Here is a 288,358-nt window from a genome sequence, read left to right on the forward strand (position 1 = left end):
TGTTTTCACTGCAGCTGAGCCTGGGCCCCCAAGCACTGTGAGGAAAAGATAAATGACCATCTGATTAGCTCCTTATAAACTTAGGCTTTCCAGCTCCATACCAGGCCTTCAGTGTTCTGTGACAGTCCTTGTGGCATTTCTAGTCTGTTTCTATGCCTCCTTTGGAGGGTTTGGGCCACAGAAGTCCTCCTGGTGACTGCCTTATCCCTCTCCTTGCCACTGCAGCCCACCTCTCAAAAGGCATGTCTATTCTCTCTAGGCCTTTTAGGGCATGGAAAGTGCAAAGTGAGAGGTGATTCTAGTCTAGGAACAGAATTGGGACTTATATAATTGCCTGAAGCCCATGTAGGAGTGAAACAAAAAAGGAAAAAAAGTCTTTAATCATGCACTGCTTCCTTGGGAAGATGGAGTTTTCATAACTTACTGAAATGACACATCCTACTTTTTCCTCATGATATAATACTACGGCCTGCTCATTGTTGAAAATTTGGAAAATGAGGAAAAGCATCAAGAGCGTATATTTCAGTAGAGATTCAGCTATTAACATATTTGTTTATTCCCTGCTTTTTTCATGCATGTGTAAAGATGTATGTTTTTAATCAAAATTGGTATTATATGAAATTCCAAGTGAAGAAAAAAATGTTCTTTAATAGAAAGGGGATAGTAGTTGGTTAGCCGGCTGCACAACTCAAGGGGGCACTGTTCACCTAAGCAGCCCTAGCTAGGATAAGACCCTCCAGGCACAGCTTGGGAAACTGAAGCACAGCATGTGCTTGTTCTTTCATTTTAAACACCATCCCTCATTATGTCATATTGCAAGCAATACTGTTCACCTTTCAGGCTATAAAACTGGATTCTCCAGTGCTTTTGGTTTAGAAACTAAGTCTACCGTAAGTTAAACTAACAGATACTTTTAATAACATGACCACTTTCCAAATTCAAAACAAAAACAGCGTTAAACCTGGAAGTTGCTTCCAGCTTTTATAAACCTTCAAACTCCTCTGTAATTTTAACATATGAAGAGAGCAACTTAGTTAGTGATGGCTAAAAAACCATCTGGCAGAGCCACCCTGATGAGAAGGTGTCTGTTCTGTGCTCAGCTAAGGGTCATGTCCTCGGACACCACGGTGATAAATGGAAAGCTTGTCAGTAGATGGTTGCCTGTGCCTTAAATTTTTAAGCAGTTTAGTAATTAGCTCCAAATTAGGAAATTAACTGGCAATGAAAGCATTAGAGCAGGAAAACCCATTATAGCTCTCCCAGATCTTTGAAAGAAAAGGCTATTGAGCTTCAGAATAACTGTTTTCCTAAGGAGAGGATTAGAAGAATTGACTCCTGGTGGAAACAGGCTGGGGGCTGTTGTCTTGTTTGTGGGCACAGGGGTCTCAAAGGCACCTCCCCAACTTTGAACCTTTGTTTTACCAGAAGCTTTAACCTGAACTCAACCCCACTGCTCCCTAAACACTAGTGGAATAGCTGAGTGGTGACATACGGTAGGTCCAGGAATAGAAACCAAACAGTTCAGTAAACTAACAAAGAACAAAATATCACTCAGGGCTTGCTCAGATGCTAAGGAAGATTCACCCTCTCTTCAGCTTTCTTTTATTTCTTCAGAACACCTGTTCTGTTAAACTCTCCACATACCTCATGCAGTCATCGTACTGCGTGTGGTCTCCCTGAGCAGCTACAGATGCCGTGAGGCACAAGCCATGCTTTTATCTGTACTTTCCCACAGTGCCTAGCAGCATGTTTTGTAGCAGGTGGCCCATAAATACTAATTGGATACATTTCAGGAAGCAGGCTGAGGGACTGGCCAACTTTATAACTCAAGCCACAGCTAAGAGTGTCCCATCCCCAGAATGAAGGATCCCAGCTTTGGGGCATTCATTCTGACGTAAGTGATTATTCCCGTGACTATCATTGACTTTGATTGACATTCTCAGTGAAGATATGTTTATCTCTGGAATTTTCTATTCAAAGAGTATTCGGGTTTCCTCATGGAAAAAGTTGTTTAAAAATCTTGTGTTCTTCAAACATCAGGTCACAATGCATGATGTATGTAAAATGGTGAAAAGGCTGCCAGGAAAAGAAAAACTGTTGATAAAAAGGAGAATGGGGAGAGGGGGCGCCTGGGTGGCTCAGTGAGTTAAGGCCTCTGTCTTCAGCTCAGGTCATGGGGTCCTGGTCCTGAGGTCCTGGGATCCAGCCCCACATCACTTTGGGCTCCCTGCTCAGTGGGGTGCCTGCTTCCTCCCCTCTCTATCTGCCTGTCTCTCTGCCTACTTGTGATCTCGCTGTCAAAGAAATTTTTTAAAAAAATCTTTAAAAAACAAAAGGAGAATGAGTCTGAGAATCTACTTGTTACAGAGCAAGGAAAAGAACAGGAAGTGGAGTAAAATGGGCTAACAGCTGGTGATGGAGGGCTGTGGTGGCTTAGCTAGTGAGGCCAGAATGAGCTGTTTACCACCAGATTTGGATACAAAGGGGTAATGCCAGAAAGGAGTCTTTGGAAACAAGTGGTGGAGTTATAAGAAAGAAATATGCATGTGTGAATGTGGCCCCTTGTGGGGCAACCGCTGAGTCACACAGAAAGGGGAGGGATAGTCCCTTGTGAAAAGATAAGCAGTTTCAACAAACTATATTTGGTCTTTAGAAAATCATGGGCTTGTAACACGTCAAAATTTCCAAAGAGATTTCTTTCGCCAGGTGGGCAACCTACTAATCAAAGCCATACTACACTTACTCACAGGTGGTTGAATTAAAAAGGTGCACTCAGAACTCTAAATGCAGTGACGATTGCCATTTGTCTAGTGTATTGTTTCCTGTATGAGTCCTTTCTCAAGCTGTTACCTGGGCATTTCCTGAGATGGGCTGGCCTCTGCAGAGGGCCTCTTGGCTTGCTCACAGGACAGGAGGTTCAATGTGGAGACTCAGCCAGAATGCTTAGGGTCAAGGCACCTTTTTCTTCCCTTCCTCTGCTTCCCTCTCCCTTTGTTCTTGCTCTGCACCTCTCTCAGCTCCTTACCAGAAGGCTGACTTGGGGTCATTACCTGTCTGGTTCCACAGAAGACTCTGAAAAGCTGTCTATCAGTTGACCTCCTGTTCTCTCTCTTGCCCTTCTTCAACCCTTGACCATCACTGAGACAGTAGCTGGAGGAACTAGGGAAAAGAGGAGGACCCAGTCCCTTTTTCTGTTCGTTTTAAGCCTAAACACAACTAGAAATTTTACCTGAGGATAAAAGTATCCTAAATAGAACCCAGTGGTGTGACTTTAGGCACCCTTGTGCCCTGTCTGAATGTGGCTTCAGGCTGGTGGTTGAATAGGACACTGAATATTTTTTCGGTCTGACCAAGGAACTCCACCCAAGGTCAAAAACAAGCCTAAATGAGCACTTACAAGAGAATCCCATTGCTATGCAAAGGAAAGCAGTTGTCATTGGGGTTCCCTCACTCTGTCCCTACCACCCAGGTGTGGCACTTCAGGTTCACAAGTTCACCGGGACCTTCTAACTCCTTCCCTCTGGTTCTTTCTTCCCAGATACTTCAGTCACTATGCTTCAGTTGCCATTTTGAGTTCACAGGATTTACTGCTACCCACTCTATTCTAGGCTCTGGGAAGAAAAAAGTGAATAGGATACCACCTGAATCAAAATATTCCTTTGCTTTAAAATGTTCACAGGTTTCCTATATTCTGCTCGTTCCACCTTCCCATCCGAACAGTTTCCACCTCCTCTAAGCTTTCCAGTCTTGCCAGTCTCTTAAGCACTAGGCCCAGGGCCTGGAATGGCCTCTTTTCTCTCCACCGAGTCTGTTCAAACCCAGTCCAAGCCTCCCATTCTGGGCTTGGACATCCCTCCAGGATAAAAGGCACAGGAAGATCTCCTGTCATTCTGACTGGCTCCCAGTGAGTCAACCCCACTTAATGCAAGAGGCTGAGATGCCAAAGGACTTGCTTTGGAGTCAACTAGCAGGTGATGGAGTAGGGACTAAAAGCTACCCTCCAACCACTCCTGGGAGGACAGCTCCCCTTCTCTTCTGTACTCTGCAGGCAGCACACAGGAAGCATCTGTCAGTAGTTACCTCATGCCACATCCACACAGCCTGGCCCTTCAAAGGCCATCCAGTGGCCTCCTCCTAGGTACTGACTCACCCAGGAAGCTGAGGTTCTGTCTGTACCTTTCATCTTACCTTGACCAGGGCTGGTCCCACCTGAAGGGAAAAGAGGAGGCACTCAGTAGAGGCTTCAAAAGTGATTCTTTGGTTCTCCTAATTACAAGAGAAAAACCAAACAAAATAAAAAGCCTCTCAATGAAGCAATGAAGAAAGCATGACCACAGAGATTCCCCTATCGCCGACCCCCCCACCCCCATCATCCCACCATACCACCACCCAGAGATAATGACAAAGGTCCAGAAGGTGCAGGTTGGCTTTAGGGTCCCTACTTAAAGTGGGGTGTCCTATACTCATATACTGTATGTAGCTCAAATAAATTCCTCCCCACCAACTTCTGCGGTAGGGAGCATGCTCTCCCTGTCCTGTGGGCCGGAGACTCAAGGGAAGGAAGAAGCGCCAGAGAGAAGAGAATGTTGAATCAGACACCAGAAGGACTTGGGGGGTAATCCAGGGCAGGAAAGAGGGAGTGAGGAGAGAAGGGGGACCGGCAGGGAACGAGGCGGGGGTGGGGCTGCGATCGGAGTATTTGCGGAGTGGCCGCCCCCTCCCCGCTCGGCCACTCCTGCTGGCTCCGGGGCCCTCCACTCCCCCTTCTCCCTGCTTCTCTGCTACCCCCTCCTCCTCCCCCTCCTCCTCCTCCCCCTCCTCCCCCTCCTCCTCCTCCCCCCTTCCTCCTCCCCCTCCTCCTCCTCCCTCTCCTCCTCTGGTGCGGATGGCGGCGGCCAGAGTCGGAGCCCCAGCTGCGCTGCCCGTGAGTGACCAGCCCCAGGGGACAGTCGGGGTGGCATGGGGATCCCCCTTTCTAGGGTCGGGCCACCCCCACTTGGCTGGGAAAGTTTGCGGGCGGGAAGCTCCGGGGCCCCGGGTCGCGGGCATCTCCCGGGCTCGCTGGGTGCCCTCAGCTGGGGCCCCATCTCCCTCCCTCCGCCCCTGTCGCCCCCAGAGGTGTCCACGCGGGCCCGGGCCAGGCTTCCTCTCCGCACCGCTGCCCTGCGGCCGCTGGGACCAGGGTCCAGGTCTAAAAAGAGATAGAAAACTCAAACAGCAAAGAAAAGAACCCAGACAGGCTTCCGAGGGCGGGGGCCGGGGGCTCGCACAAACCCGCGCGCGGTCCGGGCCTCCCCGACCTGAGTCAACCTCCCTCGGGGGCTCTGGATTCCCCCCACCTCCGGACTCTCACCTGCCTCGTTCCTGGCTTGGTTCTTCGCGCTGCTGCCCCTCCCCCGCCCCTTCCCTGCGAGGCTCTGGTCCCCCAGCCTCCGGCCACAGCTGGTGTCTCCATCGCGGCTGTTCCCTGTAGCTCTAGTAGGCGATGACCCCAGAAGAGGGGCCGCAGCCGCGGGAGCCCCCCACACTTGCCCCAACATTTCCTGCAGGAATTAAGTTCACTGGAATTTGGTGTTGGGTCCCCGGGACTTAGAAACTCTACCTTGTGAGTCCAAGAGGAAATTAAAATATATCCCTCCTTAGGATTTTACGATTTCTGTCGGTTGGACAGTTTCAGGTTTTTTGTTTGTTTGTTTGTTTGCTTTTTAGCCTTTCCAACTCTCCTTTCTTCCAATAATAATGTCACTTTATGTACTTAGCCTTTCTAATTCCGAAAAAAAATTAAAACCCAGGAAAAAATTAAAAGAGATTTTTAGAAAAGGAGTGCTGGCTTAAAATAGTGAGCAGAACCTGATCTTTGGAAAATAAGGACTTCATTCCACACTTAAGTGTTGTGGGAGATGGGAGTTCAGCTGGGCTTGTTTTCAGACTGCCCCAAACAGACTGTGGGCCTCCCCCAGGCCAGAAGTTATAATTTGCCTGACAGAAACCTCCGTGTTTGTTGGCATTCCCCAGCCTGGCGTGGGCGCCCTGCCTGTCTCTCCCGCTCTCCAGCGGGCTCTCCATTTCTCTCTCACCTCCCCCACTCCCACTTTCTCGTAAACAGTTGCAAAGTCAAGGCAGTGGAAGAGGCTAAAATGAGCAGGACCACAAAGAAAAAAAACAACCTCCCTTATTTCATTCCTGAGGCTGTTGCTTTAGCTTGCTTATGATTGGGTGGAAGAATGTTTGGTTCATTTGTGTGGTTTTAGGTCGGTTCTCATTATGGTTGAATCAGTGTTTCCATGACAGGCTTAGTTCTCTGGGTGTTTAGAAGGAGCTTGTTAATTCTCAGATGGGTCTGGACAGATCAAGTCTGGAATCTGGAGGGTTTTGGTTTGGTTCTGTTTTAGGAATAGAACTGAGTTGATATGGCAAGCCTCCGCCCACTCCCTCAGAACTGGAGGGGCATGGGAGGGAGCCCAGTTGAGGTTTGTGTCCATATGACTAAGAAGTAAGAGTTTTCCTGAGAAGTGAGATGTGTGAGCAGGATCACAAGGGGTATTGAACTTTTATTGTTTTTAGGGAGAAAGCTCTCCTCAACAACTTTAGCCATTCCTGTTTCCTGGATGAGCACTAAATGTGCTTGTAACAAATGTGTTAGATCAGGTGCTGAGCAACCTGTCAAAACAGGGCAAGGTATTAAACTATTTGAAAATAAAGATTTCTTTCTTTCTTTCTTTCTCTCTCTCTCTTTCTTTCTTTCTTTTTTAGATTTTTATTTATTTACTTGAAAGAGAGAACTCCGGCATGGGTGGCAGGGGAGTGGGGAGCAGAAGGAGAGTGAAAGGGACAAGCAGACTCCCCACTGAGCATGGAACCTGACTGTGGGGTGGTCCATCCCAGGACCTGAGATCCTGACCTGAACTGAAGTCAGCTGCTTGCTGAGTCACCCTGAACCCTAGAAATAAAGTTTTCTTTAAAATTTTTTTTAAAATTTTAATTGGAAATAAAGGAGTTTAGTTTAAAAAGGATGTAATTCATTTTTCTCCATTGATTGAGTTTGACAGTTCTCCATTAGGATTTGTTAGTAAGGTTTTGTGATGGTCTCAAAACGTCATTGATAAGGAACTGTTGTTGACTTTCATTCCAGTAGAAAGCCTGTATGTTTTGAACTGGTTTGGCCCTATTGCTTAGAAAAACAATGCACTCAGATAAACATCTTTTGTCCCTTCCTCTTCCTGAGATTTTTAAAATACTCTATTTAAAAAATAGAGCATCAGTATTTAATGCTCTAGAAGTCAGTCTTATGCTGTGGGGAAAGAAATTGCCTTTCAGCCTTGTTTAGCTTTTGTGTCGCTTCAGAGAATCTTGTGGAACTGGGCGGTTTGCCGTGTAGCTCAGTAGGCTAATCTGCGTGAGGCCTATGATGCAGGCCAGTAAGGGGAAGGCCTAGGAGCAGGTCATCTGCGTGCTAAGAGGAAGCTGCATCCCCAGTTAGCCAATAGGAAACAGCCATTTGTCATCTGGAGAGGTAGAGGGGTTGCAAATACATGAAGTGTGAGGTCTGCAGAGTAGAAGGAGGGCAGGGGTTGTTAAGAAGTAAAATAACCCAAACGATGTGGCCTTTCAGAATCATATTGTACAAGAATACTGAATTACATAGAACATGCTTTGGGTATGGTGTTAAGTTTTGAAAGCAGGTTATGATATAGAAAGCACTATAATCTCACTCTTTGCAAATACATCCAGAAAATACTGGAATTAGACACATCCAAGTGGATGGTAGGATTAGAGGTGCTTTTGAGGTTTTTTTTTGTGCTTGCCAGTATTTGTCAGATTTTTTGCAGTAGGAATAGCTAACATTTATTGAGTATAAAGCACTTGCCTATGGTGTTTCATTTTAAAACTCTGTGAGGTGATGCTGTTCTTACTCTCATTAAACAATTATTCTTATGCAACTAAAATCAGAGATGTAACTCGCCAGGGTCATATAGCCACTACATGCTAGAATCCGATCTTGAATTCAGATCGGTGCCCAAAGTCTATACATCTCAATCACTACTGTCTACCGTCTCCCAGCCATGTACTCTTCATAGGATTTTAATTATAAGGAAAAAAAAAACATATAGAAAAGGGAAGGCAAAGTATTTGTGCTTTAGTAAAAACTGATATTTTGGTTAACTGTAAAATGTCTCTGTCTTCCCTTTTTTCTGTCCTTCATTATCACTTCTCTTTGGAAGTCCTTGGGAATTGCTCCGGACTTAGCCAGCAGAAACTCACCTGCCCTTGGGAGCCAACTGTACCCACAAAAGCTATCCCAAATTCACTGGAAGCTTCCCAGGCAGCCTGGAGTTCTAGGAACCCCATGGGATTCAGGGCATTCCTGGTAGGAGGCAGAATTTTTAAAGTAGATCAGGCAAATTATGTCTTCAGAGCTCTGCCAGTATGGGCTTTCATTGTTCTTGGCATTGTCAGGGGAGTGTGATGGGTAAGAAGATCCGGGGGAAGTTCTCAGGCTCCCGTTTGCCTATGTATTACATGAATGTCAGGGTGGATAGGTCGAGGATTTACCGTGGAACAGGAAAGAAAGAGCACAACTATTACCTCTTGGTGCTTATTTTTATAAAGCACAATAAGCTTTTTTTTTTTTTTAAGATTTCATATATTTATTTGACAGAGAGAGAGAGAGAGAGAGAGAGTGAGCGAGCACACAAGCCTGGGGAGCAGCACAGGGAGAGGGAGAAGCAGGCTCTCCATTGAGCAGGGAGCCTGACTGAGCTTGGGATCAAGACCTGAGCCAAAGGCAGGTGGGTCATGAGCCCCACAATAAAGTACTTTGTGGAAGCTTGGCTATGTGGGTGATCTCATGCATTGGCAAAATGAATTGGTTTAGTGGAGGTGGAAATATTCAGTGTAAATGATTCTAGGGATAGTTTGGGGAAAAATGCCCACATCCTATAACAGCATGTACCCTCACAGCAGCCATGCCCCCAGAGGTCATCTTATCCATCCTCCTCCTGGAAAATACCTAAAGATCTCCAGAAGCTTGGACCTTTTTTTTTTTTTTTTTAAAAAAACACATGGTCATTCAAAGAACACACCTTAAGTAGGAGGCTTTATCTCTTCTCTTCTTCATGGAAGAGATTGTAGAAGGCTGATGCTTCTAAATAATTGTTGGGAAAAAAAATGGAAGAGTCAAGGACTTCTTTCTCAGATTATCATACTTGGACCGGTGTCCCAGATCTTGGATCCGCTTCACTACATGGGGAAGGTCTTTCTGGTCTCAGGATCAGGAATGGCTCTTGCAAGCAACTTGGCTGTTTCGTCTTGTGGATGCTGTGAGTCCTTTAATAGACCGCTTCTCCTTTCTTTTTGGCCCATAGGAAGCACAGAGCCAACTTAGTGGCCTGCTTTTAGCATGTCTATAGGGTATCATTAGACACCTTGTATTTTCTGCCTGTACTCTTTCTGCAGTTCCACTTTTCTCATCTACTTTATAGGCACCCCTCAGAGATACTGCAGATTTGGTCCCGGACCACTGCAGCAAAGTGAATATTGCAGGGGCTCCTGGGTGGCCCAGCTGGTTAAGCATCCGACTTTCGGTTTCAGCTCAGGTCATGATCCCAGCTCAGATCCTGGGATCGAGCCCTGCATTGGGCTCTGCACTCCGAGTGGAGTCTGCTTAAGATTCTCTTCTCTCTCTGCCTCTCCCTCCATGCTCTCTCTTTCTCTCTCAAAATCCTAAATATAATCTTTAAAAAAAAAATGTGGATATGGGAGTACAGGGAGTCAGATGAATTTTTGGCTTTCCAGTGCATAAAAATGTTATGTTTACACTATACTGTACTTTATGAAGATACAATACCATTACTTCTAAAAAAAACAATGTACAAACCTTAATTAAGAAAATTCTTTATTGCTAAAAAATGCTAACCATCATCTGAGCTTTCAATGTGTAGTAATCATTAATCACAGATCTCCATAACAAATGTAATTTTAACAAAAAAGTTTGAGGGGCACCTGCATGACTCAGTTGGTTGAGCATCCAACTCGGTTTTAGGTCAGGTCATGATCTCATGGGTTGTGGGACTGAGTCCCACATCTAGACCCCTGCTTAGCGGGGAGTCTGCTTGTAAATTCTCTCCCTCTGCTCCTCCTCTCACTCTCACTGTCTGTCAAATAAATGAATAAATCTTAAAAAAATAATAATGAAAAAGTTTGAAATATTGTGAGAATTACCAAAATGTCACACAAGGACATGTGAGCAAATGCTGTTGCAAAAATGGTGCCGCCAGACTTGTTTTATGCTGGATTGCTGCCAACCTTCAATCTGTAAAAATGCAGTATTTGCAAGGTGCAATAAAATGAGGAACGCCGGTGCATTGTTGTGTTTTATTTATTCAGTGCAGTTGAGAGATTTCTATTTTGGACATCCCACTTCCTTCTGAGTTCGTTTTTCTTCATTTTGAAGTTCCTTCTTGAAAGGGCTTTGGTAAACTTGAAAGTATTGATATTCCTGAAGATGTCTTTATTTTGCTCTTACAAAGGAGAGTTTGAGTGTAGAATTTTTTAGACTCCCGATGATTTCCCCTGAGTACTTGGAAGATATTACACCACTGTCTTCTTGCATCTCTTGCTACTCCTACAAGTACCAAATAACCTTGGGCAAGTTACCTAATTTCTCTTGGTCTCCTTGTCTATTAAATAGATAACAGTATCCACTTCAAGGATAATTGGGAAGAGATAATGTATGAAAATGTTAGAATAGTGCCTGGCATACAAGGAATCACACAGTAATTGCTAGTGCTGACAATTACTTTTATATTTTTTTCAAAAATTTCTTGGCTTCCTTGGAAGCCAAGTTCATATAAACATTAATTTGTCTAGTTGGACACAAAGACAAAATCATGTTGGGATTTTTTTAATTGAAATTGCATTCACATTATATTCCAGGGAACTGATACCTTTACAGTATTAGGTCTTCCCATTTTCTCCTTTTATTCAGGTGGATGGTGACTTGTGATTTTCCCCTATAAATGTCTTGAACAACTTCTGCACTTGTTTCCTGTAGGTTTTGTTGATATATATATTTTTAAAGATTTTATTTATTTATTTGACAGACAGAGATCACAAGTAGGCAGAGAGGCAGGCAGAGAGAGAGAGGGGGAAGCAGGCTTCCCGCTGAGCAGAGAGCCCGACACAGGACTCGATCCCAGGACCCTGGCAGAGGCAGAGGCTCAACCCACTGAGCCACCCAGGCGCCCAGGTTTTGTTGATATTTTAGATGGTATCTTTTTTCTTACTATATTTTCAAATTGGCTATTTGCTGGCTCACAGAAACCTTTCTGATTTGGGGATTCTGGTCTTATATCTAGCATCCCATCTGACTTCTCTCATTAGTTCTAAGAGTCTATTTCTAAATATTACGGAGTTTTCTCGGTAGACAGTCACAAAATCATACTAATTTGTCTTTTCCTTTTCATTCCTTATGATACCTTATGATCTTCTTCTTGTCTTACTGTATTGGGTAGACTCTCCAGTACAATGTTCAATAGTAACATTGATAGCTGACAAGCCAGCATTCTAATTCATTTCTGTGTTGAAAGAAAGACTTTGTGGAGAGGTTTCTGTTCCCTTTGATCATGGAGATGGTGTTCTTCCTCTGTTGGGCATGTGTGTTTACTTGTGTCTCTAACAGTGCAGACAGATTTATACTGAATGATTCTTTCTATGTGGCTGGCAGCATCTCCTGGAATGTTGTTTGATATCAGTGGAGCCTATTTATAGGAAATGTTTAAGGAAATCTATATAAGCATATCTTTCCCATATGCTCCCAACAAAACCTGTTCATTTAAAGAAGCTAAATCAGGGGCGCCCAGGTCGCTCAGTGGGTTAAAGAAACTAAATCAACAAACATCCTTGGCCTTGCCCCCTGGTCCATCAGCCCTTTGTGATAATGGAAAAGAAGTGGACTCTGGAGTCAGGCAGATCTGGGTTTGAGTTTAAGCTTTGCCACTAACTAGATGTGTAGCTATCTTAGTGTGTTTGGGCTGCTATAACAAAAGTTGATTTCTCTGTTCTGGAGATTAGCAGTCCAAGGTGAGGAGGCCAATGTGGTTCTGGTGAAGACCCTTTTCTGGGTGGCAGAAAACCTTCTTCTTACTATGTGCTCACATGGTAGGAGGGCTGAGAGAGCCCTCTGAGGGCACTGATACCATTCAAGAGAACTCTATCCTCTTGAACCATTACCTCCCAAAGGTCTCATCTTTTGATCCTATTACCTTGGGATCAGGATTTCAACATTTGAATTTTGGGAGGGAACACAAACTTTCAGACCATAGCAGTGGCCTTAGGCACGTTCCTTAACATCTCTGAGGCTGTTTACTTCTCTATAGAACAGTGATAACAGGAACCGCCTTAAAAAGTTGTTCTGAAAAATAAATGAGATAACAGGAAACAGTAGGGACCAAGTGGCTGCCATAAGTTGAAGCTCACAGGTGGTGGGCTCCTGTCATCTCCCATCGGCTGCTCTATTTCTTTCAAATCAGGATTGTCCTTCAGACTAATCGGAAAATCTTCTGGGAAGAGGCCATCCGTATACCTCCTAATAACTTGTGTTTTCTTGGTAATCAGTGTAGATTTCTCTTGGGTAAATTCCTTAATACCTTGAATCATCAATTTGATTTTGCTTCTGTACCCAGTTGCCCTCCCAGCCTGCTGATGGACCTTAGTATTATTGACTATCCGTGTTGTTCCTTTTGAGCCATGCCCTCCTAACCACAAGTATCTCTCTTTGCTTTATTACTGGTGTTCCTGTCCTTCTGAAGATAAAAACTCTTTATTTTCTTATTGAAGATAACATTTTTTTTATTAAAGATTTTTACTTATTTATTTGACACAGAGAGATTACAATTAGGCAGAGAGGCAGGCACAGAGAGAGAGGGAGGGAAGCAGGCTCCTTGCTGAGCAGAGAGCCTGATGCAGGGCTCCATCCCCAAACCCTGGGATCATGACCTGAGGTGAAGGCAGAGGCTTCACCCACTGAGCCACCCAGGTGTCCCGAAGATAACATTTTAAACGCAGAAACCCCAGAGAGAGTATATAAGAAGTGAATAACAAAATGCCTTCTGGGACTCTGTTTTCCCCGGAGGGATCATGAAGTTCCTGAGCAATTAAAGTGTCATTGAGGGTGGGGGAATTGATAAGGAAGAGGCATCCACAGTGGGCCGAAGAACAGAAATACCCTTCAGAGTTTCACAAGACCTAAAATCTGCCTGTTTTACAGCGGCATTTATCTGGGCCCTGTGGAGTCTGTACTTGGCCCAGAGCTCTTCTGCAAGTGCCTTATCAGGAATAATAATGATAGCAATGACTGTTCTTAAGTACAGGAAAAGAGCATCATGAAAACAAAACATAACTGGAATTATGGGGATGTGCTTCCATAGAACTATTTGGAGCACAAAAATAACTTTTCCATTGTGGACCTAAGCCAAGAGTTTCATGGAAGCAACATTGAGCATCTAATTTAAAACAGCATGTCCCAGAAACTCAGACAGGACTGTCACACTGGCCTCTGTGCATCCCTTGGAGAGTGTTTTTCCCTAGCTCAGGGTGACTCATATTCAGGGCCAATTTGGAGGCGCTAGAAGATGGTAATTGATGCTACAAACCTTGCTTTTCTTGACCTCCGTTTCCCGTTAATACCAACATAGAGAAATGTTTCAGTCTCACATCTTTCCAGCTGAAAACCCCTTGTGCAGCTCCAGGCCTGTTGCTTGTTTGTGGCCTGGAGCAAAGCCTCGTAAATTTTGTGAACATACCCCTGGTGGCTGTGGGTTCCTTCAGTGGAAGGTGCCTGGTCATGGTCATTGTAAGTAGCACAGGGGCTACTTCCCAGGTGCTCCTGATTTTCAGAAAATTATCTTCGGGAACAACAACAACAACAAAACAGGGGTTCAGGCGTTCCTGGGAACTGGGCAATAATGTCAGAATCCTCCAGTTCCAAGAAGGCTCAGACTTGCCTAGATGAGCGTTTTTCCTCCCATAAGGAAAGAACTTGTTATTTTAGGCTTCCAATATCATCCTCTTTATCATTCTTTTGACTCTAAACTCCCAGCGGCAATGGCTCTGTAGCGCATGTGATGGGGTTTACCCGGGTTTAAACAACCCCAGCTTGTCAGGATCTGCCTGCTTCCACCCACACAGCCCCTTCTCCTGCCAGATGTTCTCCGTAACTGCTCACACGTGCCCATCGGCAGGCACACGTGGGCTTCAGCCAGCCGTGGGCCAGTCGCCCTGCGGTACACAGCACCGGTGGGGCCTGCGTGTTGCCCGTCTGGCCAGCAGGGGCGCCTTCCTGGAGTCCCAGGAGAGAGCACGGCTGGGGCTACCCCAAGGGCTCTCAGCCTCCTGGAGAATCTCACTGCCTGAGACAGGTGCCGGCTCCTTTACGGGCTTCCTAGCTGATCTGAGCGCTTTGCCTTCCATTCTTGTGAAGACCTGTTTGGGTTTTTTTGTTGTGTGTTTTTTTCTTTTTTTTTAAAGATTTTCTTTATTTGACAGAGAGAGAGCGCGCAAGAGAACGAGCGCGCATGAGCACAGGGAGCTGCAGAGGGAGAGGGAGAAGCAGGCTCCCTCCCCCCGCCCCAGCAGGGAGCCCGTTGCAGGGCTCAATCTCAGGACCCTGGGATCATGACCGGAGCTGAAGTCAGACCCTTAACTGACTGAGCCAGGAGATGCCCCTGTATTGTTGTTGTTGTTTTTAATACCATCCCTCTTAGAGCTTTTCTGCTTGTCTGTTTCTGACCTGTTGCTTGCTTGAACTTGACTCATGTGTGCTTCTGAGCCCCCGCCCCCTGCTGATGGACGCCGGGCCTGCCGGACAGGCTGGCAGCCACCACTTACTGGTTGAGGCTCCTGCACATCAAGACTGGTCACAGAGCTACAGCTCACATCGCTTTTCCGCAAGGCCGCATGGAGAATGGTGATGATGATGTCATCCTGCAGAGCTTTGGGCAACTGGCCCTCGTGCCTTGGGAGACGGACATGAAAGGCAATCTCTTCTCTCCTCTCCTATTTCAGACTTTAGAACGCAGTGTGTGCAGGCAGGATCCATCACGTTCAACCCTGGTCTCTTTCCTGCCTTCTGACTATCACCTCCTGTCTGGTTCCCTGCCTTGGATCTCCTTCTCTTCCAGACTGTCCTCCATGGTCAGAGCTTTCTTTCTAAAATTCTGATCTAAACGTTTTTCCTTTCTCTAAAGTCTTTCACGGAATCCTATGGCCTGTAGGATAAAATCAACCCCCTTAGCATATACAGCAGGCCTGTGGCTTCCTCACCTGTCTGCCTCTCTCACGGCGGCTCCCATGATAAGTCCTGCATCCAGCCGGGCCCGGCCACCTGCAGGATCTGGCTCTCTCTGCTCCCCTGTTTTTGAGCACACACTCACTCACCTCTCTCCGGTCAGCTCCGCCTGATTAATTCATATCAGCCTTCAGGATTCAACTGTGAAGCCCGCTCTTCCTGAAGCCTTTTCAAGCTACCAGGGCTGGTGGTTCATTCCCTCGCCACATGGACGTACGCCTGCCATTACTCGCACTTACTACCATCACTCTCCCCTGTCTTAAGTAAGCATCAGGCTGTGGGTCCCCATAGTACCCTGCGTTAGCAAGATGTAGGAATTGTCTGTGCTGGACAGGGGGTGTGCTGGGGTAAGGGACTGTGGCTGTTTTCACTTGTACCAATGTGGTGCACGGTGTTAGGGATGCTCACTGTGGAGGAGCATGAAAGGATTAATTAATCCATACACACACTGAGTGTTCACACACATCGAGAGGTGGGTCCCTAAGAGAAGCTTAATCCAAATCTCACTGAGAGCATTTTCAAGGCATATAGTAGGTGCTTAGTGAATGTCTGTTGAGTCAAAGAAAGAATGAATGCACATACACGCATTCATTCAATTTACCCCAAAATGTACTGAGAAAAGAGCCACAAGAGAACTTCACTTCCTCTTGACTGCAGTGGAAGGAATGTGGGACTGAACAATCAAAGATTAGAGCTTCTCTTCCTGGCTGTGTTACCTGAGTGAATCCTTTTACCCCTTTGGCCCTCTGTTTCCTCACCTATCAACTGAGGTTTTAGAATGTTTATTTATTTATTTATTTATTTAAAGATTTTATTTATTTATTTGACAGAGAACAACAGCAAGAGAGGGAATACAAGCAGGGGGAGAAGGTGAGGGAAAAGCTGCCTTCCTGCTAAGCAGGAAGCCTGATGCAGGGCTCCATCCCAGGACCCTGGGACCACGACCTGAACTGAAGGCGAATGCTTAATGACTGCACCACCAGGCACCCCTAGAACGAATATTTAATGCCTATGAACATTCTAGATCCAGTCTTTTTTAGAAGGCCTAAAGTCAAATGACCAGCTACTCTCTATGAAGTAGAGAGTCTAATTTGGGACTCATTTTTTGGTCTCATTGTGGGGAATGCTCATGACAAGCCCTTAGCAGCGGGCAGAGGGGCAGAGCCAAGACCCTCTTGGACCAGAGTTTCCCCAAATTAGGTTGGAGGAGGCCAAGACCTAGTTGGAAAGCAACCATAGCTAGGGAGTCATGGCCAGGACGAGATGCTCTGAGCAAGGCAGGGGCAGCAGTCATATCCCATGGTAGTCGGAGGTCAAACCTGGCCAGAGATCACCAGGAATGAAGCCTTGAAGGGGCTTGAGCATATGCTTTCAGGGGTGTATTGAAATGCATTCCCTTCTTAGAGAAGCCTGTGGGAAGAGCTTGGGCAGGTCATTAAGACCAGCTGTCTCCAGTTGTCTGAGGATGGGTCCGCGAAAAAGTCTTTAGATTTAGCTGTGTCCTTGCAGAGCATAAGATGGAAGCTAGGAGGGGGTTAATTTGAGGTTAATAGGAGGGAGAAGAGTTTAATATTGTCCAAATGATAACAAGATGAACTCACTTAGAAAGTGATGTGGTCTCCGTTACTGAAAGAGGTCAGGCGGCAGCTGGGTAATTCCTCTGCAGAGATGTTGTGTTAGAGATTCTTTACTTGTGAAGGTTGGAACAGACGATATTCAGAGTATTTTTTCATTCTGAGAGAGCCTTTGCTTCTCATGTCCTTCCCAAATCTTGTTTGGGGTCACACTTTCAGATTTCAAAGCCCATCCTGCTGTGACATGGTCTCAGCACACCCCGCTGTCCCGGTGACCAGCCTCTGGGAACTCTGCAATCTTTGAATGTCCCCCTCAAAGTGGAGCACTCTGGATTGGTCGTGATGGGCCAGGATGTGGCCTGACCAGAGCCTCTGGGGCATTCCACAGTTTTTGAGGGTAGTGGGCGTATGAGTTGCTCATCTCTCTCCTCACTCGGAGCTGAGCTGTGGAAGCAAACTGCAGTGAGCCTCGGCTTCTGGTAGGTCTCATGCTACTGCAGGTGGTAGACAGACCTCACTTCTTTCTGCCCACTCTTCTCTGCTGGAGTGGACTTCAGTGATGGATCTTCTCATCCGGACACAGACTCTCAGGCTTGGGGGTTACTTTCTGTACTGGGAATTCCTGTTGCCTTCCATCCGGGCCTTCTTAAGTGCCTCCCATCTCACCCCAGATGTCTTCTTGCTCTGTTTTTTGTTCCTGGTCCCCCTTCCTGTTCCTTTCCCATCTCTCCCCTCTCAGCTCTCCATGCCCTCTGAATACTACAACATTTCAACTTGCGCAGTGTTTTTCTTTTTAGATTCTTTGCCTTCTTGGCATCCTGGTGAAAAGGAATGCAGATGGCTTGTCAGTTCCATTGTGCATATGAAGACAAATGCCCAGTGAGGTTAAGTGATGCGCTTAATTTCCTGGCAGGGCCAGAGGGGCAGGAACATGGTCCACCCCCCACCCCCACACCCCTTGTCCTGGAGCTCCTGCTGCATTTGCTCATGGCATTAGAGTCCCAAAGAGCATCATGCCATGCTCTGTGTGTGGTCATTGTACCAAAGGAGTTTACACGGGGTACAATCCCAGGCCTCTAGAGAGTCATAATCGGAGACCACACCGGTCAACAAACAAGAGTAAAAAGAATAAAAGAATTTACAGAGTGCTTCATAGTTTTCAAATACACTTCTGAGTCCTTCCCCTTATGTGATGCTCCCCAAAGCCCTTTGAGGTGGAAGACCTCCGATGAGCCTCCTTGTGCAGGGGAGGGTCTTGGGTGGAGTCCAGGCCTAAGGCAGGGGGAGGAGGCCCTGGGGAGGCACTGGTTCCTGGTGCACAAATTTTCCCTGTTGTCTTGCTCCACGAAAACGAGGAAAAGGGGATGAGTTGTTTCCCTCTGGTGTCAAAGGCAGTGGAGACCTAGGCTGCAGGGCTAGGGTTCTGGGCTTGGAGGCTGGCCCAAGAAGTAGCCTCAGGCCATGACTGGAGGTGGGAGCTGGGCCATGTGGCTGGGGTAGGGGCAGTGGGGCAGACTCTGACCCTGGCAATCAGGCTGACTCTGGAAATCCCGCAGACTGGAATATAAGGCCGGGTGGGAAGGGAGCATGCAGGCTGGGAGGGTTGTTTGGTAAGAAAGGGGTGAGGCGGGCTGCGGAGAGAGATGGCCTTCTCAGATCTGGTAGATACATCAGTGGGGATTCTGCCATGCGGACAGGCACTGCTCTCACCAAATGTGAGTCTTGTTATAATCTTGGGGATATTTGGCCATTTCTTCAGCCCGTACCAGCAAGCACCTACTGAACGTGAGAAAATTCCAAACATATTTAGAGTTTAGTTCTTCTTACGAGGACTTCCTTTGTATAAGTGTGTATTTATATATCTGCGTATCGATAGCTCTATCATCACACATAAGTTATTGTGAAGCGCATAACCAAACCATGGGAGTACCAAGTATTTCCCTTCATCATTATGAAACTGAGACCCGAAGAGGTTAATTAGTTTGCTTAAAGCCCCACAATTACTTAGAAGCTGAGCCAAGTTTAAAATCCATGTTTCTTGAACTCTTTTATGGGTGCTTATAACTGCTTTCCCCATGGTAAGCAGTTTCTGACCTTCAAGGTATAAGCTTTGAAGAGAAATAGAGAACAACACCTTTGTAATTAATGCTCAAGGTTTTGCTTTATCTTTAAAGGCTGGTAAACCTAAATGCAGAGTCGAACCATAATGTGAGCCCATTTTGTTTCAATCCCGGGGGGCATGGGTATGGTTGTTATTTACTCTTTAACTCAATCAGAAACAAGTCATCTTCCTAGATTTGGAATTAACTCCCGTGCTCTGGTGCATCCTGACCTGTGGCCCAGTGGAGCAGTCCAGCAGGAAGGGAGCATTGGGCTTCCTTGGCAGAGTGTCTGTGGATGAGAGGGAAAGGGTCCTGGTCAAGCCAGCCTGGCTTCTCCTGTAGTGAAGGAAGGTCGCTATTCTAAAGCTTCCAGGGCTCCTGTCTGTGACTCAGCTCCCTTCCCAGTCCCCTGCAGCCTGTTAGGGTATAGATCTGAGTCCCTCCAACCCATCCTGCTCCTACAATGGGCACAGGAGGCTCTACTGCCCTGGGCCCTGGGAACGGAGCTTGAGGAGCTGAGCAGGGCGGATCCCTGAGATACCTCGTCCTATTGGCTCAGCCCGATACCCAACACGCCCTTCCCAAAGGCCCGCCCTCCCTCAGGTGGAAGTCCAGGGCTGCCTGGGTCAGGGTGGGGCTTCGACGACGGAGATCCTGTACTTCCTGGGAAGCCCGGCCCTGGCTGTGGAATTTTCCCTGTCAGATCATCCTGCTGCTGCTACCACCCCCTTCCCGTTCCAGCCAGAAGCAGCCTTTCTGTATTTTCTCTGGCCCAGTTCTTGGCCTGCAGAGAGCCCATCAGAAACTCTGATAAGGCCCAGAACCTGGCTTCAGTGTCAGGAACATTTTTCACTTATCCACCAAATGTTTATTGGCCTATCAGCCTGTGCCGGGGCATGGGTGGGGGTGTGTGTGCATGCCCAGCCTAGAATGGAGACCCCAGGAGACACCCAGCCTGCTGTGGTGAGTGCTACTGGGAATTGCAGCCTGGATTCCTGGCTGGTCACCTACTCTGGAGGTTAGTGCCCTGTGCCGTGTGTTTGTTTCCAACTTTCCAGCTCCTGACGTCTGCCTTCGGAGGCTTGCTCTGCTGGGCCGTGGCTGCTTGCCCACGGCCCCACGTATGTACTGCTGTAGAAGCACCACTTCAGATCCATGCGTTGATGGATACATGGATACACAGCCTGGGGTATACAGTTTTGGAGGAAGGAAATTCTGGCATATATTTCAACATGGATGAACCTTGAAGACATTGTATAAAGTAAAATAAACCAGTCACAAACAGGACAAGTAGTGTACAATGCCCCTTCCATGAGGTCCTTAGAGTAGTCAGATCCACAGAGACAGAAGGTCAAAAGGTGGCTGCCAGGGCCTGGGGTGGGGCATGCACAGGTCATGTTTAATGGGGACAGACTCTCAATCTGGGAAGATGGAATGTTCTGGAGATGGATGGTCATGATGGTTGCACAATCACGAGGTTGACTATACTTGATACCACAGAACTGTGCTCTTTAAAGTGGTTAGAAGGGTAGCTTTTATGTGAATGTACGTTTTACCACACAAAAAAGTGTAGAGGCTTAGAATTGCAATTTCATGTTTTCTCTCCTGGTTCTGTGGGTTGACTGGGCTCCGCTGGGTGGTTCTTGCTTAGAGCTTCTCATGTAGTTGTAGTCAGATGGCGACCGAGGCTGCAGTCACTGAAAACTCAAGCGGCTGGTTGTCCAACATGGCATCTCAGTGTGGCTCCCCTACCTAGTCCGGGCTTTATTTGTGGGGGCTCAGGGCTCCCACACAGGAGGAAGGGCAGTTTCTAGGTCATTTCAGGCCATGGCCAGAATTGTCACAGCGTCACTTTTACCACACTGCAGTGACAGGCCCACTCAGGTCCAAGGGAAGGGGAAATAGAGCTTCCCTGGCTCCATGGCATTCCAGAAAAGCATTAGATGGGGGATATTGTTGTGGCCATCTTTGGAAAGCTTCTATCCTGAAGCATGGTTGCAGGAGTCCTAAAGAGTTTGGATAGGAAGGGGTCTTCAGGGAGGCCCATACTTCTCTGCCGATCTCTTTTGTTGGAGAATTCATCTGGTTAGATTGTTAGAGTTTGAATCTTCATAAATGGTTAGGACTTTTAGAAACTTGCCAGCAATGACTTGTTTTAACTTACCGAGACGGAATGAAGCGGAACGGGCACAAAACCTCCCAAGCACCAGCCTCCTGACTTCCAGGCTGGGCAAACGGCTGTAGGGACCTCAGCCAGAGGGACGTCTCTTGCTGTGAGTAGTAGTAGGAGGGGCTGGTGGAGAGATGGTATGGCGAGAGAGGCCCAGGGGGTATCCAGTGGAGGCCTGCCTGCATCTTGGAACTGGGTGAGCCCCCTGTGCTGGGCTGGACCTGTCAGGAGCTTGTGGACCTTGCTGGGCAGCAATATACAGAGGCACCTGGGGGGCTCTGTGAGGACACCGGGTGGTGGTCATTTGAATGGAGACCCAGAGTCGAGATGAAGGAGGCCATTCTGCTACATGCTCAAGCACCCAGGCTGATAGGTAGACGTAGTTAAGTTTTTTTGTTTTTGTTTTTGTTTTGTTTTTTTAAGTTTATTTATTAAGTAATCTCTACACCCAACATAGGGCTTGAACTCAGGACCCTGAGATCAAGAGTCTCACGCTCTTCTCACTGAGCCAGCCAGGTGCCCCATGATCTGTATGTTTGAATATAATCTACCGCCCCTCGTTGAGAATGTCAGTGGACAGATCTGTTCATTCCCATCTACTTACTTGTTTCTAATTAGACTTTGCTGTAAGTGCAGAATTCTTTGTGAAAGCATCTAGTGGCCTCTGAAATGCAATAAAGTTCACAAATATTTTGCATGCACTCCCCGCAGACTGAGAGACACAAATATTATTTTTGAGAGAGATGTCTGCATTTGAGACTAAGAGCCCAAGTAAATGTTGACCTTCTGTACTTGTTACATAAGTAAGACTCTCATAAGTGATGTTTAAAATCTTAGAATTGCTCCAGGGCGCCGTGGCTCTGTCAGTTAAGTCTCTGCCTTTGGCTCAAGTCATGATCCCAGGGACCTAGGATGAGTCTGGTGTCCAGCTTTCTGCTCAGCAGGGAGCCTGTGTCTCCCTCTGCCCCTCCCCCTTGGTCATGTTCTCTCTTTCTCAAATAAATAAAAACTTGAAGGAAAAAAAAAAAAGAATTGCTTGGGCTTTTACATATGTATACACATGTACATTTGTGGAATTCCTGGGAGTATGAGGGCTGAGCAGACGTGCTTTGGTTCCGTGTAAGTCAATGGTTCCTGCCTGTGTATTTGCAGTGATGTGGATGTTTCCAGGTGAGCTTGCTGGTCAGCAACAGTCCAGGGCAGACCATTGATAAACCAAAATGTGTTTGATCTGAGGCTTGCACACAGCCCGGATCACCACTGACATCACCTCTGGCTTATGACGTCTCTGCTGACATCACCCCTGGCTTATGATCCAGTTTGGGGATACCTGTGCCTAACTGGGTTTCTGTCTGCTTAGTGGGGTGGATGAGGCCGGGCGGGAGGCTGTCCCTTAGCTGGTGTTAACTGGCACATGACCAGAGTGCATAGAAACATGGGCAGCGGGTTTGATCCCCTGTGCCTCATCTGCTGCCTGGTGGCTCTGTCCTAGCAGATGTCCCCTCCCCAGGGAGTCTCCCTGCCCCTGAGCCAGGGCTATCCTCTCCCAAAGCCCCAGGGCTCTTTAGCTTAGGAGGGTGAGCACTTTTGTCTTTCATTTGTTGTTTCCTCTGGTCTTGACTACCCCATTACAAGCACCTTAGGAGCAGGAATCTAGTGATAACGGCCTCTGTTTAGGCACCTGCCATCCTACAGACGTGACTTTATTTAGTGTCACTAGAGGCCTGGCTCAGTTTGCTCCAGCTGCCATGACAGGAAACCCCAGCCTCTCGGGCTTAAGCTACAGAAATGTATTTGTCGCAGGTCTGGAGGCTGGAAATCCAAGAACAAGGTGTTGGCAGGTTTGCTTGCTTCCGAGTCCCCTCCTTTCCTGTGTCCTTACGTGGCCTTTTCTCTGTGTCTGCTTCTCTGGTGTCTGTCTGTGTCCTGACTTCTTTCGAGGACAGTGGTCAGGCTGTCTCAGGGCCTCCCCTGGTGGCCTCATTTCCACAGAGTCAACTCTTCAGAGGCCCTCCCTCTAACTACAGTCACATTCTGACGTATGGGGGATTAGGGCTGAATTGGGGGGAGGGCACGTGTCAGCCCAAAGCCAACACTAGAAGTTAACTCCTATTATTTCTTTATTCACACCTGAAGAAACGGAAGCTCAGGGAATTCACACCACCTGCCCCCTGTCGCACACTGGTCAGTGGTGGGGCTAGGAGTCACACCATCTCTCTAACTTCCAGAGCCTTCTTTCCCCACCACACAAGTCAGGTCTTCCTGGTTTCTGCTGTCTGCCTGGTGTTTCACCCAGGACCCAGGCCTTAGAAGACAAGGTAACTATTTGCTGAGTGAATGTGCAGGGGGCAGGGGCCCACACATTTGGCAGAAGGGCCCCAGAGCCCAGCAGCCAAGGATCAAGGTCCTGGGTTTCTCCCAGCAGGTGATGGTCCTTAACTTGTCAGACTATTCCAGTCGGGGGTGGGGGGGGAGAGACTCACGTTCTAAAGCATTAAATATCCTTTCTGGGCCATTTAGCTACAGCTTCTTCTGAAAACACTCAAAGTAATTACATGGTAATTAAGAGAAATTACTTGACCAATTTTCATAGCAGAGTGGTTGCTATTGGTCCCTCCTCCCCCTTTAAATATTTAAGTCTGAGAGAGATTCTCTTTAGAGTCCTTTAAACTTCCAGGGCTTTCTGCTTATCTTCAGGAGGGCCCCTGGGCCTGCAGAGTAGAGGGGAAGAAGGAGATTTGCATGTTTAAGATGTGTGATCTGAGCCGGGGATGGGGGGGGCCCTCTGCTGACTTTATCCCACTCTTTTTCATGGTTCCCTTTGAGAATGCAGAATCAAAATCTGGGAGCCACCCCCTGCAGTCACCACAGTGCCCTGCACCCCCGCCCAGCCCTGGGGGCCCCTCTGGAGATAATGCCCTTTCTCATCTCCTACTCTTGAGTGCCTTGCTCTTCCCACTGGAGAGCCCACAGGAATATAAATACCAGAAGGCAGCCCTGAAAGCAGGCCTTGTTTGCCGGCCCTCTACTGCACGAAGGCTGGCTTGTCTGCCTTCTTTCCCTGGCCCGCGGCGGGCTGAATATTTTGGAGAGTGGGATGTCCTAGGGCCCTTTAGTGGAGATAGGGTTCAAAGAGGGGGGCTGTTACTAGGGCTGACAGGAACCAGTCCACCTGGGAGACAACACTATCCCACAGCTGCAGAAACCCAGGAACTGGGGGCTGGGGGGCTGGGGGGCTGGGTGGCCAAGACAGGGACCTCTGAGCCCAGCCTCTCCCTGTGGGCCCCAGCATCCATGTTCCCTTTGCTTCCATACGGTCAGCCTGGCCTCATCCCCACCCACTGCTGAAATTGCATCCACCCCATCAATGGTGACCTGGTCACTAAACCCGGAGGCCTCTCATCTCGGCTGTCCCTGCCTTCTGTTGCTCTTCAAGGCCCCAGGAGCACATTTTTTCCTGCCTTGGGGGTTTCGGTACCTCCTAGTTTTGCCTTGGCCTCTTGGATGTGTCTCACTTTCTCCCCCCCTTTTTTTTTACGCCTCCTAGAAAGTGACCAGTCCTCAGTTTTGGACGCCTTGTGGCCTCCCCTGTTCCCTCCTGCCTTCGGCTCTCACCTAGCCTTGGAAGACCCCCAACTCTTCATGGGTAGCCCCTGGTTTTCTCTCCAAGTGCTGTCTTGTGTTTCTAGTTCCTTGCTAGATATTTCCACTTGGATGCCCCTCAGACTGGACTGATGTGTGTGGCCTTGCCTTCTTCCTGCTTCTCCGGTGGTCCCTTGTTTCTCAGTGCCAGACTCCCCCCTTTTTCTGTGTTTTCTAGATCATGTCCAAGTCCTGTCAAGAAGACTTCTTTCCTGTTGTGATTCCTGCCCTGGTATCAGTGTGATGCAGTGGAAAGAGCATGAGATTTGGGGCCCAAACAGGGTTCGATTCTGATAGCTCCTTTTTCTGGTGCCACCTCAGGCATGTTTCCCAACTTAAACGTCCAATTCATTGTCTACAAAGTAGACACACACGGAAGGGTGGGAAGCCTTGTGTGGCATACTCCCTCTCTGACCTTCTCAACAAGGAGCGGAGTTTCTCAACCCTGGTGCAACTGATCTTTGGGGCCGGATCACTCTTCATTGTGAGGGCTCTGTACATGGAGGGGTGTTGAGCAGCACCCCCGCCCCTCCCCCACTAGGTGCCAGGAGTACCCCCTATCGCCCCGTGTGACAACTGAGTGTGTCTGGGGACACTGCCAAGTGTTCCCCTGGGGAGTAAAGTCATTCCCTGTGGGGCTCCAGCCAGACAGAGCCAGGCCAAGTCTTGGGTGTGGGTGATGCATGTGGTCCCAGGTTTCCACCATACAGTGGTCAGCCCCACGTAAAGAAGGACCACATCATTTTTGAGCAGTCTTTTCTCTGATTACTTTCAGCATCTCCAGGTGCTGTGCCGACTTGCTTAAGCAGTGCGTTTCGTTTCACATCTCAGTTTGGCACCTTGGTTTTCTCTTGCCGGACAAGGGGAGATTGTCCGGGTTAGACAGGAAGCCTGGGGCCCTCACCGGTGTCCCCTGCAGGCCTGACACGGCCTGCTTTTTGGCAGGGGACTGCTAGCAACGGTCAGTGCTGAGTCCAGAACCCCTCACTTGTAAGCACTGTGGTACCATCTTTTTGAGTGCCTATGAAGTAGCATTTTACTTACTAACTTAGCATTAACTTATTTGGACCTTAGGAGGTAGGTGTCATTCATTTTCACCTTATAGATGAGGACGTTGAGGATGTTAAGTAACACGCCTCGGGGCCAATAAGCAGAGGAAGCGAGCTAAGAAGCCAGGTCACTTGTACCTGAGAGGCTATGAGCTAGACCTCTGTGCTCTCCTGCCTTTGTGGGTTGGGCCTTTGCTGTGACTAAAGGACAGGAGCCCATGAAGGAGGAGTGTCTTTTAACTGTGGCTCAGGAGGTCCCTGTCGCACCATCTGCAGGTCATCAGGATGGAGAGCAGCTGTTTAGGCCAGGCAGACGGCTGGTTGAGACCAAGTCCCAGTCCTGTGTCCGGCACCTGGAAGACTCTCATTCTGGTGGTTTCCTTCCTTCACACCTTGGACAAGACTCAGCTATGGAATGTGCTGGGTGCTCACTCTTCCCTGAGAGAACAGCCCAAGAATTCAGCGCCATTCGCGAAGGTGGCAGATGAGAGGCTGAGCCCCGCCCTGTAGCCCCATACAGTGTCCTCCCTGCCCCTCTGTAGTGGGAGAGCAGGGTAGGTGGAGGCATGGCCATGTGCCAGGCAGAATGGACACCCAGTTCTAGAAAAGGGTTTGTAGCAGGTCTACCTATGCTAAAGCAGACTGCAGAGTCTGAGCATTTTCCTTTCTTCCTGACCAGAGAGAGGAAGGTTGGAATGGGGAGACAAAGGAAAGCAAAGGAAGGAGAGAAAGAGAGTAGATACACCGAGTACTCATTATGTGGCAATTTATATATGAGGCAAATATTACCATTTTACAGATGAAGAAACTGAGGCTCAGAGACCTCGCCTTAGCAGATTTCCATAGCAATTGTAACATGGACATGAACACGGTGTGCTGACTCCATAACCATGTTATGGTGAGAGGCATAACATTCGGAAATGAGCATGGCCCACCCAGACCCAAATCTTTGGGTTCATTCCTGGGACGAGTTCATTTGGGTTGGTGTCCGTTTATACAACTCTCTACATTTAGAAAATGGAGCAGATTATTAAAAGAAGGTTAACAAAAGAGCCGGGACCCAAATTTGTCCTGGAGAAGTGGAGGTTAAATCCATAGGGGAGCCGTGGCGCAAGGGGGCTGAGCTAGAACCAGCACAGATAGCATTTGAAGGCACGGATAGGTTGGGCTGCAGTTCAGTATTTTACAAATGGTATTTCCTGTCACAGAGCTGAACTAAACAGCACACATGGTTGTGATTAAGTAGGACGGGCTGCGGACCGTCTGTGGTAACCAACTCCACGTAGCGGGGGCTTCTGTGACCTAAGGTGAGGGTGCATGCTGCAAGGGTTTTCACCACACCGAAGGCTTTCTGTTGCCTTCGGATCCTTTGGTTTCAAAAGTTTAGATGCCTCTTTAAAGGGAAAAATTCTATAGGAAAGATATTTTAAACCCTCGCGTAGCAAACCTTCACTGATGCATTCTGCACGCAGGGCCATCCCTGACTTTGGCTTTGTTTCCCAGACGTATGTCCCAGAATGGCAAGGAGGGTAACTAGATCGCAGACCTCCAACCAAACAAGAACCACAGGGAGGCTTTGCAAACACGGCCCCCGTCTGGCTCCAGTGGTGTGGTGGAGGAGTCCAGCCCTGGGACAGTCAGAGAATTCCTTCTTTGGGGGACAGCCAATGGAACCACACAGATACTGGCATGAAGACATTCTTTCTCTAGATTATGCGGCATTGTTGTGTGGCGCAGAAAAGGCACAGGCATAAAAGGACTAAGTCCAGCCCTTTGCAAAGGCAGGAGCGTTGCTGAGGGTCCAGATGTGATCGTGAGGCTCGAGCAGGAGTCAGCCTGATGGGGAGAGTTGGGTGGAACTAACAGCAGGAGGTGACTGCTAGGTACCTATGATGCTTCCCTGAGCAGGACACCCCTTCCACGCCCGTCCTCCCCCAGCATCTGGCAGCTACAGAGAAGCCAGAGCCGACTCTGGGACCATCTGAGACCATCTGAGAGGGTGTTGTTCTCCACAAGTGGGGATGGTCTTCAGCTGCAGATGAGCAGGAGTGCTGATTCGACCACCAGATGCATCTAATTTGATTTGGATCATCTGCAGGAAAAGGTAGAGCTTCACATCTACGCTCTGACTGGTTTCTGAAGAGAAGCGAAGGAGATCTGCAAAGAACAGCAGGAATAGACCCTGGAGAGTAGAGCGGGTAGGGTGGCATAGGAGCACGATGTGGGGCGTTGCATGAAGTTTGGGGAATTCAGCAGAATACACCAAGACAGCCCTAGTACTGGAAGAGAGGGTGGCAGCTGAGGGTGTGTGTTGGGCTGCAAGGCTGGAAACCCTTCATCGCTCAAGGTGATGCAGTCGAGAAGGGACAGGAGCTAGGACAGGCTGAGTTATGAAAGCCACTCTCAGAATTGACCCAAATTGCTGCCGAGCTGTTGTCCTTGAGCAGTCATGGGGAAAACTGTCTCCGAGTTTGTCTTTCCCTCAGCCTCCTGTCCCGGCGGCTGATCTGTGTGGCGGGCTTTATGAAGAACTCGCCTCTTTCAGGTGAGAACAGCACGTTTGCATCTTGGAGAGTTCCTGGCTCCAGGAGCCCTCCGTAGTGAAAGGGAGGATGGTGGGAAGTGTTCGGAAATGAGAATTAGGACACCAACACCAGCAGGTCGCTGGATCTCTTTGGACCTCTTGGGTGGTGGGTGGAATGGAGCATGGGCTCTGGGATCAGACAGATCTGCCTCTGTTAGGCTGGGTGACTTTAGGCAAGTAGCTTAACTTCTCTGAACCTTATTTTCCTCTTTTTACAAAATGATATTATTACCTAACGGGGTTGTGAGGATGAAATGCACACACAGCCCTTAGCATACTGACAGCACATAGCAAGTATTTGATGTTTGTTAGTGTGGTTAATTGAGCAGAATGCCTCCAATTTCTGCCTAACTCTGAAATGCAGTGGTTCTTTGTATTGAGGAGGGCAGTACAGAGATTTCCTTTTTGGGAAACTGAAAAGACTATTTAAAATTACTCAATCAAACATGCATTGAACTGCCTGGTGATGTCAGACATTGGTGCACAATGTGGAAAATGCCCTAACAAATGAGACATAGTCCCTCTCTGAAAAAGCTTCACTTTGACTCTCAAAAAATATATGAATTTTTCCTACAACAACTTGATGATTTTCATCCCCAGTTCTTTTTGGTGAGATAATTATTCCATCTAGTGCTACCTTTTCATAAGGCTTATTGCAAGCAATCTGCAATATTTCTAATAATATTTAAGGTGTTGCTATTTTTGAAAGATTTACTTTTTAAAACAATTTAGAAAAGTTCGTAATCTCCATGATATTCTTATAGAAGAGTTCCAGGATGAGCTCTTCAGTGAAAGAAAGAGGGGGAATTCCATGATTGTGTGTAAATGCAGACTTTCTTGTGTTTGCTGTGGCCCACGGCCTGCCTTTGCTGATCCATCGTTTTGAAAAGTGGGGTTAATTATTTCAGGGCTTCTCTCAATATTGTGGGGGCTGTTAAACTCTGGGTACATCCAAGACAATTTGCCAGGCCTTGAATGCCACCTGTCACATGTGTTGAGGTAAAAGGTTGAAAACAACTGTTGACCTCTATCACCCTAATTCGCAGTATGAGTAGGTATGTGGGCTTCCTTTTAATTTGTTCTTGAGTTCAGTGTACTCTGATGCTACTTTGAAAATGGGCAGCTCAAAAGATGTCTAATAGTTTAAGAGATTGATTTCTAGCAGCATAATACATTTTTCTTTTTTGTCTGTGCCTCATTGGGTCTCCGTGTCTTGCCCTGTCTCTGAATTTTGTCTGGCATTGTCTTCCAGGAGTTAGCAGGATAATGCAGACTGACTGAAACAGACCTCTGGAAGGATTAGGGCATGTGGGGTGTGATGCAATACACAGCAGAGGAAAGAACCACAAAATCCAACCAGAAGCACCTCTACTTTGGGGGAAGGCCCCTGGGGATGTCATGTCAGGGACCTTGGATTCTCAGCTCTGCGCTAAGTGGAACCTGGACTTTGGACAGGGGGCCTGGGTACTGTGTCTACTCTGGATTGTGGTGAATTTAAATGAGATGTTTCGGGGCGCCTGGGTGGCTCAGTGGGTTGGGCCGCTGCCTTCAGCTCAGGTCATGATCTCAGGGCCCTGGGATCGAGTCCTGTGTTGGGCTCTCTGCTCGGCAGGGAACCTGCTTCCTCCTCTCTCTCTCTCTCTGCCTGCCTCTCTGCCTACTTGTGATCTCTCTCTGTCAAATAAGTTAAAAAAAAATAAAAAATAAAAAATAAATGAGATGTTCCCTGTGACAGGGCTCTGTAAATGGTAGGACTTCAGGACCTCGGGAGGCACAGACACATATTGAGATCCCGCCCCATTTGCATTGCCGAAAAAATCCCGAGGCTAAGTAGGTGATGCTGCTTGAAGACTTGGGGTTCGAGTGTCTTGAAGGAGGTGGGGTGAAGTTGTAGATGACCAACGCAGGACACGTTCTTGACCTCACTCTGGGCTTTCGTAACCCTCCCTGAGACCCAAGGGGCCTCAGACGGACTGAGAGGCTCTAGAAAGGATGTGGCCTTCTTTCCCTGCTGAAGGAGGGGGTGAATTAGGAGGGAAGGGAGCGGAAGGAAAGCCTTAGATGGAATCGATTCTAGTTGTTGACTTTGGGAAAGATGGTGGGGCTTTGAGATTAGAATAGAAAGATGAGGTCATATAGAAGAAAGAGGCAGCAGAGGTCAGAGAGAAATGAAATGAGTGTGAAAAGGATTGATAAGGAAGGGCAGCAAGAAGGATACAGGGAAACACACTGGCCCTTGACCTTGGGGAGCCAGACTCTCAGCCTCTCATTCCAGGAGCTGCCTTCTAGACACGGACAAAGATTTGGGCTCCTCTTGGGCATGATACAGAATCCTGTTTGGTTGTATTAAACTCACATTACATGTGCTGAGTGCCTCCAGTGGAAGAGCGGTGCAGAAGGGGGCAGAGTACACTCTGCATAGATTTTGTGTTTAACATAGGGGATTTTTTGCAAGGTGTGCTTTTTAAAGTTCAAGGGTCACTTAACAAGTCATGAAATTGATTTATCTGGTTTATGGAAATTACTTTTGTTTTTTCATAAGAAGCAAAAACTCTGAAGAAGCCAGTATCTGTGCTCGAAATTCTGAAGCTACCAGTGAAAAAGAGATGAAGGAAAATGTTTGGTATATGTCAGAATAGGATTCCATCTAAAGCGGGCTGATTCTTTCTCTTGGTTTCTTTTAAATAAAGCTGCCTAATATGTAAATATTTACATGCATCTCTCACCCCATATGAAGAGTGATTTTGGCTGGATTCCTTCGGAAGAGGGTAGGATAGGACGGTTAAGAAATCCTGCGGCTGATTTCCTGCCTCAGAGCCTGCAGGCCGTGTCCCCTGGAAACATGGCTCTGCCTGCTTTGAAGGGAAAGTGCTCTGTGGCAGATCTGACCCAAGGGCAGAGACAGTAAAATGCCCTCCCGAGAGAGCCAGCTGGCCTGGACTGCCGCTCCCTGTGTTTGGTGCCCTCAGGAATGTGCGGATTTAGCAAATGACAACACTGAGCGTGCCCTGTCCCCAGTGGAGCCCCAGGCTTGCTCTCTCTATAGAGGCTGGCTCTTTTCCAAGCTTGAAGGATAGCACTGGTTGAGCCCTCATTATTCACGAGGGGAAACGAGCAGGCCTGCTGGAGGGAGACAGATATGCCTTTCTCATGGGCTTTATTCCAGCAGGGTTTGAGTTTTCATATCATGGAGTTTTACTCTATTAGTTTGAGAGTTTGGTCAAAAATCCCAGTGGTAACATAATTACTGCTTTTGAAAAAAATGTCAGTTGGATGTCAGCCACCACAGAAGTATTTCTGAGTGGGAAACGACCCCTAGATGGTTCTCCTCTCATCACTGCAGGTCTGGAGGGGCTTTGCGCACAGCTAGTGGGTGACAGACCAGCACCCGCTGGGTGCCCAATTCCCAGCTCTGTGCTGTGGCCTGTACAGCTCATTGCCTCCCCTGTCATTAGAATCATCTCAAGAATTCAGGTGGTAGTATTACAGGATGAAGTGACCTGTGCTCAAATTCTGGTTCTTTCCAAACTCAGGTCTATATCTGAGAAAAATGATCACGCAGAAACTTATATAAAAGCTTATTATTCATAATAACAAAAAATTAGAAATAAACCAGATGTCCATCGCCTGATGAATGATGGATAAACTGTGGGCTGTCTTCACAATGAAATATTATTCAGCCACCCAAGGGAATGAAGTACTGATACATGCTATAGAGTGAATGAATGTCCAGACCAGGCCAATTAAAAAAAAAAGTAGATCAGTAGCTGTCAGGGGCTTAGGTGTGGTGGTGAGGAGCATGAGGAATGACTGCTAGTAGCTTTGGACAATGACTCTAAACCCAAGTAATCTCAGTTATAGGGGCACCTGGGTGGCTCAGTCAGTTAAGCCACTGCCTTCAGCTCAGGTCATGATCCCAGGGTCCTGGGACCGAGTCCTGCATCCGGCTCCTTGCTCAGCGGGGAGCCTGCTTCTCTCTCTGCCTCTGCCTGCCACTTTGCCTGCTTGTGCTCTCTCTCTTTCTCTGACAAATAAATAAATAAAATCTTTAAAAAAACAGCAACAAATTTTTAACAATTTTTTTACACTCAACCAATTTTTAAAGTGTACAGTACAGTATTGTCAACTATATGCATTCCATTTTACAACAGCTTTCTAGAACTCTCATCTTGCACAGCTAAAACTCTTTACCCACCAACAGTCACACCCTTTTCCCCTCCTCTCCCTCCTGCCCCCTCTCCCCAGCTCCATCATTCTCCTTTCTGCTTCTGTGCATTTGACTACTGTAGATACCTCATGTCAATGGAATTATATAATACTTGTTTTGGTGACTGGCTTATTTCACTTAGCATAATGCTTTTAAGATTCACTTATGTTGTAGCCTGTGCCAGAATGTCCTTCCTTTATAAAGGCTGAATAAGATTCTCCATATGCCCATATATCACATTTTCTTCACCCGTTCATCAGACGATGCACATTTGGATTGTTTCCATCTTTGGTCTACTGCGAATAATGCTGAAAGGAAGATGAGAGTGCAGATATATGTCTTTGAGATCCTGTTTCAGTTTTGAGGGGTCCAGTTCCTTAAGTGGGATTGCTAGATATCTACATGGTAGTTCTATGTAATTTGAGGGAACTCTATACTGTTTTCATTTTACATTCCCACTTCATTTTACATTACATTGCACAAGGGTTCTGATTTCTCCATATCCTTGTTGACACTTGTTATTTTGTGTTTTTTGCTTTTCTTTCGTTTGGGTGTTTTTTTTTTTTGTTTTTGTTTTTGTTTTTTGTTATGACTGTCCTAGGTATAAGGTGATACTATGGTTTTGATTTGCACTTTCCCTGCTGATTAGTGATGTTGAACATTGTTTCATATACCTGTTGTCCATGTATATGTCTTCTTTGGAGAAATGTCTATTCAAATCTGTTGCCCATTTAAAAAATTTTTGGGGGGGGTTCTGTTTTTTTGCTATTGAGCAGGCATTCCTTATGTATTTTGAATATTAAACCCTTATCTGATATATGGTTTGCAAATATTTTCTCCCACTCGGTAGGTTGCCCCATCACTGTTATTTCCTTTGCTGTATAGATTTTGAGTCTGATGTAGTCTGATTTGTCTGTTTTTGCTTTTGCTGCTTGTGCTTTGGTATCCTATCCAGGAATTTATTGCCAAGACCAATGTCATTGAGCTTTCCCCCTATGTTTTCTTACAGGAGTTTTATAGTTTCAGGTTTTATGTTTAACTCTTTAATCCATTTATAGTTGATTTTTGTGTGTGGTCTAAGATAAGGTTCCATTGTCTTTTTTTTTTTTTTGCATATGGATATCCAGCTTTCCCAACACAGCTTGTTGAAGACACTGTACTTTTCCCATTGTATAGTCTCGGCATCCTTGTTGAGGATCATTTGACCGTGTGTGTGGGTTTATTTCTAGGCTTAATACTCTGTTCCTCTGGCCTCTATGTCTGCCTTTATGCCAATACCATACTGTTTTGAGTATCATAGCTTTGTTTCTCAAGATTATTTTGACTGTTCAAAGACCTTTGAGATTTCATGTGACTTTTTGGATTGCTTTTTCCATTTCTGCAAAAAATGTCATTGGGACTTTAGTAGGGATTGCATTGAATCTGTAGATTGCTTTGGATAGTACGGACATTTAAACGATATTATTTCTTCAAATCTGTGAATGTGGGATATCTTTTTATTTGTGTCTTAAATTTCTTTAAATTTACAGATTCAAATTTAAATTCACATTCTTTAATTGTGTCTTTAAATTTCGTCCAGCAATTACTTTGCAGTGTAAAAGTCTTTGCCCCTTTTGTTAAATTTATTTCTAAGTATTTTATTCTTTTTGATGCTATTGTACATGAGATTGTTTTTTTAATTTTCTTTTTGGATTGCTAATTGTTTATGTATAGAAATGTAATTGATTTTTGTTGATTTTGTATCCTGCGACTTTGCTGAATTTGTGTATTACTTCTAACTCGTGTGTGTGTGTGTGTGTGTGTGTGTAATTTTTAGGGTTTTCTATAGATAAGATCATATCACTTGTAAATAGACAAAATATAACTTCTTCCTTTCTGATTTGATGCCTTTTATTTCTTTTTCTTGCCTAATTGCTCATGTTAGGACTTGTAGGACCGTGTTGAGTAGAAGTGGTAAGAATGAGCATCCTTACCTTGTTTCTGATATTAAAGGATAAGCTTTTAGTTTTTCACCATTGTGTATGATGTTAATTATGGGCTTTTCATAGATGGCCTTTGTTATTATTTTGAGGTAATTTTCTTCTTCCTAGTTGGTTGGCTCGCTTCTTATTATGAAAAGGTGTTGAGTTTTGTCAGGTGCTATATCTGGGCCTATTGAGATGATCATGTGATATTTATCCTTTGTTCTGTGGATGTGGTATATCACTTTGCTTGATTTTCATCTGTTGAATTGTCCTTGCATCCCAGGGATAAATGCCACTTGATAATAGTGTATGATCCTTTTAATCTGCTGTTGAAGTTGATGTACTAGTATTTTCTTGAGTATTTTTGCATTTGTATTCATCAGGGGTATAGTATTTTTCTTTGCTTGTACTATATTTGGCTTAGGTATCAGAGTAAAGTTGGGCTCATAAAATGAGTTTGGAAGTGTTCCCTCCTCTTTAGTTTTTTGGACGAGCTTGCGAAGGATTGGTGTTAATTTTTCTTAAAGTGTTCTTAAAGAACACTTTTACTGGTATTCTCCAGTGAAACCATCTGGGCCTGAGCTTTTATTTTTTTGGAAGGTTTTGACTACCAATTCAATTTCCTTACTAATTATAGGTCTGTTCAGATTTCCTACTTCTTTATGATTCAATCATGGTAGGTTGTATGTTTCTAGGAATTTATCTATTTCTTCTAGGTTATCCAACTTGCTGGCACGTAATTGTTCATAGTGATCCCTTATAGTCACTATTTTATTTCTGTGATATAAGTTTAATGTCACATCTTGCATTTCAGGTTTTCAGTATTTTCTCTTTTTTTCTCAGTCTAGCTAAAGGCTTGTCCGTTTTGCCAATCTTTTACAACAAACCAACTCTTAGTTTCCCTTTTTTTCTACTTTATGTTCTCTTTCATTTATTTCTGCCCTAATGTTATTCTTACTTTTCTTCTCCTAACTTTGGGCTTAATTTGTTTTTCTTTTTCTAGTTTGTTAAGCTGTAAGCTTAGTTTGTTTATTTGAGACCTTTCTTCTTTTTTAAAGTAGGTGTTGACCACTATAAACTCTACTGTGTCTGCTGCTTTTGCTACATCCATCAGTTTGGGTATGTTGTGTTTTCACTTTGCTTACCTTGAAATATTTTCTCATTTCCCTTTTGATTTCTCTTTGGCCTATTGGTTGTTCAAGAGTATGGTGTTCAATTTCCATATTTGTGAATTTTCCAGTTTTCTTCATTCTTTCTCCTGTTGATTTCTGTTTCATTTGGTTGTGTTCAGAAAAGACATTTGCTATAATTTCCATCTTCTTAAATTTGTTAAGACTTATTTTGTGACCTAACATGTGATCTATCCTAGAGGATATTCTGTGTGTGCTTTGAAGAACAGGTATTCTGCTGCTGTTGTGTGTTGTGTGTTGTCTGTTTGGTCTATTGTGTTGTTCAAGTGCTCTGTTTCCTTATTGATCTTCAATCTGGATGTTCTATCCATTATTGAAGGTCGGGTATTGAAACTCTGGTATTATTGTGTTGCTATTACTTCCTTCGGTTTTTTAATGTTTGCTTTATGTATTTGATTGTTCTGATGTTGGCTTATTTATATATACTTGTAATTACTTTATCTTCCTGGTAAGCTGACCCTTTTATCATTATATAATGTTCTGCTTTGTCTCTTGTGACAGCTTTTGACGTAAAATCTATTTTGCCTGATACAGTATGGCCACCCTGCCTGCTCTTGTTTCCGTTTGCATAGAATATCATTTTACATCCTTTCACTTTCAGCTCAAGTGTGTCCTTAAATCTCAAATGAGTCTCTGGTACACTGCATATGGTTAGATCTTGTTCTGTTGTTGTTGTTGTTAATCCATTTAATCATCAGAAGTGTTACAATTCTTAAGCATTTCTTTGAACTCAGTTAATCTGTAAATCGGGTTGCTTTTATTTTTATTATTTTTTTTTTTATTTAGAACTTCTGTTTGTGACAACAGTTTCTTTTATTTTTATTTTTTCAAGTAAGCTCTATGCCCAACCTGGGGCTTGAACTCACGACTCCAAGATCAAGGGTTGCATGCTGTACCAGCTGAGCCAACCAGGCACCTCCCCACCCCCAATTTCTCTTAAATCTAAGTATTTCTTGGAACTAAAGTAACTTGGATTTCCTCCCCATTCTCATTTAATATTCTTCTTGTCTCTTTCTCCTTTAACAGATACAGCATATCTGATTCATAGACAAGACCACAGTCTGGTTCCAAAGATGTGTTCCGCAAACCCAGGCAACTGGGTCACATTTGATGATGATTCTGCCTTTCAGTCTTCTCAAAAGTCAAAGAATTTACCTCTGGAGAATCAAAGCATCTGTAGGCCCAATGGACTTAAGCTGAACCTTTCTGGTGCTAAGGAATTTCCCAGCGGACCTTCCTCTGCCAACAGTACCCCCCTCTCCTCTCCCATCATAGACTTTTACTTTAGTCCAGGACCTCCAAGTAATTCCCCTCTTTCTACACCTACCAAGGACTTCCCCGGTTTTCCTGGCATCCCCAAAGGAGGGACTCATATGCTTTATCCTATCCCAGAATCATCCTCAAACTGTCCTTTTACAGCACCAGGAGCAGGCTCCTCCATATTGTTGTCTAAACCGACCTGTTTACCCCATGCTTCCTTAGCCAGTGACCACTCATGTACACATCCAGCTCCCAAAGTGGGTCTTCCAGATGAAGTTGGTCCTCCCCAGGCTGAAAGCCTAGGGTTCCAAAATGATGCCCCCCAGTTTCAATATTTTCGGGAGGACTGTGCTTTTTCAAGTCCATTTTGGAAAGATGAAGGCAGTGCTTCCCAGTTCGCCTTTGACCCTTCAGGAAGCAGAAAGATGTACCCATCAAGAGACAAAGAGATGCATCTCGATCAAAAAAGCTTAAATCAGGGTTCATTTAACTACATCTGTGAGAAACTTGAACATCTCCAATCAGCTGAGGACCAAGACTCATATGGAAATTTGTCTATGCAGTGTCTATACGCTGAAGACAACGCCTCTTCCTTTGTCCCCCACACACTTTTCAGGAGTCAGCCAAAACCTGGATGGTCTTTCATGTTGAGAATTCCTGAGAAGAAGAACATGATGTCCTCTCGTCAGTGGGGACCAATTTTTCTAAAAGTCTTACCTGGGGGAATTTTGCAAATGTATTATGAGAAGGGGTTAGAAAAACCATTTAAGGAGTTACAGCTCGATCCACATTGCCGGCTTTCTGAACCCAAAGTTGAGAACTTTAGTGTAGCAGGAAAAATCCATACTGTGAAGATTGAACACGTGTCTTACACAGAAAAAAGGAAATATCACTCTAAGACAGAAGTAGTTCATGAACCAGACATTGACCAGATGCTGAAGTTAGGGTCCACAGAGTACCACGATTTCCTCGACTTCCTGACTACCGTGGAGGAGGAGCTAACAAAGCTGCCACCTGTTTCAAAACCAAGAAAGAACTACGAGGAACAAGAAATTTCCCTGGAAATTGTGGACAACTTTTGGGGGAAAATTACTAAAGAAGAAGGAAAATTGGTTGAAAGTGCTGTCATAACTCAAATCTGTTGCCTCTGCTTTGTGAATGGGAACACAGAATGCTTTTTGACCTTGAATGACCTTGAGCTGCAAAAGCGAAATGAACGCTATTTTGAAAAAGACCCAGAAAAGAAGGGAATTGATATTCTTGACCATCATTTTCATAAGTGTGTGAAAGCACAAGAATTCGAGCAATCAAGAATCATTAAGTTTGTACCGCTGGATGCCTGCCGGTTTGAGCTGATGCGTTTTAAGACTTTGTATAATGGAGAAGATCTTCCCTTTTCCCTCAAGTCCATGGTGGTTGTCCAGGGGGCCTATGTGGAGCTTCAGGCCTTTGTCAACATGGCCTCATTGGCTCAGAGACCATCCTGTGCCAGTGCCTTGAGGTCCTGTGACAATATCATGATACATTTTCCTATTCCCTCACAGTGGATCAAGGCCCTCTGGACCATGAACCTTCAGAGGCAGAAGTCCCTGAAGGCCAAAATGAATCGCCGGGCATGTCTGGGGAATTTACATGAACCTGAATCTGAACCTGTTATACAGGTCACCGTGGGGTCAGCAAAATATGAGAGTGCCTACCGGGCCATCATATGGAAGATAGACCGGCTTCCTGATAAAAATTCAAGTAAATATTCAACACCCTGAGTTGACTTTCTCATGAAGTAGCTTCAGTGTTTTCAACCTCCTCCTTGGATTGAAACCAGGCTGAGAGAAATGATAACTTCAGTCCCCTGGGGCCATGCTCACGGTCCCTGCTGGGAGGTGCAACATTTAGTGGGCAGTGGATTTAGTGTGTCCTCTGTGCCTATTTCTAGCAGATAAGTTTAACTTAAGAAAAATTTTTTTTTAATGCCATAAAAAAATACTCTGAGCTCAGATTTTCTTGTGGATGGTGGCACTGAGGGAGGATTTCTTGCTGGACTTTTTTACATTAGCCACCAATCTCAAATGTTAAAACTATTGCTCACAGAGCTTTGATTCCCTAATTAACCTTTAAAGATCTCTCATGCATGAATATACCTGAATGTTTTTGTATTCTCAGCCGGTACCACGTTCTCCTTCGGTTTTGCTCCCTGCTCTTTGAAATAAGATTGCCTTTCGTTTTTACCCAAATTGATTTCTTTAGCTGGTTTAATTTGGCCATCATGACTAGCTGTTTCAGAATTAAGTAGACACAACCCAAGCATTAAAAATTCAGTTCATTTGCAAAATGTTTGCAAAGAAAGCAATGAATCTAGGAGTTCAGAACTTTATTTTTATTAATTTTTTAGAGGACTTTATTTATTGATTTGACAGAGAGAGAGAGAGAGCACAAGTAAGGGGAGTGGCAGGCAGAGGGAGAGGGAGAAGCAGCATCCCCACTGAGCAGGGAGCCCGATGCGGGGCATCGATCCCAGGACTCTGGGATCATCATCTGAGCTGAAGGCTGACGCTTAACCGACTGAGCCCTAGAAGTCCAAAACTTTAAAAAGACAGTCCTGGCACCACATTTATTTTAGGATAGTAACTTAGTCGTGGGTGTCTATAATAAAGCAAAAAAGGAAATTTTGAAATTAAGGCTGCTCCCTGTTTTAGTTCAGTTATTTCTAGTAGAACACTGGGTTATAGAGGGCAGATTTGGGGATCTGAGTTGATGCAGTCACTCATTCAGTCAAACATTTACTGAGCATTTACTATAACCAAGTACCACATCAGGTGCTGGGGCTAAAGATGAATAAGGTTCCATTCCTCCTAAATAGTTCACAGCTGGTCCACAAACAGCACTGAATTTCGTGTAGGTACAGGCTCTGGCCTTGGTGCATGGGAGACGCAGATGCAAACCTGCTTCCCGCCCTTCAGGAACCTAGCATCCCAGCAGGGGAGGCAGATCTGACAGCAGGCACGTGAATGTGCTGTGGTAGTGTGCTGTGTTATAGGCAGGAACAAACACACAGAGCGGGGATTCCAGAGAAAGGGGGGATAAACCGCGGGGGGCACTTGGAAGTCTTTGTGGAAGAGGGGATGGTTCAGCTTGATGTGGAAGAATTGGTAGGATTCTACCAGGAGTAGGAACAGCAGAAATAGGCCTGTGGGTTGGGGGATCCTAGTTAAGTGTTGGGACCGAGGGAGTGGAAGGGAAATAAACCAGCTCATGAAGGACCATATGAGCCATGCTTTGGGGTATGGAGTTCACCAGGCTTCTGGAGTGTTTTCAGGCACCACTGTGACAGAATTATCCCTTGTTTTCAGAAGTTAGGCATACATTGTGGAAAGATTCAGGAGTGCAGACACGGGGAAGCTTGACAGAGAAGGCCAGTGGCAGTGGGAGCACTAAGAAGGGAGTGAGGGATGGTGAGGAAACTCAGAGGAGGCGCCCTCCAGACAAGAACAGATTATCTGTGGGCACAGGGGACAGGAGGGATGCAAGGAGGTCAGGGGCGCTCTGGCTTTGCTGACTTGGTGGGCCATAGTGTCATAAGCTAAGATAGCTTGGGATCCTCTCACTACTGGTTTTGAAATGTTTCCCTGCTTAGGCAGCACATTGGAATCCTTAGAATCCTTAGAGCTTTAAAAACATCCCAGTGTTTAGGGCCCATCCTGACCATTCAGACTCTGTGGGGTGAGGCCTGTGTATTGGTGCTTGTAAGAGGCCCTCCCACGCAGCCTGGGTTGAGAACTGCTGGCCTGGGAGCTGTGCTGTGAAACCTGTTATTGTCCCCTAGGCACAGGTCATTCCTCCCCGCTCTGTGTATCCTGTGTCTCCTAGAGCTCTTACTGCATCCCCCTGTATTTACTAGCAGCTGAGCTCACCAAGAACAATTAAAAGAGTGGATATTCTCAGAGAGGCTGGCCTTCAGGAATTCTTCTGGAAGACAGTCATAGGACCAGGCCTGCACAGAACAATGTTTTACAAGCAGTCCAGTCAATTATACGGAGATACTGCATGGAATAATGCCTTTGGGATCCAAGATGCTTTGTTTGGAGCAGATCTGTGGGCCAAAAGGTGGAGGCAGAAGGCAGAGTACTATGTCTGGTGGAATCTGGGGGCCAGGGAGGGGCTGGGCTAGGGCACCTGGGTTCCTGTGGCCTGTCCTCTGGTTTCCCCATTGTGGGTGGGGAGAGTAATGCAAAGAGGGAGAGGGTGCCTAGCAGTTTGCCCCTGGGGGAGAATGTAGAAAGAGTAAGGTTAGGGCAGAGAGGACATCTTTATCCTAAGACAGTGCTTCTGAAACTTGGGAATGCACTTGAACCACCTTTAAAAATGTAGACTGATTCAGCAGGTGAGGCCCCCCACACGGCTTCCCACGCTGCTCAGGTGTTACCAGTGCTGCCAGCCCACAGACCATGCATGGTGGAGCAGTTTCTTTGAATGCATCTCTGTTTTTCTGTGCAGTTCTTCAATTGATTGGGTATGTAAAGAACAGGATTTTTTTTTTTTTAAGTCTTGAAGACATTACCCTTTTTTGGGGCTCCAGGTTGTGTCAGTCAGCTCAGTGTGCAACTCTTGGTTTTGGCTCAGGTCATGATCTCAGGGTCTTGATATTGAGCGCTGAGTGGGGCTTTGCCTTCAGTGCGGAATCTGCAGGAGATTCTCTTTTTCCCTCTCCTTCTGCACCCCACCCTCTAAATAAATAAATAAACAAATAAATAAATGAATAAAATCTTTACCTTAAAAAAATTACCCTTTTCATGCAAGTTTCTGAAAAACCAGTACCATTAGAAAAAAATATTAAAAAAATAGAAACTGAAAGATAATATATGAAATACTCTACTATGCACATCATTTTTTAAAAAATGTTACGCCTTTCCTCCTGTGGATTTTTTTTTTAACTCATGACCTGACAACAACACCTGAGCTCCAGAGTTGGTTGCTTTGCTGACTGAGCCACCCACGCATGCCCCCCCTTCCTGTGGATTTTTGAGATCAGGATTGACTTTTTTTTTTCACTTCCATGTGATTGTGAAGGAAGTAGGAAGGGCTGTTTCCCCCTTATATGTCTCTTTTACCATCATGCCAATGCTTAATATTCCTTTAACAGCGTGGGCAAGTTTTTTATTTTACAGCAAAGGTTGGCCTTGGTCGGGTAGCTCAGAGAGCAAATTCGCACTAAAGTGTGAATGACAAGAGAGAAACAGGAAACTTTCTCCAGGCCGGAGTAGGGAGGAGGACAGATGAGAACACTGGTTAGCCACAGGAGGTGCAGACACAGCCTAGAAGTAGAAAGGGGAGTGGGAGTTGTGTAGGGCTAATTAATAAATATCTCTCTCTCTACCTATCCATGTTAACAATTTTTAGATAAAGCTTGCTTTTTTTCCATTGCTGTCATCAGTGCATTGGTGCCTCTCTCCCCACTTGTGTCATCCTCCTTCCATTCATTCCCTCCAACTCTCAACAATTCACTTTGAGATGTGAAATATTTTGGTTCAAGAAGGACCAGATGTCAACTCCACCAAAGAATTTGTGACTTGCTTTCCCAGACCCAAGAAAGTTATGAGAGTGGCAGTTACCAAAGCCCAAGAGTGCCCCCTGCTGGAAGCCACTGAGATTAAATAACATGATTGACTAATATCCATTGAGCCTTAAACGTGCTCAGGACAGACTTAAGACCTCTTTGCAAGGGGTCAAAATCTAAAGGGAAGTATGTGTTTGGACATTGTAGAGTACTTTGGGTTTCTAAAAGCCAGGAAAAATAGGCCAGAAAACTTGAAGGTTTTTACCAATTTTTTAGAAAAGCAGATATAAAAAGTTTTGTTTCTAACGTTTCTGGAATATTAGTCCATCTTTACCTTGAGTAAATTAGGTTGCAAAAGTTCCAAAAGAATTCTTTCCTTTAAAATGGGAATATCAACTTAGAGCGTCTCTGATACCATTTTCAGCTCTGAAAGTGTAGATTTCACAGTTCATTATCAAAATTATAGTAATTAAATAATAATAGTTGATTTATAATCGAATAGCACTTTGCCCAGTAGTCCTATATAGTCTAGCATACCGTGGTCTAGTGCTCTCTGTGGGCCAGCTGGTTTGTTCGGGCCTCACGATGATCCTGTAAGGTTCATGTTAGCATCACCAATATCATCACTCCCATTTTCAGAAGAGGAAACAGAGGCTCAGAGACATCAAGGAGCTTGCCTAGGATCACACAGCCATTACGGAGCAGAGTTGGGATTGGTCTCTGGGCCATATGGGTCCTGTGTCTATGTTCTTAGCCACTGTGCCATAAAGGATGTAAGAGTGCCTGAGTTTAGTTTAAATAAATTTATTGCCTCCTTGCTGCAGACAGAAGACTAAGAAAGGGTAATAGATTTTGGAATCCCTCCCCCACCCTGCCCCGTGTGTGTGTGTGTGTGTGTGTGTGTGTGAGAATAAAGTTACCACTTGCCTGCAGTGATCTGGGTAGCTCAGAGCACCTCAGAGGCCATGGCCGTCCTGCCCTCCCTGTAAGTGGTGGAGATGTCTAATGAGCATCTGTTGGTTAATTGATTGATGACTTCTCAAGGCCTTTTACAGCCTTAGAATTCTATTAGTCTCTCTACAAGGAACAGGTTGTAAGGAGTGAAAGGTAATTTATCTTTTAAGAATTAAGTGAAATCCTTTAAACTCTTGCTTTTTGTGCCTCAAGCTATATTCTGATGGAAATATTCTTTCTCAAGGTGTGGCAGTGGTAAAGTAATTTAATCTGGCTTTTCAAATAGTTGTCATCTCATACATTTATTTAAATAAAGATAGCTGCATTAGATAGATATGTAGATGCTGTGGACAACACAAGAGAATCAGGGAACTTTGTAGACTTACTACAGTGATTGCATTGGAAACATTTTTTACTCCGCTGTAACATATGCACGTGTGCACACACAGGTTACAAGACCCTACTTAAAATCTTTGGGTATATCCAATATCCCTGGGTCTGGCACCGAGCCCGGCCTAGCATAGAGTAGATGCTCAAAGCCTGGCAAATTGAATTAAGTGGAAGCAAATATTAGAATAGAACACTGGAAGCAATACTCACATCTCTCAGTGTGCATTTGTTTTAGGCAAAGCTTTTGGGGGGTGGTGAGCAAGAATTACAGCAGTAAAAAATCATCTGTTCTACTGAAGAAAGAGTTCTTGGCCTAGAGTAGTTTCTAAAATGTAATAAAACTTGAATTAGTTTCACTTAAAAAACTAGAATTTTTAATAATGTGACCCAGTTTGGGCTGAAGTTTACCTTTGCATTACCCATTAAGAAACAGAGTGGTAAGGAAATTAATAAGGTAAGACTTATTGTAAGAGCTTTTTAATTTACTTAAGGGAAAAGGGTTTTTTTTGCCAACATATCCTGTGTATATTATAGCTAATTAATGATGCTTAATACCAGTATTAGTCATTTAATTAAAGAAAATTAACATACTCTTAATTAAAAACACTTTAGGAGTTAATGTATATATGGTAATGAACTTGTACTTATTTTAAAGCTGGTATTTTAAAAATGCAGATAGATTTCCACTAGTTGGTGCAAAAATTCACTAGTTGGTGAATTTTGGTAGTATGTTATCTAAACAGAACTTACACTGCCATAGTGCTAATGGAATTGTATATTAAAGAGAGGGATGAGTGCTGCTTATGTTTAAGAGAAATGTTCAATGGCCATTGACGTACTTTGACCATTTGATTTTTTTCTTCAAGGTCCTGATCATCCCCATTGCTTGTCATACAAACTAGAACTTGGATCAGACCAAGAAATTCCCTCTGATTGGTATCCATTTGCTACTGTTCAATTTGGAATGCTGGACACCTGTGCCTCAAGGACAGAGGTCAGGTCTCTGGGGGTGGAGAGTGATGTCCAGCCACAGAAGCATGTTCTTCAGAGAGCTTGCTACAACATTCAGGTATATCCTTGTACTTTGGTTCAAATTGAGGCTTCTGGAGCTATGACCTGATTGGCTTGAGATGTCTGTTTTGCCCTTGTCAGTGACTATGTATGTGTATATATGTATGTGTGTTTATTTGACCTAGAAAAGAGCCCAGTCATGGAAACTTGATGGTAACCAGTGAGCCAAATTTCTCTCAGTTCTAGAAGTCAGGAGCCTCAGTACATGGTGCTACTTAATTATGTTCTCAGTGAAAAATAGGGCATTAAAAGCAAAGCAAATTCACATTTCACAAGCATCTGTGTAATAGAATTATGTTAGAATAGCATTTCTCAAGATGTGTTCTTTGGAATACATATAATGATCCAAGAAAAAAATAAGTTGGGGAATGCCATGCACTAAGTTAATGCTAAATAAAGACTGAAAAGTTCTGCAATAAAAAAACTTGTTAGGGCGCCTGGGTGGCTCAGTGGGTTAAGCCGCTGCCTTTGGCTCAGGTCATGATCTCAGGGTCCTGGGATCGAGTCCCACATCGGGCTCTCTGCTCAGCAGGAAGCCTGCTTCCCTCTCTCTCTCTCTGCCTGCCTCTCTGCCTACTTGTGATCTCTGTCTGTCAAATAAATAAATAAAATCTTAAAAAAAAAAAAAAAAAGAAACTTGTTAGACTTAATTTCTCCCAACTCATTAATCATAGAATCTTGTCTTTATGGGCATGTATATGTGAACACCCATCAGTGTCTTCCAGAATAGTCCTCTGTGGTGCACCATTTGGGAAATGCTGAGTTACTCTATTACAACAATTTTAAATGTTCACCATTGGCTCTTCTACATTTTTATGCCAGATGAGTTAAAGAGTGACATACACTTGCACCTGTTTCTAAACTTGCTTTTCCTTCTCATCTCTGAAGTTAGTAGATACAGAGATAACCTCTGCCACAGATTTCCCACAGTATCTTGAAGTGGTGTGATTATGTATGACATCATTAACACCAACTGGTGGTTTTATAATACCGTAGCGTAAGTCAGGGTTTTTTCTTTCTTTTTTTTTTTTTTATTTTGGACCATCTGTTTATATGCCTATGTGTTTGGGTCTGGTGATTTTTTTTTTTTAACTATTGATAAAATTATTGATGGGTGAGTGCCCTTGTATGGAGCCCCTTTGGGACCTAGGACTTAACTCTTCCCGCAGCTGGAAATTGCCCTGCTGAAGAAAACTGCTTTGCCTCAGATCATACCCTCTTTCTGTGGACACAGGTGTATCAAGACCCTCTTGCCTCAGCTTGGGGTAACTCCACACCTCTCTTAGCTCCAGCTCACCCTGGGGGATTGGCTGAAGCCTTTATGGTGATTGCATTGCAGCCCAACTTCTCTCTGCTTCCTTCCGTTCCCTTCCTTCCCCCACAGGTGCCAACCCTGACAGCACTCCCCAGTATGCTTTCTACACACCAGTCCCCATCCCAGAGTCTGCTTCTTGGAGACCCTGACTGATCACACTAGATACATAAGTATTATGTGTGACTGAAATATGGGTCAAGTACAATGGAGAATTCATTCATACCTCTTTTCCTATGCATGGGCTGTTCCAGTTTCCTATTGTTTTAGAGGAAAGCCCAAAACTACAGAACAAAGTCTCTGCTGCTTTAACAGCATTTATTAATGCTTGTCACTTGGTGACAGTTTCAAAATGTTACCTTCTATTTTATAAAGATTTATTGAGCAATTTCAAAGTGCCAGGTACCACTCTGGATGCTAGAGACACAAACGTGAGCAAGAGACAAATCCCTGTCCTCGCAACACACACCTTCTACCAGGGAAACAAAACATTATTTGTAAACAGATAAAGAGTTTCCAAGAGGGACAGATTGTAAGAAGAGAATAAAATAGGGGACTAAGAGAGAGAATGATGGAGAGCATCCTTATTTCATGTGGTCCAGGAGGGCCTCTGTGATGAGGTAACATTTGAGATGAGATGAAGAAGATGAAGGGCAGGTAGATGGTTCTGTCCAGCTGGTTTACTAGCTTGTAAAGTAGTTCATATTAATGAGAGGATTTGGGGTGGGTTATAAATCTCAACTGGGCCAAAGGCTACAGATGTGATACTTGGGGGTATAATTGATTGCATGTCTGGCCAGGATGCTAAAGGTCTTATCAATATGTGTATTCTGTGTCTATTTTATAAACCCTCGGTCTGACTTTGAAGGGGAGGAGAGTTTCAGTCCTCTCCAAGACTTAACCCTGGAGGGAAGGGTTTGGGGGGCTTTGTTGCCCAAGAAGAGAGAAGGCTGGCTCACTAGGAGCTAGCATGAGACAGTGGGGGCGCCGTCTGTGTCCAGAGGAGGAGGTGGTTTCAGTCCCCATGTCAGGCGTGAAGTAGCAGCCAGCAGGGTTAGTATTGTGTTGGTTACTGCCGCCATGTTTTGCTTTTGCATACAGGTTGAAATAGAAAAGAAGAGGATTAAAATCGATGGAGAAGACCCAGACAGAGCTGGTGACTGCGTAACTCAGTAGGAGTAGCAAGAGGAAATGATGACCTACTTTTCAAATATGTCATTCACAGAAACCACACGCAGATCTGCTTCTGTGTACTGGGAGTGATTTCAGAATAGTGGGCCTGGGACAGGTCCAGTGGCCGTGTTTCGAGAAGTGAAGACCTGAAACCGAACAATGTTTTATGCTTTTGATAATGTTTGTGTTCCAGGGGTTTCATCTAAAATGTCTGTCGTTTGCATGATGTTTTTACTTCCCATTTAAACTCTAAGTTTAATGTGTTACCAGACAACCATCTTGGCGAAAGGGTTTTGGATTTTTAATTACTCAGTGTCTAAGTGTTTTGCACTTTGGGTCACTTGGGGGCCATATTTATCATCTTCTAGTCCCCATCTCTTCTTGCTCTGTTAGCCCCTCTACTGGAGGGTGAGGCTGTCAAAGAAGACATAGTAGAAATACTCCATCTTTCCTCTTGCTTATCTCTGGAATGTGGCTAGAGGTGGGGTGATGCCAAAACCACAGGTTAAAGTGGTGATGTGGAAGTAGCTGTGATTTTGAGTAATTTATCTTCCTGTGCCCATACTACATTGGTGAATAATCATCGACTGTATTTGGTACCTGTCTTTCCCCCATAGTGTTAGCATTTTCAAAATATATTTGTATTCTGGTGTGTTGTTGCAAAGAAGCTATTTCTGGGGATATACATATTTTAGTACAAGTCAGTAAGACATATTGCCTTTTGCTTGGAGAGATTCCTTTCAGAATGGAATGGTATTGGACACTAGTTAAAATATTTATGTATATTAGAGATGAATTTTTAAAGTTCATGAATATTGTCTCCCAAAAGTACAGACTCTAAGAATGTATTTTTGATAAAAGTATTATTTGTAATTAACACAAGCCTCTCTTGAGTAGAATTCTAAATCACATTATGATTATTTTATGCTGGTTCTGCTATTCTGCTACGTATGCTAATTCTGCTTACTTTAGAGTATTTCTCTTTAAAAGGTAAAGAAAATGAGACACTAGATTATTTTACCTGGATTTTTAAGAGGTGACGTTTCTATTCTTCAAAGTCAGGTAAATGCTTGGGGTTTCTTTTTCTTTTTTTTTGCTTCAGGTTTCTAATAAAAAGCCAATGGCATTAGCAGTTATAATTCTGTTTATAATTTTCTTTCAGTATTTACAGTGAAAGGTAAGGCTTAGATTTATGAATTCTATATCTACATATTTTTTAGTCTGGAAAAACAAAGTAATCCTTGGGGTATTACTACACCTTCAATTTGTATTAAATCTTAAATATGATTAGGAGGCATGTTTCTTTATTTACCAGATTTGTTTTGAGTCAAAGCTGATGATATAATAATGTTCTTCCAAACAGCATTTATTTGTTGGTGCACAGACTCGATGTCACATGTTTTATTTAATGTTGTATTTACATTCATTTTAATCTGTTCAGGAACAGATTAAAACAAACACTTACGATGGTCTATATCAATCAGTGGATTTTATTGCTCTTCATTATTATACCTTAAAGACAAAAGATGCAAAGGTTGGCTGTTAAAATGTCCTTGTTCTTCTTAACTTCACTTGATGCTTGTAAACTTGATGGTTGTAATGTCACATGTTTCAGACTCACTGTGGATGCATAGGATCCTGAATCTGTGCGTGTGTCATTAAAAAAAAAAAAAAAAAATTCCACTGTCTTTCCCCATCAGCTGGTGTGGCACATTCTGGAGTGACTTCAGTCATGCTCAGAATAAATATGGAGGCAGGCTAGACCGGATGCTGCTCCATGATCCTAAGGAAGTCAGCTGGGTTAACTACTGCCTTTCTTTTTAAATCTGTTCTATGGCATCCTGCCCATAAAGAACTCGGGGTCTGATTCATATGCACTTAATGAATATTTACACCTCCAAATAATTTCAGCAAAGGGTGCAGTGAATCACCCCTCATGTTCCACAGGTTGCCCAGTATTGATGGGTACCCCACTGCTGGGGTCATTTACCCAGCAGCCATCCAGCCTTCAGGAGCATCTCAAGATTCCGTGTTGAAAATATTAGTAACAAAAGGCTGACTGAAGCCCAAATTGAGTTTCTGCAGCAATGCAAAGGTTGATAGCATGAACAGCGGGGTGCTACAGCATAATTGTTAATTTGCACATCTATTAGGATCCTTAAATATTCATTACTTAGCATTAAATTAACATTCTATGAAGGGAGGAGAGGCTTTTTAATACAATTCTTCTGACCTCAGAAATGGCAGAAGGTCAAATGTGACCATGGTGCTCTAAGTGAAAAATCTGGTAAAATTCATTTAGACTTACAAATTAAGAAGTGAAATTGCCTTCGTCAGAAAATAAATGAAAATCTTCAAAACAATCACAAAACCCCTGCTTTTAAGATTGGGAAGGGAGGAAGGATGTGAGTGAAGGAGGAGCTACTCCTTTTTAACATTTTAATTTAAGTACTTTAGATCCACTCTTTATGAGTTGGACTGTTTGGGGATCAGTTGTTTGATGGACACACTGGTGGAGTTCCAAGGAGGTGACCAGTCTGAGACGAGTTTTTCTGCCCTCATTGTTCTGATCTGGTTGGCTTCCTAGTCAAAGGATCATATTAACCATGTAAATGAATTCATGGCTTGATGGTTACCTGATCAATTGTACAGGTCTGAATTTAAGTACATTTCCTTTTTCTATGGGAAGAAAAATAGTTGATCCATTAAAAATGTATAAAAATAATTTCTTCCCAGCACATAAATAAGGGTTGGAATTTTTGACCTGATTTATACATTAGACAGTTTTAGGGTTTTAGTTTCCTTCATTCTGGAGCTGTACTTATGTTACAGCCCTTTTTCTTACAAATTCAGTTAGAAGGCCTTCCTTAATAATAACTCAGCATTATTATGTCTTACTCAAAATATGATTTTTATGTAATAGCAATACAAATAGAGAAGAGACTGAGCCATAATAATCATGTAACAAAGTATTTTGTAGATTGCATATTGATTTTTAAAAATTAAAGATGTATTTCAAATGCTTCTTGCTGTGTGGTGGACTTACATCTTTTTTGTAAGGTCTGGGGCTATTTTTTTTTTTTAATTTTTCTTTTTAAGGCATGAATTCCATTTCAAGGATCTTAAATAATTGAGTCTCTGTCAGGCAAATGTATACTGCTTCATTATGAAGGAGTTCAGTGAACGTGACATCTTGGCACATCCTGGAAAAACAGCACCATCAACCACAATCTGTGATGTTAAAGGATGATTTTTAAAAGAGGGTCTAGTTGTTACCTCGTAAAGAAATAATATGAGTATGTATCCAAGGTTTTAGTTAACTCATTAGCTAATGAGGGAACTGGTAAGATGTTATAGCTGGTTTCGAGGACGATTCAAAGAGCAGAGACGCTTAGAAGCAGTAAGGATTCTGAAATCAAGTTACAAATAGATGCAGAATGGATCTATCCATAGGGCAATAATCAATAATCAATTTGCCCTACCCCCACACAATTTATTTGCATTTGTATGGACAAAGATCATGTGAATTAATATCCGTTCTCTAAAATTTACAGAGTTGGAAAATAACTCAAAGAAAGCAAAAGGTGTTGATAACCTGAATAAATGAGCTAATAGGGTGCCTGCTGTCAAAAGTCTTTGCCAGTTTTTCCTGACAACCGTATGCACTTTGTCCACAGGAGAATCCTAAGGAATTTTCAAACGTTGGCAACTAGTATTATAGAAATCATGTTTATTTAATGCAATTTTTTTCAGTTTAGAAAGTGATTTTTATGCGATTGTACAGAATATGTTTCAGCTAAGTTACGTGGTTCTGCAGGAACAACTAAAGAATCAGATGGCGTAAACTGATTATATTTGTTACCAAATTCCTCAAATTCCCATCAATCAATTCTCCATCCCTTTGTCTCAACTCCACCTAGACTACCTTGCCTGTTGTGTGTGTAGACACACCCTGAGTCTACTAGGTTGTGCCGTGTCTCTCTCAGACCCTCTTAGTACTCTTTCTTACCCAGGCTTCCAAAGCACAGGGGCTGGGTATATTTGATGAAACCATTAGAAGTGGCCAATATTTAACCATTGTTGATGGCAATTTCATGGGGATCATTCCCTGCGTATTTTCCCAGTTTACAAGAAACAAAAGATTTTTCTGGTTATAATCGTATTAATACATTCCGGCTTAGAACTGGCATCTAAATATGAATTTGGCTGTATATTATTAATTTTTAAAGCAAGACAGGATTGCTAATCAGAAAGCAAGTAGTTGAGTTACAAAGAGTACCTTACATAAAAGCCACAGGTAGTATTCTGCCTTTAAGATCATGTCTGTAAGGAAAAAGAAAACAGATTAGACTAGTTAGTTGCTCCATCTTTTGAAAGATTAAAGTTCATTTCTCAGAGACTTTGCTGGGGATGAAAAGCAAATCACCATTAACATCTGGGGTTGCAGCTTTCCCTTCGTCCTCCCCTCCTCCCTGCTCCAGAACAGCCTGACAAACCTCAGTGGGGGGATGACAGTATATTTAAATAATACAGTTGTGTGTGTTGACATTTTCCTGAAAAGCCCATGTTACACAGAATTGTTGTGGATTCCGAGATGAAACTTGCGGTATACTTTTGAGACAGAAGAGGGCACTCACAGGCAAGCTGCTGCTACCCAGAGTTAGAAAAAAACAGCATTTGAGTTTGATGGTGCTTGTATTATGATTAATAAAAGATCTTGGGGGCATTTTGTAAAGCATTTCAAAGCATTGTGAGTCCAGTGGAGTATAATTAAAATTAATGCAGTAGACAAACACTTTAAGTATTCTTAATGCCCTGTCTAAAAATGCTGTTGAATACAATTTTACACATCCCAGAGATTTAAATATCATGCTTCTCTCTAAACATTTCTAAGTACTAAAAAGACAGGAAAATGGTGCCTTCCTTCTCAACAGATTTCAAACAACTTTTGTTTAATGAGAGTTAATAAACTCTAAATCTGATTACTTTAAAATATTTATAAAATATTACAATTAATATATCCTGTTTGACTTCTGAGTTTTTAGTTGCTGTGTATCAACTGGCACGTGGTCTGTAAAAAGCTCTAGCCCAGGACTGTACTTTTAGTCTGAGCTAAGCAAATAGGTGCTTTCGAGAGAATATCCCATACTGCCTTGCCTCAGGGGCAAGCCTTCACCCTGTGTAGTCCTCAGAAACCAGTAATGAGCATTGTCCTTTCAAGATGGGCTCTTTCATTAATCTTTCTGGATGGATGTTGTCAGTGTCTTATAAAGCCTGTTAGAACAATGTATTTCCAAAAATCCTACAGGATGAGTGGGTGTATGAATAGGGCTAAGCACTTCACGCTTCCCCAAAGGTACCTTCCACACTCTGAGGTACAGAAAAGCTTGTTTGGCATTGGCTGCCTTAAGTGGTCGCATTGAATCACCTCAAAATGCTGTGTGACCATTGTTCCAACTCACTGTCTTGTTGACTTTAATGTTTATTGTGTGCCTACTATGTGCTTGCCTTTTTCTAGATACTGGGGTTAAGCAATCGCAAAACAGTGAATTCCTGTTCCTGTAGAGGATATTTAATAGTAGGGGAATTTGGACAATAAACAGGTATTGTGCTATGATCATTGCTGTGCAGGGAGTGGGGTAAGGGAAGGAACAGAGTGGTGAAAAATTGAAACCCATTTTGGTTTTCAGAAGTCCTCTGAGGAGATGACATTCTAGCAGAGACCTGAAAGAAGTGAGGAAGCTAGTCACCAAGATCTCCCAGAGGAGGGTGTGTCCAGCAGAGGGAAATGCTAGGGCAGAGGCACTGAAATCCGAGGAGGGCAGACGGCTGCTGGGTGGCGGTAGCATATGAACAGAGGGCTGGTTGGGGGAGAGATCAGAGAGGTTGTGGGTGGGTGAGGGAAGCAGATCACACAGGGCTCTGTGGTCTTGGGGAAGGATCTGGATTTTGTTCTGAGGGAGACAGGAGCCACTAGAAGGTTTGTGCTGGTGAGTGACAGGAACTGAATTACACATTAAAGATGATTGCATGGACATAGAAGGGGCTAGTGACAGAAGCCGCGTGTGGTTGGAAGGCTGTTGAAGTAGCTCCAGTGAGAGGTGATGGTGGCTAGGAGTGGTCAAGGGGGATGACATGGCTGGACACGTCTGAAATTAGAGCCAGGAGTGTGTGCTGACCGATTGGATTGGGCTCTCAGGGCGTAGGGGAAAGGGAAACAAAACGGACTCCCAGACTTTTGGCCTGAGCAACTTAAAAAAGGGAGCTGTCTTTTATGGAGAAGGGGAAGAATGTTAAGGGAGAAAGTTTGGGGAGAAAGATCAGAAATAAATGCCGGTTTGGTTGTGTTGACTTTGAGATGACTATCAGACAGACAGCCAAGTGGATACACCTGGCAGGAAAGAGGGTCGGGCCAGAGATGGGATGTTTAGAGGCACTAGTATTTAAAGCTGTGAGACTGGGTGAGACCAGTTAGGCGTGAGCCATGGAGAGCAGCAGCGATCTGAGCAGTGGGCTTTCAGACTCCAACATTTAGAGGTCAGGAAAGCAAGGATGATCCAGGAAAAGAGATGGAGGAAGAGGAGCTAGCTAGATTATGTGTAATCAGCTGCCTCAGATGCTACTGATCTTATAAGCTGAGGAGTAAGAACGTTCCATTGAATTTAGTAACGTGGAAATCATCGGTGACGTTGACAGACAACTCAAGTAGGAGTGGAGACGGTGAGTAGATGACTTTTTTGAGGACATTTGCTGTAAATAGGAACCACAGGACAGTAGCTGGTGAAGATGAGATCTTTTCAACACCCCTTCCCGCTTAAGACCAAAGTCTTGGTCTTGTTCTTAGTAGGGTCTATAGTCTCCATCTTTTTTGTCACTGTTTTCTTAAATCTGATTGATGTTGACTTTTGCTAAAATTTCCCTTCTCTTCCTCATTGCCAGTACTTCTCGAGAATAATTCCTTGTCAGCTCTCGGTCCCGTGTCATCTGAATCAGGCTGTTGTTTCAACCAGGCGTTCTGGATGCACTTGCATTCTTCAGTTTCCATGAACTGTGCATGTGGTGTTGAAGGCATTACAGATTTAAAAATAAATTCAGCCATTGCTTTAATCATCTCTTGTTTTGCCTTAGGACTTTTCTTGCTTAGTTTCCACCAGCCAATGTTATTTCACATTGGTATGGAGATCTCAACTTCAGATTTTTTTATGGAATTTAGAATAATTATGAACGAGTTGCTGGTTTCACAATCTTGTGAACACCCACCAAATTCCTCCAAGTCTCTGCAGGATGAAAACAACACAACTATTTATTCGGTAGTTTTTATATTTACCCAACAGTTCGTACTTGGGCTCTGTGTTGTAGTCTGTTGTAATAAAATTATATGTAAATTGTTGTCCAGTAACTAATACATGAATTTTAATAATACAGAAATATCTGCAGTAGGTACAATCTAGGCAACTGCTAATTTAATGTTTTATTTGCTTAATTCTTCAATTTTAAAATAATTAATGATTAAGATAGAAGAATAAACTTCAATTTTAAAGATCCTATTACTCAAATACAATAAATATTTCATGTGTGAAGTAACCAAACAAAAATTTCCTCAGCAAAAATATCACATCTTGCTGTACTCACTCTGTTTCACTCCTGAATTTTTACTTACTCATTTTGTAAATTTATTTCTTTATTTTTAAGTAATCTTCACACTCCACGTGGGGATCAAACTGACAACCCTGAGATCAAGAGTCACATTCTCTTCTGATGGTGGGCTGGGGGCGTAGTGCAGCGTCTCACTGTTTTATTCTTTTAAATTTATAGACACAAATAGCAATTCCGAATGGTCACACAGGGTGACAAAAAATGAAGTCACTCAAGTTTTATTTCTTCTTCTTTATGATCATTTTGACTGTGAATTGATGGTTTACACCCAGGAATCTGTAATACCAAAGGGAATGAAGATAGGAACTGCACACGAAGCAAGTTTGAATGACTCTGCACTGTTATGAATTCACAAAATGAACATGGGCATCTGAGACCATGAGTGTCTTGGGTCCAACTGTGTAACTGGAGGGTTTTCAAACTAACTTCTATGTAGACTACAATGTTACATTAAATGCTAAAAAGCTAATATGAGCTGATTTGATGTTTACATATATATTATTAAAACAACAGTAATTGCAGGAATTGTTTAGAACGCTATACCAATACGGAGTTGGGGGGTGGGGGATGAGTTGTGGGAGTTGTCTTATTTTAGAATTTTAGACATGGCTTAGCATTGCCAGCGTGTGGTGATAAGAGCAAGCCGACTGCCTTTTAGTCGTTTTCGTTTTTGTTTGTAAATTTTCTATGGACAATGCACATGCTATTACCCACATCCAGGACTGACTGCCCCCTTTCCTACCTTTGGTCTGCTCCTGGGTGGTGGATGTCTGCATGTTGGAAGTGATCCAGAAGCAAAAGGAAAATGGATGATGCCGAAGACAGAGAGAGAGAAAAATTGCTAAGATCATATCCCTGAGTAGACAGTAGGGATGAGCTCTTAGGTGCTAATGAGGGAGGGGCTGGTTTGGATAAGGGCATGTGCAGTTCACCCATTGCAATAGGAGGGAAGGCCGAGTTTATGAGTACAGAGATGCAAGCAGGCCTCTTATTTTTTAGTTTCTTTTCCAAAAATGGAATTGCATTCAGAAGCTTTTCACCCTTCCATGGAGAGTGGGTGTCTGTGACTCCCTTTAAGGGCCCTTTAGGAATGATTTTAATTTCATTTTCTTGAAGAACTGGGTTGGATATTTTAATTTATGTGTTCTTTACTGGTCATAATGTTTGGATAGCAACTATACTGTCCCAGATGGGGAAATTCATGTGATTTTGGGATTGAAGATTATTAATCCCCTTAATGGAACAGAAGTTCTGACTGGAGAAACCCAGTTGTGAATACTGTAGGATGTATTCTTTTTCTGCTCCCTGCCTCTGAGAGAGATGCCAGAGGTCTGTGAGTGGCTGCCTGGGGGGGTGGGAGGGGTGGGGTGGGGTGGGAGCAGCCATGCTTGGCCTTTTGTGGGGCTTTATTTTGATATTTTCACACTGTTCAGAGAGAATTCCACCCGAAGGTCCTCAAGTGCCATGAAAAGGACAAGGAAAGAGCATCTTTGAACAGTGGCATTGTTAAATGCCAAGAGCCTGCCTCTCCAGTGGATAATTTTGAGACCTTCTGAAACACTTTTCAAAGGCTTTGCTAAGTACTCATTGTGGAAAAGGACAAATTCTATATTAAACTCACCCTGGGACCAGAAGTAGCCTTGGGTAAAATTGTGAACGAGATGATGTTTGTCGCCCTCTTTTTACTGCCCTTTTCCTGCCAGTGGATCTCCACCCCCTTCCAGTAAAGTTTCTCAAGTCACTTGGGGTCTTCCTCCTCTCTTCCCCTTTGCCTTCTGTGATTAAGCACCAGGAAAGGATACACATCAATAACTTTGGTCTCTTTCTTTCCGTGGACATGGCCTCTGCTGTAGGCTTTCCTTCCTTCCTTTCTTTCTTTCCTTTTTTGTTTTTAAAAGATTTTATTTATTTATTTGACAGAGAGTGGGGGAGAGAGTAAGAGTGAGCACAAGCAGGGGGAGCTGCAGAGGGAAAGGAAGAAGCAGGTCCCCGCTGAGCAGGGAGCCTGAAGCAGGGCTCAATCCCAGGCTCCAGGGTCCTGTCCTGAACCAAAGGCAGATGCTTAACTGACTGAGCCACTCAGGCGCCCCAATTCTTCCTTCCTCCAGATTTGTAACTAGTCCTCCGATTTTTGTGGCTGTCCTCCAGTCCAGACTCCACGCTGCAGTCAGTGGGGAGCACCTGACTTGACACCGACCAGCCAGCCTTAGCCTTCCCTAAACTTGTCTTGTTCTCTGTCGTCTTGCCAAACCGACTTGCTCGCATTTCCTCAAATCTAACCATGTCCTCCCTTGCAGCCCAAGCTTTGGCTTGTATGGCACCCTCTCCTCTTCCTTTATCCCTTCCTTTATCCCTGACTCATTCCACAGTCTAAGTTGAGGGGTCCTACTCCAGGAAGTCTTCTTGATTCTCCCTGTTGAAATTAGGTGCTCCTCATACATAATTTTAAGTACTAAAATTACTAAAGTACTAAAGTACTAAACAGTAATTTCCTGTTCTCTAAGAAGAAGCCTTAGGAATGGTGGGTAGGTTATTTCTTGTATCAGTGTCAATGCTATGGTGTTGATCCCTTAGCTAGAGTTTATCACCTATATGTCGAATAAAAAATATTGAATGAATGAATGGAGATATCTTTACTTCTCCTATGGATAGTTTCATTTTTGGTCCCTATTCTCCCCCACCCTCTCAGTAGGATAGAAATTCTGTTTTATAGCAGCTTAATGATAACATCAAATCAATAACATTTAATGAATGCTTTCTGCAGAGGAGGTATTATGCTAGGAGCTCAGGGGGCATATAAGGATAATAACGCAGCCTCAGTCCTCAAGAAATTTAAAATCTATCACACTTAGAAATGTATTTTTTCATAATAAACACACATATATCTTCAAGGGATTGAAAAAAGTAAAGCGTTTGTTTTAAAATTTGATTTAATCTTATTTTTGAAAGCTGCTGGAAATGAAGAGGAAGCACCTTTAGGCTTTTAGCACCTCTTCTGTGCCAGGGGTCATGTTTTCTCATTTAGTACCCAACATCCAATAAAGTGGTATTTTGGGTTGTGAAATGAGTGTATCTGTCTTTTGTTAAACATATTTTGGAACCATTTGGTAGCTTCAGAAGGTTTTTGTCTTGGATTTGAAATAACACCAGACACTTAATTTCCTAGGCCTGCCCCATAAGGATAAAATGCAATTCTAAGTTAAAATGAAGAGTTAACTGTGTAGTGGGTACAGAGTTTCAGTTTTGCAGGATGAGAAGACTCACAGGCATGGATGGAGGGAATAGTTGCACAACAGTGGGGAGGGGCTTACTGCTACTGAGCTGTGTACTTAAGAATGGTGGGGGGGGTTGTGCCTGTTTGGCCCAGTGTCCCACTCTTGGTTTCGACTGAGGTCATGATCTCAGGGTTGTGTGCTAGAGCCCCACACCTGGGCTCTGTGCTCAGTGAGGAGTCTGCTGCTTGAGATTCTCTCCTTCTGCACCACCGCAACTCATTCACCCACACTCTCTCCTTCTCTAAAGTAAATGAAGTCTGAAAAAATGGTGAAGATGGCACATTTTATGGTGTGTTTTACCGTAATTAAAAAATAAATTAGGTCTACCCTAGAGAAGAGAGCCTCCCTGATTCCTTGGTCCTTCTTAACAGCTTTCTTGATGACTAGGTCTCGTAATATTCACCTGTTTTAACTGTACAATTCAAAGATTTTTAGTGCATTCACAGCATTGTGTAACTATTACCCACAATCAATTTTACAACACTTCCAAATCCATCCCAAACTTCCTTGAGTCCATTTTCAGTCACTTCTTTTTATTCTTTTAAAAATATTGTATTTATTTATTTATTTGAAAGAGAGAGAGTGCGTGAGTGCACAAGTGGGGGGTGCAGTGAGAGGGAGAAGCAGACTCCCAGCTGAGCTCAGAGTCCAACTCGGGGCACCATCGCAGGACCACGAGATCATGACCCGAACTGAAGGCGGACCCTTAACCAACTGAGCCACATAAGTGTCCCTTCAGTCACTTCCTATTTTCATCCCAGTCCCAGGCAGCCATTAGTCTAATTTCTGTCTCTATATATTTGCCTTTTCTGAACCTTTCACATAAATAGATTTAAACAGTATAAGTTTTTTGTCTCTGGCTTTTTAAACTTAGTATCGCATTTCGGAGGCTCATCAATATTGTGTATCTGTGTTCATCTAGATTCATGTATGTATCAGCGCTTCATTCCTTTTTATTGTCAAATAGTATTTCATTGTATGGCTATACTACATTTTTTTTTTTAAAGATTTTATTTATTTATTTGACAGACAGAGATCACAAGTAGGCAGAGAGGCAGGCAGAGAGAGGAGGAAGCAGGCTCCTGCAGAGCAGAGAGCCCGATGCGGGGCTTGATCCCAGAGACCATGACCTGAGCCTAAGGCAAAGGCTTAACCCACTGAGCCACCCAGGTGCCCCTATATTACATTTTATTTACTCGTTTCTCATTTGATGGTCATTTGGGTTTTCCCCAGGTTTTTTTTTTTTTTTTTTTTTTTTTTTTTTTTTTTTTTTTTTTTTTGCTATTATCAACAGTGCTGCAATAAACATTCATGTACCAGTGTTTGTGTGGACATGTTTTCATTTCTCTCAGGTATGAGTGAGATGGCTGGGTCATATGGTAAATTTATTTTTTTCCCCAGAAACTGCTGAACTATTTTCCAAAGTAGCTGCACCATTTACATGTGTAGTTCTTGCCAACGCTGGTCTGTGCCTGTCTTTTTCTGTTTCTTCCCTCTGTTCTTTATTTCTCTTCTATTTTCCTGTTAGTTACTTGTGCACTTTTTTTTTTTAGAATTCCATTTTCATTTATCTATAGTATTTTCGAGTGTATTTCTTTGTGTAGCTTTTGCTAGTGGTTGCTCTGGGTATTACATTATACATATATGACTTATCCATCCATGTTTTTCCAGTTCTAGTGGTATTTTGAATTAAAGAAACCTTATCTTCCTCTATCTTTCTCCATTGATAATAGAATTTGAGAACTATATAAGGCAATGTTACAATTTTAGCCTCAACTGTGAAACATACTCAGAAAGGCAAGAAAAGGAAGTCTATTACATTTAATCATTTTTTCTTTTTTCTCTTCTTTCACTCCTTCCTTGTATTGTTCCTTTTGTTCTTTTCTTTTTTTAAAAAAAAATATGTTATTTATGTATTTGACAGAGAAAGAGAACAGCGAGAGAGGCAACACAAGCAGGGGAAGTGGGAGAGGGAAAAACAGGCTCCCTGATGACCTGAGCAGAAGGCAGATGCTTAAGGACTGAGACACCCAGGCGCCCTATATTCTTCCTTTTATCATTTCCTTTCTATTTCAAGAACTTCCTTTAGCCAGTCTTTTAGGTTAGTTTTGCTGGTGATAAATAATCTTAGGGTTTTTTTTTTTCATTTGAGAATATTTTTATTTTCCCTTTTTTCCCTGAATGGTATTACCACTGCCTTTCGGATAGTGAGCTGAACGCTCTTTCACCCCAATTTCTTCTGGCCTTTATGTTTCCTGACTAGAAAGACACTTGTATTTCAATTGTCTATTTTTGTCTTCGTTGCTCAAATTGGGCTGTTGTTCTATTTTCAAGTTCATGGATTCTTTTTTCTCTCCATTCTGCTGCTGAGTCTTGTATTAGTTTCCTAGGACTGCCGTAATAGACTACTATGACCTGAGAAAAGTATTTCATTCCTGAAATAACAGGAATGAATTCTCTCAATTTGACATTTTGTTAGAAGTTTGAAATCAGGGTGTTGACATAGCCAAACTCCCTCTGAAACCTGTGGGGGAGAATTTCTTCCTTGCTTTTTCCAGCTTCCCAGAGTTTGCCCACAGTCTTTGGTGTTCCTAGTTTGTAGGTACATCTCTCCACTATCTGCCTCTGGTGTCACATGACTGCTTTCTTTCTGTGTGTCTTTGTCCTTCTCTTAAAAGGATCTTAACTAATTCCATCTGCAATGATTCTATTTCCAAATAAGGTCACATGCTGAGGTACTGGGGCTTGGACTTCCACATACTTTTTTGAGAGATACAATTAACCCATAACAAACCCATCCATAGAATTTTTTATTTTGGTTATTCTATTTTTTGGTCATAAAATTTCCATTTGATTCTTTTTGTATCTTCGATTTCTTTGTGGAGAACTTCTATGCTTTCATTTTGTGAAACTCATTTCATTTCAAAGTGGTCATTAAATTGCTTGCCTAATTGCTCATCAAAGCAGTTTTAGGAAGACTGCTTTAAAATCCTTGTCAGAAAATTCCAACACCTTAGTCATCTTTATATTGGTGTCTACTGATTGTCTTTTCTCATTCAAGTTGAGATTTCCCCATTCTTGTTTTGACAGATGATTTTCAGTTGTTTGCTGGTCATTTTGGTTACTATGAAACTGGATCTTCTTTAAATCTGTTTTGGCAGGTCTTCTGTGACACCAGGTCAGTGGGGGAAGGTAAGAGTTCCATTTTGCTATTGCCAGGTAGAGGTGAAGGGCCTGTTCTCGGCTCAGCCTCTGCTGACACTCCAGGAGGGAGGAGCTCTCATTACTGTTGGGTCAGGTAGAAGTTCAGGCTCCCCACCAGTCTTCCACTGACATCACCCTGCCTGAGACAGGGAATGGTGCCTTGTCTCTCCTTCTCACATGGCCTCCATTGGCACTGCGTGGGACAGGTCCCACTCTTGCCAGCAGGGTCTTCTCTTACACAGCCCCAGTGGGTGGTAGGGATGACTCATTATAGCTGGGTGGAGTGCAAGTCCCCGCATCCATGCGTCTCCAGTGACATTGTGGGAATGGCTGTACCTTGTTACATGTGGGCAAGAGTGGAAGTTTAAACTCCCTACTTTGCCTTCGCTGACAGGTGTGGGATGGAGCCAATCTTCTCTATGTGTTTGACTGCAGTGGAGCAGTGTTGTTTAAGAATTTTCTGTCTTACTGCCCCTTTCCTTGTCCTTTGGCTAGAAAGAGAAGGCTTTTATGTTTTTTTTGGTCTGTGACAGTTGGTTTTTCCGGGTTGCCCACTTCACCAGCACCCAGTTTGAGATATATGAGGCAAAAAGAAAACCAAGGAATTCACTGCTGTGCTATTTTCTGGGTTATAAAGTCCCTAACTGGTCTGTGCTCTTCTCTCTACCATTCAGGGTCTTCTTATGTTTGTTTTAAATATAATATCCAGAGGTGGGGTTTTTTTGTTATTGTTGTTTTTGTTTATTTATTTATTTATTTTTTAGCTCTATTTAGCAGGAGGAATAGGAAGAAGTGTGTCTACTCCACGTCTTCCCTGCCTCTCCTGATATTTGAAGCACCTAAGGAAACAATATAGAGTATTAAGGTGCTGCCATTTTCTTCTTACAAAATGAGACAAATTAGATAAGAAGAAAAGCACAGTTATTGTGGGAACAAAGCTAGTTTGTTCTCTCCAAATCGTAGCCTTAAGTTCAGTTTTATTTGTCTTTACTTCTATCATCTCTAAGTAGAAATTTATGTTGGAAAATTAACTGGACAATGGACATTTTCCTTGCTAACATTTCACGTTCATGTATGATTATACACGTTGTGATTTAAAGAATGAAAATGGAATCATTTGTTAGCTAGGAAATTACTGAATCCTTATCAGACCCTGATGAGACTATAGGAAAAAGTAGCCATGGGGAAAATTGGGTTTGAAGTCATCCTCCACACTCACTGTGAGTTAATTATAATCACTAATTTTCATATGTACACAATGTATACATCTCTTTAATATTAAAATATTTTGAAAGAGGCAACAATGTGATCATTAAGAGTTCCACTGTGTGTTAAGGTTACCAGTTGGCCATAGCCTAATGGCACAGTCATTTTAACTGAAATCACGTTGGGATGGGGAGGGGAATTCATCATGGTGAAGCAATATCTGATGTTCACATAATATAAGGTGATTTTGGACTACAAAATGGAAAATGTTACAAAAGTACAGAATGTAAATAAATCAGAACTACCAACATTGTTACCATTTCAAAGTTACAAGGTGAGATAGAGATTATCTGCATTTTCATTTCCTGGAAGATGTGAAGGATGAGACAGTCAGAGGAAAACAATACTGCTGGTTTAGTGCAGTGGTTGCAAAATGTTCAGAAACTAGTTATAAATATTTGCTGTCTTAAGCCATATGCTCATAGACTAACTTGTATTTTTCATTACAGATTAAAAATATTATTTAGAATCTTTATAGTTACTGAAGTGCCCTATATTTGGCTGTAGAATTTAATATGTAAAAGATAATGGTCTTTTTCTAAAATACCTTTTGTAAAAAAATATTCTCATTCAGAGAAAGGACTTCACAGATCTGGTTTTTTCTCACAATAAGCATAGTGAAATTGTTTCTTTACTCTTGAAGTAATATCACTGAGACCTCCAGGCAAAAATAATGAGAATATACAGAATACAATGAAATTAATCTGATTATTAGATTTCTTTAAATGTTGCAAAACTGATGTGTGTTATAGATGAAATATTATATATTATAGTCTGTAAAGAAAGCAGGGGAAAATGAAAATCTGTTGCTCTGAATTGTGATGAGCTGCTAGGGAAAATCTTTGTGCTTTGCCGTAGGTGTAATTTCAAAGAACTGAGCACTCAAAGAAGGACCAAAGCTCAGCATTCTTTTTTTATCTTCTATTTACTAACATAAAAAATCGTCACTGAAGATTGGCTTCGCTGAAGCTTGAAGATCTAGAATTTCAATTTTAGCATCAAAAGTGTTTTGTGTGTGCAACATACTTCCCTGATGGGTTTGAAAAATTGACAAAAGAAATACGACCATCACATAACTATAAGAGTTTGCTTGTTTGATGATAACCTGGGGTCAATGCCACCAAATATCAGTCTATAAAGTGTCCTTTACATACATTTCAAATGCTTTTATGATTGACAAGAGTATTCAAAAAACTTTAAATGTTGAGATTACAGTGAGGGAAAACTAAACCTTTGGTAGTCACAATCCAATCAGACAATGGGTTCTGTATTAGTTATCTCATGCTGTGTAACAAATTTATCCCCAAATTTAACTGCTTAAAATGGCATGTATTTATTATCTCACACAGTCTCTCAGGATCGGGAATCATGAAATGCCTGGAGGGTGGTTCTAGTTCAAGGACTCTTGAAGGAATGCAGCCAAGCTGTCAGTCGGGGCTACAGTAAATAATCTGACCACCAAAATGGGGAAGGATTGATATCCAAGCTTACTCATGTGGTTGTCTACAGGCTTCTGTTCTTTGCTGGCTATGGGCTGGTGTCTTAGTTCCTTGTCACCCAGGCTTCTCCATAGGCTACCTGAGTGCCTGAATATCCTCACAACATGACCGCTGTTGTCTCCCAAAATGAGAAATCTGAAGGAATTTCAAGGAGGGAAGCCACAATCATTTTTTAAAAAAGATTTTATTTATTTATTTGTCAAAGAGAGAAAACAAGCAGGCAGAGAGGCAAGCAGAGAGAGGAAGCAGGCTCCCTGCTGAGAGCTCCATGTGGGGCTCGATCCCAGGACCTTGAGATCATGACCTGAGCCGAAGGCAGAGGCTTAACCCGCTGAGCCACCCAGGTGCCGCACCACAGTCATCTTTAACCTCATTTCAGAAGTGATACAACAGCACCTCTGCTTTATTCTTTTGGCCATCCAGACAAACCATAGTACAGTGTGGGAGGGGACAACACAAAGCTGTGAATGCCAGGAGGTGAGAATCATTGTGGGCCATCGTGGATGGTGGCGACCACAGGTCCAGAGCAAACTTATGACTTGGATTCTCCTAGAATTCACCTAGAGGTTAAAATATACCTCCTCTAAAAGCCATTGTTTATTATCAGGGAAAAATTACATCTGAGTCTATTAGTGACTATCCAGACAGACCACAAGGGGCAAATGGAAAGCTGCTGACATTTCTCTGCCAAAGTTACACGACCTTTCTGTCACCCGAGTCTACTAAGTACACTAAGCATTAACAATTCAACTCTTAGCCACACTTTTTATGGGGATTAACGGCCAGATTTAATTTAAAAAATGAGTATGATCTATAGTATAGCCTTGAGAAGGGTAAAATAAATAAGGGAGTAATATGAAAATATGCTGTAAAATGATTACCAATCATATGCTTGTAAGAATAAGCTCTTAAAACTTGATGATGAAAAGTTAGAAAACAAGAGACCTTTCAGGTTGCTTCTCAGTTTGAATAATTTAATTGGATTTTATAATATCAGTATGAATCAGTGACTGCTTTTAGCTTTTCTATTTTGGGTGGTAGATAAGTCACTCTGAATACTTCTGGTAGTAAATTGCCAGGTAGAGATACAATCATTAAAAATTACTATATAAAATTCTCAGCTTTTTTGTAAAAGAGATTTCAGATACTTTTTAATTTCAGAAAGTCTTCTAAGAAGCTTCATATAAATCAGCTGCTTGAAACTCACAAATCATAAGGTACCTGACCCAGGAAAAGCAAATACAGAGCAGTAGGGCATAAATAGCTCTACTGAATTTATACATACAAATAAACAGCCAATTTTAAACCTACTATGATTTTTTAAATCATTAAATAACCTAGCCATCTGGTTAAGTCAGGACCTATCTGCAAATTAGAAAGGCTATTTAAAAGACAGAGCAGTGGCAATAGATGACTTTTTCTTAAGACTTCACGTTATCTATGCTTGGATTTACTCTCAGTCCTAGTCAAGATATGCTACTAGATGCTCTACCTTTCAGGGGAGGGAGGGGATTATTGCAGGTCAAGAGATGGTGATTGCTACCTGAGGAGGAAAAGGAGACTGGGTAGTGCCTGGTGCTGACTTTTTTAGCAGTCGTTCTCCACCTAAGCTGCTTAATAGAATCAAGAGTCTCTGCCGTGAGACTCAGGTGCCAAATATTTATTAAACTCTCCAAGTGATTTCACTGGGCAGCCAAAGCTGAGAATTTTTGTCTTGGGACAGTAGATCTCATTTCAGTGACCATGAGAATTATCTGGAGAGCATGCTGAAATTACAGAATGCTGGACCCCATCCCTAGAGTTTCTGGTAGGTAGGTCTGGGGTGGGCTCAATAATTTGTGCTTTTAACAGGTTCCCAGATGATGCTGATTTGCAGTCCTACGCTTTGAGAATCAATCTTAGAAGAGTTTGGCTTTTGTTGTATTTTTACTAGAGTTCGGTTGTGCGCGGGTTGTAGGGGGAGGGGTGAAAATTGGTAGAAGGAGAGGGACAGAAGCCGCTAGTCTCCCCAATTTCCTGGTCCAATCCCCTTCCAAGCTGAAGGGGAACTGGAATCTACCACTTCATCGCATCTCCCCTATTGTCTCAGTCTTTAGTTCACAGACTGAGTAAATAAAGGTGCTTCAGGGGTCAGTTGAACGGTCCACAGCTGTTTAGATCGCGGTTAACCAGCCCATTTTAGCGGGCTTCTTCGCTCACGCACACCCTCCCGCCAAGGAACCCTGCTCAAAGCGGCCCACTAGCCTTTTTCTCCTCCCTGCCCCACCCCCAGAGTCTCTGCGTAGTTGCGCACACGACGTGCCCGGCGTTCAAAGCGAGCAGCGAGAGTTCAGTAGGGCACCGCGTGCCGCGCAGGCGTGAGGGGAGAGGTGCCGGAGCCGCCATCATGGCCTGTGTCAACCCCGTGGTAAGGAGGACCGGCCTGGCCTGTAGGCCCATGGTCTGTGTGGAGGGAGGGCTGGTCCAGGGATCACGGCAGCCCAGGCCTGTACACACGCTTTCCCCTCCTGACCCTTCACAGTCTTTCCGAAACCGTCGCTCTAAGTGGCCCCGGCTGTTTGCCTCCGCTTTGGAGGAAGCCGGTGAGGGCCAGTAGTAGCTCAGCCGGAAGTTGGAATCCGCCCGCTGAAGGAACCGCTGCCTCCTCCTCCCCTCCGTTCTCACTGGCGCTGAGGCTGTCTGGAAGAGGTGGTTAGAGCTGGAGCTCGCCGTAACCCTCCAGTTTCCTGTGTCTTGAGAAAATTCCCGAGTTCAGTTGTACTCTAATTCTTACTTCCAGTGTGGCCATTGTCGATTCTGAGCTCTATTATTCACCTGAAGTAATAAGCGATGTGGTACTTCTTGTTGCCCCAGGCGTATTTTTTGAGTTCTCTCCTACCCCGCATTTCCCCATCCTGAATGCTTGAGTACGCCACTGAAATTAAACACAAACCTTGATCTGACAGGCTAAATGGCACTTGCGAAATGCTCTATCAATTTTTAAAAAGCTGAGTTAAAGAGAAAAACAAGGATTCACCTTTATTTTCATTTCACCTGAACAAACTTGGTATTTGGTGAAAGGCAGTGTGCTTGTCCCGGTCTGTTATTTTATGGGTTCCATGTACATATATGCAGCATAAAAGGGTCCATTTTTAGAGACACATTATTTCATTGTGTATCCATTTTTTGATGTTAATGTATTTGAAGATCCGTAAAATACTCAAGCTTGAATATAAGTTTACCACGTGTACCCTTTTATCTGATGGTGAACTCTGCGGAGGGTGTGTGAGTTTTCTTTTAAATAGAGAAGAGGTTAAGATGGATTTTCTGGACTATACATTGCTCTGATTAAGGTATTAGGGAAAGAATATAAAGGCTAGCCTTAGTTCCAGAAGAAAAAGGTATGTTCAATACTTATTTTCCTTTTTAAAAATTGTGTTCTAATGGTTTGTTTTTGACAGCTGCTCTTATACTCTGAGGGTGGATCTTTTTTTTTTTTTTTTTTTTTTAAAGATTTTATTTATCTGATAGAGGAAGCATGAGAGAGGAGAAGGTGGAAGGAGAAGCAGACTCCCCCATGGAGCTGGGGAACCGATGTGGGACTCAATCCCAGGACTCTGGGATCATGACCTGAGCCAAAGGCAGTTGCTTAACCAACTGAGCCACCCAGGCACCCTCTGAGGGTAGATCGTAAGGAAGTTTTTAACCCTAGAAGTGTTTTCTTCTTGCGGTAAAAGTGATCAAACTAGCTGGGATGAACACCGAAGTATCACTTTAGTATGCTTTTTTCAGGGTAAACTGAGAAGAAGCAACTAATCTAGGGCACTTAATGGATATGCCTGTGACTAATGTGGTACTGATTGGTCTATTTATAAGCTTACCTGGGATATTTAATGGGGATTAATTTTAAACCTAACTATTCTTGATGTGAGCAGGAGTATTTAGAGAGTATTTACTGGGTAGTGTGAAAAAGCAGTCCTAGAATGCCACAATTTTTATTGCCAAATCTTGTGGAAAGGCATAGTTCATTCATGTCTTGGTTAGGTTCTGTCAGGAATCCATGTTGGTGCACTTAAACTTTTCACTTGACAGTGGTTCAGAATATTTTTTGGACTACAGGTATTTGGTTACTCTATTGTAAGTGCTTGTCTCAGTCTTACAGCTTGCAATTTATTCATATATGTGAAAGTAATATAGTGAACTCTAAAAACTCCTTTGTCCGCTTTGAGAAAATAAGTTGAAGATAGTAGGTTCGTTTTTACCTGCCTTAAATGAATTTATGCTAAGTGAAATAAATCAGTCAGAGAATTATCATATGATCTCATTCATGTGGAATTTAAGAAACAAAACAGGATATAGCAGAAGAGAGGAAAAAAATAAAACAAGATGAAGTCAGAAAGGTGACAAACCGAAGGAGACTCAATCACAGGAAACAAAATGACGGTTGCTGGAAGGGAGGGGTGGGGGAATGGGGTAACTTGACGATGGACACTAAGGAGGGCACGTGATGTAATGAGCGCTGGGTATTATATAAGACTGATGAATCACTGACCTCTCCCTCTAAAACTAATAATACATTATATGTTAATTAATTGAATTTAAAAAAATAAAAGGGAGAAGGTTAAATTCTGACAAAAACCAATTGATGTAATTGTAACCTACTATCTTGATGAATTATTATCTCATATTTGATTGTGGTTCTTTAAGTCAGCCTTGTAGATAGCCTGAGACTATGGGTCAGAAGCTAACACAATTTATGGACAGCTAAGACTATACTGGAAGTAGATTGCATTTAGTAAGAATCTTTATGGTGGTTTTTCTTTAAACCATAAGAAAGAATACACTGCATGTATTCTTTCTTACTATTAAACGTTTAAGAGTTTAAACTATTAAACATTTAATAGTTTAAATGTTTAAACTATTTAAACATAGTTTAAAATGTTAACAATTGCTTTTTTGTAGCCTAAACTCTACAGATCTATAATTGAAGATGTAATTGAAGGAGTGCGCAATCTATTCGCTGAAGAAGGTATAGAGGAACAAGTTCTAAAAGACTTGAAGCAGGTTTGTAGACAATGCAAGTTACCCTTTTTGTTCTTCTTAAAAAACTTATAAATTTTAGTTTTAACCCCTCAATTATAGTTTAATGCTTACCATTCATTGTGTCATCAGATGACATTAAAAAGTGAAATACCTAAATATCCTAACTTTAAAAAAATTTTTTTTCTCTGCAGCTCTGGGAAACAAAGATTTTGCAGTCTAAAGCAATGGAAGACTTCTTCAGAAATAGTGCCCATTCACCTGTGTTCACCCTTCCATTGCCAGACAGCTTGCACCAAACATTGCAGTCATCAACAGGTTGGATACAGTTAGTAGATTAGTACTATTTTGGTCTTCAGAACACATTCTTATTGGTGGTGGTTTTATATTAGGGTAATGTTCTTAAGGTAAGGGGGCTTGGACCTCAAAACCATTACTATTAAATGAACACAGTAAACCATCATCTTGTAATTATGGGTAACAAAATTAGGTTATTCAAGCCAGCTTTTGAAAATACTGAAGTCCACAAAGATGACCAACTGTTACTTCAGAGGAACAAGTTACATCATTTGTGGGCTATTGGGAATACCCACTAGTTATTTCAGAGAATTTGATTGGGTTGTGTCAAGGAGTAACTGAGCCACCATTGCTGGAAAAAGCAGTGGGAGAGATGGGTGGTTGCTTGCTTGTGCATTCTTTATCTTTTACTTGCTTGTTGTATATATTATAAATCTGCTGTTGTACTGGAAGCAAAATAGAGAGTTAACATGAATATGGAGATTATTCAGCCTACTTCGTTGTTTTGGGTATTATATATTATGGCTAGAAATTAACCCTGTGTACTTTTCTTCATTTCTTGGACTTGAAACCTTTGCTTTTGAGGAAGTAATTTTCCATATTATGTGTATCAATTTAAACTGGAAAAAAGTGGCTAAGATAAATGATACTGTTTTATCTTTCTAGCCTTTATTCCTTCTTTTCTGATTCTTAAAATTTTTATACTATCCTAATGTATGTGTGTGTGTTGTCTGTATGTCTGCATGCAACACACACAGACACACACACACACACACACAGAGAGGTTTTATTTTGTTTATTGAATTAGATTGATGTCTGCCAGAAGTGAGGGTAGATTTTGGATTAGATTTTGGATTGGATTGTCAGTAATAACTATGTTGTTCATTGCACACTTGGGAAAATTCAAAGGAAAATCATGTGGGACAAGGTGAAGAGAAAATAGTAAGGAGGCTAGTATCTTGTTTATTATAAAACAAGAGAACTTAAGTGTGGCAGCAATTATAACTTAAAAATGAAATAACTTAACAATGAATATTGAATTCCCAGATGTAACTTTTATCTAATGTTATGCTTCTAAAGTATAACTTTACTCTGTTAGCCACAGCTGTTTTAATTACTAAGTAAGTTGACACTTTGAAACATTTTACCTCAGTTCCTATAGTTTTGATTATGCTTTTGTTTTTAACTTTTTTATTAGGTCATCCCTTTTCTCTATTTAAATAACATTATTTTCTTTATTGAAGAACTTTAAAGATTTCCTTCCTTCCTTCCTTCCTTCCTTTCTTTCTTTCTTTCTTTCTTCTTTTCTTTCTAACCTAGAAGTGACTTGGAGGGTGGCCAGTGTGGAGGAATGAAAGATTAGACTGTTTTTTATCAAAAGCAGTTAACACTTTTCAGGTTGTCATTCAAAATTGCAATACTTGTTCTTGCCGCAAGATGGTAATATTACCAGTGATTTAAATCACAAAATAGTCTTGCAACTAATATGTCTAGCTGGCTTTCATTCTGCACTGTATTCCTATTCTCTTTCTTGGAAGTTAGAATAATAGAAATAATTACATTTAAACAAGACAGTTTTTGTTCTTTTCTACATGATTTATAATGAAAAGACTTAGGAGGAAGTACATGTCCTTTAAAAATGCATTACAAGCCTTGTTTTTATCCCTCTTCATTTCCAGGTTCCCTAGAATAAGATTCTTGAAGTAAATAGCCTCATAAAATTGAAGTACTTCTTAATTATATCTTCTCATTGTAGGCTTTTAAAAGCCTGATTAAAATAATCTAAACTAACTTCTACAACCTTTTAATCTCTTGATAACAAGTTCAAATTATATCTACAATGGAGAAAGTCATTTGCCTTTGTTCCATCTTTAAAGCTTTTTGCTCTATCATATTTTCTTTGACTCTATTATCCATTTGCTTAATAATTTCCTGTATTTTCAGTTGTCAACTTTTTTTTGGTCTCAGGACCCCTTTACACTCCTAAAAATGGAGGACCTTGAAGAGCTTTCTTTATGTGGGTTGTTAAGTATCTATTTACCATATAAGCTTAAAACTGAGAAACTTAAGAAAAGTTTTATAAATTCCAAAAATTGATAATATGCTAACATAATTACATATATTTGTTAAAAGTAACTTTTCCAGAACAAAAAGTATTTAATGAGAGGAGTGGGGTTGTTTTACTTTTCTGAAAATTTCTTCAAATGTCTGGCTTAATATAAGGTAGCTGGATTCTCATATCTATTTCTAAATTCAGTCTGTTGTGATACGTAGTTTTGGCTAAAGTACATGAAGAAAATCTAGCCTTCCACAGATGTATAATTGGAAAAAGGTGTTTTTATAGCAACTTTAGGTAGCTTGATACTACACTAAAACTCAACAAGTGTTAGTTTCTGAGAGTTTAGCTACAAGGTGGAATCTGAAACTTTATCAGTGGACTTTGTAATGTTAAAAGATCACTGGTGTGTCTTGCACTTTGAATGACTCCTTAACCTGTGTGTGATTTTGTAACACAAGTTAGTAACTTGGAAAATACTGTTTGACTGAGTTATGCACTTGACAAATTGTTCATTATACAAGATTAAAAAATACTATTAATATCACCACACATTTCTTCAGAAAAATTAGAAAGCTATCAAACTCACTGTGGTGGATATAAAGTTTACAAAATTACGATTTTGGGTTGAAAGCTTGAATTTTACCATTGCCAAACAAATACTGTCAGTTTGTTTTCCTTGAAGTGACGGACGGGCACATTTGGTTCATTTTCAAAAAAAATGACTGCCAGATATGTGTCTGAATAACCATAGTTTGTGTCACTTATTCTTTCAACTAAAAATGTTTCTTGAAAAGGAGAGGCTAGATCAGCTCTGAACTTAAATAATAGCACCAGTCCTTTTCCATGTACTTCCTTGTGTATCTGTATGCTGCAGAAATGCTTTGTGTTCTTCTCATTTCATCCATAGAATATTAAAAGAAAGTATCCTCAGGGTTGAAATTTTATAAAAATAGTTCTTTATGGTTACATTTAGGAACTTCTTTAGTGAAACTGTTTTATTGTTGCTGTTGTTTATCTTTTTTACTGTGAGTGGGTGGTGATGGAGAACAAATAAAGGGGCCACTAGCAGGTTTGGTAATACTGCTTTAATTCGTGCTAAGATGTCCTCTTTCTCTGTTTATCTCTTTCCCTTTCCTTCTCTCTCTCTCTTTCCCTTTCCTTCCCTCACTCCCTCACTCCCCCCTTCCTTCTTTTTTTTTTTTTTTTTTTTTTAAATAAAGTAGGCTCTACACCCACCCAGCATGCAGCAGGGCTTGAACTAATGACTTTGAGATCTGGACCTGAGCTGAGATTAGGAGTCAGATGCTAAGGGCCCCTGGGTGGATCAGTTGGTTGAGCTTCTGACTCTTGCTTTGGCTCAGGTAACGATCTTGGGGTCCTGGGATGGAGCCCTGTGTCGGGCTGTGTGCTCAGTGGCCAGTCTGCTTGAGATTGTCTCTCTCCCTCTTCCTCAGCTCGTGCACATGCAGTTTCTCTCTAAAAATAAAATCTTTGGGACGCCTGGGTGGCGCAGTTGGTTGGACGACTGCCTTCGGCTCAGGGCGTGATCCTGGAGTCCCGGGATCGAGTCCCACATCAGGCTCCCAGCTCCATGGGGAGTCTGCTTCGCTCTCTGACCTTCTCCTCGCTCATGCTCTCTCTCACACTCTCTCTATCTCAAATAAATAAATAAAATCTTTAAAAAAAAAAAAATCTTTAAAAAAAGAAGTTGGAGACTTAACCAAATGAGCCACCAAGGCACCCCAAAGGGTTACATTTGTTAACAGTTGATCAACCTACATTGACCCATCATAAATACCCAAAGTCCATAGGTCACGTTACTGCTCTTGGTGTTGCATGTACCATGTGTTTATGCAAATTTATAATGACATGTATCCATCATTACAGTGTCTTATGGAGTATTTTTATTGTCCTAAAAATCCTCTGTACTCCTCCTATTCATCCTTTCCTACCATACCAACTCAAGGCAACCATTGATATTTTTATCATCTCCATTGTTTTACCTTTTTCAGAATGTCCTATAGTTGGAATCAATCATGTAGTATCTAGTCTTTTCAGATTGGCTTATTTTACTTAGTAATATGGTATTAGGATTCCCTTCTATCTTTTTGTGACTTGCTAACTCATTTCTTTTCAACACTGAATGATATTCCATTGTCTGGATGTGCCAGTTTATTTAATTGTTCACCTATAAAGCATATCTTGGATGTTGCCAAGTTTTGGCAATTAGAAATAAAGCTGCTGTGTGGAGGTTTATGTGGGATGTAAGTTTTTAACTTCTTTGGGTAAATACCAAGGAGAGTGACTACTGGGTTGTATGCTTAGTTTTGTAAGGAACCACCAAATTTTCTTTCAAAGTGACTGTGCCATTTTACATTCCCACCAGCAGTGAGTGAGAGTTCCTGTTGTTCCACATCCTTGCCAACATTGGGTGTTATCAGTGTCATGGATTTTGTCCATTTTAATGGGGATGTAGTGGTATCTCATTGTTTTAATTTGCATTTTCTTGATGACTTATGATATGGAGCATCTTAAATGCTTATTTGCCATCTATAACTTCTTTGGCAAAGTGTCTCTTAAGGTCTTTGGCCCATTATTGGGTTGTTATGGTTGAGTTTTAAGAGTTCTTTGGTTATTTTGGATAATAGCCCATTATCATATATGTCTTTCACGACATTTTTTTCCATCCTATGTCTTTTCATATCATCTTGATTTTTTTTAAAAGGAGGTTTAAGTTTTTATAAAACCTGGCTTATCAATTATTTCTTTCATGGGTTGTGCCTTTGCTGTTGAATCTAAAAAGTCACTGCCATACTCCTGGTCATCTAGATTTTCTTCTATCTTCTAGGAATTTTGTAGTTTTGCATTTTACATTTAGTTCTGATCTATTTTTAGTCATTTTTTTTGAAGGTTATAAAGTATGTGTCTAGTTTCATGTTTTTTTGCATTGGATAGCCAGTTCAGACATTTGTTGAAGAGACTATCTTTGTGCCATTGTATTGCCTTGGCTTTTGTGTTAAAGATCAAGTGACTGTGTTATGTGGGTCAGTTTCTTGGCTCTCTGTTCTGTTCCATTGATGTGTTTGTCTATTCTTTCACCAGGTAACACTACCTTGATTACTGCAGCTTTCTAGTAAGTCCTGAAGTGGGGCAGTGTCAGTTCTCCAACTTTTTCTCCATGAATATCACATTGGCTCTTCTGGGTCTTTTGCCTATAATTCACTTGTGAGAGAGAAATGGGATTGCATTAATAATAATCTCAGAATAATAGGTGTAAACTAGGACTGTCCTGGGATAACTGAGTCGTGGGATTCACTTTGTCCATGATTGCCCTATTTCTAGAGCAATTCAAATCTGTGCTATTTGGTCTTCATGTCACATAGTCTTTTTGATGAAACTATCATTGTATGAGCAAGAAAGGGAAGAATAGGCATTTTGAGAAGTTTGTGATGGCTTTCATCTTTGAGTGTTCAGACTCCTTCAGGTACAGACTACATGTCCAAATTGTTGAATTTAGATCTGGTGAAAATTTCAACAGTGCTGTTGGTTCTTGATGTAATTTGAGGTCGAATATTCAGTTTGGTTATCAGAGATGTGTATATGCTAATGAGTAGTCAAAAAGAATAGAGACCAGTCTTTGCACCTCTTGAGTCACGTGACTTGGATATTAAGATTTGGAATGGTTTATTTTTTTTTTTAAAGATTTTATTTATTTATTTGACAGAGAGAGATTACAGGTAGGCAGAGAGGCAGGCAGAGAGAGAGAGGAGGAAGCAGGCTCCCTGCCGAGCAGAGAGCCCGATGCGGGACTCGATCCCAGGACCCTGAGATCATGACCTGAGCCGAAGGCAGCGGCTTAACCCACTGAGCCACCCAGGCGCCCCTGGAATGGTTTAAAGCAGGATCAAGAATTGTGAAGTTAGGGGTGCCTGGGTGGCTCAGTGGGTTAAAGCCTCTGCCTTTGGCTCGGGTCATGATCCCACGGTCCTGGGATCGAGCCCCACATCAGGCTCTCTGCTCCTTGGGGAGCCTGCTTCCTCCTCTCTCTGCCTACTTGTGACCTCTGCCTGCCTCTCTGCCTACTTGTGACCTCTCTCTGCCAAATGAATAAAATCTTTAAAAAAAAAAAAAAAGAATTGTGGTGTTATTAACTGCCTTAATGTATCGAAGACTTCTTGGTATATAAGAAAGAAATACTCTTGTAGATGTCACAATGTAGCATCTTTTCTTAATTTATACTTCTTAAATTACATTTGTGGAATTGAATTCTTTCTATATTGTAAAGCCTATTGTTTTTGAAATTTAATATTTCTTGAATATATACATGAAGTCCAAAATTCTAACACTTTTAGTTTAAGTAAAGACATATACTCAGTTAAAACTTAATTGGGTATTGAAACCATCTTGGATATTTTAAAAAGCATGTTTCAGGCACATGTAATGGTATATATAATTTGTGGAAGTATGTAAATGGTGCATTTAGTATCAAAATTAACTAGGAACTGCATGAAACTTCACTATAAAACTGTTCAATGCTTTTATTCTGATGACTATAAAGGAACTCTTAAACTCTCTTATAGCTCTGTTTGATTTATATTAGATTAGAGAATTATCCTTTAGGATTTATTGCAAAGTATTTAAAAGAGGGGGAATTGTTGCTATTTTTCCTCAAGAAATTCATTTAATTGCTTTAGACAGCGTGTTAACAGATTTTTGTTTCCTCTCAGGCAATGGCTTCAGCTGTACCAGCTTAAGCTTCGCTCACTTCAGCTAATTAAGACTAATACCCTTGTGTTCCTGCCACACCAATTCTTTCTAATTTAGCCTTTCTAAAAGAATGCCTGTTAATAAGCAAAGCCATAGATGAACGGAGGATAAAAATAATTTTCTGCTTCATTAATCATCAATCTCTGTAGCTTCACTTCTGTTATTCTAATGTGGGAAGAATGGTTAGTTAAAAAAAATATTTGCTCTTCTGAGTGACTTGCTGTTTATAATGGAGTCATTCTAGTGTCAGAAGCAAATCTTAGGGACACTTTAATGTGGTCTGTGAAAAAACACCATAATAAACATTACATTGAATATATATGTGCTCCATAAACATGCTGAAACATTCTCTTTTTTATTAAAAGGTGAAATGATAGTGTGACAGTCGTGTTCAGCTAGGTAAAATGAACCTTGAGGTAAAGTTTAAGGTTATGTTATCTCCCGAGGTCTTTCTACTATAGTTACTATTTGTTTTTTACACTTATTTTTTAATGCTTCCATTTCCAACCATTAGGCAAATGTTTTAGCTATATTAAAAACAAAGAGATAGCATAGAAAATTGGTAGATAATAAAGAAAAGATATGTGAGATTGCAACTTTAATGCAGGTTGGGGTGGTCTTTCCCTAGGAATTTGTTCTCTTTTATTTTTCTTAGTAGTTACACTTGTTTCATGTAAAGACTTGTGGAGACATGTTATTCATTTATTTCTAAAACTATGTAGTTGTGCTGGCTAAAGTATTATAAATAACTTCTCCTGAAATGAATGAATGGGAAATTCCTTTTAGCCTATACAATTTAGAATGGTTTATGTTGGGTTACATTTTTTTTTTTCTCAATAATATAGTCTTTTGGAAATGTGCTACTTGAATAAATACTACCTTTTCTCCTCTGTGAGAAGTTGTAATGGAGATTTAGGGCTACATTGACTTAATAAAAATAACCTAGGTATTTTCTTGTGGGTTTCTATACTATGGTATACTTGATAACAAATATTTTCTTTTGGTACTTAAAACAGGTTAGTTATAAAGTCTTTATCTGAAGTTTTTTGGGAAAAAAATATAGTTAATTTGTTTACCTCACTTGCAATTAGGAAGTTTAGAACTCCCCATGGTCAGACATGCTAGTGATGGAAAACTTTTTTTTTTAAAACAAGCTATACTTAGCAGTTTTATTAAACTGGTAAATTGTAACAAATGTATGTTTATTTTGTTTTCTATATAGCGTCATTAGTTATTCCTGCTGGTAGACCTCTTCCCAGTTTTACTACAGCAGAACTGGTATGTAGCCTGTTTAGGATATTTTTTTTTTTAAGATTTTATTTATTTATTTGACAGAGATTACAGGTAGGCAGAGAGGCAGGCAGAGAGAGGGAAGCATACTCCCCACTGAGCAGAGAGCCCGATGTGGGCTTGATCCCAGGACCCTGAGATCATGATCGGAACCGAAGGCAGAGGTTAACCCACTGAGCCACCCAGGTGCCCCTAGGATATATTTTTAAAGATATGCCTCACTTTTAGTGAATGGTAGCAGGAGGCTAGGCATAGGATCATAATCCCCCATTTGAATGAAAAAAGAAGTAGTAAGGGATGGGGAGATAGGAATAACTTCTAAAATGTACATGTTGCAAAAACTGGGGCGTTTCAGAATTGACATATTTACCAACTTTTCCTGTCTTCCAGAGCAGTTATTAGCATCTGCCAGTAGTATATATAAACACTGTTGTTAGTATCTATAAGGTCAGGAAATTTCTGAAGTTCGAGTTTTAATACACAGCATAATGTTATATACTAGGTAGATCCTAAATAAATGATGTTGATACTTTATTATTATTATTAATATTTTGGCAAGTTGAGCTACATAATAGTTCTTCTTTTTATTTAAGTGAAGTATTTTGGTCATTTTTTGTCTTTGTGCTGTAGAGATTTAGAGGATAGGTTCCCCCCACCCCCCCGAAGATTTGGAGCAGAAAATAAATTACAACTTGTATTTAGAAAACTGAGTAGTTTTCAGGTGGGGAAATGATAGCACTTTTTCTCTTTTACCTTTCTTCAGTGGTTTATAATCCACTGTTTTTCACCTTTCAGCCCACTTTTTGGGCCAAAAGGGTTGGTAGGCTGTTAATTTCCATTTTTTTATTAAATACAAGATCATACCCCTTACCAGGAGTTTTGGGAAGAATGGTGCTGTTTTTGATAGGAAACCAATGAAAAATAGATCTGCCTTTGAAATTCTTGAGACTACTTTTTCTCCTGGTTAAAGAAATGATACACTAATAGTAAAAACAAGTTTATAAAATAAAAAGCGAAAGATCCCTGCAGTATTGTACCCCAAAGATAACTGTTTTAATTGTTTGATGTATATCCATCTAGCATTCTTTCATGAAAGTTACCTTAATTTTCAAGGTAAAAGTAGGCACATCTCTGTGCTGGTTCTGTGTTTTTACTTAGTAATATAGATGGATCCTTTTCCCTGCCAGTTAAATATTGACTAACCTTAGTTGATGTATCATTTTCATTAACTGATATTTTATTAATGGACATTTATTTTTAGTTTTTTTATAATATAATCCATAATACTTGTAGCTAAGTTTTTGTGTATTGGTATGATAGCAGGTAGTAAGGATAAATTCCTAGAGGTGGAATTTCTGGGTCAAAGATTATGCATGTTTTCAATTTGGTTATATATTGTGAAGTTGCTCTCCAAAAAGTTGGTACATGCCTACTCATACAAGCAGTGGTCTGAGAAAACTTTTTTTTTTTTATCACATCCTTACCAATATTGGATGTTTTTAATCAATCTTATAAATTTTTGTAGGTCTGGTAGGCAAAAACTTTTTTTTTTAAAGATTTTATTTATTTATTTGATAGAGAGAGATCACAAGTAGGCAGAGAGGCAGGCAGAGAGAGAGAGGAGGAAGCAGGCTCCCCGCTGAGCAGAGAGCCCAATGCAGGACTCGATCCCAGGACCCTGAGACCATGACCTGAGCCGAAGGCAGTGGCTTAACCCACTGAGCCACCCAGGCGCCCCGGCAAAAACTTTTTTGTCTTTTGACTTAGCATTTAAAAAAATGGAAAACCCTGAGGTTTATTTATTCTAAAATAAAAATTGTACACTATTGTATTAACTAATTCAAAGTACCATTAGTGATCAACCTATGGACTAGAGGGCTCTTATTAACAGCTGTGTTTCTTGTATCTGACAATTTGAGGATCAGAGACTCATGCAAAGCTATGTAGTGGGGAATTTTTAGGAATTAGTGTTCATACCATTTACTAAGACTTTACTGGCTTCATTGCGAATAGCCATAGAACAGAATTCTTTTTATCTTTAAATGATCTAAATCAAATATTGAAAAGCTGTTTTGTTCAAAGAACTTAGCCTCAGTGTTAAATGTCCAACCATTGTCCTGTTGTCTGAATTAGACTTTTTTTAATCCCTGTGAGATCAGGAAAAAAGATAAAAGGAAAGCCTTTTTCTAACTTTCTAATTAAATTTCTCATATCTAGGGCACCTCAAACTGTAGTGCAAGTTTCAATTTTCCTGGTTATCCTATTCATGTACCAGCAGGTGTGACACTACAGACTGCATCTGGTAAGGGTATAGTTCCCATTAAATTTTGTTTGTTTTGTTTCGTTTTTTTGTTTTAACACTGGTACTGACTGCTGGATGTTAATTTTTGTGATTTTTAATAAACTGTATACTAGAAGTTACTAAAGTTACAGGAACTTTTTAAAATATAACTTATTTTAAGAACAATAATAAGTGGTGGTTATTCCTGTTGTGGAGGCAACCTACCATAAAAGACACTGTACGAGATTTGTCCTGTAACTTATTCCCGTTTCTTTTTCCCAGCATTGTAGAAGTTGCTTTATGTATGTTTCTTTAATTCAAATCAATGACCTAAATTCTGACAAATGCAAAGGAACACATCTGTGTCCCTGCTAGCTCTAATCAAGAAAAACTCAAGATGACATTGATCAACCTTTGCCGCCTTTGGTACTAGAGATTGTGGAGTAGAATATCCAAAAAAGTTTGGAGAGTAACCAAACCTTGCTTTTTCAGAGTACTATGTCTTGATTTGAAAGAGAATCCTATCTATTCTTTAGGTTTTTGCAAAGTTTAAAAACCCTAACTCTGTGCTCAAAAGAATAAATTTCTTCCTCTTCCTTTTTAGTGTTATTTTAAAGGAAAAAAGGGAGGAGGGGATTTGATAGCTTTTGGAATTACTTAACTCTTTGGATAGCATTACCTTATAGTAGTTACATGGTATCTTAGAGATTTTAAATACATGAAATATATTCTCCATTATTATGTTTGTTAAAATCCCAGTTTGGGTTGGTAACATAGTAATTTATCAAACAATGGGATAGGTCCATGGAATAAATATCAGTGGTCTATATGTGTCTCAAAGTGTGCCATATAAGCAAGCAGTAAAAAAGGCTAGAGTACAAGTGAGATGGCTTTGTTAAAAGTAGAGTAATACATACTTATTGTAGAAAACACAATCTGAAGAATAAAATAAAAACTCATAGAGAAAACTATTAACATACTGATGTGTTTTTGGACAGCCTGTTGTGCCTGAGGATTTCTTTCTTTCTTTTTTTTTTTTTTAGAGGAAATTAGGTTTCTATCATACTTACCGTACTATTTTCTCCTTTTTGAGGTCACCTTTATAAAGTCAATGTACCAGTTATGGTGACACAGACTTCTGGAAGAGCAAGTATTCTACATCCAATTCAGCAAGTATTTCAGCAGCTTGGGCAGCCTTCAATAATCCAGACCAGCGTTCCACGCCTGAACCCATGTTCTCTCCACGTGACTGCTGAAAAATCACAGAGAATAGAAACTGTGCTCCAGCAACCCACAGTTCTTCATTCTGGGATGGTGGATAGGAAACATTTACAAAATGCCGCCAGTGATACACTTGCACTTCCTGGAAATGAGCGTGAAATCATGTCTGAAGCTTTGTTGAGTCAGCCGGAAAGCCCTCAGTATATCCGTCTTCCAGGTGTTGTGTTTCCTCCACAGGTCTCTCAGATAGATGAACACCGGGAGCTGGTGCTTGGTGTTTCAGGCGGCGTGACTCAAAATCTGAATGGTGTGCCGCTCTCCACTGGCCGACAGGGGGCCCAGCACCAACACATGTCTGATATTCAGCTTCATGTTCTTAAAAATAGGATGTTTGGATGTGATTTTGTAAAGCAGCCAAGAAATACAGAGGAGCCCAGCAGCCTACCTGTCTCAGAGAAGGTAGTTCTCTGTTGAAGTGAATGGTATTAGGGGACAGACAGTGGCCTGTGATTTGACATCCTGAGGGTTTTTTAAAAGCTGTAAGGTTCTCAGAAGTATAAGTGTTCTGTTTTTTCCTTTAGAAGATTATTTATTACTGCTTTTAATATAGCAATCAGTTCTTATAAATGGCCAGCATTTCAAACTTTTAATTTCAGTTAATAAATTAGAATAGTCTTCGAAGAAAATGGATTTGTTTTAAAGTAATCAATATTACCTCTACCTTACATTGTGAGAATGTTCATTTGTGTATAAATTTAAAAGACCCAGAAATCAATCCTAATAATTAACTGAAAATAAATGAATATTTTGAGGTAATTCTTAATATACAAAAGAGGTCCAAAGTTGTTTTTTTTTTTTTAAGAAGCTCTACCAAATTTTCCTGAACTCCATAAGAAATTTTTCCCTTATCTTGCTACTACTTTATTTCTCCCTGTTTGCTGAAATATAAGTTAATGTCTTTTGGAATTCAAAGTACTAAAAAAATAGCTCCTAATTAACTTTGCACATTGAGAAAGGTTCAAATTATTAATTTCCAAGGAATTCATGGTGAAGGCAGACAGATTCACAGAGAATTTTGGATGGTAAAATTAAAAAAGAATCTTGCATTCTTTTTACAAATGTGAAATATGTTTTATGGCTGACTCTATAAGGTTTAGTCACATAAGACAATTAAAGGTCTATGTGTCTAGCTAATGGGTTAGTGGTCCCCTAGAACTGCTGTACAAACCTGTAGCAGTGGATAGTAAAGTGTTACTTTAACATTTTCCTAGATGGAAGGGAAATTTACAGTGTACAGTGAAGGATAATGAACGAAGAAAATGATTGTAAAACTGTTGGACCTGTTTTAGAAAGTTTCTGTTGTTTGATGAAGCCTGTTCAGAATCTTGTAGCAAGTTGAGGTTTGGTATAGAGTATAAAGATTAAAATGTTTTTTGAGTATTATTTCATTATATTTTCCACATAATATATAAAATTTAAGAAATGTAGGCTAAACTCATAATTAGGAAACATTTGTTTTTGAGGTAAAAAAAACCTGTGAATTTAAAATAAGTGTTTTCATTACTTAAGACTTTTGGAGGCATTTTTATCCCAGACTCACTACGAACTTTGCAGAGTTTTGGTGTGAGGATTCAAGGACTTACTCTACTGTTACTTATGAGATATCACCTTGTACTTTGTTCTGAAATGGGAAAATAGATTAGTTAAGGGAGATTAATCAAGAATTGTTTAGGGGATAGTGGTCAAGAACTTAGGTTGAAGCCACAATAGGTTCAAATTCCAGATTCACCGTTTACAAACAAGCTATGTAATGTTACTCTCTGAAATTCAGTTATAGTCCGTAGACTGGGCATGAGACCAACCTCATAATTTTAAAAATTATCAGAGATGATTTGTATACAGTTTGTAATAGCTTTTGGGACCACAGTAAGCTTTAGGTTAGTATGGGCATGTGATAAATTGGGTAACTGTTTATATAACTCTTTGGTTCGTTTTAAAATAGAGCTATATTTAAAACACAAAAATCCAAGTAGCCAAAAGTATTTACTTCATAAGGTATTTTTTTAAATTAATATACAGTAGGGTCTTTTCAAATAGTAGAGTAATCTGGTAAAATTGATGCTGATAAAATTTTTGCAAGAATTATAAATAGGTTTTCTTTCTTTTTTTTTTTTAAAGTAGCTTTTTAGTGAATCTTATTGCTTAAAGCAAGTTACAATTAAGTATATATGTTTACTTTTCCTGTGTAGACTACCAGAGATCTAGTTTCTATGTAGGTTTAACATTCTTGCTGTTACATAAAATGTATTCCTGACAATTTTAGATGTGCTCCTATTTTAAAATGCATATTAGTATGTTGGATTATTCTTAAGTGTGAGGATTTTGTTTTATAGTTTTAGGAGGCTACAGAGACCTAGAAACTTGGGTTTTCATTGAACTCCAAAAAATAGGAGTAGAAGGAGAGAAAGGGGTATGGTAATGTATCTTCTGTAACTGTTTTAATCTATTGACTGCACTCCCTATCATTGTCATTGCTCCACCTCCAAATACTGTCATTTCTGCTGCCTCATGTTTTAATTCTTTACCTGTCTGACTGCAACCTGTTACCTTCTTTCTGAGCTCCTTTTATGACTCTTTCCTATTTCCAAAGGTTCTGTCCTCAGACATTCTCTTTTTACTTGAAGTTTTCTTTGGACAATCTCCTGGATTATTACAGTTTTAACTACCGCCTATTTGTTGATGACTGTGTTTCTAACCATATTACTCCCTTTCATTCTTCTATTTGATTGCCTTCTAGACAGTGCTACCTGAATGTCACAGCAATTCATTGATCCTCATCAGAGGCATGCATGGTACCACTGTCTAGTTGGTCTCCCATGCTAAGGATTTAACAATTAACTTTTGGCTCTTTTCCCCTGTATTCTCCTTATATCATGTGCTTTTAAAAAATTATCTTTAAGATTGCTGTAGAGCGTATACAACATACAGTTTATTATTTTAACCATTTTTAGCTATACAGTTTAGTGGCATTAAGTATGTTGATGGTTGCACAACCATCACTACTATCCATCTCTAGACCTTTTTCATTGTCCCAAACCAAATCTCTGTACCCATTATATAATAATTTCCCATTACCCCCTCCATTTAGCTCCTGCTAACTTGTACTTTCTGTCTTTATGAATTTGATGCCTCATAACTGGAATCATAAAATATTTATCCCTCTGTGACTGGCTTATTTCACTTAGCAGAAGATTTTCAAGGTTCATCCATGTCATAGTATGTGTCAGAATTTCATTTCTTTTTAAGACTGCATCATGTCATTTGATAACTTTATAACTACAGTACTAAATATTTCAGGACTCTCTTCCCTCTTTTCCCTCTCTTCTGCTGTTGTCCTCATTGTCTCTCATTTAAGATAATATAATAGTTTCCTAAATAATTTATTAACCTGTAGTCTGCTTTTTTCACTCTACTCCTCCCAGTCCGAAGAGTTTCTTACTTTTTTTAAATTTCATGCCTACTACTTGGGTGGGAGCACCAAACTGATTGATTTTCTGTTAACCCTGGTGTATCCATCTTTCTGTTGCTTTTGTTATTCCCTCTGCTTGGTGCCGGAATCTTCTCCTCCCATCCTCCCATCTTCCTCTCTGTCTAATTGCTTCTTATGAAGCAGTTAATACTTAATATCACTTAATACTTCCTCCAGAAATTTTATTTCAGTGCCTCTCTACTCTCCCCTCATTTTTGGATTGGCTATATATCTCTTCTGTGTTATCATTGCACCTTAAGCATGTGTGTATCATAATGTAGTTAAAAGCTGCATTAAAGTGTCCTGTTCACCTTGAGAGGTACATTTTATTAATCTTTGTATACATAGCCCCTAAGAATATATACATTCATGTATGCTGGAATATACTGTGCTCCAGGTGGGGCTTGAACTCTTGACTCTGAGATCAAGAGTCACATGCTCTACCACCTGAGCCAGCCAGGCACCTCTAGAATGTAAGCTTTTTAAAAAATTTTTTAAATTTATTTTTATTTTTATTATTATTTTTTTTTAGAATGTAAGCTTTTAAAGAACAAGATCTAGGGGCACCTGGGTGGCTCAGTGGGTTAAGCCGCTGCCTTCGGCTCAGGTCATGATCCCAGGGTCCTGGGATCGAGTTCCGCATCGGGCTCTCTGCTCAGCAGGGAGCCTGCTTCCTCCTCTCTCTCTCTCTGCCTGCCTCTCTGCCAACTTGTGATCTCTCTCTGTCAAATAAAGAAATAAAATCTTTAAAACAAACAAACAAACAAACAAAAAAACCCCACCAAGATCTATGATTAGTTATTTGATTTAGTAGTTCTTAATCCTGGGACATTAGGGAAGCTTGGGTGGCTCAGTGGACTGGGTTTCTTTCTTCTGCTCAGGTTGTGATCCTGCAGTCCTGTAATTAACTGAGCCCCTCATAGGGCTCTGTGCTCAGCAGGGAGTCTGCTTCTCCTACTTCCTCTGCCCCTCCCCCCACTTGTGCTCTCTTTCTCTCTCTCTCTCTCAAATAAAATTTTAACAACAACAACAAAAAATCACTGGGGCGTTAAAAAAATGATCAGGTCTACCCCAGGGGATTTAGATTTAATTAGTCTGGAATGGGTTCTGCTCATTAGTATTAAAGAACTTTCTGAGATGCTTGTAATAATGTAGTTGAGATTAGGAACTATTGACTTAGATCAATATATGAATGAAATATGGATGGAGTAAGGGGGTAAGAGAATATATAACTTTAAGAGCTTTAATTTTTCTTTCAAATCCATTCTGATACTCCTCCAAAAATCATATTAATAGTTAGTTGAATTCAGAATTTAGTTAACGGAGCACGTATTTTTTGAGTCACTGTGTGTCACTCCTAAAGATTTCTAAATCAAAGATTTTTAAACTAGATATGATATTTTTCTTTGTAGGAAAAAAGCCAATTTAACAAAATACTTTTTTGTGTTTGTCAAAATAAGGTATATTTCATGCCAGATAAGAGTGGAGTGGTAAGGGATGCAATTGTACATGGTCAGGTAATATATAATCATTATTGCCACTCATTATGTTATGGTAAATACCTGGATTAAGTTTCTGTTAGGAATTAAGATATATGATGCCGTTATGATTATAGGCAATTCAATTTTACATAATGAAGTTTGAAAATGTAAAAAGAATGGGTATTTATTATAGCTTAGGTTTCTCTTCTATTTATCCCCACATATAGGTGTGAAGTTCTGTTAGTACTTATAAGAATTAGAAAAACACTGTTCTTTAATTAAAAGAAAGCTTAAATTGAAAGGATTGGAAACTGGATTTGGCCAACAAAGCTTTATCTTGAAGCCTCCCATGCATTTATTTATTGTATGACCCAGACACAGAAGCCATATACAATTGAAGAGACCTTGGTGAAGATGAGAATCTTGGAAATTAGGAGCTGCCTTATTTGAGAACAGAGGTAGAAAATTGAAGCAGTGCCTCTGTCAGATGATGTCATCTGCACTAGAATTGTTGACATTTCTTCACATTCAGCTGGAATTCACAGAACAATCAGTAGTAACTTTAACATTCAACAGGGTAAAAATATGAATGCTTCTTAGGGCAGCTAGCATTTGATTTTAATCATCATTTGTATGTTGGCACCATTAAAAAAGTTGCTGCTGTGAAACTTTTTATTATTATTTTTTCTTAGCAAATCTTCGTACTGTCCATCCTCATGGAGCTTCTGAGGTGGTTGGCAACAAATGGTTTTGCCACTTCAGGAAAGAGAGCATTGCTCTCTGTTTCAGCACATGGCATACATTAATACTAATGTATTAATAACTCTAAAAGAAGTTTCATCTGCTGCCATGAAACTCAGATACATTAGAGCAAAAGTATTGAACTATTGCCCTTTCCGAGACATTTGTCCAAAAATGTGGGCAAAATGTTAAGTTCTTCTTCATTCAGAATTTTTCTTGCTTTTCAAAGGTTGATGGTTGAAGTTCTTAATTGATCCTGGGGGAGACATTGATTATTTTTGAGAGAGAATGAAAACCCCCTTGTAAGAATTTGACAGAACCCCATTGTTGATGTATGTAGTGGATGTTTGGCTATATGAAAGACTTAAATCTTTGTATTCATGATCCTGTGGTATCAGTTTTGGATTTTGCTGCAAACCTGCTGCCTATTCTGGTCAAATTACAGCCTTAGAAGAGGAGATTAGAGTCAGATAAGCATAAGAACTTTTCAGTGCTTGGTGGCAGTGCTTCTGAAGTTGAGAACTACAAAACTCTTGTAGTTACTGGTATTAAATTTGTATTTGTAATTTTACTCCTCTCCCAAAGTAAACAGGACCTTACTGATTTAAGTAAGATAAGATGATGCTACATGAATTTAATCAGAAGAGTCCTGTAATCTTCAATATTCCTGAATAAGCTTAAACTATTTTTGCAAAGTACTGTGAGTACTGTGAGAGTTCTGATTAATTTTGCAACAAAACATCTTGTGGGTTGAGGTTTTCAGTACTTGTCACTATTAATTTATTTTTTAAAGATTTTATTTATTTATGAGAGAACATGTGCGTAAGCATAAGCAGAGAGAGAGGCAGGTGGAGGGAGAAGGAGGCCTCCTGCTGAGCAAGCAGCTCAATGCAGAACTGGATTCCAGAGCCTAGGGATCATGACCTGAGCTGAAGGCTCAGGGTGCTTAACTGACTGAGCCACCTAGGTGTCCCCCCTTGTCACTATTAAAACGAAGAGCAAATTCCAACATGTGATTTAGGCCTAGGACCAACCTAATCATAATTTACTTAAACCAGATTTATTGAGGTAGAATTTATATATGATAAAGTTAATACTTCCGTAGCTACACAGTTTTTTTGTTGTTGTTGTTGTTGCTTTTTGGGTACACAGTTTTTATGTGTACAGTGTGAATTTTTACAAACACAGTTATATAACTGGTACCAAGCTGAGCCACAGAACATTTCTGTTACCCCAAAGGAGTTCCTCATGCCCCTTTGTAGTCCGTATCCTCCCTTTGCCTCCATTCTCTGTCCGTCACTCACTGATCTGTTTTCTTCTTCTTTTTTTTTTTTTTAGAATTTATTTATTTGACAGAGAAAGATCACAAGTAGGCAGAGAGGCAGGCAGAGAGATAGAGGAGGAAGCAGGCTCCCTGCCACGCAGAGAGCCTGATGTGGAACTTGATCCCAGGACCCTGAGATCATGACCTGAGCCGAAGGCAGTGGCTTAACCCACTGAGCCACCCAGGCACCCTGATCTGTTTTCTTTTGGTTTAGGCTTGCCTTTTCCAGAATGTCAAACAACTGGAACCCTACAACATGTAACTCTAGCATAATATATTTGTGATTCATCCATGTTGTTGCATATATTGGTATTCCGTTGTACCATAGTTTGTGTATTCATTCACACTGTGGACATGTGGATTCTTTCTAGTTGTTGGCATTTGTGAATAAAGCTCCTAAAAACATTCACGTATAGTTGTTGTTTTTTGGTGTGAACGCAGATTTTCTTTTCTTTTGAGTAAATACGTAGGAATGGGCTTTCTAGGCCATATGATACATATATGCTTATGAGAAACCAACACACATTACCAAAGTGATCATATTTCCACCAGCAATGTATGGTAGAATTTTTCGTTTTTCCTAGCAGTGTATAAGATTTGTAGCTACTTGACATCCTTGCTACTATAATAGTGTTTTCTGGAGAAGAGAATGTTGTGGTTTTGATGAAGTGTACTTATTTTTTCCTTTTGACTTCTGTTTATATATCTTAGCTTCCCAAAATTTGCAAAGATCTCATGCATCTAAAAAAATGGTAGGTTTTACATTTGAGGCTGTGATCCATGTTGGGTTAATTTTTGTATATAGTGCAAGGTTAGGTTCTTTGTTGTTTGCATGTGAATGTTCATTTGTTTTAGCATCACTTATGGAAAAGACTAGCCTATCTCCATTGAGTTGTCTAAGGTTCATTGAGTGTCTAAAACACTTCACCTTCAATGAAAATCAGTTCCATATGTGTGTTGGTTTATTTCTGGACTTCCATGGTTTCATGAATTCATGTGTCTATCTTTTCAGTCATACCACACTGTGTTAATTGTGGTAGCTTTATTGGGTGTCTGGATATCAGAGAGTATAAATCTCTCAACTTTGTTTCAAAGTTGTTTTGGTTATTCTAATTCTTTTGCATTTCCATATAAATGTGAGATTGAGTTTTTAGATTAAAAAAAACTGCTAGGACATTGATTTGTGTTATATCTATAGATCAAGGGGAGAACTGACATCACAAGAGTTTTCCAATTCATAGATAGGACACATTTTCTGTTTAGATCTTTGACTTTTCTGGTTAAGTCTTGTAGTTCTCAACATACGCAGAATGCATGTGTTATTTTTTATCTAAGTATTTTGGTTTTGGGTGCAATTATAAATAGTACTAAGAGGCCTATAAAGAACATCTTAATTCATATTTTATGTTTCATTTGCATTATTTGTAAAATATGTATTTTTTAAATATATTTTCAAAGGTAGGGTTATCAAGAAAAAAAATTTCCATGGTCCTTTACATACATTGCCAAAATTATTTCAAAAGGTTGTGTCAGTTTTCCTGCTACAAGTGCTCTTAATCACTGTATTTTATTACATACTTGATGGTTCATTATCACCATTGGTTTTGTTCTATTTTTTGTATTGTGGTAAAAATTTATCATTTTAACTATTTTTAACTGCACAGTTAGGTGGCAGTAAGTGCATTCACATTGCTGTGCACCTATCACCTCCATCCATCTTCAGAACATTTTAGCTTTCCCAAATTGAAACTCTATGCCTGTTAAATAACTCTCCATCCTTCCTTCACCCCATCCTGGGCATCTACCTTTCTGTTTTCTATCCCTATGAATTTGACTGTTTCAGATACCTCATAGAAGTAGAATCAGATGGTGTTTGTTCTTTTGTATCCCTTGTCACTTAGTATAATGTCTTTAGTATTTATTCATGTTGAGGCATGTCTCAGAACTTCCTTCTTTTTTAAGGTTAAAAACTGCTCTGTGTTAGGTACATACTGCATTTTATTTATTCAGTCATCTGTCCATGGACATTTGGGTTGCTTATACCCTTTGGCAATTTTGATGAATGCTATTTTAATTTGGGTGTACAAATATGTCAGGTCTCTGCTTTCAATTATTTGGGGGATATAGAGCCAAATGTGGAATTGCTGGAGATATATATATATATATATATATATATATATATATATATATATATATGGCTTGCAAACATTTTTTTCCATTTTGTGGGTTGTGTTTTCACTCTGTTGATAATGTCCTTGGATACATAAAGATTTTTAAATTTTGGTGAAGGCCATTTTATCTATCCCTCCTGCCTCTTTTTTTTTTTTTTTGCCTGTGCTTTTGGTATCCTCTTTGAGGAATAATTCCAAATCCAACATCATGAAGATTTTCCCCTATGATTTTTTCTAAGAGTTTTATAGTTTTAATTCTTTGGTTTAAATCTTTGATCCATTTTGAGTTAATTTTTGTATATAGGATAAGGTAAGGGTCCAACTACTTTCTTTTGCATGTGGATACCCAGTGTTCCCAGTGCCATTTGTTGAAAGGACTGCCCTTTTCCTCATTGAATGGGGAATCACGTAAAAATCTTTTGACCATGTAATGTGAGGATTTGTTTCTGGGCTCTTTATGCTTTTCCATTGGTTTATTATCTGTCTGTATGCCAACACCACACTGTTTTAACTACTCTCTTTTAAGGTTTAATATCAGGATGTTTTAGACTTCCAACTTACATCTTCTTTTTCAAGACTGTTTTGGTAATTCAGGGTCCCTTAAGATTTCATATGAATTTAAAGATGGGTATTCTATTTCTACAAAAGAAATATGGAGGGCACCTGGTTGGCTCAGTTGGTTTAAGCGTCTGCCTTCAGCTCAGGTCATGGGCCTGGGATTGAGTCCCACATTGGCTTCCTTGCTCATCAGGGAGCCTGCTTCTTCCTCTGCCTCTGCCCCTGCCCCTGCCCCTGCTTGTGTTCTGTCTCCTCTTTCTCTCTCTCTCTCTCAAATAAATAAATAAAATCTTAAAAAAGAAAGAAATCAGGATTTGGGTTTTGATAGGGATTGTAGTGAATACATAGATGGCTTTGGGTGGTATTAGCAATATTGACTCTTTAAAATTCATGTACACAGAATGTCTTCCCATTTATTTCTTGCTTCTTTAACTTCTTTCAGGAAAGTTTAACAGTTTTCAGTGAGCAAGTCTTTGGACTCCTTGGTTATGTTTACTCCTAAGTATTTTATTCTACTTGATGATTTGTTAAATGAAGTTGTTTTCTGCATTTTTTTTCAGGCTGTTAATTATTCATGTATAGAAATGCAGCTGATGGTTGGTATGTTCATTCTTGCCTTGTGCAATTTTGCTGAATTCATTCATTGGTTCTAACATTTTTATGTGTGTGGAATCTTCTGGGTTTTGTATAAGTATGAGATAGTATTATATGCAAATAGATAATGTTACTTCCTCCTTTCCAATTTGGGTGCCATTTATTTATTTATCTAGCTTAGTTGCCCTGGGTAGGACTTATAGTACATTGTCGAATAGGAGTGACAAGAGTGGTCACTTTGCCTTGTTCATGATCTTAAAGGAAAAGCATTTGAGTTTTTTAGCACTGAGTATGCTCTTAGCTGAGGGCTTCTCATAGATGGCCTTTATTATAGTGAAGCAGTTTCCTTCTAGTCCTAGTTAGAGTATTTTAAAAAAATTATGAAATGGCATTGAATTTTGTCAAATGCTTTTCTGTATCAATTCAGGTGATTATGTGTACCCCCCTTCATTATGTTAATATGTTGTATTACATTGATTGAATTTTCATATGAATTTTCATTTCATATGAATCATCCCAGCTTCCCAGGAATAAATCCCACTTGGTCATGATGTGTGATCTTTTTAGTGTGCTGTTGAAGTCTGTTTGTGTTAGTATTTTGTTTAGGATATTTGAGGATTGGTGTTAATTCTTCTTTAAATGTTTGTTAGAATTCTCCAGTGGGGCCATCTGGTTCTGGGCATTTCTTTGTTGAGAGATTTTTGATGACTAATTCTATCTTCTTACAGATCTATTCAGATTTTCTATTCATGATTCATTTTTGGTAAGTTGTGTGTTTTTAGAAATTTGTTTCATTTAGGTCATCCAATTTGTTGATATACAGTTCATAGTATTCTCTCATAATTATTTTTATGTAAAATCAGTAATAAAGTTTCATTTCAATTTTAGTTATTTGAGTCTTAATTTTTTCTTAATCAGCGTAGCCAAAAGCTTATCAATTTTGCTAATTTTTTTTGAAGAATGAACTCTTCATTTTGTTGATTTTCTCTGTTTTTTTTTCTTCCTATTCTTTACTTTATCTCTGCTCTAATTGTTATTATTTCCTTCCTTATACTAGCTTCGGGCTTTGTTCTTATTTTCTGGTTCCTTACAGTACAAATTTAAGTTATTAATTTGAAGTCTTTTCTAATGTGAACATTTATAGCTATAAATCTCATTCTTAGCACTGGTTTTGCTGCATCCCATAAGTTTTGTTATGTTGTATTTTCATTTTTATTTGTCTTAAGTTACTACCTTTTCATAAAAGATTTTTTTGTTTTTGTTTTCAAGTTTTTATTTAAATTCCAGTTAACATAAAATATAATACTAATTTCAGATGTAGAATTTAAGTAATTCATCACTTACATACAACACACAGTACTCATCACAGCAAGTGTCCTCCTTAATACCCATCACCCATTTAACTACACCTCCCTGCCCACCTCCCCTCCAGCAATCTTTAGTGTGTTTCCTATAGTTAAGAGTCTGTTTTCTGGTTTGCCTCTCTTTTTTCCTACCCCACAACCAACGTTCATCTGTTTGTTTCTTAAATTTCACATATGAGTGAAATCATATAGTATTTGTTTTTCTCCAACTTATTTTGCTTAGCATAATACTCTCTAGTTCCATTAATGTCATTGAACATGGCAAGATGTCATTCTTTTGGATGGCTGTGTAATACCCCATTGTATGTATGCACACACACACACACACACACACACACAGATAGATAAGAAACACCCATTCATCATGTGGTGGACATTTAGGCTTGCTCCATAATTTGGCTATTGTTGATAATTCTGTTATAAACATCAAGATGCATAAATCAGTATTTTTGTATTCTTTGGGTAAATACCTAGTAGTGTAATTGCTGCATTATAGAGTAGTTCTATTTTTACCTTTTCAAGGGGTCTCCATGCTGTTTTCCAGTGGCTGCACCAGTTTCCATTCCCATCAACAGTGTAAGAGGTTCCCTGTTTCTCTACATCCTCACCAACACCTGTTGTTTCCTGTGTTGTTGATTTTAGCCAGTCTAACAGTTGTGAGGTGATATATCATTGTAGTTTTGATTTGTATTTCCCTGATGAATGATATTTAGTGTCTTTTCCTATGTCAGCCTTTTAGTGTCTTTTCCTATGTATGTCTTCTTTGGAAAAATGTCCATGTCTTCTACCCATTTTTTAACTGGATTATTTGGGTTTGGGGTATTGAATTTATAAGTTCTTTAAAGATTTTGGGATATTGACCTGTTATCAGATACATCATTTGCAAGTATCTTCTCCGATTCCATGGGTTACCTTTTAGTTTTGTTGATTTTTTCCTTCACTGGACAGAAGGTTTTTATTTTTATGAAGTCCCAATATTTATTTTTACTTTTGTTTCCCTTGCCTCAGGAGATGTACCTAATAAGAAATTGATATGGCTGATGCCAAGAGGGTTACTGCCTGTGTTCTCCTCTAGGATGTTGATGGTTTCCTGTCTCACATTTATGTCTTTCATCCATTTTTGATTTATTTTTGTGTATGTAAGTGGTCCAGTTTCATTCTTTTGCATGTTGCTGTGCAGTTTTCCCAATGCTGTTTGTTGAAAAGACTTTTTTCCCATTGAATATTCTTTCCTGCTTTGTTGAAAATTAGTTGACCACCGCATTAATAAAAGAAAGGATAAGAACCATATGATCCTCTCAATATATGCCCAAAAAGCATCTGACAAAGAACAATTTTCATTCAGGATAAAAACCCTCAACGAAGAAGGGATAGAGGGAATATTCCTCAACATAATAAAGGGCATATATGAAAAACCCATAATTAATATCATCCTCACTGGGGAAAAACTGAGAACTTTTCCTCTGTTGTCAGGAATAGGACAGGGATATCTACTCTCACCACTGTTACTTAGCATAGTATTAGAAGTTTTGGCCTCAGCAATCAGACAAAAAGAAAAGGAATCCAAATCAACAAGGAAGAAGTCAGTTTTACTGTTCGTGGATGACATGATACTCTATAAAAAACTGAAAAGACTCCATCAAAAAATTGCTAGTACTGCTATATGAATTCAACAAAGTTGTAGGATACAAAATCAACATGCAGAAATATGTTGAATTTCTTTTTTTTTTAAATTAACATATAATGTATTATTTGCTTCAGGGGTATAGGTCTGTGAATCATCAGTCTTAAACCATTTGCAGCATTCATCATAGCACATACCCTCCCCAATGTCCATAACCCAGCCAGCCTATCCCTCCCCTTTCACCCCCTCACCCTCAATTAGTTTCTTGAGATTAAGAGTCTCTCGTGATTTGTCTCCTTCCTGATCCCATCTTGTTTCATTTTTTTCCTTCTGTGCCCCCTTCTGATTCCCTCATATCAGAGAAATCATGTGATAATTGTCTTTCTCTGATTGACTTATTTCACTTAGCATCATACCCTTTAGTTCTATCCATATCATTGCAAATGGCAAGATGTCATGTCTTTTCGATGGCTGCGTAGTATTAAATTTTGTATATATATACCACATCTTTATCCATTCATCTGTTGATGGACATCTAGGTTCTTTCCATAGTTTGGCTATTGTGGACATTGCTGCTATAAACATTCAGGTGCACGTGCTCCTTCAGATCACTACATTTGTATCTTTAGGATAAATACCCAGTAGTGCAATTGCTGGTCATAGGGTAGCTATGTTTTCAACTTTTTGAGGAACCTCCATACTGTTTTCCAAAATGGTTGCACCAGCTTGTATTCCCACCAACAGTGTAGGAAGGTTCCCCTTTTCTCCACATCCTCACCAACATCTGTCGTTTTCTGACTTGTTAATTTTAGCTGTTCTGACTGGTGTGAGGTGGTGTCTCACTGTCGTTTTGATTTGTATTTCCCTGATGCTGAGAGATGTTGAGCAATTTTTCATGTGTCTGTTGGCCATTTGGATGTATTCTTTGAAGAAATGTCTGTTCATGCCTTCTGCCCATTTCTTGATTGGATTATTTGTTCTTTGGGTTTTGGGTTTGATAAGTTCTTTATAGATTTTGGATACTAGCCCTTTATCTGATATGTCATTTGTGAATATCTCCTCCCATTCTGTCAGTTGTCTTTTGGTTTTGTTGACTGTTTCCTGTGCTGTGCAAAAGCTCTTGATCTTGGTGAAGTCCCAAGCATTCATTTTTGCCCTTGCTTACCTTGCCTTTGGTGATGTTTCTAGGAAGAAGTTGCTGTGGCTGAGGTCGAAGAGGTTGCTACCTCTGTTCTCCTCAAGGGTTTTGATGGATTCCTGTCTCACATTGAGGTCTGTTATCCATTTTGGGTCTATTTTTGTGTGTGGTGTAGGAAATGGTCCAGTTTCATTCTTCTACATGTGGCTGCCCAATTTTCCCAACACCATTTGTTGAAGAGACTGTCTTTTTTCCATTGGACATTCTTTAGTGCTTTGTTGAAGATTAGTTGACCATAGAGTTGAGGGTCCTTTGAAAAAAATGGATGATATTTTGATAGGGGTTGCATTAAAGGTATAGATTGCTTTAGATAGCACAGACATTTTCACAATATTTGTTCTTCTAATCCATGAGCACGGAACATTTTTCCATTTCTTTGTGTCTTCCTCAATTCCTCTTTCTCAATTTCTTTAATGAGTACTTTATAGTTTTCTGAGTACAGATTCTTTGCCTCTTTGGTTAGGTTTATTCCTAGGTATCTTATGTTTTTCAGTGCAATTGTAAATGGGATCGACTCCTTAATTTCTCTTTCTTCTGTCTTACTGTTGGTGTATAGAAATGCAACTGAGTTCTGTGCATTGATTTTATATCCTTTACTGAATTCCTATATGAGTTCTAGCAGTTTTGGAGAGGAGTCTTTTGGGTTTTCCACATAAAGTATCATATCATATCTGCAAAGAGTAAGAGTTTGACTTCTTTGCCAATTCAGAAAACTTTTTTCTTTTTGTTGTCTGATTGCTGAGGCTAGGACTTCTAGTACTTTTTTTAATAGCAGTGGTGATAGTGGACATCCCTGCTGTGTTCTTAACCTTAGGGGAAAAGCTCTCAGTTTTTTCCCATTGAGAATGATATTCCCTGTGGGTTTTTCATACATGGCTTTGATGATCTTGAGATATGTACCCTCTATGCCTATACTTTGAAGAGTTTTGGTCAAGAAAGGACGCTATACTTTGTCAAATGCTTTTTCAGCATCTATTGAGAGTATCCTATGGTTCTTGTTCTTTCTTTTATTAATGTATTACATTGATTGATTTACACTTGTTGAACCGAACTTGCAGTCTAGGAATAAATCCCACTTGGTCATGGTGAATAATCCTTTTAATGTACTGTTGGATCCTATTAGTAGTTAGTATTTTGGTGAGAATTTTTGCATCTGTGTTCATCAAGGATATTGATCTGTAATTCTCCTTTTTGATGAGGTCTTTGTCTGGTTTTGGGATCAAAGTAATGCTGGCTTCATGCATTGAGTTTGGAAGTTTTCCTTCCATTTCTATTTTTTGGAACACTTTCAGGAGAAAGGTATTAATTCTTCTTTAGATGTTTAGTAGAATTCTCTTGGGAAGCCATCTGGCCCTGGGCTCTTGTTTGTTGGGAGATTTTTGGTGACTGCTTCAATCTCCTTACTGGTTATGGGTCTGTTAAGGTTTTTTATTTCTTCCTGGTTCAGTTTTGGTAGTTTATGTTTCTAGGAATGTATCCATTTCTTCCAGATTGTCAAATTTGCTAGTGTATAGTTGCTCATTATATGTTTTTATAATTGTGTTTCTTTGGTGTTGGTTGTGATCTCTCCTATTTCATTCATGATTTTATTAATTTCGATCCTTTCTCTTTTCTTTTTGATAAGTCTGGCCAGGGGTTTATCAATCTTATTAATTCTTTCAAAGAACCATCTCCTAGTTTTGTTGATGTGTTCTACTGTTCTTTTGATTTTATTTCATTGATTTCTGCTCTAATCTTTATTATTTCTCTGCAGGATTTAGGCTTTCTTTGCTGTTCTTTCTCCAGCTCCTTTATGTGTAGGGTTTGGTTGTGTACTGGAGACCTGTCTTGTTTCTTGAGAAAGGCTTGTATTGCTATATGTTTTTCTCTCAGGACTGCCTTTGCTGAGTCCCAAAGATTCTGAACAGTTGTGCTTTCATTTTCATTTGTTTCCATAAATTTTTTTGTTCTTCTTTAATTGCCTGTTTGACCCATTCATTCTTTAGTAGGATGCTCTTTAGCTTCCATGTATTTGAGTTCTTTCCAACTTTCCTCTTGTGGCTCAGTACTAGTTTTGAAGCATTGTGGTCTGAAAATATGTATGGAATGATCCCAATCTTTTGGTACCAGTTGAGATTTGATTGGTGACCCAGGGTATGATCTAATCTGGAGAATGTTCCATATGCACTAGAGAAGAATGTGTATTCTGTTGCTTTGGGATAGAATGGTCTAAATATATCTGTGATGTCCATCTGGTCCAGTGTGTCATTTAAAGTCTTTGTTTCCTTATTGATCTTTTGCTTAGATGATCTGTCCATTTCAGTGAGGGGGGTATTAAAGTCCCGTGCTTTTATTATATTATTGTTGATGTGTCTCTTTCACTGTATTATTAATTGGTTTATATAATTGGCTGCTCCCATGTTAGGGGATTAAATTAGGGGATTAAATTAAATAACTAATAAATTAGATATTTAAAATTGTTAGATTTTGTTGGACAGACCCTTTAAGTATGATAGAGGGTCCTTCCTCATATCTTATTATAGTCTTTGGCTTAAAGTCTAATTTATCTGATACAAGGATTGCCATTCTAGCTTTCTTTTGATGTCCATTAGCATGGGAAATTGTTTTCTACCCCTCACTTTAAATCCTAAGTTGTCTTTGGGTCTAAAATGAGTCTCTTACAGACAGCATTTCTATGGGTCTTGCTTTTTGTTCTTGTTTTGTTGTTGTTGTTGTTTGCTTTTTAATCCATTCTGATACCACGTGTCTTCTGATTGGGGCATTTTAGCCCATTTACATTCAGGGTAACTATTCAAAGATATGAATTTGCTGCCATTTTATTGCCTGTAAGGTGACTGTTACTGTATATTGTCTCTGTTCCTTTCAGGTCTGTTACTTTGGGGCTCTCTCTTTGCTTAGAGGACCCCTTTCGATATTTCCTATAGGACTGGTGTGGTGTTTGCAAATTCTTTTAATTTTTGTTTGTCCCGGAAGCTTTTTATCTCTCCTTCTATTTTCAATGACAGCCTAGCTGGATATAGTATTCTTTTTTTTTTTTTTTAAAGATTTTATTTATTTATTTGACAGAGAGAGGGAGAGAGATCACAAGTAGACAGAGAGGCAGGCAGAGAGAGGAGGAAGCAGGCTTACTGCTGAGCAGAGAGCCCGATGTGGGGCTCGATCCCAGGACCCTGGGATCACGACCTGAGCTGAAGGCAGAGGCTTTAACCCACTGAGCCACCCAGGCGCCCCTGGATATAGTATTCTTGGCTGCATATTTTTCTCATTTGGTGCTTTGAATATATCATGCCAGTACTTTCTGGTCTGCCAAGTCTCTGTAGATAGAAGTATGTTACAGACCTCTTGTACATTACAAACCTCTTGTTCCAAGCTGCTTTCAGGATTGTCTCTTTGTCACTGAGAATTGTAAGTTTTTCTATTAGATGACAGGGTGTGGACCTATTTTTATTGATTTTGAGGGGGATTCTCTGTGCCTCCTGGATTTTGATGCTTGTTCCCTTTGCCAAATTAGGGAAATTCTCTGCTATAATTTGCTCCAATATACCTTCTGCCCCCCTCTTTATTTTTCTTCTGGGATCCCAATTATTCTAATATTGCTTCATCTTATGGTATCACTTATCTCTTGAATTCTCCCTTTGTGGTCCAGCAGTTGTTTGTTTCTCTTTTTCTGTTTTTCTCAGCTTCTTTATTCTCCATCATTTGGTCTTCTATATCAGTAATCCTCTCTTCTGCCTCATTTATCCCAGCAGTAAGAGCCTCCATTTTTTATTGCATCTCGTTAATAGCTTTTTAAAATTTCAACCTGGTTGGATTTTAGTTCTTTTAGTTCTCCAGAAAGGGATTTTATTTCTCCAGAAAGAGATTCTCTAGTATCTTTTTTCGAGCCCAGCTAGATCCTTGATAATTGTCATTCTGAACTTTAGTTCTGACATATTACTAATGTCCATATTGATTAGGCTCATAGCCATTGGTACTGTCTTTTGTTCTTTTTTGGTGGTGAATTTTTCCACCCTGTCATTTTATCCAGATAAGAATAGATGAATGAGAGAACAAAATGCTAAAAGGGTAGCAACAACCCCAGAAAAATATACACTAACCAAATCATAAGAGACCCAAAACTGGGGGATGAAGAAAGGAGGAAAAAAGAAAAAAAATATATATATATTAGATTGGTGAATAGAACAGAGCCACACACTTGATTTTGGGTGTATTTTGGTCTGTTAGAAGAAACTAACTGCCAAAATTTTTAAGAAAGAAAACTTAGATTTATACAAAAATAAGGGTAAATATGATGAAAGGATGGACTATGACTGTAAAGATGAAAACTTAAAAAGATTCTAAAAAAGGAATTGATTAAGAAGTTGGTTGAAAATAGAATAAAAAGGGGGAAGGAATGTGATCACGCTGGAGACTAGAACAAAGCCATGTGCTAGATTTAGGGTATATTTTAATCTATTAGAAGAAACTTTATCCCAAAATTTTAAAGAAAGAAAAAACTATATGTACACAAAAAATAAGTTAAATACAATGGGGGGATAAAATATGACTATAACAATGAAAATTTTAAAAGATTTTTAAGAAAGCATTGATAAATAGTTAAAAAAATTAAAAGGAAAGAGGAAAAATAAAAAAAAATAAATAAGAAGTAAATAAAATTTATAAAATTTAAATTTGAAAGACTAAAGGATTGTGGGAAAAAAGCCATGAATTCTATGTGTTGCTTTCCCCTACCTCTGGAATTCTGTAGTTCTCATTGATTGGTGAACTTCGTCTTGGCAGGATGTTCTTGCTGATCTTCTGGGGGAGGGGTCTATTGCAGTGATTCTCAAATGTCTTTGCCCAAGGTGGAATTGCACTGCCCTTGCCAGGGGTCGGGCTAAGTAATCTGCTCGGGTTTGCTCTCAGGAGCTTTTGTTCCCTGAATGCTTCCTGTACAGCTTTGGAGGCTGGGAATGAAAATGGCAGCCTCCCAGCTTCAGGCCAAGAGGAGCTGAGAGGTTGGGCCCCACTCCTCAGTGCACCCTCAGAGAAAAGCAGTCAATCACTCCCATCTCCCTGGAACCCCGGCTGCACTCCGTTCTCTCCCAGCCTGTGACTGAGCATTTCTATCTCTAGTGCATGACCCCGTTTGGAGTCTTTAAACCCAGCAGATTCCTGCTGTGCACTCCTGCACCACTCCTCCCAGAGGAGGAAGGTGAGTCTACCCAGATCCGTTGCTTGTTGGGTCCCTGCTCGAAGAGCTGTGATCTGTCCCTCGGATCATGGTTTTAGGTAACCCCGAGCTGAGAGCCACTCCTCGGCTCTGTCTCTGTAGCTGGCCTCCCCATTCTGATACCTGGGAGCTCTCACACTCAGACACCCCTGGTCTTTTTGTGACCCTGTGGGTCTTGAGACCACACTGTCCCCACGAGGGATCCACACTCTGCTTAGCCTCTGGAGTGATGTCCCTCAGTGGAGCAGACCTCTGAAAATTCTAATTTTGTGCTCTGCTGCTCTACCACTTGCCAGGAGCCGGCCCCTCCCCCCATGGTCTCTCTTCCTGTATATTGCTTCGGATTCACTTCTGTGCACATCCTGCCTTCCAGAGAGTGGTCGATTTTCTCTTCCTAGAATTACTGCTCTTCTTCTCTTTGATCTCCTGTTGAGTTTGTAGGTGTTCAGGATAGTTTGATAATTATCTAGCTGAACTTCTGGGACCTGATGATATCTAGCTCTCATACTCCTTTGCCATCTTGCTCCTCCCTCCTCTGTTGCATTTCTATACACTAGTATTGAAGCAGCAGAAAGAGAAATCAAGGAATCAATTCTGTTTACAATTGCACCAAAAACGGTAAGATACTCTGGAATAGACCTAAACAAAGAAGTTCTGAAAACTATAAAAACACTTCTAAAAGAAATTGAAGATGACACAAAGAAATGGAAACACATTCCAAATAATGAATTGGAAGAACAAATATTGTTAAAATGTATATACTACCCAAAGAAATCTAAACATTTAATGTAATCCCTATCAAAATACCAACTGCATTTTTTATAGAGCTAGAACAAGCCATCCTAAAATTTGCATAGAACCTCCAAAGATCCCGAACAGCTAAAACAGTCTTGGAAAAGAAAAGGAAAACTGGGAGCATCACAATTCCTGACTTCAAGTTACATTAGGAAGCTGTAGTGATCAAGACAGTATGGTGCTGGCACAAAAACAGGCCTATAGATCAATGGAAAAGAACAGAAAACCTAGAAATAAACCCACAACTATATGATCGATTTATTTTTTATTTCTTTTTTATTTCTTCTTTGACCCATTGATTTTTTTGAGTCTATAGTTTAATTTCCATATCTTGTGTGTTTTCTTTCTATTATGATCAGAAAAGATAACTTATGTGATTTCAGTCTTTTTATTAAGATTTGTTTTGTGGCCTAAAATGTCTTTCCTAGAGAATGTTCTTTGTGTATTTGAGAATGAGAATAATGGGTATCCTGCTATTGTTGGGTGGCATGTTTTATATGTCTTTTAGGTTCAATTGGCCTATAATATTCAGGTTCTTTATTTCCTTATTGCTATTTTGTCTGGTTCTATTCATTATTGGAAGTGGAATATTGAAGTTTCATACTAGTATCATAAAGGTATCTATTTCTCAAATTCTGTCACTGTTACGTGTATTTAGGAGCTATAATGTTTGGTGCTGATATGTTTATAATTGTCAAATCTTCTTGGTGAATTCTTTTTTGATTTTATGATGTTTTTCTTTGTTTCTTCTAATAGCGTTTGGCTTAAAGTCTATTTTGTCTGATAGTAGCATATCCCAGTTCTTTTGGTTGGTATTTGCATGAAGTATCTTTTTCCATGCTTTTACTTTCAACCTATGTGTGTCCTTAGCTCTAACGTGAGTTTCTTGTAGACAGCATATCTAATGATCCTGTTTTTTATCCATTCTGCCAATGTGTGTCTGTTGATGAGGAGCTTAATCCATTTACATTTAAAGTAATAACTGATAGAGTAGGACTTTTGCCATTTCGTTACTTGTTTCCTCTGTCTTTTAGCTTTTTTGTGCCACAATTCCTCCCTTACTGCCTTCCTTTGTGTTTAGTTGATTTTCTTGTAGTGACACATTTTGATTCCCTTTTCATATCCATTTGTGTATATTCTATAGATATTTTCTTCTTGGTTACCATGGGGATTACTTGTGGTATCTTAAAGTTATTATGGTCTTGAAGTGATACCAACCCAACTTCAGTCTCTTATAAAAATTCTGCTCCTCTTCAGCTCTGCCTTCTCTCACTTTGTTAATGATATCCCAAATTACATCTTTATATATTGTGTTCTCTTAATACAGATCTATAATAATAAATGCGTTTATGCTTTTGTCTTTTAAATCTTGTTCAGGAATAAGTAGAATTACAAATAAAATTATAATACTGGTTTTTGTATTTTTTGTATTTTTGCATTTCTTTATGTATTTTTACCAGAAAACTTTTTATTTTTGTATGGTTTTGAGTTGCTGTCTGGTTTCCTTTCATTTTAATTTAAAGGGTTCCCTTTAGGGAGCCTTGTGGGGCAGGTACAGTGGTAATAAACTCCTTCAGCCTTTATCTTAGAATCTTTTAATTTTTCACACATTTTTACAGGACAGTTTTGCCAGATATAGAATTCCCAGTTGACATTCTTTTCTTTCAGAACTTTAAATATATATCATCCCACAGCCTTCTGGCCTTCAAAGTTTCTGCTGAGAAATCTGCATGTTACCTTATTGAGGATCTCTTGTATGTGATGAGTTTCTTTTCCGTTGCTGATTTAATTACTGCTGTTTTTATTTTTATTTTTTAAGATTTTGGGACGCCTGGGTGGCTCAGTTGGTTGGACGACTGTCTTCGGCTCAGGTCATGATCCCGGAGTCCCGGGATCGAGTCCCGCATCGGGCTTCCAGCTCCACGGGGAGTCTGCTTCTCTCTAACCTTCTCCTCGCTCATGTTCTCTCTCACTGTGTCTCTCTCAAATAAATAAATAAAATCTTTAAAAAAAAAAAGATTTTAATATTATTATTTGTTTTGCTGCAATGACCATTTATTGAATGCTTCTGTAAAGTAGGCACTGTGCTAGATATTCACATAGACACAGAACACTCAAAACTGTATGAACTAGGTCTGATTTAAATAGATCACCACCCTGGGGCACCTGGGTGGCTCAGTGGGTTAAAGCGTCTGCCTTTGGCTCAGGTCATGATCCCAGGGTCCTGGGATCAAGCCCCGCATTGGGTTCTCTGCTCAGCAGGGAGCCTGCTTCCCTTCTTCTCTCTCTCTCTCTCTCTGCCTGCCTCTCTGCCTATTTGTGATCTCTGTCAAATAAAAATAAATAAATAAATAAATAAATCGATCACCACCCCAACCTCTCCTCTACATGTTTACTTTTGGAACAGTCTTGTGCTTATTCTTAAGGAGCATTCTTGCAACTTGTGCCTGGAGTCACAGGGAAGTGAAGGATATTCCCTTGTTGGTTTCATGCTGTTAGCTTTAAGACACCTCTTCTCATATATAACCTGGAAATCACACCCCTAACTCAAGCTAGTCTGTCTTTACAGATTTTGTGGGGAAAAAAGTCCACTAATTTCCACACTCACCTGATCTTGTTTTCTTTATCACACTTCCCTGCATTTCCTAGTTTCAATTAGAACTGAAAGCAATGCACCACAATCACATGAGCATAGCTTCTCATAGTGCTTCCCTCTCCACAGAGAAGGCAGCCCTCATCTCTCCAAGGAGGTAAAGAGCTCATTAGACTTCTTCCCACTTAGTAGATGTGCAGACTCTTAAAAACTGGGTAATTTTTTTGTTATGTTGAGTACTGAGTATTATGAGTAAGTGATGAATCACTAAATTCTACTCCTGAAACAAATAGTACACTAAATGCTGAGTAGAATTTAAATAAAAACTTTAAAAACCCACAAAACTTAAGTTCAATGGGGCAACTTTTGGAAACTTCTCTAAAATTTGAAGTAAAATTTTAAATTAATTAGTGCTGTTTAAAATTTCAATTTCTAATCATGTATTGCTACTACAAAATTATTTTTTATTTTTTAATTTATTATTTATTTATATTTATTTATTTATTTGACAGACAGAGATCACAAGTAGGCAGAGAGTCAGGCAGAGAGAAGAGGAAGCGGTCTCCCTGCTGAGCAGAGAGCCTGATGTGGGGCTTGATCCCAGGACCCTGGGATCTTGACCTGAGCCAAAGCCAGAGGCTTTAACCCCCTGAGCCACCCAGGCACCCCCAAAATTAATTTTTTAAACTAACTTATTTCAGTCTGAATGTTGATGTTCCTTTTCCCCTCAATTTATTGTTGAAATCCTAACCCCCAAAGATGGTGGTGTTAGGAAGTTGGGTCTTTTGGCATGATTAGGTCAGAGTGGAGCCCTTACAAATGGGACAAATTGCCCTACGAAAGAGACCCTATACAGAACTCTCTAGCCTCTCTGCCATGTGAAGACACAGTGAGAAGTCACTGCCTGTGAACTAGAAAGTGGGTTCTCACCAGATACTGAATCTATTTGTAACTTGATCTTGAACTTCCCAGCCTCTAAAACTGTGAGAAATTAATTTCCATTGTTTATAACCTACCTAGCCTATGGCATGTTGTTATAGCAGCTCAAATGGCAGAAGACAATTTCCTTATCCTTTTAGTATCTTCAGAATCTATGGCAAAACCACTTCTTTAATCCCTGATAGTGTTTATTTGTTTTTTCTTTCTCTTTCTCTTTCCTTGTCAGTCTGGCTAAAAGCTTATCAATTTTATTGATCTTTTTAAAGAATGAACTTTTGGTCTAACTTTCTCAATATTTTTCTATTCTCAATTTTATTTATTTCTCTTTTTATTGTTTTCTTTCTTGCCAGGAGCTTAATTCAGTCTTTTTACTTTCTTATGGTAGAATTTTAGGCCATTGATTTGAAACTCGATTCTTTTTTAATATAATCATGTAATGCTGTAATTTCCCTCTAGGCACTGCTTTAGCTACATTTCATAAGTTTGGAAGTGTTATGTTTTTGTTTATATTCAATTAAAATTATGTTCTGCTTTCCCTCGTGACTTAACTCTTTGATCCATGGGTATTTCGAAATGTGTTAATTTTTAAATATTAGAAGATTTTCCAGATCTTTCTGTTACTGATTTCAGGTTTAATTCCTTTGCACTTAGAGAACATTGTGTGTGTTAAATTTGTCAGGATTTATTTTAGCAGAATATGGTCCATTTTGGTGAACATTATGTGTGCTCTTTAAAAAAGTGTGCCTTTTGCTATTTTGGGATGGAGTATTCTATAAATGTCAATTAGGATAAATTGTTCGATTGTGTTTTTCATGTCTTTTTTATATCCTTACTAAATTTCAGTCTATTTTTCTATTGTTCACTGCAAGAGGAATGTTGAATCTCCAACTATAATTATAGATTTGTCTGTTTCTCTTTTCATTTCTGTCAGTTTTGATTTCTTTTTGTTCTTTTGTGCTTGGCTTATTTCAGCTAGTATAATCCTTTATGTTTTTTATTTATCTATTGAGCATGATTTCACTTTACTTTCTACTTCATTGAATTATTGTTTAAAATAAAATGAAAGAGTTAAAATCTAACAAGTACTGTATAAATTTAAGGTGGTATATATAAAAGCCAGCAGTTACTACCTGGAACTAGTAAACTCATTTGTTGTCTATGTATGAATGTGAGTGGATTTACTTTATTTATGATTTAAACCTTACCTCCATGTTTCATAGAAATGCTGAAATTGTTCTAAAGTAAAAAATTAGGGAACATACATAGGAAAGAAAATAAATATAGAAAATAAATATATTTTAAGATTATTGTGAAATGTTTAACTAATTTTATATTTTGTGTGATAAAATTTTTTATACACCTTTTTGACTTGAAAAACTTTACTGCATTTCTTTCTCTTTCTAGGATTCTAATTCTCAGATGGATTTAAGCATTCAGGTCACTGATGATGATATTAATGAAATAATTCAAATAGATGGAACCGGTGATACATCTTCCAATGACGAAATAGGAATTACAAGAGAAGTAGATGAAAATGAATTTCTAAGGATTATTGATGCAGGAGACCTGAAGGTACTTGAAGAAGAAGCTGACAGTATATCAAATGAAGCTTCAACTGCCAACAGTAGTGATAATGAAGATCCTCAAACAGACATTGTAGAAGAGGTGAGGATCACTTTTGAGCTGAAACTTTTTTTTAAATTAAATTTACAGCATTTGTACTTTAGTATACTTTAAATACACTTTATTCTTTAATATATTTTAATCAAGAGGAATCACAATTAAGATTAACCCTGTCTTTAGCCTTTTAAAATGAGACTTATTTGTACCCTAGTATTTAAACTTTTTATCTTAAACTGTAATTCAGACTAGTATTAAGTATTTGGGAATTGGCTACTATATTTGTTGGCCTTAACTGGAGACAGTGGAAGGTTTAGAGGACAGGAGTGGAGGTACAGAAGGCAACCAGGTTAGAAGCATATAGTATCTGCTCTGATTCTAATACAAATGCAGTAAGCTTTTGTGGAATATGGTAAGTAGTAATAACTATCATTTATGGTGGCCTTAGGGATATGCCAGATATCCCACTAAGTCTTACCTGCTTTATGTTATTTAATATTGCCACAGCCCTATGGGTCTTATTACTGCCCTCATTTAACAGATGAGAAAACTGAGATATGAAGAGTTTTAGTACGTTGACGAAGGTCACTCTTATAGTTACCAAGTGTCCAAGCTGGGATTCAAACTCAGGCTATTTGACTTTTTAAGTACAATACTATTCTCTTTCCAAGTAACTTTCTCCCTCCCTTCCTCCCTTCCTCCTTCCGTTCGTTCTTTCTTTCTTTGTTTCTCTCTCTCTCTCTCTCTCCCTCCCTCTCTCCCTTCCTTCATTCCTTCCTAAGATTTTATTTATTTCTTTGAGAGAGAGAGAGTATGGACACAGGGGAGAGCACAAGCAGGAGGAGAGGGAGAAGTGGGTTCCCTGTGAGAAGGGAGCCTGATGCGGGGCCTGATCCCAGGACCCTGAGATCATGACCTGAGCCGAAGGCAGATGCTTAACTGACTGAGCCACCCAGGCACCTCACCAAGTGCTTTTATTACTATATGTATCTCTTTAAAAAATTCACAGCATCATGAAATTCCTTACTGTGACCATCTTTCATCTTTAGGACCCCTTAAATTCTGGAGATGACGTTAGCGAGCAGGATGTGCCAGACCTGTTTGACACGGATAATGTAATCGTCTGCCAGTATGACAAGGTGCTGTATTCACCTTTTGAACTGTGGGTTTATTAATTGCATTTATGGTAGAAAGGTATGTAAAATGATGGACAATATGATGGTAAATTACAATTCATAGTTAATCCTGAAAAAGCTAGTTAATTATATATATTTTGTGTCTTAATATTGTGCTCTGTGGTCTCAGGGATACAAAAAAAGTGATAGTTCTTACTTAAGGAGGTGACAATCTTATTGAAACAAGATGTTTCTATATGTAATGAAAGAATGGCATACAATAAGATGGTAGGTAAATCAGAAGCTAAAATCTGTGACAGGCAAATCAAATGCTAAAGTACGTGGCATATAAATCAAATGCTAAAATACATGGCTTATAAATCAAATAGTAAGATGAGTGGTACAGGCAGTAAGTCCAAAAAGTAGCCAGGAAATATAAGAAATCATTTGTAGTTGGAGTTCTCCACAAATCCTTCATGGGTGATGTGAAGCTTTGAAATAGGTTTTAAATGATTTGTAAGATATAGAAAAGTGTGGAGAGTAGACGTTCTGAGTAGAACAGCTTAATACAAGTAGAACAGTGAAACGAATGCATGTAGAATATACAAGGGGGCAGTGAAGAGACAGCTCTGCCTTACATGTTCTTTTGGATTTATCAGGAAATGAGGTGGGGTTGGGGACAGAGTTGGCAGCAGATTGGAAAATCCACAAGTCTGGTAGGAGAAATTCAAACTTGATTTGATGGACGTTGGCGTTCTGCAAATGTTACTGAGAAAATTATAACTGGACTTAAAACTGGCTGTATTTGCTGATTAGGCAGAGGTAAATGGTTAGAACAGGGAGAGTACAGACATGAAGTAACCAGAGCCTGGACTAGGGGTGGCAATGTAGAACATGAAAGAATCAGTGATGGAAGAATCAACGGGACTTGATTATTTGGACATTAGAGAATGATCAACAAAGAGAGCTGAGGGGCACTTAGGTGTCCAACTTGATCTCAGCTCAGGTCAAGAGTTTAAGATCTCAGGGTCATGAGTTCAAGCCCTGCATTGGGCTGAGCCCACTTAAACAAAAAAAATAGTTGAAGGTGTGTCAGTTTTCAAATCTAGAGATTAAGTTAAAAGCAATTCAGTTTTGACAACTAACAGAGAATACTGCTTTTTCTTCTTTTTAAATACTATATCTGTGATGATGTGGTAGAATAGTCAGCTTTTGTCTTTAATTCCTGCATATTTACTTCTTTATTTTTAGCAGCTTTGAGGTGTAATTCAAATAGAATACAACTCATATTTAAAGTATACAATTCAGCGGTTTTGTATATTCATAAGTATGAATATACCAATGCAGCCATTAACATAGTCCATTTTAAGAACATTTAATCACCTCAAAAAGAAACACATTTCCTTTTAGTTTTCACTCCCATATCTCCCCATTTCCTCCCATCCTCACCCCAGGCCTAAGAAACCACTAATTTACTTTTTGTCTCTTTAGATTTCTCTATTCTGGAGTTCCATATGTAAGGGATCATATAATAAGTGTGTGTGTGTGTGTGTGTGTGTGTGTGTGTGTGTATGTGTGCCTGCCTGCTTTTACTTTATAGTGTTTCAAGATGCATCCATGTCACAGCATATAACAGTTCTTGGTTCTTTTTTATGGCTGAATACTAGTCCATTGAATACCACATTTTATTTATCCAATCATCTGTTGATGGACATTTAGGTTGTTGCAAGTTTTTGGCTATTGCAAAGAATGATGCTTTAAACATTTATTTACAGGTTTTTGTGTGAACATATATTCTCATTTCTCTTGGTATATACAAAGGAGTGAAATTCCAGGGTTATACGGCAATAGTTTGAGGAAGTACCAGACTGTTTACCAAAGTGGCTTTACCATTTTCCATTTCTACCAGCTTTGTATGAGGGTTTAGATTGCTCCAAGTTTTCACTAACACTTGTTATCTTATTTTTTGAATCTAGCCATTCCAGTTGGTATGGAGTGGTATCCCATTGTGATTTTGGTTTGCATTTCCCCGATGACTAATGCATATTTACATCTTTGTCTTTTTTTCAGTAACAATTCTAATATACTTGAGAGAAACAGAGGATGGTGTTTTGAATTGCTATAAAAAGAAATCCGTTTCTCTAAAAATAAGATCGTTTTCTCTCCTATAACATTTTATATAGATAGAAAATGGCAATTTAGATTCTGGTAAACATAAGCATAAGAAGGTAATAGAGAAGAGACCATTCTTAGTTTGAAACTTATTTTAGTTTCATATAAACAGTATATTGCCTTCTATGAAGAAGACACAATAAGGCACTAAATTATGTATGCATCCCATAGAGTCACAGAGGATATTCTAGACCATTATGGATATAGTATCCTTTGTTGTATTGCATTGTGGGAAATAGCTTATAATTAATTACATAGTGCTTTGTATTTTTCAAAGTGTGTTTTCATACATTGTCTTTGCTTCTTTCAGGGGGTAGAAGGAGTGATATTAGGGTATAGTGTTGACAAATCTAGTTGTCTGAGAGTCCTCTCTAATTGATGAATATTTTAAAAACAGTACTAAACATTTTAAACCAAGGCAGTGGGGAGCCACTGAATTGTTCTTAAAAGGGACTGATGAACTTAGAAATAGCTAGCAAAGAAAATGTATCTATAAGGTCAAAGTGGGATGCTAGAGACCACTGCCAGCAGTAGATTTTTATGAGGGAATAATTTCCCAGTTCTGGGCACCAGTTGACTCATTTCAGATCTCATTTAATATAGCGAATGTCAAGTAAGTTTTCAAGTTTTCAGTAGTATTTTAAGAGTTTTACTAGTCAGTGTGTTTTGAAGGCCAGTATCATCAGTTTGTCTGGGAGAGCATTACAAATGTAGACTTTTGGGTCTTACCCCAGAGTATGGAATCTGAATGTGCATTTTAACAAGACCCTGGGGTGATTTGCATGCTTATTAAACTTTGAGTAGTGTTGTTTTTGTTTTACTTTTGTTGTTGTCTTGTTGGCGTTTTTTAGTATATTTAATCTGGCTTTGATTACCGTATGGAATTTACCTTTGAAATTTATAAGTTAACAATTGGGGAAAAACTGAAAATATTGAGATGTGCCAAGAAAAAAGGTTAAATGAAGTCATTGGTCACCATGCTGACTGCAGAATTAAAGGATATAATCATGTTACAGAATGTCTTAGAGAATGTCTAAAATTAATATAAAGGTTATATATAGGGAATAGTAATAATAAATAAAATAATATAATACATATAAAATATATAAATAAAATAACAAATAAATATAATAATAAATAATAAATATAAACAAACATAATAATAAATAAATATAAAATAATGATATAGGGAAGATTGATGGTGAAATGCAACCTTTTACTGTAGATGGGAGTGTTTCATACCATAATTGGACACTATAGTGCAGTATAAAACTATTTGAATATGTTGCATCTTCATGTAACAAGTTAGCAAACTTTAGCTTATTTATAGTTGGCTTTGTCTGGTAGATGATGGTACAATGAGTAATTGGTATGTGTGTAACAGTATCTTTCCCTTTATAAATATATACTTTGTTTTATAAATAGATACTGCATACATGTCTGATAAAAAGTCAAAACACTATAAAACGTACACCATGAAAAGTCTGATTCTTGCTCCTTCACCATTTGTGCTTCCTACTTGTAGCTCCCTGTCTCTTCCTTGAGTGTAAAAATGTAACCAGTTATAATAGTTTCTTAATGTATTTACAGGGTCTTTTTATTCAAGTAGAAACCTAAAAAGTAGCATAGTCAACACTGTATTCTGCATCTTGTCTTTTAAGACAACATATCTTGGATATCTTTGTCCTAATATTTTTATAGCTGTGTAATTTTCCATTGCAGAATTATTTCTGATGAATCTTTGAGTTATTTTTTGGTCATTTGCTATTAAATGACCACATCTGTAAGATATTTCATTAAGTGTGCAGTATATCCATTAAAAAAAAAAAATACCCAGTAGGACCGCTGGTTGGCTCAGTCAGTAGAGCCTGCCTCTCTTGATCTCAGTGTTACTGTAAATTCAAACCCCATGCTGGGTGTGGATATTACTTAAAAACAAAATCTTTAAGAAAAAAAATCTTCAGAAGTGAGATTACTGGGCATTGCTCTCCTAGACTATATTCCAGTATATACTCCCATTACAATATCTGAGAGTGCTGCTTTTCTTACAATCTTGCCAATGGAGTGCAATAAAATATTTGAATCTCTGCTATTATAAAAAGTGGAAAATGATGTCTTGGTGAAATTTTTTAACTTTTCATGTGTTTAAGGACTATTTCTATTTTTATGTGAACTCCTTGTTCATATTATTTGTCTTTTTTTAAAAACTGGGTTATTGTTGTGTTTACTGATTTCTAAGACCTCTATATTGTTTGGGTGGAGATTAGCCCTTATATACAGAAATAGTTTTCCTCAGTTGTTTGCTCTCAGTGCTTTTTCTTTCTTTGATGCAGATGTTATATTTGTCAACCTTAATTTTTATGGCGTCTGATTTTGAGTCATGAATAGAAAGCTCTTTCTTAAGATTTTAAAGGGGATTCGTCATGTGTTCTTGTAGTATTTCTTTGGCTTCTTTCATTTTTCTTTTCCAGGCGGTTACCCAATTTTCCTAACATCACTTGTTGAAAAGTCTATTTTGTCCATGCTAATAAGAGAATGATTCTTTTTTTTTTTTAAAAAAAAAGTATTTATTTTTTACTTATTTGGCAGAGAGAGAGATCACAAGTAGGCAGAGAGGCAGACAGAGAGAGAGAGGCAGAAGCAGGCTCCCTGCCGAGCAGAAAGCCCAATGTGGGGCTCGATCCCAGGACCCTGAGATCATGACCTGAGCTGAAGGCAGAGGCTTAACCCACTGAGCCACCCAGGCACCCCGAGAATGATTCTTTTATTGCCTACTACATTTCCCTCTATATTGGTCTATTTGATTTTCTTTTTTGTCCCATTGGTTTGTCCACTGACCTATACTACATTGATATAATTAAGATTTTTAATATCTGGTAAAGTTAGTACTTCTTCATGAAGCCAAGTGAGGAAAATATCTCAAAGAGGAGAGAGTGTTGAAGGGTGCCATAGATCAGGTATTTAAAAATTTACTGCTAGCTATTTTATCTTTTGTTGCTGTGGTTAAAGGGCTTTTTCATTGTGTCTTCTAACTAGTTCTTATTATATACACAAAGAGTATGAATTTGTGCTTATAAATTTTGTAGCAATACTGAATTATTTTTGGTAATATTTTTATTTTTATTTTTATTTTTTTATTTTTTCCCAATTTATTTATTTTCAGAAAAACAGTATTCATTATTTTTTCACCACACCCAGTGTTCCATGCAAGCTGTGCCCTCTATAATACCCACCACCTGGTACCCCCAACCTCCCACCCCCCCGCCACTTCAAACCCCTCAGATTGTTTTTCAGAGTCCATAGTCTCTCATGGTTCATCTCCCCTTCCAATTTACCCAAAAGCACATACCCTCCCCAATGTCCATAACCCTTCTCCCAACCCCCCTCCCCCCAGCAACACACAGTTTGTTTCGTGAGATTAAGAGTCACTTATGGTTTGTCTCCTTCCCTATCCCATCTTGTTTCATGGATTCTTCTCCTACCCACTTAAGCCCCCATGTTGCATCACCACTTCCTCATATCAGGGAGATCATATGATATTTGTCTTTCTCCGCTTGACTTATTTCGCTAAGCATGATACGCTCTAGTTCCATCCATGTTGTCGCAAATGGCAAGATTTCGTTTCTTTTGATAGCTGCATAGTATTCCATTGTGTATATATACCACATCTTCTTGATCCATTCATCTGTTGATGGACATCTAGGTTCTTTCCATAGTTTGGCTATTGTGGACATTGCTGCTATAAACATTCGGGTGCACGTGCCCCTTTGGATCACTACGTTTGTATCTTTAGGGTAAATTCCCAGTAGTGCAATTGCTGGGTCGTAGGACAGTTCTATTTTCAACATTTTGAGGAACCTCCATGCTGTTTTCCAGAGTGGTTGCACCAGCTTGCATTCCCACCAACAGTGTAGGAGGGTTCCCCTTTCTCCGCATCCTCGCCAGCATCTGTCATTTCCTGACTTGTTGATTTTAGCCATTCTGACTGGTGTGAGGTGATATCTCATTGTGATTTTGATTTGTATTTCCCTGATGCCGAGTGATATGGAGCACTTTTTCATGTGTCTGTTGGCCATCTGGATGTCTTCTTTGCAGAAACGTCTGTTCATGTCCTCTGCCCATTTCTTGATTGGATTATTTGTTCTTTGGGTGTTGAGTTTGTTAAGTTCTTTATAGATTTTGGACACTCGTCCTTTATCTGATATGTCGTTTGCAAATATCTTCTCCCATTCTGTCAGTTGTCTTTTGGTTTTGTTAACTGTTTCCTTTGCTGTGCAAAAGCTTTTGATTTTGATGAAATCCCAAAAGTTCATTTTTGCCTTGGCTTCCCTTGCCTTTGGCGATGTTCCTAGGAAGATGTTGCTGCGGCTGAGGTCGAAGAGGTTGCTGCCTGTGTTCTCCTCAAGGATTTTGATGGATTCCTTTCTCACATTGCGGTCCTTCATCCATTTTGAGTCTATTTTTGTGTGTGGTGTAAGGAATTGGTCCAATTTCATTTTTCTGCACGTGGCTGTCCAATTTTCCCAACACCATTTATTGAAGAGGCTGTCTTTTTTCCATTGGACATTCTTTCCTGCTTTGTCGAAGATTAGTTGACCATAGAGTTGAGGGTCTATTTCTGGGCTCTCTATTCTGTTCCATTGGTCTATGTGTCTGTTTTTGTGCCAGTACCATGCTGTCTTGATGATGACAGCTTTGTAATAAAGCTTGAAGTCCGGAATTGTGATGCCACCAACTTTGGCTTTGTTTTTCAATATCCCTTTGGCTATTCGAGGTCTTTTCTGGTTCCATATAAATTTTAAAATTATTTGTTCCATTTCTTTGAAAAAGATGGATGGTACTTTGATAGGAATTGCATTAAATGTGTAGATTGCTTTAGGTAGCATAGACATTTTCACAATATTTATTCTTCCAATCCAGGAGCATGGAACATTTTTCCATTTCTTTGTGTCTTCCTCAATTTCTTTCATGAGTACTTTATAGTTTTCTGAGTATAGATTCTGTGCCTCTTTGGTTAGGTTTATTCCTAGGTATCTTATGGTTTGGGGTACAATTGTAAATGGGATTGACTCCTTAATTTTTCTTCTGTCTTGTTGTTGGTGTAGAGAAATGCAACTGATTTCTGTGCATTGATCTTATATCCTGACACTTTACTGAATTCCTGTACAAGTTCTAGCAGTTTTGGAGTGGAGTCTTTTGGGTTTTCCACATAGAGTATCATATCATCTGCGAAGAGTGATAATTTGACTTCTTCTTTGCCGATTTGGATGCCTTTAATTTCCTTTTGTTGTCTGATTGCTGAGGCTAGGACTTCTAGTACTATGTTGAATAGCAGTGGTGATAATGGACATCCCTGCCGTGTTCCTGACCTTAGTGGAAAAGCTTTCAGTTTTTCTCCATTGAGAATGATATTTGCAGTGGGTTTTTCATAGATGGCTTTGATGATATTGAGGTATGTGCCCTCTATCCCTACACTTTGAAGGGTTTTGATCAGGAAGGGATGCTGTACTTTGTCAAATGCTTTTTCAGCATCTATTGAGAGTATCATATGGTTCTTGTTCTTTCTTTTATTGATGTGTTGTATCACATTGACTGATTTGCGGATGTTGAACCAACCTTGCAGCCCTGGGATAAATCCCACTTGGTCGTGGTGAATAATCCTTTTAATGTACTGTTGAATCCTATTGGCTAGTATTTTGGTGAGAATTTTCGCATCTGTGTTCATCAAGGATATTGGTCTATAGCTCTCTTTTTTGATGGGATCCTTGTCTGGTTTTGGGATCAAGGTGATGTTGGCCTCATAAAATGAGTTTGGGAGTTTTCCTTCCATTTCTATTTTTTGGAACAGTTTCAGGAGAATAGGAATTAGTTCTTCTTTAAATGTTTGGTAGAATTCCCCCGGGAAGCCATCTGGCCCTGGGCTTTTGTTTGTTTGGAGATTTTTAATGACTGTTTCAATCTCCTTACTGGTTATGGGTCTGTTCAGGCTTTCTATTTCTTCCTGGTTCAATTTTGGTAGTTTATATGTTTCTAGGAATGCATCCATTTCTTCCAGATTGTCAAATTTGTTGGCGTAGAGTTGCTCATAGTATGTTCTTATAATAGTTTGTATTTCTTTGGTGTTAGTTGTGATCTCTCCTCTTTCATTCATGATTTTATTTATTTGGGTCCTTTCTCTTTTCTTTTTGATAAGTCTGGCCAAGGGTTTATCAATTTTATTAATTCTTTCAAAGAACCAGCTCCTAGTTTGGTTGATTTGTTCTATTGTTTTTTTGGTTTCTATTTCATTGATTTCTGCTCTGATCTTTATGATTTCTCTTCTCCTGCTGGGCTTAGGGTTTCTTTCTTGTTCTTTCTCCAGCTCCTTTAGGTGTAGGGTTAGGTTGTGTACCTGGGACCTTTCTTGTTTCTTGAGAAAAGCTTGTACCGCTATATATTTTCCTCTCAGGACTGCCTTTGTTGTGTCCCACAGATTTTGAACCGTTGTATTTTCATTATCATTTGTTTCCATGATTTTTTTCAATTCTTCTTTAATTTCCCGGTTGACCCATTCATTCTTTAGAAGGATGCTGTTTAGTCTCCATGTATTTGTGTTCCTTCCAAACTTCCTCTTGTGGTTGAGTTCTAGCTTCAGAGCATTGTGGTCTGAAAATATGCAGGGAATGATCCCAATCTTTTGATACTGGTTGAGTCCTGATTTAGGACCGAGGATGTGATCTATTCTGGAGAATGTTCCATGTGCACTAGAGAAGAATGTGTATTCTGTTGCTTTGGGATGAAATGTTCTGAATATATCTGTGATGTCCATCTCATCCAGTGTATCATTTAAGGCCTTTATTTCCCTGTTGATCTTTTGCTTGGATGATCTGTCCATTTCAGTGAGGGGAGTGTTAAAGTCCCCTACTATTATTGTATTATTGTTGATGTGTTTCTTTGATTTTGTTATTAATTGGTTTATATAGTTGGCTGCACCCACGTTGGGGGGCATAGATATTTAAAATTGTTAGTTCTTCTTGTTGGACAGACCCTTTGAGTATGATATAGTGTCCTTCCTCATCTCTTATTATAGTCTTTGGCTTAAAATCTAATTGATCTGATATAAGGATTGCCACTCCTGCTTTTTTCTGATGTCCATTAGCATGGTAAATTCTTTTCCACCCCCTCACTTTAAGTCTGGAGGTGTCTTCGGGTTTAAAATGAGTTTCTTGGAGGCAACATATAGATGGGTTTTGTTTTTTTATCCATTCTGATACCCTGTGTCTTTTGATTGGGGCATTTAGCCCATTAACATTCAGGGTAACTATTGAGAGATATGATTTTAGTGCCATTGTATTGCCTGTAAGGTGACTGTTACTGTATATTGTCTCTGTTCCTTTCTGATCTACCACTTGTAGGCTCTCTCTTTGCTTAGAGGACCCCTTTCAGTATTTCCTGTAGAGCTGGTTTGGTGTTTGCAAATTCTTTCAGTTTTTGTTTGTCCTGGAAGCTTTTAATCTCTCCTTCTATTTTCAATGGTAGCCTAGCTGGATATAGTATTCTTGGCTGCATGTTTTTCTCGTTTAGTGCTCTGAAAATATCATGCCAGCTCTTTCTGGCCTGCCAGGTCTCTGTGGATAAGTCAGCTGCCAATCTAATACTTTTACCATTGTATGTTACAGACTTCTTTTCCCGGGCTGCTTTCAGGATTTTCTCTTTGTCACTAAGGCTTGTAAATTTTACTATTAGGTGATGGGGTGTGGGCCTATTTTTATTGATTTTGAGGGGCGTTCTCTGAACCTCCTGAATTTTGATGCTCGTTCCCTTTGCCATATTGGGGAAATTCTCCCCAATAATTCTCTCCAGTATACCTTCTGCTCCCCTCTCTCTTTCTTCTTCTTCTGGAATCCCAATTATTCTAATGTTGTTTCGTCTTATGGTGTCACTTATCTCTCGAATTCTCCCCTCATGATCCAGTAGCTGTTTGTCCCTCTTTTGCTCAGCTTCTTTATTCTCTGTCATTTGGTCTTCTATATCGCTAATTCTTTCTTCTGCCTCATTTATCCTAGCAGTGAGAGCCTCCATTTTTGATTGAACTTCATTAATAGCTTTTTTGATTTCAACTTGGTTAGATTTTAGTTCTTTTATTTCTCCAGAAAGGGCTTTTATATCTCTGGAGAGGGTTTCTCTAATATCTTCCATGCCTTTTTCAAGCCCGGCTAGAACCTTGAGAATTGTCATTTTGAACTCTAGATCTGACATATTACCAATGTCTGTATTGATTAGGTCCCTAGCCTTCGGTACTGCCTCTTGTTCTTTTTTTTGTTGTAAATTTTTCCGCCTTGTCATTTTGTCCAGCTAAGAGTATATGAAGGAGCAAGTAAAATACTAAACGGGTGGCAACAATCCCAGGAAAATATGCTTTAACCAAATCAGAAGAGATCCCAAATCGTGAGGGGGGATTGTTCCCCCCTCACGATTGGGTGAGAGATCTCCTCTGATTGGGATCTCCTTTGATTGGGATCTCCCAATCTCTTCTGATTGGGATCTCTTCTGATTTGGGGATAAAAAGAGGTTCAAAAAGAAAGAAAGATAAAAAAGAAAAAAAGAATTAAAAAAAAGAGATTGAATTAAAAATTCAATCAAGAATTTAAAAAAGAATTAAGAAAAAAGATTGAAGAGATTAGGATCTCTTCTGATTTGGGGATAAAAAGAGGTTCAAAGATAAAGAAAGAAAAAAAAGAAAAAAAAGAATTAAAAAAAAAGAAAATGAATAAAGAAAAGTATAAAAAAGAAAAAAATATATATATATTAGATAATCTAGTTAAAAAACGTTAAAAAAGAAAAGGGTAAAAGTTATAAAAAATTTTAGCAGAAGAAGAGAAAAAAAAATGAAAAAGAAAAAAATTAAATTAACTGCAAGACTAAAAAATCACAGGCAGAAAGCCATGAGTTCCGTGGTTTGTTTTCTCCTCCTCTGGAATTCTGCTGCTTTCTCCTTGGTATTCAAACTGCACTCCTTGGTAGGTGAACTTGGTCTTGCCTGGATTTCTTGTTGATCTTCTGGGGGAGGGGCCTGTTGTAGTGATTCTCAAGTGTCTTTGCCCCAGGCGGAATTACACCGCCCTTACCAGGGGCCGGGCTGAGTGATCTGCTCAGCTTTGCTTTCAGGAGCTTTTGTTCCCTGAGCGTTTTCCGTAGAGTTCCGGAGGACGGGAATACAAATGGCGGCCTCCTGGTCTCAGGCCCGGAGGAGCCGAGAGCCCGGGGCCCCGCTCCCCAGTGCGCCCTCAGCGAACAGCTCCTAGTAACTCATGTCTGCCTAACCTCCGGCCATGCTCCGAGCTCACCGAGCTTGCGACCAGTTCAAGGCAACTCCGAGCTGCGAGCTTACTGTCGGCTCTGTCTCTGCAGCTGGCTTTCCCGCTCCAATATCCACAAGCTCTGCGACACTCAGACACCCCCGATCCTTCTGTGACCCCGCGGGACCTGACGTCACGCCGACCCCGCGTGGGCTTCGCCTGGTTTAGCCTCCGGAGCGATGTCCCTCAGCGGAACAGACTTTTAAAAGTCCTGATTTTGTGCTCCATTGCTCCGCCACTTGCCGGGAGCCGGCCCCTCCCCCCGAGGTCTATCTTCCCGTCGCTTTGGATTCACTTCTCCGCCAGTCCTACCTTTCAGAAAGTGGTTGTTTTTCTGTTTCTAGAATTGCTGTTCTTCTTCTCTTCGATCTGCCGATGGATTTGCAGGTGTTTGCAATCTTTAGATAAGCTCTCTAGCTGATCTCCTGTTAGCTGAGGTAGTCTCAGCCTGCTACTTCTCCGCCATCTTGACTCCTCCCTCCTATTTTTGGTAATATTTTTAAAAGATTTATTTATTTGAGAGAGAACACGAGTGCTCACAAGTGAGTGTGGGAAGGAGCAGAGGGAATCTCAAGCAGACCTCATGCTGAGTGTGGAGTTGCAGGTGGGCTCGAACCCACAACTCTTGAGATCACAACCTGAGCCAAAATCAAGAGCTGGACGTTCAACTGACTGAGCCACCCAGGTGTCTCTTTATTTAGTAATTTTTTACTTGATTCTCTTAGAGTTTTCCAATGTGCAGTCATTGCATCTGTAAATATTTATCCTTTCCAACTTCTATACCTCCACTTCTTTCTTCTTGTTTACTTGCATTATCCAGTGCAAGTTGTACTTTCCTCTTATCTAATTGTATTAGTTAGGATCTCTAGAATAAAAACTTGAATAAGCCTTGTCTATGTCTTGATTTTAGTGGGAATACTTTTAGGGTTCCCCACTAACCTCTAAGACAGCTTTTAGGCTGAGGTAGAGGTGTGTGTGTATGTGTGTATGTGTGTGTGTGTGTGTGTGTGTGTGTGTGTGTGTGCATGTGTGTGATGCAGTCTTTGATTCTTATTGAGTTAAACAAATGTCTTAAATTCTTTATTTAATGCTTTCTCAACATCATTGGGAATTATTATATGGTTTATCTCCATAGCTCTAGTAATGCAGTTTTTTTATTAATAAATTCCTAATATTGAACCATTGTTGCATTTCTAGAATAAATGTACTAATTATGCACTATTTCTAGAATAAAGTTACTAGGATGATTTGCTGCTGTTACTGTTGTTCTCCTCCTAGTTATGGTCAGATTTTTTTTTTTTTTTAGATTTTATTTATTCGACAGATAGAGTGAGAGAGCACAAGCAGGCAGAGCAGCAGAGGGAGAGAGAGAAGCAGGCTCCCCACTGAGCAAGGAGTCCAATGTGGGGCTTGATCCCAGAACCCTGGGATCATGACCCAAACTGAAGGCAGTCGCTTAACCAACTGAGCCACCCAGGGGGCCCCAGTGGTCAGATTTTATCATCTATGCTGAGTTTAGGATTCTGAATATCCTCAAGGACTTTTTAAAAAATATGTATGTATGTATGTATTTTCTTCAGGGACTTTTAAAGATATGTCCAAGTATAAATTTAGGAGTCAAACTTAGAAGAAATTTTCCATTATTAAGACTTCTTCCCCCTATACAAATAGGGGTTTATCATTTGTATTTTCTTATGCTTCACAAAATGTATATGAATATTGGTCACAGGTTTTCCTTCTTTGGTTTGACTGTTTGCAATAAACATCTGGGTTTAATTTTTACCCTTGATTTCAGATCATACATATCTAAGGTTTTTAAATAGTCACTTGTGGTTTACCCAGAGGTAATAATGATTTTATGATTTCTTACCTCTTGGAGTAGTAGGATTTTCTAGTTTTTATTTTGTATGTATTTAGACTGACTTATTAAGTCCAAGGAACTGCCAGTAGAATCTTGTAGATTATAAACTGTACCTTCTGACCTTGCTCAGTACTTTACTGTAAATTTCTCATTCAAAATGAAATTCCACTTTTTTTCATGCCTGATAATATTAACTACATCCTCTCTGTTTATTCTGTTGTAGACATAGTGAACCCTTTGCTGTTTTTGAACAATCCAGGTATCCTCCCTCCTCAGGACTTTGGTGCTTCTGTTCCCTTTGCCTGGAATGTTCTCTGTGGTTAATATCTTCCTGGCTTTATCCTTTACCTTCTTTAAGTCTTTGCTCAAATGTTATCTCATAAGTCAGGCTCACACTGACTTTCTTATTTAAAGTTATAACCCACCTCTGTATTTGTGATCTTTCTTTTCCTCCTCTAGTTTTCATAGCACTTAGGACCTTTTAATATTCCTTATAATTAGGTTATATTTATTAGGTTTCTATTCCCTCCATTCTTACTAAAATGTAAACTATTCAAAGTCAGGAATTTTTCCGGGTTTTAAAAAGTAAAAAAAAAAAAAAAAAAAAAAATATATATATATATATATATATATATATGACATATATATTCTAAACTGATATATCTACAGTGCTTAAAATAATACCTGACATACAAAAACTCATTATTTGCTGGATGAATGAATAAACTATGTTGAGGAGGTCTTATTTTAATTTTAATTTAATTTTATTTTATTTTTATTGATATTTTTTAAAGTATTGTGAAGGAAAAGGAGTCGAAGTGAGACTTTTTAAAAAAAATTTTTATTATTTATTTGTCAGAGAGAGAGAGAGAGAGAGATCACAAGTAGGCAGAGAGGCAGACAGAGAGAAGGTGGGGAAGCAGGCTCCCTGCTGAGCAGAGAGCCCAATGCGGCCCTATCCCAGGACACTGAGATCATGACCTGAGCTGAAGGCAAAGGCTTAACCCACTGAGCCACCCAGGTGCCCCCGAAGTGAGACTTTTGAGGGTTCAGCCTGAACACTCTGTGCTAATAAAGAGGTATATTGGGAGAAAGTGTAGGTATAGTATGTGAGGAGGTCTTATTTTTTAATAACTCCCATTTAGGGTCAGAATAATCCTGTGTGATATGCAAAGAATTATAAATGATCCTTTAACTTATAAAATTAATTAATTTAGACTATTTTTCTCCCTCCAGATTCATCGAAGCAAGAACAAATGGAAATTCTATTTGAAAGATGGTGTTATGTGTTTTGGAGGGAGAGATTATGTATTTGCCAAAGCCATTGGTGATGCAGAGTGGTAAAACTTAAGAGCTCGATACACCATAAACATCAGTGGGACTATATCACATATTGTGAAACCTATTTTTATTTTTTATATAGCCCAGTATAGAGCTGCTCAAATTTTTTAGTTCACTGTGTGGAGTTTAATAAAACTATAATTCAGATGCAGATACAAATACACAATTTTATATTTCTTTCATTTGTTGTTTTAATGGGGTTTCTTAAAAAAAAAAAAACAACCCTGGGGCGCCTGGGTGGCTCAGTGGGTTGAGCCGCTGCCTTCGGCTCAGGTCATGATCTCAGGGTCCTGGGATCGAGTCCCGCATCGGGCTCTCTGCTCAGCAGGGAGCCTGCTTCCACCTCTCTCTCTGCCTGCCTCTCTGCCTACTTGTGACCTCTCTCTGTCAAATAAATAAAATCTTAAAAAAAAAAAAAAAACCAACCCTCATTATCTATAGCATTACGAAGCATAAATGAATCAGATGTAATGGAGCATGAAGAAATATCACATTTCTTTCATCTTGAAGTAAAATTTAAATCAGACTCCAATTCCCTTTCATGATAAAGTTGGTATCAGTTATTAGATTGGGGCTGGTGTCCTCCCATCTCTCCCCAAACCATGTTGCAACAGACCTTAGAGAGTTTTGTAATTAGAAGGATATTCAAGAAAGCTTCTCTAGGTCTTCAGTCTACACTGATAACTAATGATATGCTGACTGTGCCAGCCCAAGTGGTCCCTTGGAAGCAGATGTCTGTTGAAACTGTACTATACTTGAATATGGAAATCTGTGCTGAGCCCAGGATCCCTGGAGCTAAGGATCAGCCTCTTTAGGCTTAGCACATGACGGGGCCATTCTTCTTCATATTCTGCTATCTTCCTGAGAATTGTGAGGAAGTGGTTATGTTTCCATTCTGTTTCTTGAAACTTCAGACTTCTGTCTTCTTAGTCATGGTGGGTTTTTCCTCCATCTGTAGTTTTTTCCTGTTTTTCTTAACAGTGGAAAATCCCTTTGCAGACTCCTTTTCCCTGAAAGACACCATCTCTTTTCATTTGCCCCCACAGGGAATTCCCTCACTGAATTTGGGTTTTCTGAAGCAAAAGTTAAGAAGAGATATTCTTTTCAGGAACTTTCTGTTTTGGTCAGGCAATCTCATTTGACACAGGAAGATCTAGATAACTTTCTTAAAATCAGGGAGTGAAAAAAAAGTGCAAAACACAAATAGCTCTCATTTTCCTACAGCACTAAAAACATGGAATAGGGGCACCTGAGTGGCTTAGTTGTTAAGCGATTGCCTTCAGCTCAGGTCCTAATCCCAGGGTCCTGGGATGGAGCCCCACATTGGACTCCTGGCTCGGCGGGAAGCCTGCTTCTCCGTCTCACACTTCCACTGCTTGTGTTTCCTCTCTTGCTGTGTCTCTCTCTGTCAGATAAATAAATAAAATCTTAAAAAAAAACAAAACACCTAATGAATATCCCAATGAGTTCTGTAATACTCTTTCCCTTAGTAGATTCAAATTCATGAAGGGAACATTTTCCCCATCATTCTGGTTCTCTTAACAGGTAGAGTATACATGGTCTCTAAGATCCTACTTTCAGCCCTGAATGGTGTTTTCTAGGATGTAACTCTCATAGAAAATCCAGTGCTGATATGAGTGGTTTATGGTCTCAGAAAACTCCCCAAGGATTAGATAGCTTGGTTTGACTGGTCACAGGGCAAATTCCTCATTTCTTTTTTTTTTTAATTTAATAGTTTCTTTTTATACAATTAAAAAAAAATTAAGTAGGCTCCATACCCAATATGGGGCTTTAACTCATGACCCTGAGATCAAAGTTGCATGCTCTACCAATTGAGCCAGCCAGGTTCCCCAATTCCTCATTTCTTTTTCAGAGACAACCCCATTTGTAGAATTTAATTTATTCCAGTACTTGTCCTGTCCTACCCAAGGGACTCAGCTACTGGTAGATCTTTTCAAAGTCTGGATTAATCTTTTCTGGGCCTTGGACAACATTTGTGGGGTACTGTCTTTGGCCTAAAGTAGGCAGCTGAAAGAGGATTCAGTTAGTACTAGTGAATGTACTCCTCTCCAAAGCAGATTCTCCAGCTATGCCTGCTTTATCCTCAGAGTAATTATTCTTTTCCTTATGACCCCTGCTGTCCCAGATCTTTGTCTGTTTTTTAAAAACTTCCCTTTAATGAATGTTGTCCTCATGTGAAATGTCCATCTTTTCTACATGGAAGGCAAAAGGATGGCACTTACTTGTTTTGTTTTTTCCTAAAATGTACGCCATCCAGGACTGAAGATTCTAGGGTTGTTCTTGCTTTCGCCCTCCCAGTGTTGTCCAATCATTCTGCATTTGTCCTAAGCAAATTAAGGGCTGAATTTATTGAGAATGTACATTCACTTGGGAGCTGGGGTTTAATGTATTGATTCAAATGTTTGGGAGATGCAATAACAGTTGTTTCTAAAATTCATTTACTCTTTTCCATTGTGGATTTTAAAATCTCACTTTGCTTCAGTGATTTTTTAAATGGCATATCACAAATACTACTATGTTGGTCCTCTTTATTTATGTGGTCCTCCTTATTTTTTATCATCAAAGAAAAAAGTCACACTTGTCCCATTTGTGTCTCTGCAAGCCTTCATGCCCCTGATCTTTTAAAATAGCAAAAAATCATTTTAAAAACTAAGCTTACCACAAAAGAAAACAAAGCCAACAATAATCTTGGCATGCTGATGTAAATTATAGTTTTGGCGATGACTGTAGAGAGAATTAAGAGATTCTCCAAATTATTTTGGACCTTGTGCCCTTTTATTAGTTTCAAATAATGCCAGAAAAAAAATTCTACTTCCTGAAAAGTTGTCAAAACCAGCAGTTTTGAAAATTTTTTGGTCACGATTTACACTAAGAAATTAACAACCAGTATATGTTTACATGTGCATAGACACACATAACACAAGTTATATAAAAGTTTTAAAAAATCATGCTTAACTCTAGCACAGGATGGCCTCCTATACTTCCTATTTGATTCTGTTCTGTTGCATTAAAAATTGATGGTCTTGACCCACTAAATTAATTTCACTACCTACTGATGGGTCATGACTCATAGTCAAAGTATTTTTAATCTCGTGCTAAAGAGCACAAGACAAATCTTACTAGTGTATTTTAAAAGAAAAAATTATTTTATAAACCCTATAAGTGGTGTTTGAGACTTGGCTTTGATATGGTATTACTTTTACTTTCAGAAACCCTTCATCATGTCCAAGCTGAGCATTTCTTATTGTATGTTATAACAAAATCCTATTAGGTAGGTTGTAAATACAGTACCTTGGCAAATGTCATCCTGTGCCCTTTTATAGGTAGAGAAAGTATCTCTATTATAGAGGTTACAATTTGCTGTGTTAAATGAAATTTTTGAAAGTCTCATGTATCCTTATTCCTATTTCAAACTTTTTCTCATGCTCGCACCCTACAGTGCTTTCTTACATACTTTCTACCTCTCCCTAAAAGGGAAAGATCTTGTTGAATTTGCACAGTCTCTTAGGGATTGACCAACTGATCTTGCCTGGAATACCTTCTTTACCTATTTTATTCAATGTCCTATAATATGTGTTACTAATCACCCGTACGACTCAGACTCCACAGGGCAATGAGGTTTCAAGTCTGGCTGAGGCACTCAGTTTCAGTAATATTAGTTATATATGAAAATGAAAATCTTTAGAATGAATACAACCATTAATTGGGGTGGTAAGCAGGGGAATTTAATGGGGATTTTCTTTTGACTCCTGTTATTAGGTTAATATTATGCTGTTTTCATGTAAATATACTGTAATATGCCACATGGGAACTTTGTGATTTATAACTAAAAAGCTAAATTATAAATAGGAAGGCTATGATAATAATGCTTAGGAAGGAATTCAATATTAATAAAAAATATTGCACATTTTAAAGAAAAGATTATTTCCAATTAGGAACACACTTATTGAAATCTTTGTGACATAAAGATTCTTAATTTACACGTGGACTTAATACATTTTTGAGGAAACTAAAACCAGGCCCTTTAAAGCAAATGTTAGGAATGGAAGACAAAGTACCTTTAAAAATATTTTGTAAATTTAGATGAGTGATTCTTAACTGATTAACCCTTCTTTGTCATTTTGTAAACTGCCAGTGATAATATTGAACACAAAAACAAAACAAACCCACAAGATAGAAATAAAATTTCCTGAGCATTTGATGTTTTTATCATTTATGTATGAAGGATTACACAGATTAAGAATACACCAGGCCCTCTCATGAGGAAAATACTTCTTCATAATGATTTGTCTTATATTTTTGTTAATAAAGTGAATTAGCTGATAAATTATTAATCACCTACCATGTATAAGACTCAAGGATAGATCCAGTGGAAGAAACAAGTAAAATAAATGAGTTTATCATTAAAGAAATTTATAAAATAGGTGAAATATAGGTATATGTGTATGGACAATACCCAGGACGTAGCATAAAAGACAGATGAATGATAGGGATGGCAAGTGCAGAAGTCCAGAGAAATTGTTGTGGGCCACATATTTATTACTTATGCCTCACTTTATTTCAGGTAAAGGAGGTGTCTTAAATTCAGTGGCTTAGAAAGAAGGTGGATTAGGAGAGTTTAGTAACAAAGTTAAACCTGTGGCTGGGGTCTTATGGGGTGCAGGAGGAAGACAGGTAAGGAGGAAGGTATTCTGGACAGTAACAGTGGCACAGGCACCAGAATCCAGATGCGTGGGGCATGGCTAGGGAAGAGCAAGTGGAAGAGTTTGCTTCTTGGAGAGCAGCAGGAGGAGACCAAGCGAGCAGATTTAATGATGGATTCTGGAGCTCTTTGAATTTAGGCGCTAAAGCTTAAATTTATAGGTACAGATGAGCTGCTTAGGGTTTTAGCAGATGTGTAATAGGATATAATAGGATTTTAGGAAGGTCAGTCAGTAGTGGGTATGAGAGTGTAGCTATGGCAAAGATTGGATATGAATAAAAATGAGGGGGATGTGATAAGACTTCTGTGATAAGGGGGAATGGCCTGAAGGGTGGGTGTGGCAGCAGGAATCCAAAATAAAGGCTTTATATAGAAGACATTCAAAGACACTCAACACCTGGTGGGTCTTTGTGAATGAGAAAGGATAGGAGGATGAGGGAGATAGTAAACTATAACTCTGTTGAAACTTATAAAAATCAGTATTTATGGAAAAGGCCGTAATATTTACTTTGAGAGGATGTATACAAGTACTTTGGCTCAAACAATATTTAAGACATAATTTAAATAGATTTTTTCTGTAAAGAAATTCTTTACTTTTTTTGTTTGGCTTTCTGCTTTTTTGCTTACTTAGTTGTTTTGGTTCTGGGAATTTATGAATCATTCAAAGAGCTTATTGTGTATGTGTATAGCAACACGACTAATTAGTATTCTCTCACATCACTGAGACAACTTCTAGAACAGAACAGCTTACCAGAGAGGATTGTATCTGAGTAAAGAGAAATAACTAGTTCTACAGTAGAAAAGTCAGAAATGTGAAAAACATACAGAGAAGAGATACTTTATAAAGCTTACAGTCTTTTATAGGCTATTTTGAATCACTTTGCACAGTGGCATAAAGGTTGAAGGCAGATTAAATACATAGTCTAGTTGTGACTATACATTTATTTAATAAAATGTCAAAGAAGACCTAAAAACTGGAAATAGCCCAGACATCCATCAGGAGGAGAATGGAAAAGAGTGTTAGAGTTCTACAACTCAGCAATGAAATGGAATAAACTACAACAATGAGACAAGCAACAGCCTAGATGAAGAGAAAAAACATTGTGTTGAATCAGAGAAGCCTTACACAAGAGTATATACTGTATAATTCTATTTATATGAAGCTCTAGAACAGGCAAAACTAATCCATGGGGGGAAAAAATCAGAACCATTGTTACCTTCGGCAAGTGGGAGTGAGGGGTTAACTAGGAAGGGGCACGAGGGAATTTTCTGAGAGTGATAGTGTTCTGTGTCTTCATAGAGGTTTGGGGTCCCATGGATGTATGCATTTCTCAAAACTTACTAAAATGGTGTGCTTAGTATTTGTCCATTTTACTTGTCCATGTAAGTCATACATCAAATGTAAGATATGGAGCCTTGGTTAGTGAAAAGCATGCTAGAAGTGTTTAGGGCTGATGAATATTGATGTCTGCAACTTGCTTTATTTTTTAATTACTAATTTTTTTTGCTTTCAAAATTTTTAATTTTAATATACTTTGTCAAAGTAGTTTGAGGTTCACAGCAAGATTAAGTGGAAGGTACAGAGATTTCCCATATGCCTGCTCCCCCTGCCATACCAGACACAGCCTCCCCCATTATCAATATCCCCTACCAGGATGGCACATATACTATGACTGATGAACCTACATTGACCCCTCAGAGTCTGTAGTTTATGTAAGAGCTCACTCTTGGTGTGCATTCTTTGGATTTGGATAAGTATATGTATCCACCATTGTAGTATCACACAGAGTATTTTAATATTTTTAAAGAATTTTAAATTTATAATTGAAGTATAGTTGACCCTATAATACTATTATTATTTTCAAGCGTAAAACAGTGATTGACAATTATGTATATTGCAAAATGCTTACCACAATGAGTATAGTTACCATCTGTCACCATACAAAGTTATTACAATATTATTGACTATATTCTCTATGTTGTACTTTTCATCCCTGTGACATATTTATTTTATAACTGGAAATTTGTACCTTTTAATCCTCTTTACCTGTTTTGTTTGTCCTCCCACTCTTCTTCCCTCTGGCAACAACCAATTTGTACTTTATATTTATGAGGAAGTTACTTTTGTTTGTTTTGGTGTTTAGGTTCTACATGTAAGTGAAATCATATAGTATTTCTTTCTTTGTCTGACTTATTTCACTTACACTTTCTAGGTCCATCCATTCATGAATGGCAAGATTTCACTTTTCTTTTATGGATGAGTAGTGTTTCTATGTGTGTGTGTGTGTGTTTTCCAAATCTTCTTTATCCATTCCTCTGTCTATGGATCCTTGGGTTGCTTCCCATATCTTGGCTCTTGTAAGTAATGCTGCAGTAAACATATGGGTCATACTGGATAAATAGCCAGAAGTGGAATTATTGAGTTGTATAATATTTATATTTTGATTTTTTTGAGGAAACTCCATACTGTTTTCTATAGTGACTGCGCTAATTTCCATTCCCACCAACACTGCATAAGTGTTCCCTTTTCTATACATCCTTATCAAGACTTGTTATTTTTTGTCTTTTTGAGTCCTGCCATTCTCTCAGGCATAAGGTGGTATCTCTGTGGTTTCCATTTGCATTTTCCTGCTGATGAGTGATGTTGAACATCTTTTCACATGTCTGTTGGTCATCAGTAGGTCTTCTTTGAAAAAATGTCTATTCTGAGAGTGGACTGAAGAAGGACTCCATCTCTAGAGAAGGAACAGCCCCATCTTTGCCCATTTTAAAATCAGATTATTTGATTTTTTGGTGTTGAGTTGTATGAGTTCTTTATGTATATTTGGATATTAATGCCTTATCAGATATGTCATTTGCATATATCTTCTCCTGTTTACCAGGTTGGTTGCCTTTTTGTTTTGTTGATAGTTTCCTTAGCTGTGCAAAATCTTTTTATTTTGCTACAGTCCCAATAGTTTACTTTTGCTTTTGCCTTCCTTGCCTGAGGAGACTATCTAGAAAGAAAAATGTTGCTAAGGCTGATGTCAAATAAATTACAGCCTGTATTTTCTTCTAGAAGTTTTATGGGAGAACTACATTTTAATTTTAAATTAAATTTTTACTTAGCTGCATATGGCTAGTGGCTACCAGATTGGACAGTGCATTCCTGGAGGGTGTTTTCAAGCTATCTGAGGAAAAGGACCAGTTATTTTAAATTTCAAATCTGTTATAGACTAATATTTTTATAAAATGCAATAAAAATCACTACAAAGATGAGATGAAAAAAATACCAAAAGATATGTAAAATACCACCTCATTTAAAAAATTTTAGATTCCAAAGACATTAAGTTACTCTGTCAAAATTGCTAGAAATGTTTCTGAACTCTCTCAACATCTGTATTTTATGTCATCATGTTCTAATGACAAATGATTTTTACACTGGCAATCATGGACAACACTTTGAGTTAGGTAGATTATCTCTTTTTTTCCCAGTGTGCCTAAGAATAAGTAATTTCCTGAAACCAACTCTTTGTTAAAATTACTAGTACAGATCATTTTTTACATTTTTAAGCACTACACGATAATGTGGTTACTGATAAAACAGTTAACACTCTTTATTAGCAAGTCTTGTCTGGGACAGTTGTATATTGACACTGCAATGGAGACAACTTCAGGGTGGACTGAGAAGGCTTATTTGATCCAGTGAAGCCATTTTTGCAGTTGGAGGTATAAGCCACAAAATCCTTCCTTCTATATAGTTCAACCCGACGTTTACAGCAGCCAAATTTGCTCAGCAACAGAAAGAAATCCCTTTGGAATGCCTTTGTGAAAATCGCATACAGAAATGGATTGGCACAAGAATTGACAGGATAAAAAAGAACCAGTAAAACTTTAGAGTTGGTTACTGTGATAAGGGGCACTTTGAAGGCAGCTGAGATGGCAAAAAAGGAGATTGGTGCCATGCAAGTGAAATCAGTGAAGATGAGGACTGCCATTTTCTTGGCAATCTTCGTATCTTTGTTGTTAGCCATCAGCTCTGGATTTTGAACTGCAAAATAAATTTTAATGTAGCAAGCACAGATGATGGTGAAGGCCACCACATTGAGTATCAGAATGGTTAATATGTAGACTTGGGAGAGAGTGGTTTCCACATCCATGGGGAGGCAAATGCTGACCTTCATGTAATTGCTGACACCCACAAGGGGCAATGTGGCAATTAGAGTAGAAAAGAGCCATCCTCCAAGCATGATCAGTATGGCATGTCTTAAACGTAGCTTTTGGTCCAGCTGAAGAGCATAGGTGATGGTGTGCCATCTTTCTAGTGTGATAACTGTGAGGGTGTAGACAGAAAGCTCACTTGAAAATACAGTGAAAAAGCCAGCTGCACTACACCCACTCCCGGTCTGCCAGTCTATGGCATGGTTATAATATTGGCCTTTGGTTTGGGAATCAACTGAGGCAATGAGCAGCAGATAGAACCCCATGCAAAAATCTGCAAAAGATAGATTGCACATGAGAAAACGGGGCACCGTCATTTTATAGCGACTAGTCAGGAGAACAAAGAGAACAGTCACATTTCCCATGATGGCCAAGATATTAATCAGCCAAATCAGGACCCTAAGGAAGTCATAGCCCATAATATCTTCACAGGGATTAAAAGCATCTGGTTCAGGAGCACATCGGAGTGTCTTGGGTGAGCAGAAACCATAGTCATAATCCCAGTCACTCAGTTCACTCTCAGCAAAGATGGCAGAATAACTGTAAGAAGAATATTTTGTCTCAATGTAAACTCAAGAGATATTCTATGATAATGTATATTAAAGAAATGGAAGGATCCTCCTTAGCGTTTTTTAAATCCTATGAAACAAAAGGAAACAAAGCCACAACAGCCTCATTCTTAGGTTTATTTGTATCTGACAACTCTGAATTGATATAAGACTTCCTTAAGGGAATGAAAAGCAATTTATACATATATATGTCATAGATGCAAAGAGTTAAAGAAGCTGTTTACAGAGGATAATTTAGAGACTCAGTATTAGAGACACAATTTTAGAGACACAGTAAATGCTTGCTATGTCTAAAAGAATCCTTTCTTGGCATTTTCTTAGGTATTTACTCCATTTACTTGCCAACCAAACTGATATCAAGCCGAGTGTCTGTGGTAGAACACAAATGGGATTGGAAGGCTCTCCCTGCTAAAGGTGGTCAGCCGCAGGTAGACTAGCTTGCACAGTGGTTTCTAACTAAACAAAAAGCCCTGCTGAGAAGTGGAAAGAAGGAATGGACTACCAGAAACCTAGCAGAAAATAAAAATTAGACATGGACAATAGGGAGAAATATCTCTCTTGGGGAAATAGGGACAATAGATACTCCTTAGGGATATGAGTCAAATTCAGAAAGTAGATTGAAGAGGAACTCCATCTCTAGTGAAGGAACAGCCCCACTTCTGCCTCACCCTTCCTCCCAAACCTACTGTTACTAACTGAGTTCAGGTTTTCATCCTCTCTTACAGGACAGTTACATTAGTTTCCCCCCAATATCCTTCCCCAATTCTAGCCCCTTCCCCGCCCATCTGTACCTTCCTTCTGGAATGGTCTTTTAAATACAAATCTTTTCAAACTTTTACTAGTTTCTCATTGGCTATGGGATAAAATCCAGACTCCTTGTGATGGCCTCCAAGTCCTAAATGATCTGGGTTCTGCCTCCTCCTCCAGAAGCAGTAGCACTGCACAAATGAGAACATGGGCTCAAGAGCCAGACTGACTGGGTTCCAGTCTTTACAAACTGTGTAAATCTGGGTGGGAGAGTTACCATCTCAGTGCCTCAAGCTCTTCATTTGCCAAATAGATCTACGAATCCTACTTCCCCTCATTAGGGCTGTGCTAAAGATTAACTCCATTAACACTTATAGAATGTTTAGAATAATGCCTCATACATATTAAGTGATCAGTGACTGTTAGGGATTCTTACAATTATCTCTTGAAGATCCCTTGTGCATCTTTCCTTTCAGTTACATGAAATGACTTGGGGCTCTCAGAATCTACTCTTTCATACCTCTGTCTTTGTGCTGTTTCTTTTTCCCTTCTTCTCCTCATCTTTCTGGTGAGTTTGTCCTCATCCTTAAAGGTAACCTCCTCTATGAAGCCTTTCTTGATTCTACACCTCCAGGGACTTTATCACCCCTTCTCCCTGCCATAGCTGCACTTAAGAACTATTGTAATCATCAAACCGCACTGCTGTTGTGTGATGATTTAATAATCTGTGAAGCTATTCTTTAATAGCTTTGAAGGCAGGAGTTACTAGGTCTTACTTATTTCTTATTACTTATTACTGACTTCTTATTACTTACTCATTTCTTATTACTTATTACTTACTTATTTCTTATTACTAGGTCTTACTTATTTACTTATTACTTATTTCTGAACTCTTGGTGCCTAACACAGTTTTGGCTCAGAGTATCCATTCAGTCAATGCTTGTGGAATGAGTAAACCAGGGTGACCCTGGCTCTGAAAGGAAGTGAAAGAGTACAGGGACAACGAGTGTGTACAGTACATGCATGTAGGCTCAACAAATTTTCTCTTTGCTCAGTATGCTTATATAATCTTGGGAGCTGGAGAAATGGCCATAATTTTCCTGTCAGAGCCATCACTAATATGTATTTTACCTTAGGGTTCCTCACCCATTCAAAGAGTATTTTTCTCTGCTCTTAAAACTTAGCTTCTCATGTTCCAAAAAAGGAAGTGTGAGCCTAATTCGGTGAGTAGATGAAAGGATATATTTGAATGATACAAATACTGAAGGGAAATAACACAGATTTAAAAAGGAATTAAAAAGAAATCTATGATCTGGGATTCCAAAATGGTGCTAGAAATTCTTAGAAACAATTTTGGAACTTGTGAAGGATTGCTGCTCTGCATAGAAGGTTGCACAGGAACCTCCCCTGTTTTATTACTAAATACAGGTACATTTGTTTGTCCTCATCTCATGCCCATTAATAGAATTACCTGTTGTTGTTTTTTTTTTTTAATAATCTTTGAAGGGATGTGGTGGTTATAAAGAACAATTAAAGAAAATAGGTTATTTCTTTGCATTAAAAGCCTCTTAAAGACCATCTCACTGAACCCCTCATTTTACTGGTGAGGAATCCAAGATTAAAGGAGGTGGGTGATTAGCCTAAGGTCCCCCAGCACTAGGCTGTAGTGGCAGTGCTAGGTCTTCATATTCATAGTGCAGGGTCGTTTCCTCTACTTCACTGGCTCTCAGTAGTGCTTTTCAAAGTGGAGTCCTTGGACTATTTCCATCAGAATCACCAGGGTGTTTGTTAAAATACAGGTTCCTGGCTTTACTTGAAACCCTGAATCAAATTCTTGAGGGACAGAGCCCAGGAATCTGTGTTTTAAATAAGCTTCCTGGATGATTCCTACAAAATAATAGCCTTTATTAAGCCAGATGGAAACTTTCCAACTATTGCTACCTTAATTTCCCTTGCTCCTTTCCCCTTATCAAAACTACTTCAGGGGCACCTGGGAGGCTCAGTGGGTTAAGCCTCTGTCTTCGGCTCAGGTCATGATCTCAGGGTCCGGGGATCCAGCCCTGCATGGGGTTCTCTGCTCAGTGGGGAGCCTGCTTCCCCCTCCCTATCTCTGCCTGCCTCTCTGCCTGCTTGTGACCTCTGTCTGTCAAATAAATAAATAAAATCTTTAAAAAAACAAAACAAAACTTTTTCTTCGAGGGCACTTGGGTGGTTCAGTTAGTTAAGCATCTGCCTTTGGTTCAGGTGAGGATCCCAGAATCCTGGGATCCAGCCCTGCAGGTGGCCCCCTGCTCTGCGGGGAGTCTGTTTCTCCTTTTCCTTCTGCCTTTACCCTGTGCTCATGCTCGCTCGCTCTCTCTCTCTCAAATTAATAAATAAAATCTTAAAAAAAAAAACCATTTCAGCTGCTACTAATAATACAACATCAGAAACACTAATTCAAAGCTTCTAAAAATTCTGCCATGACTTCTGAATAAATTTGTGTCAATAAGAGGTCAAACATGTTCCCTCTCTCACTTCTCTGGTCCTTTGCCCTTTCTTTTTTTTTGTCCTACTGAGCATATGTCTAGCAGTTTTTCTCCTTCATGATTTGTCTTTAGACCTGCTGCTACTTACATTTGTGTCTTGGGATGGCTCCTGAGGGCAGCAGCATGCTATTGACAAAACCCAGCAGGGACCTGTCTTTAGTACAGAAGGATATGAATGGACTATAGGCCTACAACACTGAGTCAGAGGAAGGAGAGGCCACTTCAACCACAATGAACAAAGACAGGTGGAAAGATAGGGACTGCAGGAGAATGATGGGGCCAGCTGTAATAGCAAGGACACTGATATTTTGGTGAGAGTAGGTAAGCTGTAGAATTTCTAAACTCCAGGGATTTAGGAATAGCAAGGTAGTGGGAAGAGGGGAAGGGGATTTCACGGGGAGCACATTCTTTTTAGCTAGATTATGTATTAATTTCACGTAGTTTTGGGGATGCTGGAAATTAGGGGATTTGTTTTAAACCAGTGTTAGCATAGCAAACTCAAGATTGTAGTCTTATTTGGGAAGGCTTGTGGCAGGGTTGATGAGGATTATTGAGAGTGGGCTAAAGTCTCCTGTCCCCAAAAACTACCCCTTGATGCTATCGTTGGCAATAGCCAAAAGTGTTTCCTGTTGATGAGGCAAAAAGCCATAGGTTACAAAAGAGTAACAGGGAAGGTGACTGACAGAATATCAAGAGGAGCAGGAATGATGAGGAAAAGGAATACTGGAATATACTTGGGGTCAGCCTAAATGAAAGAGAAAAGAAGGATACAGAGTATGATATTTCTAATGTACCCCAGATGCTGTCAGATTCTTTAACAACTCTCTTCACTCTCATGGTTCTGAAAGCCAAATGATATTCCTGCTGCCCCTTACAGATGAGGAAAAATGTCTAAAAAAAAGGTAAGTATTCTCCAGGGATAGCCAGTGTTACAGGAACATCACTGCCAAGGATTCATGTCCAACTCTGAGAAGCCCCGATACCCAGGGTCCTTCCATCATACCACCCTGCTGCGATGGGGAAAAAAAAAAAAAGAGAGAAAAGGAAAAAAAGATGAAGAGAGAATGGAGAATGGCAAGGTGTCTTAGAAGGGCATCTGGTTTTGTAGCCTGAAGGACACATGGGAGAATAATAAGATTTATAAATCGTAGTAAATGTGGCATAGGGACACTGGGATTATCTTTTGAGACATGCTCTTTTATATCTGAACGTATGTGAAATGTCAAGGTAGCCAGGAAAAATGTTAAAAAAATCAGTCCGTAGAATAGAAGTGGAGCTCCCATGCAGTGTATGTTAGTGATAGCATTGAGGTTGAATAATTTTAAGCTCCAGAGCATAGTGGTCAAGGTGGCCTAAGTCTTTTTAAAGGGAAGTGGCTACTTCTAGAAGCTGTATCTGCAATCAGTTAATCTTTTTGACCACTGACTAGTGAAAATTCCTAATGAAGCTGTCATTTAAACAAGCCCTTAGTGACCTCAGGATAACTGCAAATAAAATTTTAATTTCTGAGGAGCATTTAGCTGTAGAATGAACACGTATATACATTTTTTAAAGAGTTTTTTTTTTTAACAAGTTAAAAGAGATGTCTGATCAACTGGATGCCATTTGCAAAGGAAAAATTCCCATCTTAAATCTACTAAAAAATGCTTTGCAAACCCCGCCCCCCCCAGTGAAGACTTTTATCAGAAGAAAACCATTGGCACTGAAAGTAAGATGCACATAGAACGAGACATGGCTTCCTGAGTTTCTTTGCATGCAAATACTTACAGCGTTTCATTATTTGGTCTCCTTGCTGTGCTTTCACATTGTTTGGAAAAGTTTTCAAAAATGGAAAATGAAAAATTCTGCCTGAAAGAAAAGAGGTTTAAAAAAAAAAAAAAGCAGTTGAGCTTTTGGTCTTTAAACTAAACATGATCATGTCTATTTATGCTTTGTTCATCCAAATTCTTTACCTATTATATTTCATGTTCTGCACCATTGTCCTAACTGAAACATTTCCTGGGGAGAGAGTAAAGGCTTCAGAATTGTCATTAGAGTGCTTCCAGCTTAGATAAAATGCTCCTGAATGCTAAATGTTTTGTGTGGGCTTTAGAGATGAAAAAGCTTAAATCCATCATGTTGAATCATGGGTTTTTCACTGCTTATTAAAAACTACCTTTGTGGTATATTAGGGTTTGCTCCTTACCAGTCTCCTCACCACATTGCTCTTGATGAACAAATAACCATTCAGGATTCATGGCTTCGAATCCTAACTGGGAAATCTGTTTTGTAAGGATTTGAAGATACTGGACTTGAGATTATGATGTGAATTTTCTGCCCTTTTTCCTTATGTGGAGAAATATGTGTAGGTGTTCCCTACTCCTCCATTGTTCCAAGAAGTGTAGCCTAATGGAAAGGTGAGAAGTCTCAAGAAATTAAAAGAGACCTGTACTTATATTCCTAAGATAAGATGAAAGGGAGGCACAAAAGAAAACTGGATGAAGAAATAGAAGGAAAGAGAAAAGGTGGTGAGAAACTCAACCTTCCCAAGGAGAAAGGAGATACGAGGCAATTAAGACTAGAAATTTCTATATATTCTCCTCCAATATTAACAAGATAATTCCTTGTACAAATAACTGTGTATATAAATTCCTTATACAAATAACTCTGTATATAAACTTTGTATATAAAGGTGGATAATATAGCAGAACTATTTGACCTACGGGACCCACTTTCAAAAATTAATCATCTTGTTATTTTGGGTCAGGCTTATAAGTCCTCAAATTTGGATCAAAGTATGTGTGCATGTGTGCGTGTGTGCGTGTGTGTGTTTGATGCTGGCTCCATGTCTGACACTTAGAGATATTATGTGTGAACCACCCTATAGTTAACAGGAAATGCAGTTGTTCTTTGCCTTCAGCTCATAGCATTGGGTTCCATCTACTCTTTTTTGCAATTTTAATCATAGATACCAAGGAAGTCTTTGGGGCCATCTGCCTAGGCAGCTGCGTTTGTTACCCAGGCCCAGCAGCTGCAGGGCAGAGGAGTGGCTCAGAGTTTGCTTCAATATTCCCCTGGCCCAGCTTCAGGCTCTCTGGACTCAATAGCATCCAAGGTTTCAAGCTTTATGGAGACAGGGGGAGTCAGTTAAAGCTTGTAATTCCAAGCAAGACACCCTCTGTGTGACTATATTCCCATCTTACTTTGATACTGGTCTACACCTGCATAAGCCTGTCCTTCTTTTTTCACCCAGAGGCAGTCTTTTTCATTTACTGGAATAAAAAGCCCCTGAACTACTGTTTTTACATGCCAGTAATTTCAGAAGGGATGTGACCTCTTTGCCTCAAAAGTTGAGGTGTCCAGAATCAGCTTTATCGTAAACCAGTGTCTGTATTGTTATTCAATTTGGTCTCTTACCAGCTTTGCTCACCTCTAAGCCATCCTCCAGAGTGTTATTTTACAAAAGCAAATCTGAGTAATTTTGCTTTGAGTTCTTTAGTGGTTCCCCATCCTCTGAACAACTTGGCCTGACACCCAGAGCCCATCACAGCCCACTTCTCCCTGTTTCCTCTGCGTACCCATAAGGCTTCTGGCTCCGGTTTTTCCAAAGGACTTCCATCTTCTGTCTCTTGCCTTTGTGCCTTCACATGAGCTACTTTGTCTTCTTGGCATAGTTTTACCCACACTTGCCTAGCCAACTCTTACCCCTTCTCTAAAGCTCAGCAGAAGTCACTCCTTTAGGAAGCCTTCTGTAAGTCCTGTTGCTGCTTAGAAACTCTTCTTCAGGGCTCCCAGAGCATTCTATTCTGTTCTTAGCTCTACCATTACCTTTGCTGTATTGTACTTAAACATTGGTCTCTTGTGTGCTGCCCCCATATAGCTGTTTGTGACTCTTGGAGGGTGGGATGAACTCTTAGTTATCTTTGTATCTTCAGATTTTTGCACAGTTTGGAAATGGTAAGTGTTCAATTAGCATTCTTTGAAGCTCAGCTAATGGTGCATGGCTCTCTGAGTGCTTTGTCTTCTTAGTGCTTTGTCTTCTTACCTCAAAACTTCAGATAGCGCTTCCTGCACCTCTGCAAGGCACAAAGTAGATGTACGATAATACTTGTTGGTTGACTCATTATAAGTAGGTTGATTCCAAACAAAGACAGCAGCATCTTAGCATCACTCTTTGAGCACTTCATCTAATTAATTGAGAATATCTTCTTCTTTTTCTTTTTTTTGAAGATTTTATTTATTTATTTGTCTGAGAGAGAGAGTGAGAGCGAGCACAGGCAGACAGAGTGGCAAGCAGAGTCAGAGGGAGAAGCAGGCTCCCTGCAGAGCAAGGAGTCCGATGTGGGACTCGATCCCAGGACGCTGGGATCATGACCCCAGCCAAAGGCAGCTGCTTAACCAACTGAGCCACTTAACCAGCATAATAACCCTTCAGGGCAAATGTTTTCCCAGATGTGAGTTGTATCCCATTAGTGCATCATGAAAACAAAAGAGTGGGTCAAGACTAACATTGAAAACAGAACACACGTGAAATAAAATGGAGTAAAATGGACAAGAAAAATAATGTGTGTATCCCATGACACACATGTAAAAATGTATTGTTACCTAGGTGATGGGTACTGGTTTGCGATGTAAAAAAGGTAATAGTATGTATCTCAAAAAGAAGTCTGAAAAATAACCTTTAAGGAAAGAATGAAATCCCGCACATGCTGTCCTCACTTTCTGGATTGTAGTGTATCAGTGGAATCAGTAAGATGCCCCCACTGGCCACAAACGAGCCAGGAGTTCATGTCCTTTTTGTTCTGACACTAAGCTACTCCTTAGGGAGCTAGAATTCTGTTCTGAAATGAAAGATGATCTTCTCGCTGGGAGAGAAATAGCTTTAAAAAAAAAGTCTTCTGTAGAGTTTGTGTCCATTTCTTTTTTTTTTTTTTTATTAAAGATTAAGATGTTAGGTAAAATTTACTCTCTTGAGCCTACTTCCTTCCTTCTTTAAAAATGATGCTCTCTGATAAGGATTAGAGCTAATCTTTAAGAAGCTAGTTTTGTACTCCATTTTGCAACTGCAATTACATCCTAATTTAAGGTTATAACTCAGTTAGCCCAGAATAGGCTACAAAGGTCTTATAGCTGCAGGGTGAATCATCTGTTTGGAATTAGTTTTCGGGAGGAAACAGGATGGCTCATTTTCTTCTTGTCTCTCTGAAAGTGACCCCATGGCTCTGGAGCTGATCTAGAGCAGGCAGTGAAGAGGCAGGAAGCTGTTGACCAGTTGACTGAAATCTGCTTCTGCCACATCTTGGCAGGCTCTACCTTTTGTTTTTTACTTACTCTTTTGTTGGCAGATTTCTAAAAGCACAGCAGTGGCTCGAGTAAGTCAGTGTGGCATCCAGGAGGTTGGCAAATTTTTCCCTTGATGGCAGTTTTTTTAGAGAATAGGATGATGTGGCAATGAGTGTCTGGATGGACTCCAGCCCGTAGCTAGGCAAAGCGTGCAATTTGGTGGAAGAAATATCCCTGCAAAATAGAATGTAGTAAGCCTTTTTGTTTATATTTTATACATCTGATTCATGGGCTGAAACCTCCTCTCAACAGTATTGTTCTAGGTTCTGAGGAATCTTTACTCCATCTCGTCTTTCCCCTAATTCTCCGTTCAGTCACTCTCATTAAGATCTAAATTAAAACACACACACACACACACACACACACAGAAAACCCATGCTGTGTTTTTTTCCCTCATATGCACCCTGTTATTCCTTTCAAGGTTGAGTGTAACTTCTTATAGGTATAAGCTGTCATCTACCTGGGAGGTAAACAGCACATTTTCTAAAGGCAAACTGGATTCATCAGTCCAGTGCAAGCAAGCACTTGGCCAAGCAAACAGAACTGTATGTAAAGCTTCAGTTTTGTAAACAAGGTCCCAAACTCGTTGGTTTTTCTAATCTTGAGGCAATGTTCAAGAAAAATCCAAACAAGTTCAAAGTAAGGAGGAAGGCGAGTCAGTGGAGAATTTAATATAATACTGCCCATCTCCTAAGTGGTTGCCCCATGAAACTTTCCAGCAGTGTAGTCCCCTTCAGCAAATTTTCCCAGTGCTTAGTGCCCAGCACACAGAAGGAGATCAAGAGATGACTGATAGACAGATGAACTTAAAAAAACGGAGCAATGGCTAGTGTAGGCCATTGGTGGAATAGTCAAGACAGCAGAATTTACCTCAAGGGCTTCAGACTCCTGCTGCTTTTGTGTCCCTATTGAATGAGATAACCCATATTCCCATCCTGCTTTATGGAGTTATCCTGGATATGTTAGGGATAGAGCACACAGCTCTTTGCAGGTGGATTTTTTTTCTGTATGTGTGTATGTGTTTTGCTGGGGGGCTATTTTAGGATTTTAACGTTTAGGATTTTAAATTAGGATATTTAGGACTTCAAATTAGGACTCTAGGAAAGGCAATGTCTCATTATAAAGGAGTACATCTCTGATAATATATTTTCAGTCTCAGTGGAAGACCAGTGGGGGATGTATTTTTGGGTTGTGAGTGGAAGGAACACTTCTAGACACCTCTTACTCCTTAAGAGTGTAATGAGAACAGCTGCTTGTGAAATAAGACTGGGTGTGGTCTGACTGTTCTGGACAAGACAGTACAGGTATCTTTATTGCTCACAGTCATTTCTAAGCAAGTGGACCAAGCAGCTCTTCAGGCAAAAACTATCAGGAAGGATGTCTCGGACCACACTAACTTCATCATATACTTTAACCCAGAGGCAACTCCCTTCAGCTGGCTGTCCCGTGGCTGGGTCAGTAGCTGGCTTGCTCTAAGAGCCACACTTCAGAGTCTCTCCAACCTGGATGATTGTGAGTCTGGTGAATATGTCTCTGAATAGGAGACATACAGACAAGGACCCGTGGCATAGGGAAGCAGAAGCTGAGACACAACAGAGAAAATAGTGAGCAGGAGCCACGAGGTAGTAGACGCAAAAGTCATGAGGTTGAATGGAGAGTAGAGAGTGAGTCAGGATTGAGAGCAGCAGAAGTTAGGAAGTTGAGAAGGTGAGGAGTTTTAGTGGTAGACATTAGGAAGTAAACAGAGTCAGGGGTTGATGGTTGCAGAAATTGAGAAGTGGAGTCAAAATGATACTGGGAGGAGCTGGGGAGTAGATGAAGTCAAGGGTTGACAGTGGTGGGGGCTAGGACTAGACACAGTTCCGGGTTGACAGTAGTGGGGGTAGAAACTAAATTGAATTGGAGTTTGACAGGAATGGGGGCTGGGAAATAAGAGACAGGAAGGGATGACAGCTCTGGGGGCTGGCAACTAGACACAGTCAGCGGGGGTTGATAGTAGTGGGGGCTGGAAACTAGAGATAGTTGGGGTGCTGGTTGATAAGATTGGGGGCTGGGAACTAGACACAGCCAGAAGTTAATTGTGGTGGTTGGAAGTAGAGTGGTTCTGCAGCTTGCACCCTCAGGGAGCCTGACATAGCAGCTCAGCTCTGTCCAGACAAATGTCAGGGGCAAGTCAGATCTATGGCCTTTGCATGTCCAGAGTGGAGGCCAGGTGGGCAGCCACCCACCCATCTGCCAGCACGTGAGGCATACTTGGTGTTATAGGTTGAATTGTCTTTCTCAAATTCAAATGTGGAAGTCCTCAGCCCTCAGTACCTCAGAATGTGACCTTATTTGGACAGGAGGTTTTCACAAAGGTAATCATGATAAAATGAGGTCATTAGGATGGATCCAGATACAGTATGGCTGGTGTCCTTATAAAAAGAGGGTAGTTCAGAGACAGGCAGATCCACACAGAGAGAGCCATGTGAAGTCGAGAGTTATGCTGGCACAACCGGAAGGCACACCCAGGAGCCAGGAGGGCGGCCTGGAACAGAGCCCACTTTCACAGCCCTCAGGAGGAATGAGACTGCTGCCATCTCAGTTCAGACTTCTGGCTCTAGAATGGAGACAGTTTGTGTCATATAAGCCCTCCCAGCTTGCCTTATTGGTTAATGGCAGCCCTTTCACAGATGGAGGCTGAATCTCCACAAACCAGCCTGGGGACGGGGTGGCTGGACACCCTCAGCAAGCCTTTGTGGGGAGGGAAGGCAGCACTGCTGTACTCACAAGATGCTAGGTCCTGTGGCCCCCCGGAAGGCTCCATTGTGCATCTTCTCTAGGTGTGCATTTTCCTTGAGCTCCCTGTGAGGAAGAAAGTGTCCTTAGTGGAGCAGGCACTTGCACATGTCACTGGTCGCAGCTGCACAGACACATGGTTGGAGTAGCCTGCCTGAGTGGTGCTCAGTGCTGGAGGGGAAAGGGGGACCATAGGGAAAGCGGAAAAAGACATGCTGGTGCGGGGCAAATTGTCCTGTTGCTGGAGTGTGTGTCCTGCCCCACCTTTCCCCTGCAGTGTCCCCCTCGCTCCGTAGAATGTGTTGTCCTGCAGCTTAAAGCGCTCACCCCCTTCTGGCCTCGAGTTAGGAAAGTTGGCAGCCACAAAGGTGCACAAGGATGAGAACACTGCTCCAGGGTTCAAGGCTGAAGGGCAGAGAGGCGGCCCGCTGTGTGTCCTGTGCTCAGCCACCCTGACCTTGAATGCCTCAGAGTTGGCTAAGAGTCAGATACTGAAGTTTGTAAATGCTTTACCTGAAAAGAAGTAGGGTCCACTCAACAATACCCCTTTCATCCTGTGAACTGTACTCTTTTTCTCTCAGATATGCATTCTCTGTGGATAGGAAAGGGGAGGGACAACCTGTGTAGAAAATTGCCCCACACCTTGCGCACCCCACATGGGGTCTTGTGCTGGGTATATGATTGCCATTGTGTATGCATGCTGTGGAAGCAAAAGGGTAGAGGGCTGCTGCCGTTAAGGCTATGGCACAACCAAACGCTGCTCCACAGGAGTTCACTGCAGCTTCCCTTCCCTTGAGCTCCAAGCAGCTCAGGGTGAACTGCTCAGGAACAGCTAGCTCAGCCTGGCTCTACCCAGCAGCCTCCTGTCTGGGCCTGGATGCCGGTGTCTCCAAGACCAGGCCCATCTCTGGGTGGATCAGCAAGCTGGGAGAGGAGTCCCTGGGCTCAGGCTTACCAGCCTTCTTTTAAGCTCTTTCTTTCTATGAGAGAAGAGTGGTGCCTCAAAGAGCATTCTGGAACATGCCTCCATTGTTGTGTGGTGATTTTAAGCATGGGGACATGATTCTTTGGCATCACCGTTAGAGTGTTACATAGCAAAACAGATAGACTGACACCCACTGTTCCCTCCCTTGCAGATGCTTAGGCATCCTGGCTCACCTCATAGCTCTACAACTTCTTCATTGTCTTTCTGCATGCCTCCACATCACGCCTGCCATTTCAAAATGGCAAAACCCCCTGCATCTTGCTCCCTGGGTGGCTGTTTTCCACATGCTTCTACTAAGCGTTTTCCTTGGAAACCCTCAGCCCTTCCATCAGAAGGCACCTGTCAGTCTCATACAGTTCCATCCCCTGGGTGTATTTCCACTTTCAAAGAGATGAGGTTGTCAGAGTCAATTGCTGTTTAAAATCTAAATCAAAAGAAAATTTCCTTTCTGAACCTCCATGGTTCTTCTTGCTAATTTGGTTTGTTTTAATTATGTTCTGTTATGGTCATAAATCATTGATACAGGGCTCTGGGAGCAAATAATCCTCATGTCAGCCAGGTCAAATTAATTGTTCAAGTTTCATGACAGAGCATTTCACATGTTTTATTAAAACTCAGATTTTTCTGTGTACTGATAACTCTGCATTATGTAACTCAGTTAAAAATAAATCCATCTACCACGTTTTCCTGGGGGTCACTTTCATGCTCCCAAGTGACACAAGCCCCCAGGTATGAGAAGCACAGGCAGGATAACCTCTTGAAGCACAGTGGGAGAACTCCCAAACTCCACCCAAAATGTTCATAAGTGGGGCGCTCTGGGAATGGTAGGGACTGACTTTTAGAACCCTGGAGGTGTCTGAGGGCAAACTTCTGGTGCTGCTTCTCTCCACCCTGTCTTGCCTTAGTAAATAGGAAGTTCGAGAACTTTGTAGGGCGTTGGTATCATCATTCTGAACAACTTTGGACAGGCCCGTTTATGAGGAAGGTGTCAGAAACTGGGTTGAATGTATAGTGTGAAACTTTTGCTTGGCGGTTTTAAAACCCACCTCTCCTTCCCTGCCTCAATCCTTCAGTGGGCCTCCTTGCCTGTAGAAAAGAATTCAGATTTTTCCATTGCCCCTGAGTTCTGCATGATTTGCTTCTCCGTTCCATCTCCAGGTTTGTCTCATACCTGTTTCCCTTGCTGATGACCCTCCAGCCGCCCTGGCCTCCTGTCAGTTCCTGGAGCTTACAACTTCTTTGCACATCCTGCTTCCTCTTCCTGTGACGTACTTCCCCTCACTATTGCCATGGTGGACTCTTTGTAATCCTCTAGGCTCAGCCCAAATTTCATGTCCATGGCGAGGCTATCCCTGGGCACTTAACCTAAAGTCAGGCAACCCCTGTTCACTTGCAGATCTCAGTAACGGGTTATTTTCTTCTTAGGATATATCCTTATCTGCAACGACTTCATTTATTTACTTGTCTTTTTGTCTCTGTCTTCTGCTAGAAGAGAAAATTCACGAGGGCAGAGACTCTTTCCACTCTGCCATCTCAGACCCAGCTCCTAACGTGGAGCCTAATATATCAGCAATTCTTAGTAAATGTTTATTGAATGAATAAATGAATGAAATTGATTTGTGTTCTTGGCAAACTGATTTGTGTTCTTGGTGCCCTCTTTCCTGTAACAGTGAGGTGTGGAAGATATAGAATCTTGACTAGTTAGACTTTTTGAAGTTCACACCCATTTTGGCATCATTGAAGCAGCTGGGTCACTGCTGACCAAGGTCCTCTGTCCCAAAGTCCTGTTGTCCCTGACCTCCCAAAGATGTCCTCTGCTGGTGTCCCTCCCACTCTGTTTGCTTTTTCTCTGGCTCTCCTCCTCTCTTGTTGTCCCCCAATTTTATATTCAGTTCTCTTAGTTCCCCCGTCATCCAGGTGACTTCAGCCACAAAGACCTTCAGTCACCCCCTCTATTCAGAGAGCCGGTGTCTGTCTCTAGCCCTACACCCCTCACCCCCAACTTCTGTTCTTTCTGCTAACACATGAACCTTCTTTAAGTGCCCCTCACACTTGGCATCCCAGAACTTTCAACAGCTTCTCCTTTTCTACAGAAGAGAGTCCAAATTCTTTACTGTGGCACCTGAGGCCATTCCTGCTTTATCCCTAAATCACACCTAGAACTTTCTGAAAGGTACAGTGTGCTGTTCTGTGAACACATGCTTCTTCCTCTGGGCCATTCTCTTTATTGTCCTCTGCTTGGAATGCATTTTCCTTCTCTCTTTGCCTGTCTGACTTAGACCAAGCTCAAAGTTCACATCTCTCATGAGGCTTTCTCTAATTATGTTCTCTTCTGCCTTTGAAATCCCAGGAGGCTTTACTTCTCTCAGCGGAGGTGTCATACTTTGCCTTCTGTTTTAGTTATTACTGTTTATATACCATTTGGCAATGCTTCTTTCTAGGCTGTATGCTCCCATGGGGCAAACAACAGGGCTTATTCATCTTCATTTCTACCCCTGATCTAGCATGTTCCTTCAAACACAGCTGATGCTTGGCAAACCCTTGTTGAGCGTATGAGGCATCTGCAAGTGCTGTGCCAGGAGAGGATATGATTTGATTTTGGCAGAAACAGATTCAATTGGCTAGAGTGAACTTTTCGTTAAATTTAAGTCAACAAGAAAATAAAGGAAAATCTACTCCATGATAGGAAGGTACCATTTCTCATGCATGTGGTATGCGCCAGACTCAGGCTAAGATCATAAAAATATAATCTTATTTATCATTCATTCGTTAATTTGTAGTTAATGAAATGTGCAAGGTAATAAGTAATAAATAAGCACATACCCTGTATGAGGCTCAGTGTTAAGTACTGAGGATTCAAAACTGACCTTTTCATTTTGGGGGGATTATCCTGAAAACAAGCCCATTAGTGGCTCTGTTTTATGGCCGAGAACACTGTGGCTGGGATAGGTCAAATAACTTGCTCAAGGTAAGCTGACAAATGTTGGCATTGGAGTTTGAAGTCCAATCAGTGACTCCCAGATCTGTTCTCTTTGACACAGAGCTCTGTAGCATTATATTGATGTAATAGAGTCTTTGGTTTAATATGTATAGTTAAATAGTATATTGTATAGGCTTATGCTACTCACCTTGAGACTGGCAACATCAGCATCTCCTGGGAGTTTGTTATAATTACAAAGTTTCAAGCCCTACCGTAGACTCACTGAAGCAAAGTCTCTGGGGCCGGGGCCTGGGAATCTGTGTTTTAATAGTCTCCATGTTATTCTGTGTCTTAAAGTCTGAGAAGCCTTGGTATAGGCTTTCATTTACACAATTTATTATAAAAGCCTTTTCATTTGTTTTCCTTAATTTTGGCTTCAGTTGAGCTTTTCAGGCATTCTTAATTTTTATTATACTCAACTGTAGGGTGATTGTCATCTCACTTTATACCTGTTATGGTTCCAATGGCCCCAGCCCAGCAGATTTAATGAATGAGCCATTCTTTTAGAAAAGGAGTCATAGAAGGAAAGAGAGTTGCGGAACAATGAAGGAAGCAGTTGGTAGGGATGCTCTCCTTGAGTTGAAGGCTATGAACACTGGGGACTGGGGTAGGACATGGTGAAAGCACAAGGCCCCCCCTCACCCTGTGAAAAATGCACTCTATAACCCCCCTAGCAATAGGGGGATGGGACTGCGAGTGGGCTTGTTGTGGCTGATGAAGCTGGTAACTGGGGTTACCTGATTTCTCTGCAGTGTGGCCTGGGGGAGAATTTCTTCACTGAAATCGTGCTGCTTCTAACAGACAATCAACCTGAGTGAGGGGGCTAGAGAGTGAGGCTGAGAGATGAGACTAAAGTAGGGTGTTGAATATTTTAACAAACTGTCAACTTCAATGTCTCCAGGCTGCATCTGTCTTTGAAATCAGGGTGCTCTGGGGTTTCTAGCCAGCCAGTTGCCTAGTAACATGAGTGAAACACTGAGGACTAGCCACTTGAAAGTTTATTTTTGTCCTGAGTTAGTTGCTGAAGATTGAATGTGATCTGGTAGCTAGAGTAATATTTCATTTTTATTCATGAGCTGGGGAAATAAGCACATACTTACAGGGAAATCAGCGTTGTCCCGTTGAAGGCATGACTTTGTATTTCTTCAAACCCATTTCCATATAGTTTGCTGAAGTGAGAGGAGAGAGGATTTAGCAGTGAAAGAAGCACATTTTGGAATCACACATTCTTCCTTCTGTGACACTTATTACTAAGATAATTACTGGCATTCTAAGGAGCTGGTGAGATGGAGCTGTCCCCCCGCCCCCCTTCTGCTCTTGTTTGGCTTCACTTTCACCAGTGGCATCATCACCAGTTTGTTTGTTTACTGTTAATAAGTGCCAGATACTTGATCAGTCATTCTACATGTATTTTGTGACATAAACCTCATCATTTCCATTATACTGATCAGAAATCTAAGTGTCAGTGTTGTTGTGTAGTTTGCTCAAGGTTAAAGAACGTAGGGGTAGAAGCAGAGTTAGTGGACCAGAACCATCTGACTGACACTCAAGTCTTGCCTCTGCTTCTCCATGCCTTTGAGCTTTTGGGCTTTCTGGGCAGCTTTAAAGTTCGGGGGCAGAGGAAGGCCCCAGAGTTAGCTCTTCTTTTCCTTGGATGAGTATGTGTTTTTGCTGATGCCGTATTTGGCTCCATAACCAAGAAGATTTCAAAGCCTGTAAACGGTTCTTTAAGACCAATTAGTGGATAGTTAAAGCAGTTTAGTTGGGTGCAGTCACCATCTAGCAAAATGAAATAGAACAGGATAGGACAAAATGGAAAATATTGGAGTGTATTGCCTGTAATTAGGGTAGTACTATTTATGTAATTTTGTTCCACTATTTTTCTATGTCATGTACATAAATATATATATATACACATACACACACACACACACACACCTGCCTAGAATAAGACATGTCCTGCTCCTCAGGACAGATGTTGGGAAATGTTGGAGCCAGGAATGAGCTTGGGGAGGATCAAATGACACACCTTCATTTTATAAAGAAGGGAAGAGGCTCAGAAAGGAAAGTGAGTTTTCTAAAGCCTACCAAAGGCAGAAATAGGACCAGAACACTTTGTCTTGGGCTACTTCCAGCATATCAGTTTCACTGGTTATTTTCACTTTTCTTCCTTGAGATATCCACATGGCCCTGCTTCCTCCTTCTGCAGGGCCGTGCTTGATGTCATGTTCTGAGTGTGGCCTTTCCTGGCTGCCCATTTAAACTCACTTCCCTCAGCATTCCACATTCCCATGCCCCACCTCACGGATTTGTGTTTCCTCGGTGGCTTTATCAACATCTGCCCTATCATACTTGTTTGTCACCTGCCTTCTCCTGCAGAATGTAAGCTTCAGGAGATCAAGAATTTCAGACTGTTCCGTTTCTTACAGAATCCCCTGCATCCAAGTGCCTGGTGCTTGGGAGGATTACAGTAAATATATGTTAAGTGAAGTGGATGAACAAATAGGTATATGTAAGATGAATTTCTTACTATAAATCACAGTCAACCAAGCAAGTTTGAAAGTCATGGTTTTAGAAGTACTTGTGTAAGTTCTTCAAGAACCAGGATGCAATATTCAAGTGAGAAAGGGCTATGGTATAACATAAAATTAAGCTCTACCATCTGGCAAGACCCTAGCTTCCCTTTACAGAATTGCTGATAGTGGCATGGCCACGGAGGAATGGGCTGGTGTTTGTGACTTAAGAAACAGTTTAGACACCTTCCCCAGCTGTTATTGTTCCCCGTGGCTATTGTCTACAATCATTCTCTAGCCTCTGTTAAATAAAATAAGCATGGAAGTGCGTCTTGTGGTGTGTGTGTGTGTGTGTGTGTGTGTGTGTGTGTAGTGTGTGTGTGTGGGGGGGCGGTCAGCACACCTGAGACAAACCAGCATATAAATAAGTCTGAGGAGGACTCAGGGTTGAAGCATGATATTTGAACACTGGCATTCAGAAAGTGAAGATTACAAAATAATTTATAAAGCCTCCTTATTAATTTGAATTCAGAGCAACCTCATTTTGTAAAACCCCGGGGTCTCTCATGATGCTTGCTACCTGGCAGGAGCCCAGCCTTGCCCTTCCATGTGAGGAACAGGCTACTCTGGCTTCTCCCGCTCTTCTGTGCTTTATTCTGGAATTTTGAATTTACAACTTCACCTGTGAGCTCTTAACTATATTCTGTAATGGATTCTGGGGTGCCATTTTTCAGTAGTTTTCTAGGATTTGAGGGTAAAGTTACTTGGGTTATCTCCCCTGTCTTGTGTAGTTACGCACAACCTTCTTGCCTCCTTAGTAGCACAAAGAAAGAATTCTTTTTTTAATTTTACACTTAGACTATGATTCTTTGGCAGTCCCTTATCATTTGCGGGTTTGAATTCCTTTATAACAATCTCTTGTAGATGAAGAAATAGTATTGGACTTTTCTCTGAACTTCTTTGAAAGTGGATTTCGGCCAGTGTTTGTTAAAACATTCCCCTTCATCCACTGACTCAGAATCAACTGGAGCTGCTTGCTGGAAATGCAGACTCAGACCCCCTAAGCAGGTGCCCTGCAAAGCTACAGCATCAGAATGTGGTAGTGGTGTTCAGGGATATGTACTTTCATAACAAGCCCTCCCAGTGAACGTAGGCATGCTGCTGTGGGGCCCTTTGCCCTAGGGTACAGCTCTCATTGCTTCCATATGCAGAGCTGATGGTCTGCTGCACAGAACGGAGTCCAGAGTCTGGTTCCCTTACTGCTTTCCCTGCCTTGTAAGTGATGGAGCTTAGTGAATTAATGGAGTATAGTGAATTAAGATAGAGTAGCTCCTACTCTGTTTTGAGCAAAGCAAAGCTGCCAGCAGCTGTCTGGATGCCCATGCCCCATCATCCTTACATGCCGTCCTGATCCCAGTTTTGATGCACATTAGGATTTTATACCTTTCCCCCGCCCCAGTGGGGCTTACAATGCCATTGCTCTAAGTGCAGCTTTGTGGTTAAATTTATAAGTCTTCAATGCAGCTGCTCACTACTTATTCACTGAATTACTTCAGGCTGTTACTTAACCTCTTTGTGTCTTAATTTCCTAATCCAAAAATAGGGATGATAATAATAGTACTGACCTCGGAAGGCTGTTGGGTGATTAAGATGCTAAACATATGTTAAGCGCTTAGAAATAAGTCCTGCAAAACTGTAAATGCTTAATGTGTTGCCATTATTATTATTATTAGTAATAGTAGTAGTAGCAGCTCTGTCTCTCTGACCAGAATAGAGGGAAAGGGTTTCTCTTGCCATGCTCTGGACATGATTTCCATGAAATGCAGCAGTCCTTTTAATTGAACTGTGGTCCACTGGGGTAGGGGGGCTTCCTGTTCTTGGTGGAGCAGGTCAGTTGGATGGCCTGGGCTGCGTCACATGTACTCACTTTCCATAGGCCCTCAAACATCTTTGGTCTGTGTAAGCATCATTGAACATGCTTGTACTGGGACATTTTTCAGGTTTTTGTTCTTGTTTTTTTTTTTTTTTTTTTTTCAAATAGTCTGGGTCCTGCTTGTCTCTCTAAAGAATGGGCTCACTGTTTCCTTTTCAGCTGCTTCTCTTCAGCTTTTCTTACCAGTTGTACACAATAGAATGTGTTGCTTTGTTTTGATTAAAACAAGTGGCTTCCTTACTTTGGAGAACTTACAAATGTGAGTGGGAGGCCTCCTGCTGTCATGCCCACTCCATGTTCAAATGCCTCTTAAAACATCTGGAGAGTGACTTAAGATAACTTTTTTTCCCCCAAAACATCATGGTGTCAGAATTAAATGAGGATGGCTTCCTTTGCCTTGAGGATGCTGTCACAAGCACAGAAATTTCCCCCCTCTCCTGTACTACAATAGCTGCACCTTATTTTAAAGCATTGTCTATGTTCTCTATTCAAATGTCAGTAATTGTGATTCAAAACCAGAGAATGTCACCTTTTTATTCAAAATAAAGTTCAGGCTTTAGAACTTAATCACAGATGATACTTTCACTCTGAAGGCTACCTTGAAAGAAACTCCAAATATTCCTGGGGCTTTAAAAGCATTTCTGGGTTTATATTAACAGTATTAGATGGTCTGCTGTGGTTCCCTTTTGGATCTTGTAACCACCTAGTGTTTGGACGATTTTAAAGACAAAAGCTTAATTTGTTTCTGCAGATCTGCAGGGTCTCAAAGAATGGCCTCAGGGTTTCTATTTTAGAGAATATGCCCTATGGTGATATATCTATAAGCAAATATTTATCAAATGATTATAGTGATACCTACCTAAAGAACAGGGATCCTAAATTCATCACTTTCTTCTCCCTGTGGTATTTTTTTTCAGGATATTTTTTAATATCCAATGTATGAAGTATGTGAAGACCCCTCTTGAGTGCACGCCCTGGCCATGGTTGTATGGATAACTCGTGACCAGTCACTGTCACCAGGCTGATCTCTATGTGCTACCATGACCTTAGTTTTGAATGTTCATCAGAATTCCCCTATTTCTGTGGGGCTCACAGTCTCAATGCACAGGAATCCCCTCTCTGATGTGGGCATACCTTGTTCCTTTCAGCAGCCCTGAGTTGTTTTGTTTCTCTCAGCCAAGTTCATGTCATCTTATATGATTTCACCATAGGTAATAACAAAAAGATGACAGGCATCCAAAAGAATGATGACAGCAATGGATTATAATACATTCAATAAAATTTTTGAAAAATCTACTTCTATAGTGATATTTAAAAAAGAGATCGAGAGAGAAGGAGAGGATTTTTTTTTTTTTTTTAAACAGCAGAGCACTGGTAATAAGTGTAGAAAAATGATGAAATTTAAAACTTCTGTTTTGTAACTACCTGCATAAAAACAAAATGGAACCATTAGATGAAATGTTGGCCAATGGGCTAGTTGTACCAACTCACCATGTCCCACTATGGTTTATTATTATAAATCATATTATTATAGATCATAACTAACATAAGTTAATGGCCCCATAATAAAAAGGGAAAAATATGCCCTTACAATGAAGATGTCTGGCAGTCATACTTCAACCAAATGACTAAGGATCATGGCATACTGTGCCTTCAGGTTTGATGCACTGGGAGGGACACAACATGCCCTTTGCAATGTTCTTACAGCAATGTTGTCCTGAATCTAATCCTGACAATATAGTCAGATGAATCCAAACAACTGACCTGGGCTTCTTCAAGAAATCGGTGTCATAGAGAACAAAGGAAAGTGGGGGAGAAGATCTTAGTGGGTGGGGTAAGAGGTGAGGTTGGGAGGACTAAGGGACATAATAGTGAAAGTGCAATGCATAAAATTTTGATTGGATTCTGAGTTGAAAAAAATTCTATAAAAGATATTTTCATTGGAATGCAGACTGTAGTCTAGACAATGTTATTAAAGTCATGGGTTTTTTGGGGTGTGTGTGTAATGGTGTAGTTATGTACAGTGTCTCTGTTTTGGGAAGATACATACTGAAGTATTTGAGGTATGAAGTGTCATAATATCTGTAAACTTCTTTTGGATGGTTTGGCCAAAAGGAAATGTATTGTATATATTTACATATATAGAGATGGGGTGGGTGTTGCAAACTGCTAATAGTTGATAAATCTAGGTAAGATGTATAGGGCTGTTACTGGAAAGAAAAATGGAAAGCAACTCTACTTGCCCACTGAAAATTTTAGAATAAAACATATTTAAAAAGAGATAACAAGACATGATGTTTTCAGGATGGTCTAACAACAACTGGCTTGCTGAATATGAACTTTTAATCATGGTGGTGCTGTGTAGTTGACACGATGTGATTGAATTTGCACAAGGAGGTATTAATAATCCCATTGTATACATAGAGACAGAGCCATGTCTGGATGGTGTAACTTGACTGAGGGTCATTAGACACAGGTCCAGGACTAGAACTCAGGCTTTCTGTTTCAACACCCAGCAGTCTCTTTAGTGTGGCTCATCACAGGGGCAGCCAGAAATCTTGCCATCCTTTGCCAGGCATTCTTTCTCTGAGAATTAGTTGCCATGACCTTTACTTTTCTTTGTGGAGTTCAGACATGAATCAAAGTTGTCTCTTTTTTGAGACTGGTATGACAAGTCATCTAGAATATTTTAAAGGTGGTACAGCCAAATCCTGCTCACTCAGGGGGTACATTTCCAGGTGGCCTCTTGAGGAGATTTAATGAATAGCCAAAGTGGCTATAAAGGGACATAAGAGTATAATGCATAGTTTTAGCATTAACCCCACTGAGCTTCTCCAGCATCAAGTGAAGTATTTTGTTTTCATTAAATGAGCTCACAGTTGGTAAAGATTTGGGGTGGGGGGAGAGCAGGAAAGGTTCCACAAATAGCAAAATCTCAAATACTACTAATAATGAAGAGAGAAGGCCTGCTTTCATTATTTTCTAATTAGGGAGTTGAACTTTATAGCTGAGAAAATAAGGCTTTCCTCTTTTAAGTGTAATCCGTTTTTTCCAACACGGTGCTCCACAGGATCCTTCACTTACAGAAGGGCCCATTCAGCTGAGAACAAGTGCCAAGCAAATGACTAATCACTCCCCTTCCAGATGAAGGGCTGAGAGTGAGGAGGGGGATGGAAGTACAATGCCCCCTGGGCCCACTAGGAGAGATGAATCTACATTCCCCATTAACTTCAGAGGTGGGGCAATTATGCCCTGCTGGTAGGCACTATTCTTCTTGAAATCATAACTAACATAAGTTAATGGCCCCATAATAAAAATACTGTGCAGCTCTCATGTGCATATGCTAAAATGTGATGTGTGAAAGGAATCTTTGGTTGTTCCTTGAGTTTGGTGAGGTGGTCCAATCTTGGGAGCTCACAGAACTCTGTAGGTCATCCCAACATTTGTTTTCTTATTGATTGTTCTCCACATCTTCTGTTCTTTCATTCATACCATTTCTACTTCATTCATATGGCTGTACATTTACCTGGGATGAGTACCGTTTGGGTCCTGATTATTTTTAGATTCAGGTCAAAATCAAAGGAAGTATTGGATATTTGTGATCTTTGAATAAAGGCTGCTCTATTGGGTGGTTTCTTCTTAATAATTTTGTCAGAGTTACTTCTAAGCTTTTAATCCTTTACCCAGCATTCAAGACTCAGCAATCCAATGTCCCCTACACCCTGCCATATTTATTTAAACCTATTTCCTGTTTCTTAAGCTGGGTGTGTACTCACCCATAAGTAAGACATATCCCATTGTGTTCTTTCCCACAGCCATGCTTTTGCTCTTGATGTCCCTTCACTTAGACTACTTGCTCCCCTTCTCTTGGTAGGTGGTACCACATAACGGTTAAGACTGTGATTCTGGAGCCGATGGAGTCTAAAATCTTGACCCTGGGTAAATTATTTAAACTTGTAGGGCCTTGGTTTCCTCCTCTAAAAATGGAGCTGATAGTCCCTACCTCATAGGGTTGCTGTGATATGTAAACAAGTTTTTAAAAGTACTTAAAAACAGTGCAGGTATTTACTAAGTGCTCTATAAATATTACTGCTATTATCAGATTTGCCCATACAATGTTACTGATAGTACAAGGTCTAAGTCAAGTCTCAGCTCTACCATGCAGCCTTCTCTGACTCTCCAGCCCAAGAGGACTTCTCCAAGACTTCTCATTTCTGTATAACACAAACTCTAACAGTGAATATCTACTGGTTTGTATTATTCTTTCATTGTTTCATGTTTGCCCCCATAACTTCTCCATTTCCTCATAATTGAGATTCTGAGCTCCTTAAAGACATGGATCATATTTCTTCTGTGTTCTCACTAGAGCCAGAGGAAGACCCCGATCCTAAGGTATGTGGTACCTCCCCATGCAGTCTGCTCTGTCTCTGACAGGGGATGTGATAAATGAGTAGTTCTAGATACATGCAACGATAAGTTGGAAATACTTTATAAAACAGAGCTGAAAGAGCTTTAGTGTGTGAGGGAAGTAGAGGGGCAGAGAAGATTTTCTAGGATCTCTTGTCTCTTTCCTTGTGTTTAAGAGCTGCAAGTAAAGACTTTATCCTGAAAAAGAAATGTTTAATTTGGTTGTTGCTCTGTATTCCCTTGATTGCAATACTCTGAGCTGGGTCTGCATGGGCAATAGCTTTGTAACATGACAATTAAATGTGTGAAATAATACCTACACAAAGTAAAAAGTATTATTCAAATGCAATGTACATTGATACCTATGTTTAAAATCCATGATATAAAAAAAAAGTCCTCTCATATGGTCTCTTCTCTTGCTTTACAACTACCTCCTCATTTGGGGTCATCCAGTGCATGCTCTCTCTTTCTTTAATGATGAGCTCATTTATTGACTCATTATAACCCTGCTTTGGCTGTAACCAAAGCAAAAGAGTGAGAGGGAGATGGATGTGAGGAAGAGAATTAGGTATGGGGTCACTGGATTTTGGATATAAGTGAGACATGGTGCCCAGAACACTCCTTCCGAATGGTGGGGCAAAGGCGAGTTCCCCATGTGCAGACAGCAGGGACCCCAGAGGGAAGGAAGTCAGGCAGAAGAACAGTGAAGAGAATGGGTCTGGTTATGTTAGTACACTGCCCTGTGAACTTCATGTGCATATGAATCACTTGGGAACTTGCAGATTTCAAGTCAGTAGATCTGAGTCCTGAGAGTCTGCATATCTAACCAGCTCTTAGAAGATGCAGTAGATGCTGGTCTATGGACCGCACTTTCAACAGCAAGGCCTTAGGAAAGGGCATAGAAGGGGTAGGATCTGTGAACCTGGTAACCTGATGAAGGACTGTCAAATAAAAAGACACTATTTTCAGGTATTAGGGGATGTAGGGAATGGGTATAGATGGCGCTCTTCAGAAGCAAAGTAAAAAGTCAGAGAGAGAGAGAGAGAGTAAACGAGTGAATGCAGGCTCTATCCATCAACTGTCCTACCTACTTAGAGACTATCTTTCCAAACTTTTCATTTGAAACTTGAAATTTCTGTGCTCTTTGAACCAGGGCAGCCATTTCCCTTCTGGCTGTCTCTTCCCAGCTTCAAAGCGTTCCACTGATGCAGTGAACAATTTCCTTAGTTGGAAATTTGGTCACTTTCAATCTGCAGGGTCTGTCTGTTTAATTTTAAACAGAATGCTTTGGTTGGTAGTTGTGTGAACACATGACCAAGCCGCAATCCTGCACAACTGCTCTCACCGTTAGCATTTTTGATCATAAAGAACGTTACCAGTGAATGAAGAACATGGTAAAAGATGAGAAAGAGCTCACCTCAAGCTAGAAGCGAGAATAGCAGGAGCCTGAATGGCAGAACGCGAATCTGGGAGTTTACTCACAGTGTTATGGATTCGTTACTCATCCCTTGAAAAGCATTCCCTGGTATGGTGGTTATGTGTAAGTTATCACAAATTTCCCTGGAGGAATAAAATGAGAAATATTTACTTTCCAAATTTTAGCTGCAAATAGGAAACTGTTACGCATAGCAATCAGCCTGGTACTTACAGAATGAAATTAAATTCAGAGGAGAAGATCTTCGTAACATCTGGAAGCTTTCGGATGCCTGTGTTACAGATGCTCCTGTGATTTGGGGCAGGATGGGGATGTGGGCAGAGAGTGAGTAAAAGTGTAAAAGTGATTGTTTTTAAGGCATAAAGATAAATGCGGTAGAAAGGCATTTTGAAAAGACTATCTTCACATTAAAAAAAATATTGAGTTTGGCTTTATTGGTAGCACTTTCAGCTGTTGAAGATTGGCAGAATTTTAAAGCCCCTAACACTATGGGAGAAGTTGCTCTAAAGACACCTGTTTAAAGAGCTAGGGGCCAGGACTAAACTCTCAGGTCTTTGTCCTTTATATTTATGTTTCCAGCCTGTCTTTTCCTATAGTATCAATTGCATTTTTCTGTTGTATTCTATCCCATTCCTTTTTGGTAGTTCGCTCTTGATAGTTCTAGAAAACATCCCTCTACTTTGGAATAGGTTTTAACTCAAACCCTTTAGGAGTATTAACCTCCATATGAGAAATCCATGTCTATCATTATTAAAAATCTTTCTTTCTTTAGCTGCCTTGTGGTTCAGGAAGTTCTTCCTTATAACTTGCTGAAATCACTGTACATGCTTTTGGTTATTGGAGCTACTCAGGTCTCTTCTTCCTCCCACCTGTTATTTAACTTCAAAGAAGAGAGAAGCTTCAGTGATAGGTTAAACTGAAAATTATTTTATACACAAGAATGAGACTCCTTTAGTCCAGGCATCTGGATTTCCTCGAGTTTTAAATTCACCTATGTAGGACTGCAGAAACGGATACAAACTTCCTTGAAATCCAGTGACGATGGAAGGAAGCCAGGTTTGTCCTTTGGCTCTTTCTGAGGCTCCTTCTTACCTGTAACCCCAGATGGCGCTGAATCCTTGCCCTCTCTGTGGCTGGTGATGGCATTGTAACTTAGCAATATGTACTGGGGTTGAGGAACTATCACTTGTTTGGGGGGGAAAATGCTATTTTATGGAGACAGTGATTCTTGGATAACAAGGGACTGCAGTGGTCAAATTTGGTTCTGGCATTATGTCTTTCTTTTTTTCTTATGTTTTTCTAAAGTGGTTGACACTGCAGATGCTTATATGTCCTGCACAGCCTCGGAGGCCTGGAAAAGCAGAATACCTGGGCTAGGAGCCATTCAGGGTTAGAGCTGTCGAAGGGGCTAGGCTTGGGCCAGCAGCACCTCCTGTAGGAGGCCCCAGGGCAAGGCTGTACAGGTGACATGAATACCAGACCCAGAGAGATGTCCTCCGGTCCCTCTCCTTTTTTTTTTTTTTTTTTTTATTTTAGGTGGTGGGAGTTGTGGACTTCCACTCTGGAGATTTTATGAAATTTAACTTCTCAGGAAGAAGAGAGAATGTCTGTGTTAAAGGGATTTAATTTTTTCTGCGTGAATAAGTGACTGCTTGACCTATGAGAAGATCCATAGTGATCAGTTTATAAACTGTGTCAAGTTTCAGGAATTTTGGTTTTGCTGGCAAGGCAATGAATCTTCTGGGTTACCATGGGTACTCAATTTAGAATTCTAACTATAGACCTAATAAGATTTAATGGGAAATAAAAAACAGTGATTTAGTTTATATGGCACAGTGCCTACCTCAAGGTAGTACTTACAAAGTTTTCACTTAATGCATAAAGGAACAAATGAGATGAAGGCATCAGTAATTCTTAACCAGGCATGGGTGTCCAATCAGAATTGCCTGCTTTCACCTATGCTCTGTCTGCTTCACCACCTCACCTTAGAGATTCCAATTTACTCTTTTTCAAGTGTCATGACCCTGCCTCCCCATTCCCACTGTCAGTTTTGAAAATCTTTGCAAAGGGGGTGATATTCTTTTCATGTGCTTTTTGGAGAGCGAAAATGTTGGGAGCCAGTTACATGGATTCTGAGGGCACCCAGCCTGGTAGCTGACAAGAAATGCTGATTAAATTTTAATCAGAAGGCTGAAGACAGACGTGCACATAATGCTAAGTACATAGTTAAAAAATTCTTCCCAACATGTTAACTGTTTTTGATTTTCATCAGATACCCAATTTCTCTCCCCAGTTGCTCAAAAAGGAAAAATTCTCACAGGTATTTTAACCGGGGGAGATTTCTAAATGCTCCAGCCTCGATGTACACCAGGTTTTTTGTGTTCTGGATCAGTCTGTAAAAAGAGAAGGAGCACTTTAAGAAATATGTATTGTTTGGAATGTACAAGACCGTAGTTATCAGAAGATGCTGGCTGGAAATGGCATCAATTAAAATCAAGTGACTTCTGTATGCTTGGGAGGAGCTTCTGAGAGCCTGGGGAATGAAAACTACATGGTGGGAGCCACTTGGCTCTTGCCAGGAAGCTCTGCTCTCAACCTCTTTCTGAGGCAGGTATAAACATCATAGCTGGGAGTCTGTTCCACCCCTACTCAGTGACACAGCACCAACTTCCAGGACCCCTGACCAAGTGGATCCTACCCCACCATGAGCCTGCATGCTGGCAGTGATGGGAGAGTCCACTCCCAGGTCAGATGAGCAGACTGGCTACTCTCCCTTATAGGCAAACTGGTCTTCTTCAGACTGGACTGGCAGCCCCACTGACCAATGATCCAGACAGGCACTCAGTCTTTGGATCAGACCAGGGGCTTGGGTTTAGGGGAATTTTATGCTCATTGTTATAGATAATTTGTTGTGTGATGATGCACAGCTTCCTAACTTCCCTGAGCTAGTGTGACCTTCTATAAAATTAGAATAATAATATGCTCTCTTCCTTCCTCATAGGTTGGTATGTAATGAGTAATAGAATAGCTAGAGATAATGTAGGGAGGGCTTTGTAAAGTATAAAAGTATAGCTCCACAGTGGTGTAATGGCCCTTCTCCCTACTTCTCCAGTGACTTTGACCCTTTGAGAAGGAGCCACAGTTGCCTGTCTACTCTGGATTCAAGGTCAGTAAATGCCTTTGACTCTCTTACTCATGCCACAACCACCTGAAGAAATGATGATTACTCTTGTTCTTCAGTGTGTTGGTTGTTTAGAGGGGTTCTGGAGTCAATTTGGTTTTAGTAATTGTATGACCTTGGATGCATCATTTAAAGCTCTGTTTCTTCATAGGGTACTTTTTGAGAAGTAAATGTGTGTTTCTGGTTCACATTAGGGATTTAACCAGTGTTAATAATTATTAGTATAGTTGATGAAGCAAGGATGTTGAATGATTTATCTCTAGTCACACAGCTATGAAGTAGCACAACTTGGAAGTGAACTCAGTTCTACAGACTCCGAGTCTAGTGTTCATCCCCCTCTTACTATAGTTCCCCACCATTGGTGCCTATTTCCACCTTTTATGTCCTTTCGATTCTTTGGAGGTGAGTGATGTTTCACTGTAATTATTTTTACAACAACTTAGTCAAGCCATTGTGGATCATATAAAGTATTATGTAGGTAGAGTGGAAGGAACTTTTAAAGAGCTTTTGGGGTCTGATTTAAACTACTCATCCACACATTCCCTCACTCGACAAACATTTATTAAGTACCTATGTGTGTCAGGCATTGTTTAGGTACTGGGGCTGCAGCTGTATGTTAGGTCCATACAGCCTTGGAAAGTCCATAAACTTTCCCTTAGAGCATTTTATTTTTCTTTCTGTTGCATCATGAGAAATTTATTTATCTTAAGTTATTCTGGTGGTTCTCAGTATAAGCTGTGCTTTATTATGACAGGCAGGTTTCTTGGTCTAGGATAGTACTGTCATTTATAATGGTGATGACCACTTCTACCCTTCACTTCCCTACCTCCTCCCCACAAATTCTACTTCATAGCGAAGACCAGACTATAAATCTGCATTTGAATATCCATTATTTTGGATTTCCCCATAATCAGTTGATGAGGTATTCTCACCTCCCTGAGTATATTGTCATCTCCTGGGGAAGGTTTATTTTTTATCCTCTGTATTCCAGCAGCACTTGACCCTTGGTTGGACACGTGGCAGGTACTCACATTCTTATCAATCAGTTATTCTCTTTAGATAATTGCTAATTGGACCATTCATAGGGAGGCCTTGTGGTGTGGTGGGAAATGCATGAGCTTTGAAGAAAGACAGGCCAGGGTGGAATTTCAGCCCTGCCATTGTGCCACACTGGTAAAGTTACTGACCTCTCTGAGCCTCCATTCCTTCCCTTGAACAACAGGGATAATGACCCCACTTCGCAGGGGAACTGTGAGGATTAACACAACCTCAAGGAAATAAATGCCAGACATAAGTGCGTGGAAAATGTTTGTTGCTAATATCCTTCCCCTTCTCTTAACTTTCAAAAGTCCTATGCAGGTGACATTTTTTAGAAGTTCAGATTTGAGCTAAATAAGGCAGCAGTAAGAAGCCTGGTTTGGGAGTCACATGACCCAATTCCTGGCCCCAACTCTAACACCAACTTGCTGTGTGACATCAGGCAAGTCACTTACCCTCTTTGGATCATCAGTTCATCACCTGAAAACTGATTTGAGCCATTCACCCATCTTTTTTGTATATTAGAGGAAAATAATAATTTGGAAAGAACTGTTTTTAAATATCAATTCTGAAACATTACAATAACAAACAGCACACAAATGTCCAAGACAGAGTTTTACATGGATTTCTAGGAATCATTTCCTAAATAAATGAAGATGCCCAAACAGTGCTCAATGAACTAATTCATGATCTCTAAGCTCCTTTTCAAATTTCCCTGCTATCCCAGGTACTTCATACCCTCCCTTCCATAAGGTAAGACCTAGTCGGCAGGACTCCACAATGTCAATTTTAATTTCCAACTTTGTGTTGTGATGTTTTAGAGTTTATACAGCTCCCAGGGAGAAGCAGTTGTCACCATGGCAACCTTCAGGCCACTGCAGTGAGAGAAATTAGTGCCTGCCCAGACCTAGTAATTGCTATGGTCTTTTCCTCCTGGATTCCTAGCAGTGGATGCTTGGATACAAATACTGAGTGGGCTCCAGCCAGCAAGGATAATAGTGTACAGCAATAAACTATCTGTTAACTGATGCTTACATTTCAGACAAATTGAAGAGGTTGTCAAAGGCATTAGCTTCTATCTTTTCCAGAGAATCACTTTGAGAGATTTCACTAGGGGAGAGAAAAAAAAGAAAGAAAGAAAGAAAGAAAGAAACGTAAAAGAAATGACCATGCATGCATCATAATAACCTGTGTGTGTGACCCAACAACTGGGGCTCCAGTGTGTCCTATTAAAAAAGAACAGGGATGCCTCCCATTGTCCTCACGTCATAAAGTGCTACCATCTCCCTTTAGGAGCATTGACGGGCATCTATAACCCAGGTGCAGTTGAAATGCAGGTTTCAGTAGCCCCTCTTTATGTGACAGGGTTTTTTTCTTGTTTATGTATGACTCAGAGCTCCAGATTGTTAGAAGTAGACAGGTCTTTTGAGAAAATCTAATCAGATTCCCTTCTATGACAGCTTTGGAAATGGGAACTTTCCAGAGGAGAGGCAAAAAATGCTTATGAGCAGGCTCAGGACAAGGATCAGGATGTCCAAATTCCCAGCTCCGTCACTCTAGTGAGGTTTTAATTTGGGTTGCAATTCATTTTTTCATAACTCTTTTTCCTTTTCCCCTAATTCTTCTCTGAGGCAATTGCAAGGTGGTAATTTCAGAATGTAGTATCATTTTTGGATTGTAACTGTCTGTTTCTTTGACTTTTTTCCTTTTACAAAATGGAGGACAAGGAGTATGTCCTGTCCGCTTCAGAAACTGTGCTGACTTCATATTGCATGGTGAATAGAGTATGAATGAACGGATGGGTGGATTAATGAATGGAATATTTTTTTTTTAAAGATTTTATGTACTTACTTATTTTAGAGAGTGAGAATGAATGGCAGGCAGGGCAGAGGGAGAGGCAGAGAATCCCAAGCAGACTCCATGCTGAGCATAGAGCCCTATGCGAAGCGTGATCTCACAACCCTGAGATCTCAACCTGAGCCAAAACCAGGAGTTGGGTGCCCAACTAACAGAGCATCCCAGGCATCCCTGAATGGATTTTTTAAAAAGACACAAACGTAAAGGAACTAGGCTTGCCATATATCATCCCAGGCATGCAGGGAATGTCAATGTTACCCTAAAATCCCAACATAAGCTACCATTTGCTGCCAACTGAGAAAAAAAAATCTCAAATTCACAAATTGTACATTTGAGTGTTTCTAAGGTTAACGTTCGCTGAAGCCTTCAGACTCGAGAGCTTTAGTCCACAGAAAGGCTGAGCCTAAGGCAGTTAATGTCTTTTATGAACAACACGGTAATGGATTGTTCCTGGACCGATTCATTTTATTTGTACCTAATGGTTTGTTTCTTTAGCTGTGGCTGCTTTTCTCATGAGGAGGTCTAACACATTAAAAGTTGTCAAAACTCAGCATTTAAACTTGAGAGCAGAAGAGTAAGGGTTAGGTTCAAGGAAACTGACATTCTGTAATTCTTGGGGAATTATTTTTAATATCCTCATTGCTTGCTAATACCCTAAGGAGCAGTCAGAGATTCCCCAAGGAGCCAGGATTGTTGATGCAGCATCTTTAGTGATGTAAACTGGCTTCGAAAGCCCCATGGATTGTTAAGATTAGAGATGCTCTCTAGGAACTAAATGGCCTTTGAGGTCCTTTCACATGGGCTGACATTAGGAGGATGCTGAAAAACCAGACTCCTGAGAAAGTTCTCTCTCGTGTATGCTGTCTTGTGCCCTAGAGGCTGAGACCGGGAGAAAGGATTGAAGTTACATCTGACAGAAATGTGAGATCATGCTGTATTATCGGGTTGCTTTACACTTTTGATGAAGGCCTTTTATCAATACAGCTATAAATACTGTGTTTTTGTCATATACTTATTATATTTTAGATATAATGATTATCTTCTGATGCACAATAAACCTCCAACACATTTTCTTCTGTGTGGGTGTTATCTAAAAATGTGACACAAGGGAATAACTGCTGTAGCAGAAGGAGAATTTTTATGATTAGAATCTATTTTCTTCTCTACTTGAGAAGTTTATCATCACTTATCAAAATGCATTCAGTTCATTGAAGCAAGGTTAATTATCTGGAATTTAATGACTCTTGAAAATCATACTTTTCTTCAGAGGTCCCTAGATATTATTTGTATTATAAAGATAACAATACTGGGGTTTCTTTAACACGGTTCCTCTCCTAGAAAAATTATCCCTTTTCAACTATGCTTTCTCTTACAAAAATTTTATTATTCCAATTACAAATGTCTTTTGATACGCAGTATCTTACTTACATTTTTATGACCTCATTAAGTCCTCTGAAAGCTTGAGATGGGATTAGTTTGATAGGGAGATAGTAGAGTGATCTAGAAAAGAAGAAAGGAAAGCCAAGAGTTTAATATTTAAGACTGGGTACCTTTTAAGTTCATGAATAAAACATGTGTGTGTGTGTAGGTTGCATGTGTGTATGTGTGCTTAACTACATGTAACTGCAGAGTTCCAACGACTGGATTCAGGTGTAGAATTCCAACATATCGATAAAGAGATGTGCCAAGACTCACTTTTGGTCTTTATCAAAGAGTATGTTATTTTGTAAGTAAGATCCCAAACTTTGGGCTCAGACACACCTGGGTTCAAATCTCCATTCTCCCATTACCTGGCCAGTTGATCCTGAGGATGTTATGTACGCCCTCTATTTTGGTTTCTTCATCTATTAAAAGAATAATAATTCCTCCTTCACAGGGTGGTTATGAGGATTAATCAAGATAAGCCATGCAAAGAACAGGGCTTGGGCACCAAGTAAAGAGCTGATAAAATCGTTCAAAGGTGGCCCCATAGGCCTGGCTAGGAAGATGGAAAATAAACTGTCTTGAGAAAAGTAGAGAAGTGACTGGTGAAAATACAATTAGAAACCAGGCAGGCAGAGAAGGGAAGATTCTAGAAACTAGGAACATGTTTCTGTTTTGATCTATACCGTCTTCCCCAGACAGCCCCTTTCAGCATCCTCCCCTCCAGACCATGGGACTGCTATGATAGCTCAATCACATAGGCATCTCGTGCCATTTTGAGGGAACATCTACAGGGCATTCCTTTCAGTCACTCACATGTATTCAGAGGAACAATCCGAGTGTTCTTGAACTGAGACAAAAGTTACGCATTACATAAAAGTTGAGAAAAGAGCAATTCCTCGGCGACAGCAAAAGCAGGATAGGATGATGTGTGCCTGCTGGGGTTAAGACATCTCAGATGAAAGCATCTGCAAAGAGGGGTGAATGTTCAGTCAGCATCAAGCATATACAGTGGTTCAGGGTTTTGGACCAAGCACTGGCAGAGGTGGGGGAGTGAACAAGGACATTTCAGGTGGGAAGTGAGTATCAGGAATAAGAAAGTAGAGGTGGGAGATCTGTCAAGCAGACTGTCGTGGTTGCCGGAAAGAACACCTTCTGCATCAGAAGTGTATTTGAATCAGGGAGATGTCTTACGGTCTCGGAAGGGACTTGCTACTGGTATAAGGTGCTATGTGAGTTGTGCACACCCACCTATAAACTTATTTTATCCACTCAACAATGGTGTAAGGTGGGTATTTCCCTTTGATAGCAGAGGAAGTAGATCGAGACTCAGTAGCCTGAACAAAGTAGCATGACCAAGTGGACTGAACCCAGATGTTCTTTCTATGGTGTGATATTGGGCCAAAGTATGTGACTCTTTACCCACTCTCTTTCTCTCCCCACCACAAACTTAACTGAGGAATAACGACAAATATAATTGTATATACTTAAAGTGTACAGTGTGGTAACGATATACACATACATTGTGGAATCATTACCAAGATTAAGAAAATTAACATATCTGTCACCTCACATAGTTAACTCTTTTTGGGAGAGGGTGAGAACATTTAAAATCTACTTTCATTAGATCCTCAGAACATAGTCTTATAACTCAAAGTTTGTGGCCTTTGATCTATAGCTCCTCTTTTTCCCCTCTCTGCAGCCCCTGGCAACCATGATTCTCTTCTTTTTGTAGGAAACTGGCTGTTGTTGTTTTTAAGATTCCACATATAAGTGATAACATACAGTATTTGTCTTTCTCTGTTTGGCTTAGTTCACTTGGCATAAAGCCTTCCAGATGTGTCTATGTTATCTTAAATGGCTTCTTTTTTATGGCTGAAAAATATCCCTCTGTGTGTGTGTGTGTGTGTGTGTGTATTTACCACATTTTTAAAATGTATTCATTAATTTTATGAATAATAATTCATTAATTCATGAAGGACCCTTTGGTTGTTTCTATATATCTTGACTGTTACTACTGGAATGAACATGGGATGCAGATATCTCTTAAGAGATGGTGATTTCATTTCCTTCAGGTCTATACAGGTAACCCGCTCTCTGTCAGTGAGCAAGGTGGAGGAACAGGCATTGTAATCTTATTTCTCTTGATAAGAGAAATGCTGCACTCTCTCAGTTTCTCCTACAGAGCATCTTACCCAAAGTTCCTCTCTAGGGACTAATGCAGAGAAATTTCATTTCAGAGATGCTTTTACTCAACAGTTTCTTAGAGACGGTACAACTTAGAGGAAGTAATCCAAACTTGATCCTCTGACTTTATTCCTGAAGACAGTCCCACCAAACACATTGTTCAATACCCAAACTTATTTAACAGGGCATCCAAGAAGAACAGGGACAGCAGGGGGAGAAATCTTCTTACGATAGCATGTTTGCTTCCTATATTTCTTCTGGAATCATGTCCGCTTGGCTTACTGATTAAAAACACAGTTTTATTGCTCTCTACACTGCCAAGTCAATAAATTTCCAGAAGAGAAAGCTGTATTCTACTGTACCCCATGCCACATCAATAAAACTGACAGCCAAATTCTGATTCCAGAATCTTTATTGCTGGGGATAATGCAGTACAGAACATATTTTGGAGAGTGTTTACATAAAAGCTTAAAACGAACCCTTCAGAGCTGTTTATTCATGCAAATGGAACCCAGAAGCTGGAGCCTCTCAGCAAGCAGCCTCCTCCTCAGAAAGGGAGCACAGTGTGGCTCCCAGGAGAGCAGTTTGGCTCAGGTATGACCAGGGAGGTTGCCAGAGCTTTTGATTGATGGAGGGATGAGGGATGAGGAGCAAAGGTTGGACAGAAGTGAGAGAAGCTGTAGATCATGCACTGGCTGTCCCCAGTGACTACAGGACAGCCCTAGTGCACGATGAAATTTTGTAGTTGATGTTGATGCTGCTGATCAGGAAAGGCAGCCATAATGAGAATAAAAATAAAGTTCCTACCATAAAGGAAGCACTGAGCAACCAGCAGGTAACTTTGTGGATGTGGTTGGGGCGAGGATGAGGCCTGGGAGCTAGAGAATGGGGAGACAGGTGGGTGAGGCAGGTGTACTGAGCTTTTGCCGCTAGATGTGTTCTCATGAAGTGAGGGGCAGAATGTGGTTCTATGACTCCAAAGCTGTTTTTCCCACTGACTTACATTTTTATTTTAGAGATGTCATGTCTGCCTTCCTGATTTTTTCATCAGTTGGTAGCAGTTTCTGAGCAGACGTGCCAATAACCATTTGAATGTACTGCCTTTGAAGGTGCTCCTTCTCTGATGGGTGCTTTTGTGAGGCCAGAAACTTTTAGCAATGTGAGCAACTGTCTCCATAATAGCCCTGTGATTCTCCTCCGGTATACATCCCAGAGAAATTCTGACAGTGATACTTAAGGGAACCAGTTTAAGGATATCCTTCATGGCACTGTGGCAGCAGGGGGTAGGATGCAATCTGAGCATCCATTACTGACTGGGACAATGGTAGTGTGGGCAGCACGTACCTAAGTCATAGGTCAGCAGCTAGAAGCAAGAGTCTAAAGGCACACAGAACAGCCTGTGTGGATCTTAGAATCATGGTACTGAGAGCAACAAGTAAGAAATTCATGACATAAAATCCTACTTGCCCAATTTAAAAGTATACACATATAAAACATTAGCTATTTTAAGAGAAAACAGCTCAGCAGATATTAGGATCCTGGCCTATGGCAAGTTGAAAGGGAAGTGAGAGAGGGGATGAAATGAATAACTGAAAGCAGAGTGACTTTGAATGGACCAGTGATGACGTTGCTTGCATGAAGAAGTGTGATTGACTTAACCCTCTGTATCTGAGAGACAAAAAAAGAAAAAGAATGAAAGTTCTGTTTTGATGTATTGAGTCCTCCCCTGCTTTCCTTCCCTCTCCCCTTCCTTCTTTTCTTCTTTCCTGGTTTTGAAATTGGGCCTATGTGTAGTCCAAGAGTTTTGTGAACTTCAGGAACTTCTGTGGAAAAGCCTAGTCAATATCATTTGCTGTAGAGCAGCAGCCAAGGAGAACTGGGGACAAAAGATCAAGGGCAAGGACAGTTCAGCAGCTCCACTGTCCAAGGTCAAGAAAGGAAATGAAAGCTATGCGTAAAGCAAAGACAAATAAAAGAGGGGCAGAGCCTTTTCTGTCTCAGACAAGGAATGTGACAGTCCTAAACTAGGCAGCTCAGATGGTAGTAAAGAGCCAGGCTAGTGGGCAAATGTAAGGCAAATTGTAGGGTCGAGAGTTCCGTCTGCCTCCTAAATAGTCCATGAGATGTTTCAGGATGTTCATGGTGGGGGGCACCCCAACTACTTATTTTTATTACATTTCACAGCCTTTTCCCTTTCCTTTCCTTTCCTTCTTCCTATATGACACTTTGATTTTTAAATGAATGGATGATACACCATGGGCGACACTTGGATTAGAGCCAAATCCCACTTTGCCCAAGTGCCTGTGCTATAGATGTTGAAGCAAATACTTAGATAGGATGACAGAGTCTGCCTTAATTTCATCAAAGTCCATTTTTTCATAAATCCTGTCTGGAATTCCCCAGTCTTTCCAGTTATGGGCTAATGTTGATGTAGGTTGAAACTAAGCACTCACTCTAGTTCTGGCATCCTGTGATTGGTCGTTTCTCTGGTGGAGTTCTGTGCCTTGCTGCATTGTTTACACTAAACTTAACAATATTTGGAAGGTAGGAGTACATCTGCGATGTCTTGAATTATACTCGCTTCCCCTGACACCATGTTGGTGCTTGTTTTTGCCTTGAGTCCTTATCCTGTAGGCTGCCTGGTCTCCCCAGAGTCCACCTAGGAGTGGAGCCCCTCTCACCCTTCTCCTCAGTCACCGTATTCTGATCCCTGTGTCTCTGCTTCTTAAAAAACACTACTGACCCAGAAGAGTTCCTAACTGCTATCTGGTTAGGTTCATCCTTGTAGCTCTCATTGCTGGGTTCTGACTTTCAATCTGGGCCCCCTGGCATAGACAGAGACTCTTTGTGGGGCGGCCCAGTACAGTTGGGTTAGTTCCTAGAGAGGATGCTATGGTTGGCTGCCAAAATCACCCTTCCGGACTGAGGCACTCATTCGCCCAGAGGCTGGGAAGGGGGACAGAGGAAGCTCCTAAATGGTTGTTTCCCTGGAATTACCCTCAGCCTAAGATTGTTACCTCATCCAAGATCACCTCTTCTCTCCTGGGCAGCATGCATCCGATGACTGGTCAGTGCAGGGTGAGGGCCAGACCCCTTTGCCTCAAGGCTGGACTAGTCCGAAGGGCCATCCCACCTTCAGAGCTCCTTCCCATGCACTCTTTGACCTGGACACCTTCCCAGCCAACCCCAATTGCCGAGCCACCAGTGCATTTTGTGTCAGAACTCAGCACCAGGGGACAATTTACAGATAAGCAAATAGCATTTATATAAACTCAATCACCCTGAAAAGGATGCCATATTATCAGGTCCTCCTTAATTGTTCCTAATGTCTCCTGAATACTCATGAGGTAGGGCTTGAACCCTTCTTACTTTTTTCTTCAGGGTTTAAAAACACAGATGACCTTGGAAGGAACCAGTTTGCCCAGCTCACTGGCTTGTTAAGGAACACTCAACATAATGTTAGCTGATGAATTTCAGAGTCAGGAGGACTGTGTCCCCCCTCAGTGAAATCCAGGATTTAGAAATCCTTGCTTATAAAACCCTACCAGTTGGGATCCATTTGCATTATCAAAGGGCTCTTTGTTCTACAAAAGAATTCTAAGGACAGTTCCTTTAAATAACAAACTCCCTAGGTGAATGGAAAATACAGTTCCAATGGATGCACTCTCTCCTTTAAAAGACAGATTTCACATGAAGTCAATGACAACTGTAGGTTCCCCTCCTCCCCTTGGTCTTTAAAAGCTTGGATTGCATCAGGGTTTCCAAGGTAGGATCACCTTCTGAAGCCTGGAGGCTAAGCAGGGCCAGAAGAAGGTGAGAGCCTGGGAAAAAGTCTTGCACCAAACAGAGTCCCCAAAGACTGGGTGGAGTCCTAGGTATCCTGTCAGAGACTTTACCCGTCCTTCTGCCCCGCATAGCAGAAATGAAATATTTTTATTCACTTCCTTCTAATTATCTAGAAAAGCCATCTATATTATCGATTTACGAAAGCTACAAACATCCATCTGTCTTTCACAGACAATTAGTTTATTGCTAGAGCTATAGATCCTGAATTTTAAAATGCTACCAGATCAGAAGTAGGAAAAAAGAAACTCAAGATGCTCAAAGCTTTTTGCCTAATGAACTCATTGAAATAGGAGGCAGAAGCATTACCTTATTTAAAAGAATGTTAATGTTTTTGTATTTATTACATAAGACCTTGATCTAAATTCAACAGAGACTTAAGAATGTCTGTGTTCTTTTCAAAGCTGCTGGGTAATTATAATAAACTTGCTTTCATCTTGGAATGAAATAAAAGTGGTTTCCCCCTTTCTAAATGATTTTAAATCATTGAGTTTTCAAATGTATCGATCCACTTGGTAATTTCATTACTGGCTATGTCTTCATTTATTGGCCTCTTGTCTTCAACATTTACCTAGAGGGAGCTGAGTTGTCAATATTACCTGAAATATGAAGTCAGTATAGATGGACAAGCAATTTGTTCAGTTTTACATCTGGAAATTTGGAATGCTCCTTAAAAATACATCGAGGTGGTTTTGACTGACCACTCTTTTAAACACTTCCTGTATTAGGCTCAAGGAATCAGAAGAAAGGGCTGCTGGCCAGTGATTTGGTTCAACCCCTCACTTTATAGACAAAGAAATCTTCAGCTAGGAAAAGCAAAATGATTTCCCTGAAACCATGTGGCAATTCTGTGGCAGATCTGGACTAGAACATAGGTCACTTTGTTCCCAGTCCAGTGCTGTGTCTTTCACTAATCAAAGCGCACCAGCACTGTTCCTCTAGGGGTTTTGTTGATAGACTCTGCTAAACAATCCTCTGTTTCTCCGGTGAAAACATAGTCTTCTGACACAACCAACAGCTTCTGGAGGGCATGTGCTCACAGTCTTCAACTTCAAAGATGCTGCTTAAATTCCTCTTCCTCCATGAGCCTACCAGAATGGGTTGTCTTTCTCTCTCCTACCCTCCTCAGCAAGAATGACTACTCAGTTTTTTTTCCCCTCTCTGTACTATTAATTTGAGAATTTACCAGGTACCCCATTCATACCCCATATGAATGTTTCCTCTGTTCCACCACTGAACACCCATTCTCTGCTGGACCCTGCCTTCACAAGGGTTTCTTGCTTCCAGCTCCTTTATTCCTTTCCCACTGCCAAATTTCTTGGGCATTCTTTTCTCCACTCTGACTAGTCCCTGACCTGGCTTCCCCTCACCCCACACTGGGTTTCCCCTAACAGGTCTAGACTGATCTTCCTGGTAACTCCCACCATGTTACTATCATACTCAGTTATCTTCTCTTGGCCTGCCTACTATCTACACATGTCTCAGCCCTGTATTCATGCCCTTCAAATAAAGGTTTAAACTTCATTTGCCAGTCCTGTCACCCACTATTTCTCTCAAATAACCCACACACTCAACTTGCGCTGTCCAGTCAGGCAGCCACCAGCCACATGTGCCCACTGAGCCCTTGAAACACAGCAGATCTGAATTGAGGTGCACTGAAAGCGTACCATGTACACTGGAAATTTGGAAGCTGTTGAAGACTCAAAGAAAAAGAATATAAAGTATCTCATGAATAGTTTTTGTACTGATTACATGTTAAAATGATAATATTTTATACATGGAGATTAAATGAACTATTTCACTGAAATTGATTTCACTTTTTAAAAGCTCTTTAAACTTGGCTATTAGAAAATGAAGATCACACCTGTGACTGACGTTATATTTTTGCTGGATTGTGCCACTGTGGACAAATCACCCTATTGTGGTTCCTGAACTTGCCTCTCTCTTTTCTGCCTCTATTCACACTGTCTCCACCATCTGGCACATCCACCCTTCTCTGCGGGTCAGCTTCTACCCTTGGTTAAAGGTCTCTCTCAGAGGCTCTGTACTTTCCAGAATATGCCGTCAATACCAATGGCATGTGCTTTCTCTCTGGAAGCAGTCTCGTGGGGGCAGTGAAGACCAGACCCTGGACCCAGACTACTTGCATTCAAATCACAGCTTTACTCATAAGATAATGATGATACTAACTACCCCAGTGATTTTTGAGATTAAATAAGGGACCATTTATATAGTACTAATATAGCATCTAGCACAAGATAAGAGCACAGTGAGTACTTCTAATCCACAGCTGCTTACTGCAAAGGATTCAAGCTAACGCAGTAACTTCTAGTGACGACTCTACCTTCCTTGTCAAGGGTAGGGGATTAGTGGGGGTGAGGGGCTGGTGGGTTCAGTACATTGGAATGGACTCTTCTATTTGTCATGGGTCACTCTTTAATCTATAAAATATCTGTGACTTTTCCCTGACTCAACTCTCTGCTGATAATAGATAGGACAACTGAGAGGGAGGGTAAATATTCCCACTTGGTAACTTTCTTTTGGGATCAGGTATTTCTTACAGGTGTCAGCTGACAGCCCTTTTAAAAAATGATACAGAACAATTTTCCATTAAATGTTACAACCCTAGAGAACCACTCTGCAGAGCTCTCATTTGCTCACTGATTTTAAAAAGTTTAGTCAGTTGGAACCCTCCCATGGCGAAGTGTAATTTGGGTGACTCCTCTAAGACAGACTTTCTGGAGCACCCAAGAAGCTGTGAGGAGCTTATGAATTATAGTGTGAACCAAAATTTTCAAGAAGAGTCCCTGGATAATAGATTTTCCAAGTCATTTGTGCAACAACTAAATTAAAGATATAAAGCCTCCGAGGAAAATGGTAAACACATCTAAGCCCTTACCTCAAAACCCATTTAAAGTTTTCTACAGACACAAAGCCAAATAACCCAATCTTTACCCCTTAAACTGAATTCTTCTAGCAATAATATAACATGACAAGAATAACTCTGGTAAATAAAATTACATGTTGAATTCTCCCCAGGGAATGTCTGCATCATCTGTAATCATTTCTCAAAAGTATTTTTTAGAAGCCGAGAATATTATGTTGTCAGGACAGTGACACTGAAGGTATGCTTCAGGAAACTCTTTCATTACAGGCTCCTGTTCCATCCAGACACTTACAAACTTTTCTTTTCTTTTTCTTTTTTAAAAATAAGCCTGTAAAATCTGGTTGCAGCTGATATACCACATATTTTTAATTAATTTGAGGATAGATTTAAAGTGCCTGAAATGAGGCTCAGGCAGTTAAGTGTCTGTCTTCGGGTCAGGTCATGATCCCAGGGTCCTGGGATGGAGTCCAGCGTCCTACTCCCTGCTCAGTAGGGAGTCTTCTTCTCCCTCTGCCCTCACCCTGCTCATTTCTCTCTCTCTCTCTCTCTCCTTCTCAAATAAATAAAATCTTAAAAAAAAAAAAAAACGAAGTGCCTGAAATTACTGGCATGAGTGCCTTCACTCTTTACCAGCTCCTCAGCTCTGGTGGATCCTAATTTGTGTAGTTATCTTGCTCAAAAATGCCCCTTCTGTAGAAGCGCCTCATTGCTGGTTATGTCTGGGTGGAGCATCTGGTTGACTGTTGCTCCTTTGTTCTTGCCCAGGCAGATTCTTTCTCTTGGGAATTTCAAACTTGTGCTAGGACTGTGGAGCTGATTCATTGTAAAGGTGGAATCTAGAGGAATGGGAACTCACCTCTTGCTGCTAAAATGCCAAATGCTCTTGGGATCCTGCATATCCTTCGCCTTCCTCCTTGTTCTTCTGTGGGGTTAACCTCCGATGATTCAGTTGGTCAGAGCTGATTTCCGGTGCTTACAAATAAGAAAAGCCTTAACCGGAGCTCTGCCTCCGTTTCCTGGGGGAAGTAAGCCTCCGTTCCATTGAGGACCCATAGCAGGGGGGGTATGTGGTGGTCAGTGAGAGAGCAGAGGGCCCTGGACAGTGATTTGCCAGTGTCTTCTCTAAGCTTGTGTCAGAGAGCAGGACCAGGCTTCTGGGATAATCGCACTGGCCTGGCTGTCCCCATAGGGAAAGAGACTCCGAGAACTACAGCTCAAGCCATGCCTCCACTGAAGTTTCTTCCTTACTTAGACTAGAAGCGATGACCCCCTATTCTGAACTCCTACCAGACTTGGTTTATAAGCTTCCTCACCTCCTGCTTTTCTCTGCAGTCATCTGAGAACTAGACCTCTCTCTCCTATGGCTGAAGACTAGAAGCTCTTGGAGGGCAGGGGCAGTGTCTATGGATTCTGCATGTTGTCTTATACACTTCAGTATGTAATTCCCAGACGGTCAACAGATCTTCTGTGTGTCAGCCGGAGCCATGGGATGGGGAATGGAGAAAAGAAAGGACCCAGAATAGGTCAGATGCTCTAGCCGGATACACAGGACTAATCCTGTTGTACAGTAGAAAACAGCCTCTAATCAGGTGTTAGGAGGCATGTTTCAAAGGCAGCTCAGCCTGGGCTGAGAAGACTAGCATATCAGACTCCAGGCAATAATGAGCTCTGCTATTTCGAGATTCTAAGTTATTCACCTTCCAGGTTGAGAAGACCTCGGGGGTCATTTTCTCTAATTAACACCTCCCGGGAACAAAACTATTCCACCAGGCTTGCCCCTTGGATGATGTGTATTTTCTGTTCAACCTCATTCACCAGCTGTGGGTTTGTAGTCTTCTCCGTACCATCAGATCGTTACAATCACACGTTGTAGTTAGGTGGAACCTTTATTTCCCGGTACTTTTGGCTCTGCCAGCTCATTTATCTTCACCACAGTCAGCCCCGCTCAGGGGCAGGAACCATCTCGCCCCTTTTATAGACAGCACAGAGGCTTTATCGCTAGCCAGAACCCATAGTGCAAATTAAGGGAAGGAGACTTCATGCTAGAACTCCGGTCTGCCTGGTCTTTATCCTGTTGATCAGTTCAGATGATCGGAACGCTGCAGTGGGCCCTACCTTGTCATACCAGATCAGCCCTACCCCTGTGGGCTCAGAAATCCTGTCTGCTGCTGCTTCTGAGGTAGAATTAGGAACCCAGGAGCCACCTCATTTCGTCAGAGTCAAGGACAAATGTCATAGCAGCGGAGAGGGGGGACCCCCTTCATTCTGAAAGCCGAGTTTTACTTATAAATTGGACTGTTCTGGGTTTGGCTCAGGTGGCATTAAGCTCTTGTTCAGGACCACACAGAGCGCAGCTGTGAGTTGTTTGCTGACTGGGAGGGGGTGTCCTTTCCCTGTGAGGCAGAAGCTGGAGGGAAATGAAACCCATGGAGAGAAGCTGTTAAAAGCTGCCCACCAAGTCAGAAAGCCCACCTGCCTGGTGGGTGGGATTATTTTAATTCTCCTCTTTAAAAAAATAGCTGGTGAGAAATTTGCTAAAATCTGCATTAAATAAGATTTTTTGCACGCCAAGGGGAGCTGCCAGAGCAGAATGCATATGCTTCCATGGAGCCAGCCCCCCTTGGGTCTGGAAATGAGCAGCAGGGTCTCTCTAGCACCACTATTCACCTGACTTTAAAGTTCCATGGGTAAGATTATAGTTACCCATGGCCAAGACACCATCTGATGCAGCCACTCTGGCAGATTACATTTTGGAATAAAAGCTTTTGTGCCTCATTTCAAGACATGAAAAGAAGCCAAACTGAGAGGATTGGGAAGAAGATAGAGGGGGTGAAGGAGCAGAACTGGAGCCCTGAATTAATCTGACTTACTGCTTTTGAAATAAAAAAGAATAGGGCAAGAGAAAACACAAAGAATTTTTGCTCTCCAAGGAGGATGCTGGGTCTGATGCCAAAGGAATTGGTGTATGAACCATTTTTGGCTCTACACTTGCACTGAGATTTTGGGAACTCTGTTGTTTGCTTTTTTAGTGTCCTGCTAGGGGTCATCATTTACTGTCCCCAGAAGGATGATTTTTAAACTAATAAAATTTGGTCCTTGCAAAGTTTCCCCCAAGGAGTCTGTTCATAGGCACAGCCAGGTTTAAGAATTGCCTTGAAGGTGTCATTGGGAGACTTGAGTCAGAACTGAGGTTCAAGATAACCTCTACTTTGGGCTTTTGCTTTTGTTGGGTGTGTGGGAGTGGTGGTGTTGGGAGCTGAGACACGAGCTTTATGAATTGAGTTTTTGTTTGTTTGTTTGTTTGTGTTTGTTTTGGGTTTTTTTTTTTTTTTTTTTTTTTTTTTGGTCAGGCCCAGCTGCATGGAAGCTGAGGGCAGGGCCAAGCTGTTGTACTTGCAAGAACTTGGTATGCTTCTCCATGTTTTGTAAACTCCTACCTCATACCCTTGACTGGGAACCCATTGGTCTCAATCTGGGCTCCTAGGGGATTGCTTTGGTTGGTTTTAATGGATCCTGGGTTGAAGACTGATTTTTCTCTAATAAGTGAGTTAAAATAAACAAATAACAAAAATCAAAGCAATTTGGATGGGATATACTCATATGGGTAAGCTTCTAGTTTTGCTTCTTTGAAGTGGATACATTTACTATGCCCATTCAAAGGATAGACTGGGGGGGGGTCTGCAAAATCTGGAAACTAGGCATTGATATAACACAAAGAACTCCCTTCACTACCCATATCACCTCCTCACCTCCCCGTCCTCTATAATGGAGATTTTTAAAATGACATTGAGATGCAGTACATGCTAACTAATATACATTTTTGTTTGTGTGTGCATTGATTCATTGTTGCTATTCAGCTGTCTACTCAGTTTGATAATGACAGTAGCTGAAGAAACACGTAATGACAGTAGCTGAAGAAACACGTGAATATGTGCTGAATGTGAATCATAATACCCATAAAATTCTGGGATTCTTAAGTTGACTAGGATCTCTTCAAGTGGTTGTGGTTCTCACTTTAGCACAGTGATTCAAAACCAGAGGTGGGGTGAATTTTGCCTCCCATGGCGCATTTGGGCAAATGTCTAGAGCCATTTTGATTTGTCATAATTCAGGAGGGCAACACTACTGGCATCTAATGGGTGGAGGCCAGGGAAGCTGCTAAACATCCTATAGTGTACAAAACAACCCTCCCTCACGAATGATTGTTTGGCTCCAAATGTCAGTTGTGCTGAAGTTGGGAAACCCTGATCTCCCAGAAGAGGCTTATTTTGAATAAAAGATTACATTATGGCAGGGTATGTGCAAAGATATAGATAGGTACAGAATATCAAAGGATGCTTGTATGGAAGGGAGGAGACGTTGGGGAAAGCTTCAAGGGGACATGACTCCAAGTCATGATTTTTACTTAAAAATCATTGTAATCAGTTGTTCAAGAATGACTGATTGAATATTTATTAGTTAAGGACTATATATTGGGATTTTTTTTTCTTTTTGCACAATGCTCTGGATAATGTGAGTATTTCTGATGATTTTGTATTTTTCTCTAAAAATATTCCCCAAAGGGCCTAGGAGAAGCTTAAGAAGCTCGAATCCATTCAGCTTTATTCTTTGCTTCTCAGCAAGGAATCTGAATCTAGTCTAACCTGTGGTTCTTCCAATGGGACTCTTCTTCCTTTCTCTCCTTCAAGGTTCAGCCCCACAATTCTTCATCTGTGAAGCCTTTCCTTGGAGATTTCAGTCCATAGTAATTGCTTTGTTCTCTGAATTCCTAGACCCTTGTTACTTCTCTCTCTGATCACATAACTCTCTTGCGTGTGTTTCTATCCAGATTGTGGGCTCCTCAAGGGACTGGGACCGTGCTCTCCACCTGTATATCCCTCTACAGCATTGAACACTGTTCTGGACCCTGATTTTTACTGAAGCTATGAGAAGGAGAAACATTCAGGAAAGATGTCAGGAGTCTAACATCTTCTTGTAGTATTAGATTGATAGATACAGCACATTTTATCCTTCTAAAGTCTTTGGATTATTTTTTATAATAAAGTTTAAGGTTTAATGTCTGTTCAGTAGGCACGACATGCAAAAAATAAATTGCCATTATTATTAGCATTTTCTAACTAACAGATTTTTCAGAAGCTGTTTCCATATCAAGAAGATCAACCTTTCTGTTGTCATAGAGACAAAGATCTTAATATAACCATGGGCAAGGTGAAAAAAAATTTTTTCCCTTTCCTTCCAGATGTCTGAGACTAATAAGAAAAGGAAAAGGAAATGTTTTAAATCATTTTTTCTTTTTATTTCCCTCCCCCCAATTAGAATGAATGAACATGTGGGAGGCTATTCTTTGTATCACATTTTTAATTTTAAATATTTAAGTTTTTAATAAAACATGGAAGAGATAGAAAAATATGAATGATTGAATAGTGCCATTTTCAAAATTTGCAAACAGTGGCTTGTTCATGACAATTATAATCCATGTATCTTTATTTCCCCTTTTTAAACCAAATAGTGGACTTACAGGTGGAAGTCTTACAAGGCAGACTTCCAAGGCCTAGAAGATTAAAATACAAACTAGCATCTACTGAGGGGCCAATGATGAATTCTAAAATGCTGTGCAGTAATACCTAGCTCCTCCAACCACCAGAAACAAGAGTGCTCTCCTTCTTTCTGCAGAGTCCGACCCTGTGCATGACTTCTTGTAAGACCTCTCTCTTCTTCTGGGTGCCTTATTCATGATTTCAGCTTTCTTCTGCTGAGCTCCTGATAATTTGTTATACATAGCATTTTTTCCCTATCTTGTAATTACTGTCTCCCATTTCATTCACTCATTGCCAAGGAAAGAGGACTTCAGTATGAAGCTGTTCACTTTTCCTGTCTTCTGCCTCAATGAGAAGTTACACATTTATCCATCCCCCAGGACTCAGGAGCATCCCCCCCTCTCTAAGATTAACCCTTCCCCTGTGATCTGAGACTGACAATGCTACCCTCACAGAGATCTTACTCCATCAAATACGTTCTCTCCCAGCCCTCCTATCTTCGGTCTGTCCTCCATGTCTTCCTTCTTACTGCTCTTTGAAGACAAAAATGAACACAACCTTTTCTCAATCCTGCATATTTTCCATAGTGCGTGTGTGTGTGTGTGTGTGTGTGAGTTTAGGAAAATGTAACTTTCTTACAAAGACAAGCAAATATAAAAACACAGTTAACAGTCTTTGGTACGCAATAGCAGAAGGGGACCTTGGTCAGGTTAGTCCATCTCTTTGAACCTCAGTTTCTTGAAGTCTGTATGATAAGTGCTGGCGGAATGAGAAAGGCTGTTAGTGGCACAATCATTCATAAGAGCAAGATGGGAGGTTTGTCAGGGAAGGACAAGGGCTGGGACTTAGAAGGCAGTTTCCATAAATTTGTGGATTGATTGAAACCAATTCTATCAGCATAGTCCTCACCTTCAGGGAATTGAGCTGACAGATAATTAATGGAAGCTAATGAATATAAACCCCTCAGTCTTTAAAGTGTATCTCTCAACTGCAAACATTTTCTGAAGGCCACTAACTTTATTTTTATTTATTTATGTATTTATTTATTTAAGAGAGCACTCTTGCGGGGAGGAGTGGGCAGAGGGACAGAGAGAATCTTTTCTTTTTTTAAGATTTTAGTATATGTGCTGCCGAAGTGAGCACTTTTTAAAAGATTTTATTTATGTATTTGTCAGAGACAGAGAGAGAGAGAAAGAGAAAGAGGGAAAGAGGGAGAGAGCACAAGCAAGGGGAGCAGCAAACTTCCCAGGGAGCAGGGAGCCTGATGTGGGACTCAATCCCAGGACCCTGGGATCATGACCTGAGCTGAAGGCAGACACTTAACTGACTGAGCCACGAGGTGTCAAGGGAGAGAGAGAATCTTTTTTTTTAAAGATTTTATTTATTTATTTGACAGATCACAAGTAGGCAGAGAGGCAGGCAGAAAGAGAGAGAGAGAGAGAGAGAGAGAGAGAGGAGGAAGCAGGCTCCCCGTTCAGCAGAGAGCCCAATGTGGGGCTCAATCCCAGGACCCTGGGATCATGACCTGAGCCGAAGGCAGAGGCTTTAACCCACTGAGACCCCCAGGCGCCCCGAGAGAGAGAATCTTAAGCTGGCTTCACACTCAGTGCTGGAGCTGATGTGGGGCTGGTTTTCTCCACCCTGAGATCATACCTTGAGCTGATATTAAGAATGGGATGCTTAACTGACTGAGCCACCCAGGCACCCCATGAAGGCCACTAACTTCTTCAGGGGAGAGGCTCAGCTCCTCAGGAGAGAGGGGGAATTCCCTTCATGGAGTGGACTCTTGACAGACTGCTGGGGCCCAAAGAAATGGTGGGGGATTGCCTCTTTCCTCCCCAAGAATGGAAATTCATTGCAGCCAATGGTTAGAACTATAACACCAGTCTCCACCAGCCTAGCATCTTTGGATACTTTTATAGTTCTTGTCTTTCTTCTTTCTTTGAACAACTTTATTGAGATATAATTCATATGCCATAATATTCACCTATTTAATGTGTACAGTGCAATGGTTTTTACATTAAAATTACATTATAATAGAATGTTAAGTAATTTTTGTTACCCCTAGAAGCCCCGGCCATTAGCAGTCCCTGGGCCTGCCCTTCTACCTGGCAGCTACTGATCTGCTTTCTATGTGGACATTGCAGGTAAATAGAACCATATGATGTGTGGTACATTTTTCTTTTCTTTTTTTTTGTTAAAGATTTTATTTATTCACTAGAGAGAGGGAGAGCGAGCGAACAAGCTGGGGGGAGGGGCAGAGGGAGAGGGAGAAGCAGACCCCATCCCCCCAACAGGGAGCCCAATGCAAGGCTGGATCCCAGGGCCCTGCGATCATGACCTGAGCCTAAGGCAGATGCTCAACTGACTGAGCCCCCCAGGAGCCCCTTTGTGTGGTACCTTTTTCTAAATCAAAGAAGAGAGACCAAGTGATACTGATACACTAGCACTAAAGGCCCCTGGTCTCTTCAACCCATCGCTTCAGGAAACAACTTCCTCCATCTGCTTGCTGATGTATGCAATTCTTTTAATCACCTTTGTAAAGGGGAGGCCTGGGTGGTGTGTGGGAGGTGTGACACAAGACACACCTTGATCAGACAACCAGATAGAGATGCAAGTGCATCTGGGAAGGGGCAAAGCAGTGCCTTGTAAACTTACTAAGGCCCACATCAGCACTGGTTGGGAAACGCGGCCAGCCAACAATCCCGGGTTGAGTGACTAGGTCACCCCTTGCCATAGGGCGCGCCATCACATGCCTAGAGGAGCGCAGGGTGCCGGAGGTCACGGTAACCTTCACCAAGCTGGCTGGCGCAAGGGTCAAAGACATAGACAGCTGCTGTTGAGAAGCATCACAACCGATCCCCTTCCAGCAGCTGCAGGGAGCTGGCCTTCCCCCTCCGTGGCTTCTGGGCAATTCCATGCCCCTTGCCGCAGCCCCAACCGGGTAAATCGGGAAATTGCGGGTCTGGGGCCACCAGAGGCTGCAGGGTGCGCAGTGATAGGGCTCCCACCCAAGGCGTGGCACTGGTTGGCAAAGACAGTCCCCAAGCTTTGCCTTCTCACCACTTTAAAAGGTGGAATTTGATAGGACGAAGCCTTTTTCTCCAAGCTTCCAGGTAAAGAGGGCCAGAGTAGGGAGACGAGGTGGCCCGGAGCGAGCGAGGGTGCCGGGGCGGGGCGCCGCGTACTCACAGTCCGGTGAGGCCGGCCCGCGGGCCGGGGCAGCGCAGGGCGCCGTCGGGCGGGCAGCTGCAGGGCTCCGGGCAGTGCGCCCCGGGAAGCGCCCGCCGCAGCAGCAACAGCAGCGCCAGCAGCGGCCGCAGCGCGGGCAACCGCCGCCTCATGGCAGGCGAGCCTGAGCGCGGGCTTTGGCGGCGGGCCGGGTGCCCTGGCCAGCCCCGGAGGGCCGCCCGCGCCCCTCTCCCCGCCCCTCGCTCTGCCCACCCCCTCTCCCGCGCCCGCCCGGCCTCGGCTGCTGAGACTGTTCTGCCTCGACCTGGGGGAGAGGCCAGCGACCCCTCCATCTCCTCCCTTCTGCAGCTCTCCCTGGCCGGCCCTGTCCTCTAGTTACAGGAAGGAGAGGGTGGTCCTGGAGAATGCTTTGGACAAGGAGTAGGGAGTTCTGAATTCTCACCCAGGCTCTGCGGTAACTGAGTGTGAAGTTGAGTGAGGTTTGTCCCTTCCAGGAACTTCTCTTATTTCATATGTGAGAGGAGCAGACCGATACTCTGCCCCGCTCAGATGCTTTTCCTCTCCTTGGTTCTCAGCCCCAAATTCTTCTTCCTTCTGTCCCACCAACTCCCTCCCCACAAGTAATCTCTGTCCTCTCAACTTCCCAAGTAATTTCTCTGTATTTTTCTTGGTAGTGACCACTTTCCCCCTTACAGCATAGCTATTTGAGTCTGTTCTCTTTCTCCACTATGTACTGTAATGTCCTAGAGAGCAAAATCCAGTTCAGATTTGTTTTTCTATTCCTGGCTTCCTGTTAAGTCTCTATCTCTTTACAGATCTTATTTATTTATTTGAGAGAGCAAGAGAGACCGAGCACAGTGGGGTGGGACAGAGGAGAGAAGAAACATTTACATGTTTATTTGGGAAAGACCACGACTGGGGTGGGTGGCCGGCAGAAGGAGAGGGAGAAGCAGACTTCCCTTTGAGGAAGGAGCCGCACATGCACACATGCGCCTGGATCCCAGGACCCCAGGTCATGACCTGAGTGGAAGGTGGATGCTTAACTGACTGAGCCACCCAGGCCCCCATGTGTGAACTTTCTAAAAAAGATTTGTTGAATGAATGAAAGGGCTATGGTGATGTACAGCAACTGCTCCAAGGAGAGGCCCATTACAGGCTAGACCCTGTGACAGGTGCCCTCCCTCCAGTCATGTCTAAACTTCACAACAAATTTGCTGGGTGTTTGTTGCAACACCAGAAATGATGTCCAGAGAGGTTATGTGACTTCCCCCAAGTCACACAGTTCTTAAGTGATGGAAACCTGTTTGCACTGACATCCATCACCCACTTTATCTTACCAGTGCAAAAAATTATTGTATGATCTGCGTATGAAGGATTTAGAAACAAGGCAATTTTATAGATAACTATGGGAATGCATAATTTCCTCTATTCAGTTTCATCATTGAAACACATTCCCTTCCCCCTTTACAATGACTCTGTTTGGACAGTGGAAATCCTGGAAGTCTTGCTGGAAGAGGTGGACTTCAAGAGCCTAGAAGTTGTCTAAGACTCGACAGACAGAAAGTGAAAGAACAGATTTCTTTCTTTCTTATTTGAAATGACCTCTCAAGGTCAGACTGGCTCAGTCACCAGTATGTAGTCACTTGTGAGTTTTTGCCCAAGGAAGGTAGATTTTTAAAAATTATAATTAAAAAAAAATTGGCTTTCCCCACATTGTGCTAGATAGCATGAAAAACAAAGCTTATGTCCTTTCTTTTTTGGATCCCTCTCTCCAACTGCTTATTTGATCTCCTCAACCTTTCATACCTCTATATGCTATTCATTGATCTGGAATGATTTTTTTTCTTCCTTTCCCATATCCCATTAGTTAAACTCCTGGTTTTCCTTGAAGACTCAGCCCAGTGTCATTTTCATTATAACAATGTCTCTGACACAACCTAGCTGAGTTTGTGCCCATGAAATTAGTCTGTAATGTAACACACTGTAATTATGGCTTTAGTTTTCCTTCCCCCGTCTATTGCTTTTAATATTTGTTTGAACATGTCATAGCTTCTAGCTCCCAGTAGGTGCTCAGTCTATATCTATTGAACAGAAAGAATAAGTAAAACCCAAGTGCAGACCCATAGCATATGTTTAGTAAATTATCTGAGAAGAGCTTAACAGCCTTGCTTGATTTATTTTCCACCAGACCGGATCAGTCTGGATGGGTATCAAGTAATTACTCCTGACTACTTTGGGGTCACATATTCTCTCCTCTTTTAATTTGTCAGGTTTTGGTAGGGAAGTTGGAGTAGCACTGGGGTTTTCAAATCTTTCTACCATGTAGCTTGAATCGTAGAAGAGAAGAAATGAATAACTCACGTGGTTGAGTAGTATTTATTTCAAATCTTACATTTCATGTGGCTTTTTCTTTTTCCTTCATAGCATATCTATTATGTAAAAAGAGTGATTGCTCTCACTCGAAGAACCTTTTGATTCTGTGTTTGGGTATCTTTGGGGGCTATTTATACTCCAGTAGGAGAAGGGCTGGGCCACCAGAGCATCTGGATTTTTTTTTTTTTTTTTTTCTGTTCTATCAATAGCGTGACTTGCTCTTTGTTTTTTTTGTTTTTTTTTTTCATCTAAGAGGAGGGGTTCGAGTTCACAATCCCTAAGGCTCTTCTAGCTCTAAAATGCGATGTCTTTGTGGACAGTGTTAGTGGTGTACACTGTATATATTGACTTCTTATTGCTTGTCTTGTATTGAAAGTAAAATCCTATCTATGAAGAGGGTAAGTTGTTCACAACCATAAAGAGTTTTCATAAAATCTTTCTATCTGTGATTAATTTCAGTTGGATTTTAATTATCATGTCAGTTCTTGCAATGTACCTGTTTTAATAATATTACATTGAATTGTTTGTTATAATCACAAAAGTTTGTTACAATAGAATTTATCCTACTCATTAATATGTGACTCATTTAGAGGAGATATATTTAAATCTGAAGGAATTCTGTGTACTATGACTGTGCTTATAGTTACTTTTGTTACAGAACTTCAAAAGAGCATGACCCATGGGGATTGCTATTATATTTTACTGACAAACTAAAGTTCATGGAATTCACAAGAAGTTTATCCTGCCTTAGAGATACAGAAATATCTGACGCCGGAACTCAGAAATCCTAATAAAACTCTCCCAAATTCTAGAGCAAGCTTCTTATATTTTAGGATGCAAAGTACCAGCTGGGAAATTCTAAAGACAAAGACTCCTGGGACACCGTCCGCAGAAAGATTCTGATTCAGTTGGTATGGAGTGGGGCCCAGGAGCCTGCATTTTTTAAGGGCTAGTGGAGCAGAGGGAGAGGAAGGGAGAGAGAGAAACTTAAGCAAATTTCACACTCATTGTGGAGCTCAACAGCAGGCTCAGTTTCACAACCCTGAAATCATGACCTGAGGCAAAATCCAAATTCAGTTGCTTAATTGACTGAGCCACAGAGGTGCCACCAGGAGTCTGAATTTTATCTTATTTTATTTTTTAAAGATTTATTTATTTATTTGAGAGAGAGAGAGAGGGAGCACGAGTGGGGGGGGTGGAGGGGCAGAGGGAGAGAGAGAGACTATCAGGCAGACTCCCCGCTGAGCAGGGAGCTAGAGGCCGGGCTCAATCCCATGACCCACGAGATCATGACCAGAGCTGTAGTCAGGAGTCAGACACTTAACCGAGTGAGCCACTCAGCTGCCCCTAAGGAGTCTGCATTTTAAGAGGCTCTCCATGTAATTCTGATTCATGAGGTATCCAGAGCATAATTGGTGAAACACTAAAATGGAAATTTTAGAATTAAATTTACCTCTGGAAGACAAGGCTCAAGAATCCTTACTAAGGGGGAGCCTGGGTGGCTCAGTGGGTTAAGCCTCTGCCTTCAGCTCAGGTCAAGATCCCAGGGTCCTGGGATCAAGCCCCACATCGGACTCTCTGCTCAGCAGGGAGCCTGCTTCACCCTCTCTCTCTGCCTGCTTGTGATCTCTCTCTCTCTGTCAAATAAATAAATAAAACCTTAAAAAAAAAAAAAAAAGGAATCCTTACTAAGGACTCCGAATGAAGCCTAAGAATTTTGGTGCACTGTTAAAGAAACCTGGTGTGTATGTAAGCACAGGCATACAAGTACTAGTAGTGTGTGTGTGTAAAATTTCTCAATTGGTTGTAATGCTGAGACATTTTTTAAAAATAGCCATCAGTTTATTTTAATTTGTCAATTTAAATTTATTTATTTTAATTTTCAGGAGGGGGAGTGAACAATTTCAGAAGATTATGAATCTTCTTTTTCTTTTTTTCTTTCTTTTTCTTTTTTTAGAGGGGAATCCTGTTTTTCTTTATGCCAGTTTAAATCAGAACACAATAGCACTTGATGTCACTCTAAGGCATTGGAGTTGGAGGAAGTCAGCAGCAAAATAATAATTAAAAAAAACCCCAAAACTTCAAGTAGAATAGGCAAGCTTTTCTGATTCTTAAACACATGTCCTGTTAGTACTGTAACAGATGTTTGTTCCTCTTGAAAGCAATAGTTTTACCTTTCCTTCAGAAGAAAAGGTGAATGTATGGCAGAGGGGAAAAAATATGTAAGGAAAGAAAAATATAGTTACCCCTCTGAGCTTCTCACCTTGCCACCTGGAACAAAATAAAACAAAACAAAAAAGGTGACCCCTGCAGGTTATACTCAGAAATTTTGTGCAACCCCTCTTGTAGCTTGCTTAGAAATTTTGTCCTCTGTTTCACTATCTACTTGGTGTGAAAGCAGAGATGTGATCAGCTGTGCCCCTCTCTAGCGCGGCTGTGGGGTTTCTGTGGCCTTAGGAGGAACTAGCTAGAAACTGCAGGCTCAGAGGGGCACCTGGGCCCTGACCCTGGGAGTGGGTCTGAGAGTGGGGGGTGAGACCTTTCTGGGGCCTGAGACTCCTTCTCTAAAACTGACACACAGAGCTAGAGAAGGGGCTTGGCCTTTCTGGTCATGATGTTGCCGGAATGGGGTGCCTGGGTGGCTCAGTGGGTTAAGCCGCTGCCTTCGGCTCAGGTCATGATCTCGGGGTCCTGGGATCGAGTCCCACATCGGGCTCTCTGCTCAGCGGGGAGCCTGCTTCCTCCTCTCTCTCTGCCTGCCTATCTACCTGTGATCTCTCTCTGTCAAATAAATAAATAAAATCTTTAAAAAAAAATGTGAATGAATTGGGGGTTTCCATCCTTGTCTCGTGAAAAAAGCCCATCTGCTCTGACAGTGACTAAAGCTACAGAGAGGAAAAACAGAGGTGAGAGACTGATGGGGGCAAACAGCCTGGTCCAGCGCCTTCCTTGGACTTCCCAAGTACTGAGCCAAAACATTTCCTCTTTTGCTTAATTTAGCTTCTTCGAGTTGAGTTTCTCTCACTTACCACCAAAATTCCTAACCTCTATTATTTTTACTGTCTGTGACCTTCCTTTGACCCACTATTCCCCCCACCCTCTCTCAGACAGGAAAGAAATAGGGCTTTTACGTTCTTACCACTGTTACAGGACTCATTGCAAACACAGTGCATTTTTCTCCTTTGCATCGGCAGTATTTATCTCCGTGCTCCTGGGACTAAACTGGTGGGGGCCGTGAGTGAACAAATGAATGAATGAATGATGAATAGTGAACAAAGAAGTAGTGGCATAGAGCCACATTCTTCTTCTTTTTAGAGAAATTGCACTTTGCTAAATAATTCACCAAGCATTTTCTTTCCATTTTAGAGAAGGCCTCCTAGTAAACTTGTGACCTTGGTGTAGAAATCAAATTTCAAGCTAAAATATTAGGTAGAGCCAACAGAAGGGAAGAGAGGAGACTTTCTGAAGTGATGAAATAAATCAACAAGGAAACAGGATTTGATTTTTAAAAAAATGGATGTAGAATCTATTTAAGTGTAGACCACAGGATATGGGTCACCTGCCATGCTAATTGGCAGTATTTAGGGAAAAGGTGTCAAAGCTGAAGAAATTTGGGAGAAGTTGGGTTAAAAAAGTTAAACAAAATTTAGTACCAGGGGGCACCTGGGTGGCTCAGTGGGTTAAACCTCTGCCTTTGGCTCAGGTCATGATCCCAGGGTCCTGGGATCGAGCCCCGCATCGGGCTCTCTGCTCTGCAGGGAGCCTGCTTCCTCCTCTCTCTCTGCCTGCCTCTCTGCCTACTTGTGATCTCTGTCAGATAAATAAAGAAAAAAATCTTTAAAAAAAAAAAAATTAGTACCAGATGATTTCTTGGAACTTTTTTTTTAAATAAAATTAAAAAAAAAAAAGATTTTATTTGACAGAGAGTGAGAGAGGGAACACAAGCAGGGGGAGTGGCAGAGGGAGAAGCAGGCTTCCCTCTGAGCAGGGAGCCTGATGCAGAGCTCGATCCCAGGACCCTGGGATCATGATCTGAGCTGAAGGCAGACATTTAACAACTAAGCCACCCAGGTACCCCTTTTTCTCAGAACTTTTAACATGCAGAGCACCTGGGTGGCTCAGTGGGTTAAAGCCTCTGCCTTTGGCTCAGGTCATGTCTCAGGGTCCTGGGATCGAGTCCCTCATCGGGTTCTCTGCTCAGTGGGGGCCTGCTCCCCCGCCCCCTGCCTCTCTGCCTACTTGTGGTCTCTGTCTGTCAAATAAATAAATAAAATCTTTAAGAAAAAAAAAAAGAACTTTTAACATGCACTCTGAATCTCTAGGAGGGCACTAGAATGTATGCAGAGTATAGACATTTCTTCAGGACACACTTTGAGAATATTGATTTGGGAATACACCTTGAGAAAAGGTGTGATTTATTCACAAATTTTCAGGTGCCTGAATTTTTTGACAAAGGACCCCTTCAACTGACTGGAAGTCAGAACTAATTTTTTGATGGATCTAATGTGTGGATTTGGTGGTGAGTGGAGGCAGCAGTCCTCTTCTCATTCCTTCCTGCATTCATCCTGCCCCAAGGGTGTGGGGGTTGGTATGGGAGCTCTCTGGCCCATTGAGACTTGGTAGGGATCCATTAGAGATTCAAGTCTGTCAGGCTGCAGCTGCTAATATCTGTCTGATAATATCTGTCACATTGAATTATGCTTTCTGGACATCATGCGGCATGCAGACAGAGAGGTCAATCTTTACCCTAGGGCCTGCAAGACCTGTATCAAAAAGAGAATCTCCTTCAAAGACTAGTTTGGAAAGAGCTGTCAGTACTGAACTGTGCTCGTGGGGTTGACAGACTGGAAGAACGGATTTTAGCAGAAGGGGATCAGTGGGCACTGAGAGTGCCTAGGCAAGGTGGGGAGCTCTGGAAGATGATATGTGGGGTTTGAGGGATATCTGGCTGGAGGGATCTGGGAAGCAGCTTGACCATGCTGGTGCAGAGGGAGGGGAAATGAAAATTGGGGGAATCACATTTATCATTGGTTGTCAAACCTTTTTTTTTTTTTTTTTAAAGATTTATTTCAAGCAGTGGTGGAGGGGCAGAAGGAGAGGGAGAGGGAATCTTAAGGTGATTCCATGCTGAGTGCAGAGCCTGATACCAGACTTGAACTCACGACCCTGAGAACACAACCCGAGCAGAAACCAACAGGGGCCCCAGGGGTTGTCAAACTCTTAGAATCACTTTTGAAAATTGACTAAGAAGCTGATTCAGGGTGGGGGGCGGCATACAGCTTTTGAGAGATTCTGCTTCGGTACGTTTGGTGTCATCACATTTTAGAAGTGTCTCAAGTGATTTCATTTTGAGAAGGGACCCAAATCTACCCTTGGAGAAATACTGCTCCAGAAGAAATCCAGGGAGATAATGTTGGAAGAGAAAGGGGACAGCCTCTCATATCTGCTGCAGGGAGGAGGAGGAAGGATCAGGGAGCCAACAGATAGGTTCCAGGACAGCTGGGCAGAAGGCAGAGTGCAGGGAATAGACCAGACCTGCCAGCAACAAGACAAAGGATAGGTAGGTCAACACAAAGGAAACGTTTATTCTTCTTTGAAATTAAAGGTAGGAAATTTAAAGAAAACCCTACATAGGACTTGACTTCTAGTAAATTAACCAAAAGAAAAATCACTTAAAGGAAACAACCAGTGGTAGAGAAATAATTATAAAACAAATACGCTCACCATTTAAAATGATTTAAGCCTTTTGGGAAACAACGTGGTGGTGATTCCTATCTAGACCCAAGCATAAGTACTAATATACCCCTCAATCCAGGGATTCTGGAACTCAGAATTTGTCCAAAGAAGATACTTGAACAGAATAAAAATACTGTGAGAATGAAGATATTTAGCATAGGAGTATTTCTATGAGAGACCCTGAATATTATGCAAAATTACAGTGATTTAAAGAAATTATGATTCACTCAATCAATTAAATATGCTGCAGCTTACAATAATTTGACTAATTTACAGGCATAGGAAAGTTGGATGGGTCAAGTAAAAAAGTGAGACTATAAAATAATATTTACACTCTAAGTCCAATAACGTAAACATGTCCTTGTGAGAAGAGAAAAACAGGCGCACTTTCTGTCTGAGTTCCGCACCTCTAAATCGGGGCCATGCTCTGCATGCCTGCTGATGTCTAAAGCAAGACTTGGATACCAGTTGGTGTTCTGAGCAGTTACATGGTCCTCAGGTGGCCATGGTAGCTTGTGGACATCCTAAACCACAAGGATGGTGGTTTACCAAATGTACACCAAAAGAGGAGACCCTCTCCTTGCTGGTTTGGTTTCCAAGTTCTTCGTTCCAACCCTTGCCTCTTTATGGAGCTTAGGATGCCGTCTGTAACCCTCTGCCCTTGATATCAGCCTCCAGAGAGAGATATCCTCTCTCACTTCTGGCTTTCCCCTTCCCCTCAGACTCTGCTCCGACTGGCTTTCCCACTTTCAGCCAATCTTAGGGAGTAACATCCACCTCCACAGTCGTTAAGATGTGTTTAAGATTTTACTTAACGATATATTTTTTTTTCTTTTGCTTCAGAAACTGCTAAAACTAACCAAATGTAAATCTATACCTGACATTGAAAAATATATTTTCATATTCCTCCCTCATCTAAAACCCTGGCATTTGCTTTGTTTCTAAATAATAGACTTTTATAGCTCTCTGTTTTAATTCTCTACTGCTGTATAATAAATTACCACAAACCGAGCAGCCTAAAACAGCACATTTCTGTTACTACACAGTTTCTGTGGATCAGGAGTTTGGCATGGCTTAGCTGGTGGAGGGTGAACAGGGTCAGGGAGACGCACTGGTGGCCCAATTTCTCTGGATATAGACTTTCCACAAACAGAGCTGTTTTTAGCTCCACATTGAACCCCCACCCCCACCCCTCAACTTTGGTGGTAAGTTGTGTCTCTGAGTCCTAAGTCTTTCTAGATCTGCTAGTGGAATTGGCTTAATGCTTATCAGCATTCCTTTCTGCTTGGCTTTTGGGTCACGCTGCTTACATCAGCTACTGCTCCTCCATCTGCTTGTTATCTTCCGAGTATTTGTTGAAATGTTTCTCCTGCAGTCTTCCAAGAGGCAGATTCCAAGATGATACCACATGCTCACGGATTTTATTTGTGAATCCCCTGTGTGAGAGAAAGCAGGGAGGGAGCCATGAGAGGCTGAGAGAGCGTCACTCGGAGATGACAATGAGGGAAGGAAGGAAAGAAGGCTGGTGGAAGCATCCTAGGGCACAGTGCAGTCTGAGGCCAGTCAGCAAGCCTGGCAGGAACCCTTGAGGCAAAGGGGACTGTGTAGGAGTCCCAGGTCTCCTGGGAATGCCATGCTGAGTCATTAGTTGATAGCAGCCCTGGAGAAGCACGGCCTGGACTCAAAGTCAGCTGTGGATCTTATGTCAGTTTCAGAGCTGGGCAGTGGGGCCCTTGGTCAACTATATTCCTATGGATGGAGGCCTGCACATTCTCATCGCTGCTGCAAACTATTTCTTCTCTCATTCCTTTTATCTTTTGGATGATTCCTATTTTGGGGGCAGAATGGAGAGAGTGTATTTAAAAAAAAAAAAAATCCTTACTACATTTTAGTGGCATCCAGGGAAGGAAAGGAAAAAGGTGGGTGTAGTTCTGTGTTAATTTTTTCCAATCATTTAAAATAATTCTCTCCAAAATCTACATAACATATTTATACTTTCAAAGAAAGTTTAAAGAAGAAAGAAAAGGTGATCTGAAGAGCCATATGCAGAAAGCTGGAGAAAGATAGGGTCTGAAGAGGCTATGGGACTTGCTAACTAGAGGGTTGATGAACTCAACTGCTGGTCACACAGTTTTGGGGGGTGACAGCCAGTGTGGAAGAGACTGAGGATGAGGAGGTGAAGAACAGTCTGTCAAGAAGTCAGGTGGCAAAAAGAAGAGGAAGAGAAAGTTACTCTAGCGGTAGGCTGGGTAAATGGAAGAGAGATCCTAACAGGTTCTTAGCAGACATAAAAAAGAGCCAGAATGGAGGAAGAGATAGAGGACACAAATAAGAAAGGACATTATGAACACGGTCTAAGAGGAAGCAGGGGAGGGGATGGGATCAAGAATGCATCTGGAGGGCTGATTCCATCAGAAAGAGGGATACCTCTCCTGCAGAGATAAGAACAATGGCAGAATGGAGGTGTGCACATAAAGAGAGGTATCAGTGGTGTATCAGGATTGCTTTTAGCTGATTTTTGCTGTGGCTTAAATAAATAGGGATTTAAGGGATAGGCAGCCCAGAGCCAATAAGACGGCAATAAGATGCTGCCAAGTACTCAAAATTTTTCCATGTTTCTGTTCCATCTTGCTTCATGAATGAATGAATGCATAATGAATGAATGGGCAAAATATTGGGAGGTAACTATAATATTCTCATTAGACATCCCCCTCTTAATGGAAAACAGTGTGAATGACCAAACCACGGCATTTTGTTTAATTGATCTGGTATGTTAATGAACTGAATATCACATGACTTTTAAAAAATATGTAAAAGAGGTAGGAATGCAAAAAAAAAATCTAGATTCTGTAATGTTAACTAAAATAAAACCTTAAAATAATATGGGTACATTCTTTGCAATTATGAGAAGTTATATCTATACAGTAGTAAAGCAGTAAAGCAAGGAGAGACCATTGTGTCTTGACACTAGTTTAGGTTTTATGGTGAAAAGGGCTGGGATTTTTCTTTTTTGATGATTCTGCTTTTATTTTACCATAAAGCTGTTGATATGTAATTAAAAAATTAAAAAGCCCATATAGGACATTCCTTGAGCACCTCTAGGAGGAAGGCACTCCAAAAACAAAAGCATGGTCATCAAAATATTATCACGTCATAAACACACACAAGGATGGTCATTCAATTCTGATAACTAGGTTCCAGTTGGGATGTTGGCGTGATGAATATGTGAACAAATCTGCTTGCAGTGGTCAGTCTGCGCTGAGGACCAACTTAAAAAAAGTCCCCTTTTTGGGGATTGCAGGAGGGATGAAATATGTGGTTATTGCCTATGTGGTTCATGAACTTCACCTCTTCCCCAAATCTCTCTCTCTCTCCTGCACAGTTCTGCGGTTCTTCTGGGGATCGATGCTTTCTTCTATTCAAGGAGAGGCATTGTGACTGTCATACTGCGTCTAAATGATTATGTTTTTCTAAAGGAAAGGTTTCAATATCTGTGAAGGGAAAAGAAAACCGGGGGGGGGGTCGCTGGATGCACTGATATCTAGCCCCTTCCTAAACGGGCTGAGGATGAATCTAAAAATCTCACTTCAAATGACCTTCCATCCACTTCCATTCACTTCTGAATTCTCTCCTCTCCTCTTCTCTGATGGTGCAGACCCACAGCACTGGAGGGGCTGGGCCCCGCCCTCCAATTTATCTTCCTGCTTCTGTCATCCCCATGAAGCAAGTTCCTACTATTGTTCAGCACCTGAAGAGGTCGTTCTTCAACATCCTCCTGTCATACAGTCTGTCTGAGAAGACTCACCCCAGAAGTGCTTCCGCAAGTGAAACTTTCTAAACCAAAATTACTCACCCGACTTGTTACAACCTGCTCCTTGTTGGATGGGCATCAGGGATTCAGAAGCCTGCATCATAGCCCTTCAGAATTGTTATCTAGCAGCTCTGAGGAGGTGAGGGATTATCTAACCATCCTTCCCTAACACCATGATCAGCTACCTAGGAGCTCAGAGGCTGATGGACAGATGCTCCTTCTAGGTCTGGAAAAGAGGAGAGCAACATTCGCCCCTCTCTTCCTTGCATGTGCCCAGTAAAGACCCATGAAATAATACGCATAAAAATACTCGGGGTCATATAAACAAGCTCAAGGTATTATTTACATCCTTCTCACTTTTCCCTTGAGTCTTTGCTATTGTCAGAGCCTTCTTTGTGTCTCCAGCACTGACTCTGGCCTCTTCTGACTTTCTGGGTGGGAGCCCCACAGCCCTCCAGCCCTGCCTGCTCCTGCCGGCTAGCTTGCTGCCCTGTGTAAGCCGCAGCACTGATGGCTTGGTCGGCATGGCATCCCTGGGGTCGGTCTCTGCCCTCTGGTCTCTTTGCAACCTGCCAAATCCTTAGAAGCGTGTGTTTCTCAGCTGGGGGTGTTTCTCCCCTTTCCTCCCTTCCCAGCAGAGGATGGCATTTGGCAATGCCTGGAATCATTTTTGGTTCTCATAATAGTGGGTAGAGGCCAAGGATGCTGCCAAATATCTGGCGATATACGATAGCTTCCCCAACAAAGAATTGTCTGGCCCAAAATGTCAGTAGTGCTGAGGTTGAGAAATTCTGTTATGGATTAAAGCTCACATACTCTTTTTAAAAAGAGACTTATCAAGGTCTCATGGATATACAATACCATGCAGCTATCTAAAGTATACAGTTTGATGTGTTTGACATCACCACATTTGAAATCATCGCTACAATCAAGAAAATGAACATATCCAGCACCACCAAAAACGTCCCCCATCCTTTTGTAATTGAGACGCCTGCTTTCCACCCATCCCACCCTCTCATCCCCAGTCAATCACAGATTTGCTATCGCTATAGATTAGTTGGCATGTTCTAGAACCTTAAATAAATGGAATCATACCGCATATACTCTTTTTTTTGTCTGGTTTCTTTCGGTTGGCATTGTAACTCTGAGATTTATCCATGTCATTGCTGAATGAGTTATTCTTGGAAAGGAAAGCTAAGCTTGTGGTTGAGAACAAAAGGGTACGACCTATAGGCCCTGGGTCATGACCACTCACCCAGCTGTACCACAGCTTTTTGTTTCTGTTTTTGCCTTCATGGTCACTTTTTTTTTTTTTTTTTTTATTTTCAAAGAAATTCCCTTTTTATTTTGAGAATCTCTATGGTCATAGGGTATCTTTCTGTGTACTTATCTTTCAGTCAGGCAGTTGTAGTCATGTTTTTTGATACTCAGTTTTTTTTTTTAAGGTTTTGTTTATTTATTTGACAGCACAAGTAGGCAGAGCAGCAGATACAGGGAGAGGGAGAAGCAGGCTTGCCACTGAGCAGGGAGCCCAATGCAGGACTCGATCCCAGGACCCTGGGATCATGACCTGAGCCGAAGGCAGTAGCCCAACCAACTGAGCCACCCAGGTGCCCTTCATGATCACTTCTTATCATGGTCCTCAGTACCTAGCTGGTGAACTGCCTTTGTGGTCTCCTAATACAAGACTTCTAGTTTCTAGGCTCTGTTACCTTTAATTCCCAGAACTCCATTCTTTCTTTTTCCTCAGGATAATCTCAGAGAGCTGATGTGTAGGATCCTAGTTTAAGAAATACCGCCCTGACATAGCATTTTTGTTTTTAAAATTTTTCATTTCAATTCTTATGCACATGCAGTGCACATACAGAGAAATAAATCTTGAGACACAGTCTCTAAGTGCCAAAGCTTACCTGATTTTGTCCACTTTGGTGCTCAGAATCTTCCCTGGAATGATATCCAGTCAATGTATAAATATTTAGTAATAAGAGGATGTATTCTTTAACTAGGGACTTTGTGAAGACCATAGAGAAATTTGTTGACAATAGCTTCAGTCACATATAATTGAGAATTATATGTAATTTCCTACATAATTTTACACAGCCATGACATATGTTTTTGGAGTGCTAGTCTTTTTTTTTTTTTTTAAGATTTTATTTATTTGTTTGACACAGAGAGAGAGAGATCACAACTAGGCAGAGAGGCAGGCAGAGAGAGAGGAGGAAGCAGGCTCCCTGCTGAGCAGAGAGCCCGATGCGGGGCTTGATCCCAGGATCCTGAGATCATGACCTGCGCTGAAGGCAGAGGCTTAACCCACTAAGCCACCCAGGTGCCCCTGGAGTGGTATTCTTGAATAAATCTCAAGTTGCTCCTTTCAAGATAACTGATAAAATATTTATTCTTAAGAAAATCATCCTCTTTTTGGTCTGTTCTGTAGTTTTCTTGTCCAACTGTTTCCAAATAGCCTGATCTTATAGGATGTGACCTATTCTTTCCACTTCTCACACAGTCTGCTATGGGGTGATTATTTTCTCATATTAATATTCGTACTATTTTTCTTCAGTCAGGTCTTGGTTTTCGTATTGCAGTTATTCCAAGTTTATTTTAAGTATCAGATGTCATTATTAGGGTGAGGATGTTTTGCTCTCCTCCACACAGGATACTCTGCTCCTGGTGACTTGTTACCTGGAACGGCTCTCTTCTATGTTGGTCACTGGTTATCTTGCCAGCTTCGTATTCCCTTCATTTGGCAGCAGCTCTCTGCTTTTCTTTTAGGGGAACTCTCTGTCCCCTCTTTAATGTGTTTGGTTAATCTATTGATCTGATACTCTTTGTCCTTCAAGTCTCTTATCCAAGAGGTGGTAAGCACATGACTGGGGTTGGGCCCCTCCGACTCTCGCGTGGCAGTTTAGTCTTCAGTGGCGGCTGGAGCTGAGCCATTCTTCTTTCATCTGTGAGATACTGACTGAAATTCTTGGAACTGTTCTTTTCCTGTCCTTCTTGAGAACTGCTCGTTCAGATCTTTCTTCAGTTCTAGGATATCATCCAATGTTCTGTTGTCCCAACAGACTATTATTTTGTCTATATTTTTTCAAGTCAGTTTCAATTACTTACAACCAAAGAGCCTAATCATATACAAAGTCTCTCTGCTTTTCTTTCCATACATCATCTTTTCTGTTTTTTGCTCCATTGCCCCAAAGTGGAAAAGACTGCCTCCTCCATTTAGGAAGCAAGTTGCCTTCCTAACTGTGGACCAGGGAAGAGATTGCTCTGGGTGGCCTTGGTGACCCCACTGAAGAGACTGAGGAATGCCTGTAAGGGCAACAAGAGGCGTGAGAGAATGATTTCCTGGGACTCCAACAAGACCCCAGGACTACAGGGAGGCAGTGAGAAAGCCCAGTGAGAACTTGGGCTCAGTAATGGGAGAGCCCCTTGCCCAAAGCCATGGCAAGATTTCAGGGGGGAGCGAATGATGAACCTAGAGAGCCTGACCTTAGTTCCCCTTGCTCTCAATGGCAAAAATTCCTTTTCTTCAGGCTGGTCATGGAAGCAGAGAGATACCAGACTTCACAGGTTCACTGTGGGCTGAGACTATGGGGATGTCAGCTGTGAACATCGGTGGGCAGGAGGACAGAGACCCTTATCCAGATTTTCTGAGCACCATGGAAGTCTTCTGGATTCTGGAGAGACCCTGAAGAGGAAGGAGAGCCCAGTAATGCCCAAGAATGAAATTCTTTCAAGGAATTGGAATTCTAGGAGGAAGAGAAGTCAAAATGGAAATTAATTTAATAAAAATGAAGATGTATATTTTTTTGGTATGCCTTAGTTTGTAGACTTGAGATTCATAATGCCTATAAGCCCTTAAAAAGTTCTCATCCATAAATTAATGAATGTACTGAATGGCAATTGTATTCCAAACATTAGCAAGACTGTGGGCAAAACAAAGACATATGGGGCTTTGCCTGAGTCTTCCAAGAGCATGCAGCCTAGTTGGAGAGAGAAGACTCAAATAGCTTGGAGGAAGTAAATACCCTCCGAGAGATAATGTTCAGCATCTGACATTTTAAGAGTTGCCACATGTGCTTAGTTGGCAAGTGAGTGGTCTGGTAAATAAGCAGTATGAATTCCGTGGCTATAACCTTAAAGGAAATTGGAAGGAAAAAAGAATTTTATGCTTTTTTTCCAGTAAAGGTGAGTTTGCATGATTGGCTGTTCTGAGAGAAGGAGCAGTTTGTTTCTGCATCTCACCACTTCCTAGGGAGACCTGGGTCCTGCTTTGCCAGACTGTGGTCTCACGGGTCCCTCTTTCAGGCATGGGGGTCAGGCCGACTTGAGAAGTTTGCAGAAATCAAACAGGTTGATAATGCTCTTAAGGATGTTTTCTGCTTGTCCTTTCCCCCTGTCTTCTCAAACACACACCCCTTGTCCAGGGCAGTGTCAAGGAGCTTATATTTCTTTTAAGCAATAAGACCCAGCAGGCGGGGGATTGCTAGTGGATTAGGGGAACTCAGAGTGTCTTTGTATGTCAGGGACACCAGACTATTCTTCCATGCCAGTATACAGAGCAAGGATGTTTGAAAACCTTGCTTAAAAAAATCTCAAGTTATGGCCAGCTTGGAGCTCTGGGTTCTGATGTAGGCAAGGTGAAGAGATCAGATGAAGTTCCTTAGAGACCCAAGCTGTGAGGCTGGGTGGATGACAAAGGGATTTGAGAGTCATGTTAGTGCAGAATTTGTTCCAGGATATTCTTGGATTAGACATAACTCTGTTTTGGCACCTGGTTTTACTGTCTATAAAATGACCGCAAGAACATAGATAGAACATTAATCAAAACCAGTCAAAATATCCTACATTAAGATATTAAGGAGTGGTCATTCATTTTACAACAAAGATCGTCCCCTTTATAAGAAGGCACAGTAAAATCCATTTACAGGGCATTTGCCCTTCTTTATAAAGCGGAACTTGGTTTACAAAATGTGTTTGCATTTTCAGCCTTTAAGGGAAACCTCAGTTGCAAAAAGGGAGTTTTGCATATCTTGTTCTATTCCTTCTTTAGCCCTCCATGCATCTCCTTCTCTCCCTGTGAAAGTTGTAAAGACAATGTTTAAGATCTGGGCTGAAAAATCCAAATTGATGGTGGCGGCGGGACCTGGGGATGAACTGGGAGCAGAGATGAACTGGGATTCTTCCTCCAGGGGCTTCTCGACTGACAGGGGAAATGTCTGGGTTCTGGTCCAGGCTTTGCCTCCAAATAGTTGGGTTCCTTTGGGGCAAGTCTTAGAATTGTGGAGCCTTTGTGTTGGGACAGAGTTAGAGGTCATCTAGTACAACCTTCTTCTGACAAAGACATTTCATATACAATATTCTGACTGATGAATATCTAGTCTCCTTATTTTCAGGGCCTCAGTGGGTCCATCTGGATGATAAGGGAAATTGATCCTCAGTTTGAATCAGAGACCAGGATGGGAAGCAGAGGGCTGCGAAAGTAGAGGCCAAGACTCTGAAGACTAAATGGAATGACATCACAATCTATCAAAGGCCAAGTCATCTCACTAAGAATGCGTAGGGAATTAAAGTCTGCACATTCATTTGTTTTTCACAGGTGTACCCTCCTCTTGTCACTAGTGAGGAAAAGTTCTGAGACCTTGCAACCCTTAAAGTTTGTCCTGGAACTTCCTGCAGTTCTACCTCAACATTTTTAAAGGAAGGTAAGCGGGATGTCAAGTGAGCTTTCTTCATATTTAAGCTGAATATTATTTCAAGGTTGAGCAGCCTTGGCTGGCCTGTTCTCCCTTGCTTCATGTCCCGCTGCCCCCATCTTTTTACAACATGCAAACCTCAAGGGCAGGCAGTTGGGTCTGGCTGAAATCAGCTGAATGTTTACAGGGTTTATCCAAGGAAGAACCCTTGGGTCATTGTCATGGCAATTTTGATAATCCTGACAGGGTGCAGATGTGGCTGTCCAGGGCAATCTGAAAGAGCCTCCCACTCTCTGGCCTCGGCCACTGCTTGGGGCAAGTGGGGCTTACTAACCCTTTCTTTGCCCTCTCTGTGCAAAAAAAAAAAAAAAAAAAAAAAAGAAAAGAAAAAAGAAAAAGTAGTTTTCAAAATTTTAGTTATAAAAACCCTGGACCAAAAATGAAGGAAAAAATTATCAAATAACCTCATCTGGAGTGAGAAAAACAAAAAAACAAAAACCTCTGTAAAGCCTGGATGAGTCACTGGTAGAACTGGACAAATAGACCAGTGTCTGCTTAACTACATGGCTTCCTTACTGTGCATTCCCATGTCTCTTCACCCTTGCCAATCAACCCCCTCCTTCCCTGCAGCACTTAGGCCTGGATATGGACTCTTCAAGGCCAGGGATCTTTTCCAGTGCATCTCCTAATGTCTCCAATGCTTAGTATTTGGCCTAGGCACTTAGCAGAAATTCAGTCATGTTTGCTGGAGGAATGAAGAGCTGGACATAAGATGGCAGAGAGATGTGCTGGGAGAGTCCTGGTGGGCAGAAATTGGATGAAGGTAGGAGTAAGTGGTATGAAGAGGCAGGGGTTTCTGGTGCAGATGCCGGGACAAGATATAAAGAGGAGTGAGGCTGCTGGGCCTGTGAGGATGCCACACCTTCAGTGGCAAGGCCATAGCCAAGGCTTTCGAGCATGGAATCAATACCATGAAGATCAATGCCAAGAAAAGTAAAACTTAGTCAAAATATGTGGCGATCTAGATAGAGTTGGAAAGAGCTTGTGGGCAGAGAGACCAGCAAGGAGGGTGAACTATGTCCTTGAAAAAGTACAGATTGAAAAAGGCAGTGTTAGGAGAGCCTGAGACCTGTTATTACATTTCCATTCAGCTGCCCAGCAGCACAGCCAGGTGAGAGATTCAAATGTCCAAAATGTCCAACTGGTGCATGACTATTCATAGCCGAACTACTCTTACTAGCTAAAAAGTGGAAATACCTCAAATTCTGATGAGCGGTTGAGTGGATATGCAGAATGTGGTATATCCATATAATGGAATATCATGTAGCAATATAGAGTAACAAAGTACCAAACACTGCTAGGGCATGAGCCCCAGAAACACTGTGCAAAGTGAGAGAAACCAGGCACTGAAGGACCAATGTTGAATCATTCCATTTATATAAAGTGGTCAAAATAGGCACACCCATAAAGACACAAAGTAGGTTAGTGGTGGACTTCTTTTTGCATATTTTACCTAGGTACTAGAGTTCAATCTGGTGGAGAAACCTAAACTTTAGCATCTCATTAATCATTTTGCCTCGGTTTCTATTCTCACTTTTGCATTTTTTAAAATTAAAGACTTTTAAACAACAATCATCACAATCTAATTTTAGAACATTTCAACAACTACCAGAAGAAACTCCATACACATTGACAGTCACTCTTTATTCTTGCTCCCTCCTACCACTGTCCTGACCTGTGTCCAGACACTAATTTAATTTCTATTTCTGTGGATTTGCGTATCTGGACCTTGCATGTGGGTGGAAACATACAATATGTGGTTTCACTGTGTTTGTCTTCTCTCATTTAGCATAGTGTTTTCAAAGTTCCTCCAATGTCATAGCATGTCACAGCACTTTGTTCTTTTTTTAAAGATTTTTATTTGAGGGACGCCTGGGTGGCTCAGTTGGTTGGACGACTGCCTTCGGCTCAGGGCATGATCCTGGAGTCCCGGGATCGATTCCCACATCAGGCTCCCAGCTCCATGGGGAGTCTGCTTCGCTCTCTGACCTCCTCGCTCATGCTCTCTCTCACTGTCTCTCTCTCTCAAATAAATAAATAAATAAATAAATAAAAAGATTTTTATTTGAGAAAGAGAGAGAGTGAGTACTGGTGGGAGGGGCCGAGGGAGTGGGAGAAAGAATTCAAAGCTGACTCCACACTGAATGCTAAGCGCAGTGCCGGTCTAGGTTTCACCACCCTGAGATCACAATGGGAGCTGAAACCCAGAGTTGGACGCTTAACTGACTGAGTCACTGAGGCACCACCACTTTACTCTTTTTCTATTGCCAAATCATATTATGTTATATGGATATATCACATTTTGTTTATCTGTTTATCATTTGATGGACATTGGGTTGTTTCCACTTTTTGACTATTATGAATAACACTGTTATGAACAATTGTGTGCATGTTTTGTGTGGACATAAGTTTTTATTTCTTTTGGGCATATACCTAGGAGGGGACTTACTGGGTTACATGGTAATTCTCTGCTTAACCTTTTGAGGACTTGCCAAACTATTTTCCAGCATGGGTGTAGTATTTCACAGTCCTGTCAATAGTGTGTAAGAGTTCCAGTTTCTCCACATCCTCATCAACACTTTTTATTGTTCCTTCTTTTGGATTATAGCTGTTCTAATATATATGATGTGGCACCTCATTATGGTTTTGATTTGTACTTCACTAATGACTGAGGATGTTGAGTGTCTTTTTATGTGCTTATTGGCTATTTCCATGTCTTCTTTGGGGAGGTGTCTATTCAAATTATTTACTCAATTTAAAATTGAGTTGTGTTTTTACCAATAAGTTGTAAGTCTTCTAGATACAAGTGTCTTGTCAGATATATTTCTTGCAAATATTTTCTGTCATTCTCAGGGTTGTCATTTTACTTTCTTGATGGTATCATTTGATGAACGCAAGGTTTTAATTTTGATGAAGTCCAATCTATATTTGCTTTTGTTACTTACGTTTTTAGTGTAAAGCCTAAGAAATCATTACATAACCCATAATTATGATTTATTCCTATATTCTCTACTGCAGTTTTAAAATTAAGTCCTACATTTAGGTTTATGATCCATTTGTGTTAATTTTTGTGGATGGTATGAAGTAGGAGTCCAGCTTGAATATCCAGTTGTCTTGGCACTATTTCTTATAAGACTATGCTTTCTCCTTTGAATTGTCTTGGCATGCTTACCTAAAATTATTTGACCAGGGGCACCTGGGTGGCTCAGTGAGTTAAGTGTCTGCCTTCGGCTCAGGTCATGATCCCAGGGTCCTGGGTTTGAGCCCTTGCATTGGGATCCCTGCTCAACTGGGAGCCTGTTTCTCTCTTTCCCTCTGCCTGCCTCTTCCCCTGTTTGTGTGTTCTCTATCTCTCTCTGCCAAATAAATAAAAGAATAAAATCTTTAAAATAAATAAATAAATAAATAAATAAAATAATTTGACTAGGGGTAACTTGGTAAAGCATGTGACTCTTGATCTTGGGCTGGTGAGTTTCAGCCCTATGTTGGGCATGGAGATTACTTAAAAGTAAAATCTTAAAAAAATCATTTTCCATAAAGATGACAGTTTATTTCTGGATTCTCACTTCTGTTCCATTGTCTATACATCTACTCTTTTTCCAGTACCACTGTCTTGATTGCTTTGTAATACATTTTATCATGAAAAGGTGCTGGATTTTGTCAGATGCTTTTTCTGCATCTATTGAGATGCTCATGTGGCTTTTATACTTTATTCTATTAATATGGATCTTAAACCAACTTTGTAAACCCCTTTATTTTTTATTTTTTTATTTTTTAAAGATTTTTATTTATTTGTCAGAGAGAGCGAGCACAGGCAGACAGAGTGGCAGGCAGAGGCAGAGGGAGAAGCAAGCTCCCTGCCGAGCAAGGAGCCCGATGTGGGACTCGATCCCAGGACGCTGGGATCATGACCTGAGCTGAAGGCAGCCGCTTAACCAACTGAGCCACCCACGCGTCCCAACCCCTTTATTTTTAACTAAGACCATAAACATGGTGGAAAAGCCTGGCTGCTGTTTTCTTTTGCTTTTTGAGGTTTTGCTTTTGAATTAGGCTCAGCCTAAAGGTGACTGTATTTAAATATTTTGTGAAGCCTTGTCCTGGGATTCACTCCCAGGAGAAACTGGGATCTGACAGTTGTGTATCCTTTGATGGTGTTATGCACTGAATATTTGTGTCCCCTGCTCCCTATTCATGTTGAAATCCTAACCCCCCAGTGTGATAGTATTAGGGGTCTTTGGGAGGTGACTGGATCATGAAGGTGGAGCCCTCATGAATGAATAAGGAATTAGTGCTCTTATAAAGTAGACCACAGAGACCTCTCTCACCATTTTTTTGTCATGTATGGACATCAGGAGATGATGGTTTATGAGCCCAGTAGTAGGCCCTCACCTGAAACTGAATCTACAGTGCCTTGATCTTGAAATCCCAGCTTCTAGAACTGTGAGAAATAAATGTTTGTTGTTTAAACTGCTTCATCTATCGTATTTTTGTGACAATAGTACAAAGTGAATGATACGGGGGGCAGTAAGATGAATGACTGTCTTGTCCAGGGGATCAAAAGTGAAGCTAGTGGGGCTAGATCTGGTGCAGTCAAAGGTATTGGAACAGGGAAATCATAAATGACCTGATGCTCATGAGTGGGGTCCATGGGCAGGTGCACAGAGCTGTGTCTTGTGCAGGAGCCAGAGTGGAAGGGAGAAGAGGCAGGCTGGGGTAGGGAACACTTGATGGGTAAGGAAAGGTAGAAACTGAAACTGTGCTATTTCAGAGCTTATATACCATTCACCTTGGACTGATAACCCCTGGTAAGCTTTCCGTATATTGTGATAGCAATCTCTCCTCTAGAGAGATACTGGACTTCTCTTAATACCCTGCTCTCAGCCATTAGGGCTTTTTAAACCCATGAATATTTCCTAATGCTATCTTTTGGGACTAGGTGGGTTTGTGGTTCAGTCAAGGACTGAACGGGTGGAGCCTACTTCTTCTAGGGCTCAGGTTATTGATGGTCAGACTCTTGCCCGGCCCCAGAGTTTGTCCTTCCCACTTGGTGCTCAACTGACTATGGATGGATTCAGAATGGCAACCACTTTCTCAACTTAATTTAGTCCAAGACACCTCCTGGCCTGGGAAATTTCCTTTCTGAATCGCTTACAGCTAGGGATCTTGTGACATAATGTGAGTGTTCTACGGCAAGTGGAGGTACCCAGTGATGAAGAGCATCATCTTTGCAGTCAGAGAGACAAGAGCTCTGCCATTTGCTACTTACTTAGCCTCTCTAAGCCCCAATTTCCTTATTTGCCAAATGGAAATACTTTGAGTACCTACCTCTTAGATTTTATCTGAGACGTACGTGGAGTTTGCAAACATTGTTGGCTCATGAAGGTTCAACAGCAGCTGTTGCCATAATTAACAGTCATTATGATGGTACAAATGTTCCAGGCCTTCACTCTCCCTGATGATTATCTGACATAGCATTCAGTGCATTTTGGAGAGCATGGTTAAGTGGCATTTGACCCTGGAGATAAAAGTGGAAGACCAAGAAAAGAAGAGAAAAATTTATTGACAAGTTTGTGTGAATGTGTATGGAAAAATGAGCCCCTGCATTTGCATTTGATTTAGTTTCTCCAGCAGAAAAAAAAAAGTTAATGAATGTGATTAAATGGCTGTGCTTAATCCTGCAATTTAAGAGGGAAAAGAAGTCATTAGCAAGTTGATTCTTATTATTAATACTCAAGGTAATCAGCCTCAATTGCAGGGACTGATTAAAAGTAAATGTCCAAATGAAAACACTGGATTTAAATTAATGAAAATTGAAACCCCAAATATTTAAGATAGTAATCTGTGGTTCCACAATAAGTTCAAAGCAACTAAATTTTTGGCCATATTTGAATAGGAACACGTATATATTTTGTCTTTATCTCTCTAAATAGGAATGGGGGGAATCTGCCCAGGCATCTGCCTTAAGCTCAGGTCATGATCCCAGGGTCCTGGGATCGAGTCCTGCATTGCCCTCCTTGCTCACTGGGGAGCCTACTTCTCCCTCTGGCCCTCCTTGTGCCCCTGTACCCCTCCCTGCTTGTCCACTCTCTCTCTCCCTCTCTCTCAATATCTCTCTCTCAAATAAATAAATAAAATATTTTTAAAAATTCTGGTAAGTCTTGATAGAAATGGCTCAGTGAAGACTCGTTTGAATCAGCTCACCATCAGTCATTACTTACTGGCCTGCACTTTCATGTGAGATTAAACTCACACGTTAGATAGCGGACACTGGCAGGACAGGAAGGCTCTTGACAGAAGAAGGTTGCCTAATTTGGAGCCATGCTGCCCTTCTGTCACCAGCTAAGATATCAAACTGTTTAGTGTTGGTATACCTAGGTTTCAGAAATATATGTTGTATAGAAAATGAAATATTTGCAAGTAAAATTCTATTTGAAGTGATGTAAGGTAGCTTCCCTCTTCAGTTATCTGGTAGATTTTTTTAGAAAGAGCTGCCAACTGCCCTTTATTTCTTATACCTTCAACTGTTCCCTTTCTACTGCTTCTTTTTTTCCTGCCTTGGAAGGTACTCAGGTGACTCCAGTATTCCTTCCTCAGCCCCTGGCCATCACCAGTCAAATCGTTATTTCTATTAATTCAGTTTTTCTTAGATTCCATATATAAGTGAGATCATGCATTATTTGTCTTTGTCTTTATGACTTACTTCACCTAGCATAATGCCTTCAAGCTCCATCCATGCTGTTGCAAATGGTAGGATTTCCTCATTTTTAATGGCTGAGTAGTATTTCTTTGCATACATATATACCACAATTTCTTTAACCTTTTATTCTTTTTTTTTATTTTTTATTTTTTTTATTATTTCTTAACCTTTTATTCTTTGAAGGACACTTAGGTTGTTTCCATGTCTTGGCTATTATATATTTTTAAAAATATTTTATTTATTTATTTGACAGAGAGAGATCACAAGTAGACAGAGAGGCAGGCAGAGAGAGAGAGAGAAGCAGGCTCCCCACTGAGCAGAGAGCCTGACGCAGGACTTGATCCCAGGACCCTGAGATCATGAAAAGGCAGCAGCTCAACCCACTGAGCCACCCAGGCGCCCTGTCTTGGCTGTTATAAATAATGCTGGTATGAAGATAGGAATGTAGGTATCTTTTTGAATTAGTGTTTTTGTTTCTTTTTAAAAAAGTAGCCATTTTGGGGCACCTGGGTGGCTCAGTCTGTTAAAGCCTTTGTTTTTGGCTCGGGTCATGTTCCCAGGGTCCTGGGATAGAGCCCTGCATTGGGCTCCCTGCTCAGTGAGGAGACTGCTTCCCCCCCACTCTCTCTCTGCCTGCCTCTCTGCCTACTTGTGATCTCCATCTGTCAAATAAATAAATACAATCTTAAAAAAAAAAAGTAGCCATTTTAACGGGTGTGATGTGATAACTCACTGTAGTTTTAATTTGCATTTCCTAAATAATTAGCGATGTTGAACATCTTGTCACATACCTGTTGGCCATTTGTACTTTGGAAAAATGTCTATTCTGTTCCTCACCCATATTTTTAAAAGCTTTTTATTTATTTATTTGAGAGAGAGAGAGAGAGCAAACAGGAGCAGGAGGGAGGGGCAAAGGGAGGGAGAGAAGCAGACTCCCTGCTGAGCAGGGAGCCCAACTTGGGACTTAATCCCAGGACCCTGGGATCATGACCCGAGGCAAAGGCAAATGCTTAACTGACTGAGCTACCTAGGTGCCCTCCTTGCCCATTTTTAAGGCAGATTATTATCATTTGCTATGAGTTCCTCATATATTATGAATATTAATTCCTTTTCAGATATATGATTTGCAATTTTTTTCTCCCATTCAGTAGTTTGCCTTTTCATTTTGTTGATTGCTTCTTTTGCTGTACAGAAGCTTTCAGTTTGATGTAGTCCCACTTATTTATTTTTGCCTTTGCTGTTTGTGCTGATATCAAGGATTTCTTTTCTGATTTTTTTTCCAGTTTTATTTTACAGTTTCAGTTTTTATATTTAAGTCTCTAATTTACTTGGAGTTATTTTTGTGGGTGATATAAGATTGGGCTGCAGCCCATCATCCTTTTTAGTACTTCCTTGTTACCTTTTACTCAGCCTTTCTACCTTTACTTAGCCTTTCTCAGTCTCACTCAAATGTAAAATAGGCATTATATTGATGATCTTCTGGGTAATTGGAGGAGTAAATGTATTAATCCTACACAAATATATGTGTAACAAGCCTATCACAGCACTAAGCATATAGTACATACTCCATAATTGTAATTTCTTTTCCATTTTTTCCCCTTTAAAAATTTGCTTTCACAATGAGGCATTATATACGATAATAAGAATGTTTGAAGAGTTATTATTCTTTGTGGTATTTGCATTTTATTCTAGGTGTTTAGCTCAATCACCCATACCTTCATTCCATATCAATGGATTAATTAATTAATTAATTAATTTTGTGGCCCCTGTATTCCAGAAACTTTGTTAACTTAAGCAGTTAAAATTTAAGCAACAAAATTTTAGGGGCCCAATGTTCCTGAAATTTTACCTAGTGGGTTTGAACCTGAACACATAGACCTGATAAGATACTTGAATTATCTAAGTAATATTAGTGATATCTCTTTCTTGTCTGAAAATTTCACTCTTGATGGAATGCATAAAAATGGTTACCAAAGTTGAGAACTCTCATCTCTGAAGGCAAGGACATAAAGAAACAGACTCAGGAAAGGCAGGTCACCAAATACTGTAGTCTTCCAGAATGTTGCTATTTTGTCTTAATAGTCCAGTGTTTTGGTAGCAGACCTATCTGGTAGAGGTGTGTTCGGCATCATTCTCTAAGGATCCCGAACTTCATGATAAATGATTCAGAATATCTTCTGATGAGAAGCACTGCGAGGAGTCAGAGATTTCCTTGGGACTACTTAGCCATAACAGAGATAGGAACAGATCCAGAACTAGGAGAACTCAGGAGATAAGATTTTGAAGGACTGGGTTTGTAGGAAGGGTATGGATGATTATAGCGGGGACACAATCCTGGATTTTGTAGCACTTTTTAACCCAAAGTGCTAAAGAGCCTCTTGGCCTGTTTATGAAGAGAAGAACTAGCTATCCACTTTACAGGTGAGGAACTGAGAAGCACAGATTCAAGGCCTTTCTTACCTGGCTCCAGCTTACCTGTTCCTCGTTATCTTCAATATCTAGTATCACCCTTCTTATCATTCCCCAGTTATACTAGGTTCCCTTCCCAACTCTGGTGTAGAAGAGAGGGGTAGACTCTCATCCCAATTTACAGACCGCAGTTCAAAAAGCTCAAATGACTTGCTCAAGCTCACCTGCTTAGTCATAGCAAGGCTGGGACAAACTGAGGCTTCCAGGAGGCCAGTCCATTTCCTGACCACCCTACTCTTCAAAGCTTAGGGAGACGGAGGTCTTGGGAAGCCCCCTCAGTGTGTGCTGAATCTCTCCACCCAGGCCAGCAGATGGAGCAGGTGGAAGAAGAGAGGAAGTACCACCCATCCATCAGGCGCCATTTACTCGCCATTTACTCCTTACCCGAAGATTCTCCTTCTAGTGACTGAACCACTTTCCAGAGTCAGCGTTTAGTGATGGTTGTAAAAAACACAAACAATTTAGCCCACGACACTCTGAACTGTAAACTCTGTAAATAGGATCAGGGGGAAGATTTAAGTGGAAGGGACAACTGCTATAAAGACTTAGCAGGAATTCATTAGGCTCCACAGATAAAGCAGATAAAAGATCCCAAACGGCACACAGGAAGTGAAAGGAAAATCCTAAATCATTAAGACGCAATGAGGTCCTGCCACAACTCATTCATCAGATCATCCTCAGGGGCTCTGGCTCAAGTATTCAAAGGGACGGAGAGAAGGAACACTCCCCTGCCCACCATTTCCCCTGAGCGTAGTGTCTCACGGGCAGGTGTGGATGTGTCAGAAATTTGATGTCATCTGCCCTCCTTTTACCATTTCTCCTCTGATCATTCCTTCCTGTTTCCATGTACTATTATTTGCTTCCCTGCTCTTTCATCCTTTGTTCCTTCCCTCTCTCCTCTCTGCCTTCCCCCTTCCTTCCCTTTAAAAAACTCTGATCTTTTTCTTTCTCCACCCACCTCCACCTTTACCAGCTCTCTCCCACCTTCTCCTTCCCTTCCTATTTCCTTTTCTCCTCAGACTCTGCAAGGACTTGCCTTCCTGTACTTTCTCATCCTTGTTTCCCAGTCTCCCACCACCCTGCTTGTTCACAGGGACCGTGGGGATCACAGATTCTGGGCCACGGGCTGTGTGCAGGCTGGGGCGAGGGACAGGGGCACCCAGGACTGGCTCTGCCTTTTTTTTTTTTTTTTTTTAAACATTCAGTGCTTTTGTTTGACTGAGAGGAGTGAAGGGATAGAGTAACATGACGGTTAATTTGGTCCTAAATTGTTTGCTTTTTTTCATTAAATCATACGTCCTCAGATTTCTATGTTAAAACCAAACATAAGTAGGCTGAGAAATATCTCGCTGTTTCTTTGGAAATTTAAAGGGACACAAATGAATAGAATAGTAACTGTTACAACCTGTGAGGTGCCTGTTTCTTACCTCATGCTGTTTAGCACAGACTTTTCTGAAGAGAATGCCAGTGTGGTTTTCCATTCTATTCTCTGACCTTCCCTTAGAAGAGCTGTAACAGATTCTCAAGAATTGAGGAATGTTTTATTGCAATTTTTATACAGTTTTTGAAGTAATTGCTTGTGGAAATGAAAAACTAAAGAACTTTGGAACAATGCTGTGTCACTTTCAATAAATCAAAAAGGAGAGGGAGTGGATGTTGTTAAGTGACAGGGAAAACTGCTTAGAGGACAGACTGTGTGTGGTGTGTGTGTGTGTGTGTGTGTGTGGTGTCTCTGGTGTGTGTGGGTGGGTAGTTAATGCATATGTGTGTGGTATCTGTGTGGTGTTTGTATGTGGTAGGTATGTGGTATGTGTGTGCATATGTGTGTATTATTTCTGCAACATTTTGAAGATCCATTCTAGTCTCTAGAATTTTCTAAAATTGCTGGCAAGATTGTGGTATGATGATATTTGTACTCCCTTTTCGTAGTAAGGCTCTGGATGTACCCTTCAACGTTCAGCCACAGTAAAAAGCAATTTTCCATACACCAGGGGGCTGCAGTTTGAGCACTGTAATGATTAGTGATTTCATCCAGTTGTGGTTGACCCCCTGCTCATTTTTATATATTAAATGTTAAAAAGGAAAGGGAGAAAGCTTGAGAGTGCTGGTTGATTGAAATTCCAAAAAGAACTTCCATGGAGATAAAATATATGGAGACCAGGGTACTGGGAAATTCAGGGTGAAAAAGAGAGAAATAGAGAAAGAAAAAGAAAATAATCATAACAGAACGGTCCTCCAAAGTCTTTCTGATTGTGAAAGATGTTTATATACTTCATAGGCTGTTTTGTGTCAGCTCCTATTTGATGGGTTTTCATGTCCTCCCTAGTGCGATATCCCTTTTCTCTTCTTCTTCCTCTCTCTCTCCCCCACGTCTCTTTCTCTTTCCCTCTCCTTTCTCTCCTCTTCCACCAGAAAGGGGCTATAAAATGCCTTCCAAAGAGGCAGGCTCTATCATGATGACTGGTTGCCATGGAAACACACAGATTTCCAAGACCTTGAGTCCTCTCAGAATGATCCAGGGTCAGACCCTGCTCAGGTCAGAGGCCACGGCTGCCCCTGAGATTTCTGGGTTAGGAGAGCCAGAGATATAAGGTCGTTTGAGGTGTAGGTCAGTGTCCACAGAGAAAGACTGGAAACATGGCATATAAATAGTTATTCTATTTCACACTATCCGCAATTACATTTGCTATTAGTAATACAGATGAATGTGCCGTGAGTGTTAAGGGGTTGAAAAATAAGAATAATTACGGCATTTTTCTACTATTTTCTTACTATTCTTTATTTATGAAATGATATGGTTCATGTCTTTGAAGAAGGGTTCCAGTTTGAGGAAATTTTTGCCTACTATCTTGTTTTAAACCTGGTACAAAGAGTACAGTAGAATAAAAAAGTTCGAAAAAAAAAGTTCAATTTTATAGATGCCAAAGTTGCCTTTGTTTCTTCAAATCAACAGCAAATCACATTTTACATAGCACATCAACATTTATTGAGATTATTTTATTTGGGCTCAGTATTTCAACCTAGGTAACAGGTTGTCACCTCTGTCCCAGACCAGCTTTCCAGAAAGTTCAGTTTTCCTCTCTTGAATATAAACATGGGAATGGGTGCTTTCTCTTCACTCCCCTGTACTATATGGGGGGGTCACACCTGTCTTGGAGGTTATATACCATTGTGGATGGGGGCAGAAGTAGTGGACTAATGAGATGAGGGGGGAACAAAATTCACTAACGCCTGACCTTTATTTAGTTTGGGGAAAATGGTCTTTTTTGATTTTTGTAAGAGGTCCTTCTCTTTCTATTGTTTTGTTCTACATCCTCGACCCTGAAACCAAGTATGCTGCTGTTCATTCACCATAGACTCTAGAAGCCCAGAGCCCAAATCCTTCAAAGTTGGTCTTTTTTTCCCTGATGGTGAGAAAGTTTGCTCTTCGAACCATCTTGGAAGATGAGGAAGTATTTATATTTCACCCTTTCGAAAAACAGCAACAAAAAAGTGCTGTCAAGTTTGCAGTTAAAACATATTACCAGTATTCTGACCATGGAGTCTGTATAAGAATACTCTTCCAACTTGATTGCTAAGCAGATTGATTGCATACATGATAAGTGATTGGCAAATGCTCCTGTCAGTTGACATGTTTTATTCTGTAGGCATTTTTGAGACATGTATGATTTTGTAAGGCCCTCAGGGATGGAAGGGAGTCATCCATTCTGGTCTGTGACATCAGCAAGGGTTTAGCTAAACTGTCTTTAACATATCCAGTGCAGGCAAGGGTCGATTGCCTGGCTCATAGATCTCCTTCTTTAGTAGACACATTTCTCTACCCATTATCCTCCCCTCAGCTTTATCAAACCACAAATCTACACTGGGTCTTTTCACTCAGCTCATAAGTATGCTCAAGTCCTCTCTAGTCTTAAAAAAAGGACAGGAAAGAGAGAAAAGCAAACAAGAAACCAAACATTGTGTCTCCCTTTTCAACAGTGGACTCTCATTCTTGCCCTCCCTAGCCAATCTTTTTTTCAACAGTATTTATTTATTTATTGTGGTAAAATAGATGTAACATAAAATTTACCATTTTAGCTATTTTTAAGTGCATAGTTAGTGACTTTCAGTACAATTCCGGTTTTTGTGAAACCATCACCACTCTCCCTCTCCAGAACTTTTTCGTCTTCCTCAACGGAATCTCTGTACTCATTAAACACTAACTCTCTATCCTCTTCCTTACCCTACTTCCTGGTAACCACTATTCTACTTCCTGTCTCTAGGTACCTCATAGGTAGAATCATATAATATTTGCCCTTTTATTTTATTTTCTTATTTTTATTTAACTTTTCAAAAGATTTTTTATTATTCATTTGAGAGAGACAGAAAGAGTGAATGATAGCATGAGCAGGGGGAAGGGGCAAAGGGAGAGGGAGAAGCAGACTCTCCGCTGAGCAGGGAGCTGGGTGCGGGGCTCCATCCCAGGAGCCTGGGATCATGACCTGAACTGAAGGCAGATGCTTAACCTACTGAACTATCCAGTTGCCCCAATATTTGTCCTCTTATATCTGGCTACTTCGCTTAGTGTAATATCTTCAGGTTTCATGCATGTTTTACAGCAATGTGTCAAAATTTCATGCTTTTTAAAAGGCTGAATAATATTCCATTTTATGTATATTTAATATTTTGTTTATCCATTCATCTGTTGGTGGATGTTTGAGTTGTTTCACCTTTGGCTATTGTGAATAATGCTGCTGTGACCATCAGTGTCTTTGTTTGCATTCCTGCCCTCAATTCTCTTGGTGTATATCTAGAAGTAGAATTGCTGGTACTGCCAAACTTTTAATTTTGCTTTGCTTTTTAAAGTCATTACATAGACGTAGTTTTCAAAGTCGAACAGTATTATGTAACTTATAACAAGAATAGCAGTTTTCTGTCCTGCCTCTCTTCCTCCCTGATCCTTTCTCCAAAGACAAGCACTTTAAACTCTTCAGCTGTTGGTTCTGTTTATCAAATTTCTAAATTACATACTAATTTGCTGATTTTTTCCACATTAGACATTATATGGATTTTCCACTGTAGAATATAAAGACTTAATTCTTCCATACCACTGTAGGAGAATGTTTAAAAACATGTGCACAACAAATTCTTTCATCCCTGTCTATGTATCCCTTAACATTGTACCTTTGTATCTCCTCCTGTCAAGAGGTAGGATCCGTTTCCTACCCTTTGAGTCTGGACTGGCCACATGACTTACTTTCACGGACAGTCATGCTGGCACCGATGCTTTGGAAATTGTAGGCCTAGATCTCAAGACACCTTGTGCCTTTGCTTTCACCCTTTCAGAACACTGCTCTGGGGTTCTTCAGTTAAAACAAACAAACAAAAAAACAAACCTTATCTAAACTACGAAAGGATGACAGACCACATGAAACACAGATGAGGTGTTCCAGTCAAGGTCCCCAGGCCCCCCAGCAGCAGCCAACTAGCACCAGTCCTCAAATATGAGTGTGAAGCCATCCTGGGATATTCTGTGCTGGTTGAGTCCCCACATGACAGCAGTTATGAGTAAAGAATTACTCATTTGAGCCAGATCCAAATTGTTAATCTATAGACTCATAAGCAAATAAAATTGCAGTTGTTTTAACTTGCTAAGTGTTGGGGTGGTTTGCTGCACAGGAGTAGATATCCAATATAATCATTCATCACTCATACATATTTCATCTCCCTATATGTTTCCAATATAATTTTACCATAATTTGATACCATCCATATTCATGATTTTCATAATTGATAACTATGTTAACATTGTTCAATTTTTAAGCCAAGAACTATGTTATGAATGCCTTTCCTTTCTTGTTCAACTTTTGGTTTTCCTGTAGTTCTTTTTGTCTTTTTTAAAAAAATTTTCCTTAGCCTTCTTCCATCTTTTGCTAAGTCTTCTTTTATCCTCCAATAACCCTGTAAAAGTGAATCTCAATCCAATTTTCCTCACCATAAACCTGTCAGAAGATCTAGAAGTTTTATTTTCTTCTGGAAACCTTCCTCTCAGAGCCTTTTAGTTTTTTGCTTTCATCTGGACTTATTGCCCCTCTAAAATAACTTGCTCAGCTCTTGTCATAGGACTTACTCTCCTGTCATGCTGGGGATTCTATTTACCTCTCTTGCCCTGGGTCCCCAGTTCTATGGCTTCTACCACATCTTCTTTCTTGTTTTAGAGTTATATTTCTGTTTTTCCGGAACTTATTCTCTAGAAGTTTTTTGAGAACTGTGCATAGGAGGTAGAGTTTTTAAGATCTTGACTATAGAGAAACATCTCTGTATTTACTCTTGATTCGTAATTACGCTGGGTATAGAATTATAAATTGGGCATTATTTTCTCTGTTTATTTTGACATATGTTCAAACTAGTTTACAGTATTGCTGTTGAGAAGTCTGATACCATTCTTATTCTCAATTCTTCATATGTCATTTGCTCTTTCTTCCTGGATCTTTTCTTTATCCTCTGGATTCTGAAGTTTCACAGTTATGTCCTTGATGTGAATCTTTTTTCATCATTATATTGGGTCTTTGTACTTTTTAATGTGGAAACTCATTTCCTTCTATAATGTATATTATATATTCTTGTATTTTTTTCCTTTTCTTTGACAATTCTGTTCCCCCACCCCAAGTATTTTCTCTATTATTCTATTCATAATTCCAAGTTTGGGATATAAGACATAGACATAGACGTCTTATTTTTCTTTGATTTGTCATTTTCATTTGTGTTTTATTAGGTATGCTATGGACTGAATGTTTATGTCTTTTCCAAATCGTAGGTTGAAATCCTAATCCCCAAAGTGATGGCATTTGGAATTAAATCTTTGGGAGGTAATTAGGCTTAGATTAGGTTAGAGAGTAGGGCCTCATTATGGGATAAATGCCCTTATCAAAATAGGAAGACAGATGAGAGCTCTTTCTCTGTCCACATGCACAAACAAAGGAAAGGCCTTCTGAGGACAAAAGAAGAAGATGGCTGTCTGAAAACCAATAATCAGACTTTCATCAGACACAGAATCTGCTGGCACCTTGATCTTAGTGATCGAGAACTGTGAGAAATAAGTTTTTGTTGTTTAAACCACCCAGTTTATTATAGCAGCCCAAACTGGCTAAGACAGGATATTCTTAACTTTCCTTTCTAGCTCCTTTCTTTCCTCCTCCTTCTTCTTTTCTTCTCCTTCTCCTCCTCCTCCTTCTTCTTCTTATTCACTAATTTTATTTATCAATGTCACTTACCTTATGAAGATTCTCAGATTAATCATAAGTCAATTTCTAAGCATATAATAGATGAACAGTGTTACTTAAAATTTTCATACAGAAAGGAGATTTATCAGTCAGATATGTGGACCTAACCCACCAATATGAGTTTCCAATAAAGAAGACTTATTTCACAAATTCATTTTGCCAGTCATTTGACATGTTTTGCATTATGGCATAATTTAACACTTATAAATAATATTTTCCTACTTTTTTTGAAATAAAAGGGAAAATTTAAATAGAGGAAACACAGTATATATTTCCAGGCCTCAGACTGACTCAGAGGCACAAAGTGTTTTGTTGAAAGGCTATATAATTTATGTCTTTTTGGAAATGTCAATACTGTCCAGCCTAGACCACCAGGAACACACCAGGAGCACATCTTGTGTAAGTTGCAGTAAAGGAGAACACATACCTTGGGGAAACCACTGGATGCCCCGTAAGAGAGCATTAGAAAGAATCTAAAATAGGATATGCATATCAGCTGGGTGACTTGAGGAATGGTCTAAGGAAGTGGAGTTTCTCTAGATAAAAGGCTATCAGGAAGTGATGGAAGTTATATAATAGAATATCTTGACGAATAGGGATGATTAGAGAGATAATAAATCTGTCATTGTTCAAGAAGTAATAGTCATTCATTTTAGCTAAGAGAGAGGGATGTGCAGTATTCTAGCTCCTTTCTTGATTTGAAGTCTAGACCATACATTCGGCTGCCTGCATGATATCTGCATGTGGTTGTGTTTTATATCTACTCTCAAATTCAACCTGTTCAGGATTGACTTCATCTTCAGTAAAACTGCTTGTTGCCTATTCTCTGTCTTGGGAAATGGTACTACCAACTCACAAGGAAACCCAGCTATCACTGATACCCTTTTTCATTATCTAGCAATCCAAGTCCTATTTATTCTACTTCCTTAATAATTCTTAAATCTAAAAAAAAAAAAAAATTCTTAAATCTACACACTCTTCTTTATCCCCACTACTTCTTCCATAGCTCTGATCACTGCCATATCTTTCCTGCATTGCCCTCTCTACCTGTAGCTCTGATTTCTGGGTGATCACAATCTAGTTGATTCTCCATTCTACAGCCAACCCTCGAGATTAAACTCAAGTGTTGCTCCTGCTACCTTCCATTCCCCAGGCTTCTGCCCTACCTTTTTCTTATCTCTACTACCCAATTTTTTCACCTTGAATATAATAGTTGCCCATTCCCTTGCTTGGCTTCTATTCTAGACCTTGGATGACTTAAAAGCAGGGTAATGATTGCTATATAACAAGTTCACCATAAATATTTATTGCAAAAATCTATGCCTCCCGTGGTAGAATATTTACCTTTGGGTAAATCTGTTAAACATTTTTCTTTCAGAGGTGCCTGGTGACTCAGTTGGTTAAGCATCTGACTCTTGATTTCAGCTTAGGTCACAATCTCAGGATTGTAAGACTGAGTCCTATACTGGGCTTGGAGCCTACTTAAGATTTTCTCTTTCCCTTTTCCTCTCTCCCTCCTACCCCTACCCACCAAAAGACAAAAAAATAAACAAATAAATTTTCCCTTCATATTGAGCTGGAATTGATCATCCTAGAATTTATACTCATTCATTGTAATTCTACAGCTATGAGACCGAGGTTTTCTAGAACACAATATCCAATTTCAAATATGTACTGCCTTTGTACAACATCACAAGGTCTTGGAAATTTTCAGCTTTCAGTATTCAAACCACAGCTCTAGAATGCCTCTCATACTCAGCAGTGGCACAGATCTCTTCATCATGTAATGTGTCCTGATTTCTGGTTTGAAAAGTTTAGGAACTGCACAGTATGAACCAGTCTAATGCCTCTACTTGGCACAGCCCTTCAGTTATTTGAAGTCAACCATTATGTCTCCTTTTCCCTAGGCTGATATTTTTCAGGTTGACTCTCATAGGTTGTTCTTGTACTCACTTCTGGATCTCTGTACCCCATTTAAAGTATGTGATGACACTAGGTAATGGTATCTGTGAGGAATGGATCAGACAATCCCTTACCTACTCTAGACACAGACCTGCTGTTACCACAGCCTAAGTTTGCTTTTGCTTCCCTTGGGTAACCACATTATATTTGTGACTCCTGATTTATACTGTTACTTATCAAGCCATATCTTCTACATTTTACATTTGAAAATTGGGTTTATTTCTATTGAAATGTATATAGCTATGTTGGGGCCATTGTGCAATCTTATGATTTTATCATACAATCTTATATTTTACTTTGAATTCCCATTCTGCTACCCAGTGTAATCTCTGGCCATCCCTGACTTGTGACATCAAAACAACATTAGCTTGGGTTGTTGGCCTGTACTCAATGTGACAGGAAATTTGAAGGACATTTGTTGCATTAAAATTCTCCTTGTGAGCTATTTTCCCTGTAATGCTATTTGCCTTGTGAATACCTGGTTTTGTGTTTGAATTTCACCCAGTATTGTATTTCACGGGAGGAACTTGGGGGCAGAAAAGTATATTCTGAGATAACACATAATTAAGGAATATAGTTTCTCTAAAAAAATAATTTTCCTCCATAATAGACTGGCAGAATATAGTTCTATTTAAATACCTATTCAAATATTTGCTTATTGTTTTTCTATCACCTAAGCATTTGCAGGAGCATTTCAGTAATAAGACAACTAGTTAAAAATCCTTTTTCTCTATCTCTAATCTGAATGTTAAAAAAACCTATAGACTTCAATGTCCTTGGGGACAACAACCCTTTATACTTTTTTTTATCAGGCTATACCTCCAAAACCCTTCCCAGATAACCAATTTTTCTCTTTCCCACGTCTATACCCTCCCTTGTACTAGCTCATCTTTCTAGAATACCTCCTCTCCCCCACACCTCATGGACTAAGAGTCCTGTCATTTCTCAAAACTTAATGTAAATTTCATGTCCTTTGAGAAGCCATTATCCAGAATCAATTGAACATCATTTTTTCTGGACCTTGAATTCCTAAGGTACTACTCATTATGTTATCTAACTTTTTTGATACAGGGTTTGTACGTGTCAGTATTATTTCTTGAGCTGGGTTAGAAACTCCCTGAGGGCAGGGACCATATCTTCTTTACTAAGTGAATCCCAACTTTTCTTTTCAGAGTACTAGGAGCATCATAGAAATGTAGTTGAAATGAACTTTTGGAAAACTCAAGGAAGGGAGGGAGATGTGTTTAGGAAAGCAGCACTGGGGGATCATTACTTTTCTTCAAAAACAAACAAGAAAAAATAATGCTCTTGAAATCACGGTAGCAGTTCTTAGTGCTGCTGCATTCCTTACAAGAGCCTAATCTGAATATCTGTCATGACAAGAACTTTCACATGCTTCTGTGGGACCAGCAGACAGGGAGAGGACTGGGGTGGAGAGGTTGTGATGGGTGGGCCAGGCACAGGGCAAAGCTAGAAACCTGAGGTTTCCAAGACCTGGCAACGCATGTTTGGCATCTCTCATGAGTGTCAGCGCAAGGGGGGCACAGTTTGATTTTTCATATTTTACTTTTTTTTTCTTTTGCCAGAAAAAAGGAGGAAATCCTTGAATATTTTGGGAGACATTTGTCAGTTTTTAGTTAAGACCAACCATTTGGTTTCGAAGTAACAACAGAGAAGTTTCTCTTTTTCATCACCCTCATCCTTCCCAGCTATTCTGAGAGGTTTAGTGCTGAAGAATTAGGTTTGACACTCTTTTTAAAAAGCCCAGTATACAGTCAATCAAAGCAGGTCATTTTCCCCTACCAGAGCCCTACTTAGGCAGTGGAGCCATCTACTCTTTCAGTGGATGTTTGACATTTATCAGAATCCTGTGTTAATGCAATTGAGCTTTCCACCTGCTATCAGTGACTTTTAACACATTCCAGACCTATTTTTTTGAGGGTGGTGTAAATTATGTGGGGGAGAATTAAATTTACACAAAGAGAGATCTGGTCTTTTCTCTGCTCCTGGGAAGTGACGTCTAAACCCTTGGAATTTCCAGAATGATAGGAGAGTCTGCTATTCATGTTGAACCCCTAATTTGTGCTGAGGAGATGACTCAGGGTAGAGGCTTTTGGCCATACCAGAAAGACCAAACTTGTGATTAGGTTTGGAGATTAGAGGCAGATAACTTCAGTTTGACCTCCAAGGAAGAGAGTGGGGCTAGAAATTGAGTGCAACCAAGAGGATAATGATCCAATCAATCATGCCTATATAATGAAACTTCAATTAAAAACTCTGGACACTGAAGCTTGGATGAATTTCCCTGCTTGGCAACACTCTGTGTGAATTTGCATAAATCAGTGACAGCCCTGAGGATGACAGGAAACTTCCCATATCTCATTCTCTGTTTTTCTTCCTTTAGTGGGTTCTAATCTATATTCTTTTGCTCTAATAAAGCTGCAATCTTAAGTACAGCACTTTCCTGAATTCTGTGATTCATTCCAGCAAATTATCAAACCTGAGAGTGATTGTAGGAATCCCTTGAATTTGTAGTCAACTGGTATGAAGTGAAGGTGGCCTTGGGGGTCTCCAAACTGGTGACTATAGTCTGAAATGAGAGCAGTCTTACAAGGACTCTATCCTTAGACTATGTGGTTTATTTCACTCGTAGTAGTCTATCAAGAAACAGAAAATAAAAGGGTAACAGGAAGAACAATAGAAAACAAAAATATTTCTGTCAAAAATGAAACCCAGGTGATTGAAAAAAAAAAAGGCTTTTTTGAATCCTATTTCTTTTAAAACAAAGTTGGGGGAAGACAGGAAGTTATTGTTCTTGGTTTCTCTGTTACATGTTAAAGCCTACAAGTTTTAAAAGAGTGCCCTTATTTTTCTAGGAAAGGGAAGTAGCCACCACCCTCTAGGTGGGTCAGAGACATGGATGTCCTTCAGTGGGTAAAAGTGGGGTGATAATGAAGCAAATCCACATCTCTTCTCACAATGGAGCCAATCCAGCTTCTCTTTTTTTGCAAGAGAAATACTGGAAATACTGTAGGCATCACAGGATTGGCCTCTTTAAGGGAGCTGGGAATACCCAAGGAGAGAGGGAAAACTGGTCATTAAAAGAGAAGTGGGGTGGTGAGAGATGAGTAGGGCAAATCTATTTCTTGGAGTTGTCTGCTTTGTCTCTGCCCTGTCAGCTTTTGGATGACCTCTTCCTCCTCCTATTCTTCTTGTCCTTCCTGGAGACAGGCTTCCTAACTCTTTGCTCCTCCTTACCTTCTCATCATCCAAGCACTCTAATTCTCCATTTGCTGATGCTCTGTCATGGTGGAACCATTGACAGGGATATTTGCATGTTCACAGGGACAAGTCTTAAACCTAGAGATCAAGCATGGAGGGTAGAATTTCATATCTTGGTTGACCTTAAGTTATAGATTCAGAGGCCTATGAACTTGCTCTGTAGAAGTTTCCTACCTAAGCAGACATCCAGGCCACTCACTCTGATACTCCCTTTCAGTGATGCCCTCAGGTTGAGGAAGGAGGGCTATTATTCCCCTTTGTGTTAACCTTTCAAAGGAAAAGTACTTTTGCTAGTTGTATGAGGGTGTCACATGAAAACTCCTCAGGAGCTTAAATTTAGGAAGTTAGTAAGTGGTTGATGAATCACCTAGGTTTACCTTGGTTCTTACCAGCACAATTTCGAGGTGGTCTTAGAGAGTGTGACCTTGAGTAAGTTCTTCAGGGAAGATAGCCTTCAGGTTCTTCAGGGAAGGAGCCAAGACAAGACAAGATATTCAAGGGAAGGTGGCTGGAGGCCACAGCTATCTAAATTAAGAGTGAGTGAAAATCAGGGCAGGACAGACGGAAACCAGGTTTTGAGCAGCAGTTTCTCTTAAGTGAACACACGGAAGGGTCTGTGTTTTGCTGTAAACAACTGTGGAATCTTAAGCAAATCACTTCTCTTCTCTAGGTTTCACTTGATTTTTTGGACAGAAAAAGGATGTTGAATTAGATGTTCTTTAAAGACCCTTTACATTCTAACAATGTTGTAATTTTTAGCCTAGGGATGAGGTTAGGAACAAGAGAGATGGCAGCCAAAGAATGAAAGATTTGCATGGGCTCAGGCTACTTTGGAAGCATAAGTATGCTGTTGTGACCTGGACATTTTATTTGGAGACTTTCTGCTTTGGGGACACAAGGAGAGGAGCTTTATCCAGAATCTCAGATCTCATGCCTTTTGGTAATGAAGCCTGTAGAGGAGGCAGAAAGTGAGAGTGCAAGCAATTGGTGAGGGGCAAAAAACACCCTGAGCCAGTCCTCGGGTTTCCTCCTCATTCTATTGCTGCTACACAGATGATTTCACCTGTTAAAGGGTGAGAAGAATGGGATATTTGTTCTTTATTATTTTTAAGAGTGCTTATTATGACAGCAATTTCTAGCGAGTAATTCCATGTCCAAGGTGGGTCCTCTAAAAATCTGGGAACAAGATAATCTTTATCTATCTTCAGTGTTCTCTTATCTCCTCTTGCACTCAAAAGAGAGGCGTGCCTGGGTAGCTCAGTGGGTTAAGCCTCTGCTTTCGGCTCAGGTCATGATCTCAGGGGGATCGAGCCCGCACTGGGCTCTCTGCTCAGCAGGGAGCCTGCTTCCCCCCCATCCCCGCCTCTCTGTCTGCTGCTCTGCCTACTTGTGATCTCTCTCTCTCACTGTCAAATGAGTAAATAAAAAATTAAAAAAAAAAAAAAGAGTTACAAGTGTCCTTTTACTGTCTTCTTAGTAGTGGAGCCAAGACAAGACAAGATATTCAAGCAGATCTTATGAGCGTAACTGGAGCACAGCTAACTCTATGTGCAGGATAGTAGCACAGTGCTCCTTCAATCTGATATCCTTTTCAAGTGTTGTGTTTGAAAGCAGAAAGCCTTGTGATAGTAGAGCCTTTCTTTGATCCCTGAGTAATTCAGTCACTAACCCAGATATTCATTCAACAGATCAAAAGTTTGATAATTAACTGGTTTCACTATCCTTGGAAGATCTGACCCTCAGTGATTTCTCCACATCCTTCCAGCCCAAGCAATTTATCAATCAATATGCTTTCTCATTGAGAGGAACTTGAGAAAATATAGTCTCCTCTTTGTTGCATTTTAGCTCCTTCTAGAGGGGCATTTCAGGCAGTCACCCAACTGACTTGATCTCTACCACATGCCGAAGGTCAAGAACTACTGTAGAGAGAGCAGTATGAAACTAGATAATATATCTCTCTGAGCTCAAGCTATTCCTCTCCCATTCCCCTATCTTGGGGTACGTTTAGGAAAAGACCCAGCCTGGCATCTTTCATTCCCAGTTCCTGGTGTCCCTTCATAGGGAGGGAACCATCTTTATACATACTACCCAGTGATGCCTATCCAGGTATCTAGACCCTTATGTCTAATGTTTTCAGCTCTTGTTTTTTCTTCTTAGAGGGCTAGCCTGTACCCCTAGTACTGGAAACCAAAATGATCTTTCATGAGACCATGTCTAGTTCCAGGGGTGGTCTTTATTCTTGTTGGTCTTTATAGAATAACCATAAGAGAACGTATTGTTATAACCCCAGTAGTCATATCACATTAACGGGAAAGGGAGGCTTTTTTCCCATTCATCTTTCTCCCTTGGTTGCCTTGAGTTTTATGTTCAAGATGCCTGCACTGCCGCTGTTAAAAATCTCTTTCTTGTTCTTCTCCACTCATATATGAACCCAGATGCTTTCTTCAATAAGCTACCCATTAGGAAAGAACTGATAAGATGAATCATCAGAAGCTGCTCCTGGCTGAAAGCAGCTCAATGGGTAATTCAACTTTCAAGGAACAGCACTTTCAACCCAAATGAGCCAAGCTCTAAAGGTGGACTTCTGTCATTGTTGCACTGAGAAGATATTTTGGGTCAAGAAAGACCTCCCTGTTCTCCTTTAATTCCAAAGAGAAGTAACAGCTTTTTTCAGTTATGCCTTCATGATGCCTGTCTCATGATGCTTGGCTGGTTGCTTGGGCTGTTCTGTGACAGTGAGAAGAGGATTAGAAGAACATTCCTGCTTTGAAGCTTCACATTTCCCCAGTATCGAGCTTCTTATCGCATGTGGCAGGGGGAACAGTAGGCGGGGGGTGGGCTGTCGTTTGTGAGAAGGTATTCAGAGCCCCAGAGTGAGCATGACAGTTCTTGGGTCAAAAATACGTTCTCGAATATTTGGGGGAAAATAACTGTCATGGAAGTGCCTATTGAAACATTAATTTATATTTTGTTTTTGAGGCAGCTGAAGCATTGAAGGAATGAGAACTCTTTGAAGGATATGGTGTTCCCTCTTTACAGTGGCAGGTTGACGATCATCTATTTTCTAGGCTTTTAAAAAAATCCCTAAACTCTGGAATTATGTTGAGTATATGTGTGTATATGTGGGAGTGGAGGGCTGTGGAGAAGAGTGGGAGTGTCAAGAGAAGGGAGATTCCCAGAAGCCTGGGAAGGGATGGGGGTCAAGGAGGTGCCTGGTGGGAGCTGACAAGATTGCAGAAGGGAGGCTAGGTCTTAGGTGCTGGGTACACAGCTCCAGCCTCTTCAAAAATCCCAGTGTCCAACCTGAAGTTTAGCAGAAAAGGTGTGGAGTTTCCTTATTCTCTAAGGACCATGCACAGTTGAGTGATGAGTGCATCAGTGGTGACCATTGTGAGCCATGGATCAGAGGTCCTTCCCCAAATATTCTGTCCTGAACACCCTGTGACTTTGCCAAGACCCTTGAGGAGTAGAAGTGGGTAGAGTTATAGTAGTGAATGAGACAATTTCCTGCCCATCTGGCAGGAGGAAGGAGGAGGCCTATGTTAATTTTAATTTGTTTTACAGAGAAAAATTCTGATATTTGTTAAAAAATTGGTATATTAGGTACCTATTGCTGTGTAACAAATTACTCCAAACTCAAGCATCTTAGAACAACAAACTCAATGTTTAACTAGGTGTTTCTGGCTCAGAATCTTTTTCAAGGCTGCAGTCAAGGTGTCAGCTGGGGTCACTCATCTCAGGGCTCGACAGGGAGAGAGGGTCTGCTTCTGAGTGCATTCACATGGCTGTTGGCAGGCTGTGGGTCTTCTCCAGGTTGTTGCTGGATATGTCATTTCCTTGCCTGTGGACCCTTCCGGAGAACTCCTACTCATAACATGGCAACTGATTCCCTCCGTGCAAAGGGAGAGAGAAAATGAGTGAGTGAGAGAGAGAGAAGGGAAAATAAAAGGTAAGACAAGGCAGGGGAGAGAAAGAATGCCCTGGGATTTTTACAGTCACCCCTCTTTTGTTTGTCTTGATCTCTCTTTTATGGTGGAGATTTCTCTATGATGGCTTTCCATTTTATTTAAGAGGAAAGTGCTAAAGAGATGATTGGAAGATGTGCATGAGGAAAGGGAAGTTGTACCAAGTGATGGGTAATCCCATGGGCATTTAGCTATTTCACTGGATGACCCCCAAGTGTCACCATCTGTAGTTCTTTGTTCTTGGGCAGGTCAGTTTCTGCAGAGTAATCCTCTGTGTTTTCTGCCTGGAGGTTATGTATACAATTGGCTGTCAGAATTCTAGAAGGGGTAGGGTTGTGTCTTGACCATTTGGGGATGCCAATTTCCACTCAATGCCCTTTTTTGGGGTAGAGGGGTTTTTTTTGTTTTGTTTTTTATTTTTTTCACTTAGCATTTACTGAGGTGTAGTGAACATAGCCCCTGGCATTTAGTGCACTTGCTCACCCCATCCTTTGCTGGGCAAGGCTTTCTCTTTTTCTGCCGTGGGGGAGGAGTCCTTAGAGGGCCGGTGTGACTCCATCTGTTTTTCTGAGGTCTGCATACCAACTAGCTTGCCTATTAGTATAGGTTTCAGCTTTTCTGGTTTGCTAAATCATTTGCCACTGCCCATCTACTTTTTCCAGCATCTGCATTTAAGTATTGTCATCAACTTAAAGGGATTGAAAAGCGAAGAAAAATGCACGTGTACAATCTGTCATGTTTAACCAGAAGCCCTATCAGTTGTACTTTACCAACATTAACATCATCAGTTCTTACAATTCAGGTGTGGGGACTTTGAACTGTTTGGGGGCAAGGGGTGAGGAATAAAGGATGTATGTGTATGTGTGCCTGTTTATGTCTCTGTGTATGTGCAAGGCTATGTATGAGACAGTGTGTGTCTGTGTGTGTGTGCGTGTGCGCGTGTATGTGGTGAAGTCTTAGAATATAGATAAAGTTCAATGACGTAGAGTTCGGAGCCGATGGCAAGAAAGAATTCTTGAGACGTCTTTGGTACAAAATGATGGTTTATTAAAGCATGAGGACAGGACCCGTGGGCAGAAAGAGCTGCTGTGGGGGGAGGATGTGAGGAATGGTCCATTATATACTTGTAAGTTGGGAGAGGGTCAGGGATGGCCTAAGTCTCTAAGGAATTTTGGAAGCAAGGTTTCCAGGACCTTGAGGGGCTAACTATTGTTGGGAAAACGGTTGTTCATTACCAGTAATAAAACTTTTGTCCTGAGACTCTTTAGATGTATATCAGTGGGTCATATGCTTGGGAATGATTGTCAACACTATCTTGGAGGGGTTAGAGATAAAGTATCCAAAGGAATTGTTAGACTTACAGGATCCTGGTTGGGGATAGGGGTCGTCAGGCTAGGATTGCCCTTTGCCCTTAGCAAAGCCTTAAGGTAGAGGCAGTTGAGTCCCTAGAGGAATGTCACTCTGCCAGTTTTAAGGGCTTGTCAGTGGGTAAGGAAATTTAATAATTTTTGTTCTGCCTCTATTTCCCACATCATATGTGTGTGTTGGTTAAGGTGAAAATAAGTATGTGAGCTAAGGAACTAAATGGGCCTGGAGTGGAGAGTGTGAGGAATTGGGAGCGTAGGGAGAAGGGCAGGCAGGGAAGAGGAAGGAGGCAGACCCACAAGTTTTGGAGTAATAGTCTACCTCAGTGGAGTAGTTCCTTCCTATTCTTGACCTGCCCATCGGGTTGTCTCTAAACCAGAAACCCTGAGAGCATGCCAAATGCGAGACTTAACTTTGGTTTCCTCCCCAGCACGTTTTAAATCTCTCTGTTCTTCATTCAGTTATTTTGGACTTCCCTAGAGCTCTCTGGTTGCCCAAATTTCTTGTTTGCTTTTACGTTCCATGTGGTGCTCTCTGCTGCTACCCTTTCTTGCACAGATTCTGAAGATACAAAATGTCTCCTTCTTTACATGCATTTTGGTATCTCATCTAATTTCTAGACCACTTTAGAAGGCAGGTCTTGTTTTTCCTATGTGATAGATGAAGAAACCAATACTTGGAGAGATGCGATCTCTTTCCCCAAGTTATACAGGTAGCAAGAACTATGATTTGAATTTAGCTGTTTCATTTAAAAGTCATACTTTAACCAATACACTGTATTGACTCAGTGTATTAAATTGCATGAATATTCATTCTTAATTCTGGATGAAAAATTTTGTATATAATGAGGATGCCTTAAAATTAATTTGAGGGGTGCCTGGATGTCTCAGTTGGTTAAGTGTCCAACTCTTAGTTTTTGCTCAAGTCATGATGTCATGGGTGGTGCAGTCAAGCCCCATGTCAGGCTCTGAGCTCTGTGGGGAGTCTGCTTGAAGATTCTCTCCCTCTGACCCTTCCCCCATCATGCAGGTTCATGTACTCTCTTGAAAAAAAAAAATCTAAAATTAATTTGAAAAGCACACTGGCATTTGATTGTATAAAGTACAATATAGATCCTTACTGAGGTAAGACTACAGCTCTTAAGAAAAAAGGCGTAGTCTCTGCTTTCAAAGAATTTACCTCTGAAATAATGCTACTTCACAATGTCAGTGTCCTGGCATTGGGGAAGGCAAGACTTTGACTCCTGATATGTGAAAAATCTAGGTTTGAATAATAGCTGGGTGAGAATGAGCCAAACATTTTCTGGCTTCACAGGTATAAGAATCAAGATGAGTAATGGAGAAAAAGGGTTTACTAAAACCTTATGACATAAATAAAGCAGGTATCATTATCTGTATGTTAAACATAGGGAAAATGAGGGCTGTGATGCTAAGAGGCTTGTCCAAGGTCATATAGCTCAATATTTAGTCTTCTGAAGGTCAGTCCAGAGCTTCCCACTTTCTCACTGATATTCTTTTCAGTCCTGTGTGTTTTTCTAAGATGTCACAGCACTCTTATTGAGTAGGTAGGGTAGTTAATATTTCCACTTTATTGGTGGAAAAACTGTGACATGAAGAGCTACATTCAAGGATACTTTTAATAAATGCTATTTTAGGATGAATATGAATGAAGCCCCTAATTTCTGAGCACTTTGAATTTATAAGATGGAAGGAAGGGTATAAAGGTTTAGGGAGGAAAACCCAACATTAATTAAGCTTCTCCTCTCTGGCCAGAAAGCCAGAGACTGTAGTAGGGGTTACATATGATGTTGTCTTATCCTCCAACTAGTATTGAGATGTTGGTATTTTTATCTTCATTGTCCAGATGAAGCTCAGAGAAGCTATGAAACTTTCCAGTTGTCATATAGGTCATTCAGCTAGGATTAAATGGGACTATTTCCTATAACACCTGACGAAGCTGATATTTGACCTCAGGTCTATATAATTTTAAAGCCCACATGAGTATATGTTGTTAATATTTTCCTCAGTGTCTGCAACCAATCCTGTAAGTTTCTGTAGCTTCTTAGGGCTGAAACCAAAGATAATCTTTTCTACAAGTACATCACAGAGATTCCTCTAATTTAAAGAACAGACTCATGTCTTTTTCTCCCTGTTTTGGGAGAAGGATAAATTATGTGTTTGAGGAAATGTTTCTTCAGTGGCTACTTTAAGAAAAGCTCTTTTTTCCCTTGCTTCTGAGTCCATAGACAATATTTCTAATTGTCCTGTTTCTTTTCCCCTGAGTTATAAAAGCGATGCTATGAAAGTTATAAATGTTAAAAATTTTATTATTTGCTAAAATCTCTGCTTCAGAGTATATTCTGTTGGTTTGGATTTACACAAAAGTATTATAAATAAAAGATTCAAATAGAAAATGTGCTTGATATGGAAATTCAATAGTTAAGAGGCTCACAAAACTTGCCAGATGTTTGTGTGAGAAGCTAGCAGCTCAGATGGGTAAGTATTTATTGCTTCCTATAGGGTAATACAAGCTGCTGGGGAGCCATGAAGTAAAAAAAGAGACCCTTGTCTGTGCTGGGAAGAGAGCATAGTGGCACTGACTACATAATTAGGGAAAGAAAGAAATGTGAGGCTACACCAACCTGCAGCTCTCCTGTTTCAAAATGGCTTTTTATTTTAAGGATAATGACTTTTTTCTTTTGCTTATGATGCTATTTTTTTTTCCCCCCCGGGGAGTTCAAACTTTGTGTTTAGAGGGTGACCTCAGGGGACATTTACTGGACAAGAACTTTAGAGTATGTGAATTTCAGGCCCATTTCTGGAGGCACGTACTGGTTGTTACCACAGAGGAGGTGAACGAGTTGGCCACACACAGCCAAGCTCAGTTTAAGCCACACAGCTGCCTCAGGACTAGAAACTCTGTTGAGATCCAAGTGGAAATTGGTTTTGCTCCCTTCTCATACTTCACAAAGCCATCCAACACATTCTTTATCTTATTGTATTAGAAGCACTTTCAGCGGCTCATTTTTTTGTAGGGCTCATTTTCTTTTTTTCTCTTCATTCCTCCCTCCCTCCCTTCCTCCCTCCCTCCCTTCCTTTCTTTCTTCCTTCCTTCCCTCCCTCCCACCTTCTCTCAATCTCTTTCTCTTTCTTTTTTCCTTCCTGCCTCCTTCCTTCTTTCCTCCCTTCCCTTCCTTCACTTCCTTCCCTTCCCTGTCCTTCCTTCCTTCCTTCCTTCACTTCCTTCCTTCCTCCCTCCCTCTTTCCTTTCTTTCTTTCTTTCTCTCCTCCTTAAAAAAAAAATATATATAAATATATGTGTATGTGTATATATATGTATACAGATATATGTATATGTATATATATACACACATATATACATGTATATATGTATATATATGTATACAGATGTATATGTATATGGGTATACATATACATATATATGTATACATTGTATATGTATACATATGTATATGTAGGGGTATACATACACATATATATATTTGGGGCAGCTGGGTGGCACAGTCAGTTAAGTGTCTGACTCTTGGCTTCAGCTTAGGTTATGATCTCAGGGTCCTGGGCATCAGGCTCCATGCTCAGCTCAGAGTCTGCTTGAGATTCTCTCTCCCTCTCCCTCTGTCCCTGCTGCCCTCTCTCTCTCTTTTTCAAATAAATAAATAAATCTTTAAAAAATATACATTTTCATTGTTCTAAGATTTCTTTCTAATTGTGCTGAAACAACTAGTTCTAGATTTTCCCAAGGGTTTTTGTGTCTTATTTTTTAAAAACACACCAGGCATGTTTTAACATATGGGCACTGATTGATACTGTGTCTAGGAATTGGTTTGGCACTGTAAGAAATAGTAAAGAAGTGAAATAGTCACCTGTATTAGAGTGACACTCCAACAAGAGGGGAAAGCAAGGAATAAATACAATGGGCACCCATGCCTGCAATTAGCAGGTACTCAAAAGTGTTTGTTGGTTGTCTAATTTCGGGAAGACAATGTTCCAGAAGCCTGAAATAGACAGGAAGAGATTCAGGGAGGAGGCAGGATTTAAGTCACCAAATATTCACATGCCCAAAGGCATTTAAATAGATAAGAGGGACATCCTTACTACCAAGGGGGAACCTTATACAAAATGAAGAGTTGAGGAGTGACTTGATTCATAGGGGGCAAGTGAGATCTATCTGAATCAATTAGAGAAAATCATCTTGGGGGAAAATGAGGAATGATTCTATAACATGCATACATTCCTCTTCTCTCCCTATAAATCACCCTGTTCCTTATTAGTCATTGTTATGTCCTGTCTGTTGGCACCCCTGGGCTTCAGAAAACTCCCTGCTGGGCTTCATCTATCCTGTATGTGGCAGGGTCAGAGACCTACTTGTATAGGAAAGTAACAATATATAAATAGAAGAAGTGTCTTTGGATCCTATAGAGTATGTGTATGTGCTAATGAAGAGAGGAAGTGTTGAGTCCCTAAACCCCGCACCAAACATTGGATAGCTCGTGTCAGCATTTCCCTGGTGTGAACTTCTTCCTTGCAGAATCTTGTATTGTATTTCAAAATTATGCAAAGAGGTTTTTAGCAGCATAACAGGAATGCTTAGTTATCCCTTTATTGGGGAGTAAATTAGATGGTTATAAAGTTAAATAAAACCTAGAAAATTCCTACTGCGTTTTCTTAAAATCCTTTGTCAAAACAAATAGCCTTGAAATGAACATAAAAATTTAAATGGCATTGAGTTTAATGAAACAACATGAGCCTAATGAAGTTGGAGTGCTGTGAGAATACTGGGAAAGCAGGGCTGCTTTTATCTTATTGGAATGTTTACGTCCTTGCCTGTCTCCTAATCACAGAGTGGTAACGTCATCTGGAGAAAATGCTTTAGGAAAGATTGAAAATAAAAAATAGAAATGATACAGCCTCAGGTTAACATTGCAGAGTCCCCCAAGGAGTCAGACCATATCAGTTATCTAGGATAGAGGACACTGGGCTGGAAGACAGTTCCAATCTTACCATTGGGCATGTAAATATCTAGTACCATTGATAAAGGGTCTCTTTGACTGTTCTTAGGACAACACCTCAAATTCCGACCTGTCAGAAATCAAAGTCTTTATAATTCTCTTGGACCAACTTTCTATCCGTTGTTCCTTATTTCTATAAATGAGTCTTTATTCTTCCAGGCATCCAGGCCTGGGGATTTGAGTCATCCTTGGTTCTTTCCTCTCTCCTCCCATATCCCAAACTTACTAAATTTTATAAGTTCTTATCTCAGTGCCTCCAGAACGCCTTTCATCTGCTCCACGGCTACAATCACCAGTTCAACTCATTTCCTCGCTCTTCATCCCTCATCTCTCTGACTTTAGGATCACCAACTTTTGCCTCATCCTGCCCCAGAGGGTCAATTAATCATCCTAAACCCAATGTCACTGTGTCATTCACCTGAGCACTGCCCACAGCATAATCTTGATAGTCAGGCCCTTTCCCAGCTCTATCTCTTGACATTGCCTTAGATGGACATGGGACCGGTACTACCACTTGACTAGCCTTCCTCATATTCCACTTGAAAGTGGCTTGTTCGTGCCTTTGCCATGCCTTTGCTTACTTGTTCCCCTATTTAGGATGCTGCTTTTCATCCTCACTACTTAAACTATTTCTTGCAAGGTAATGGCTTGTAACTTTTCAGTCATCTCTTTGAGAATCTGTTGAAGGCCATCCTTTATACCAGAAAAGTGCATAGCCAAGGAGTTCATTGGCCTCTGAAGCTCCATTCATGTAGCCCTTAAGAGAACATCAATCTTAGATTAAGAATCATTGCTTAAGGTCAAGCTGAAATCCCCAATCCTCCATCAAGCCGTAGTAATTCACTCTGGCTTATGATAATGCCTCTACTCCTTCTTTTCTCACCTGAATGCTACTGACATTGGTGTCTCTTCCATTCATTTGGTACTTACTAAAGACCATTGTGTATTTTTTTTTCTATGCACATGCTCTATTTCCCCACATAAACTGAAGCTCTTTGAAGGTAAGATCCTGACACATGTCTTAGAATTGTATGTAAGTCTGTGTATGTTGCTTTGATTGGTCCCGCTGGTTGCTGTGGAGCATATTCTAAAGAGATCTCTGAGGTCCAGTGAGTCACTTAGAACCTGATGACTCTTGATGGCATCTTGATCTCTGAGTGAGTTACTGGAATGGTTTCCAGAATGACCCTGCTTCTAAAATTCTTGATCTAGAGAAGTGAAGAAAAGTGGCCATGTTTTATGTCTAAGTACATTTTGGAATGAATTGGTACAAGGTGTTGACAAATTGTAAAGACGATGAGTGCATCTGGGTATACTCTGGTCTACTACCCAAGCTCCTTCTTCTTTGACATTATGTCCCTCAGTATCCCTCTCCTAACCTAAGTCTGTACCCAGGAAACATTACTATGAATTTTTTAGACCTTAGTTTAATGGCAGCCTCTTTATTCTTTATTCCAAGATTATTTAAAGTCTTATTTCTAATTATTGCATGAATAACTTAGTTTTTTAGTAAAGATAGTCCATGCATTAGATAATTTGAAAGGAATTTAGGGGGGCAATGGCTCAAACCTGAAATAACACTATGTAATTGAACATCTATACCATCCTTTTCACTACCCCCCAATACACACACACACATACACGCGTGCGCGCATGGCTGGAACTGGCTTTTGTGTGATGGAGATATACAGTCTTGATAGCACTAAGCATTAATTGAGGAAACCTGCATTTTCCAAGTTCCCCAAATAATCTGAGCTACAATGCCTTGACCACACTCATTATGTTCTCCAGGAAAGAAGTCATATGGAATGGTAGGGAAGAATGACAAGAAGTTGGATGAGCAACATGTTATAGGTTCAAGATTAAGAGCTGGTGCAGGACTATCAGCTGTTAAGTGTGTCTGAGCTATGAAGTGCAATAGCAGTGAAGGCCATATATCTGTTAAAGGCACACAAGAGTAGTGCCCTCAAACTAGTCGAGGCGACAGAGCTCCTGGACAAACTGGTGCTCTTTACTTATATCACATTCTTTATGGAGCACCATAAAATGTTGATATATTTTACCCCAGCAGACAAACAAGGAACACGTTGCTGGCAGAAACCAAACCTGTATTATATGTATGTAATAAAATCTTACTCTCAAAAGCACCATTCCACCAGTACAAAATGAAGCACAGACTTCAGTGGGGAGGAGAGGGAAGATGACTTCTGTTTGCTGGCACACAGAGAGAATGTCTTCAGAGAACCGGTGTGCCTGCAACCTTCCCAAAGCAGTGACTCTGAGTAGAAAGTGTGTTGATGACGTCAGTGGCCATGACCATTTGAGGGTGAAGGGCCCTTTCTTGAGTTTTGTAAAACTCCATAAGCCTCTTAGTTCTGATTCAACCAAGGAAAGAAGGGGGTCTTCTAAGTAACTGCAGTTAGAGTTTCCTCTCAGCAGGAGGATGTGAACAAGATTCAATTTGATATAGAACCATTAAAAAGTGATGTTTCTAATACTCAATTTGCCATTGAGCAATTCCTATCGTTACAGGATTTTGGTTTTTATTTCTCAGCGGGTACTAGTCATTCTCAACAATGCCTTCATGAAGTCTTAAGTTTAAGAATTCCTTCCATCACTGTGTTGGAATCTGGCTTAGGTGTATACCGTATTGTTAAACTTCTAGTGATCATATAGACTGCCCTCTGTCTGGATATGCTAACTAGCACATGGGAATAGGCCCCAGAGGCTAGAAAATGATGAAGAAACACTTATGTCCGTTTTTCCCATGAATTGAGGAAAAGCCATCGGAGATCAAGGTGAGGTTTAACTCCTCGCACTAAGGTCAAGACCCGTAAAAATAGAGCAGTGCTTCTCAAACTTTCACGTGCTTTTGGATCACCCCGAGAACTTGTTAAAATGCAGATTCTGACTCAGTAGGCCAGGGATGGTGCTGGAGAGCTGGTATTTCCCAGGTGGTGAAGTGCCCTTAGTTCATAGACCACACTTTGGGTAGAATTTGTCTTAATTTCTGTTCCATCTCTTTCTCAAACTTGCCCTTTGGAAGTTATTTAATCTTAAAAAGTTATTTGACCTGTCTAGATCTTAGCTCCCTTAATGGTCAAAGAAGAGAATTGGCTTTAACATTTTTGAGATGGACATTTTTACATTTGGCATGCATTGCCTCTTCCTAACAACTTTCTAACAACAGTGTGATTTCTTTCTGTGGAATTTACATCCCTTCTTTATATGCAGTTGTGATAGGTAGATATGACTCATGACTTTCCATGCCATCATGACGGCCAATGGAGACCCTCCACTCCAGGCTCAGTTCTCTGACCTTCCTCCTACAGCCCAGGTACAGCAAGATTCAGGATAGGAGTTAAGGTTGATCTATTAGTTGCTCTCTACCCTAGGACTCTGAGTCTTGAGTAGAGTGAAATTAGGGCAGAAGAACCATTGAAATTCATCATTCCAGCTGTGGAGCCAGCACTCAACTGGCAGCAGAAGCTTCTGGAAACTTCTTATACCCATTTATTCTAAGCCTTGTACTCTAGTCTTTCCTTCAATCTTGTGAGAAGCCCTATAGCTTTCTGGAATATTCTCTTTTTACTTAAGGTATCCCAAATTTATGTCTCCAGCTTGCAACCAGAAACTAATCTGGTTCTCTAAGCTCCTTCTGACTAGAGCCTTGCAGGATTCAAGTTCTTAACTGCTTGTGGATGAACCTGATCCCTGTTCACTGTAAGTAAAGGGAAAGATACAAGAATATTTTTACTAAGGAAGGTTAATTCCTTTGAAGTCTTGGGCATGAGGTTGACTGTAGATTCCTTGTGCTGGTGAGGGACTTGAATTATTTTCCAGCAAACTGGTAAATGTGGCAATATAATCAGGTGATTTTCCTTGAGAGTCAAGGGGAGTCAGAAATGTGCTTCTGTGCTTCAGAAGCAAGCAGCAAGGCTCTTAATGAGGCTTCTTGGGCCTATTTATAGTTGAAAATGCCAATAAATTTTATACTTTGCTTCCTTTGACCCTATACATTGGTACATGAAATTTTCTGAGAGGCTCCTGCTACACTGGATAATACTCTTCTATTCTCACCCAGTTCTGAGGGGTCAGATAGATGACGATCATAGGCCATCTTTATTGATAAAACCTTATTGAAGGTATACAGCTTAGACTATGGGCCAGTAGGCTTTCCAGAACTTTATTTCTGGTCCCAGCTGGCTTCAGGCCCCTGCTGACAAGGGGCAGTACCTGCTATGCTTAAAAGCTTCCTCTTGGAGAAGATCAGAATGTGTAGGTAGACTGTAGAAATAAGGGGGAACACAGTAAATGTGATTCTGAGCTGAATTGTGTTAGGGTTTTCTGTTCTACAGTTTTCAGTGACAAACAAATAATTCCCCCCCCCAATTCAATCATCTTCCCAATTACATTGACCTGTTTACTTCCTAGATAGTTTCTTACTACTTCCATTAGCCTCCATCTTCCTTGCTGTTCCTCCATATTTAGGGTCCTAAGGGCATAAAAACAAGTATCTACCCTGACAGTAATGTTAGCAGAATTCTTGACTACAGTGAAACATGGCCCACCTGAGAACCAAGGTCTTATAGCCATTTACTACGTGCAATAGGACATTCTGTACTTACCGAAGAAGGACCTTGGTTCTGCCCAGCTGGTGCTCCCTTGGCAGAGAAGGAGAGAGGGAGAGGTACGCTCTTTTCAGGTACAGTCTTTAGGCTCTTTAGTTTTCATAAGAGAATGAAAACAGATGTAAGAAGAGAATGCTTCCCCTTGGTAGGTTGTTAGAGGATATAGAGGATATAGTATAGGATATAGTACTCTAGGTCCCTGCCAGAGACAATACTTTCAACTCTGCTATTCAGTTCTTATTGAAACCTCAATTGCAAGAAATAAAACTCTTAGAGGGTTGTTGGAAGGCCATCAATTCTTCTAGCAGGCCAAAATTTATCCCCAAATCAAGCCAGCCCATCAAGAACCCATGTACATGGACTACATTTTTTTGATTTCTTGTAAACTACTTTTACTGAATGGGACTTTGGGGTGAATCAATGATGCTATAAGAAGCCATATGAAAGCTATCTTTTGTACTTCTGGAAGGAGCATCAACGAAGCTGTGGTCAGCTTGTATTACACCATGTCCTTTGTGAAGATCCAGAGGAGAATTTTTTTCAGATCTAAATAGTAGGTAACTCTACCTTTCTCTTAAACAAATTGAATTTGAATAATTTTATGTTCAAGCTTTGCGCATTAGCTGTATTGTAGCCATTGAGGTTTATCCGAGGCACGATTATTGCTAATTGAATAATTTTATGTTCATTGTGATTTTTGTAATCAGTAATGTGTTCCTTTTGGGTCTGGCTGTCACGACACTTAGAGGTGAACCAGGGACATTTAATCTTTGTATGTGACATTTTTGACATCTCCTTTTTGGGTATGTTTGATTTGCTTATAGTTTTAGGTACTGTTCTATGCTTGTTTTCTTCTTTGCTTTGATATTTACCCACTTTCTTTCTTTACCAAATGATCTTATATTTTGTAAGCTTCTTCAAACTCTTAGTAAGGATGAGTTAGAGTATCAGTAAATTAGTTAACTAAAAAAGTAAATATGGAGTTATATCTCCTTCACAGAGGAGAATATTCTTACCACTTGTCCATATGGTAATTTCTTGCCTTGTTTTCTGGGGTCCATTTCTTTTTCTTTTTTATTTATTTGTTTATTTGTTTTTTAAAGATTTTAAAAATTTAATTAACATATATTATTAGTTTCAAAGTTAGGGTGCAGTGATTCATCAGTCTTATGTAATACCCAGTGCTCATTATATCACGTGACCTCCTTAATGTCCATCACTCACTTACCCCATTTCTCACCCAGCCTCCCCTTCAGCAATCCTCCATTTGTTTCCTATGATTAAGAGTCTCTTATGGTTTGTCTCCCTCTCTGATTTCGTCTTGTTTTATTTTTTCCTCTCTTTCCCTATTATCCTGTTTTGTTTCTTAAATTCCAAGTATGAGTGAGATCCTGTGATAATTGTCTTTCTCTGACTGACTTATTTTGCTTAGCATAATACCCGTTAGTTCCATCCACATCATTGCAAATGGCAAGATTTCAACTTTTGATGGCTGAGTAGTATTCCATTGCATATATATACCACATCTTCTTTATCCATTCATCTGTCAACAGACATCTGGGCTCTTTCCATGGTTTGGCTATTGTGGACAATACTGCTATAAAGATTGGAGTGCACTTGGCCCTTTGGATCACTACATTTTTATCTTTGGGGTAAATACCCAGTAGTGCAATTTCTGGGTGTTAGGGTAGTTCTATTTTCAATTTTCTGAGGAACCTCCCTACAGTCTTCCAGAATGGCTGCATCAGTTCACATTCCCATGAATAGTGTAATACGGTTCCCTTTCCTGTATCCTCACCAACATCTGTCTTTTCCTGACTTGTTAATTCTGACTGGTGTGAGGCGGTATCTCATTGAGGTTTTGATTTGTATTTCCATGATGCTGAGTGATGTTGATCTTTTTTTCATATGTCTGTTGGCCATTTGTATGTCTTCTTTGGAGAAATTTCTATTCATGTCTTTTGCCCATTTTTTGATTGGATTATTTGTTCTTTGGGTGTTGAGTTTGATAAGTTTTCTACAGATTATGGATACTAGCCATTTATCTACCCATGACTCTCATACCTCTGAATTGGCCTGCTTTGAAGTTTATTTGGGTCACTCAAAGATTAGAACTGCTTCTGATGCTTTTACTACTTCACAGCAGAATATCAGTTATTCAGCGGGATGATTCTCTTCTGTCTGTGAACTGTGAGGAACAGTTGATATGAAGGTGGGGGTGGAGAGGCATGTGATGAAGGGAGATCAGGCTAGTCAACAGCCTTGCATCAGAGCTAATGGGATGATGGGATGCTACATGTCTATGCAGAATATCTTTCAATTTAATATGGCTCTAAAACATTTGTTTAATAAATATGTTACTATGCCTTGAAGAGGCATTATTGTCAAGTTTGTAGAAAGTCATCTCTAAGAAAAGCAAGGTATATTAACATCCTGTGTTAAGTTACAAATATCATTTTGAACTCATGAGTTCACAAAGAAATATCTTTTTCAGTTCTGTCATCTCCAAAAGTAGCCCAGGAGAAGAAGCAGCCCTTTTGGCCACTACTGATTCTCATATACACTCCTGGCTTGCCAAGTATTGGCCCCTAGCAGGAGCCAAAGTTTCCTGGAGGGAAAGTGATTACATTTCTTGGTATAGGAAAACTCAAGAATAGTCTGTGGTTGATGGGAAAAAAGTACTTTCAAAGATATCAGATGGCACTGAAAGGACAAAGGAACAGGTTATACAACATTGTAACAATTTGAACATCAAGAAATCAGGAGATTTCAGGAAATCAGGAAATATATATATATATATATGTTTCTTCTTTTCAATTTCTCCTATTAACTATTATATATGTTCTTACAGCCTCTTAGACACGTTTTTAAAAATGCATTTTCAAATAGCCTGAAGAAATATCATAGAAACTATCAAGAACAGGAATAAATTGGTCAGTATCTACTGCCTCACATAGAAATGACATGGGAAGAGGGTCCAAGATTTAATTGGCACAATGATAACCCATAGTAACTAAGTTGAGAGAGAGGTTAACAGTATGGGGGCAAGATTTTCAATTGTCCAGATGGCCTATGGAGAAAGGGTAATTGTACTGACTTAATCTCTCATCTCCTAGGAAACAGACCCCTTGGATGGCCTTACTAATCATAATAATATAGTAATTAGGAATATAAGGTTTTCTAATAATGCTAACCAGCCAGGTCACCATAGTGTAATGATTGGACAAAGGTTCATGCTGACCAAGTGAAACTCAAGGAGCACAATACATTATTTCAAGGGGAGACACTAAAACCTGTGTGAAAAGTGTGATCTTGGAGCCTTCGTGACAATATAAAGGAAGATGAATTCCTGAAAGAACTTAACCAGATTCCATGTCAGACAGGAAACAAAACACAAAACAAAACAAAACATAACTCTCCTCCCCTCCAGCCAACACAACGCCCCCCCTAAAGATCAATTATGCAGAAATTGCAAACTCAGCTGACTAATCTGAGATTTTTTTGGAGAGGGAGGGAGAGTGGATTTGGTATCATTACTCAATGCAAGGCTAGGAAGATATAGAATTTAAACTAATATAAATTAATATATTAGGACTAAAAGTAGTTTAAGTTAAATAGCAAGTTCTGTAATAGCTCTGCTATTTTGTCAGGGTTTTGCCTACTTCTCAAATGTTTAAAACATTTATGAGAGCATGATATTTTAGATTTGTGATTGTAATTCAATGTTTAGGGGCATTTCAGCAAAAAAAAATGTGTATTCAGTGTTTGAATTCTTAGGAAAATCTAATTTAAATTATAGGCATTTGTGTATTATGTATGTATGTAGGCTCCATGCCTAACACAGGGCTTGAACTCACAAAGCTGAGGTCAAGACCTGAGATCAAGAGTCAGAAGCTACCAGCTGAGCCAACCAAATGCCCCAGGCATTTATTTATTATTTGTGTAATTAAATTGTAAATTTTGAGGACTATTGATTCCTTAATCATTCCTTAAGATTCCTTAATCTTAAAGGAATATTAATTATTTTATAGATCTATAAACGGTGTATATAGTACATGAAACAAGAGCTGAAGTGGAAGTTCATCTCCATCAACAAGAACCACGAAAAGAAATCTCTTTTTATGACAGTTACTGCTCTCAAGTTTCTCTCAGATTTGTTAGAGCTTGTAAAAGTAGTCTGCAAGTAATTATGTGGAGTTTAGCTGTGGTGAAAAACCGCAGAATTTGAGGCTCAAGGCAGGCGTGATTGACACTGATAGGAGGCAAATTTGTGCTGACTGCTCTTTTAGGCAGCTGGACCTATGGTTACAGAAACTTGCATTTGGAGAGAAACCTAGGATTGAGAGGATTAAGTAAGGATCCTGACATTAGAGAGATTTTGAGATTTGACCAAATCCCCAGCTTGCTGGGCAGAAATGAGGCTTGAGTTTAGGTTTTCCTGCTTGAGAGTCCAGGGCTCTGTTGATTCTGCCAGCCCTGCTTGAAGCTGTGTCAGGGGACGTGGGCCCATATGGGACATATGCATAGTAGGTGGCCAATAAACAATATAGCAATGATAAAAATAGAAATGACATAGCAGCAATAATGTATCTACTCATGAGAAGCTTATAGTTATGTTGCACAGATGAATGAAGCAGCTTATCAAGCAGAACAAAGTCATTGTGAAAACAAAGCTCTAATGTATATCGGAAAAAGGTAGAAGGAAAAGGGCATGTATGCTCTCTCAAATTACTCAAGAAGAGACAATCTAACAAGAAAAGGGGACAGAGCATAGAAGCAGGACAGAATAAGATAACCAAACTGACAATAAGCATATGAAAAGATATTCAACCCCAGTAGTAGTGATGGAAATAAAAATAAAACAAATTATCACGTCTCATTTATCAGATTGATAAATTTTAGAGTTATGTTATTCATTGTGGGCAAAAATAGGAAGAAATAGTCTTCTAATTTGGGTTGGAATGGGCTATGGTAAAGATTTTTTGGGGGCTTATTTCTTAATATCATTCAAAATGTAACTTGTATCAATGATTGACCCAGAATTCGAGTTCTAGAAATTGTAAAGAAATCCTTGTTTGTGGTTACCAAGATAAAGATACCAGGGTGTTTAATGGCATATTATTTTATAGTACTGAAAAATTGACATTACATAGAGGTTCCTTAAAAAACGAGATTTAATGCAATATAGTACATCCACATTGTGGAATACTATGTAGCAATTAAACATTAAAATTTAAAAATATCTCCAAAGATAAGATATCCAAATGGGCAGATCACTGAGGTATTTTGTTAAGTGGAAAAATGCATGAAAAATGTCTGTAATGATCCCACCATTCCAAAAAAAAAAATGTGAACATGTTTATATATGATTATGAATGCATAAATAAATAACTTGAAGGAAACCCTTAATTGCCATCAGTTGTTAGCTTGGGAAAGAAGAATATATTTAGAAGTAGGGAAGTGGGTAGGGACAATGTTTCATTTTTCACTCTTTTTTTTTTAAATTTTGTTTATTTATTTGAAAAAGAGAGAGAGAGCACATGAGAGGAGAGAGCTGAGCAGGGAGCCTGATGTGGGACTTGATCCCAGGACTCCAGGATCCTAACCTGAGCTAAAGGCAGTTGCTTAACCAACTGAGCCACCAGGTGCCCCATTTTTCACTCTTTAGTTCTATACTTATAACTCTACTGTATCTAAGTCTGTGCTTATTGATGTCTATGTTGATACATCATTATCTGTATTTTTTCAGTCTTTGAATTCATATAGTACTGATCTAATACAAATTATCTTTTAAAATTATTATTAAAAAAACATTTTTAAGTTCTTGGCCTTCCAGCCCAGTCCTGGTTCCACTCTTAGAAAGTAATCACTCAAGGTAGAACAAAAGGAATGGCATGAAAAGGCTTGAAAGAAACAAATGGCCACTTCTTGGCCCTGGTTGCCTTCCTCCTTGCCCATCTTTCCAATAAAACTTGTAGAGGTAGAGAGCATCCCGCTGCACTTAATTGTGCTCATTGAACCATTTCCTAACATCTAGAGTGAAAATACACCTGGAATTGTAACTCTAAAGTAGAGGATGCTAATTTGAAATGTTTTTCCAATGTCTAGCTTCCCCTGCTTGTCAGACCCAGCATGCTTACTTGCTCTCTCCAGGTGGAATGACAGTTTGTCTTGGGCTCTGCTTTGTCCTTGCTTAGTGGAATCACAAAGGAGACCTGGCCTCCTGCTAGGGCCAGACCTGCAGACCACGAACTCAAAGCCTGTACTTTGTGTATCAAATCCAACGGTTCTGCCAAAGGAATCTGCTGTGGATGTTGGCCTTATTTCCCAGGAAAAATGATGAATCGTTTGTGTTGAGCACTTGCGGCAGCCTGTCTTGGCTCATGGTAGTCAGGGATTGGCACTGGCCCGGCACCTATGTATCTCTTGGGAAGCGAGTCGTAGCTCCTACACAGGAAGGTTGCTCAATGGAGGATCCAGAAAGGAGCCAACCCCCATGTGCTTGGGACTGTCCCTTAGCTTTTCCATTGATTCTTCATTTATTCAGCAAACACTGGCTTTCTCACTCTGCTCTGCCCGTACAATTCATCACCGGCACATATCAAAACCTACCATTTCTGTGATTTTCTCACACTGCCCTCTCCCTGGCCTGTTTTGACTTGTTGTCTGGCTTCCTTTCATTTTTCCTGGCTCTTTGCTCCCTTGGGCCTGCACCTTTGTTCCTGATGGTGATTGTTCCAGGACCTACTTGCTTTGAGAGACTGCCTAGACATAATTAGCCTGCTCTGACCCACAGCTCTCCCTGGACTGTGATTTGCTTTTCATTGTCTGCCTTTGTCTTGGCCCATAGAAATGAACTGAGCTTGGCTAACCTTTTAGGATTTTCTAGGCGGTGGAATGGACCAGAAAATGCCATGGCCAGGCACACTGTGTTGGGGACTGGGCTGTAAAGTTTCACTCATTCGTTCATGAGAGATAACATTTAAAAATATATGAAATATATGGGCTATCAGATGTTGAGAAGCATTTTAAACAAAACATACGTAAGGAGAATAAAGAGTATTGGGGTAGAAGTAGGGGTAACAATTTATATATATATTTTTTTAGTTGAATTGTCTTATTTATAGATTTTTTTTATTTATTATTGTTATGTTAGTCAGCATATAGCACATCATTAGTTTTTGATGTAGTATTCCATGATTCATTGTTTGGGTATAACACCCAGTGCTTCCTGTAATAGGTGTCCTTAATAGTAATTTCCAGGCTAATCCATATCCTAGCTCCCTCCCCTCTAAAACCCTCAGTTTATTTCTTGGAGTCCATAGTTTCTCATTGTTCATTGATTTCCCCCCCTATATTTTTCCCTTCCTTCTCCCAGTGTCCTCCACTCTACTCATTATGTTCCACAAATAAGTAAAACCATATGATAATTGACTTTCTCTACTTATTTCACTTAGTATAATCTCCTCCAGTCCCGTACATCTTGATGCAAAAGTTCGGTATTCACTCTTACACTATTGGTGGGAATGCAAGTTGGTGTAGCCACTTTGGAAAACAGTGTGGAAATTCCTTAAGAAATTAAAAGTAGAGCCACCCTAAGACCTTGCAATTGCACGATTGGGTATTTACCCCAAAGATACAGATGTAGTGAAAAGAAGGGCCATCTGTACCCCAATATTCATAGCAGCAATGGTCACAATCGCTAAACTGTGGAAAGAGCCAAGATGCCCTTCGACAGATGAATGGATAAAAAAGATATGGTCCATATATACATGGAATATTATGCCTCTATCAGAAAGGATGAATACCCAACTTTTGTATCAACATGGACGGGACTGGAGGAAATTATGCTGAGTGAAATAAGTCAAGCAGAGAGAGTCAATTATCATATGGTCTCACTTACTTGTGGAGCATAAGGAATAACATGGAGGACATTGGGAGAAGGAGAGAAGTGAGTTGGGGGAAACAGGAGGGGGAGATGAACCATGAGAGACTGGGGACTCTGAGAAACAAACAGGGTTTTGGAGGGGAGGAGAGTTGGGGATTGGGTGAGCCTGGTGATGGGTATTAAGGAGGGCACATATTACATGGGGCACTGGGTGTGATACATAAACAATGAAACTTGGAACACTGAAAAAACAAAATAAAGTTTAAATAAAAAAATAGTTGGGTATTCATCCTTTCTGATGGTTTAGTAATATTCCATGGACCACATTTTTTTTTATCCATTCATCTGTTGAAGGGCTTCTTAGCTTTTTCCACAGTTGCCAAACTGCCAAACTCCCATTGCTGCTATGAACATTGGGGTACTGATGGCCCTTCTTTTCACTACATCTGTATCTTTGGGGTAAATACCAGTAGGGCAATTGCTGGGTCATAGGTTAGCTCTTCTTTTGAGACATGTCTTTTCATGTCTTCTGCCCATTTCTTGACTTGGTTATTTATTTTAAAGTTCTTTATAGATCTCGGGTATCAGCCCTTTGTGTGTAGTGTCATTTGTGAGTATCTTCTCCCATTCCTGCCTCTTTGTTTTGTTGACTGTTTCCTTTGCTGTGCAGAAGCCTTTTATCTTGATGAAGTCCCCAAATTTCATTTTTGCTTTTGTTTCCCTTGCCTTGGAGACATGTCTTGAAAGAAGTTATTGTGGCCGATGTCGAGGAGGTTACTGCCTATGTTCTTCTCTAGGATTTTGATGGATTCCTGTCTCACACTGAGGTCTTTCATCCATTTTAAGTTTATCTTTGTGTATGATGTAAGCAAATGGTTGAGTTTCATCCTTCTGTATAGCTGCCCAATTTTCCCAGCACCATTTATTGAAGAGACTGTCTTTTTTCTTTTCTTTTCTTTTTTTTAAAAGAATTTATTTATTTATTTATTTGATAGACAGAGATCACAAGTAGGCAGAGAGGCAGGCAGGGGTGAGGGTCGGGGAGCAGGCTCCCTGCCAAGCAGAGAGCCCGATGCAGGGTTCAATCCTAGGACCCTGGGATCATGACCTGAGCCAAAGGCAGATGCTTTAACCCAGTGAGCCACCCAGGCACCCCGAGATTGTTTTTTCCATTGGATACTTTTTCCTGCTTTGTTGAGGATTATTTGACCAGAGGTGAGGGTCCATATCTGGGCTCTCTACTTTGTTCCATTGGTCTATGTGTCTGTTTTCGTGCCAGTACCGTGCTGCCTTGGTGATCACAGTTTTGTAATATAGCTTTAAATCAGGCAACGTGATATCCCCAGCTTTGTTTTTCTTTTTCAACATTTCTTTGGCAATTCGAGGTCTTTTCTGATTCTATACAAATTTTAGGATTGTTTGTTCCAGCACCTTGAAAAGTGCCATTGGTATTTTGATTGGGATGGCACTGAAAGTATAGATTGCTCTGGGCAGCATAGACATTTTAACAATGTTTATTCTTCCCATCCATAAACATGGATTGTTTTTCCATCTTTTTGTGTCTTCTTCAATTTCTTTCAAGAGTGTTCTGTAGTTACTAGAGTATAGATCTTTTATCTCTCTGGTTAGGTTTATTCCAAGGTATCTTATGGTTTTTGATGCTATTGTAAATGGAATTGATTATTTAATTTTTCTTTCTATAGTTACATTGTTAGTGTATAAGAAAGCAACTGATTTATGTGCATTGATTTTGTATCCTGCCACATTACCGAATTGCTATATGAGTTCTAGTAATTTGGGTCTTTTTGGGTTTTCCATGTAAAGTATCATGTCATCTGTGAAGAGAGTTTGACTTCTTCTTTGCCAATTTGAATACCTTTTATTTCTTTTTATTGTCTGATTGCTGTTGCTAGGACTTCTAGTACTATGGTGAAAGGGGTAGCAATTTAATAGGGAGTTCAGAGAATGCCTTACTCACCAGTAAGTCAACCCTGTGAATTGCTTTGGAGGGAGGTACTCTAGACGAAGGAAAGAGCAAGAACAAAGGCTCTGAAGTGAGAGCCTGTCTGGAATGTTGGAGAAGAGCAAGAAAGGCAGGGAGGGAAATGAGAAGGGTGGAGAGTAGAGACCCCTAAACTGTAACACATATTCAGAGTCTGTGGCACTGTGTGATCCTTTGTGAGAGCTTCAGTTCTCACTGCCTGTCAGTTACTAGTGGGAAGGTTCATGAATTGAGGTGGACACCCATTCAGCACACTACATTTGGATTGTCTCATTTAGAGGTGACGGCAAGACTGACTGAAAACAGCCTGAGGGTATTGGGGAAGAGCTGAGTCTGCATGGGTGAGGGGTTTTCCAGGCAGAGGGACTAGCATGGGCAAGGGCTAGTATGTGCGACATCATGATGTCTTCAGAGAAAGTAGAACAATTTGCTTTGGCTGGAGATGGCAGTGCAAGAGTAGACAGGCAGGAGGGACCTGAGAGGAAACTGGTGAGATAGGCGATACCAGTCCAGAGGGGCCTTACATCGTGTAGTAATGTGGTTTGATTTAATCTGACAATCATGGGAAGCCACAGCAGGTTTTCAAATAGGGACATGTGACAGTCATTGTGAAAATGAAAATAATTTTCACCCCAATGCCTCAGTTCCCATATCATCTAACAATGAGAAGACTCAGGATCTGAAGAAAGTGAAGTGGGCTTTATTTACCTCACCAGATTCTTAGAAGAATAAATGAGATATGATACATGAAAGACCATTGTAGTCTGCAGAGTGGCCCTTATTGCCATCAAACGAAGAATGGGATGGATGGAGTTGGAAAAGGAATGCATGGCTCCTCAGTCAGACATCAGTTGGAATCTTGGCTTCACTGTGCACTGGCTGTGTAACCTTGGACCAGATACTAGACCACTCAGAGCCTCAGTTTTCCCAACAGCAAAATAGGTTAATTTTTACTTCCCTGGATGTGTAGACTGGAAACATGGTGTATGACATGCCTAGCCCTGGTAATGGTCCAGAGGGGGAGCTTAATAACTGACAGCTGTTATTTTTTGAGAATGATCATGGGGGACATATGATCAGATGGATACTTATTCCAGCCCTTATGTCTAGTGCTGTTAAGGCAGTGCTGCCAATGCTGATTGGGTGTGCCATTTAAATCTGAGCTGATTCAAGGATGGGTTCTCAGGATGGGTTTCTGAGGATGGGCTTGTATCAATCCTTTACCTTGCCTGGATCAGTTTGTACCCATGGCATGCTATATGTCTGTGGTTGGGTGCATGATCTGGACATGTGAAGGAAGTAGAGCTAATGGGCTGCCAGGAGCACCAAGCTCATGGCCAGCACAATATATACGCTAGGCTCTGTCCAACTAAGCTAACTGGCTGCAGCCTGGCTTCCGGCCATTGATTCAGCCCGGCCAAAGGGGAAATGGAGGCTGAAACATGGATTCATATAATAGCCCATAATTTTCTGCTACTGAGAAGGAAAAGGCTTATTTTGTCTAGATTTAGCAGAACAATTGTCCACGTTGATTGAATTCTTCAAATAACTTCTCATCTCCCTGCTCTGTTTTGTTTCAGACCACACAGCATCACATTTAAAAGAGAGAAAAGAGGGGGGAAAATACTGTCCAGCTGCAATTTCTCATTTGGCAGGCACCCAGTGATTTTCTCAGGATTTGACAGAATGTGATCTCTCATTTAACTCACTTCCTAATACTGCCCCTGAGCAAGACTGAATTGAATGAGACCCTGGTGCAATCATTATCTTGGCTGAAGATTCACACCTACAGTTCTTCCTACAGATTGTTCAGTTCAACCACAGTGGACTCTGAGAAAAACAATCAGAAAACAATGCACTTGCCAAGCTGAAGTCAGGTTCACTGTTGTTTCCAACTGGGCTGCCTCACTCCAGTCTTTTAATGATTTTAACAATTCTCCACAATCATTAGTCATTCATTCATTCAATAAATAATTAAGCACCTAGCATGGTGCAAATGCAAATAGTATAATCTATGATCTCTTCCCTCAGGGAACTTACAATTTAGTGGGGAAGATGAGATGTACACAAATAGCTAGCCTCTAATATGGGAGCACAGAAGTGGATGACAGATAGTGAGAGTAGGGTTTGAGAAAAGGAGATGAGAACTTGTGCCAGGAACGATTTCATGGAGGGAGTGGAAAGGTTTGGAGTGGTGAGCTGAAGAGTGGTTCGCAGAGATGGAGATGAGGGTGGGCAGGTGAGTACTCCAGTCTTGAATGGTGGGAGAAATAAGAATGGTGTGTTCTGTAATTACTTTTGGAACTGGATTGAAATAAATACCATTTGGAGTAATGCAACAGCAATCCAACAGCTTGGAATGTTTGAAGAGGCTGCATGGGGGAGGCCAGTTAAGAAGCTCGTGCAATAATTCAGGTGAGAGAGGGAAGGCTGTATGATGGTAATGATGAAGGTAGTGAGAAAGGGTGGGATTTTGGATATAGTTTAGACTTCCTGATCTCAGTTTCCATATGTGCTTCTTTTCTAGATGACCCCTGCCCTTCAGTTTTGAAAAAAAGATGTTACCAAAGGAAGTAGCTCTCGGTGTGTGATCAGAGTATCTTCTCTCACCTCAGTCATGGCACAGTGTCTTTTGAAGTATGGCTCTGCTCCATTTGTAGCTGTGATACACAGGGTCATAGACCCACAGAACAAGAGAAATGGGGCCTAGGAATCCTTTAGTCCAAGCCCTCATTTTACAGATGAGAAAACCAAGGCTCAGGGAGAGGTGAACTGACTTGCCTAAGTCCTCAGAGGTAGTCAGTACTGGGACTAAAGTAGGGTGTTCTCTGAGTCCATTGGTCTTCCTCAATCACTGCTCCTTTCTCCAGGTAAAAGCCAAGGTTTGCTTTTCCCACGTGGCAGAAACTGGCCTCCTTTCCTCTTGCTCAAGCTAGGCTGTTTCCCAGTTTCTCTTACAGTTAGGTGTGGCCACAGACTGAGATCTGGCCAGGGGAATATGGGTAGAAGTATGTATACTTCGTTTCAGGGCTGGCCCGTGAAAATCCTCCCTGCACAAGCCTCAACTTCTTCCCTCATTTTCTAACTCAGGGCAACTTTGATAACAATGTGTTGAAAATGGCAGAGTCTCCATTACCTGAAACCTTTAATGATTTCATGGAACAGTCATTCCTCTGACCCTGATTATAAATTGTATTCTGGTAAGACACTGAGATTTGTGGATTTATTTGTGAAGGTAGCTAATACTGTCTTAACTAATGATATCTTGTCATTTCAAATCTAGAGAGAGGGACTTCAGTAAGGCTACCTGAAGAGCTTCATATATGCTCTCTGCATTTGGTGGGTACCATGGACTTGGGTTTGATCCTTGTTCTAGAGATCTAGAGAACAAGAAGTTTTGGCAGCAGGACAAGTTGTGTCGGTTGAGATTGACCTGCACTCCCAGAACTGGTCAGGGTAAAAGGAACATGGACCAGATACTGGTCATACAGTACATAAAAATTGCCTGGAGTTATTTCAACTCTTGTTCAAGGACACTACACTACACTGACGATGGAGAGAGTGTCTGGGTGGTGGGGACAACCAGAAAACCAGAGACAGAGAGAGAAGAAGCATCAGGAGAACTAACAGGACATTCCCTATCATTGAATTTACAAATCAGGGTATATCCCTGCTGGGGAACCTCCAAAGCACCCTGAACTCACTCATATAGAATCAGACTTAAACATTAGCTCCGTAAGAGCAAAACATCAATAAGACTGTACTAGTCAAGTAAGAACCTTCTAAATCCATTTCCATTTTCTCTCCTCAATGTTCCTATTGCAAAGAGGGACAGGGAGATGAAGCTGGTCATATGCCCTTTTTCTAAGGCAGGAGCCTGCCTACCAGAGGTTTCTGCTGGTGAAAAATGGAAATGAGTCTGAACTATGAATGAAGATAGATGTGGATTAATATGTTAAGGTATAAATTCCACTTTGTCAATTGGGATTATATTTTACCACTTAAAATGACCAAATTATATCTTGTTTTCTAAGAGTGACGAGAAAAATCGAGGGGCCATCAGAGTTTTCACTGCAGAAGAGGTAAAACTTCTATGATGAAGTTCTCTTGGGAAACCAAGAATAAAGCTGATCCACTCATCAGGTGGTGCTTATTCAAGGTGACATGAGTGGTTCCAAGCACCCAGCCCTTGCTCCCAGCCAAGTGCTCTTGGCTGGGAGCAAGGGCTGGGTGCTAAGGAAGAACTTGGGAGGGGCAGCAGACCTGCTGAAAATAACATCAGAAGTGGAACCGAATGGAGGAAGCAGGCTATGCGGTAGAGAAGGAGTATTTCAGGGAGATAGAGCAGTGAGCAAGCTGATAAAAACACAAACAAACAAACCAAAAAACCACTGAAAACTAAAAAATGACTAGAACATGAGAAATGTGGTAGTACAGAAGCCAGGTCAGGAAATCAGATGGTGGTAAACATGGTGAGAAATTTGCATCAACCTGGAGGACTCTGGGAACCCTTGGAAGAGTTTTTTGAATAGGAGACATGATCTGATTTGTGTTTTAGAAAAATCACTCTACCTTATGTGACCCAGCTATAGGATCTTACCCTGATTTTTTTTTTTAAGATTTTATTTATTTATTTGAGAGAGAGAGGCAGTGTAAGGGGTAGAGGGAGAGGGAAAAGTAGATTCCCTGCTCAGCAGGGATCCTGATGCAGGACCCGATTCCAGGACCCTGGGAGCATGGCCATAGCTAAAGGCAGATGGCTTAACCAATTAAGCCACCCAGGTGCCCTTACCTTGACTTTCTAATACTTAGTGTATGGACCTTCCCTCCCAGTCTCTGAACTTTAGCTTCATAGTTCTACTTTTGGTTTGGCAAACAAGCCAAGGTCTCTCCAACTTCAAGGCTTTTGCACATGCCCATGCCTCTGTCTGGCACACTCTTTCTCCATCTCATGGTATTTACTCATTTTGGCGGTCAATTTTAAATGCCATTTCCTTAGAAAGGCTGTTTCTATCCACTTCATCTATATTAGTTTTCTATTCGTGCCATAACAAATTGCCATAAAAGTAGAGGTTTAAACAATGCAGATTTGGGGTGCCTGGGTGGCTCAGTTAGTTAAACATCTGCCTTTGGCTCAGGTTGTGATCTCAGAGCCCTGAGATCAAGTAATGCATTAGGCTTCCTGCTCATCGGGGAGGCTGCTTCTCACCCCAACCCTCCCTTCCAGTTCCTGCTCCCACTTGTGCTCTCTCTCACTACCTCTCTCTCTCTCTTTCTCTCAAATAAATAAATAAATAAATAAATAGAATCTTTAAAAAAAAATAAACAATGTAGATATAAATCTTGTAGTTTTCAAGATCAGAAGTTCAAAAATCAAGTGTTTGGCAGGATTGAGTTTTTTTCTGGAGAACGCATCTGTTTTCCTTTTTCAACCTCTGTAGGCCACCTGAATTACTTTGGCTCATGACCCTTTCCTCCATCTTTAAAACCAGAACCAGTGGGTCTGGTCCTTCTCTTGCTGCCATTCTTTGGTTATCCTAATTCCCTCTTCCACGTTTAAAAACTCTGGTACTTATGTTAGGATAATCTCCACATTTTGAGGGCAGCTGATTAGCAATAATAGTTCTATCTGTAATCTTAATTCCCTTTAGACCTGTAATTTAATACATTCATAGGTTCCAGAGATTAAGACATAGACATTTTGGGGGAACCATAACTCTGCTTACCACACTATTTAAAGTGGATGCTCCTGATTTTCTCTTGCTTAGCTCTTGTTTGTTTTCATGACACTAATCACAAAGTTGAATTCACTTATTTCTTTGCTGCTTTTCTTTTTCTTTTTCTCATCAGGATGTATTCTCTATTATGGCAGGAACTATCTGTCTTATTTGCCTCTGTGCACAACAAATAGTTGCTCAATAAGTATTGATTGAAAAGATTGACAAATGAATGAAGAGTTGTTGAAAGAGTGGATCATAGAATTTAAGTTGGACGGGGATTAAAATGAAACTTAGAAGAGGTGATAGAGCCAGCCATCAGAGGAGTTCTTAAGGAAAGCAGATAGAAAGGTGGGAGTTTGTGGACTGAAAGTAAACACTAGATTGTATGGCTCCACATGTGACAAACACTAAGGACAATTTTAATATCTAGGAAATTTAGTCTTAACTATCTTTGGGGTGGGTCATGGGGTCCCTTGAAAATAAAATAAGAAGTATAGGTTCTCTCCTAAGGTAAGTATATAATTAATAAATGCACAAAGACTTGCATCCATTTCAGGAGGGCTGCAGTTGTCTAAATCTTTAGTGAATGAGGGGGTGACTCAGAGGTCAGAAAATAGCAGTATAAGGAGGATAGAGAGTCATGGAGGTTGATGATATGAACCTTAAAGGATGTTCTCTCCCAATACTCCTTTGCAACACTTAAACTGATGTTAAAATTAATACCAGTAAGGAGGTTGCAAGCAAAAGACATACGGGCCACTTGGACTTCGTTATTGGGCCAAGATGGAGCTAAAGGGAATGAGATTTCCTCCTCCTCTTTGTTTTAGGATGGCAACTGGAACTCATGCTATTAAGTGATTAAAGAGCTACTCATATTACCAACACTGTTCTCTTGGAACCACATGCTCTTTGAGGATGAAGCTCTGGGGGAATGGTTAAGATAGCTACTGTTATGAACTCATCCAAGGGGGACAGGAAATGTCAGTCTGGGTCCAGGGTGGTTTCTTCTGATAACTCTTCTGACAAGCTCCTATCTCACAATTCTCACCATAAAACAGGAAATGCAACCTGAAGCTTTATGTGATTATGATGATAGAATCTTTTGTTGTTTGCCAGCAGGATTGGAAATGTTGAAAGTGAGACACAGAGATTTTACAGTTGTTAGGTTACAATATCAGTTGGATTTACATCTACGTAGGCCTTTACATGAAGGAAATATATGTCTGTCTTGTTTATGCCATTGATATTTAAAGTTCAGTTACTCTTATCTGTCTAATTCTCATCCTTCATTATTGCTCACCCAGTGAGGGGAGCACATGATTTTGCCTAGTAACAGGCTTCCGAGTTTTGGTCCCTGTTTCTGGGAATCTGGCTTCTGGTGGTCTATAGGTCTTGGTAACCAAATAAAGGATTCTTTCATCAGGAGCAGGAATGGATCCACTGAACTGGAAGTTGAAACTGCCATCAGACCATTTGGAGACAGGAACAGGTAGTGATAGTCTTGGCTAGAGTAATTCACCTTGATTATCAGGAAGTCAGTTGGCTGCTACATAAAGCAAATGGGTCTAATGTATGGAAGCCTTACTGTGCCATTTCAAGTGGTCAAGGTTAATGTGGGATTGCTGTCTTTCTCTATGGGAAAGACAACTGTGGGCTCAGATCCCTTAGAAGACTCATTTCTCCTGTCATAACAGAACCTCAGCTGGTTCTGCCAGGGTTCTTGTCAAAGAACTCTGGATATGAGAGGTGGTGGTGAGGCGTAATCACCAGCTATAGTTTCAAGGGCAGCTGGGGATGTGCCTCGACTTGCATCTTCTTGCTCACTGCTTAACCTATTAAAATAGTTTTTTTTTTTTTTTTTTAAATTTTCTCTCTTCCTCTTGGGTTATTTGGGATTGTTTATTACTTAATCTGTAAGTGCAGACCATAGAGATATGGTCATAATAGAATTTTCCTAGAGTCCTAGACCTAGAGAACAGTGTGTGTGCCTGTGTATGTGTTTGTGTCCCGGGTGGCTACAAGAGTGGACCAAGGCAATTTATTTTCACCTGCATATTATGGTTTTCAGACCTCTTTGTTAGCCCCTCTTATGGTAACAATTGCTGTATCCTTGACCCTATTGCAGGCTGGGCCTCCAAATGGTATCCCACATCCTGGCTCCAGGGCTAATAAATTAGTCTAATTGAATTCTGTCTCCTGGAACTTCTAAATTTGAGCCAAGGTGTAGGAGGATGGAAGGCTGTCAGAGCGAATCACCTCATGCTGCTAATGCCCTTGGGTGAAGGTCTGCCTGCCTGTGGTTGGGATTTCCAGCACTTCTTTGGTTTGTTTCTTTCCTAGGGCAGAGAGTTCACTCCTTTCTGCAATTTTGTAAATGATCTTAGGCTTCCTTCAGGTTTTTATTTACATTAGCCAAAGTAGTTTTGCTTGCAACCAAAGAACATTAATATAGGGTCCATAAATTCCAAAGTGATCATGAGCTTCCCACCCATCCTGTAAAGTTAAACCCACTCTACAGAAAAAAGAAGACATTTGAATATCTAAGACTGTTCAGAAAAATGGGGGAGACTGGGCTGGAACCAGATCATTTGACTTTTGTTTAGTACTCTTTGAACTTGACTGTATTATGTTCAATCTGTTTCCTCTAATTAAAAAGACAAACAATTTGTCTTTTTCTTCAAAGTGAGTATAATCACAGTGGTACAGGTTATGAAACAAGGGAAAATGTGAAGCATTTTTGCCACATTGGGCTTGAAAGCAAATGAACAAAAATTTCTTTAAAAAGGGGGGGAAAAAAAAGAAAACAAACCTTCAAGTGTTGATTAAAGATAGAACAAATTGTCCCCAAAGTTTACAACGTAAAACAAGACAAATCCCGAAAATTAAGTTGACAAGCATTACAGCAGTGTAATTTTTTCTTAATTAAACTGACAAAGATCCCCAGTTCCACATAAATCAGGGAAAAACAACAAACCCACAGTGTTCAAAGGAAGGACATTAAGAGTTGCGGAAAGGAGAATGAAAGAAAAAAAATATAATGAAATAATCTGCACTTCGCTGACTTGTTTTCCTTGGCGTAGGTGATTGTTTGGAGATGAGGGGAAGTAAGGAGAGAGAAAGATAACAGGTTCCACAAATTAATTTCTAGGGTTGTCCCTAGTGGAAATTACATCAGGCAGGCATAATGGTTGTCTCCTTCTACCTTTAGAATACAAAAAGCATACAATTAAATAATAAAAGAAGTATTGATTCTTGATGCTTGGGAGGTCCTCCTGTTGGGCTCTCTTTGTGGCCCTGGAGATACATTGCAGAAGATAGATGTGCTCATTTAATTTTGTATAAAGTGAATTTTTACAAATTCAAACCAATTTTTTTCATTTTATTTTATTATGTACAAGAAATGGCTTAATTTCTAGTAAATGGATGCAAAATACATATACTTCTGTACTCACAGAGGTCATTGGCAATCAATAATGGCAGTATTTCCAATGAGCTAGTAATGGTATCCCAATCCTCAATACAACCTCTAGGTTGCCACATCAGCCAAGAAGAGTGGGCCCAGAAGTAAAATTTGTTTGCCATCTCTGGACTTGTGAGGAGCTAGGCTTTGGAGGTAAGTGGAAGAGGATTTATAGCATCCTTGCCTGCTGTATAGCCTTGGGCAAATAACTGCTCTGAGCTTCATTAGTAAAAAGGGGACATTTATTTTCTTAAAGTTTGAAGAAATATATGTGTAGCAGGATCATATTTTGAGCTATTAATTTATGTCTTTCCCTGCCTAGATTTCTCCTTCTACCTTCTGGCCTCTAACCCATGGAAGCACAGTACAATGTTTAAGAGGAGCTAGGTGGTGGGAAGGGAAGGAGTAGGAAGGACTCTCCAGCTTTAGTTTTTAAAAACTGATGCCCATCAGAGAAGACAGACGTTCTGGAGAAGGTAGAAGGTAGAAGAGGAATTATGGAAGAAATGCGGTGGTTAGAAAAAGCAAGAGTAATTGAGGCTTTCTTCTGACTAAAAGGAGATTTCTTGAGACATTCTGCATGTCTCTGGGTAGCAGAGACCCAGGTTTTACTTCCTGGCAAGGCCCTCAAGAATAATGGCTATATATGGAAGGTTCTAGTTGGGGTCCCCTACTTTGGCTGGGGATGGGTCACTGATGAGATGAGCCACTGATGGTTCTCTAAGGCTGTGTCAACTGGGACAGTGGATGTTCCTGAGGGATCCTGTATGTACAGGTGACCCAGGCTACAGGGCCCTTGTACCTCCTGGGTTGACAAAGCCCAAAAGATGACTGAGGTGAAGTTTCCTGCCAGCCTGGTAGGATAAAAGCTCAAAATAAAATTAAGTTAGTTTATAGAAAATAAAGAGATTTAATATTTCTTGCACCCTTGAGCCTGAACTGAGATTCGTACCACTACCTCTGTAAAGCATCTAGAAGTGAACACCTTAAGCCACAGTTATGGTTATTAGGAAAGATATTTAAAGAAATCCTTCTTGAAAGGTGAAGAATTCCTTTACCATATGCATAACCATCCCAATAAAGCTACATGTTTCTCTTCATGTGGATTATTCTCCACTTCTCCCCACCCCCATCCAGACCATTCACTCCCTTCCAGGCTGTATTCTGTGCTGCAAGGAGGCTGAACTTTTTGGGCTATATGATCCAGGCTGTCTTCCTGGCTGGTTTTTGTTGGGTCTGACCCGAGGGGGGCAGTAGCTGGGAGTGTGGGAGAGGGAGAAGTTGGGCTTTCTTACCAGCTCCCACTGGGCTAGGTGCCAAAGGTCTGTGCATGGCTGTGTCCTTGGTGACCACAGGTCCTGCTAGTGGCTATATCTCATACCACTCTCTTTCCCCCTTCATAACTCAGGGTAGAAATGGCTTCCTCGTGTTATTTGTTCCTGGGAGCTTGACATCCCAATGGTTCTCTAACCCTGCCCCTTCCTCTAAGGTTAGTCCTTTGATTACATTTTCCTCATTTTAAACATCTGGGTAGAATTGTTTCCTGCTAGGACCTTGACTGATAACAGAAGCAAGATTATTTGGGGAGTTGTTTTCCTAATAATAGGAATGGTTATTGTGATCTGGTCACTTTATCCAACTTGGATTCTATTAGGGCTCTTCCCTCCTACCAGTCAGCATCAAGGCTGATTGGGACCATGGGTCAGTGTGCAGCTGGCACTGTGGGGCAGTGTTCAGTTAAAGATTAGGTGTTGGTATTATTCTGACCTTGGTTCAAGTTTTACTTCTACCTATGATTTATTTGTACTTGGGTAATTTAAATGATCTAAGTATTCTTCTTCTTCTTTTTTTTTTTATCTGCAATGTATGCTTGACATGAGTATTCACCTGATACTATTATTAGAGTATGTGAATGTGGCCAGAGGTATTGCTCTTTGCCAAGGTCAAGCCATTGTTTTAGCTACCTTAGCATTCTGCTTTAAGTTAAAATGGTTGTAGGCTTTCCTATCCTGGGAATTTTTACTATATGATGAAACTGGCTGTTTAAAGCCCTTGTCTTATCTACCCAGGGTAGAAATTTCCAGAAACGGAATGGGTTGGATTCTAGCTGGTTACTTCCTGGCTGTGATTTCTGAGGCAAAATAGCCCTCCAGGTATGATGGCTTCATCAACCTTGATATCTCAAAACCCTTTTTATGTATTGCATATATATACACACACATATATATGTATACACACACACACACACATACACATATTTTAGGCATATATATATATATATTATATATATACATATATATTTAGATATATATATATATCTAAAATAACCAGTGGTTGGGGAAATAATCCAGCTACTATTATGCAAAGGACCTACAACCTAGCTTTTCCTGAGATGGGGGAGGGATTATGATGGGTGCCTTGGAGAGAGGGTTGACTACTAGGTGCTTGGAGGGATGGCAGATCACAGAGGTGATGGGGAGCTTCTCTAGAAGTAGAATCTTTGAGGAAATCTAACATTAGGCTCACTTAGGATAGTAATGTAGCTTTCTGGCAAAGTCTTTACTGCGCAGGAATAGGAATTTAGGTAGCAATTGTTAACCTTGGCTGCACATTGGAAACATATTGGGAGCTGTAGAAAAGCACTTATCCTGGGGGCTCACCTCTAAAGATTCTGGTTTAATTCATTTGGAGTAGGGTCTGGGGAACTGGATATTTCAGAGCTTCCCAAATGATTCCAATTGCAGTCCAAATGAAGAACCACTGGTTGGGACATACAATGTCTTTCTAAGTTTGGGAGTAAAGGTCTTAGGTGAAGGCATATAAGGACTCATCAGTAGGGAGAGACCAACATTAAATACTTGCAATGTATCACATATTTTACATTTTACATCCTTTATCCCTTAATGCTCTTAATAATCTCATTGCATTGCCATTCCCACAGTGAAGAAGAGACAATAGGCTAAGAGGTCAACATCCCCAAGGTTACCCTCCTGGTGAATGGCAGAGCTGGGATTAGAACCCATGTTTTTCTGACTCTATGGCTCTAGATCTCTAAAATTGCTTTAGAGCTAATTCCTTCTTTGCAGAAATGCTGGGTGTCTCAGTTTGTAATTTCCCTTTTTTTAAAAAAGTTTTTTATTTTTTAGTAAATCAGAAAGCCAGAAAAAAATTAACTATATACTCAAGATTCCCCTGTGGCAGACTAATAATTTTAAAATGACTCAACTTCATTTAAAATAGGCCACCATTTTCTTTTCAGCTGGGATTTGATCAAAGGCCTTCCCCTGGGTCATAGTGCACATATACCCTGTGTAGTGGGAATGCTTGAGAATGAGGCACCGAGAAACATGTGAGTCTCCGCTCTTCATTCCGGTGTAGCTGGGGAGTCCCTAAGGGACTCAGGAAGGTTTTGATTTGAGAAACTCTTCCCTCCTCAGTGCTTGTGTGTGTGTGTGTGTGTGTGTGTCCACACTCATATGCACACATGCCTGAGTATGAACTTGTGTCTACGGTAGATGGTGGTGGGTCTTCAGATAGGAGTAACCAGGGGGTAGAAACGAGGCAGCCTCCCAAAACCCATACATCCTATCATAGTACCAAGAACAATTCAGTTCACTGAAATATTCCATCAATGGACATCTGGCTAATAGCATTGTTTAAGAAACAGGGAGTTAAAGATTGGAACACACCAGTTAGAATTCTTGCTCTGATACAGCTGCACGACCAGAAACCCACCTTCAATCATCTGATCCTCAGCTGTCTTACATATATACAAGAGTGAATGATTAATTTTTTTTTTTAAGATTTTACTTATTTATTTGAGAGAGCGAGAGAGAGCATGAGCAGGAGGAGAGGTAGGGGGAGAGGATCGGTGGGGCCGATGATTCTGGGTGACAGAGCTCTGTGGACTGTGGGGAAGTGCTTTCAGTGGAAGAGGAGCAGCCTTCAGGGCAAGCCTTCTTTTGAATGGGCGGTTCCACCTTTCACTAGCCACATGCACAGCACTGGTGCTTCCTTTGCCTTCTGTGCCTCCATTTCCTGAGGTCAGATGGGGTAGAGTGAGCTCTCGAGCCAATGTACAGGTCTTTTGTGAGGGTGTGATGAGATGCTGCGTGTACAGAACTTGGTAAACTATGAAGTGCCATGGAAATGGGAATAGTGCATAGTAGTAAGTGCAGATGGGAAAGCATTCTGGGAAGAATGGAGGTGGGCAGGAACTGAGGCAGCATGAAGGGCTCTCCTTCCCTGAATTCCCTTAGCCCCCTGCCTCCACTGCTCCCTCGCTGGCCAGTGCCCTCTCCTTCCTTGCTGGCTTTGTTCAGGTCCCCCACACACCTGCCCGATGGACTTTCATCTCCTAGAGGGCAGTGACTCCTTTATATTATTAAATCATATTTCCCCTGACTTGCCCTCTGACGCACCTGTTTGCACTTCAAGTTTCTGTTTCTCTCTTTCCCAGGAGGAAGTTAAGTCTTGTTGTAGGGGCTTATTTACTCTGGCCAAGGTTGGATGCTCAGCAAATACCAAGGGAACAACTCATGCCTGTGCTGGGTCTTGCCAGTAACCTGTCAGGCTCTTCTTGGGGCCCTGGGACAGGCGAAGATTGTCGGGGAGGATGGGGAAGAGGAAGTTTTTATGATCTGCTGATCTATAGTTACTCCATTATTCTCTCCTGCCTGGCGGGGATTTCCAAGCACCAAGGCTGCCTGAGCCCATGGTCTCTGCGTTGGTACTCCCACCTCTAGTTTATATCCTGAATTGAACTGGTATTTGGTTTTGTAGCTGGCGTTAACATCCCCTTCCCACCCACCCCCTTTCCCCACCCATCCAGCTTCCTCCTTGCATTTATTAGCCCCCAACACGGTCTCTGGTGCTCAACAGTGAAAGAGTGAGTGAATGAGTGAGGGAATGTGTGCATACAGTCATGCCCTCCTTGAGGGGGGTGCTTTCAGGACACTGGGCCCCTGGGAATCACTGTCCTCTTTACCACAAACAGATTCTCAGCAGGAGCTCAGCGCTCCCCCAGGAACTTCTCCTGTTGTAACTCCTTGTTTACAGGCTCTTGTCTGCTCCCATTAAACAGCCTCTGTCACCACTGCCACAGTTGGTCACTGTGACCAGCCTGTGAAGCCCTGCCAGGTTGAGACCTCGGTCTCACCAAGAGATGTTACTGACCAGCCAGAGAGCCTTTGCTAGGGCGGGGAGCGTGCTTTCACTTAAAATAACAATTTAGAACCAACGTAGGAAGTGAAAGCCAAGCTGGCTATCAAGCTGGGATTTGGAACAATCTGAGTGGGAAATCTCCCCTGCTCTAGGCAAAACTCTGTCCCTGACCTTCATTAGCTTGTGTGACCTTGGGCAAACTGCTGATTATCTCTGGGCCTCAGTTTCCCATCTGCAAATTGAGGGGAATGAAATTCATGATGTCTAAGGTCTCTCCCGGTATTTATTTTCTTCCCTGCTCTGCTGCTGTACCTCTCAGGCAGATGTTGCATTGCTGGCTGCTACCCACCAGCTGCCACATCTGGGGCCCAGGAGGCTGTGGTGGGAAAAATGCCGGAAGCATCCTGGAGGGAAGCCATTCCCAGGCTGAGCACAGTGTCCATCCACTGCTGGAGGCCCAGCAATCTGTAGTCGCTGTGCAAGTCTCTCCTCACAGCATTAGGCCCTCTCCAAGGGCTACATTGTCTTGAAAGTTGTTCATTTCGGGGGCAGGGGCTGAGCTGAGCTGGAGGGTGGCTGGGTTCATAGAACAGAGCTGAGCTGGAGCACAGCTAGGGCTTCCCTTGCCCTTGTCAGACCTCAGGACCTCACTTCTTTTGTTCTTCCATGCCTTCCCTACAATGCAGGTGGGCCAGTGGAGACTGAAATTCAGGCCCAACATCTTTTTTTTCCCTCTCCCCAGATACTCTGGCAAAAGACCAGGCTACAACCACAGCAGACTTTTGAATTGAGATAGCATTTGGCAACAGATCTTTTTATAAATGATGGCATTGACATTCTCTCTCTGTTAGAGTAATTTACTCCCCACAGTAATTTTGACTTAGTTTGTTCTACACAGAGAGTTATTTTCATCATCCTTTCAGTTGTTATTGATGAGGGCTCTTGGAAAAAGATTAGAAGATTAGTTTAAAATTATCCCCAGCAAATTTAAAACAATAACAGGGACCTGAACACAGACTAAAACAAATTAAGGACTGTCAGAGATGTATTAAAAGACTATTGTTTGATGAATTGGGAACATAATGGTGGCGCTCATGGCAAGGCTGGGATACACCCTCTTTCACTCCACTTGTCCCAGAGGCTGACCCTCCCTCTCCTGCTGCTTCTGTCCCTTAGTGGTGCTCATCTCTGCCTTTGTGCCTCTGCTCACATGCTTTCCTTTTTGCTGCCATGCTTGGCCCATCCAGAGCTCCCCAGTCCAAAGAGTCGTTTTCATTCCCGATTTTTCCTAGAGGCTTTCTTTAGAACTGATGTCTCTCCCTTGAACTGACATTATCTTGAAAAGTGCTAATTATTTTAGGAAGCATTTCTATCAGTCTCCCAAGATACTGGTAGTTACTCTGAGAAAGAAACGGCACGGGGGTGGGTGGGTGGGGAGGGGGGATGGTGTGAGCAATGTTTTTTTGAAATGTTAGTTAAAGGTAAAAAGGTATCTTTTGTGGGGGGGTGGGGGGAGGGTTTTCCAGAGCCTTTAATACTCTATTGAGCTTTGGGAATCTCTCAATAGGAAGACATAAGGTACAGCTTTTTCCAAAGACTCTTTCCAAATTACCTCTAGTAATGGGGGTGTTTAACACAAGGATACATAGGAGAATAAGGAAAATATGCTTCTAAAAAAATCAGAGTAGTTACCTTGCAGGGCCTTATGGAGACTGAGACATGTTCACGAACTGGAAAGTTCCAGTGAGGCTCCAAGTTGCCCACATCCAGAATTCATTGACCGTGGTGTCATTGGTGTAAACAGGACCCACCTGCTTGCTGGAGCATATGTCTGTGCTACTCCAGTGACCGGCTTTCTATGTATTTCCTCGTCAAATTCCTGAGAAATGTCATCTTTCTGAATCAGCTCATCACCACTCTCCCTGGTTGGGTCGTCTTGTGCCAGCCCAGGCTAAAGGCCGCTGAAAAGAATGTGAATGCACTGACTTTGGTCTCTAAAGCAATGGGTGCTTGCCTCTGTGCAAAGTTAGCCTCAGCACCATTTCCCTAGAGCAGAGGCTGGGGTAGGGCAGCTTTAGCAGGAGGGAACCTCAGAGAGTGAGGTCTCATGAATGATGTATCCAGAATACTGCCCCTCTTGAGCGCCATGCATATACTTCTGCTTTCCTCTATACTCATTTCCAAAGAGACTACATGTGATGTGATCTAACTATTAAACCTGTCACTGCAAATCATTCTCATAGGCACATGGGAAACAAGAGAAGTCCCATTAAATATCTCAGTGAGGGTCTCTGTGATCTCCAAGTCCACAGTCTCTTGGTGGTTTGCTGAAGGCAAAGGACCTCAACACGGGGAGAGTGTGTGTTATGGCCTCCGTGTAGAAATGCGTCTCTCGTCTCCTACGTAGTGAGTGCATTGATTGCTTAGCATATGGACTAGTGGCTATCTAGGTGGTTCCTAGAAATCTGCAGCAAATGTGGTCAAACACACCTTTTTCAGCCAAAGCAAGAAACCACTCTAGTTTTAAAGAGAAGGAAGGTGAATTATATTGTAGATTCTCTGGTAAAATAGAGCTTCACTTTGGAACATGCTGTTAGAAGATGTTCAGATGCATCAAACGCATCTTTGCTTCTTAGCTACTGTGTGGTCTTGGCTGACTCTCTAGAAAAGCATACTGCCAGAGACAACACAGCTACATGCCACTGGGTCCCTTTTGAAAGACAAAAATCTATCAACCTGGCATTCAAACTCTGTAACAGCAAATTTTCTGTTAGTCATGATTTTAGAAGAGTTGGAGAATGTGGTCGTATATGTAGGTCTGAATTCATGGAAGAACTTCCAGCTTTATGATGGACACAACCACCTTATGTGTCATAAACTGCCCATTTCAGGCCTTTTAGCATGATGGGATGCTCTGTGGGAGTGATGGGTGGATTGGTATCAAGGGCCAGCAAACACAGGGTGGGACTGGAGAAGCTGATCATGGCAGCAAAAGTCAGCACTGGAGGCCAGGAGGTCCAAGGCATTTCAACCACCACCTCTCCAGCCCAGCTGCCATCAGCATCCAAAAAATCTGATTGGCAGGCTCAAGGGTGGCATCAGGACTGCTGGGAGCAGTGATCCTGGTTGATTCTCTGGGTTAAGTACGTGCCTAGTAGAAGCCATATAACGCAGCTGAAGGTGAACATATTTGAGAATAAGCCAGACCTGGGATTGAATTTTGATTGGCCCCTTACATGTTTGATGTTAGGCTTATTTTGCTTGACTCTGTGAGACTCAATATTCTTCTCTGTGAATCAATATAATAACACCTGCTTCCCGCAGTTTTTTGGGTATATTACAACAGGTAATAGATGAAAATGTTTAGAAAAATACCCAACACCTCATTACCTCTCAATAATCTTCTGGCTTTCTTTTTAGATCAGAGTAGAAGGGGTTTTGCCTTTTTTACTTAACAAAACCAGTGGACTTACCCTTGTATACACCTCTCTCCCAACCTGCTACATCATTTCTTGTTCCCTTGTATTAAGCAGGAGAAAAAAAAAAAATTCTGTGGAAGCTTGAATCCTGCCTGGTGTGCTTCACCTTTCCTTTTGGGTTCTTCTAATTCAGTGATTGCTGGCACCACCCTGCTAGCCTCAGGAGTATGTCTTTCTCTCCTCTGTCCTCAGACTTTAAATTACCTATCTCAAGAATGGATATACCCGTAATTCAACTCTGAAGTTTGACTTATACATGACCTAAGAGGACATTCTACAGGAAGGCATCTTTCCCAAGAGAATAAAAATCCTGTCTCTCGATTCTCTTAGTACAGCAGAAGCAGCTGGCATTTTTAAGCACTACTAAATATTAGGGGACAGCAAGTAGGAATGGTTTATGTACTTTAGATTTATGATCCTGCCCTAAGTAGTTTGTACTCAAGGCTTTCAGGGCCGTCCTGTGATCCTCCCTGATAATCTTAATATACACTTGAGGAGTGTGTTTGTGTGTGGTCATGGCATCCACATAAGGATAATACTCTCACACAGAAACTGCTGCCTTTTCCATGATCTCCCAACATGTTACAAAAGGTGACACAGAGGAAACCAAACATGGAGTCCAGAGGTTATGGCAGAAGGTCAAGAGCTTCCCTATGGGAAAGTTAAGGTTAAAGGAGAACCTGGACTGGTGGCTTGACTGACGGCTGCCCCCAGTGGAGCAGGTGGAGATGTTGGTAGCCGGATGCTCATGGTGGTGTGTAGGGTCTAAAGATTGTCACCCCCAAGTTAGAGGCCAGCTGCAGGGGAGCCAGACCATGCCTGGACTCCACTTGATGATGAGGAAAGGGCTTCTATAGGATTAGCAAGTCTGGCTCTTAGGGACACAGGCCTTGGCAGGGCTGACTTTGAACCTTGAGCTTGAGCTTTTATGTCTTTCTCCAGTTCTTCCTTAGATCCATAAGAATTTCCTGGATGCCTATTAAATTTTCAGTTTTCTGGGACTCAACCCCAGTGATTCTAATTAGTTAGGTCCAGGCTGGGGGGCCAATTACCTGCAATTTTAACAGCCACACTGGCTGATTCTGAAACAGGGGTCTATGGACACCCCCCCCGACAGGTGTTACCTTTGCTTACTACGTAAAATTCAAAATTGGATATATTTACATTTATCTGGAGTGGTATTAAAGCAATCTCTTCTGAAGAATGGTGTCTTGCCTTTGAGAACTGTTGGTTAAGGTCAAATTTGTTGCTGACTTCCTGCCTAAATTATGGGCATTAGCCAGGAGATAAAACTGTTGTTAAGGAAAAGCTATAATTTTATCTCACCAGATACGTACATGCATAGGTGTATAGTTCACAGCTCTGTGCTTACCTGTGGGGACACACAGAGGTCATTTATATTTCTAAGTAGACTTGTCATTCAGAAATTAAAACCCAGTCCTGTGACTTGGTACTGGTTACGCCTGCCCCGACTATGGACAACTGGAAATGCCAAGTTCCTCTGGGACATGACTGTCGCAATGTGACATCCCAGTCCTAAAAGCCTTTGTGATGTTTTTACCTGATGAGGATGTGAATAACAAATGTTTCCAGGATATGAAGATAATGTCTCCATAGGGCCTCAAAGTTGAACCATTTCTTTTCCATGCATGGAGCAGAAGAAATTTTAAAGGAGGCTCAACTGACTTTCTCAAAGTGTGTGGTGGGCAGGGACTGGTTTCCTTCCTTGCTGACACTCCCTGCAGATAGTTCTATAAGGTCTAGGCTGCTCTGGTGGAAGGGTCTGTTGGGGTAGAAGCCAGAGATGGCGTTGCTGCTGGCTGGTTGTGCTGATTCTATCTTTGTCTCAGGCTTTAATTCAGTGTTATTATTTTTAAGATCTCTCTCTCATTAGGTTTAGATAAAATTTGTTATGTGTTTGGAGAAGACCAATACCACCTCTTTATTCAATGGGTCCTGTTGTTTGGGATCTTATTCCTAGCTGTCACTAGCCATCTGAGCCACTATGGACAAGTCACTGAATCTCTCTTTCCTTGATTTTCTCATCTGTGAGCTTATCTTACCTTCAAAGCCTTTGAGAAGCTCAGATCAAACCAGGTAGGGCACTTCTGTGGGAAACATACGCTTGATCCAAATCCAAACAGTACTAGTATTTTAGGCCTGGCTTTTAATACAAAGCTATGGTTGAAAAGTGTATCCACTCTTTATATTGATGCCCAACTTTCAGAAAAGAAGTTAAAATTAATACTATTTTTAATAAGGTTTTAAAAATCAAAGCCAGCAGCATTTAGAATCTCCTCTCTTTTTTTTGACCATGATTTATTTCTTATTTTTCAAAGTTATGTGATGACCAGGATCTCTCATCTGGGACCTCAAGTATGCATAATCCATTTATCCATATAGCTGATACTTAATCATATCTAAAGCACACTGCAGAGTCACAGCCCCTGTGAGAACAGTGGTTCCAATGGTGATAGCAGAATTTAGGAATTTGCTGTGGAGCTGTCAAAGTTGTCTTTGGTCATCTGAGGTGTCCGGCACAAGGGGATATATATAGCAGGAACCCTAAAAGCCGTGAATTAGCTAGGTGAGAGGAGGTTCTACACCACCCCCTTGCCCCCCACACAGCTAAGAAATTGTGCCATTCAGCATGTATTAAGCATAAATCAGTGACCTGGATGTCAGGACATCTGTCCCAACACTAGGAAATGCCTGTCTCAAGAGTAGGTGACTAAAAGTATTTGCTCCTATCTGCATTGTTGAATTGTGTTAGTATTAGGATCATCTAGGGCAGAATAATTAAAATGCTGCCGCTAGATTAGGATCGACGGAGACAAAGGTTCTATGCAGAATTTTCTACCAGCATACCAAATGTGTTGTTATATTTCTGTTCTAAAAACAAGGCTCACTCACTTTGGTAACTTAACCAATCTCAAGAATTGTTAGCATACTGAATATGAACTGGCTTAAGAAAGTTTAAAGTCTGAGATAAGTATAAGGTATTATTTTGATATTTTTTAGAGTTGTAGGCACCTTTGAGTTCATTCTGTTTTATTTTTAAAAGCTTATTTACTTATTTTAGAGAAAGAGAGAGAGAGCAGGGGAGAGGAGCCGAGGGAGAGGGAGAGTCCCAAGCATTCTTCACACTAAGCGTGGAGCCCAGTGCAGCCCTCGATCTCATGACCCCGAGATCACGACTGGAGCTGAAACCAAGAGCCAGTCATTTAACCAACTGAGACACCCAGGTGCCCCAAGTTCATTCTTTTAAAAAAAGAAGTTTTTTTTTTTTACATTTTTTTTTCCAATTTATTTATTTTCAGAAAAACAGTATTCATTATTTTTTCACCACACCCAGCGCTCCATGCAAGCTGTGCCCTCTATAATACCCACCACCTGGTACCCCAACCTCCCACCCCCCCCACCACTTCAAACCCCTCAGATTGTTTTTCAGAGTCCATAGTCTCTCATGGTTCATCTCCTCTTCCAATTTACCCCAAAGCACATACCCTCCCCAATGTCCATAACCCTACCCCCCTTCTCCCAACCCCCCTCCCCCCAGCAACACACAGTTTGTTTCGTGAGATTAAGAGTCACTTATGGTTTGTCTCCCTCCCTATCCCATCTTGTTTCATGGATTCTTCTCCTACCCACTTAAGCCCCCATGTTGCATCACCACTCCCTCATATTAGGGAGATCATATGATAGTTTTCTTTCTCCGCTTGACTTATTTCGCTAAGCATGATACGCTCTAGTTCCATCCATGTTGTCGCAAATGGCAAGATTTCGTTTCTTTTGATGGCTGCATAGTATTCCATTGTGTATATATACCACATCTTCTTGATCCATTCATCTGTTGATGGACATCTAGGTTCTTTCCATAGTTTGGCTATTGTGGACATTGCTGCTATAAACATTCGGGTACACGTGCCCCTTTGGATCACTACGTTTGTATCTTTAGGGTAAATTCCCAGTAGTGCAATTGCTGGGTCATAGGGCAGTTCTATTTTCAACATTTTGAGGAACCTCCATGCTGTTTTCCAGAGGGGTTGCACCAGCTTGCATTCCCACCAACAGTGTAGGAGGGTTCCCCTTTCTCCGCATCCTCGCCAGCATCTGTCATTTCCTGACTTGTTGATTTTAGCCATTCTGACTGGTGTGAGGTGATATCTCATTGTGGTTTTGATTTGTATTTCCCTGATGCCGAGTGATATGGAGCACTTTTTCATGTGTCTGTTGGCCATCTGGATGTCTTCTTTGCAGAAATGTCTGTTCATGTCCTCTGCCCATTTCTTGATTGGATTATTTGTTCTTTGGGTGTTGAGTTTGTTAAGTTCTTTATAGATTTTGGACACTAGTCCTTTATCTGATATGTCGTTTGCAAATATCTTCTCCCATTCTGTCAGTTGTCTTTTGGTTTTGTTAACTGTTTCCTTTGCTGTGCAAAAGCTTTTGATTTTGATGAAATCCCAAAAGTTCATTTTTGCCCTTGCTTCCCTTGCCTTTGGCGATGTTCCTAGGAAGATGTTGCTGCGGCTGAGGTCGAAGAGGTTGCTGCCTGTGTTCTCCTCAAGGATTTTGATGGATTCCTTTCTCACATTGAGGTCCTTAATCCATTTTGAATCTATTTTTGTGTGTGGTGTAAGGAAATGGTCCAATTTCATTTTTCTGCACGTGGCTGTCCAATTTTCCCAACACCATTTATTGAAGAGGCTGTCTTTTTTCCATTGGACATTCTTTCCTGCTTTGTCGAAGATTAGTTGACCATAGAGTTGAGGGTCTATTTCTGGGCTCTCTATTCTGTTCCATTGGTCTGTGTGTCTGTTTTTGTGCCAGTACCATGCTGTCTTGATGATGACAGCTTTGTAATAAAGCTTGAAGTCCGGAATTGTGATGCCACCAACTTTGGCTTTGTTTTTCAATATCCCTTTGGCTATTCGAGGTCTTTTCTGGTTCCATATAAATTTTAAAATTATTTGTTCCATTTCTTTGAAAAAGATGGATGGTACTTTGATAGGAATTGCATTAAATGTGTAGATTGCTTTAGGTAGCATAGACATTTTCACAATATTTATTCTTCCAATCCAGGAGCATGGAACATTTTTCCATTTCTTTGTGTCTTCCTCAATTTCTTTCATGAGTACTTTATAGTTTTCTGAGTATAGATTCTTAGCCTCTTTGGTTAGGTTTATTCCTAGGTATCTTATGGTTTGGGGTGCAATTGTAAATGGGATTGACTCCTTAATTTCTCTTTCTTCTGTCTTGTTGTTGGTGTAGAGAAATGCAACTGATTTCTGTGCATTGATCTTATATCCTGACACTTTACTGAATTCCTGTATAAGTTCTAGCAGTTTTGGAGTGGAGTCTTTTGGGTTTTCCACATAGAGTATCATATCATCTGCGAAGAGTGATAATTTGACTTCTTCTTTGCCGATTTGGATGCCTTTAATTTCCTTTTGTTGTCTGATTGCTGAGGCTAGGACTTCTAGTACTATGTTGAATAGCAGTGGTGATAATGGACATCCCTGCCGTGTTCCTGACCTTAGTGGAAAAGCTTTCAGTTTTTCTCCATTGAGAATGATATTTGCAGTGGGTTTTTCATAGATGGCTTTGATGATATTGAGGTATGTGCCCTCTATCCCTACACTTTGAAGGGTTTTGATCAGGAAGGGATGCTGTACTTTGTCAAATGCTTTTTCAGCATCTATTGAGAGTATCATATGGTTCTTGTTCTTTCTTTTATTGATGTGTTGTATCACATTGACTGATTTGCGGATGTTGAACCAACCTTGCAGCCCTGGGATAAATCCCACTTGGTCGTGGTGAATAATCCTTTTAATGTACTGTTGAATCCTATTGGCTAGTATTTTGGTGAGAATTTTTGCATCTGTGTTCATCAAGGATATTGGTCTATAGCTCTCTTTTTTGATGGGATCCTTGTCTGGTTTTGGGATCAAGGTGATGCTGGCCTCATAAAATGAGTTTGGGAGTTTTCCTTCCATTTCTATTTTTTGGAACAGTTTCAGGAGAATAGGAATTAGTTCTTCTTTAAATGTTTGGTAGAATTCCCCCGGGAAGCCATCTGGCCCTGGGCTTTTGTTTGTTTGGAGATTTTTAATGACTGTTTCAATCTCCTTACTGGTTATGGGTCTGTTCAGGCTTTCTATTTCTTCCTGGTTCAATTTTGATAGTTTATATGTTTCTAGGAATGTATCCATTTCTTCCAGATTGTCAAATTTGTTGGCGTAGAGTTGCTCATAGTATGTTCTTATAATAGTTTGTATTTCTTTGGTGTTAGTTGTGATCTCTCCTCTTTCATTCATGATTTTATTTATTTGTGTCCTTTCTCTTTTCTTTTTGATAAGTCTGGCCAAGGGTTTATGAATTTTATTAATTCTTTCAAAGAACCAGCTCCTAGTTTGGTTGATTTGTTCTATTGTTTTTTTGGTTTCTATTTCATTGATTTCTGCTCTGATCTTTATGATTTCTCTTCTGCTGGGCTTAGGGTTTCTTTCTTGTTCTTTCTCCAGCTCCTTTAGGTGTAGGGTTAGGTTGTGTACCTGAGACCTTTCTTGTTTCTTGAGAAAGGCTTGTACCGCTATATATTTTCCTCTCAGGACTGCCTTTGTTGTGTCCCACAGATTTTGAACCGTTGTATTTTCATTATCATTTGTTTCCATGATTTTTTTCAATTCTTCTTTAATTTCCCGGTTGACCCATTCATTCTTTAGAAGGATGCTGTTTAGTCTCCATGTATTTGTGTTCCTTCCAAACTTCCTCTTGTGGTTGAGTTCTAGCTTCAGAGCATTGTGGTCTGAAAATATGCAGGGAATGATCCCAATCTTTTGATACTGGTTGAGTCCTGATTTAGGACCGAGGATGTGATCTATTCTGGAGAATGTTCCATGTGCACTAGAGAAGAATGTGTATTCTGTTGCTTTGGGATGAAATGTTCTGAATATATCTGTGATGTCCATCTCATCCAGTGTATCATTTAAGGCCTTTATTTCCCTGTTGATCTTTTGCTTGGATGATCTGTCCATTTCAGTGAGGGGAGTGTTAAAGTCCCCTACTATTATTGTATTATTGTTGATGTGTTTCTTTGATTTTGTTATTAATTGGTTTATATAGTTGGCTGCTCCCACATTGGGGGCATAGATATTTAAAATTGTTAGATCTTCTTGTTGGACAGACCCTTTGAGTATGATATAGTGTCTTTCCTCATCTCTTATTATAGTCTTTGGCTTAAAATCTAAGTGATCTGATATAAGGATTGCCACTCCTGCTTTTTTCTGATGTCCATTAGCATGGTAAATTCTTTTCCACCCCCTCACTTTAAGTCTGGAGGTGTCTTCGGGTTTAAAATGGGTTTCTTGGAGGCAACATATAGATGGGTTTTGTTTTTTTATCCATTCTGATACCCTGTGTCTTTTGATTGGGGCATTTAGCCCATTAACATTCAGGGTAACTATTGAGAGATATGATTTTAGTGCCATTGTATTGCCTGTAAGGTGACTGTTACTGTATATTGTCTCTGTTCCTTTCTGATCTACCACTTGTAGGCTCTCTCTTTGCTTAGAGGACTCCTTTCAGTATTTCCTGTAGAGCTGGTTTGGTGTTTGCAAATTCTTTCAGTTTTTGTTTGTCCTGGAAGCTTTTAATCTCTCCTTCTATTTTCAATGATAGCCTAGCTGGATATAGTATTCTTGGCTGCATGTTTTTCTCGTTTAGTGCTCTGAAAATGTCATGCCAGCTCTTTCTGGCCTGCCAGGTCTCTGTGGATAAGTCAGCTGCCAATCTAATACTTTTACCATTGTATGTTACAGACTTCTTTTCCCGGGCTGCTTTCAGGATTTTCTCTTTGTCACTAAGGCTTGTAAATTTTACTATTAGGTGACGGGGTGTGGGCCTATTCTTATTGATTTTGAGGGGTGTTCTCTGAACCTCCTGAATTTTGATACTCGTTCCCTTTGCCATATTGGGGAAATTCTCCCCAATAATTCTCTCCAGTATACCTTCTGCTCCCCTCTCTCTTTCTTCTTCTTCTGGAATCCCAATTATTCTAATGTTGTTTCGTCTTATGGTGTCACTTATCTCTCAAATTCTCTCCTCATGGTCCAGTAGCTGTTTGTCCCTCTTTTGCTCAGCTTCTTTATTCTCTGTCATTTGGTCTTCTATATCGCTAATTCTTTCTTCTGCCTAATTTATCCTAGCAGTGAGAGCCTCCATTTTTGATTGAACTTCATTAATAGCTTTTTTGATTTCAACTTGGTTGGATTTTAGTTCTTTTATTTCTCCAGAAAGGGCTTTTATATCTCTGGAGAGGGTTTCTCTAATATCTTCCATGCCTTTTTCAAGCCCGGCTATAACCTTGAGAACTGTCATTTTGAACTCTAGATCTGACATATTACCAATGTCTGTATTGATTAGGTCCCTAGCCTTTGGTACTGCCTCTTGTTCTTTTTTTTGTTGTGAATTTTTCCGCCTTGTCATTTTGTCCAGCTAAGAGTATATGAAGGAGCAAATAAAATACTAAAAGGGTGGCAACAATCCCAGGAAAATATGCTTTAACCAAATCAGAAGAGATCCCAAATCGTGAGGGGGGATTTCTCCTCCCTCACGATTGGGTGAGGGATCTCCTCTGATTGGGATCTCCTTTGATTGGGATCTCCCAATCTCTTCTGTTTGGGATCTCTTCTGATTTGGGGATAAAAAGAGGTTCAAAAAGAAAGAAAGAAAAAAAATAAAAAAAGAATTAAAAAAAAGAGATTGAATTAAAAATTCAATCAAGAATTTAAAAAAGAATTAAGAAAAAAAGATTGAAGAGATTAGGATCTCTTCTGATTTGGGGATAAAAAGAGGTTCAAAAAGAAAGAAAGAAAAAAAAGAAAAAAAAAAGAATTAAAAAAAAAGAAAATGAATGAAGAAAAGTATAAAAAAGAAAAATATATATATATATTAGATAATCTAGTTAAAAAACGTTAAGAAAGAAAAGGGTAAAAGTTATAAAAATTTTTAGCAGAAGAAGTGAAAAAAAAATGAAAAAGAAAAAAATTAAATTAACTGCAAGACTAAAAAATCACAGGCAGAAAGCCATGAGTTCCGTGGTTTGTTTTCTCCTCCTCTGGAATTCTGCTGCTCTCTCCTTGGTATTCAAACTGCACTCCTTGGTAGGTGAACTTGATCTTGCCTGGATTTCTTGTTGATCTTCTGGGGGAGGGGCCTGTTGTAGTGATTCTCACGTGTCTTTGCCCCAGGCGGAATTAAACCGCCCTTACTAGGGGCCGGGCTGAGTGATCTGCTCAGCTTTGCTTTCAGGAGCTTTTGTTCCCTGAGCACTTTCCGTAGAGTTCCGGAGGACGGGAACACAAATGGCGGCCTCCTGGTCTCCGGCCCGGAGGAGCCGAGACCCCGGGGCCCCGCTCCCCTGTGCGCCCTCAGCGAACAGCTCCTAGTAACTCGCGTCTGCCTAACCTCCCGCCGCGCTCCGAGCTCACCGAGCCTGCGGCCGGTTCAAGGCAACTCCGAGCTGCGAGCTTACTGTTGGCTCTGTCTCTGCAGCCGGCTTTCCCGTTCCAATATCTGCAAGCTCTGCGACACTCAGACACCCCCGATCCTTCTGTGACCCCACGGGACTTGAGGTCACGCCGACCCCGTGTGGGCTTCGCCCCGGTTTAGCCTCCGGAGCGATGTCCCTCAGCGGAGCAGACTTTTAAAAGTCCTGATTTTGTGCTCCGCTGCTCCGCCGCTTGCCGGGAGCCGGCCCCTCCCCCTGCGGTCTATCTTCCAGTCGCTTTGGATTCACTTCTCCGCCAGTCCTACCTTTCAGAAAGTGGTTGTTTTTCTGTTTCTAGAATTGCTGTTCTTCTTCTCTTCGATCTGCCGATGGATTTGCAGGTGTTTGCAATCTTTAGATAAGCTCTCTAGCTGATCTCCTGCTAGCTGAGGTAGTCTCAGCCTGCTACTTCTCCGCCATCTTGACTCCTGAATCCAAAAAAAGAAGTTTTTGATACAACATGCAGCACACATCTTGTGCATGAGGTCATTAATTTTTAAAATTATACCAAAAATTGTAAATTCTTTGAAAAGTCTTCTGTGCTTGACCAAGAAGGTGTTGTTGCTATAGTAGGTTGTGTGTTAAGACTGAATTCAAACAGGAACTAAAGCTCATACAAAATATTACTAGAACAGGGACTGGCTCCATGCACACATCTCTCCAATCAGGAATGTACATATGTATTTCAGTGCATTTACATGTGTGAGCATATGCATATTAGAAGACCAAAATATAGGAGTATTAGTGGTGTGTGGAATAATGCTACATATAGAATGGAAATCACCCCAGGGTCCAGGGATCAGGTTCCTTCCCTCCATAGGACATCTTTGTCTCCCAGTACATGACTGCTTTGCTTTTCCCTTGTCATGGGTCTTCTGTTTCTTACTCATAGCTTTTTCTCCCTCATAACTATGTAGTTTACACTTGACCTCAGCAGGGCCATGGCCCCACCTCTACACAAAAGCATCTTTTAGTTTTGCCTTCCACTGATGATGGAGCAGAATTTTTCATGTTTCCTAGTTCAAATTTCAGAGACAGAAAATGTTTTGTATAGGCTGTTGCCAGCCTTCTATTTGGTTGTCTTTGGTTCAGAGAATTCACCTCTGGCCCCATAAGCTATGGCCAGGAATGCATGGGAAAGGCATGTGTGGGATGAAACATGGCACCTGTGTCTTTCCCTTCAGTAGAGACTGTAGAATGCCTAGGAATTGGCAGCTTTATCATGGTGGAATGGGAGACTGTGGAGAAGTACCTTAGGGTTCCTGTGGACATTGGGACTCTGCTGGAAGTAAGGAAGGAGAGAGAAAAGGGAAAGCACTCCTACAAAGGGCATTAAATTCCTCCCACTCATTCTGTAGAAACAGGACTTGTTCAATGATGAAAAATCATGAACCAGGATAAGCAGCTAAACAGGGAGACTTATGGGGGCTTGGCTTACAGATTTGTTGGAAGGTGCTAGCTACTGCAGAGGGGAGCCCATGTTGTGAGAGGTGAGTTAGCCTTGGCAGACGTCCCTTCCAAAACGAAGCCCCAACTCATGGAACAGTGTGCTCCTGTCTGCTTTAGATATGAGGGAGGGGATTTTCCAGGCTGATGCATCCAGGGAATTTCCATGTGTCTTTGAAGTATAATCTTCTTCCATGTTGGAAATATGTGTAATGTCACATTTTCTACTCATTGTTTTAGTATGCTTTTGTGGAATGAAGGCTTATCCAGTATTTTAGCTGTACCTGGGGAAAAAGGAAAAGAAAGTAAGCTGGAGAGAGGGTATTCCTCCTCGTATCATTCCAGGAGACTGAGTGCGTGGAAGATTTCACAAAGTTAAGGTGGTAGAGGGATGAGCTTCCTTGTTACATTTTGAAGGAAGTAATCCAGATTTGACAGGACATGCACAAGACCAGAGAAAGTTAACTAGAGGCAGTAGTGAGTGAGAGATACCTTGACTGTCTGCTAGCCTCGGGCAGAGAAGTACCTCAGAAGACTTTGCTCCCTGAAATCCCATTTGTGTGTCAGGAAGAGGGAGCTCCTCTGTCCTGTTACAGAGCTCTGGGCATCAGGGGGCTGAACTGAGCAGTCCTAGATCCAGCTCACAAACCCTCCATCTCCTTGTCTCCAGCCCTGGGGCCCAGGTGCTCTCTTTCCCCATCTCAGCTTTCCTCAAACCTGCCCCCATTCTTGCTCAGAAGAAATAGCCAGAGTAACACCTTGGTTTCCAAATGTGTCTATGTTAGAAGCATCTCTGGATGCCTCGTGGCTGTCTCCCTGGAGGCATGGGTCAGGAGGATTATCCACTTCAATATCCTCCAGTTGCCCAGAGCCCTGGGAGATTCTATTCCCGGTAGCATCAAGGATGTCAGGAGATCGGGAGGAAAGAAATTGTCAGCCTCAACCACCTGCATGTGCAAGTACTTTTAAATATAAAAAGCCATGTGGGGATGCTTCGTTACAAGAGATGAAGGTTCCTTTACTGAGCCTGTGTGCTCAAATTCCACAGTGGGAGTGGGTGCAAACAGATAATCAGGCAACTGGGTACATGATAGCTCCTTCGAGCAGAGCCAGTCTGTCATTTGGAAGCCACTGGCCATGCCTGTGTTTTTCTATGCAGACCCCAGGGAGCTCAGTGGGAAAGCCTTCTTATGGAAGCTCTTCAGCTGGACCTTTGCTAAGGGAGAGTCAGGATGGGCTACTCGGCAAGCATTTTCCTTTCCTGGTTTTTAGACTTCGTTAATAGGAGCTGTGGAGGCTAGCTTAGTGAGGAGGCCCTGCGATTTTAACTTGTGGCCCAAGAAGAATCTGGAAACAGAACAAAGAGAATCTGAAATCTAGACTCTGAAGGGAGCAAGAGCTCTTCCAGTCTGAGAACTGCAGGAAGCAATAACATATGACTAGCCCTATTCTTCAATTTTCCAAAAATTCTGTGTAGTCTGTGCCAACATTTTTTCTACATCTCTTCTTTTTTCTGCTTTGTACTGAAATGTTCAAACCCTCCTTCACAGACCATCCATGCCCACAATTTTTGCCTAATAGCTGCACTGGTTCAGTACTCAAAGTCAGCATAAAAGTGTCTTCCAAAGGGGTTACTTAGTCCACATGTGTAATGGTCTATTTGTTCACAATTTCTTTGAAAGGAGTTGAGTAGTTGGCTCTTCTGGACCACTCCACAGAGTCATCTAATTAATGTTTCTAAGATCCTGCTATCCATAAACCCCTCCTTGCTCCAGAATCTACCATAGCCCACTCATGACTATGCATAAACTTCATACTCACACACCTGTTTCTTAGTGTCTCCTGTGACCTAGACATCCCATGCCTCTCCAATCCCTTTCCACACCTTTCCCTCAAATGGTTCTGTCCAATTCAGTCACCCTCCCCACAGTTCTTTGCATGGAGTCATTCATTGGCCTGCATTAGCCTACCTAGTAAAGTTTCATCCATTCTGCAAAGTCTGCCTCAGATCTTAACTTTTTAGTGAACTTCCCTCATCCTCTTTTTTCAACACGGTTTCTCCTTACTCTGAGTTTTTACAGAGTCAGGTGCTTAATGAGAAAGTTATTTTTTCTAAATCCTAAAAATTTTGAATATTAAGGAAAATAATATGAGTGATATTGAGTTTTGTTTTTGGGTTTTTAAAAAAAATCATAAACCACAGAATAGGAGAGAATGCGTGATGACAATTGAGTAGTTTTTGGAGACAAGAGTCTTTCCTGGGCTATTGGTGAGGTGTCTGGGAGAGGAAGGGGAGAGGAGAGGAAGGGGAGAGGAGAGAAAGGGGAGAGTTTAGAGTTAGTATCGAACCCTGCCCTAACCCTGGGTTTGGAGGGTAGACATAGAGGCTCTTGGATAGGTTTGGGGTGTGAGGCCAGACAGGGCACTCAACTCACTTCTTGAGGGGACTTTGGGAGGAAGAAGCTCAGCAGGGGAGCCTGCCCCCAACAAGCTGGTATCTGAAGCGTAGAAATGGCCGCACAATAATTTTAGGCAGAACAGGGGCCTCATCAAATATCCTCCCCCACTTTCCACTCAAGTCTCATTTGACTCCTGCGAAGCATGGAGAAGACCTAACGTTTCTTAGGTAATGAGTTGTTAGAGCCTGATGGCTTTCACAGGGATTCACCTTGAAATGGGTCATGGAGCCCAAAGCAGATGCTGTCAGGTGGACATTTCAAGTTTGAGAAGAAATCGCTGGAGGAGCAGCCAGGTCTGAGAGGGTCAGCAGAAATGGGGAAAGTCACAGTGTTGGCTGAGATGGGAGGAGGACTCTTTCCTGAAGCCATCCTGAGCATTGCTTGCCCTGAGGGGATAGACGGCAAGTTATTCCTGAGAAAAGTGAACATGGGCCACTCAGTTATCAATTGTGATGGTTGCCATGAAGGGCATGAATCAAGCATAGCAAGGGAGGGCTGCAGGTGTGATGGGCTGCATTGGCAGCATTTAAATTGGAAGCAGAAGGAAAAGGAGACACTAATGCAGGAAGAAGTGGTCTAGGCAGAGGGAGCAGTGCTGGGAGGCTCCAGGAACAGAGAGAGCAGGCTGGGTTTGGGGAAATGAAAGGAGGTCAGAGCACTAAGCTATGGCACATGAGGAAGACTGTGGCAGGAGACAAGGTCAGGAAGGTGACTAGAGGCAGGTCATGCATCGCTAAAATGGAGTTTGGACTTTTATTCTCAGTGCAGTGTGAAGCCACCAAAGGGGTTTGAACAAAAGACTGACATCTGATTTTTGAAAAGATTATTATGGAAAACTATTTTGAAAGATGATTGTGGCTATTCTGTGGAGCCCAGATCGGAGGTAGGGGTGGGTAGGTTCTAGAATGGCAGTCTGGGGACAAGATCGTCCCACCCATAGAGGAAAGCCCAACATATTCCATCTCTTTCCCTTCTGGCTCCTTACCTCTGAACATCCTTTTTGACCTGGGGTTGACATGGGACTGAGGTGTGCCCATCGCCTTTTAGGAGTTCAGTTGAATACAATACAGGCATTCAACTGTGTATAATCATCCTTGAGCAAGGCACTATAGGAGATTCAAAAGACAAAACCTCCATCTCTGTCCCCAAGGAGCTTTAAAATTACCTAAAGAGAAATGACATTTGTTTATTAATCAAATAAAGAATTATTTTCTGCCATCTAGGCACTGGACTTAGGGGGAGACTAAGATATGGTCTTTGCTCTGGAAGTGGTCATGTTCTGAGTAGATACACATTTAAAGAAAAAGTTGTATACTATTACGTAAGAGTGGTACATGCTGAGTGTTCAGGAAGGAAGGCATGTGTCAGGAAACCTTGAAGGAAGTGAAATTTGTGTTGCATCTTAACCAAGGGTTGAAATGGGCTGGAGGCTAAGAATTGTATTCCCATTCAAAAGGAGGCTGTTGGATGCTATACTCAATCTGAGTCAACATTGTGAGATAGCTGATAAAAAGTGAGTACAATTTAGATTGCATTAATGAAAGCACAGCTCTGAAAATAAAGGAGGAAATGGTTGAGTGGCGCTTTCCTGACTACAGAGTTGTTATGTATTCATCCCTCTTGAAGAGGAATGTCCATGTAGAATTGGGTGGATACACTAGTCTGGGACTTCTGAGAAGCAGATCCCAATATGGATTAAACATGTAATGATTTTATTAAGGATTATTATTATTATTATTAATACTATTATTTTATTATGCCTTGGGAGAATAATAGGGAGAGAGCCAGGGAAGGCTGAGAAGGCCATCAGAGTACAATATAAGTCTTACCCAATTGCAGCAGAGAGGGAAGAGAGGTTGGGTGGAAGCATTCTAGATTGTCATACGGGCTAAGGAAAGATTTGGCAAGGCCTTTGGGAGTCCTCTAGCCAAAGTTCGCTGTCTGATCATCCTGTGTTTTCCAGGATTTACTATCCTTCACGCACTCAGCCATTGGCTGGCATCAGGAGCACACCCACGTGATCACATTGGTGGGGATGGAGTCCTTGGATTCCTGGAAGGCCAGGAGCTGTTTTTGTTTTGTTTTGTTTTTTAGATTGTATTTATTTACTTGACAGAGAGAGCACAAGTAGGGGTAATTGCAGAGGGAGTAGGAGAAGCAGGCTCCCTGCTGAGCTGGGAACTGGACGTGGGGCTTGATCCCATGACCCTGAGATCATGACCCTAGCTGAAGGTAGACACTTAACTGCCTGAGCCACCCAGGTGCCCCATGAGCTGGGTTTTAAGGACAAGTTGCAAGTCTTTAGGAGGAGGTAGCAAAGGATTCCACTAATATTCAAAGAGGCGTGGTATATGGGATGACATTTAATTTTCAGGCGAATGATGTAATTGGATTATTTTGGCTCCAAAATGTGGAAACTGGGAAACAGATTTGGGATCAGTATAAGCAAGAACTTTCCGATGCATGGAACTTTGCAAAGGTGAGATAGGGTTGCCCTGTTGCATTTCCAGTGCGGCTTGGATGCAGCTGGGAAAGCTGTTAGCAGGGATGGAGTCAGGTCAGGGAAGGGAGTTTGTGATTCTCAAACTGATTTGTTTGTGATTTGTTAAAGTTCTTCCCATCTTTGAGATTCTGTGATTCAAAGGAGCCATTTCAGGAAGGCAGCCACTGGGGTGACCTTTCATACCCTCCCAGTCGCACTGTCCTGCCATTTTTCCTGGCCAGGGATATGGACAGGAAGGCCTCTTTCTTGGAAGGACCAATTTCAACACCTGTCCTTTGACACACAGGAAGGATCAGGAATCCTGGGCGGTGACTTTCTCTGGCTGATCAGAGGAGAGATTCCTTCCTTCCTCCCTCCCTTCCTTCCATCCATCCGTCCTTCTCTCTTTCCTTCCTTTTTTCTTTAAAGAGTTTATTTATTTATTTGTCAGAAAAATTGCACAAGCAGGAGGGGCAGGCAGAGGGAGAAGCAGGCTCCCCACTGAGCAAGGAGCCGATGTGGGATTTGATTCAGGACCCTGGGATCATGACCTGAGCCTAAGACAGATGCTTAACTGACTGAGCTGCCCAGGTATCCCCGGAGGAGAGATTTCCATCAGCACTCTTGATTGTTCTCTCCAAAGAAGGAAGCAAGCTATACATATATATGTGTGTATATATATATACACATATACATATACGTATATATATGTACACAATTCAATGCAGTTGTATCAAAGGCCTCCCAAAGACTCCATCCTTCCTGGAGAAGCCCTCCCTGGAGGCTTGATAAGTATTCTGAGAGGTAATGGACTGCTAATGAGCAAAGAAGTTAGATTATATTATATTCCCGACAATACCATTTTTAATTGAGTAGGATACTAGTTGTGTAATTCTGACAGCAGAATCCACCATCAAAAAGATGTTGCGGGCGCCTGGGAGGCTCAGTGGGTTAAGCCGCTGCCTTCGGCTCAGGTCATGCTCTCAGGGTCTTGGGATCGAGTCCCGCATCGGGCTCTCTGCTCAGCAGGGAGCCTGCTTCCCGCTCTCTCTCTCTCTGCCTGCCTCTCTGTCTACTTGTGATCTCTGTCTGTCAAATAAACAAATAAAATCTTTAAAAAAAAAAAAAAGATGTTGCATCTGTTTTTTTCCTTGCAGGTATATCTTGTTATTCCTTGCTCCTTTATTTCTTTGCTCTAATTCACATTTCCCAAGAGACCTTCCCCAGACCAGGCAATTCAGCTGCCAGCTTTCCCTGTACTCCCTTCCACACTTCAGTCTTCTCTGGTTTGATTTGTAACATTGTTGCATTTGAACTTTGGAAGCGATCAACTAAATGGTTTTTATACTGGATCCCATGGAGTTGAGGGAAGGGGGAATTGAAGGGCCGCCTGTTGACCTCATTGTAGCAGGGTGAGTTTCCCAGGAAGCCGATCCAGAGCTAGAGTGTAAAGTGGAGGGTGTTTATTGAGGAGTACCCTTGGATCAGTCCCTGTGTGAGGGTGTGGGAAAACCGGAGTGCACAGGGGAAGAGATCCTGGTACACGCAGACCAACAACTGTGTCTGTCCACCGCACAGGAGCCTGGAGCTAGAGTGGCCCATCCTCATTGCTCTGACTCAGGCCAAGGTGGCTGGGCCATCACTGAATGTGGACTGCCCAGGGGAAGGAGCTTGGCCTTGGTTGAGAGGACTCTCTACAAATGAGGCAGCACCCAAAGGGCTAAGAGCTAAATGCAGCAGTGTCAGCAAGTCCTTCCTTAAAGGGTCTCTGTGCCCACTGCAATCTCCCTCCCTGCTTCCCCAGCCAGCGTCTCAGAGACAGAGAAGCAGCTCTCCTGTCATCATAGTTAGGGTTCGACACAAAGTCCCTTTGCAAGATGGGCTCTGTTGCTAAAAAAAAGTGTGGACATCACTGTGCTTGTCCATCCCTCTCAATTTTCAGGTGAGGGAATTAAAGCCCAGCCTCCCTGAAATTGTATCCTTTTTTAAATACTAAGTCTAGCATCTCTGTATCTTTGTTTCCTTTCTGTGTATCTAACACCTCCAAGGACAGATTCATTAAATGTGGCAGATGCTGATGGTCTCCTGGACTCTCTTTCTTTTTAACAGAACCTTGGTTTGTGCTCTGTGGCATGTGGTCAGCTAAAGAACCTCATTACCGACCTAGTTTGCAACTAGTACTATCCATGTCACAAAGTTCTAGCTCCTGAGAAGTAACCCAAAGGTTTCTGGAAAAGCTCTACTTCCTTAATGTAATCATCACTCCTTCTTGCTGCTTCTTTTATGCCCCTCCTGTTGCTTGGAATGCAGAAATCATGAATGGAGATCATATAGCCATTGGAAGAGAATGAGAACAAGGTTCTTACCCTAAGAATGGCAGAGCAGCAAGTTAGAAGTGCCTGGGTCCAGATCATCTATGTGGAGCTCTCTTCTGTCTTCTCTGAATTTATGCTATTTGAGGGAAATAAAAATTCCTGCCAGGTTAAGGCCCTGCTCTTTGGAATTAGGTTGCCAAACACAATCGCAGAGGGCTAATGCTGAGTTGAATAGAGAAAGCAAGATCTTGGACTGCAAGTGTTCTTCAACTCCACTGGTCTCTGAGACTCCCAAATTCGAGCCATTTGTCTGTGGCTTCCTGCAAGAAGACCTGGTAAAGGGAAGGGACGCTGAACTGGGAATTTGGAGAACTGGGTTTCATGTCTGTTTCTGCCATTCGCTAGTTGTATAAGTTCAGACAAGTTGGCTAGCCTATGTGGGGCTCAGTTTCCGTTATTGTAAAGACAGAATTTGAATGGCCTCAAGGTTTCTTCCGTTGCTTTAGGTCACTGTTTCTCTCCCCCATGAGCAAGTCTACCCTGGGAGTGCATCTGTGCAGAGGCCCATTTTACGACAGTAGTTATAGGTTGGGAGGTTGTGGGTAGAAAAAGTGTGAGAAATAGCTTTGCTTTTAAAGGCTATTTCTTGCTAAGTGTAATCCAGTTTACTAAGGATTTTCTTCATAAAAAAATCTTTGTATTTTTTTGTGGGTTGATTACTAGCTTAATTAATATAATTAAGCACAATTACAGAATTAGTACAGATCTATGTAATCAGGTACTAACAATATATAATTAAGTAACTACATCTTATAATTAGACTTGAGCATGCAGTGCTACTTTGGAGTCCTTATCCTACTTTGTATAAAAGTTGTGCCAAATCTACACACAGATCATTTAAGACATTCACTTTACCACACAGTTGAATGGGTGCTTTTTATTCCTGTAAATTGCTGACAACACATTTTCCCCCTCTTTTGGATAGTAATAACTTTGCATTTTCTTTTCTTTTCTTTTTTTTTTTTTAAAGTTTATTTATTTGACAGACAGAGATCACAAGTAGGCAGAGAGACAGGCAGAGAGAGGAGGAAGCAGGCTCCCTGCTGAGCAGAGAGCCCAATGCGGGCCTTGATCCCAGGACACTGGGATCATGACCTGAGCTGAAGGTAGAGGCTTTAACCCACTGAGCCACCCAGGTGCCCCTGCATTTTATTTTCAAATCAACTTTTTTTTTTTTTAAAGTAACTAGTGACTCAAAAAACAATTAGCAGGGTTGAGAAATGAAAGGAAAGAAATACCAGGTTCATTTCAGATCACACAAAATAGAGGTTGTCTTAGAGTGATCTGGGGGTACCTGGGTGGTCAGTCAGGTAAGCCTCTGCCTTTGGCTCTGGTTATGATCCTGGAGTTCTGGGATTGAACCCTGTGTCAGGCTCCCTGCTGAACGGAGAATCTGCTCTTCCCTCTTCCCTTACCCCTCTCCCGGCTCATGTTCTTGCTCTCACTCACTCTCTCTCAAATAAATAAATAAGTAAATAAATAAATAAAATCTTAAAAAAAAAGAAAAGAAAAGAAGAAAGAAAGAGTGATTTCAATTCTGGAAGGGAAATTCAGAATAGCACTGCATGAATAACATGAATGTCATTCCATCAGTCTTTGGAATTAGAGCTTGACTCATTTTCCAGGTATCTTATATGCATTTAATTTGCATCCAAATATTTGATACATTGCATTTTTCTCCTTTGACAAAGTAAAAATGGGAGTTCCAAGATGATGGAAATGTTCCAGATTTACAAGACCCCTAGTTTTTTTCTCAAATGGATTTGCAAGAATGGTTCTCTAGATAGTGCCCAGAGAACTTTGAAGGGAATCTTTTGCCACTTTGCCATCCTAAAGCACATCATGTTCTATGACTTCGGTTCAGCTGCCATCCTGATGAAATAGCACGCCTTTTGAGATTTATTGAAGCCATATGGCTTCTAATGCTCCCCTTTCTTACAACTTGAGGACAGCCCCTAACAGGTAGATGAAATGTCCTAAGCTGGGAGTTAGCACACTTAATTTGGGTGGCAGTTCTATCATTGACCAGCATTGTGATTCTTCTCTATCCTCACCTGAGATATATACCTAGAAAGTGGTTCTTTTTGTATATTTCGTAAGGTCAGATAGACAAAGAGTATGGAAAAGGGCAAAGAGAAATAAGAGTGTATATTCTGTGTTAAGTTTTAGTCTCTATTATTATTTAGGGGTCTGGAAGTTTGTTTTGTTTTCATTTTCTTTATCCAGGTCACTACCCCTCTTACTCATGCAGCTATTCCTTTTTCAAACTGGCCTTTGATGAAACCCTGAACCCCAGAGAGGTCAAGGGGTTTGCCTAAGGTTCAAAACTGGCTAGTAATGGGGCTATTGTTAGATGCAGTTTTCTTGACTTCCAATTGATGACTCTTTTCTTTCTTTTTCTCCTTTCTCTCTAAGATTTATTTATTTATTTTATTTGGGAAAGTGAGAGGGAGGGAGAGAGAGAAGACGTAAGCTGGGGGAGTGGCAGAGGGAGAGAATTTCAAGCAAACTCTGTACAGAGCATGGAGCCCAATTGAGGGCTTGATCTCAGGACCCTGAGATCATGACCTGAGCTGAAACTAAGAGTTGGATGCCTCACCAGCTGAGCCATCTGGGCATCCCGAGTGCCCTTTCTAATCACACTAGCATTGTCCTTAAGGACTGAATGGAGTTGGGGACACCATCAACACCTACTGATGTATCTCTGAGAGGAGAGCAGACCCTTTTTCACATTGACATTGTTCTCTGGGGGAGAGCTGAATGTTGATGGTTCTCAGTAGCTCCATTTCCTTGATGAAATATAGGAGGAGGCAAGCACTGCAGTTGGTGAACTAAGAGCTTTCTTAGATAGATTATGAAAATTTGGGATGAAAATTACAAGCATAGCATGAATTGTTTCTGCTGTATGCAGTGTGTGGGGTGGTAGTCTGGGGACTTGAGATGAAAAGAGGGGAGGTTGTTAGGTCTATGGGAGAGACACTGGTGTCAAGTTATTCTTTACCCTATGAAACAGAGGTGGTTCGGGGCTTTGGCTAGAGCAGACTGGGTGGTGGAGCCAGAACTATGGTCTATATGTACTCTAGATACCAGGTGCTTGCAGTACAAGCCAGAATATGCTTTTAATGTCTCTAGTTTAGTGGTTACCATTTGCCAACTCTTAACTGAAATGGTTAGGTTCGTCAGTCTGCTTCAGGAACTTTTTCTTTAATTGGTAGAAGGAGTGCTTTTCTCTTAGGATTTGATAAGGATAATGGAAGGATTCATTTTGGATGATTGAATCCATTCTGTGGAATGGATATATAATTTCCAGAGGAGTTAATTTAAGTATAACGTATAGGCCAAACTACAAGGACGATATAGGGTGAGTTCTCTATTACCTTGTCTCTCCTTGCTAAGGAATGAAGAAAAAAAAATCTAGACATTCCCAGTTTCTATTCAGGCTTCTCTTCTTTGAATACTTTGGTTTTTTGTTTTTTGTCTATGTCCATTGCAGTTTGTATCACATAATAAACTGACTTAGAATTTTAAAGAATTGGTGGGGTGGCTTGGTGGCTCAGTCGGATAAGCGTCTGCCTTTAGCTCAGATCGTGATCCCAGCGTCTTGGAATTGAGACCCCAATCCAGCTCTCTGCTCAGTGGGCTGTCTGCTTCTCCCTCTGCTCATCCCCTAGCTTGTGCTCTCTCTCAACTAAAGAAATGAATCTTTAAAAAAAAAATGGAATTTAAAAAATGATTAATGTACTTTAATTAAGGAGACTTTTCAGTTTTTTCACATGCAATTATTTAAGTTCAGACTACATTTCTATATGGTCTGCATCTCTGAAGTCCCACCTAACTTAATTCCCATTCCTACTGCTCCACGTCATGCTAAAACTTCTGATTTATTTTTCTAAAAATGCTATCACTTTCCTGATATGGGAAAGCCTGCTGGGTTTTGCATCTGTGTGTCTCTGCACAGGGCTGAATTGCTCAGACTTGTGCTGTGGCAACAAGAGGTTTCCTAACCCTGAATTTTGTTGACCAGATGAGAACAATGGCCAGAAAGTTTAGCCATTGCCTGTTAGAAGAGCATCAGATTAATTCTGTTATCAGGAAGGTGGGTGGATGAGCAATTCCATGCAGTTGTGTTATGCCTAAGCATGTGATCTGGAGGGTGGGATGGTAGGTGGGTGGGTGGGCTAAGTGGATAGAAGGAGGTCTCTGGGCAGCTGTCATAGGAGAGAAAACCCCTGGGCCCTAGCAAGCAGACCTGCTGTGGGAAAAAGAATAAAAATACATGCAAGTTTCAGGGCCTTAAAAAACCTGGCGTGGGGCGGTGCCCACTTCTTCTGACACAACAAACAAATTCTAAATGGCTCTGGAAAAGAGGCCCTGAATAGGAACTGCATTTCCAGAGAAATGAGAGTCCTTAAAGCTGTCTGAATAGAAAATAAGGTTATCATTATGCCTTATCATTAGAAGAGAGAAGAATATTAAAAGGACTCAGTTCAGCTTGAATAAAAAAGATAAATTTCAAGTAAACTGGCATACAGTTTATCCATGACTGGATTTGCTGTAATAAAGTCAGCAAGGGAATAAGCTGGGTGATTTACAGGGAGCCTGCCTCTGTAAAATTTACAAACTGCTGTGATAAAATGTCACCTTTTATGATGCATTCCACCCGGGCTGCATATATAAAGGGCATTGCAATGGAAAGAGTTGCAAAAACAAAGCGGTAGTCTGGCTCCCCAGCTGCCTTTGTCTGCTTTTCCAGCAGAATTGGGGATTTATGGAAAGATGACCTAGC

The 288,358-nt window shown here is 40.9% G+C and overlaps 3 protein-coding genes and 1 pseudogene across 4 annotated transcripts; 3 read left to right on the plus strand and 1 right to left on the minus strand.

The window, feature by feature from the left end:
• The first annotated feature begins 4,872 nt into the window (after positions 1-4,872).
• Positions 4,873-50,564, plus strand: STON1 (stonin 1). Its single transcript, XM_044263904.1, has 4 exons — positions 4,873-4,924; positions 36,855-38,831; positions 44,850-45,052; positions 47,468-50,564. Exons 2-4 carry the CDS (start codon positions 36,902-36,904, stop codon positions 47,540-47,542), a joined length of 2,208 nt encoding a protein of 735 aa, XP_044119839.1. The 5' UTR covers positions 4,873-4,924; positions 36,855-36,901; the 3' UTR covers positions 47,543-50,564.
• Positions 50,565-66,825: 16,261 nt separating this feature from the next.
• Positions 66,826-123,008, plus strand: GTF2A1L (general transcription factor IIA subunit 1 like). Of its 2 annotated transcripts, XM_044263905.1 has the most exons (9): positions 66,826-66,846; positions 69,381-69,482; positions 69,653-69,776; positions 77,804-77,859; positions 80,089-80,173; positions 81,246-81,832; positions 106,901-107,161; positions 108,166-108,255; positions 122,839-123,008. In XM_044263905.1, the coding sequence occupies exons 1-9, from the start codon at positions 66,826-66,828 to the stop codon at positions 122,944-122,946; spliced, it is 1,434 nt and encodes a 477-aa protein (XP_044119840.1). In that variant the 3' UTR covers positions 122,947-123,008. The 2 variants fall into 2 exon arrangements, with proteins under 2 accessions (XP_044119840.1, XP_044119841.1); XM_044263906.1 differs by lacking the exon at positions 69,381-69,482.
• Positions 123,009-131,239: 8,231 nt separating this feature from the next.
• LHCGR (luteinizing hormone/choriogonadotropin receptor) lies at positions 131,240-183,359 on the minus strand. Its single transcript, XM_044262449.1, has 11 exons — positions 183,208-183,359; positions 165,568-165,639; positions 163,318-163,392; positions 160,382-160,456; positions 158,277-158,351; positions 158,111-158,188; positions 148,876-148,944; positions 143,802-143,876; positions 141,021-141,206; positions 137,478-137,558; positions 131,240-132,406 (listed from the first exon to the last, which is right to left on the minus strand). The coding sequence occupies exons 1-11, from the start codon at positions 183,357-183,359 to the stop codon at positions 131,266-131,268; spliced, it is 2,079 nt and encodes a 692-aa protein (XP_044118384.1). The 3' UTR covers positions 131,240-131,265.
• A 54,794-nt stretch (positions 183,360-238,153) lies between these two features.
• LOC122916604 lies at positions 238,154-238,259 on the plus strand (annotated as a pseudogene).
• The last annotated feature ends 50,099 nt before the right edge of the window (positions 238,260-288,358 follow it).

Source organism: Neovison vison, chromosome 8, assembly GCF_020171115.1.
Source record: "Neovison vison isolate M4711 chromosome 8, ASM_NN_V1, whole genome shotgun sequence".
Lineage (NCBI taxonomy): Eukaryota > Metazoa > Chordata > Mammalia > Carnivora > Mustelidae > Neogale > Neogale vison.

Coding starts and splice junctions, on each gene's coding strand:
- STON1 (XM_044263904.1), top strand. CDS start 36,902: ATGTGTTCCGCAAACCCAGGCAACTGGGTCACATTTGATGATGATTCT. Junction 38,832..44,849: donor GCTTCCTGATAAAAATTCAA/GTAAATATTCAA, acceptor TTTTTCTTCAAG/GTCCTGATCATCCCCATTGC. Junction 45,053..47,467: donor GAGCTTGCTACAACATTCAG/GTATATCCTTGT, acceptor TTTTGCATACAG/GTTGAAATAGAAAAGAAGAG.
- GTF2A1L (XM_044263905.1), top strand. CDS start 66,826: ATGGCCTGTGTCAACCCCGTG. Junction 66,847..69,380: donor TGGCCTGTGTCAACCCCGTG/GTAAGGAGGACC, acceptor GCTTTTTTGTAG/CCTAAACTCTACAGATCTAT. Junction 69,483..69,652: donor TTCTAAAAGACTTGAAGCAG/GTTTGTAGACAA, acceptor TTTTCTCTGCAG/CTCTGGGAAACAAAGATTTT.
- LHCGR (XM_044262449.1), bottom strand. CDS start 183,359: ATGAGGCGGCGGTTGCCCGCGCTGCGGCCGCTGCTGGCGCTGCTGTTG. Junction 165,640..183,207: donor CGGGCCGGCCTCACCGGACT/GTGAGTACGCGG, acceptor CTTCTTTTCTAG/ATCACTCTACTATCTCCCTA. Junction 141,207..143,801: donor GCCACAGGACCTAGCATCTT/GTGAGTACAGCA, acceptor TCTATTTTGCAG/GGATATTTCTTCCACCAAAT.